We start from the raw sequence: 264,015 nt of genomic DNA, 5'->3' as shown, positions 1-264,015 counted from the left end.
GACAAGCCTTGTCTGAAAATTCATGGGCACAGCCTGGGGCACCAATGTGCACACACTTTGAACAGTAACTAGCACTGGTATACCCAGCTGCTAAGCATTATGCACCAGTCTAGGCAGGCAGCTCACATACCAAATGTCTGGATGTGTAGCTCAATGCCACAATGAGAATAATAACTGGAACATTAAAATCAACACCTGTTCAATGGTTGCCCTCTCTGGTACATATATCCCCACCCAAAACCAAAGATACGCACAAACAGTTCATGAACACACTTGAACCATGACCCAGCCTGGACTTACCAATTCATCCACAACCTTCCAAAGTCACTTCTGAAATCTTGCAAGCCTTTTTGGGACTGGGCTGAAGTTCTTAAAGTGTCTTCATTCAATTGTGAGGCAAATTGAAAAGAGTTCAGCAATAATGTTCATGTCCCAAACAAACATGTGATTGCTGACCCCATAAAAGAACTTCACATCTTCAGTCTATCCCAGCAACAATGGTCTGCACTAAACCATTTTAGAACATTAAATGGCAGATGTTGTCATCTCTTACACCTTTGGAAGATGAGTGACAATGCACAATGTGACGGTGGTTACTAGTTGCAAACTATGAGTCACATTGTAAATTGGTGCCCACTTCAATCATTTACTGAGGTCATCTCAGGCTTACACCAAACCACTGAAAAAGCTACTCACTGGCTCACTGTTCTGGATTTGGTTACTTGAACGTTGCTAATCACCTCTTGCCAGACGAAAGTAGAAGACCTTCAAATGAAAATATTTTTTATATTAAGCAGTAACAGGCAAACTCATTGTGCCCAAATTAGGACTAACTCAAAGTTCAGACAAGCTCAAATGTTGTTGGGTCCACAGTCAGGTGGTTTTTAGAAGCACAGGGACTCAGATTGCTATTCACCTACTCAACTCTATGCCTGTTAGAATCATAGACTATCTGGGTTGGAAGGAACCTCAGGAGGTCATCTAGTTCAACCCCCTGCTCAAAGCAGGACCAATCCCCAATTTTTTCCCAGATCCCAAATGGCCCCCTCAAGGATTGAACTCACAACTCTGGGATTAGCAGGCCAATGCTCAAACCACTGAGTTATCCCCCCCAATTCTCCAACTAGTCCTTCAGACATCACTTGCAGCAGGTTTAAATCCCTGGAAGAGCAGGCTTTTAGTTGTAATGTAGTTATGAGCTTTGAAACATGTCCCCACAAGCTGCTGCGGATATGCTATCCTTGACAGATTTAAGATTTACACAGGCTTGATTTGATTTTCTATCTTGATGTCAGTGTTTTGTTCAAAACACCACTTTCCAGACACAAGGGATCCTCTGAGAATGCCTTGCCAGAAGCTCCCAATCTTCTATATTGAGGGAGAGCCAGCCTGAATGACTCTGCTTATCCAACTATAAGTAACATGGTGTGGGAAAGACAGGTAGTCCTTCAGATGAGTGAGGCCCAAATCATTTGAAGGTTTTAAGGTTAATGTCAGCACCCTCTGGTCTACCCAGAAAGCCCCAGGCAAACACCCCTGGTGTTATGCACTCCTGCTAGAAGCAGGCTGTCGCATTCTGGTCTAGCTTCAGCATAGGAGGGGTCCCAAGTTGAACATATTGCAGTGGGGTAAGTTTAGGTGACAAAGACATGACTAGGTATACCAAGGTCCATATCTCAAACAAAAGGCTACACTCTCCTTAAGAAGTATAGAGAGGAAAATGTGTGCTTTATCCGTTTACTGGGTAGCCAAGAACAGCTCAGAGTCTAGTAAGATTCACAATAATAGCCTCACCATCTCCTTCCTGCTAAGCACTATCCCATTTCAGATAACTAGCATTCTGGCAGCCATCTTCAAAAGGCACCTAGTTTTACAACTGTATACCACTCACAATGAGGGCAGGACAATGTTTGAGACAACAGTTCCAATGATAACATCTGTCCTTTCCCTGATGACTGGGCTATACACTTGTTTCTCCACACAGAAAGCACTGGCGGCTGCAAAGATATGTATTTTTTTTAAATCAAAGAATTCTATCTAGTGATCTCAAATTAAGACTAATAATCTGCCTGTATTCACGAGAGACTTGAAAGAATGGAAAGGGCAGGAATTAGGGGAAATAGCTGCTGCTGGCATTGTAAAACCAAAAGGCATATTTTATTTGATACGCCAAATTGTTGTGGTCCTGCAGCAAAGTTACTGGTTTTTAATAGTAACATACCACAAAGAGCCCACAATATTTACCCCTGGACATGGTAGCACAATTAAGAAAATATCAACACCACAAAATAACATTTCTTTTGAGAAAGGTAATAACTGCTAAGTGAGTAGTAATGCAGGACTGGAGATCTTCCTTTCCTTTAAACTCAGAAAAGTAGCATGTGAGTCCAGGAGGTGAGAGATGACCTTGAGAAGGGATTCTTTCAGCCAAGTAAATTAGAAGTCTCCTTTCCCCTGCCCCCACAGCAATAAAGGTCTTATTCTTGAAAGTATGTGACTGTGTACTGTTTAGGGGTCATTTCTGAAGGACATGCTTTCTTTTCACATTTCTGATTTTCGTTCTCAACCTATTAGATTTTTTAAAAAGCTAAACACAGTAATTCAATTGTCTGGAGTCAAGAGATCCCTGACACCAGCTCTCATCCTGCACTGCATCAAGACACTTAAGATCACCTGAGATGCCCTTGTTGGTTCCAGGAACTAAACTCTTTAGGGTAGGGACCATCTTTTGTCTCTGGTTACAGTGCCTGGCGCAAAGGGGCCCTGGTCCGTGACAGGGCTTTGAGACACTATTGCAACACAAATAACTTTCCAGTTGCCGTAGCTGGTCTCTCAGTAGAGGGCCTCCAACTCTGGAACTCAAACCCACTGCTGTCTGCCAGAGACAGCTTGGCAGCTGTCAGGGAAGGTTGAACAGCTAGCTTATTTTTGTTAGCATTGGGTTAATTTTGTATTGGCATTGTTTTTCCCCCATCTGGTAATAAACCTTGGAAGGTGATGACAGCAGCATGCTGACATTTTGGCATTGCTTATTGTTTGTGATGTAATATGTATATTTTGCCTACTTGTAATTTGTTAAAATCCCTAGTGATTTGTTGATAGCACTTTAGGATCAGTCTTTAAACCCTTACTCACCCAAGCAGGCTATACCTGTGCAACGAGTGCTATTAACTTCAATGGGACTATTTATAGGCAAGATTGTGACCAAAGTGGCTGCAGAGTAAGGGTTCCCCAGGGTTGTATTAATTTAGGTGAGATAAATGGGCCCTAAAAGGTCAAAGGTCTTAACATGACCCTATCACTGTCCAACATTAAACAGTCTAAACAAATTTGGGATTTGGTATACAGAGACCTCAGCCTGCTTAGTACCCCACACCAGCCCTGAAGGGGATAAGGTGGCTCAGAATGGGCTAATTAACCCAATAGGTTGAAGCTTGTGGGGAGACTTAGGCTTGACTGACAAGCACTAGTTGAAGATGGAGCCCATCTGGGCAGGAGTAAGTGGTGGCTTGCGTAAAGCCAGGAAATAAGTGCACAAGAGGTGGCAAGGTGGAGGTCTGCAGTCACTTTTTGGGAGGAGGAGAAGAGAGGAGAGAAGAAGGAAACCCCAAGGGGAGTAGAAGTCCTGGACTCCTGATTGAAAGGGTTTACCCAGAAGGGTGGTGGAGAATGAAGCCTGCCAAGGGCAGAGTAGGAAGAAGCCCAGGGAAATGAAAGCAAGGGTTGAGAATGAGATGCTATGGACCTTGGCTACTGATTGCAGGGTCCCTGGGCTGGAACCCACAGTAGCAGGCCAGCCTGGGTTTCCCTACCAACCACTGAGAAAGCAGCATAGTCTTGAACTGGAAGACTGCTCAGAGTGACACTTGGACAGAAGGGGAAACTGTACAGTGACCTGGCCAGAGGGCCAAGCTGAGAAGAAGAAAAACAGAAACTCTTGGAGAGTAAACATGGCATGAGTTGAGAGAAGGAATGGGGCAACAGACCTGGCAGAGCTAATGCAATGCAGCCAGGAGGAGATGTCCCAGTGGTAAGTGTACCCCATTACACAAGGCAAACAACCATTACAAATCTTCTTAAGCTTTCATTAAAGATGCAGAAAGAGGGTAAAACAGTTAAAGCATTTGAAATGTAAAGTATTAAATAAGATTTTCATTTAACAACTTCCCCTGGTCTCTGGCTGGAGAGAGTCTTTAGAAGGAAGCCCCCATTTGACAATCTATTGGATAGTATCAAAGATGATAATAACTGTCCTTTTGGGAGAAAAGTTAGCTGAGATGAGCTGGAGCTGTCATTGTTGCTGTTGTTTAAAGTCCAATCCTGTTTCCTAGAAGAAAACCCCAAGACAAACACACACAGAAAGGGGAGAGAAAAGAACAGCAAAGATAGAAAATACAGCTTCTGTCTCTGGCTTTGACACTCACTTGCAATCTTACTGCTAGAAAAACACAGGGAGAGCACCCGGTCATCTTAGCCTCTTGTACCAGCATCAGGCTGTTGAGGGCATTGCATTTAGCTGCCTCTTTGTGGTCACAGGCTTACAGCAGTGATGCAAAATATGCAGTCCTGGAGACCTAAGCCAGACTCTTATTGAACAGAAGGAGTAAGGAGAGAGATGAGAAAGAAGAAATAGGGTGGGGTGGGGGACAGTGCAACCACTAGGCAAACTAGGGGGCCACCTAGGGCACTGCCTAGGGCGCCAAGTGGTTGAGGGCAGCCAAAAGCGCCCTGCAGGGAGGCGGTGGAGCAGAGGTGAGCTGGGGTGGGGGGGATGGGGTGGGCTGCCTGCAGCAAGTAATGGGGTGGGGGGGAGCAGTGTGCAAGGGAACTGTGCCCTGCCCCAGCTCACCTCTGCTCCACCTCCTCCCCTGAGCACGCCACCCCACTCTGCTTCTCTCCCTCCCAGGATTGGCGCTGCAAGCCTGGGAGGTGGGAGAAGTGGAATGGCGGCAGCGTGCTCGGGGAGGAGGCGGAGCAGAGGTGAGCTGGGGTGGGGAGCTGCTGCACGGCTCCCTGGGCCGAGGGGAAGGAGGGAGTGAGGGGGGCAGGGAGCTGTTGCGGTGGGGGTGCCTCAGGGTCGGGCAGGGAGCTGCAGCAGGACTCCTGGGGGGCAGGCGCACGGTGGAAGTTTCGCCTAGGATGCGACACGTCCTTGCCCCAGCCCTGGGACAGTCTCACATCCCAGTGGTGTCTAGGATTTAGCTGGAGCTGATGGGGGTGGTGATATCATCTAGGTCCTTCTCAGTGACCTGACCTGGTCTGGTCAGGACATCACTCAGGATCAGGATAATGAAGGCACAATGGTGTCATGCTGAATCCTGGGGTGCCAGGAGACAGTGGGGCTGGCAGTCATGGTGCTAAAACTTGTTCCTTCCCCTTGTCTTTTCTTTCTGCCAACCAGCATGGTGGCAGCCAACTTCCAGCCTTCTCCCCGCAGTCTGTTTTTTTGAAGACACCAAACTGGTGTGGTGGGCAGAACAGCCCATCCTCTCATTATCCTTATCCACATATTTGGCCCAAATACTGACACATCAGTTTTGGTTAATTGATTTCCAGTCCCACACTTCTCTTGTGCACCAGGCATGATCTTAACACAGTCCTTGAATTATAGCAGTAGGCCTTTGTACTAATTCATTCTTTGTCTCCTTTTTGCAACTTTTTCCATCCAAGTTTGTTATAGGCTATTGTGACATTTTATGCATTTTCACAGTTGAGCTCACAGTTAGGGTAAATTTGTAGTTCCAACTATCTCAAAACCACCTCCCTTGTGCAGCAGTGTTAGGGCTACTCCAAACTTAGTTCTGTGTACTGGGCAGAGCTGCGTCTCCCAGGGAAAAAGTGGACAGGGAGTAGGCAGATAAAGGGCTCTGAGCTCTCATTCCAGCTAGCAATTGAATCCTGAAATGGGCTGTAGGAAATTGCTCCTTCTTACTCCTTTCCCACCTGCTGAGTGAAACCAGAGTGCCCCAAGGAGGCTTTGTAGTACAGGGACTTCTGGCACTTTGGGCCAGTGTAGTCACATACCTCTGCCTTACTCCGGGGGGTGAATAAACATAATTACTCATGCAAGTAAGGATTACAGAACTGGGCTCTTAGGCAACAACCCACACTGTGTAATTTAAAGGAGAAGAACTGCTACAGAATTGATTATGTGAAAATCCCTTACCTAGACAAAGAGCACAACATGCACTGTGTATATTTAGAGCCAAATCTCACTAGCCTTCCCAATACTCCCCCATGAGAGTAAGACAAACAGGATTTGGTCCATTATTAGTTCAGTAAGACAGCCCTTGACAACAAAATAACCTGTCTTGACTAAACAATCAAGACACAAGACCTTGCCCAAAATAATCCCAGGTAGAAAAGACAGCTTCAATCTGCTAGATGCTGACCACCCTCAGCTCCCCGAACCTTCAGTTTTAGTTCAGTTTAGCTAATCACCTTGCAGGACTGGACACAGAGCTGCCATCCCTGAAACTGAACTCCATACTAATTTTGTCCCTTTCCATTTTTCCTTCAACGCTTTCCTTTTTCCATGGATGATTTTTCCCTGCAGTAAGCCCAGCACACAATCATGCTATTGATTTGTACATGTGTAGAGTAATTTCTGTTCAAATTCCCTGTGTCTAAACTGGTTAGTAGGAGCCAAGACCCAATTATGTTCTTTGGCTATAGATCAAGTTACTAGTTTAAAACATATAAAAGCAGATTTGTTTCAGACTCACACTAAAGTACAGATCAGGTAATAAAGCCAAACAATCATAGTATTTAACTTCCAAATAAACCTTCTTTAATATACGTTGAGATTGTTATGCTGAATAGATTATTTTTGAGAGAGAGAAAGAAAGAAACAATTCTGTTCAGATATATTTCAGGTTGACACAAACCAACAGATGCCAGGAAGTTCCAGTTCAACAGGAAAAGAGGTCAGCATGTTTGCCTTAACTTTGAATTGCCTGCATTTGAAGGGTGTATCACTGTCTTTCACATTTTTACAAACTATTTACATTTACATTTTTGAACATTTTTCAATTTTTGTTTAAAAGAAAATTAAGAGCACTTCTACATTATTAGAGACCAATTATTTACATAATACTTCATATTCTTTTGGGGCAAATCCAGTTTTTCTAAGGTAAATGTGTTTTAAGCTGCTATGGCTTATAAATATTATGACAAAGCTCTGTCCTTGCCTCCGTGGGTCCCGCGTTTCCTGGGAAATTTCACTCACTGTGACCCTCCATGTAACTTTTCTCTCTCTAGAGACAAGGGTCACAGTCTACTGAGCCATTTTCATCATAAGCCAGCAAGGGAGGTGAGGAGAAGTTATCCTTCCTTGCACAGTCTCTGTTGTCTCCCAGTCTCAGTGATTAATCAGGGGACAAAGGGGGGGGGATTGAGCCCAGGCCCACCCTCTACTCTGGGCTCCAGCCCAGGGACCCTAATAGTATCAGCTATGGTAGCTGACCTTTTAGAAACATGACATGTACAATTCCCTGGGCTACTTACCCTACAGCAGCCCTCACTTCCTCAAGCTCCACTTCACCCTTACCTCAGGGCCTCCTTCCTTGTGCCTGATATGGTGTGTACTACTCAGTCTTTCCAACAGCACAGCTTCCTCCCACAGCTCCTGACATGAACATCCACCTGACTAACTGGGAGGCTTTTAACTAGTTTCAGCCAGCCCCTGATTGGCTTCAGGTGTCCCAATCAACCTAGCCTTCTCCCTGCCTTCTGGAAAGTTCTTAATTGGCCCCAGATGTCTTAATTGACCTGGAGCAGCTGCCATTTCACTTATCCTGGTACTAGGGATTTGTTTAGCCTGGAGCTAATATATCCATCTCCCACTACTTTTCCATAGCCATCTGGCCTTGCCCCGTCACAATATTTATTTACTTCTGAGTCGGTTGGTTTTTAGATTGTTAATCCCCATACCAACCAGCCATAATATGACTCATTTCAGTCCACATTTACTGACTTCGATTAAAATCTTTTTCTGAATGCTGCCACGTGTGCTAACTCCAGGTTAAAACAATATTTATTTACTTCTGAGTCAGTTGGTTTTTTGATTGTTAGTCCCTATACCAATCAGCCGTAATATGTCTCATTTCATTCCACATTTACTGACTTCGATTAAAATCTTTTTCTGAAGGCTGCCAAGTGTGCTAACTCCAGGTTAAAACATGCTTCTGGCACCATGGTTTGGTTAGATTTTAGACAATGTAGTCTACTGCAGCAGAAGTCACCTTCCAACAACACAAAACAAGGTGGCACTTGCTTCAACTGTATTCTTTATAATTAATTGCACAAATGACAAAATATAATTACAATGATTTCAATAGGCTCACACCTAGAATTGTCTGCAGAATGATCATGTATGGCAGACAACTCAGCCAGACCTTTAGGTAAAAGTATGGGCTGAATGTAAGCATTGTACTCTGTAGGGATGGTATATTTTTTCACACTTGCCAACTATACCTATTTGTGGGTTCATTGGAGAAGCTGGGACATTCTGTGAAGTTCCAGGTAGAGAGTTGTTTTTTGTATCCAGAATGAGATAGTGCTTTCTAGATTTCATAAAACAGACATAGCCTGAGGGTACTTACAGATATAACTTACAAGGATAAGTGTGGGCAAAAGTGAGTTCCAAGTTAGCCCTGATTCTGCCAGCCTCAGGGCCGGCTCTAGGCACCAGCAAATCAAGCAGGTGCCTGGGGCGGCACATTTCTCGGGGCAGCATTCCGGTGCTGGCCATGACGCCCCTAGAAATGTGCCCCCGCTGCCACAGCTCGCCTCCACCTGCTCCCCTGAGCCGCGCCGCCGCCACTCCACTTCTTCCCCCTCCTCCCCCCCCAGGCTTGCCGCGTGCCAAACAGCTGTTTCACGTGGCAAGCCTGGGAGGGAGGGGGCGGTGGTGGAGTGGAGGTGAGCTGGGGCGGGGAGCGGTTCCTCTACCCCCTCCCACCCTCGCTCACCTCCGCGCCGCCTGCTCCCCTGAACGTGCTGCCTCTCCCTTGCTGGAGCGGGAAGAAGCGGAGCGGCGGTGTGTTCAGGGGAGCAGGCGGAGTGGAGGCGAGCTAGGGTGGAGGGTTGTGTGGGGGGGGAGCCGCAGGAAGCAATGTGGGGTGGAAATGCGGCATGCCCAGGGGAGGAGGCGGGGCTGGGGATTTGGGGAAGGGGTTGGGAAGGGGCGGAGTTGGGGCGGAGCCAGGGGCGGGGCGGAGGGCACGGGAAAAAAAAGTGGGGGCGGCCAAACATTTTTTTTGCTTGAGGCGGCAAAAATCCGAGAGCCGGCCCTGGCCAGCCCTGCTCACAATGAGATGTAAGTTACATTGCAATCAGCTAGCTAGACCACTCTACACCAGCTCTGACCCCGTTGCAGGCTAAAAAGAGAGGGTAGCTGAGGCGGCTGCCCCATGGCTGTGCCTGTAGTCTCAGATGGATATGTACGTGGGGCAGCTAGCTGCTCAAGCTGCCACAGGTCTGCTGTATTCCTAGCGTTCTTGCTCAACCAGGACTAGCGCAGGTATGTCTCCTCCAGCTGTGAATCACATGCCCAGCTGGAAGTATAGACTAAGGGTGGCAACTCGGGTTAATTATTAAGCTAAAGAGAACGACAATTGAAGGCCGTTAGCACCCTGGGGGTAGGATCAGGCCTTAAAATGTTCAGGGTGTGACCCCCATACACCCATTCTCCACCACAGCTCATTCAGTAAAAGAATGGGAGGCCTATCTTTTTTTCCCCCCTCAAGCACCGGTGGACATTGTTAGTGGATTTCACTTGTTGCAAAATTGACAAGTAATACAAGAACATTCTTTGGTTTCAAAATTGCAATATGGGAGATTAATCTGTGTGGGGAAAATGAAAGTGATTTCTGCGATGGAGTCTTGCTGGAATTTAATGGCATGCATCATCAGGCTCTTCTTCAATGCCTGTTCCATCAGTGCTGCTTCCTTCTAGCATCTGCAGAGAGGGGAGTAAGAACCGTCTACATCTGTGCTGCTTGTTGGGGGAGGGGAGAGGGAGGGAGCATGAGAACCCCCACCCTCTTTTTTACTAATACAGAGAGTCAAAGGGAATACAAAACACTGGTGTAAATAGGATTTAATCCTAGCACAGGAGAAGACACTGTAGTTATCATGCAGACAAAACTCTCATTGACTTCAGGGCATGTCTTCACTAAATAACCTATCAAACAAGAAAGAAGCCTTGTGTAATGCAAAGGGAGGAAAGTACTAACTTTTGTATATTTGAAGGCAAATGGTCATTGTGTGTGATGATCAAAGACTAAATGCCTTCCTCTTTCTTCACCTTCTTCGCCCTCGGAGAAAGAGCCCATGGAGGTAGTTACCCTGTCAGCTTGTTTTCTGTGAGAAGCTATAAGTATGGACACAAGGAAAAATGCTTCATTTCTTGACTGTTTGGATTTTAACAGGGCAGAATAACTGAACAAGACAAAGATCCCCAGAGTTATTCTGGATAGCCCTGAGAGACTTTTGGGAAACTGGCAGATTACTACATCTCTGCTACCCATTTGGAATTATTGGCTATGACTCATCTGTATCTATACTTTTATCTGCTTTAACTTCTCAACCATTTGTTTTTCTTAGCTAAAACCTTTAGTTTGTTTACTGCAGAACTGGCTACCAGCTTCTTTGGTGTGAGATCTGGGATGCAAATCAACCTGAGTGACTGGTCTCTTGGGACTGGGTGTAACCAGGAATGTTTGAGATTTCTGGTGTAGGTGACCATTTATCACATAGTCGAGCTTCCCTGGGTGGCAAGATAGACTACTGGGTTGGTGAAATGCAATTGTAGAACATACCACCAGTTTGGGGTGTCTACCCTGCTTTTGGCAGTCTGCCCTGAAGTAGGCACTCACAGTGGTGAGCCACTCCAGACAGCATGACACTCGTATGAAGGGAATCCATCAACTTTAAATGTCTCCTTACGAAAGTATGTTTTGGTCTCAAGTCGACCACCATCAAAGAGCACACATTATTTTTCAGAGACGCTATAAACTGCCTAAAATGGTGGTTGATACTGCATACATTGATTTTACCTTGACTAAAATGGTACAAACACTCCTTCATTTCAAACCTTATGTTAACAGGAGTAAAATTAATTCAAAAGAAAAACAACAGTTCTGTTTAAAAAAAAAATTCTGAAAGCTTATTTATGGAAACGTCTTAAAGAGTCTAATAAATAAGAATGATTGAATGAACGAGGCCATTCTTCTCTGCTCAAGACTGCAGTGGCTGAGACTGATACAAAGCCAAATAAAAAAATTAGTTTCCCTTAAATGCAGGAGTGGATCTTGACTCTGTCATTGGTTACTGACTTCTGATACCTAGTGAATAGATGCTTATCCTGTGATAAGCCAAACCTTCAGCAATGGAGTGGCTAATATCACATATTGATTTGTCAAAAGGAGATTATGAAAGATAATTTTACTTCTGCAATTCCATCTGCCCATTTGAAGAACTCCCTCCCAAACTTGATGAAGGAAAGTGACTTGTGTAAAATGAAGGTTGTGAAAAGCAAATCACACCTGGTGGAAGCATGTGCATTATTGAGGCTTCCTGCAGAGAAACAGTGAGACGACTAAGTAAAGGAGCTTTGTGGTAATCTGCAAGATGCAATGTTCTTGTCATCCTACTAGGTATCTCATTTCTGCAGAAGCGTACATTTCATTTACTGTATGAGTTTTTAAATATCACTTCCCGAAGGACATTATAACATGAAGATACTAGTACTTTGCAGGTATATGGCACCTGCCATCTGGCACACACTAGAGATCCCATTGTGCACCCCTTATTCAGACTAGTGAGCACTTACATTGGTGGGCATTTATACAGATACTTCCATTGAACCATGTATGTAAAAGTTCCACAAACTGGACTCTAATGCATTACATTTGACATCATCATTGTGAGGTAGGGAAGGATTGCTGTCTCCCCCATTTTACAGTGAAGAAACTAAGGCACAAGGATACATTTTCAAAATGCATGCCTAAAGATATGTATCCAAATCCACAGACAGGCACCTAAATTTTCACCTATGTGCCTTAAACAGATATTCAGTTAACTACACATGGATTTAAATGTCTACTTTGGGCACCTAATGTTCCATCAAAATTTGATTCAATTACTTGCCCAAAGTCACACATCAAGTCAGAGACCGACTCATTCAAGAATTAAACCCAGATCATCCAAATCTCTGCAATTATCTGTAACTGATTAGGGTATTTTAAAGCACCTCACACCTGCATGAAATTTCACTGCAATGATAACCGGAAGGGCACAAGCTGCTGCTCATTGCTCAAAGTTAGCTGGGGTAACATCAGCTGTTTTCACTTACCAAGGAAAATAAAAAGCTATTTAAAGAAGAGATTTCTTTAGAGTGGAGTGGGTTAGGATTTATGTGTTAAAAAACATTTACAAAACAGTTTTTGATGAGTAAATTACAATATAGCTAATAACAGCAATATAAAAACCACTCTGATTTTGAATGAGAGGTCAGGGTTTTGTATGTAGCACAGCAGCTACTTCATCCAGCCCTCTGATTACTACCCCATGCTCCTCATCCATGTGGGCACTAATGATACTGCAAGGTATGACCCTGAACAGATCAGAAGTGACTACAGGGCTCTGGGAGTAAGGGCAAAGGAGCTGCGGATGCAGGTGGTGTTCTCTTGGATCCTTCCAGTCAAGGGCAGGCAGAGACAGATGCATCCTGGAGGTGAATGCATTGGCTGCAAGATGATGTCGCCAGGAAGGTTTCAGCTTCCTTGACCACAGGATTCTGTTCTGGGAAGAAGGACTGCTAAGCAGAGATGGGGTCCACGGTATCAAGAAAGGGGAAAAGCATATTTGGATACAGAGTGGCTAATTAGTGAGGAGAGCTTTAAACTACATTTGACAGGACCAGGAGACAAAAGCCAACAAGTAAGTCAAAAACACTGAGACCTGGGAGGCGGGTTGGAAACTTGGGGAGCATGGGCCATTATAGCAGGGAGAGACAGGAGAACGTGGGGGGAAATCAAATCAGTATCTTAGATGTCTGTATACTAATGCAAGAAGTATGGGGAATCAGAAGGAAGAATTTGAAATGCTAGTTAATAAACACAACTAGACATAGTTGGCATTACAGAAATACACATGACAGGAATATTGGTATAGAAGGACACAGCTTGCTCAGGAAAGACCGGTAGAGAAAAAAGGAGGACATGTTGCCTTATATATAAAAATGTGTACTCTTGGACTGAAATTGAAATGGAAATAGGAGACAGGCTTCTTGAAAGTCTGGGTAAGGTATTAAAAACAAGGGTGATGTCATAGTAGGGGTCTACTACAGAAGAAGAGGTGGATGAGGTTGTTGTTTTTTTTTGCTTGCTTGTTTTTAACAACTTATAAAGTCATCCAAAGCACAGGACTTGATGGTGATGGGGGATTTCAACTACATCTGTTGGGAAAATAACACAACAGGGCACAGGTTATCCAGCAAGTTCTTGGAATGAATTGGAGACAAGTTTTTATTTCTGAAGGTGGAGAAAGCTACTAGGGGAGAGGCTGTTCTAGATTTGATTTTGACAAATAGGGAGGAACTGATTGAGAATTTGAAAGTGGAAGGCAGCTTGGGTTAAAGTGATCATGAAATGGTTGAGTTCATGATTCTAAGAAGGGTAAGAGGGAAAACAGCACAATAAAGACAATGGATTCAAGAAGGCAGACTTTAGCAAACTCAGACAGTTGGTAAGTAAGATCCCATGGGAAGCATGTCAAAGGGGAAAAACAGTTTAAAAGAGTTGGCAGCTTTTCAAAGAGACATTAAGGGCACAAGAGCAAACTATCCCACTGCACAGGAAAAATAGGACGTGTGGCAAGAGACCACCCTGGAGATCTTCAATGATCTGAAACTCAAAAAAGAGTCCTACAAAAAGTGGAATTGCAAAATTACAAAAGATTAATATAAACAAATAACGCAAGTGTGTAAGAATAAATCAGAAAGACCAAGGCACAAAGTGAGATTAAACTAGTTAGAGACAAAAAGAGTAACAAGAAAACATTCTAAAAATACATTAGAAGCAAGAGGAAGACCAAGGACAGGGTAGGCCCATTAGTCATTGAGGAGAGGGGAAACAATAACAGAAAATGTGGAAATGGCAGAAGTGCTAAATGACTTTTTTTTCCGGTTTTCACCAAAAAGGTTAATAGCGATTGGACGTCTAACATAGTGAATGCCAGTGCAGTTGAGGTAGGATCAGGGGCTAAAATAGGGAAAGAACAAGTTAAAAATTACTTAAGCAAGGTCTTCAAGTCACCAGGGCCTGATGAAATACATCCTAGAATACTCAAGGAGCCGACTGAGGAGATATCTGAGCCATTAGTGATTATCTTTGAGAAGTCATGGAAGATGGGAGAGATTCCAGTGGACTGGAAAAGGGCAAACATAGTGTCCATCCATAAAAAGGAGAATAAGGATAACCAGGGAATTACAGACCAGTCAGCTTAACCTCAGTACCCAGAAAGATAATGGAGCAAATAATTAAGCAAACAATTTGCAAAAACCTAGTAGATAATAATGTGATAAGTAACAGTCAACATGGATTTGTCAAGAACAAATCATGTCAAACCAACCTAATAGATTTCTTTGGCATGGTAACAAGCCTTGCAGATAGGAGAGAAGCAGTAGATGTCTTATATCTTGACTTTAGTAAGGCTTTTGATACTATCTCGTATGACCTATTCATAAACAATCTAGGGAAATATAACCTAGATGGAGCTACTATAAGGTGGGGAAAATAACTGGTTGGAAAACCGTTTCCACAGAGTAGTTATCAGTGGTTCACAGTCAAGCTGGAAGGGCTTATCAAGCGGGGTCCCGCAGGGATCATTTCTGGGTCTGGTTCTGTTCAATATCTTCATCAATGATTTAGATAAGGGCATAGTGAGCACACTTCTAAAGTTTGCGTATGATACCAAGCTGAGAGGGGTGGCGAGTCCTTTGGAGGATAGAATTAAAATTCAAAATGATCTGGACAAACTGGAGAAATGGTCTGAAGTAAATAGGATGAAATTCAATAAGGACAAATGCAAAGTATTTTCCTTAGGAAGGAATAATCAATTGCACAAACACAAAATGGGAAATGACTGCCTAGGAATGTGTACTGCAGGAAGAGATCTGGGGGTCATAATGGATCACAAATAAAATATGAGTCAGTAGTGTAACACTGTTGCAAAAAAAAAAAAAAGGCAAACATCTTTCTGGGATGTATCAGCAGGAGTGTTGTAAGCAAGATATGGGAAGTAATTCTTCCAATCTTCGCCACGCTAATAAGGCCTCAACTGGACTATTGTATCCAGTTCTGGGTGCCACATTTCAGGAAACTGGGGAAAGTCTAGAGAACAACAACCAAAATTATTAAAGATCTAGAAAACATGACCTGTGAGGAAAGATTGGAAAAAAATTGGTTTGTTTAGACAAGAGAAGTCTGAGGAGGGTCATAACAGTTTTCAGGTACATAAAAGGTTGTTACATAGAGGAGGGAGGTAAATTGTTCTCCTTAACCTCTGAGGATAGGATAAGAAGCAATGGACTTAAATTACAGCCAGGACAGTTTAGGTTGGATGTTAGGGAAAACCTCCTAACTGTCAGGGTGGTTAAGCACTGGAATAAATTGCCTAGGGAGGTTGTGGAATCTCTGTCATTGGAGATTTTTAAGAGCAGGTTAGACAAATACCTGCAGGAAGTGGCACGGGCCGACGGACATGCTGGCCACCACTTCTGCAGTCCCCATTGGCCTGGAGCGGCAAACCACGGCCACTGGGAGCTGTGATCAGCCAAACCTGCGGACGTGGCAGGTAAACAAACCAACCTGGCCTGCTAGGGTCTTTCCCTGAACAAGTGGCATCCATAGTTTGGGAACCACTGGTCTAGATAATATTTGTTCCTGCTCTGAGTGCAGGGGACTAGACTAGATGCCCTCTCGAGGTCTCTTCCAGTTCTTTGATTCTATGATAACGTGACTAATAATAAGCAAGTATATGTGAGTAAATCATGAAGGGCCAGATTATGATAGGCCAGGACAGTCTGAGAGAACACTAAAAGTTAGAAACCAAAATTGAAGTTGGAGTCACACCAAGCACTTGCCTTTTAGCTAAAAGATTTGGAGTATTAAGATGACTTTATAAAATTTGTAGCTTAAAAGACATGGGGAAAAATATATTGACCTGGGTAAGGAATACGGGACTCCTAATAGTTGGTTAGGAGCAGTCTAGAGCTGGCAAGAGTGAGGGCTGCAGGACCTACTTAATTTTTATTCCTCGCACTGTGGCACCACCCAGGGGTGAGCATGCATGTACTAAACAGTGGGACACAACTGATGTGCTTGGCCAAGTACTAACAGCAATACAGTGGTGCCATTAGTGAAGTATGCATGTAGGACTTGCTTAAATAAACATTTTTGTTTTCAGTTTTTATATTTCTTTCAACTGCTTGGCCTCATTTTCCATTTGTATACGCCCCATCTATCCACACATGCATATTTAAAAGATTAAATTAGTGAAGAGGACCTGTTATCTGGTGGCCTAAGTCTCAGACTGAGAAGATAGGACCCCCAGTTTCTATTCCCAGTCCTGCTTTGTTGTTTGACTAGAGCAACTCAGTTGCTGTGTCAAGTTTATCATTCACTTAAAATCATTAGAGTTATACTTGACTCTCTCATAGGGGTATTGTGAGATTCTATATAAGTAATGACAGGTTTCAGAGTAGCAGCCGTGTTAGTCTGTATTCGCAAAAAGAAAAGGAGGACTTGTGGCACCTTAGAGACTAACCAATTTATTAGAGCATAAGCTTTCGTGAGCTACAGCTCACTTCCTCAGATGCATATCGTGGAAACTGCAGCAGGCTTTAGGTATTGTTTCATATTCTCTGTGTATATATAAAGCCTGCTGCAGTTTCCACGATATGCATCTGAGGAAGTGAGCTGTAGCTCACGAAAGCTTATGCTCTAATAAATTGGTTAGTCTCTAAGGTGCCACAAGTCCTCCTTTTCTATATAAGTAATGTTTCTAAAACACTGAGATCTTCAATGAAAGGTGCTGTCAAAGTGCAAACTACTATTTTTATAAAAATAGTGGAACAGAAAAATCTAGATAAGAAAACATTCTTTCCTTCCTATTGTTTTTTTATTAATGACAACACATGGAATGCTAACTATTAAGCTAGGTAAGGGGCTATTGCAAAAGAAACTATGAAACTAAAATAATATCTTCACATTAAGACAAAAAGAGTGTCATTGGGAAGCAGAACTTGCAAAATTACCCTTCCCTGTGGGTTGAAGCCCTTCTGCCATAAAATTCTAAGTGGCCACTGGATTCAGCACAGTGGTGACAATGGTCACAGACTTGTTACTTTCTGTGTTTTTCCCACCCCATTGTAATCCGTTCCCACCAATACTCAGGACAAAATTACAGCTCTGAAAAATCACCAGTTGAGATGGGAATTCGTTGATTTTAGAGGGATTGATCCTGGAGCTAGTTACAACATCGGATAATATTAGGTCAGCTCTGAGCCAAAGGGATGTGTCGAGCCTTGTGATTAAGTAGTTGCAATAACATGTTTGTTATTTAGCAAAGACAAGCCATGATAAGACCAGATCAGTCCAGACCGATCTCAAGATTTTGTTTGTCTAAAAGCAACTTCCTCTTTAAGGTAGCACCACAGTAATTCTATCCAGCAGCTATCCTACCACCAGTTGTGGGAATAACAGATTTGGATAACAATGCCGTACAAAATTTAAGTAAAACAAAAAAAGTTGCCCACTAAACATAGGGACCTATCATAGTTTTTGTTCTATGCAAAGAACTACACCCTCCTACATGTAATCTTAGGGGTGCAAAGACACAGTGGGAGCAAACTGTAGCTACCACAACAAGGCAACCTTGGTATGTTTAGGGAGGTTAAAGTGGAGGTCAGCAATTTGGAGAAGGAAAGAGATCAGACCAAGGCAGATGTGAGAGGGTTTGGCAGGTAGAAAGGCGGGACATCAGGCATGGTGCTGGAAAGACATGGCAGGTGGAGAATGGAGGTATTGGGCCTTCACAAGCAGAGAATTTTTGGCTTAAGTTGCTGCACATTTGGGAGGGAGAGAGAGTCAGGTTATTTTATGTGGTTGCAGGAAAGTTAATTGTTTGAGGCGAGGGATGGTCAGTTGTTGGGAGGAGGTTACGGTCAGATTCACTCAGTTTAAAGGATTAGCAAGTCACCATCTCTGTCACTGATAAGTATGTGGTTTACCAGCATTGGGACATACAGGAATTACCAGACTGCAGAAGACCCGAGGTCCATCAAGTCTAGTGTCCTGCTTCCAACAATGGCCAGCACCAGGTGCTTCAACGGAAGGTGCAAGCAACCTCACATTAAAATAGATGAGGGATAACCTGCTTCCCAAATTAAGTCCCCTCTTCATCCCTAATAGTGAGATTGGTTTAAACCCTGAAGCATTAGGTTTGATATCCCTTCCAACATTTCTTAGCATCAACCATTGTAACTTTAGATATTAACCCATTCTGAATAATTAGACCCATTTTTGCCTAGGTCACAAGCATTTTATATGATTATTTCAAACTCCAAAAAGAATGAATCCATAGGGAGAGGTTCATCCCATTTCTCCTTATACACCATGTGATTGTGTATAGGGGCCATAAACAGCCCACAAAAGGTCAGGGGAAAACACCCTGTATGCAGCCATTGCATTGGGTGCCATAGGAAGCCCTACACTGCCCCCACTGTCTGAGGATGACCACCATTTCACTGCAAGTCATCAACAGCACAAGGGAGGCTGCTATGACTTAGAACAGCCCCCAGGCTGCCTAGATTACACCAGGAGCCTCTTGTGTCCTCCCAATTCTGGGCACTGAAAGCTGGATCCTGAAACCTTTGCGCCCCCCCGTCCCAAACAGCCCTTAGTTTGCACCTTTATGCTGCATTTCCTGGAGCACATTATCTGACCCAGGATTCCTACACACATTTTCCACCTTTTCCTGAATCCAGTCTGTCAGAGCAAATACGGTCAGCTAGTAAGTTTACTTTACCATTAGTGGCATTTCACAATTGTCCATTACATTAATCTCTCAATATTTCAAATCCACCATCCACAGCATATGATGGAGTATAGAAAACTAGGATAAATCTTGAATTAGGAATAGAAGGAAAATGGCTTAATGACAAATGTACCAACTTTCCCTTGAAAAAATAAATCCAGGTCTTTATGAAGCTGGTATCATATCATATGGGTTAGGTTTCTCACCTTTAGTTAAATAAGTTAAAGAACATCTATCTGCCTTGAGAGCTCCATCACTGAGGACTGATTTATGTGGGTTTTTTCCCCTTCCTGAGCATTGGTCCAGGCCCATTGCTTAGAAAAAAATAATTTTCTGCTTTCTTAAAAGCACTTTCAGTGGTCCACCAAAGTCTCTTTAACCTTGGATATTATGAGATATCATCATACTTTTGAACATCTCATTCATTTTCCATCCTACATCTCTTCCCCTTCCCCGAGAGTATGGAAGGTTATACATGTCTTGGGGCTTATTTATAATGGAATAGAAATTAAGAGATTGAGATGCTCTGTTTGATTACATCTTATCCACTGATAATAGCTTAACCACTTATAGCTTAGATCTTATCCATGGAAGGGGAGATTCTGTGCTGAGCCTCAAAGAGATGCCATACAGAACAATCAGCTCAGTAGGTGTGGGGCCGTGAAGGCTTTAAGTTACATTTGCACTCTCCTGATCTTTGTGCCCCTGTCATAATTGGAGGGGCCTGGGAATCAGTCAAAAGTATGGCAGCCTCTCTGCATTGCCCTATGGGTGGCAGAACCTGCTCCGAGTCTCTTCAGTGCTATATGCTGTAGTCCCGTCCCAACCCAACCCTCCTTCCTCCAACACATCCACCATGCCAGACCTTGTAATTGGGTCCTCAGAAGGCAGCTTTACTGTCATCTTCCTCAGTTCCAGCACCAGGGGAATGGTTCCCTGTCTGGATCCAGGATTTTAGAGGCCTTTTACATCCCACGCCAGCCCTTTTAACCTGACACAGAGGCCAGAGAGAGAATCTCAGCATCATCAATTATTATTACAATCAGGGCTCGGAACCAGCCAGCTCAGAGGTAACAGCTGCAGAGACATTCTGGTATCTTGTTCTCTAGAGTCTCAACGTACTTTCATTTAAAAAAAAAAAGTGTCTAGTTTATAGTGTTGCGAAGAAAACCACCAAAAAGGTGAACTGGGTATAACTGATGCAGAGATGTCCATGTGATTTTTATAGAGAGCCTGGAACAGTAGCTTTGTGGGGCAACCTGCCCCATTCCTATAATTAAAGTGTAAACTCAGATGCCCAGTGATTGGAAATTTAAATGTCTATATTATTGACTATTTTATTCCTCATGTAAGGAAAGAAAGGAAGGACCACAGAGCTGCAAATTTACTGTGAGAGACCACAACTTTTTTTTCTGCAATCAAGAACAAGCCCAGCAAGTTGCCTAGAAGGGCCCCAGGTATAGTCAAGCCCAAAAGAGGAGGAGCCCAGTGGAATGCAGAGAGCCACGTAGTCCTATTTTGAACATCTGCACAATGTGGTGAGTGGAGTCTCTTTCTGGTGACTCACAGGGGTGGAGCTTGAACGACTACACTTCCTCTGTCCCCTGATTGCCACCTTTAATAGTGCAGTGTCATTGAGAAGCCACTGGCATTTTCAAATGACTACTGTACTTGAAAATGCAGCAGAGCCTCTCCCTGAACAACATTCTATGGAGAGATCAAACTGAATGCATCCGATGAAGTGAGCTGTAGCTCACGAAAGCTTATGCTCAAATAAATTTGTTAGTCTCTAAGGTGCCACAAGTCCTCCTGTTCTTTTTGCAAACTGATCTAGTTCACATGAATACTTCAGATGCCGATCATATAAAGCTAAACTGACTTCATCATTTGCAGTTTCATCTTTGACAGCTTATTCTTATTTTAATGTATAAGCCGAGTCTGCTTCAGGCCTCTGTTCTGGGTTCTCTTATATAATTCACAGGTCACAATATTAAAAGAAAAACACAGAGAATTGTGAATCCTAGGATAACAAATATCCACCAGGAGAGCCCTGCATGGGACTCTTTTTTTTAAATCCTTCTCCTGTCCCGCCCCACAATACCCACTCCCACCCCTTCCCGCTCCTTCATTGTTTCTTGCACTCTTATCCCACGCCCACCCACAAAAACCTTAGATTCCCCCAAATCCCACAAAAGAGGTAGTCCCCCTGCTATGTAAAAAAAAAAAAAAAAGTCAGTTAATATATGGAAACTGAATTCAGAGCCAATTTTTACCACTAAAAGTATAAAACAAATCTTGCTTAAAGCATCTTGTTATAATAGATATCATATCTCTTTCTACCCCTCACTTAAGTATTAAAACCTCTATTTTTCTTGAGAGAAACTTGCTTTACATTGCTGAAATTCTATTTATGATAAATTGATGTGAGATTTAGTGTTTTCCCACAAATTACTGCAGTCTGGTTTTTTGGTGATCGGTTGGGGGTTTTTTGGGGGTGGGGTTTTTTTGGTTTTGATTTTGCCCACCCAATCCCACCTGCAACACAGTACATTTTTCCCGCTATTCTGGTAGCGGGTCCTTCCGGACCCATGGAATCCCAGTCCCACTGCAGGACTCTACCTACTAGCACACAATCATAAAAATAACCCCCTTCTATAGCAGAGCTAAGAGCCTTTCCAGCCCTCAACCTACCCCTTTCCCAAATGCTAATGTCCAAGTTAAAGAAAGGGAGGGTTCCAAAGTTTGTTAAAATATTAATTGTGCAGAATATTTGCTTAGGTTGTATGATAACATTCTTCCCTTTTGTTGAATGGCAATGATGACATGCTAGCCAGCTTCTCTCTCCCTCCTACCCCCAAACCACATGGTAATTTACATGCTACAGAGTAGGAGTGTGTGACTCATCTAGTTTGAATCATTTAGCCATTGTAGCTGTTGCCTGCAGCATATGGATTTGTTACAACATTCATCAAACTGCAGAATGGAGATTCGGGACCACTTTTCAAAATAAATATAGTTTGTAGGCACGCGAATGGCCACATACGTACCTAAACCTTGTTGCAAGTGTATAAATTTGAGTGCCCAAACTGTGTGATCTGGTTTTCAGGCTGGGATCCCTGTCTTTTTAATTTCTAGAAAGATCATACTCTCCAAAAAGAACAATAGCTGACATAAAACTGAAGTTCTTCGATAGCTCAGACTGATTCATAGTGGGGATATGAACTCTGACAAGGACATTTTTATAGATTAATAAGTTTTCACCCTATATTGTTTGTCACTGAGTTTTACAGAGCTGGGACATAGAATTTTTTCCTCCTTCCTGTTTGTCCTCTGTTTACCAAACATCACTTTCTCTCACACCCCTCTCTGAAGTGTTGTCAGGACTATTTCTGTTTACTTCCTTGTTCATCCTGTACGAAACAGAAACTATGTCTGTCATATTTTAATAATAGATCAAGTGCACTACATTGTTTTGAGGGCCACACAAAAAGTGACAATATTTTAAAAAAAATCTTTGATTGTAAAACAATTTTAAAAACCACAACAAAAATAGCAAAAACTTTACAAAAACTAAAGGTTGACATATCATACCACCTTGCTCTCCACAACACTCCTGAAGACTTCTTTCACAATTGAACTTTTTTTAGATAAGAAATACAGCCCATTATCACAACCTGTCCCAGTCCCCCGCACTGGACAAACACCAGTCTGTTGTAAGGGGACCCAGTCTCTTGATCCCATCTGCTTCTCAGGCCTTCTACGTATGGATAGTTACAGGCCTCTGTTCATAGCTCTGGGTCTCTCGGATGCAGATCCCATGTCTGACACTCTTCTTGGACCTATAGTCCATTAGCCTTAGACCCCAGCCTCAGTGTCACAGCCCTCCTGAACTCCCTGTTGCTTAGACCTGTTTTCCTAGAGCCCACCTAGCTGTGGGAACTCTAGTTTCTTGTTGTAACCCCTTCAGGGACAATGTGGCAAGAAAACCAGGCACACAAGCTAAGCAATAGAATTTCTTAACCACAAACACTTTATTCTTAAAAAAAGCACAAGAGTCACAGCTCTTTTCAAAACAACAAAATCCTGAATGCAGCCTCTCAGTCTGCTCTCACCCTTCCTGTGAGTTGAGCTCTGTTAGGTGTCCTTTAGGTTAGGCCTTCCTTAGCCTGGTGGCCTTATATGTCACAGGGTTCTGGCCCCCTTGGTAGAAAAGCACTCCCTTTTTAAAACAGTCTGTGCCCCTTTGGCCATGTGCTTCTGCTTGGGGAGTTCCAGACTCCTTTGTCCGCTTCTGTGTAGGGTCATTCAAAGTCAATGGCCTGACCAGTACAAAATGCATTGTACCAATTGGAAAGAGTCATTCAATGTTGATGGCTCTTGACACTCTACTTCCTTCTCCAGACTTGAGGAAGAGCTCTGTGTGCTTGAAAGCTTGTACGCTCCACTAACAGAAGCCAGTCCAACAAAAGATATTCTCACCTACCGTGTGCTATAAGTGGTCAACAGATCTCTGGGGAGAGTCAGAGGGAACAATGATGCCTAGAGTGAATTTTCCCATCAGCAGAAACCAGGGAATTAGCCATGTATCTATGTCTGTCCCAGCTCCTCAAGCATTTATTTTGTGCTCCTTACTGCAGTATCTGAGGATCATGGTATCTGACTCAGTTGCCAGTACTGTATGGGGCTTCCTTCTTGCCTCCCCTTAGTGCAAGTCCCAAGACTTCCTTGGGGGCAGCTGCAAACAGTGAGGCCATGGGAGCAGGGCATCTGCTGAGCAGGAGTGGTAAGAGGGCGGGGCGGGCAGAGTCAACATAGAGAGCCCTGGCTTCCAGTAAGCAGCCCCAGATCAATGGCTGTGAGTGAGTGGGAGGGTAAATGGAGAAAACTCTCCAGGACCCTCTACAGGTTTTTCCTCACAGATGATTTGACCCTAAGGCTGGTTGGAGACCTAACAGCATCAAGAAAAAGCCAGTGTGCAAACCCTGCTTACATACCTTTATAAGTCAGTTTGTGTAGTAATATGGCATTTAGCACAAAAAGGCCTTCATCAGAAACTGGAGTAGAAAGGTGAAAAGAGAAGAATGAAATGTTGTGTGCTTCTTATCCCATAACGAAACTACGCACTACATAATCGAGTGAGGAAAGCAAACTGGGGTGTGTGTGTCTAGCCAACAACATTAAAAAAAAGTGAGTAGCAGCAGTGGATTAGCCAGGCTGCAAGATGGAACACACCTTCAGCAAATCCAGAGTGGGCATGGGAAGGGTGGGGGGCAGTATGTAAGATTGAAAGACCAGATGAAAAAGATACATGGTGCCATTTAGCTTCATGCAGAAATGTTTGGTAACAAGCCAGTGGGGACTTACAAGATGTGTTTTCTTCTTGGTGGCATATAACCAATGAAATAGTCTTATAACACATACTTTGCTTTTTTGTAAGGAATGGTAAAAGCTGCCTAATCAGCTTTACATCAAATTGAATGCTACACAGAGAGAAATCTAAGGGTCTGTCTTAACTGCAGCACTGAATTATCTACACTGAAGGTATTCCTCTCACATTAGCTTAGCTTGAGTAAGAGCAAACACACAACAAAATAATTCTCAAGTGGCTATGTCCACAAAGGTGCTGCACTTACTCATGTGAGGTTCTAAGACTTCTGGGGCATATCCAATGGATCTTGATACTGCAACAAGTTGAGTCATTTTATTAATTCTTCTTGGTGTATGGTGGGAGAATGAGTCTGTCCTTTTTGGGCACAGAGGGGAGAATTGTTGTAAGGCACTGGACAGCAGGTGCTGCTAGCCTGCTTCCACATTGCAGAATTAGCAGCTGATGAGTTGTGCTCACTCAAACCTTAGACCACATCCCCCCTCTCAGGCCAGCCAATTAAAGTGAAGAGTACCACCACACCAGTAAAGGGCTTTATGAGTGGGCGAGAGTCTAGTTAGGGGAAACCCTTGAGCCATAACTTGAGTTAACTTAGCAGTGAAGACAAGACATAAGAGGTTGGATCAGCCATTTGGAGTCAGAATGATCTGAAAGGTGTTTACTAGCTTGCCAGGGAGCCAAATGTTGTCACATGCTGTCTAAAACGGCTTTCCTTGGGGAGAAGGTGAATAGTGTTGTAGGTAACCCTAATTTGTCACCTATATCAAGATAGGATTGCCCAGCACAGTCTTTTTGATTCTCTGATCTTACCCATGCTACTCTACACCTAGAACACAAACAGCATGTTCTGTGATTCCATAAACATATATAATTTAAAAGCTGATGAGCAAAATACTACACTTGTAGAATTTAACTGACATCCCTGAAACAGCCCCTCACAGGAAGCAGGGATAGCTTTGCCTACATGGACTTTACTAGCAGCTTTAAAATGGCTCTGCTCATACCTTTCATATGTCAGATCTGCCTACACACTCTCAGTTGTCAGCCTCCACTGTTTCACAGTTAGTAAGGACAGGTGCCTCAGGTCGTTAGCAGAACACTGAAGGAGCTTCCCACGCTGCTCCTGAGACCTCAATGGTACCTCAGTCTCCCTCAATGAGGAAGCAATTCAGAAAGTGTCTATTTGAGACCAGCAAATGACTTAAAGCTATAAAAAGACATGTTTCTATCTAAGTTTGGGTAGAGTTTTCATTAAACTGTCAACAGAACCTTAGAGACTACAACATGAAAAATGGCATAGAATGGTATTGTGGAGCTAGACTTAATGGAAGAAAAACCAAAGAAGGATATGAAAAAGTATTTGGATTCTGTTTCACAAAGCAAACTGGAGCTGATTGCAGGTTGGGGTCAGCTAACCGGCCTACCTTTTCAGATTCTGCTCATCTTATGTTCATGTAGAAGCTATGCACCTGATCTTGTCAAATTCCCTTTGCTGTTCCAGTGACACTCAGTCAGGCAGGAGCAGTGGGAGGTAGGTTGACTGTTTGGTTTGTAGGAAATTCTGGCTAGATGCCCATGGCAGGTGGAAGCACAAAGAAACAAAACAGGTGCTTAAGAAAAACTGTTCCACTCATAGATGGAATCTTGTCTCCCTGAATTATAAACTGGAAAGCATGAGATGTTGATCCCCTACCATGACTCACTCTTAGTGCATGAGAGGCAATGGAAAAGACCTGTAAAAAGGCTTGGAGCAGTAGCGGATCACATTGTGCTTGATTGGTACATACCACTCGCATCAGAGTGCAATTCATTGCTGTTCAGTTTTATTAGTAGGAGCATTGCCAGCTGATCGAGGGAAGTGATTATTCCCCTCTATTCGGCACAGGTGAGGCCACACCTTTTTTTGTCCCCAAAGGCCAAATCCTTCATTCCTATTCTATAGTTCTCCCCTCCATGCCCCCAAGCTTGATGGTTTAATGTAAACTCTACCAAAACCTCAAAAGAATATTAAAAGAGCAGATGAAGATCTTACAGGCTCTTGCTGGCTTTAATGCTGGTCTGTCATAAGCCAATGCTTTTATATAGTCTCCTTTTCTGTCTCACTTCTTCCTCGAGGGAGACAGTTTTACATGTAGAGCCTCAGAAGCTGTATGGGGAGCGTTATGTGGATTTTGAAATACCTAGTGGAGAGGCAAGAAGTTTAGGTTTTGACATTTCTAACTTTTTTGAATTGTTCAGGGATTTATTTGTGTGGGTGTTTTTGTTTTTGTTTATCTGACTAAATATCAGGAGGGAGATTTTTGTAAATGATTTCTGCATGTGAATCTAATGCTACTGAAAAGTGCTCATTGCACAGCCCTGGAGAATGTCATGTTTCCTTTGTCACAAAGATAATACAGTATAAGCAGCAGTACAAGCTTCGCTGCATTATTCAACCAATATGTCTCAACCCTGAGCTGAAGGGACTGACTGTGAAAGAACCAACAGTTCATTCTTTACACCTCATCCTTCACCTCTCAGAGTGTTAATAAGGTTCCTCATTAGTGCCAGTTTTGCGATACGGACACTTGTCCATTAGCCTGAGACCACCAAGCATTTAATGCAGGTCAACAAACATCTTTCAGATGGTAACAGCTTTTAGTTGACACAACCTGGGTTGGGTTCAAACTGGCAACCAGTAGGTAAAAGATCCAGTCACCTTTTGCCAAGGGTGAATCAGAATTAATAGCATGACTGTGGATAAAGTAGAATAATTACATGTTAATGATGTATTAGCATTGCTATAAAATATAATTATTCCATTTTTCTACTTCAGAACTGATGAAATATAAAATATACACATTAGAATGCACCATGGTAACACAGAAGGCCAAATTCTGACTCCATTGATACTAATGAGTTTTGCTAATGAAGTTGATAAAACCAGGATTTAGCCCATAGAAATTATTTGTAAAGCTAATAAATTAGAACTCGCTTAACTTTTTATGTACAATCTTGACCTTGAGTGAACAGAAACAAATTGACTTTAGTACAGTATATTTTTTTAAAAACCAACCTGTTTTTAAGGGTTTTGGCTTTTTTCTTATTTGATTGCATGATGCACATTGGATTTCCATAAAGGAAAAAAGGAGGTGAAGGCTGTGAGTAGATTTCTAGAACACTCATTGCACAAGGGTTTTTTCCTTATTCAATAGCTAAATATTTGAGTAAAATTCACCCTTCTGCAGAGGGCCAGCACAAGGCCTATGCATTATTTAAAGGTTGAAATTTACACTTGGGTAGAATAAGACTCCATAGGGATTTGGTTTTAATTCAATAAAGCTGAGTTTGATAGTAATTTTTTTGAAGAACAGAAAAAGTCCTACATGCCTTGGTCTTTAAAAAAAAAAAAAAATAATTTCCACTTCGACTCAGCCATTCCATCGGGTACCCTTCTGAAAGCATGTGTAATGGACATTTAGGGCCTCTTGAGGAGATTTGACTTATACTCATATATAAAAATGGATGTGGTAAGTGGCAAATCTCCAATATTGTCTGAACACAGACCCCTTCTGAGTGGGAATAGTAAACACTGGAGAAAGGAAATCTCAATTTCAAATTCATTCTTCTGGAGGGAAAGGAATGGTTTGCCACCTGCATTGGTACTTAGGCATTCTACATGAATCAGGTGGAGCATTTTGAGGGCAGCCAAGGACTCTGGCCTTCCTGGCTCTGCACAGCTCCTTTATAACATGGTTATTGCAGTAGCTAGGGAGGAGGAAGCAGCACAAGTTAGTACAACTTCAGGCTACTTTTACTTGCATGCTTGTGAGGGGGAGACTCTGGAGGAGCCTAGCTGGCTCCTCTGCCCCCAGACAGCTGGAATCCTAACAATGTCACTGTGGAGGAGCTTCTAGGGGAGAGGGGTGAAGGGGCAGCATACTGTGGCCACCAGATTCCCACTTCTGCTGGAACAGGCTATTCTCTGTGTGCAAACAGAAAGGAGGCAAAAAGAAAAGGAGTACTTGTGGCACCTTAGAGACTAACCAATTTATTTGAGCATAAGCTTTCGTGAGCTACAGCTCACGGAAAGTGAGCTGTAGCTCACGAAAGCTTATGCTCAAATAAATTGGTTAGTCTCTAAGGTGCCACAAGTACTCCTTTTCTTTTTGTGAATACGGACTAACAGGGCTGTTACTCTGAAACCTGTCAGAAAGGAGGCAAGACGCTCAAGCATTTTAGGAAGCCAGGGTTAATTTGAAAAGTGACTTATGAGAGTAACTACTTTTCCTGAGGGCTCTATATCCAGCAGCAGGGTACAGCACCACCCTGAACCACGCACAGTGCAGGAAGGAGCTGCGGAAACAAATGCTTTATCACTGAGCTCAGTGTTTCCCCTGCTATTTTATTCCTCGCTGTCTGTTGAGTACAGATAGCTGATCATACAGAACAATAGTTTAAGTTCTATGTGATAACATTTCTTTATCAAAAGAAATATCTGATTTCTAAGTCACTTACATGCAGATCATCAGATCTATCACTGCGTATTTTTAAGGTGATAACAAAATTAGTCTGGAAGCCTCCACTGCAAAAAGAATCTCATTGCTGAAAGGCACATATAACTTGATTTTTTCAGTTACAAACCTGAAAAGTGAAAGGCTCCCCAAAGCGCTGGTTGCATTCATCTTCAGAAAACCTCCAGAAGAAAAGAGAACAGGTCATGATCCTTAACAGCAAGAAGGGGAAAACATGGCAAAAAAAAAAAAGGCAGTTAAAGCATTTATCATTTGGAAGAGAAAAAGATACAAGTAGCAGCCTATTACAAACAAGCAACTTTAGGGTTACAGCTGTTTGCCTTTGCTCCATTTAAACAGCCAGCCCACAGGAAGGAAGGCATGCTGGGGGCGGGTGGAAATCCTATAAAAGGGCATCCCTACACCAACAGGGTTAATAGGAATTAGATATTCTGGAAAGAAGGAGTTGGTAGGGAAGGGGTTGTTCTGTTTTACATACTTCTGTCACATGAGAGAGAGAGAGAGAGTAAAACTGCTGTTTTACAGCTGTGGAGGTCTCCTACATCATGAGCCAGTTTTTTTTAAAGAGACAGTTTTCCAAATAAACATGTTAGGCCCCTAGTCCGTGGAGGTGTTTAGATGCATGCTGATGGACTTAAGTCCTTATTGCTTCCTAAATGTTAATTAGGCAACTGTCAATTACTCTGTGAGGTAGGGGAATAAAAAGTAAGATCCAGGAGTAGTAATCTGCATTTTACAGCTGGGAAAACTAAGGCTAAGTGACTTAATTAGTGCCCTGGGGGAGCCAGGATTAGAATGTAGGCCTCCCTTGCTCTCAGCCCTGGCCTTAGTGTATCATACTAGGCTGCCTCTTATACTACCCACTCTGTGGCAAGAAACCATGTTGGCTGCACAACTATAGACAGAGCTTGTAGTGTCATGAGTAGAGGACTGGGAAACATTGCTCTCAGTGACAATGAACTGGGTATGCAATTTGGAAAACTGGGCCATGCATTTTGTAGGTGTAAAAGAGCAGCCCTACACAAGTCAATTAGCTCATATTTTTAAAGTTGCAGTATTGCAAACATAGGCATTCAAAAATCATGAGTAGGGCCCAAAAAAATCACAAGTGTCTAAAAATCATGACACTCCTGTAATGTTTTGGGCTTTTTATTTGCCTTTGTTTTTTGAGAGTTTGTTGTTGAGCTTTACCGTGTGACAAAAAAACTATCATGTGACTTGCAGTAAAATCGCAAGATTTGACAACTCTGCAGCTATCTCCACAATGAAGAGGGTCAGAAACTTACTTTTATTTTTAATGAAAACTGAGATCAGTCTTGACACTTACATATACTCTAACCTCATGTCTATAGGCCCCAAACGCTGGCTTAGCAATAGCAGGTTCCTGCTTTAGAAGGTATAGCATAGCTCAGATTCTTTGTCCGTCACAGAAAACAATTCACTTCTCAATATCTTCTGTTACTACATCAAAGAATGAATCAACCTGAATATATATCATTGGGAAGCATGGAAGCAGAAAACGAATGCAGTCAGGGAAAGAGCATAGCAGCGTTAAATCCACTGCACTCACCATGATGTATTTCCCTTTCAACCAACAGGTTTTATTTTATGCCATTGAACTGGACTACAAACTTAATTCACAAGAAACCTTCATTCAAAATAAAGTTTGCGGTAAAGGAAAACATGCTTTTTCAGCTTCTGGAGAAACAATAAAGGAATAAGAATAGATGGTGTTCACATTTAACAGTGTAACAAATTTCACGCTAGATTCACATCAGGTTTTAGGAAAAAACCCAAAGAATCCCAAATATCTGAGCTGCTTGAGCATCACAAAATATGTTTGGATAACTGGAGATTAACAGAAAAGGGATAGACTTTAGCAGTGAATTAGTGGGAGGTTTGGATAATCAGGATTCTGCTCTACCTCTCTCTGGCATCCATGTACAAATAGACGTTATCACTGCACTAGTGTCCACTGACACTAGCAAAATTATTAGGAACAGTCAAATATCAGATGTTGAGGAGAAGAAAAGAAAAGGGAAAGAAAAAGGTTAGAGTTCTGATACCTTTCTAGCTACCATATGTACACGTACTATCAATTATAAAAAATCACATTTTGAAGTATTTGCAAAGTATGTTATTCCAGAAACTATATCTGGGTTCTCTCTACAACATTTATTCTATAACTGGTCCATAATTAGCACATCTCAATAATTAATTGCAAACAAAGTATTTAAACTACAACAGTGATACTAACAAGAGTTAAGATTCTGGAGAAGGACCATCCAAAGCAAAGGAATCCTAAGGCATAACTGTACATCCCCAAGGTTTGCCATGTTTTAGCTACATGTAAGAGGGGGGCCTTAATTGCCAATTTCTTTACCTTCTGGGCTCCTCTGTCAGTCTCAAGAGGCGACAGCAATTTAAGACTTTAGCAGTGATAGCCCTGTTTTCTTTCTGGGCCAAGTCCTTGGGAATAAATGTTATTAACTTCAGTGGAACAAGGATTTGGACATGCGTGGGAGGAGAGTGGGATGAGCATCTGAAATTTTATTTAACCCAAACATGAATATTTTGCAAGGAGTTTGTGGGGAAAGTGAGATGGCCAGAGGGAGAAAAGGAAGATAGGGGGAGAGAGGTAAGTTATCTGCAATGACTTACAATAATATAATGAGTGAAATGGCTAGTGCTTTCATGGACTAGGGTGAACAATGGAGGAAAAGCATCAGAGCTATCAGAATAACCTGTAACACTGGCAGCTACAAAAAAATTCAGCGCGCTTCTGAAATGAGGCACTTTTGATAGTGGATTGCAGCTTTTTATTTCTGAATCATACATACATATTGTACATACAGTGATATTACGTATCCTTGTATTGCTTAGTCTACTATTTAGTGAGCATAGGTTTTTTGTTTGTTTGTTTTTTTTAACAAAACAAATCGTAAGTTAATTTATATCTTGCTCTGAGCACTGATCCATGGTAGGAAAAAAAATCTGTGTATAAAAGAGTACATTTGTGCAATTCTAATACAATATTCCTCTTTGAACAAACCACTGATTTTTGGTTAGATATTGTATATACCTGTTAGTATAATATATAGTTGCTATATCAGAACATTAATATATTTTAGAAATATATATTTTAATGAGCAAAGATAACCACACCTCTTCTTTAAGCCACAGTGATCTTTTTTACACCATCATATTGGCAGTCCTATTTTTTTTAACATGACATTTGGTTTAAATGTGTCCTTTCCATCACCAGACACCATTACCAAATTAGTCTGCTCCTACTGATCAAATCCTTTCACATTCAAGTTCCTCTACAGTGAAATTCACCTCCTATGCAGCAGGCCAGTGCAAGGATTATGTGGCACTTAAGCCTCACTCGGGCTCTGAAAATAGGTGCATTGGATTTCTGTTGAGGCCCTGCGTAGGAGTAAATTTCACCCTCCATGAACATTTCTGTCCCCCAGAGTGTAATATAGGTGATCCAGCTCATTCTAGATTGTTTTAACTGCAGGTCTACAGATGATATGAGTTCATGCTGTTATATATTTTTAATTATTCATATCCAGAACAATCTTAATTAGCATCTGGAAGTTAACACAAATATTAATTCCTAAAGAAAGCATTTATCTCCAGTATTTTAAGTGGCATTACTTTTGTAAGCCATATCAAAGCCAAGACTTGAATATCTGGAAGACTGTGCAAACAACCAGATCTAATTTTGGGCTCGTCTCTGTGAAGTTAATAAGAATTGATGATCAGTTCCTCATAGGATCAGGCCCTTTCCCTGTGGAAATTCACAGGACTTGATAGAAAGTAGAGAGAAAATCTATTATCTGGTACAACAGAGTTGCACTGCACAAATGGCAGGACAAATCAAGAACTATTAGTGTGATGACATTTCAGGTTTGCTTGGCGGTATATAAGTAAGATTTTGGCAACTTCTTGTCCTTCTGACACTTGGTCTGCATTAGAGTAGCTGAACAAATGAGCACACAGTGATACTCATTCTCTTGTTTGCAGTATGCCTCATTATTGATACAAGAGAATAATCTACAGAGACTGAAATGTGCTCACTTTAAAACAAAAATGTAGATTTTATTTTGATATAGGACAAAAAGAAATCAGATTCTGTTCTCAGTTTAGATTTTACTAAGAACAATTCTCACATCATTTCTGTCCTGACTAACGTGTTTGCTCTCTCTGTCTAGTGATTCTCTCCTCTTTTAATTAGTAATACCAGATGCTGAGAATTAGTACATATGTAAGCTGTGAGATAAACAAAGCATCTAGAATTGTTTCCTACAACGATCTGCTTATTTCAGCCAAATCAGTACAGCTGTAATTTTGGGGCACAACAGTGACTCTTAGTGGTGAACTATGTTTATTCCAAACTATATGTTTCGCACAGGCACCCCAAAGGATCTATACATCTACTACCAGACTCTCTTGTTTGAAAGAGACAAGTAGAATGAATTTGGTTATCAACTTACATTCTGTCAGGGTGGTCCTCAGGCATAAGCAGCATACACAGCTGCGTAGGGCACCTGAAAATTTGGGGCACCCCTGAGTCTTAGTGTCTACCCTCCCGCTTCTTCCTATCCCTGTTCTGACCCTTCCTGCAGGTTCTTGCTTCAGCCTGGTGAGTCTTCCTCCAGAAGTGATCTAGTACTTAAGAGTGAAAAAGGCTTCCAGCCTCCCAGACCTATTAGCACAACATTGAAACTGTTAAAGAGCCATTCAAGTGGTAATAAGAAAAGGAGTACTTGTGGCACCTTAGAGATGAACAAATTTATTTGAGCATAAGCTTTCGTGAGCTACAGCTCACTTCATCAGATGCATTCAGTGGAACATACAGTGGGGAAATTTACGTACACAGAGAACATGAAACAATGGGTGTTATCATACACACTGTAAGGAGAGTGATCACTTAAGATGAGCTAATACCAGCAGGAGAGTGGGGGCGCGGAGGGGAGAAAACCTTTTGTAGTGATAATCAAGGTGGGCCATTTCCAGCAGTTGACAAGAACGTCTGAGGAATGGGGGGGTGGGGACATGGGGAAATAGTTTTACTTTGTGTAATGACCCATCCACTCCCAGTCTCTATTCAAGCCTAAGTTAATTGTATCCAGTTTGCAAATTAATTCCAATTCAGCAGTCTCTCCTGGAGTCTGTTTTTGAAGTCTCCAGCTTTCACCCAGATCACACCACAGGATCCATTGTCTACAGCCAAGCTCTACGATACAACCGCATTTGCTCCAACCCCTCAGACAGAGACAAACACCTACAAGATCTCTATCAAGCGTTCTTACAACTACAATACCCACCTGCTGAAGTGAAGAAACAGATTGACAGAGCCAGAAGAGTACCCAGAAGTCACCTACTACAGGACAGACCCAACAAAGATGATAACAGAATGCCACTAGCCATCACCTTCAGCCCCCAACTAAAACCTCTCCAACGCATCGTCAAGGATCTACAACCTATCCTGAAGGACGACCCATCACTCTCACAGATCTCGGGAGACAGGCCAGTCCTTGTTTACAGACAGCCCCCCAACCTGAAGCAAATACTCACCAGCAACTACACACCACACAACAGAACCACTAACCCAGGAACCTATCCTTGCAACAAAGCCCGTTGCCAACTGTGTCCACATATCTATTCAGGGGGACACCATCATTGGGCCTAATTACATCAGCCACACTATCAGAGGCTGGTTCACCTACACATCCACCAATGTGATATATGCCATCATGTGCCAGCAATGCCCCTCTGCCATGTACATTGGTCAAACTGGACGGTCTCTACGTAAAAGAATAAATGGACACAAATCAGATGTCAAGAATTATAACATTCATAAACCAGTTGGAGAACACTTCAGTCTCTCTGGTCACTCGACTGCAAACCTAAAAGTTGCAATATTACAACAAAAAGACTTCAAAAACAGACTCCAACAAGAGACTGCTGAATTGGAATTAATTTGCAAACTGGATACAATTAACTAAGGCTTGAATAGAGACTGGGAGTGGATGGGTCATTACACAAAGTAAAACTATTTCCCCATGTTTATTCCCCCCCACACACACACTGTTCCTCAGACGTTCTTGTCAACTGCTGGAAATGGCCCACCTTGATTATCACTACAAAAGGTTTTCTCCCCCTCCCCCCCCCACCCTCCTGCTGGTATTAGCTCATCTTCAGTGATCACTCTCCTTACAGTGTGTATGGTAACACCCATTGTTTCATGTTCTCTGTGTATATAAATCTCCCCACTGTATTTTCCACTGAATGCATCTGATGAAGTGAGCTGTAGCTCACAAAAGCTTATGCTCAAATAAATTGGTTAGGCTCTAAGGTGCCACAAGTCCTCCTTTTCTTTTTGCGAATACAGACTAACACGGCTGCTACTCTGAATCAAGTGGTAATGAAGCCATTTAACAGGCTTTAGCAAACCCCCAGGTATATACTGTCAGTTTCTGAATTCACTGACAAAAACAGTTGTGCATTACTGTAATATTTACTTTACTCAGAACATGTTAGTCTACAGCAGTGCTAGTCAAAGTGGTGGTCCGCGGACCGCTGCCAGTCTGCGAGCCATCGGCTGCCCGTCTGCGCGCACATTGGACAAAAAAATTGCCAGTCCCCCACATCAGATAGCTTGAGAAGCACTGGTCTACAGGACCTTAGTTTAAAATTTGCTTTAAAAATTCTTCATTCGTGTGTTGCTGAAGATTATAAAATCACATCTCTAAAAAATCCTTGGATTAATTTTTAGATGCACAATCTGAGTATTCATCTTTAGCCTTAAATGCTTGGATCTTCAGACATACAGTTTTTTAAATAAATCCTTCAAAAGACCAACCTTATCTAAAATACACATGCGAGCCCGGGCTGCCATCAGGCATGGGATACCAGTTTAATAATACTGCATATGGCCCCTTAAATCCTAGGGATGGCCCTGCATTCTGTTATACAAATACAGTGGTCACCATTAGAAAAATCAACATTTACCCACAACCACCACACCAAGTATTTCCCTGTTTAGCACATGGCCATGCTGTAGGGTCTTACATACCATAATGTGGTATAGCAGCTGTGCATAGATGTTATTTTTGGGCGGTGGGGCTTATTTTCTGGTGAGTACTCTTGCTATATCACTCAAATTGCATTTCAATCATTATTTTACTGATATAAAATATACTCTCAGACTATTTTGATATCAGCATTTAATGATCATGGCACCACGCTATGGATTTGTATATTTTATCTAGCACTTAGAAAATCTGCAGTGTTAATACTACAAACATGGAATAATCAGCCTGTATTACTTGCGCTAAAGATGCCATTTTGAATGATCACAGTTTTAGATATACCGAGTTTGCTTTTTTTAATATTTCCAACACTGTTAGGGCATGAGATAATCATTTAGAGGACTGACCACTTTTAAAAAAACCCTGACTTTAAAAAATAAAAACACTGAACTCAATTACTAAAATTACATTTTCAATTAGTTATGTTCTCTCTGAGAAATCTCTTTAATGACTCATATATTTATTAAAAAAGTAGGCTTGTCTCTGGCCAAGCAAATGATTGTGTAAAGTTATCAGTAGCACAACCTGAACAAGCAGAGTTTCGCAGACAGCAAGAGCTATCAACACAATCAGAGAAAAATATGAACTATCGCTAGATGTATTTTAAACAGTAGCGTTACAGCTAATCTGTGAAACAAACTAAGCTAAGAGTGTTTACTGTAATAATACCACTTTATTAAGCTAGGCATAAAATACTGAAGACAAAACATAACTACTCTCTTGTGAGGGTTCCACTGAATTACCCTTGAGGCACATTGTTGGTTAACTCTGATATTTTTAAATTAAAAATATACACAGTGACATAAAACAGTGCTAAATTAAATCAATTTTCTTATTGCAAATGACACCTCTGAAGATAATAAACAAAGTGAGAGCAAAAGCTTGCAGCCTCTATGGCAACAGGGTCGAGCCCTTAGCTTTCTTCAGAAATTCTGAACAGCACGGAGCTAATCATAAACCGAAAAGAAATGAACCAAACTGCCCCTTCCTCCATGGCCTTCTGTGTCAGGGAGACAGATGCAGACAACCGCTCTTCTTCGAGTGCCTGGAAGTTATGGTTTTTCTTTTCGCAGCGTCACATCAAGTCTTTAAAATAAACAAAACAAAACAATAATTCAGTGCTATGCAACACATTGCTGCTACTTTTCTCAGTCTTGAGGTTCCAGTCCTGCAGTGTGCTGAGCACTCTCGTTGACTTCAGTGCTCCAGTGTTAAATACTTTAGACAGTCCCTTTGGGCCCTATCTTGCTTCTACTTAATATGGAAAATTTAAAGGCCTGATGCTGCTCCCTTTGTTGTCAATTGCCAAATTCTCGTTGATTGCGGTAGGAGTAGAATTGGGCCCTAAGTGTGTGTGTGTGTGGGGTGGGGACTGGGCTACACAATGGCTTCATTAAGGATGTATTCAGAAGCACATTTTTGCCATCCATTTCAAGAAGCACTGGCAGCAATGTGGGCATATTTACAGGAATTTAAAATAAACTTGCAATGCAGACATACAATATCCCTGCCAGCACAGATGGGCAACTCATCCATTTGCTCGAGCATGCGGATTACTGAAATCTGAGATACACTATGTGGAGTTAATGATATAATTATAAATGGAAATGAATGTATATTTATATTTGCACTATATCATTTTAAAGCAGAGAGGTCGATTCCTTAAAGGAATAATATACAGACATTATTTATGGAACTTTCTGCCATGAAAATGAAGAAATCGATAGACTGATAATTATTCCCAAATGTCAATATTTGTAGAAGGTCAGTGTTTTCTCCATGCTGAAGTGCATTGTCTACTGTACCTCTATGTGCCATTTTCCATACATATATTTTAAAAGGCTTTGATCTCTAAAAATACAGCAAGGTTCATTGAGGGGAAGTGCAGCCTGCAAACTTGATGCATCCATGGGAAAAGTAGAGCATATCCCTGCAGTACCCCAGTGATCCTTCAAGATGGACTTCCCCCTGCCATGCTTTCTGCTGCAGCCTTTGGCTACACCCCTTGTATACATTTCTTCCTCTGAAGGGAAGGAACAGAAATCCTGGAATGGATGATTCTACCACCATTAACTCCAAAATGGCTGGTGAATGAGAATTCTCTTGGGTCCCTGAGAGCCTTGCCAGGGACAGCAGAAGTTCCCCGTATCCAACCCATCCTCCTAACCCCTGAATGTGCCCCTACCTAACCTCTGGCCCTGCAGTGTTCTTTAGGAAGGGAGCTTCATGGATTTGGGATGTGAGAAGTATCTTGTGAAGCCCTCGTTCATTCCTTCCATGTCCCTGTTCCCATTCCCACACTATCTTTGCAAATGGAGAAGGGAATCAGGGCACCAAGTAATCAGCAATACATCTGTCTGTAAGTGATGCTGTTTCTCATTGTAATAAGCAGAGCACTTATTAGTTAAAATTTACAAATCTGGAAAATATCTCCCCATTATGCCTTTGATGAATCCATCCCCCAGTTTCACTGGCATTCTTTAGACTAAGGAGCTGCCACCACATTAGATCATTATTTTTCTTTGTAGAATACAGAGCTGCTGTAAAGCTCTCCTAGAGGCATACTGCATATTTATGGTCTCACAAGATCAGTATTGTTTTTAAAACATGCAAAATGCTTCAGCGTACTGAGTACTTTGTTTAAAGAGAAAAAAAAAAAAGAAAGAAAGTTGTCATTCAAACCACAAAAACGGAAAACATGAGAGCACACCACCAGACAAAAACCTTCCAAATGGATATAAAGAAAAAAACACAACAAGCTAAGGGCTAGGCAGACTCCAGAGAGGTTTCAGCAGAAGGGATATTGAACAGATTTGTGCAAAACTATCAGTGTCAATGAGAGGACGTTTATGGGTGAAAACTGATTTTTTTGCAAGAATTTATGATTATGAACAAGGGTGAATTTTTGCCATTTTGGAAAATGGACACACACTTTTTTGGCATGAGAAATAGCACGAGTTCAGCTTGGAATTCATCCCAAACGTTCACACATTAGACCCAATGAAAATTTGCTGTTCTCATCGACGAACTGTGTCATTTTTGCTGCAAAACCAGTCTTTTGTGGAAAACAGAAAAATTGGTGATGCCACACATTTTATTTTATTGCTTTTTTGTCAAACCCCATGATTATTTTTAAAATCTGTTTTGACAGTGGTACATTTTTTTTCCACAGAGCTCTGAAACTGAGGCTATGGCTACGCTACGAACCTTACAGAGGCACAGTTGTACTGCTACAGTTGTGTCGCTGTACCATCTCCCGCGTAGCCGCTCTTTGCTGGCAGGAGAGAGCTCTCCTGCCGGCATAATTAAACCACACCCAACGAGCCGTGTTAGCTCTGTCAGCAGGAGACCCTCTCCTGATGACACAGCACTGTCCACACTAGTGCTTTTGCTGGTGAAACCTATGTCAGCCAGGGAGGTGTTTTTTCACATCGCTGGCCGCTAGACGTTTTACTGACCAAAGTGATAGTATGTACAAAGCTGAAGTCTTCACTAGGTATCCTGTGCGTTGGGGGGGAGGGGGAGAGAGATGTGCATGTGTTTTTAATAGGGGCACAGGTCTGCAGGCCAGGGTTCTATTCTTGGTTCTGCCACAGATACCAGGTACGACCCTGAGACAGTGTAAAGTATAGTTTTATTCTGAAAAGCAACTATATAAAAATGGTTCCTTCTTATTCCACATGTCAGTTCTCCAGGGGAAGTCTGCTTACTTACTTATAATTGTGCTAGTAAAAGAACAGAATTTTTCAATGAACCAGTAATGCTATTCTGCTTCCTGAATGAGGAACTAATACCTTGGGAGTGCTGTTTTGTACGTTAGAGACACGTTTTTTTGTTTGATGCAACTTAGAATGAGCTTAATAGAATATTTTGATATGTATAATTAGTCCACCGTGAAATAGTGAAAGCAATGTTAGGGGAAATGGTTCAACAGCTGATAGGTACTGGAAGTCAATGGAACTGTACAAAGTATCATTTACATCTACACTAAAATCTTCATACTTTTTTTGCATTTTTAAATTTTGGAAAATGTGTCCATTTTCTTGATTTTAATTTTAAAAATTGACATTTTTAGGGACAACCCTTCAAAATTTGGAATATTCTTTCAATAAAGATTGGGTTTCACAATGAAACATTGCAAAACTTCATTGAAAAGCCAAGGTTGTGGGACCGTGAAGCAAAATGAATTTGCAAAACTTTAAATGAAATTTCACACAAAAGTGGTAATTCTTGCATGGCTCAAGTGGTCATTTTAAGGGTAGAATCTATATTTTCCCTGAATTATACAGCTGAGTGAAAAAAAAAAAACAGTGTCAATGAAAAATCCCATTATTCCCTGTTTTGGCACGTTTCCAACTCATTATAGACAAGATCATGATGTCATAATTCACCCTAAGTACAGGGCAGCATGCTGTTGTGCTGCCCCTGGAGCAGTCTGAAGGGGACATTGTGACCCTGAGTGTCCCAACCTCCATCCTGGTCTTTCCAGTGCTCTGAGGAAGGTATTAAACAGTGCTGTGTCTATCCTGGGCGCAGTATTATAACACACGGCTACACAGCCCAGTGCACTGCCAAGGGTCTACCCATAATGCACCCCTTCCCACCCACTTGTGCAGGTGGGGCACAAAGCAGTTCTGTGGAACCTGCTGCCCTGCACAGGCTGCTGCCAATGACAGGAATTGGCAGTGCAAGAAAGAACCTTACACACTTTTGCAGCCACACAAGATGGGCCTCTGCTCACCTGCTTCGGTTATGAGGTGGCTTTAGGAGCCGTGTGCCAAAATACTGCCTCAGTGTTAACAACTGACTGATCATTGAACTGCTCCCATTACCCAAGTCCAATTTTGGGAAGGAGGGGCATAAACACACTGGAAATGAAGTCAGGGATTGCTGTGAAGCACATCAAGAGAAGAGGGGAATTTAAAGCCTGATCCAGAGCTCATTAAAATAAATGGAATGACTCCCATTTACTTCAATGAGCTTTGAAGCAGAAGCTTGGAATGTGCCACTGAAAAACAAACTTGTAACTAATGAGACACGTGCCTTTCATCGCCCTGATCACTTTATACCTCCCGCCCCCACACCCTACCCCACCTGCCATATGTCTTTGTTTTTAACCTGTACAGTCATCAGGACAAGGACCGTGTTTGCCTCTGTTTGGAAAGCAGTGAGAACATTTTAAACACCACTGCACTATAAATACGTACAATTCAATCATCTTGAGTGCAGCAATGAAACACCATTTTTTCTATTTGTAAACCCCGGATTAGGCTCTTGAAAAGAAAACTGGAAAGCATTTGGTTTTGCAAAAAACTATATGGAGTTTACCCAGCCCTCAGAGTCAAACTGCATGGTCATAAAATAACATAACAATGTAACTGTCATTAGTTGTAAATTCTTACTCCTGCTCCATAGAAGTCATTTCCGGCTCATTTGAGAGGCAGCTAGTTCTGGGTTCAAGAGAAAATAGGCAGCAGTAAACATTTTCCTCTGCATTTCTTTCTCTTTTAAAATATGAAATTATATTTTGGGATGTAACCCACTGTAGTGAGTCCTGGTGATTGGGTAATAACATAAAACAATATTAACATGAATGTAACAGTTCAGTGTGAGCGACATTACACTGATTAACTCAAAGGAGTCTTTTTATGGCTATTTCCTTAGAACATATTTGACTGTGGATGGGACATGTACTACAAACAGACTCTGTACACCTAACAATAATGTCCCCATGTGCCTCTCTACTTCCCCCTGCACTTCCTGTGCTCTAACTTGCAATCTACACAGGAAAGGTTATTAACAAGACAGCAATTTTCTCCCATGCAGTTTTCCTTCTCAGGTATTCTGATTCATTTGGCACATACGGAATGCTGACAGCACACAGAAAGATGTTTTGAATAGAATGGATGCAGCCCCATTTCTCACCATGTTCTTCTTCTGTCCCCATTTTTGGGTGTCTGGGTAAATGCCTGATGTCACATGCACACAAATATCAGATATTTGCTGTTTACAAGGGCGATTTAAATGTGAGCTTTTGCTACTGGCACTGAGTCAGTCAAGTTTCTCCCAGACTAACAGCTGGTGTATATAAGGTGAATACAAGTATTTTGGATTTTTTACATGTCGCCTTTCTCTTCTGTGGCTATACAGGCTGAATTCTCAAAATAATTTGATGGGAATGTCTGACCACAAATGAGGAGGCATCAGGAATCAATACAACAGACACAAAACTGCATGGCTGAAAATGTAAACTGCATAAAGCAAAAGGAGGAGACCGAAGAGAATCTTCAAAAACAGTGGCTGGTTCCAAAAAAGTAGGGAAAGAAGTCAGATAGGACCTGCAGATGCAACTCCCTTCTTCAGGGACCTTATGACTAATGTGCACAAGAAAAAATATGCTCTACAAAAAAAAAACCCACTATAATTTAGCTTTTGGTGTAGCATTGGAATAACAGTTTGATCATCTACAGGGCAATTTGAATTAATATCTTTGATAAATTTTAACTTCTTCAAAAATGGCAGTGTTGAGTCATCTATAGTTATAAATCTGAAATGGAAAACCAGGATTGTATTTTAAGGCTGTGCTAGCTAAAGCTCATGCAGTTAATTCAAGACTCGTTTGCCCCAGAACACTGCAAAATTGCTTTATCCCAACTGAAATCTGGAACAGGCCACATTTTAAAAGTTTTTTTGTCATCATAGTATCCACTCTCATTACCCATAACTTGGTGAAAGTGAAGTGTTGTGTGTCTCTATCTAGGGACTTCTACAGTGCTCTTCTTCCATACTGTCTGAGTGTGTCTTAGGCTCAAAGCAAAGGCATGGGAGCCAGAAGGATACTAGGGTCTGATCCCCAGCTGAACCACTGATTTACTGTGTACCCAGTTGAGGGTATGTCAGTCAACCCATCTGGTGATTCAGCTACATCATGGCCCAGCTTCACTGAGTAAATCAGTGTAATTTTTCGTTTTTGAAAAGTGTCCACACTGGATATCATAAATAGAGTAAGTCATCTCATGAGTGGGGTAGGTGGAATGCTTAAGGAACTACTCTAAAGGACTGATCAGCAGGGATCCTAGAAATCAGTTTGCCGCAGAAAAATATGGAATTTGCATTTTCACAGACAATCTTTACTTTTTACATTTTGTGAAAAACTAAAAACATATACGGTAGAACCCTGTTTATCTGAGGCTCCATTATCCGGTTCTTCGTATTAACCAAACCGGGGCTGACAGCCTGAGCCCCGCTACCCAGGGCTGACACTGGTCCCAATTAGGTCAGATAAACGGGGTTCAATAAACCATTGTGTTCAACTGATACCTATATATATTGTGGCTAGGGAAACTAAACTTCAGCATTTGATTTTAGTCACAGAAAAACATGAGGTTTTTATGTTTTTTTTATTGGAGAATTTTGGGGGTATTTTAATCACAGAAAACTAGGCCCCTGCTGATCACTGACGTCAACAGCAAACCTTTGTGAGAGAGAAGGAAATGGATTCTCAAATGTGGCATCCTTCTACAGTAATTCAGATTATGATCTGCAGTGCTTAATTGAAAGAAGTGCTGGGGCTCAAGTAATTAGGTGCCGAGGCTCAAGCCATTTTTTTACATTCATAACTGATGCAGCGAGCCCAGAGGTGCTGGGGATATCAACTGCCAAGCCTAGAGGTACCAGGGCTCAGTCCTGAAGCACTGAAGATCTGACGGCAGTGGAAAACATAATGTGAAGTTACACTCAATCCATTCCTGTAAACCAAGTGAAAGTAATGCCAGCAGCAAGCTGAATAGTGTCTTACTTAGCTGTTTCTGATGCTTCCCTCAGCTCTTCATCCAGTCTGCATGAGTAAAAGTTATTGATGTAGAGAAGAAACAAAGAAGAAGCAAGCAGAGCATAAGAGAGAAGCAGAGCAATAGCAGAGCAAAGAACAAGTAAGGTACATGCTTCTAAAATATTCACTCCATTTTCTGCACTGTCCCTAAGGTTCTTCTATTCAATATTGCGTCATTTTTGCCTGTTCAGTTTTACCCTCTTTTACTCTGTAACTCCTTGTTGAGCTCATCTGGAGGCAGACACATAAAAGTAGCAGGGGTTTGAGGCATGCTCGCTGTACGAAGCTGAAAACATTCCATTGCTCTACCAGATACAAGTAAATTAGCTGCAGCCTCAGCCAAGTCAAGGATTTTTCCAGTGTAGTAGGTTTTAGTTGCAAAGGAGGCTGATCTCAACAGCTCGAAGGGGGAAGTAAGACAGCAAATTACATACAAGCAAATGCACAGGAAACCTCTCTCAATCAGCTGTTGAGGTCACCTATATGTGAAAGGCTGGTTCACACGTGTTCACTCCATTATGGACAGTAGCATGAGCTGCAGAGCAAGAATATTACCTCATTCTTCTCTTAAAACACTTCTCTTCATCATACCTTACAAGATAAAAGTGAACGAAGGGGAAACATCTATAAATTCAAATAATATAGAAGTAGAAAAATGAGCAAACTTTATTCCACTTAAAAACCAAACCTAACCACAAAACAAAAACCTAATCTATTTTGAATGCATCCTGACTAAAAACAAAACAAGTAAAAAAACTGGCATGAATCCTTCTTTTGTCCATGGGTCCAGCAGACTTGCTGTTGGTGAAGAGGCAAACCCTGCACTACTCAACAAAGGAAGCAGGGTGCTAACTGTTGTGGTCTCTGCTCCATTAATTCTTCTAATCAGAGCAGGGTTCCTCACGGCAGGCAGGGAAGAGACAAACTGGAGCACAGTACGCTGCTCTTCTTGCTGCTGGCAGCAGCATGTGCACTTACAGCCTGGGATGCAAGACACCTCTCCTGGCCCCTCAGATCACCCCCCTTGTACAGGTACAGAAACCGGTGCAGGAAAAGTAGGGAGGGGGGAAAAGAGACCAGGGGAATGACGATGAGTTAAAAAAGGATCAAGGAGGGAGGGGCAAGAAAGATGCCATGAAGTACAGAAGGAGAAAGGAAAGAAAGAAAACAAAATAAAAGAGAAAGGGTTGAGGACATTTGTAGAGAGCATTTGCACGTCTGGGACATGAATCCATTTCAACTTTTTCAGATCAAAAACTGCCAGCTGAGTATTATAACTACGCCTCATCGACACATTTATCCTGCCAGTAAAGTAGTCGCACAGACAATGAAATCTCCACTGTCTGTGCATCATCTTACTCGCCAGAACTTCAGTTGTACTGAACTACCTTTACCAGCATCACTATGCCTTCCAAAGCTATTGAATCTGAGGAGCTTGCATATCTCAAAACATCTCATTTCCTGCTCCCTGAACCCAAATGTTTTTTATAAATGCAACTGAAAGATGTTTGTTAAATCTATCATATAGATTGAGGCATTTTGTATGCATCTCTGACAGCTACACTGAATAGCTTGTGAAATATAGGACAGCATCGATACTCATCTCAGATTGTCATCTATTGCAGAACTGAAAACGAGGGAGAGGCTGAAATTATTTAGTAAGATTAAAAAACTTGGAAGTCAATCATAGTTTCTTTATGGATCATTATTGCAAAGTTACATTATCTCTGACATGCATTATTTTTTTCTTCCGTGTGTCAGACATACCCGGTTTTGAACAAGGCAAAGGAAGTGTGCTAAGACCCCTTCTTTGCAAAATAAATCTGCACGAAGAGAAGAGTATGTATACCCTAGTGCAGGGGTGGCCAACCTGCGGCTCCGGAGCCACACGCGGCTCTTCAGAAGTTAATATGCGGGTCCTTGTACAGGCACCGACTCCAGGGCTGGAGCTACAGGCACCAACTTTCCAGTGTGCTGGGGGGGCGGGGGCGGGTGCTCACTACTCAACCCCTGGCTCCGCCACAGGCCCTGCCCCCACTCCATCCCTTCCCACCCCCTCCCTTGAGCCTGCAGTGCCTTTGCTCCTCCCCCCTCCCCTCCCTGCACATCAGGAAACAGCTGATCGGGAGGTGCTGATTGGCAGGGCTGCAGGTGGGCAGGAGGCCCTGGGAGCAGGGGAACAGCTGATGCGGGGCTGCTGACGTATTACTGTGGCTCTTTGGCAATGTACATTCGTCAATTCTGGCTCCTTCTCAGGCTCAGGTTGGCCACCCCTGCCCTAGTGTGAAGAACCTTTCTTTTAGAGATGTCACAAGCACCTCCAACCAGGGCAGGTATTTCCTTGTTTGCCCCACTACTACTTATGGAAGCAATATAGTTTCCTCACCAGGCTAATTGCTGTTTTCCATTTTCTTTTAGTCTTGCTCATGAGTTACTTTTCCCAATTATTTGACAAAAGATAATAGGTGAGCCCCAGGGCTTTCACTGTGCAAAAGACAGTGATCTTATCAATTGGCTATCTTTGAATGATTGCTTCGGTCCTAAGTGCAGTAAGATTAAAGACAAAAAGCACAGTAAGACTTAACTGCAGAGCAATCATTCAAAATGTAGTGGGATACTCATGAAAGGATTAAGCTTTCCTGTCCTGGCTTCAGGTTATGATTAGTGAATTAAGAGTTTGTTCTGATTAGATAATAACTCTTTCTTGTGTTTCATTGACTGAATGTTTTACTGCTTCAGAGTGGGGTGGAATTTTTGTGGAACCAGACAAAACTGGAATTGGCTCACTCCTGCTCGTGCAGCTGAATTAATGCTGACTCTTAATAATTCTTAATAAAATTAAAAGTTTTCTAACTCCCGTATAGACTCTTGAATACGAGCCCTCCAATCCAAACATCACAAATAATCATGTCACTCCATGTGAAATCAGATTTAGAAGCAAAATCTGGTTATAGTTCAGGCTTGCAAATAACAATACCTTGTTTGGATGATGGTAACTTTTTTCACCGGTACAAGTACATTCGTTTTTATTATGCTTCACTTACTTGACAATACTCTCTGGAATGTGTACATATTCCATTGGAATCAGCTCACTGAGTTCTGCCAACGTGCCAACATACTGGATCTTGCTGCTGAATTTTGAACTGAAACACAGAAATGCCACACATGATTTCATTTCCCCCCTCACAATATCCCACTAAAAGAAAACATAGGGAGTGGAGCCTTCCCTTTTGGTGTGAGTGCTCACTGAGGAATTACCTGATTATAACGTAAGAACAGCCATAACAGCTCAGAGCAAAGGTCCATCTAGTCCAGTACCCTGTCATCCAACAGTGGCCATTGCCAGGTGCCCCAGAGTGAATGAACAGAATAGGTAATCATTAAGTGGTCCATCCCCTGTCACCCATTCCCAGCTTCTGGCAAATAGAGGCTAGGGACAACATTCCTGCCCATCCTGGCGAATAGTCATTGATGGACCTATCCTCCATGAATTTATCTAGTTTTTTTTAACCCTGTTATAGTCTTCACCTTCACAACATCCTCTGGCAAGGAGTTCCACAGGTTGAATGTGTGTTCTATGAAAAAATACTTCCCTTTGTTTGTTTTAAACCTGCTACCTATTAATTTCATTGGGTGAGCCCTAGGTCTTGTATTAGGAGAAGGAATAAATAACGCTTCCTTATTTACTTTCTCCACATCAGTCATTATTTTATAGACCTCTATCATATCCCTCCTTAGTCATCTCTTTTCCAATCTGAAAAGTCCCAGTCTTATTAATCTCTCCTCGTACGGCAGCCATTCCATACCCCTAATCATTTTTGTTGCCCTTTTCTGAACCTTTTCCAATTCCAATATATCTTTTCTGAGATAAGGCGACCACATCTGCACGCAGTATTCAAGATGTGAGCGTACTGTACCATGGATTTATATAGAGGCAATATTATATTTTCTGCCTTATTATATATCCCTTTCTTAATGATTCCCAACATTCTGTTTGCTTTTTTGACTGCCACTGCATATTGAGTGGATGTTTTCAGAGGACTATTCACAATGACTCCAAGATCTCTTTCTTGAGTGGTAACAGCTAATTTAGACCCCATCTTATATGTATAGTTGGGATTATGTTTTTCAATGTGAATTACTTTGTATTTATCAACACTGAATTCATCTGCCATGTTGTTGCCCAGTCCCCCAGTTTTGAGAGATCCTTTTGTAACTCTTCGCAGTCTGCCTGGGACTTAACTATCTTGAGTAGTTTTGTATCATCTGCAAATTTTGCTACCTCACTGTTTACCCCTTTTTCCAGATCATTTATGAATACGTTAAATAGGACTGAGCCCAGTACAGACCCCTGGGGGACACCACTATTTACCTCTCTCCATTCTGGAAACTGACCATTTATTCCTACCCTTTGTGTCCTATCTTTTAACCAGTTACCAATCCATCAGAGTACCTTCCCTCCCATGACTGCTTACTTTGCTTAAGAGCCTTTTATTAGGGACCTTGTCAAAGGCTTTCTGAAAATCTAAATACACTATATCCACGGGATCCCCCTTGTCCACATGCTTGTTGAGCCCTCAAAGAATTCTAGTAGATTGGTGAGGCATGTTTTCCCTTTTCAAAAACCATGTTGACTATTCCCCAACAAATTATGTTCATCTATGTGTCTGACAGTTTTGTTCTTTACTATAGTTTCAACCAGCGTTTACAAGGAAACTGAGGATAAAGGCCTGTTTTCATTTTCATCTTCAGGCTGGATGTGCTGCTCAGTCATTGCTCTCTGGCCCTTTTTTTAAGGGCCGATCAGGAGCTTGACCACTGGACAATAAGTAATTAAGTAATCCACATCATGAGTTTTCTAACTAAGAAATTTCAATAAAACACCCACTTGGGCTTTGTGCAGGGATGGTCCAAGATACCCTTAACAGTTAAGGCCAATTAAAAAAATAAGAGAGTCCCACTTGTACACACAAATACAGGTGTCCAACTGGGTGCCTATGATGTATGCAATTTCTTACTCCAGTTGTTCATGTGTAGTAAGGTTTTGCAAATACCCCAATACACACTTCATCTTCCAGGACCTGGGAAGTGACGTGCAAGGACTTGTAAATTAAGCATGCATCTGTGGAAGGCCATCAGGAACAAGCAAGTCCTGTGCTAAAGCCATTTCTGACCATTCATGGGCTTCTATGTTTTGAAGGACACTGAGTAAAAATAAAACTGATATGTATTACATACCTTATAAAAGGTCGTGTCACTGCTAGGATAGTTCTGATAAACCAAGAAGGGTGAACGATTATAAATGATTTCAAATTCTTCCTTAACCTAAGTTGGAAAGAAAAATGCTTCAGCTTCTTAAAAATAAAAATGTCACATAGAAACACTATATGCAATCAATAATCTAAGAGCAGGCTCGATAATGAGAAGTGTCAAAGGGTGGCATTTAAAATAGTGGGTGTGGTCAAGGAGGAAAATATACAGTGCTCACCGTCTATCAATCATCTGGTAACATTTTTTCATCCAGCCAAATCCAGGCATCTTTCTTCGTGGTGTTGCTCCATTCAAGTAGACAATCATATAGTCTTCAGCTACCATCAGCTCTAAGGTACTTATTACATATCTGATTGGAGAGTAAAAGCCTGTGAGTGAGCAATCTTTTATCCATTTATCCCTAATCAAAACCACATAATTAGGCATAAATTAATTAATACAAGCACACTTAGACTAAAACAGCTTTTCATTTTGCTTTAAATTAAAAGCAGACATTGACAACTGACTCAAAGCTAGTTTGGGGTTGCTTATCCTGCAAGCTATAAACATATCTTCAGCTTCAGAAAAATATAGTTTCCTTAGGAAAACTTCCTTTCAGAAAGTGAGTCTGGAACACTTCCATCATTACGGGTGGGGTTTTTACCCCATTTAAACACATTATGCCAACAGTCAACAAGGGAGACCAAGATAATTAAATTCCAAGTGGTGCTGAGATCTGACTAGCACAGACAAAGAAAAACTTAGCTTCATCGTTAGTCATTGGCATGTTTACTAGGGAAAATAAGACAAAAAAAAAAAAAGGAACATAAAGACACTTAGTTGTAATTCTTGTTCTCAGAAGGTGCAACAGATCCTATCTCCTGGGTCTGTGAGTGACAGGTATTACCAAGCTTTTGAATTCCAAAACTATTAAACCAGCTAGGAAGCAGTATGAACCTCCCTGCTTCTGCTGAAGGGACAGAATACCCCTTAGTACTTCTAACCACAGGGTCCTTTTTGAACATAAAAATCCCTGAGACCTACATAATGCTAATATGAATCCCCAACCCTACAATAGTTTGACAGGACTGCACTCTGTTGGCCAGATTCACCCCCATGGTAGTCGCCAATAACAGGACAATTTAAATTCTGGTCTTGTCTCCACAGAAACAGATGATCACCTCTCTCCCCCCAACCCCATTAGGTCTCATCCAGCTTTGCAACACTGATGCCACTGGTAGAAAGGCTGAGCACATTTTCAGAGTCTTTGCCTTTGAGAGAGGAAAAAGTTGATAAACGACCTTCAGAAATGTGTTGTGCCTAAACATAGCATCTTCCATTAAAGGCCTTGTTGTCACCAGAACAGCCTAAAGCCTGAGCAATCTGCTGAAACGTTTGTTAGAAGCCTGTAGACGTTAGCAGAACACTGCAACTTTGCTCTGCAATAGTTAGAAATTGGCTTATACCCTGAAGCATGAAGTTTAATATCCCTTGCAAAAAATTTTGGACTCTACCATCCAGCCCTAGGGCTGTGTCTTTATAAAAATGGCAGGGAAACCTTTACCTATGTATTTAATGGGCCTTATCACTGTTGTTTTTGAGCACCTCACAGTCTACTCTCCTCCTTTAAATCCTTTCTTAAAATATTGCTCTTCCAAACAAGAATCTGAAGCCCAGTTCTCACCTTCCGGGAGTATTTGTAATCCCATTTTAAATAAATATAAGGATACATTAATTAAATTAAATTCATGGAACTACCCAGACTAGTGTCACACTTTGCTACTGACTCACAGTACTTTTTATTGCCTTTCTTCCCTTTTGCATTTCTATGTTGTCTACTTAGGCCTCGACCCTGCAAAGACGCATACATATGTTGAACTTTACGCACTGTGAGTAATCCTGTGGAATTTAAAGCTGACTTCTCATTGCAGTGAATCGTCAGTGGGACTACGCACAATGCCTAAGTTTAAGCAGGCGTGTAAATCTTTGCAGGACTGGGACCTTGGAGAAGGGAGCAAGTCTTTTTATGTGTATAAAATGCAGAGGGTTGGTGGGTGCTATACAGATAGTCAATCATAATAAACAGCAAGAATAAAGAGAGAGTGATTTACAGATTTTAAGGCTAGAGATGACCATTATGATCATCTAGTCTGACCTTCTGCATAACACAAGCCATAGAATTTCACCTAGTAATTCCTGAAGTGGAGAGACTGCTTCCTCCCTGTTTCCATAAGTGAATGCTATTGTGATCAGTAACATGGCTGAATTACAGCAATTGCCATTTTAGGAAAAAACAGCCACCCTTATGATGCCTGGCTCCTCATCTACCTCATGAGAATGAAAGATTTTTTTTTCCTTTTTAATAAAATAAATTGTGGGTGAAAGGAAATGTCTTAGTGACTGGAGAGATTCTTCTACAGTGCTCTACTTGAGTTTGAAAGCACAAACTGTCTCTTCAGACTTCAGCAAATAGTTTTAGCGGGTTGTGGACTGATTCTTGTGTGGAACTTGTAACTGTTTGCCTCTAACATGCTGAGGATTAAGGAGCTGCAGTTGAGACAGCAGGCATTTCAGTCTGGGTCTGCAGCATCCCAGGGAAGGGCATCAGCAGCTGCTGTCTCCTGGGGTTTGAATCTTGGCCCAGACTCTCAGTATCCAACCGGATTAGTCAAGGTAACAAATTGACGACAGAAAGCTTTGATGACCCAAAGGGCACTGTAACCGCAGTAGGTAAAGTATGAAACAACTAAATGCCCAATTGCTGGTCATAGATTGTAAAATCACTGATATGGAGCTGACATCTGGTGAATACAGCATTGCAGTTGCAGGATTACCTATGCAAAGTACTTTGCTTAAGGCCAAGAAGTGCTAGATAATAAAATGAGGGGATGCAGAACTCCCCGAGATTCCTCATACAATTAACTAGGAAGAATTTATGCACATATATTTATAGCCTGTTGTACTAGGGATCCATATACTGACATCTCTTTGGTTCCATGCACATACCCCTACCCTGCCACAAACAAAATAAATGGGTGGCCAGATACTTCCTCTGTAGTTTCACTACCCTGAACCTCTGTGTATGAAAGAAACAGGAGTCTGCCAGTTGCAAGACAAGTTGAAGACACAGGTCTAAATTCTGCTCTCATTTACACTGGTATAAATCGGAAGTAATCCCAGTGAAAACAATGGAGTTAAAAAAAAAATGGACCCTGCTGATAGCCTTGAGTGGGGAAGCTTTTAAGTCTTGAAGGCAATGAAATTATTTGTTATTTACTGTAGCATAATTGAGAGAAAAATCTAGCTCTTAACCCTTAAAGACTCCTCCTCTATAAGTCTATCCTGATTACACACAACTTTACTTAAAAACTGAGGGGTTCAACTAAGTCACAGAATAATTGTTCAATCTGAGTCATAATTATGCTCTGTTGTTTTTTGCATCTCGAGGATGCTACTCTGTTCGTAGCTCAGTTGACTGCTGGTGATGATAGGTCGGATTTAGATGCAGCAGCTCCTTTCAGAAAAATACTAGTAATGGTCTGAACAGGGAGGAAATCAAGTGCTGTTGTTTTTCTGTTTGTGGTGTTGCAGGCAGGGGTGCTGGAACAATTTGCATAGTGGGGGTGCTGAGAGGCACTGAACCAGGTGGTAAACCCTCTGTATGATGGAAACCACTTCAAGCTGGGGCGTGCAGCAGCACCTCTAATTCCAGCACCTGTGGTTGCAGGGTTTCTTTTTTGCTGTATTGTGTTTTGGTTACCTTATTAGGGTATGCTTCAAATATGATCCACCATTAAGCCTTATATTGTATGGGTCATATTTTATCCCGAGCTGAGACAATCTTTCCTATGAATTAGGCATGAACCCCTCATTTGTGTTCCGGGGGACAGAACTGCAGGGAGTTGTGCTTTAATGGTCAGGTTCACCATTTCCTTATGCAGCAGCCTGTGTAAGGCCAGGCATTGGTTGGCCTTTGAACTGTGCAAGCTCACCAGGACTAGATAATACTTAATCCTGCCATGAGTGCAGGGGACTGGACTAGATGTCCTCTCGAGGTCCCTTCCAGTCCTATGATTCTATGACTTTCATTTTAATCAGGTTTGTGGACCTTGGAGGCTCAGCCAGATTAGGATTTCAGTAGCAGAGTGAGGCAGACTGGAGACAGCTCAGGGCAGCCATTGCCTTCTCCAGCTATTTGCTGCCAGAACAAGTCGCCATTAGGAGTTACCTTTGTTGTTAAAAATTAAAACAAAGTTGGGTTCACTTGGTCAAATTCGTATGTCCTTCCTCACTGGCAATTGCCATTCGTAGTGCCTGACTCAGAAGCAGCTGGAGTCGGGAATCGTCCTAAACTTTTCGCGGCAGTGACTGCAAGGGTCCCATCTAGGGAAGGTAGGGGAGAGGGGGTATCTGCCACCTCCCCCCAAGTTTTGTGCCACATTTGGGTGAAGTTTGCATCAGGAGGGAAGATGCTGCCCTCCTTCCCCCGCTGCCCTGCCCCACTGCAGTGTGCAGCCGCTGCCCTGCCCCTGCCTCCTCACCACTGAGCTACCACTGGCCATGCTGCTTGGGACTGGGAGCCTGCCTCCTGATCTGCTGTGCAGAACTGGCCGCAGGCTGATGTTGGGGAGTCCCCTTCCTCCTGCCCATTGTGTACTCAGGTGGGCAGAGCGCGCCCCTCGCCCCAGCTCCTGCCCCACGGATCTGCCCCCTCTGGGCCAACTAGAGACTGAGCACATGGCCGGCCCAGCAATAGCAGCAGCACCCCTTTGGATACAGCCCCTCCCTGCACCCTGAGCTACACCCCTCCCGGTACACTGCCCCTAGCTGTCCCCTGAGCTACATCCCTGCCTGCACACAGCCCCTAGCTACCTGTCTCCCTGCACCCTGAGCTACACCCCTCCCGGTACACAGCCCCTAGCTATCCCCTGAGCTACATCCCTGCCTGCACACAGCCCCTAGCTACCTGTCTCCCTGCACCCTGAGCTATACCCCTCCCGGTACACTGCCCCTAGCTGTCCCCTGAGCTACATCCCTGCCTGCACACAGCCCCTAGCTACCTGTCTCCCTGCACCCTGAGCTACACCCCTCCCGGTACACAGCCCCTAGCTATCCCCTGAGCTACATCCCTGCCTGCACACAGCCCCTAGCTACCTGTCTCCCTGCACCCTGAGCTACACCCCTCCCGGTACACAGCCCCTAGCTATCCCCTGAGCTACATCCCTACCTGCACACAGCCCCTAGCTACCTGTCTCCCTGCACCCTGAGCTACACCCCTCCCGGTACACAGCCCCTAGCTATCCCCTGAGCTACATCCCTGCCTGCACACAGCCCCTAGCTACCTGTCTCCCTGCACCCTGAGCTACACCCCTCCCGGTACACAGCCCCTAGCTATCCCCTGAGCTACATCCCTGCCTGCACACAGCCCCTAGCTACCTGTCTCCCTGCACCCTGAGCTATACCCCTCCCGGTACACAGCCCCTAGCTGTCCCCTGAGCTACATCCCTGCCTGCACACAGCCCCTAGCTACCTGTCTCCCTGCACCCTGAGCTACACCCCTCCCGGTACACAGCCCCTAGCTATCCCCTGAGCTACATCCCTGCCTGCACACAGCCCCTAGCTACCTGTCTCCCTGCACCCTGAGCTATACCCCTCCCGGTACACTGCCCCTAGCTGTCCCCTGAGCTACATCCCTGCCTGCACACAGCCCCTAGCTACCTGTCTCCCTGCACCCTGAGCTACACCCCTCCCGGTACACAGCCCCTAGCTATCCCCTGAGCTACATCCCTGCCTGCACACAGCCCCTAGCTACCTGTCTCCCTGCACCCTGAGCTATACCCCTCCTGTACACAGCCCCTAGATATCCCCTGCCTGCACCCTGAGTGGTTTTCAAACTTTTTGTGCTGAGGCACCCCCCCGCCCCCTTGAGTTATAATTTTTGGTTGTGTCCCTCCTTTTATCTGCAAAAAACCTAGAGTTTCCAGGTTTCTAAGTAACCCTTGGAATCATGATTAAAGTTGTCCCTTCCCCCCCCCCAGCCCCCCCACCCCGAATCTGAAATGGTGCCCCTGTGTGACAGTCTTTTTGTTCTGTGTCTATGCAGCACCTAGGACAATGGGGCCCTGGTCCAAGACTGGGACTCCTAGGTGCTACGCAATACAAATAATAATATTTGAAAAATGAACTGAGGGTTAAAGGCAGGAAAGGCTGCTCTCCCCTACAAGTAGGACTGGCACTCACTGGTGAAGTGATTTAATGATTTTAGAGCCAAGGAGTGTTTCACTGAGCATTCTACCTGAGGCAGTTTTTCCCCATAGCATTCAAATCACCCCCTTTAATATTCTAAATGATCTCTTAATTAAACACAGCTTATCTATCAGTACGTAATTATACGTATTAACGCAAAAGACTGTCACATTGTTCACACATATCACTCACAGGAAAAGATTTTCCATGACATAATTGTAATCAGCTCGACTGCTGTCTGGCAGGAAACATGCAGCAAACACAATGATGGCATTTAGACCATCACCATAGTATCCTGTGGAACAAACAAAAAGGCATTTGTCTCGCAGTAAAGGCTCTTAACAAGATCATCTTAAAAAGAAAATAATTATGGGAGGCCTGGAATATGGTGATTTTTTTAATCTAATTTTTTAAGCCTAATGGAGATCAAGTAAATCCTTTTGTTTAAGCCCAGTATTTAAAATCCCAGCTACCTCTGCCGCCAGCAGAGATGGAGACTTGGTATAGTCACAAGGGGGGCATGAGTTGGCTCCCATAGAAGGGAACAATAGCTCAGGACAAACACTGATTGCTGTAGTTAATCTAAAGAAATGAAAATCACCAGAGCTTTTGACATATCAGTTTGGTGACGAGACGGCTGGGAGAAATTTAGTTGTAGGGTAGAGGTGGTTAGAAGACGATCCTGGTAAGGGCAACCCTGACTGAACTTTTCCCTGGACAGGAGTCATGCAAAAGCATTCCTACAGAAATGCAGAGGTGGTTTTTTGAATTTAGTAATGAACACCTGGATAAACAGGTTAGATGTAGGCGCAAAAGAGGAATTCTCTCTGTGCAGCGACTTATCAAGGAAGATCAGAGAGGACTAGCTTTTTAGACATGTAAGAGTAAGAGCATTCTTTTGTCTCTAGAACTAAGATGAAAATGTCTTTCATAATTTAGCTAATAAGAAGGTAAGTGAGAGAGAGCTGTATTAGGCAAACTGGTCCTTATGTGTTAATTCCCTTTTCTCTCTGTTTTCAATCTTGTTTTAAGGAAATCTGCTGCTGGGTGGGTATTTCAAGTAGACCGCTCCTCAAGGGAGCAAAGTTTTCAACATCTAAGGAACAGGAGGCAAAAGGATTTCTGGAGATTAATTCCCACCCAGTCTCAGTCAAAAGGGCATGGGCAAAGGTGTCCCCTCCCAGCAAGGAGTTTGCCCAAGTGCTGACCAATTGAGGTGGTGGTGGGGCTGGTCACACATGCATACACCATCTCTCATTCAAGGATCTCAAATGTTTTATAAAGGACAGAAAATATAATTATCTTCACGTTACAAATGGGCACAGTGATACAGAGAGAGGATCAGTGACTGAGAAGAAAAATGACAGGTTTCAGAGTAGCAGCCGTGTTAGTCTGTATCTGCAAAAAGAAAAGGAGGACTTGTGGCACCTTAGAAACTAACACATTTATTTGAGCATAAGCTTTCGTGAGCTACAGCTCACTTCATCAGATGCTCACGAAAGCTTATGCTCAAATAAATTTGTTAGTCTCTAAGGTGCCACAAGTCCTCCTTTTCTTTTTGAGAAGAAAAAGGTTCACATCAAGCCTGTGACCTGGATCAGTCTCCTGTCTCTTAGTGCCACGGTTTATCCATTGAACCATATTGCTTCAAATCCTCACTTTGGAAAGTAGTCTGCAGAAGGATTTCAGTTTTGTTCTCCTGAATTTTTACAATTGAAACATGTCATATTTGATAAAATATAATTTATCTGAATAAGACGATTGGCAGAATTAGCATATATTTACATTTGCAATTATCCAATTAACAATGCTAATCACAGAAGTTTTCAAAGTCACACAGCAGCTTGCATTATTTCAAACCAACAATTAAATGTGCTTTTTCCTGAACTTGGAGTAAGCAGGAGAAAAAAGGACAGCCAACTCTCATGTTTGTAAGATCTTCATATTCAGAGGCCTTCAAATGAGGGAATAACCCAGTTTTCTAAACAGGAATTAGAGGAGAACATTGAACCCCCCTGTTTTATTCTTCCTTTTTTTCAGACTTAAGTACCAATCTCAAAAGGGAGAGCAGCAACTGATACAGTCTTCAACTGAGACAAGGTGGGTGAGATAATATCTTCTCTTGGACCAGTTTCTGTTGGTGAAAGAGACAACATAGCCTTCAGCTAACCAATAACATGAGCTGTATTAAATCAGATTAGCTGTATTAAATAATGGGCTATATTAAGTCCATACATTCAAGAACAAGGCAGTATTTTTCTCCTCTTCTTTGAAAGTTGGGATGGGATTTACTTGCTTACATAAATTAGGAAATGTCTAGGGATTCCCTATACAACTAACATAATGAAATCAAGAGCCAATCCTTTCAACTTGCCCAGGAGCTTGGCATTACCAGGTCACAGTGGCAGATGTGTCCAGTATTTTATACAGCTCTGCTAAGGGCATTATCTTGCAGTTCCACATAAACCCAAAAAGATAATGTGCACCTAACCACATAGTTTGATATGTGGAATCTTTTTTTCTATCACATATTCTTTTTATGCTGTCTTATGGACAAGCAATGTTCATGCGAGACAGTGGTGCTTTTTAATCCTTCATCAGAAGACGCTAACAAGAGTTGGCACAAATTCCTTGCCCATTGTTCAGTGGAAGCAGCCAGACTGATCATTGAGGAATTTCCCCAGGGGCTAGTGTGGAAGGAAACCTCTGCCCTTGGCTGAAGAGCTGTATCTACTATCCATTCCTCTCCACTCACACTCTGGTCACCGCTCAGATTCTGAACACCACCATCCCTCTCAGGAATATGGCCAGTGAATCCATGTAGTGGTCGATCTATCTAAACTCTAGTTAATTTATTTCTCAAGCACCTTTCTTTGCTATCTAAGCAGACAGGCTCCACCAGCCCTACTCCTGCTCCTGAATATCTATGCAAAGGACTCTGATGGAGGTGGACTTTGTAGTAATGCCATACCAATTGCTCAGGCTCTCCAAATCCTGCCTCATACATATGCAATGAAACTGCATCATTTCCACATCTGCAGCTGCAGGAGGGAAGGATCTGAGTCTTGATAAATAAAGGTTGTAATCTCATTAACTTCAGGGGGGTCAGGATTTCACCCAATGTTTCTAAATTGGTCAATGTAGTGTTGGTGTGTATTGCTGATTCTTATGTTTCCTTTACAAGGATTAAACTGTTAAATTCTAGCTGCAATCATTTTGAAAGCAAATCATGCAGTTTCAAGGTGACGGGCTAGAAGACTTAGTAGAGGTTTCCAGCTCAGATTTGTGTGGTTCTTTACAAAACTTTGCATTGGAATGAATACATTTGTCACACTTTCCTGTCTGAAGAATAAGAAGATGCCAGACAAAAATTCACCAAATAGCATGCAGCTTGCTGTTGTGGGTGAACATGTCATGCACATATTGCTGATAAAACCATCAGCCATGTCAAAGACAAGGTGCTCACTATCTCTTAGTACACAACAGCCCGGAGAGAAGGAAGATGGCAGAAGCAAAATAAGGGGTCAGTTTAACAGGTTATTACGCTGAAGAAAATGGTCACCACTTCCAAAATGAGTGCTAAAGGCGAGGCAGGGCCACTTCTCTTGGAAACAGTATTGCCATAAACTACTGTCACAACAGACAGCTTCATTTCTACTTTTGGCAGCTTGCCAGATTCAGTTAGTGTCACCTAATTTAACTGGATCTTTCAGGCAAGAATAGGATGGACGAGAAAGTTGAAAGCATGTGTCAAACAGGTCTGAGGCAATGCACACTTGTTATAGAGCTGCACACTACTCACCTTTTTTTCATTAAGGTTAAGTCATCATTTCTGTTACATTTGCTCAGCAGAGTTGCATTGATGTAAACCTGGTATAATGCCATGAAGAATCAGACCCAGAGCACCTAAATGGTGGGGAATGGGCTAGACCACTTGGCTTTCACTCCTGGAGAGCTGAATTTAAATCCTAATTAGTTCATACATAAAACTGAATTGAGTGGTCTGGTCCCCAGTGGAAAACTGTCCATGATTACAAAGCCATCACAGGATAAGGCGGAATTCCACACAGAAGGCAGTTCCTGCTCAAAAGCTAAGTTAGCAGTAATTTTAACAGTAGGATTGTGTGACAAAGAGCCTGTTCCTGCTCCCACTGAAATCACATGACAGTCATATCATTGACTCATTTTCATTTTAATAGAAACTACTGTAAATGCATATGTAAGGGCACTAATTTGGAAAGTTTGTAAATGTTTTCATAGTATATGCATCTAGGGTGTTTATTCGGCACATACATTTAAAATGTAAATAAATACCACTAGCAATGTTGCAATTCTTTCTGTTTTTCTTCCTTAATTATACCATCCATTTATGAAATACCTTCACGGTCTTTAATAGTGGTGTTATGGTTGAAAACTGGTTTTTCTGGATGTTAAAATGACTTTTCTAACTTATGATTAATCCTTTTGTACGCTGAGTGATGTGAGTCTCTGCAGGCTTTAATATAGGTCACACTAGATGATCATGATGGTGCCTTCTGGCCTTCAAGTCTATGAGTGATTGATGTAATTGTAATTCTATTAACTTCAAGGGAACTATACTGGTTTATACTAGCTAAGGATCTGACCCTGAAAATGTAGTAGAAATGATAGCTTAAATTTCAGTAACACTGCTAGTGAGCAACACGACAACAGTGGAAAAACTCGTAAGACCTCAGTGGTTATACTGTGTTAACAACCATTCAAAGTTAATAAACAGCACTCCCATTAATCTTCTCATATGCATAGTGTATCCAAAGGGATCATGAACCTGATATGTCAATGGAAAGACATTTTTATTTATTTTTAATGTTCTTATTTTAAGTATCTATGGTAACAAGTCCAATGGGGTAAATAACTTGGGCTGGCTTAGTTACTGTATCAACACTGGCGGTGCTTTTAGGTTGTTAGTGACCAGAAGGATTGAGGAAGACCTGACCAGACCTCAAGCAGAGTCTGTGTGGCTTGATAACTTGTCTCTCTCACCAGAAGAAGCTGATCCAATAAAAGATGTTACCTCACCCACTTTGCCTCTCCAATACTACAAGTACACAGCTTAAATTAGGTCACTTTCCTAGTTATATTTGATGGATTTGTCTAACAATTACCAAGTATGCAAGGAACACAAAATAAAATATTTGCTGGGATTGCTGGTGAAAGGCTGACGGCTGATGCTCATGAATGGCAGAAAATAACTTTAGCAATGTTCCCGGTTAATCAATGGCACATATGCTGAAGCCACAGGGAAGCACTGCATATATTACAGGCAGTTTTTCCTTTAACTGCACCTCCTATTTGGAACTGTACACCTTGCTCTGGAAAATGGTTGCAGTCATGCACAGAATAAAAGTAGTTTAATGACTCATGGAAGAGCATACTTCATGAGGCAAAAATGATTACAGCTATAACCTACAGAGTAGATTTTTCAGTACAGCTGGCTATACAAAAACCAAAGCATTCACTCTTTACTGAAAGGGAATTTTATGCTATGAATATCATGCTGCTAATAAGGCATTTATATTCGTTTGTTTACTGTTTGAGATGCTTAGGTGTTTAAAGTACCTGTCACTGGAGATTTTTAAGCGCAGTTGGACAAACACCTGTCAGGAATGGTCTAGATAATACTTAGTCCTGCCATGAGTGCAGGGGACTGGACTAGATGACCTCTTGAGGTCCCTTCCAGTCTTATGAGTCTATGATCGTCTCACTTCTACCTTTCCCAGGTTGAATCAAACATTAGGCCTGACTCAGGTAGATCTCCCTTTACACCAGTTTTACACTGGCTGAAGTCAATTTACTTCATTGGAGTTACTTCTGATTTTCCCCAGTGTAAGTTAGAACAGAATCAGGCCCATTGCCTCTCCGAGAAATAATTCAGCACAACAAGGAATACTGCTGAGCGATATAACCCAAACCCCATATCCAGTCTTTCCAAGTGAACTTCCAAACTCTGAGGGTTAAATTCACCCCAAATTCACCCATGGAACAGAAATATGAAAATGATACCGCCTTGAACCAATTGACCTCCCTATATCTCCAGAAAGATTCACCCTGCAGGGAGGGTAGGTGGTATTTCTATACAATTATTCTCCTATGGGGTTTCTGCCACAGATGAGGCTTTAAGTTCCACTGGGGGCTCTATATGATCCCAGCTGGCAAAGACTGCTCAGGAGATGTGCTGAGTCAGGGCATCCTATGGTTAAATTGACCATGTCCCTTTTCTGACAATACCACTAATTTTTAGGTCTATGCTCGTGGCCCGCTGGCCCTTTGATGGACAGGAGTTTGCAGCTGCTTTTTTGCCATCACAGTCTCCTTCTCAGTGGACTTTCGGCTCTGCACCTGGGTCTTCAGCAACAGCAACCCAGGCATGAACCTGGCCCCCTAGTATTTACTGTAATGTGAGGGTCTGAGCCAACATGTTGTTTATACGGGTGGCTGAAGAATGAACTCAGTTTTCCCACTGGCTGACGAAGCATGATTTTTCACATCACTCTAAAAATGCTTTTAGGAGTTCCCTACCTCCATGGGAAATAACTTTTTTGTAAGGCTCAATGACTTTCATATCAATCCTCTGCTCCTGTTCTCCAATCACTACCGTTCTCCATAACCTGTTGTCTTGTCGCTCTTCCTCAGCAGTATACTCCGGAATGGATTCAGACTCTTCTTGGAAAACATCCCTAACAGCTGCTTGGTCTTCTGAAAACAATAAAACAGAACATATTACTATAGCATCTTCATAATTAGTGGTCCAAATTTGTAGTAATTCAATGAACTCAACTTTCCCTTTAAAGCCATTAGTTAGTCTGGATTTACAGTGCTATAAATGAGAACAGAATTTGACCCTGTAACAGCCACTTGGTCAGATCTGCCTCCCTTTTCGCCATTTTGAACATGATAGTAAATAATCACAGTGCAGAATTGCCTTTACATTTTTCAGGTAACAAAATGCAATGTAACACTCTGATTAGCAACTTGCAGTGCCTATTGAACTGCTGCTCTTCAATGATATATGGGCTGCTGGTGTGATAATTGTACCAAAAAGTAAAGTACAAAGTTAAAATGGAAAAATTAATCCCTTGGTCATACCAGTGCTTGCCAGGGTTGGGGGGGAAGGGGGGAGGAGGAGAGAGGAAGTAATTAACAATAGGGCTGCATTGTTCTCAACTTTCTTTCCCTTTTCTCAAGTGTTCCTCCTATTTTTTGGTGGACGTCAAAGAGGTCTGAAATGGAGAAATACCCGATTAAACCAAACAACATTCTGAGTACTACTCCACATCCAAAACCATCAGACTCAGATGACGATGATACTGCATTGCACTGCCACTACTCCACATGGCTGTCTGCTCGAATATATTAAACAAAATTTTCAGGGTGTGGATTTTATTCTCTGTAATCCCTTTCATCTAAGGATGAAGTCTTTGTCCCCTGCTAAAAGGATCAAATAGAAGCACGGATGGAGGAACTACAAACTCCCGTCCTTCATACTTTGCATCCAGGAAGGGAGCAGCAATGCAGCCTGACCACCACTATGGGCATACCTCACAGGGTTGTGATGCACTGGTCCATAAAATTCAGAGCGCAGCAGCCACACTCAGATACAAAGTCCACAGAGGACTATGGAGTCCCTCAGCACAGCCCCTCTGTTTCCTTGTCCCCCCAGCCCATGCAGGGTGTCACTGTATTTCTACTACATTTTGAGAGTTGCATAGTGTCAAAAGATGCTGCAGAATTTTGTTCTAAGTCAGGAGTAGATAGATTAACAGAGTAGCAAGGGACCAGAGTTGGTTTCTGATACTCCCGCGAGTATGTCAAGTAATTAGCAAAACATATATATCCATTCTGCATTGAAAAGCATGGCTGCTAATGTATGTCTAATTGTATCTCAGGTTGCCAGATTTAGTGGCTGGCTACATAAAAATTAACATATGGTACTAACGTCATTTGTAGTTGGAATTACTTAATTTCTTTCCCTAGCTAGTGAGTACAACGTAGGATTTTTGAGTGAATCTGTTCCTCTTTTCCATCTATTTTTTATTAATCTTCCTGGAGCATTTTAGCATTGTGAACACACACCACAAATAAGCAGGCAGTCTGAGCAAACATCTCCTGGTCAGAAAGAGAGGAAACAGCCCAGAAGACACATATGGCAGAAAAGCAGAGAATTTGTTTCAATGCGTGACACACATAAATAGCATGCTCAGTCTTAGGTGAAAAGACTAAATATATCTAGCAAGGAGATTTGGGGGGAAATGGAAGCAAGGTTTTAAAGCCTAACAAAAAAAGCCAAGAATCTAATTAGTTTGGCTGAATCACCAAATATAGTTATAGTTTGTATTTATGTTGACATATCTGTTCTGTTTAATGCAGCATTCCTAACTGAGCTAATGAAGGCCCACTATTCTAATACAAACAGCGTCCACATTAGCCATGCATATTCATGTACAGAACCACTGTAGTTTTGCCCTGTGTCCATGCTAGCATGGTCTCCTGGGTATTTGTCCTGCAGTTCTTGTCACAACTTCCCAGGAGCAGTCGTTTCTGCGCATGGCGGTTTGAAAGGCCACAAGTGTACTGTGGGGCAGTAAGGGGAACATTATCTGAAACACTTAAGTCTGAACTGTTTAGTGATTTCTGTACTGGTTCTAAACCAATGCAGGCTGAAACAGCTCCAACTGAACTCATACTGGGTACTTGAGACAGGACTTGTGGACACTGTGATTGGCTATAGATGTAAATCAAATAATTTGATTCAGACCCTATTTTCTCACTAGACACAGCTTTGTAAAGACACAAATCCCCTAGGAAGGTTTTCTTCCTACTCAGCCAGTCTGATTTCTGATTTAAAAGGGTGTTTTTTTCATGTGAGGTACATGGAGCATTTAAATCAACCTGAGGCTGTTTTTTTGCTAATCTGAGTAAAGGAATAAATTCCCTGAGCAGAGTTCTGCCAGTTCACATAGACATTTCAGGTCCAATCCAGGACATAACCCTCCAAGTATAAGAAATAATAGGAATGGACACCTTGAACTCTTTAAATTAATGGTACTTGGCATATGGCTCATAGTTAGTGAGTAAATGATGAACTGTCTAATTTAGAAAGTGACATAAAAACATGGGGCCAAATTCAGACTTGGAGTAAATGAGAACAATTCCCATTGAAATCATTGGTATTTGCATCCATTTGGCATCCAGCTGATTTCCCTTCCCCCCCACCCCCATTTTCTTATATTCAGAAATAGTTTGCTTTCATGCAGTATTCAATATAGTCAAATTCTGAAAAGCTCTCTGCAGCAACCAGGGTGGATTTGTTTTTTTTTTTTTACATTTCAACCATCTAGTCAGCTCATCATCACGCTCCACATCTGCCCATAACAAACTCTGTCTTCTACCCAGAAGTGACATTAGAAATACTTATGGATGGCTGAATACACAGTGATATCCTCTTTAGCAATAACAACTTAAGCTGGCATTACTGTTCCTTGGATGTTTAAATGATCATTCCAAGTACTTTTAATTTACAATGTCCTCTCCAGTAATAGAACATTTATATGCAAGGAAGAATTTAGTTTAAATGTATTAAAAAGTTGTCCTCTGTTGTTGGTTGTGAATGTGTGGTTCCCCACATAGAAAAAAATTATAATTATTATTCATCTACACAAATAACCACATTGTATATAAGGCCAATCATGTAACAAAAAAGAATTTGCACAATAGCCATATCCCTCTCACCATGAGAACAGCTGAATTAAGCAATGTTACAAATTGTTTTACATAAGTAGTATGAGAGAGAGAATGGTATCTGGGTTAAGGCACTAGAATTAGATTCAGTTGATCATGGTTCAGTTACTTGGTTCTGCCATATGCAAGCTTATATGACCTTGGACAAGTCCCTTCATTTCTCAGTCCTTTAGCTCCCTATCTATGAAACAGGGATAATACTACTTCCTTTCTTCAACACTTTGTCTTGTCTATTTAGACTGTATAGTCTTCATTGCAGGGACTGCTGTGCCTAGCATATTGGAACACAAAAATTGGTTAAAAGAAGGACTTGTGGCACCTTAGAGACTAACAAATTTATTTGAGCATAAGCTTTCGTGAGCTACAGCTCACTTCATCGGATGCATTCAGTGGTTGTGGCTTCTAGGCAATACTGTAACACAAATAATAATACATTCGTTGTGAAACATGTTAAGTTTCACCGTTGACTTTCAGAATACTGCTGATCCATGCACCATGCTCACTAGATTTGTTCTGTAAATTTCAAAGTCCGAACTGACTTTTATTCCGATATAATGTCTATCTAGAATGATATGAGCAGAACAAAAAACCTTGTGTCTCCTTATCTGATGACTATCATGATTTGGCCAGGTGTTCACAGAAATTTTGTAATAGGGAGATTTTTTTCTGCTGTAATATGTCCCATAAGGACTTTCATTGTACCATGTTTTTCTTTGCAGGACTGTGATTACAAGTACACATGCTTCATTAACTGCATATTGTTTTGCAGCACTTTCTCTAAGTTGGGAAGAGTGATTAATATTAACTGATATTTTATTATAAAAACTTGCAGTCCAAATACTGACTCCAAACAATGATGTCCGTTCGTTTGCTAGCAACACAAAAATCTAACTTGCTTTAACTTAACCAAGGAAGAATGCTGAATTCACTGGAACTCTATATTCTATTGCAGACACTACATCCAGCTGGAGAAGCATTTCATATACAGAATTACGGCTTTGGTCAAGTAAACACATAAGCATGTGCTTAAGCTTGTAGGACTCCCATTAACTCCAAGGTCCTTAATGCATTGTTGGATTAGGGCCTAATTGACAATAATTTAAATGCTGAATAAACGTTCACCTTAATAAAATGTACAGTACTTTATAACATAATTAGGGCCAGATTAATTTCCACTGGTAAAGGAGGGGGTAGTAGTTTGGCCCACTGCACCACATGGGGATAACTGCAGTGGCGGGTTGGTGGTGTTTGCACTAACACCATCTCTCAGAGGAAAGACAGCTTTAATTTCTACTTGGAGCTCAACAGGAGCTCTGCCAGCACAGGTGCTTAGTCAAGCACTAAATCAACACTTCCCCTTCTCTCCTGGCCCCTCCCTGCCAGTGATACACTCTTTGGGAACTGCACTGGTCCTGTACATTTCATTGCTGGCACATAACAGATTATCCCTTACTGAAATTATCCCTTTATCTCTAAGAACAATGACCTTTTAATATTTTTTTACAATATGACCCTTATTTTTAAAAAGGTATGGAAAAGCGGGCTTGTACCAAAGTAGTAAGGATGGTCTAGTCTAGAAGGGCACTGTATGGGGGACTTGGGAGACTTATTCAATTTCCAGCTCAATTGCAGACTCCGTGTGTGACCTTGGGCAAGTTTCATCATTTACCTTCCACCTCAGTTCCTTCTCTGTAAAATGGAGATAAATCCCCAACCCACAGAGGAATTGAGAGGATAAAATCCATTAATGATTGGTATCTCAGCTCCTCATATAGTCATGAGGACCAGCTAAGTATCTAGAGAGAGTATTGCCCCAAGAAATAAGTAAGAGTGATCTTGACAATTATTCTTTTGTAAGTCTCACTTCTCTCTCCAGGAACACAACGAACAAATATGGAGAGAAAAAAAGTCACTAAACATGTAAAAGATAATGGAACCAGGTGCAATAAGAAGCACTGGTTTATTAAGAACTGATCTTGCCAGATAAATTCAAATATTTTATTTTTTTAACGAGAATTACTAAATTAATAATTAGTAAATGAATGAAAAGGAGTAGATAGAATAATTGGGATTTTAGTAAAGCATTTACTACAGTATATCATGAAATTTCTCTCAATATTAATTCAAACTGACTTGAATGCGAACAGTCCCAAAGTATAAAAACTTGCTGAAGGTCCACAAAGGGTTATGATAAAACATTAACTTTTGGTTTCATAAGTTGTCTACTAGGTATTGCCAGGAAGTGTGTTAGATTGAGTTTTATTTAATATCTTCATTAATGATCTAGATTCTAGAAGACGAGGTAAAGAAAACTTTTATGAAACACATAAATGGGTGTTATCCCAAACACTGACGAGGAGAAAGAGAACACAAAGGAACCTATGGAGATTAGACTAACAGACAGAAAATAATAAAATAAGATTCATCTTGCTATGATATCAGCAAAAATAATCTGAAACAAAAATATTCACTGGGAAAGAGAAATCTGGAAATGAATAATGTTAAGAGAGACAGGATCAAATTTTCAAAACTGCCAATGTACTTCCTAGTTATGTAACATAAACATACTGAAAACCAAAGTAGTAATACCTATAACTGTAACCAAGCCAGTACTGACTGTCAAAGAACTGGTAAACTCTGAGATATGCTCCTAATCAAAGAGGGATTTTTTTCAGGACAAGTCCCATAGTAGTGCTGGGGAGTGAGAGGAGTCTGAACTTCTGCATTTCTATGACTAGCTGTTCTTACCTCCAAGATAACTAGCTAATCAATTAAGTTAGTTCTCAGCGTGGCGCTAAAGAAGTAGACACCACTGATTACTTTCCATGCGGAAGAGACAGATGTTCCTTATGAACGGAAAATGGGTGAAGTATTAGATTTACTTACACTGCCTAAAGGCTGACACACAAAAGACAGACCTAGGCCCATCTAAAACAATGAGGAAAAGCCTGCTTTATTTCTGCATAATGTCTTCCCAGTTTAGCTCATTACCATTTCCAGTGTATTCAAAAGAATCTGCTTCATCAGGAGTGTCAAGGTCATCTACATTGATGTCAATTTCATCTGGCGTATCCAGATTATCATCAGAAAGGACAGACCCTTCACTTCGGTCCAAAGAAAGGTTGATGTTTGGAGCAGTGAGCTTTATTCTTCTGGGGTGGGAGCCATTAAGATCCAGAGAATTAGGTGGCTCTAAATAATATGAAGAAAGAGAAGAGTATCTGTATTAGATAAAACTGCTCTACTGAATGCTTTTGAATAACATCAAACACACTCAACAATGATATTTTCTATCAACCAGTCATTTAAAATTGTATAATATATAAAATCAATTGTAAAAAAAGTTAACAAGAAACGAAAATAGATTTATGTCTTCAGAAATGTCAAATGTAGCTAGAAGCTCTAAATTACATGAATTCCCAATGACCTCAGTGAGATACATATGGAAGCATCCCAGGACAGAATTTGGCCCTATAAATTTAGTTAAAATTATCATTATATTTAAAAAACAGATGAAGGATTTGTATTGTCATGTTCCAAACTCTGATAGTAACACCATTATTAATCATAATCACTTTCTCTTAAATTGTTCAAAATGGGATCTAGCTCCTTTGAAGACATGCCTGAGCGGGAAAGTTCAGATCTGGTTACCACCTTTTCCAAACTTCTGTAATATTTAGACACAGGTGCATTTTGTTTTTATAACAAAATTATGGGCCAAAAGCAAAGTTCAGATGTGCTTCTGACAGTATATGTGGATCACACAGTTCATTTCAATGTTGAACCAAGGTACCTTTGAATGAATATACCTTTAGATATCTATTGTCGTATTTGTTTGGTATCATTCTTGTGGTGGTATTTTGCAAATATGCTGCTCTGTATTTTGTCTGATTATATAATGTGAAATTCTCTACAGTAGTAGTTATAAATATGCAACATAACCTTGTTCCTCATAGTTGGGTGTAATTAAAGATATTCTCAGTTAATTAAAATACAAGTTTGGCATGATTTCTTTCCTGCTACTGCATTTTATGCAATATTTTAAGCTCTCTTCTTTGGATTAGTGTCTTTTAATATCTGAACTTACTTACCCCATTTAGACTGAAGTCCAATTTAGCATACTTAAGGCAGAGTACTTAATGCATTTAGTTCTTGTGATAATTAACAGACAGCTGACACCAGGGCACAAGGGAAAATATGTGGCACATTGCTAATTATTATCATTTGTCACGTGAAGTACAGAATTAACTAAATAAAGCAAACAACACTTTTTTTCTAACACTGAAATGATGCCTTATCAGCACAGAAATGTCCTTCTCACTGAATAATTAAATGTCATGGAAATCAGACATAACTGAATGAATGAATGAATAAATGTTTCTCTTACCAGGCCTGATCTCTGTAGTATCAGGACTTAGTACACCCTCCTCAAAGGGGATGTCCATTCCCACATCCTCTGGTACCAATCTGGAAAAAACAACAAAGCAACACCTTAAATTGACATACTGTATTTTATATGCAAGATGACCAAGATCAATTTGATCTAATTTGGAGCACTGTCTTTCCTCATACATATCTAATTTTAATATTTGATTTGCAAACAGGCTACAGTCATATAGTGATGACCACAGTGTGGCTGATGGAACATGTCTAGGTAGCTCTTAGTTACCTCTATTGTTGATATGGAGGTGTGGCCCCTGGAGAGTGCAAACCGCACCACATAATCACGCACTTGAGTTTGGATTAGGACGTAGCATTGTGTAACCCCACTTCAGCAGACTGCAGTTGTTTCCATTTTATGCAAATTAAGTGCAGCTTTTGGGCTTCTCGCAAGTTGCTAATGCAGCACTAGGTGCCAGAAAGTTGTGGCTATCCTGAGCCACTGCACGCAAATCACATATCATAGCAAGACTTCCATAATAACCTAATTACCATAATCACATTTGCTGTACATCAACATTAAGACTAAAAGGATATTACATTTTTTGATTTTATTCATATTTTAGGGCTATTTTGCATGTGAATCAGCTAAAGTGTCTCATTCTATCATGGAATTTCAGAAAGGCATGTATAGGACTGAAAGAACTCAGAAGCACAAAAATAATATCCTGGAATTTTGTGACAGATTTTCTATGTTGCAAAAACTCCTACCAAATGTTTAACTTTCATATCAAGTAATATTAGTTAGGAAAATATTAGGGAACTATCCTAATAATTATACCTAAAAATGACTATTAATTGGGATAATGTATAGCAAATGCTGGGGGGAAATTGCAAATGTTAGAATTTTTTAAAATAAATCACTTCAGCTGTGTTCATTCCCCCTTTGTATTCACTTTCTGTGAAATTTTTACAAATAAGTTTGCTAGTAGGAATGTTCACAGAAACAGCAAATTTGAAATGAATGTGACAGAATATTAATTTAAAGTAAATTTCAGTTTCATAACTGCAAGTATTTACACCATAAGCCTTATTCTGAAAAGTTACACTAAATCAATCAGAATAAACATATTGTGTGACCTATGTGTCCTTTCCAAACAGCTCAATTTTAAATTATGAATACTGATTACACAAAGCAATATTTGCAGGAAACATTTAATAGGAAATCCAAAGTGAAATATCTTCACATAAAAATTTAGTTGAATAACTTTAAAAAAGAAAAAAAATTGTGGAAAACATAATTTTGTTTGCAGATAGTTTGTGAACTGAAAAAAAAAGCCCAAAATGCCATGGCTATATAGCTTTTTGAGAATAGGCAACCAACTCTCTATAAACATCCAACTGGAATGTTGAAAATAACTACAAATTAATTATTGAAAAAAATACAAAATCAAAGATGTTAATGTAACAGGGGAATTTCTAATACCATCAGCAGACCTGATCCTGCTTTCCTTGCTCATTCAAAGAAATTGTCATTGATTACATTGTGAAATGTGCGTTCTTATGGAAGGCAAGGACACACAACACACACTGTATTCAGGTAACTTTTAAACATTATTGTGAATATGCAAATGTATAGCCTCAGGCATATTTTTACAGTAGCAATTTAAGCTACAACATAGTCTGGCTTTTTTGTTGTTTTTTTTAGCAGCAGAAAAATAATTTTGTTTTCACATCTGGATCACAGAAATTTGGCTAAATGGATTTGTATGAGACTTCTCTCCTCCCCCCCCTCCGCCCCAAAAATCATACTCTGGATCTTATTTTTGGGCTGAGACTGATGTTATAGCCTGTTAATGATGATATAGCCTGTCCTGTCCACATGCAGGACCTGTTATGAAGGATTCAGAGTAACAGCCGTGTTAGTCTGTATTCGCAAAAAGAAAAGGAGTACTTGTGGCACCTTAGAGACTAACCAATTTATCTGAGCATAAGTGAGCTGTAGCTCACGAAAGCTTATGCTCAAATAAATTGGTTAGTCTCTAAGGTGCCACAAGTACTCCTTTTCTTTTTGTTTTGAAGGAGCCAGTTTCCATTCAGTTGTATCTACAGAAGGCTCTGTTTATCCACTGCACAACTCTGCTAATGGTTTAGGAGAATATTATAACAATTGACTGCCACCTAGTTGTCTCCTGTACACTTCATCGTCACAGGGCACCAAGGGAAACAGTCTTGGAATTAAGAATGAACAAAGATGGAGGTTAAAGTAATGGTTGTGGAAAAGTGAGTCTGAGGCAGATCAGTAGCAGTATAGAAAATTTTAACATTCCTGTGCTGGAGCTGTGATAAGGGCAAAGTAGTAAGAATTTTCCTCTGATATATCTTCAGCAGAGTCTCATCCAGCAGACTCACTTGAACTGATGGGGAGTCTAATTAATCCAACTTGCGTTAGTTCTGTGTTACAGCGTTCCTTGTTGTACATTCTTTCTATCTACTTTGTTGGGGGGAAAAATCCTATCTGGCTGTTTGGCCAGCATCCTGGGAGCAATGTCAGAGCATGGCCTTCTTTGGTTATTTATTATTATTATTGTGTATTTATCGTATGATGGTAGTGCATAGAGACCCCAATCAACATCTGGGCCCCATTGTGCTAAACACTATGCAAACACACAGTAAGAGACAGTCCCTGCCCTGAACAGCTTACAATCTAAACAGACATGCCAGACAAAGGGTGAGAGAAGGGAACTATTACCTTCAGTTTGCAGATAGGGAACTGAGGCACAGAACGTTTAAGGGCTCGATCCAAAGCTCACTGATGTCAATAGAAAAATTCCACTGATTTCAAGGGGCTTTGGATCAGGCCTTAAATGACTTGTACAAGGTGACAGAGGAAGACTGTGGCATAGCAAGGAATTGAGCCCCAAACACCTGATTCCAGTCCGTTTCTTTTACCATAAGATTAGCTTTCCTCTTGACAGAGTGTCACCCAGTTTCTTTCAATGAGCTTTTAGAATTGGTGGCCTGTACAATCTCCTTAAATATCACTCAGCTGGGCAAATATATGCCCATGAAGGAACATCAGAGGAGGCACCTTATTATCTAGTCTCATGTAACAATGTCATGTCTAGACGCTGCAGGGGCCAGAGCTAGATGGGCAAGTTTCCATTTTAGGATTCCATCTTTGCTCTGTGGCTATGGAGCCTGGGAACTGTATAGAGAACCAAAGGCTTCTACATTGTGGATGATGCATGGGCAGGCCTTCTCCCTAAATGAAATGACAAAGTCTTTAAGGTGCCAACGGACTCCAACAGATTTATTTGGGCATAAGCTTTTGTGGGTAAAAAACCTACTTCTTCAGATGCATGGAGTGAAAATTACAGATGCAGACATTATTATATTGATACATGAAGAGAGGGGAGTTACCTCACAAGTGGAGAGCCAGTGTTGACAGGGCCAATTGGATCAGGGTGGATGTTGTCCACTCCCAATAACTGTTGAGGAGGTGTCAATTCCAGGAGAGGCAAAGCTGCTTTTGTAGTGAGCCAGCCACTCCTGGTCCCTATTCATGCCCAAATTAATGGCGTTAAATTTGCAAATGAATTTTAGTTCTGCAGTTTCTCTTTGAAGTCTGTTTCTGAAGTTTTTTTGTTCACGTATGGCTACTTTTAAATCTGTTATAGACTGTCCAGGAAGACTGAAGTGTTCCCCTACTGGCTTTTGTATGTTATCATTCCTGATGTCCGATTTGTGTCCATTTATTCTTTTACGTAGAGACTGTCTGGTTTGGCCAATGTACATGGCAGAGGGGCATTGCTGGCACATGATGGCATATATCACATTAGTAGATGTGCAGGTGAATGAGTCCATGATGGTCTGGCTAATGTGATTGGGTCCTCTGATGGTGTCACTAGAATAGATATGGGGACAGAGTAGGCAACGAGGTTTGTTACAGGGATTGGTTCCTCGGTTAGTGTTTCTGTGGTGTGGTGTGTTGTTGATTGTGAGAAAGCAATGAAATGCTTTGTCATCACTTCACTAGATTTATTGCACAATGAATTTCCTATGCAAAGTCGAATAACTTGAGTACTGAAAAAGGAATTGTTTTAATTACTTAATTTCATCTACAAAACACACCACTTTGGAACACGTCTGGTGGTTGTCAAAGAGGCTTTGTATTTTTCTTTCTTGTTATGGACAACAGTAGAATAAATGAAAAAGTCTGATCAAAGCACCCTGCTAATGGATAAAATAAATGGCATTAAATTGTTTGTAATTGTTAACACTAAACAGTAGAATCAAAATAAATGTTATCTGTGCACAGAAGCGCTACAGAAAACTGATTCTTTGAATGTCATCACTATTTCCTTACAAAATGTAAATAAACGATTAACTATTTAAATGCTTTGACCAATACACAGTAAAATTCTGTTATTAAAATTAATTCATCCTTTTAAACAAATATGAAATGAAGCCTGAGTTTTATAATGACATTTAGATGTCCCAGTAAAGCTAAATAAGATACTGTATGCAAACATCAGAGCGGGAGTGTATATATTTGTGAATATATTTGCTTTAGTGTCCACATTCAGGTTTTATTTAAAATGTGTTTTATTAACATTTTACAATTTAGATGCCTAAATCTAAGCATGAGACTGCAGGAGTTTGGCACTTCTGAAAATCGGGCCACTTATTTAGGTGTCTGTAGGCACAAGTTTGAAAAGGTTGGCCAATATTAATAGACATGTTTTCTTGATATTTTAAAAATGTCGCTAAAATATGGTTTGTTTTTAAATTTAAATTTCCCTTATTGTTCTGTGAAACAGAAAAATATTCTGTTATTGCAAGAATTCTCAAACTTGGGGTCGCGAGTTTATTACATGGGGGGTCGTGAGCTATCAGCTTCCAACCAAACCCTACTTTGCCTCCAGCATTTCTGATGTTAAATATAAAAAAGTGTTTTTAATTTATAAGGGGGGTCACACTCAGAGGCTTGCTATGCGAAAGGGATTTATTTGGGCATAAACTTTTGTGGGCTAAAACCCACTTCATCAGATGCATGGAGTGAAAAATACAGTAAGGAGTATACATGTGAAGATGGGAGTTGCCTAACCAAGAGGGAGGTCAGTGCTAACGAGACCAATTCAATTAAGGTGGAAGTAGCCTAGTCTCAACAGTTGATTACTTTTGTAGTGCTGTCCTCGCTTGCAGACAGCCCCCCCAACCTGAAGCAAATACTCACCAGCAACTACCACCACACAACAAAAACACTAACCCAGGAACCTATCCTTGCAACAAACCCCGTTGCCAACTCTGTCTGCATATCTATTCAAGGGACACCGTCATAGGACCTAACCACATGAGTCACATCATCAGAGGCTCGTTCACCTGCACATCTACCAATGTGATATATGCCATCATGTGCCAGCAATGTCCCTCTGCCATGTACATTGGCCAAACTGGACAGTCTCTACACAAATGAATAAATGGACACAAATCTGACATCAAGAATTGTAACATTCAAAAACCAGTAGGAGAGCACTCCAATCTCCCTGGACACTCAATAACAGACTTAAAAGTGGCAATTCTTCAACAAAAATTCAAAAACAGACTTCAATGAGAAACTGCAGAACTGGAATTAATTTGCAAACTGGACACCATCAAATTAGGCCTGAATAAAGACTGGGAGTGGATGGGTCACTACAACAAGTAATTTTCCCTCTGCTGATACTCACACCTTCTTGTCAACTGTTGGAAGTGGGCGACGTCCACCTAGATTACACTGGCCCGGTTAGCACTGCAAAAATAATCAACTGTTGAGAATAGGCCACTTCCACGTTAACTGAATTTGCCTCGTTAGCACTGCCCCCGTCCCCCCCACTTGGTAAGGCAACTCCTATCTTTTCATATATATATATACTGCTTACTGTATTTTTCACTCCATGCATCGGATGAAGTGGGTTTTAGCCCACGAAAGCTTATGCCCAAAAAAATTTGTTAGTCTCTAAGGTGCCACAAGGATTCTTCATTTTTGCTGATACAAACTAATAAAGCTACCACTCTGGAATATGTGAAAGGGGACACCAGTTTGAGAACCACTGTGCTATTGCATAAGTATCTGAAAGCAGAAAGTGATTGTAAGTGAAAGTCGCAAGGTAATTTTTATTCCTTATAATGGGCGAAAAGCAAAAATAAAACAAGCAACATAAATGGTGAATGGTAAATTTAAAAAATACTTTGTTTCATAATCTCAAGTGTAAAAATAAATTTAAAATGAGTTTTATCCCAATTGTGTCCATTTTATTTAAAAGTGTTCTGTAGCAAAACAAAAGACAAAACTAGGATACTACTGTAAGCTCTTTGAGAGATGGACCATCTTTTTGATCTGTGTTTGTACCATGCCTAGAACAATGGGGTCCTGGTCTCTGATTGGCCTCCTAGGTGCTATCGCTATACAAATAATACCTAAAGGAGCAATTTTCTTAAATGAATTAAACTGAGTTAATAATTTGTTATTAATGGGCTGTTAAAGTTTTACACCCCAAGCGTGAATTCAATCTCTACCCCTATAAACTACATTCTCTTCACAGGTTGAACTAGCCCATTGATTTCAATAGGAGTGATATTCAAGTAACTGAGAACAGAATTTGGCCAAGAATCTCTAAGCTCAATTTGATGGAACAGCATTTTTATGTAATTAATATACAATATTCAATGTGGGGTATTTGTTGTGTGACAGCTCTAGAAGCAACGGGTACCCTCCTCCAGATGGAGACTTGACAGATTTGGGACACTGTAGGTACATAAAAAATAATTTAAAACATGACCATAAACAGCCTTGTTGACATAAAATAATCTCCTGCATTTCAAATCAAAGAGGGGCATATATTATGGCCTTACAGCAAAGCTGAATGTAAATAGCTAAGCAGTTTTTGCTGAGATAATGCTTTTTTTTTTTTTTTTTTTTTTAGTGTCAAGTCCCTTTTCTATGAAATAAACAATGAACAGCACTTGAGAAAAATGTCCTGAGAATGATATTTTTAGAACCCTTGTATGCACCCTAGACTGACCAAATAAGCATGTCACGCTGGAAACATGAGCTCTAATATCGTCAGTAAAAACAAAGTTTTTACAGAATGGAGACATGATTAATGTTTATTTACTTATAAATTAATATGCAAAGCAGACATTTAAAAAAAGAGACGGGAACTAGCCTTAGTTATTCTCAGATGACTATTGTTTTCATTTCCCCTTTCACAGCCAGAATGGGTAAAAACCTGGTGGACTGGGGGAAGGGCATGGAAAGGAGGAGTACTGCTTCTACTGTATTGTACACTTCTTCCTCAAACTCCCCAGCAGTGCAGAAATGGGCAAGGTGGGGGCATGTTGACTTTCTGCAGCACAATCACCCCCAATCTGGCAGGATTTTTGTAAAAACCTGACGTTCTTTGCATTAACTGACTTGGGTTCCTCCTCCACGCTCTGAAGGGAATTCTGGAGGCAGCAGATAACAGACAAATCCTTGGCAGAGCATAGGCTGGGAACCCACCTATAGGCATTGGGCCTCCACAAATGTCAGCAGAATCCTCTGGTAATGCAGGAACTCCATTCTACAGTGGGCAAACCCTTCCCACTCCTTCACCCACAGAGGGAAGCGTTAGTACATCGGAAACCTCTTACGTCCATGCTTGAAGAATTTCCAGGCACACAAGGTGATGCTGACCACAATGTTAGGAATAGAGAGAACACTTTTTCTTTCCGGTGAATGCTCCTTGTTGAAGGTCTACTCAGCTGCATTAGAGGCTCCATTATAGTCATACACGATTTAGTGGATTGATAAAAAGATGTTTTCTCTTGAAACTGAGGTCAAAGTAAATTAAACTTTGTGTCCTAAATGACTTGTGTGGTACACAGACCAGTCATTCAATGATCAGCTGCATTAGGAGTCAGGTTACGGGACATTAGCTTTGATATATAAGGCCTGCAGTCTTGCACAAAAGTAAGTCCAAAAATGTGTATTTCTTAAAGGCAGTTCAGAGCCAGATATCAGATTTGTCTGAGAGCGAATGGGGGTGGGAAAAGCTGACTTGCAGCTGAACTCTTTTACATTCCCTTTTTATGGTTTAGTTAGCCACATATCTGATGAAACAACCTCTAGATCAGTGGTGGCAACCTGCAGCCTGTCAGGGTAATCTGCTGGTGGGCTGCCAGACAGTTTGTTTACACTGCATGGCCACCCACAGCTCCCAGTGGCTGCAGTTCGCCATTCCCAGCGCAGGCCTTTCACCCTCCCGTTTTCTATGCCCAAAAGCTACGTCACATTTAGCACATTTAGGCTGGAGAAGGCTGCTAAGCCAGGAAACAGCACACTGACATTTTCTACGTTTTTTCACAGATCTTTCATATTTTCCCCTCCTATGTGCAGAAATGTATTTATTTTTTTTACTCTGCAGGGCACTATGTTCAGGGCTTTTATAAAGTGGTCAAAGAAAGGTAAATGCAAAGAATGTCACACCCATAATCACATAAAAATGCTGCTTATCCATGTTGTTTTGAAAAATAATAATGGTAAGACTGGAGAACAAAGTACAAAGAGAATGCCATTCAGAGAGGAGACTGGAAAATTAGCCATATTAAAAACAAACAAGCTACTCAAATTGCACAGATAACCCTGGTGCCACCATGGCCTTGCAATAAACAACAGGCTTGGTTAGTGCCTGTTTTGTCACTGATTCTCAATGAAAGGTGGAGCTTTTGGAGGGAGAATGGCTTCATCGTGAGATGGCTCAACCGATATAAAAATAATTTTAGGGGATTGGAGATCCTCTCTCTCTTGCATCTGCCTGGTGGACTAAAAACAAAAACAAAACAAAACACAGTGCAGAATTTATTCTCTATTCCTTCTTATCCCTATTTCAGATATAATACAAGTCACATAAAAATCAAGGAAGGAGAATTAGTAAAAGGTGGTATTGGACATCACAATGCAATATTTTTTTTTATTCTTGTTTCTTCCTCCCTTAAAAAAATCCTTCCTTGTGATCTCTGCAAGGAGCCAAAGTAGCACTCCCTTTCTGCTCGACATGTGTTCTTCCCCCCGTCACTTGTAATCTGTTCTTTCTTGCCTACCCCCGCTCTTTCCCTTCCTAGCGCTCGATTCTGCAGGGTGTTGAGTACCCTCACCCTGATCCAGCAAAGCACTTACGCATGTTCTTAACTTGACTTCAGTTAAACTACTTTCATGCTTAAAGTTCAGCATGGATTAAGAGTGCTCAATATCAGGTGGGATCCAGCCCTCAGCTCTTTCACCTTCCCATTATCAGCACTAACCTAAAGCCATGCCTGAACTATCCAATCACATTGTGGCTGGCCCAAGGGCAGGGGTGGGACTGCCTTCTTCCCCTTCTTGAGTATTTACTCAGGGCCACCTAAAATCTGGGCCTCAGTCTGAATGAGCCAAATTAATATGATAACAGAAGTTAATGGAATTACACCAGAGATGAATTTGGCAAAATATCTTTGCTTAATTGCTAATGATATTTCTCTTCCACTTACAATTCTATGCTACAAAGTAAGACATCTTTTTCAGTTTAAGGCACTTGGATCCAAAACAATCCCTTCAGATAACACACATGGGGTAACTTTCACTAGTTTCAATGGGGGTGGGAGGGTGGTCATACATCCCTTTCCAGTGTTGTACTTGCTTTAACCCTCCCTTTTGCATTCAGGTAACACAGCTGCAGAACCCATCATTACTGCAGATCAAACTCTTGTCAGACATATATTTTTTAGAATTAGAAACTGTTTGGCAGTTTTGCTTTTATTCCAAAAAGAAAAGGCCTTTCTGCTTCCTTTTTATTAAAAAATATTACTATATGTTTACGTGTTTGTACTGTGATGTCCTGTAACTAGAGTTCTTTCTCTATTTGAAAAGATAACTGAATGCCAGGGCCTTTCTTTATCAATATTTCTGATAAGAAATATTACCATAAATATCAATGGTCTAGGGTCATCTACCATTCTTGGACTACTTTTTCAAAAGTACAACAGAAATTATTTAAAATGTAGTCAGTCTGTTGTGCATTTTGAATAGGAAACGATTCTTCTGGTTACAGATGTGAACTATGTAACTGTTTTACAAATGAGATGGGTTATTTCAAGTAACATATTAAGCTACAAGAACTGGTAGGAAAGCACATTAATTGCATGTGTGTGCCTTTGCCTTTTGAAGCTGATCATCTAACTAGGGCAAGTAGAAGGGATTTGCAGGCTCAGCCGGAAACATGCTAACCAGACAATATCAAACAACCACAACAAAACAGGAGATTCAGAAAATACGGTATCATTATACATAATTAGGAAGGGAGAAGATGATAGAGTATTAGGCCATAAGCTCCCACTCCAAAAAATATATAGAAAAGTTGTCAGGAAATACTCAGCTAGAAAGAGAAATATAAACCATAAGTAAGACCCATTAGCCCAACCTAGTCTAGGGAGAGAAAAAATATATTGACATGAAAATCTTCAAAATGACTTCCTAGAATCAGTTCCTAACTGCAACATTTCTGTGCTACAAATCTGTAAGCAGGAAATTTCTACAACTTGTTTTTAAAAGAGGCTTTGGAAGGGATTCTTAGGTTGATAAACTGAAGAGCCCCAAAATAAAGAACAGTATTCAACAAATCAAAGTGACACGTATTGCACAGCTTGGATTCAATGCAGGAAAGACATTACAGTTCAAGTGGACTTTTTAGTGATTCCCTATCTCACCTGTATCTGCACACCAAAAAAATAATAAAAATAAATAAAAATGAACAGCCTAGAGGGAATCCATGTCTGGACATCTGAGATTTTGGAAGCAGAAGCAATTACTTTTACCCAAAGTGGTGTAACAGATCCTCTGGTATAATCATATTACATGCAAGTGACTAGTGTAAGCTGATTAATTATTTCTAATTAAGATCTGCAAATTAAGAAGAAATAGGTGCAGGGTTGATTTAATCATGTACTACAGAATATGTCCAAGTGGTTACTAAGTTTAATTCTTGGGCGATAATAAAATTAAGGTAGAAAAAATCAATATCCTGAATGTTGGAATTTATTCATCACTAAAAAACCTTGAATCATCCTTCTATTTACATACTATAAAATATTGGACAATGGGTCTCTGTTTGAGCCATATATTTTAATAACCATACTATAATACACAGTGCAAGGTGCTGTGCAAATATTAACTTATCATTTTTCACAACACTGCTGCGCAATAGGTATGCAAGTGCCATTATTCCCATTTTATAGATGGAGATACTGAGATAGAGAAGTTAGGCAACTTACCAAAGCCCTTAGAGGTAGTCATTTTCAGAACCAGGATTTGAACTCATGACTTCCTAGGTCCCTGTCCTGTGTGCCTCAGATCTAAAAGTTGTTTGACAATGAACATTAGAGCTGGTTGAAATTTTCTGAATTTCAATTCTTTTAGTCAATTTTTCACTGAAATTTCAAAGTTAGATCAGAAAAGTGATTGGTTTTGTTGTAAAAAATTTCCCCTAAAAATTCATCACATTTTTCAACTAGATATAAGCTAGATGGCTGAAATTTTCTGAATTTCAAAATTTCAGTGAAAAGTTTTGTTGAAACTTTGAATTTTGACAAAAAGGGATGGATTGTTCACAAAAGAAATCTTGAAGAAGTTTTCCTATTTTTCAAATAGCTTTAGTATTTGTACGGTTTATCTTATTTTTGTCTGTTTTTGCCATAACAGAAGAAGCAGAAAAGAAGGTGTATGTTGTGCTCCACACAAGGACTTCCAATATGCTTGGCACGATGAGAATTCCCCTTCACCTATTCCTATAAGACTAAAATTTCTTTAAATAGTTCTGATAAAGAAATTCACAATGGCCTTGACAATTTTAAAATACAACTAGTGTTACTCCTGTACAACTGATCTGTTTGGCTCTGCAACTTTGTTGGCTTTCTCCAGTGTTATTTTTTTTAAATTAAATCTTTTTTTGTTTTTCATGGTCTTCCTTTTGCACTGCTTAACACATTTGCCTCGTGGTAGAGACGTCTACAACTGTCCTCTATGGGATGGAATCAGATCTGTCAACAGTGGGTAAAAGGTCCTATCCTACTAACAACTTTACACCGTTTTTTTTTTTTTCTCGAAAGAGATTCCTCTTTAACACAAGTGATGGAGACTTTTGGGCCTGATTTTCAGAGGTGCTAAGCATCCACAACTCTAGCTGAAATCAATAGGCACTGCAGATACTCGGCACTTCTGCAAATCGGTTTATTAGAACACAAGGATCTGAATTCAGTTCCTTCGTTGCTGCCAAGTTGAGAATTGGCACGATTTGCAGTATTTTGATTTTTTTAAAGGGGTATGTGCACACAAATTTCTTATGCTACAGATGCCTTCTGGTTGTCATCATATTTGTCTCCCTGTGACACTTGTTTTTACCTTTTTTCCTATGTATTATTTCTACACTGTGCAATTGCACCTCTAGTCTAACATAATCCTGAATCCATGATTCTCTTACCCCTTTTCGCTCCTTTTTGTCTGCTGTATTGCTTTCTCCTTTATTCTCTTGCTATTGCTATACCTCTCCCCTATTTTTGCATTTTTATCTATTTTTCCGTTTTCCTACAATATCTAGGTTTTTTTTCTCTTTTGCATTGTTCTACCTAAAATTTTCGTCTTACTTTTGAAATTCTGTAATTTCATAGTTCAGGTTAGGACTTCAGTATACATGTATATCTTAAATTGCTGTAGTGAGCCTGCAGCTCATTCAGGTTAAGATATACATTTATACTGAATTCCTAACCTGAATTCTGAAATCATAGAAACTCCAAGTTAAGACTAAAATTCTCCCACATGGCTTGAAGGATCAGCCACAGATCAACTGACGAGAAAGGCAGGGGCGCAGAGCAATACCGCAGCTTTAGAAGAACAGGTGGATGAATGGATACTTTGGGACCTTTTAAGAACTGGATCCCAGAAGAAATCTGACATAAAAAGCAGGGAAGATCTGCCCTGTCTCATCTAAAGGCCTCAGACTGTCTTACAGATGCTCTGTGTGTGTCTCACCATCAACTACCCTAAGAAGAAGACCGCTATGATAAATCAGTGGGACCCCTGGAGCCAGTAAAAGGCGGCAGACCAACCAAATCCGGGCACAAAAGGAAACATTAGACAGGGGGATACTCTGAAAGTGCCAGAGCCAGTGTGTCAGGGAATGCAGAGCTAATAACAGCTGGATTGGAACCAGGGAAGGAGGGGACCGGGGAGCACTGAGACTGAAAGAGAAAGCAGTTGGAATGCAGCCAAAGAGCTGCATCGAGAGGGCTTGTGAAAACTGATCCAAGGACGTTTTATTCAAACTACTCAAAATACCCTTTTATAGGCAAATGTTCCCAAGGCATTGTGGCCTAACCTCACGGAAGATAAGCATGAATAAACCATGCCACAGGCCCATGCTGGAGGGGCCTCAGCTGTGCTTAAAATGACAATGACCAGATCAGGATGGACAGGATCCCATATTATGGGGTCCTAGTTGGGGCAGTTTCCAGCCCCAGGAGAAGAGGGGGGGAAATCGAAAGGTCGGAAATAGAGCCAGTAGGAGAAGTAGCATGCAGGAGACACTAGATGTGGCAAACCCAAGGAGAGGAGTTGGCAAAGGGCTCATAATCCAGTATCATCCCTATAGGAGAGACCTTTGAGGAGAGCATGCTGGGCTACTGATACAATATCCAGCAAGGGCACAATGCAGAATGGCCCCAGAAAGAGCATTAGTGATGTGAAGGGCATCAGATATAGGGTGTGGAAGGTAAAACATCATGTTTGTGAGATCACAGAACCAAAGGATCAAGGTCAGTCCTGGTGTAAGAGGGTGCAACTCCACTGACATCAATGGAGTTACACCAGGATTGAATATGATACAAAGACTTTACAAGGGAAGATGGGTTTAAGTCCACAATTCAGGAAAACTTCAGCACATGCTAGGTCCCATTTAGTAAAAGTTCAACATATACTTAAGTGCTTCCTTGAACAGGGTGGCTTTCCTCAATCAGGTCTTAAATGGGCATCCTGGAGAGTATGCTCTATAGCCTTATTCCCAACTGGTTGGATTGCCCCGTGGCACTTTAACTAGGAGTTTCATGGCCTTATTTATTTCATAACCAAAAACAATGTGTGTGCACCTACTGTGCTTGCACCCTTTCCTTTCTGCCATTCTTAATAAAGACTTCTTTCCTGTCAGACATATAATAGTGTATCACATCATGTGCTACAGCATAAAGAGTCTCCTGTTTGAAACACCTGCTGAGTCTGTGGCATACCCAGTACAATACCATGTACCTACAGCCAGGTGTTTTACCATGAACCTCACAATGACTCTCACGGTAGCTGGTTGGGGAGCTATACTGTCTCCATGTACTCCACTCAACCACTTGTGCTATCTTTGCAGATGAGTGTGCAATATAATGCTCAATAATTGTGCCCCAGAATTCTCTCCAACATTATCTGGATGTTGCACTCCAGTGTGGATTGCACTCTCAGCAAATTTGCGGATGATACTAAACTGGGAGGAGTGGTAGATACGCTGGAGGGGAGGGATAGGATACAGAAGGACCTAGACAAATTGGAGGATTGGGCCAAAAGAAATCTGATGAGGTTCAATAAGGATAAGTGCAGGGTCCTGCACTTCGGACGGAAGAACCCAATGCACAGCTACAGACTAGGGACCGAATGGCTAGCCAGCAGTTCTGCGGAAAAGGACCTAGGGGTGACAGTGGACGAGAAGCTGGATATGAGTCAGCACTGTGCCCTTGTTGCCAAGAAGGCCAATGGCATTTTGGGATGTATAAGTAGGGGAATAGCGAGCAGATCGAGGGACGTGATCGTTCCCCTCTATTCGACATTGGTGAGGCCTCATCTGGAGTACTGTGTCCAGTTTTGGGCCACACGCTACAAGAAGGATGTGGATAAATTGGAGAGAGTCCAGCGAAGGGCAACAAAAATTATTAGGGGTCTGGAACACATGACTTATGAGGAGAGGCTGAGGGAGCTGGGATTGTTTAGCCTGCAGAAGAGAAGAATGAGGGGGGATTTGATAGCTGCTTTCAACTACCTGAAAGGGGGTTCCAAAGAGGATGGCTCTAGACTGTTCTCAATGGTAGCAGATGACAGAACGAGGAGTAATGGTCTCAAGTTGCAGTGGGGGAGGTTTAGATTGGATATTAGGAAAAACTTTTTCACTAAGAGGGTGGTGAAACACTGGAATGCGTTACCTAGGGAGGTGGTAGAATCTCCTTCCTTAGAGGTTTTTAAGGTCAGGCTTGACAAAGCCCTGGCTGGGATGATTTAACTGGGAATTGGTCCTGCTTCGAGCAGGGGGTTGGACTAGATGACCTTCTGGGGTCCCTTCCAACCCTGATATTCTATGATTCTATGATCTCCTGTACTGAATATATGTTGAGATGCTTCCCCTCCAGGAGTTGACATTTCACTGCCATCTCATTGGCTCTTCTGGAGCAGGAATGTTATTTCCATAAGTAACACATCTCACGTGATCCTCCTGAAAGGACAATGTGGCATGGGGAGTTGACAGCTGACTCTTCTTGAAGGGAATTTCATCATGTAATACTTAATCCTTCTATTTCAGAACTGAAAGCGCTAAAATTTCTAACACTAAGAACTAACTTCCTCTTTCACTGGGAACAAATACTGAAGAATTTGTTTTACTATTGAAAAATAAATGTGCCTTTTGCCTCTAGATATTTGGTTTGAATCTGTTCCACATCAGCAGTGTATGAAAGTCATTAGCATATGCGATAGCTATTTGATGTCTATTGTGAAATGAGAGTTGATTGAGTCAATCCACATCCTACTGGGCAGGTTTCCACATTGGAAAAAGCACCATCAGAATATTGGGCAGAAAGCACAGAGGCCTGGGATAGACTAGACCCTGAGCTCCCCTGTTTCATCAGGAGTTTATCCTTGTAGATCAAAGTTTGGGGCACTTTGGTGCGGGGTTGGCTATAGGTCCTGCTGCTTTAGGTAAGCTGGCAAATGTTTGATCCATACTAGCCTGCAGTCGCTCACACAAAGAGCATTTCTATACATTTTGCTGCCTATAATATTTTCCTGCCGTAGGCAAACACCTTTCATCCTCTATGAGCGATCAAGCCCTGTATTGGTGAGATGAAATAGGGAAGCTTGCTCTCTTGCTGTCCAATTTGCACTTATCCCATAAATAAAAGGTCTCAGTTCCAGAATTATCAATCTTTTGCAGCACTAAATTTGTGTAACAATATTTTAATCGGTTAATGTGCTGTCATAAAGTCCATTAACAACTAAGCCATCTTTTTCAATATTCAAAAGAGAGAACAGTTGGTTCAACCACATGACATCATTAGTGTCACTCTCATTCTCCTCTGCTTGCTCTTCTTGTTTATTTTTGCATCACATTGCACGACCATGTCTTTCTGTGTGTTTGCACAGCATCTAATACAATAGGACCCCATTCCTGGGACCTTTGGGTGCTACTGTGATATAAATAATAGGAACCATATTTACTTGTGCTGACAGAATTGCTTTCTTTACCACCTAGGACCCGTAGCTTACTGATTTTTTTAAGCCCACACATTTATCTGAACACATGGATTTGACATAAAGAGTGACTCTTCCTTAGTAGAGTGGCTGCCCAGATAAGAGTGCCAATATTATCACAGGCTCTTAAAATGTATTTGCTCTGCACTGTCATTGCTTTTTCCAGCTCTTATCTGTCATCTTTTTCCAGTTTGTCTCTGCTGTAAGAGCTAGATGTTAAGGGCATGCTGCAAAACTACAATGAACTCCTGTTATTAGGTTGGAGATGGACTAACAGTAACCACTGGCTAACACTGTAAATAGATGGAACTATATGGACTTTCTGCAGCTCTGCCATGGTACCCTGGTACACCCAATGCTAAATTAGGGCCAGGCCAGTCATGGAGAGGATGCAAAGGACTTTTTTTATCCTCAGTGTTCCCATGCAGGGAGAAAGCACACTCTGGATGGCTGGACAGGAGAATGTGGTCTGAAGAAATGAGTAAAGGTAGCTAGTACTATGGGGAACATTAGTGGCCTCAAAAGGATGTGTCTGGACAGGGTGAGGGAAGAGCTCCTCCCCAAATGTGGCTGGATGGCTGTTCTGGCTTGATGTGTGGTACTTTTCTTTTCACAGCCCAATGTGCTCCCCCAGGAGGCAGTATGACTAAGGAAGGCATGATGCCTCCTGGCACTGCTGTGCACCTCCTCCCCCTCCCCTAGCACAGCTCTGCTTCTTCAGAGGTATAAATGAGTCCAAATCGTAACCCCTCATTTACTCAAAATGGTACTATCAACACGACACATTTCTTCCCCAAACTGTTTTAAGTACTTCGTAGTTAGATATTCTATATATATTCTCCAAGTTGTTCTGCACCACTGTCATTTCTCTGGACTAGAAAAGTATTTGTTCACAAAAATTCCTCCACAAGGATAATTTTCGTTCTCTCTTCACAGATTAAAAATGCAAATGAGCTAATGAAACCGGTAAGCTCCTGACACTAAAAAGGAATGAAACTAATTCCTGTTCAAAGCAACTTTTGCATTAGTTCTTCAGCACTCATGTCAGTTGACATTCTTAACCTTTACCTTAATTCTTGTAACCTTGAGAGAGAGAGAGAGAGAGAGAGAGAGCAAGATCTTGCTCTCTCTCACAAGGTTACAAGACTCTTTATACTACATAACTGAAAAGGGTGTTGCAAAGGGGGGGGGGCGGGAAATGTCATATGCTTCAGTTGATAGCAAAGGACCAAAAACAATAGACTGTCAAGTACTGCACCGTTAGTGCTATCTCAAATTCTTGCTATGCCAGTAGTTAAGCAGTCGTTTAAAAACACAATGACAATGCCTCGGTTTTCTCTTCTCCACTCCCTCGACACCCCCCCCCCCCCCGAAAGCTATGCAAATGAACTGAAAATAATCAGAAGTGTTAGGTGATTGATTTTACACTGAAGTTTTGTTCCCTAATTATAAATACCGCGTCTGCTCCCTGACAAAACAAGTCCATCGAATGGATGTAAGCTCCTCTCATAAAGAGTTGCAACATAATTAAAATACAGCTGCCTGATTTTTAGTAATGAGGAACTAGATGCTTTGCATCCTGCTGACAAACATTCCTCTCATCCCCTCTTTTTTCTCTGAATGAACTGCAACAACAGAACCGTTAACCAGAAAAACACTTTGCATATCATTCTCGTAATGCAAAGAGATGCTTACCTTCTAAAGACTTGAGGAGAGGTTTTTTTAGAGGGAAAATAATACAGATGCTTTATTGCTGCACTTCAGCATCCCTCTTCCTGTAGCAGTTTACTAGCAATACAGATTCTCCACCATTTTCTGGTCACATGACTAGTGGTACTTCTAAATAAGGATGATCACCTGCCTTTGGGTAGCCTGCTGTATGTACCAGAAATCACAGCCACTCTGGTTGGGTGAATGAGAGAGAGCTGACTGGAGCTTTATCTGTGGGAAATATTTTTTAATGGTCCTGTGGAGCTCTGTCACAGTATCCCCAAACTTTTACATGGAGGGTCAGCTGTCAGTTGTGAAAAGCTGCTTGCTGTTTCATTTCAAGAGCCTGAGGAAAGCTTGCAGTGAGAAATGAGACAAAAGTTCATATGGATTCAGCTCATCCCAGCCCTCATTTCTGTTTGCCTCTTGTGGTTATATAACACATACATAATCAAGCATGCTTTAGATGACTTGTTTCAGTTTAATGGCTTAGTTATGAAAATGTGAATATTATTAAAACCATCGTATGGAGCAGGGTGTGCTCAATAAAGCAATATTTCAGGCTTTACTAAAGGCTCTATGCTCTCCTCTGAGAATACAGGAGGTGGGGAGCCTGCAGGAAAGGTTCTTTCCCTGGAGCCTCGTGAGCCTGGTTCTGTGAAAGCCCCATTGGGGGCATGGTCTCCTTGTGCTTCCAGCATTACAGAGAAGGAGAAAGAGAGGGGAGTGGGCTGGGCTTTTCTGGATTTTTCCCTCACAGTCCTGGAGAGAGGGGGGACACTGGAAGTCAGCAGCCCCTGAAGCTGTATTAACTTCAGTTGACTTGTGAAACTCCCCTTTGGGCCAGATTGCAAGAAAAAAAGACAACTACTGAGCGTTTAAAAAGATATAAAACATGCTCCCTCTCAAAGAGGATGTTGCTGCAGAAATGTGATTCGTGGTGCTGAGGGCAGTGTAACAATTCTGAAAATCAAGTTCCTTTATGATTGTTGTTGGGGTTGTTGGGTTTTGTATTGGTTTGGTTTGGGTTTGGTTTTGCTAGCAGTCTGAAATTTTAATCTGATGTTATGCTGGGCACTTAGGAAAAAATATCCATAGTAAAAAGTACAAAATTGTGCTTGTGCAATGATAGACAAGGCAAATGAGGTAATATCTTTTATTGGACCAAACTTCTGTTGGTGAAAGAGACAAGATTTTGAGCCACACAGTACTCTTCTTCAGGTGTGGGAAAGGTTAAGATTACCTCACCCATACTGTCTCTCTAATATCCTGGGACCAAGATGGCTACAACTACATGGCGTACAACGTGTGCAATTATATCATTATTAACCTGATAATCACATACCCCAATGAAATTAGAAATGTAATAAAAGCTAAGTCTCCAATACTACAATTAGATCTACTGCAATTAAATTCCCTGTGCCGAGCCCCATTGACTTCACTGGGACTCCCTGACAGGGCGAGGGTCAACCCATATGGATCAGATTGCAAGAATGGGGTCAGCATTGTTAATGCTTTGAGCTGAAATTGAGTACAGCTGATCTACAGTGAACGGAACATAGTACATTTACCCAGAAAAACGAGGGTTGGACAGAAGGGGGAGTTTTTTGTATAACAGATGCTCTTTAGCAACAGCCTACATTCAGAATAATTTTATTGTTTTTACTTTAGAAGGGGTCTATTATCTGTGTTTCCTGAATTAAATAAAAGGTACAATTCACAAAGTGAGTTAGTAACGGAAGTTTTTTTTATTTATTTAGCAATTCATGAATAGCTGTCCCAGTCTTATTAAAAGCTGGGTATAAAGTACTTGGTATGTGGCATGCAGTAAATAATAAAGCTGGTGTTTTTTGGTTTTTTTTTTTTACAGAAATGGGATTATCACCATATTTGCTTCTGCTATTTTTAACATCTGGCTCTTCAATGCAAAACTGCATTACATTTTAATTATTTTCCAGCATCCAGATGGTAGTGGAAAATATATTACCACCCCAAAACTGGCAACAAAAAAGATAGTTGTCATGGCTTGCTGGGTCACAGGAAGTGTGGGGGAATAAAGGACGTTAAGAAAGCTAAGTATGAAAAGTAAGTTTCACGATTTCCATCAAGTTAAAACTTCAATAATTTAATTCACTGTTATTAAATTGGAGTGATGCAGAAAATATTGGGAAAAGGAAATGCTTGAATGAGGTCAATTACGTATTTACTAAAGGTTTCAGAGTAACAGCCGTGTTAGTCTGTATTCGCAAAAAGAAAAGGAGTACTTGTGGCACCTTAGAGACCAACCAATTTATTTGAGCATGAGCTTTCGTGAGCTACAGCTCACTTCATCGGATGCATACCGTGGAAACTGCAGCAGACTTTATATACACACAGAGAATATGAAACAATACCTCCTCTCACCCCACTGTCCTGCTGGTAATAGCTTATCTAAAGTGATCATCAAGTTGGGCCATTTCCAGCACAAATCCAGGTTTTCTCACCCTTCACCCCCCCACACAAATTCACTCTCCTGCTGGTGATAGCCCATCCAAAGTGACAACTCTCTACACAATGTGCATGATAATCAAGTTGGGCCATTTCCTGCACAAATCCAGGTTCTCTCACCCCCTCACCTGGATTTGTGCAGGAAATGGCCCAACTTGATTATCATGCACATTGTGTAGAGAGTTGTCACTTTGGATGGGCTATCACCAGCAGGAGAGTGAATCTGTGTGGGGGAGTGGAGGGTGAGAAAACCTGGATTTGTGCTGGAAATGGCCCAACTTGATGATCACTTTAGATAAGCTATTACCAGCAGGACAGTGGGGTGGGAGGAGGTATTGTTTCATATTCTCTGTGTGTATATAAAGTCTGCTGCAGTTTCCACGGTATGCATCCGATGAAGAGAGCTGTAGCTCACGAAAGCTCATGCTCAAATAAATTGGTTAGTCTCTAAGGTGCCACAAGTACTCCTTTTCTTTTTGTATTTACTAAAGTGCCCTAAAATGCATCCAGGCTGAGTATGCCTGTTTCATTCTTCTACTTTCATAGATGTAACTTTGCAAATGATGATGATATCTTTGCAAATAATGAAATATCATTAAAAAACACATAATGAGTAACGCTGGATAGGAATAGTTTTCCCATCCTGGGAAAAATTGAGGTTTCAAAACATTTTCCTGTCTCAAATACAGGTGAAAAGTCCAAATCTTAAAACAATTTGAGAACCAATAATCTGGGGGGGGGAAGGGGAAATCAGTTTGGGTCAGTTGAAATATTGCATTTTGATAATTCTGAAACATTTAATTTTGATTTAAAAAAACAAAAACAAAATACTATTAATTTATGTTTCAAAACAAAAAGTTATTCTGAATCAAAATATTGACTCTTTTTTTTTTTTTTTTTTTTTGGAAAATGTCCAGATGGGATGTTTTGACAAATTCAAAAGTTCATCTTATTCAACACAGGAATTTGTCAAAACTGACCCTTTCCCATGCGCACTTTGTGTTTTGCTGAATTGGCATTTTTCTTTTCCTGACCAGTTCTTACGACAAGTCCTAATGGCAAGTAATATGGTAAGGTACAAGGGGCTAGGCCCTTGCCAGATTTAGTACTTGTAAAGCACCAGGCACACCTATAGTGCTGTTTAAATAATAATGAAAAACAATGCCAGTAGTAATAATGTGCTCTACCATTTGTCAGACTTGGGTTCAATTCTCAGTTCAAGTCTCTAATCCTGCAGTTCAGCAGGGACTGGAAGTATACTAAAGCAATAAGCTCAGTCCCCAGAGTGCCCAGCATTGTTGCAGAGTGACACTGACTAGTTAAGGAACAGTTGTGATAGGAGTGAATAAAGTCCTGTCCACTTCTCCTCATTTAAAGATGATGCCTTTGAGATCTCCCTAGGGAGAGGCTGGCCTATAAAGCAGCACAGAGGCAGAGGACTACCATGCAGAATACTGAAGAATCCAGCTGTTTATGATTACAACAAATTTAAAAAAATATTTTTTTGCTTAATAAACATAATGGGCCAGATTCTCTGCTGGGCCCAGATTGTGCTGACACAGCAGAGATGGGACATCTCTTTCTTTTTCAGAATTTCTAAAGAACTAAAAAAATCTATTATTTTGCCCAGCTCCCCTTCTGTCCAGCTCCCCTTCCAATATACACCTGATTCTATTACTGCTCTCACCAGGCCTGACTCCTCAAACAGTCCCGTCCTGGTGTTCATGATCCCTTCTCCAGCTCATTCTACTCCCCTTTTCCTCCTCTCACAATTCATCTTCCTATCTGCCTGCCTCTCCAGCAGCCATTCTAGCTTCCTCACCTCTTACTCAATTCTACGTGTTCCCCAGTGCCTGACTGAACCAGGCTTTTATTCCTGCCCCTACATCTCCTCTCCCTTCACCCTTCCATTCTGCCTCAGCCTTTTTGGTTTGTTTGGTTTTGGGTTTTTTGCATCATCCCCATCCTTTAGCTTTTTTGCTACACCTCTTCCATTCCACCAGACAGCCCTCTTGAGGTCCACATCTATCCTGACCTTTGAGCAGCATAAATTCTTTTACTCACTGGGTTCTTATTCTTAAATCTACTTCTAATCCTCAACTATCCTGACGTGGTAAGGGGAGGAGGCAGTTGCAAGGGGTTTATGACACGAAAACATGAAGGGGAACAGAGACAATGTGAAGGCATAGGTCCACCGGCTGGGGACAAAAAGGCACAGGGTATCACTGGGAGCGTGTCCATGCTTCTATATGTTGTTCCAGTACCTATAATTCCAGTGCTTGTGAGATGAAGCCTCTTTCCTTGAGAAATACTCTTATAATTTCCCACCACCACCATCTACCATACATGCAAACAAACATACCTGGGATGATGCCTACAGTAGAGCTGGGCAAATTTTTTTGGTTGAACAGTAAATTTGCTGGAAAATGTAAATCAAATCAGGCACATACTTTCATCCAGATAAAGAATGAAAAAAAAAAATAGAAAAAGGTGAAATGTTTTGTTTTGACATTTTTTAAAGAAACATTTTGACTTTTTTTGTTGTGCAATTTAGCTAAATGTCAGAGTAACAGCCATGTTAGTCTGTATTCGCAAAAAGAAAAGGAGAGTGAGTTTGTGGGGGGGGGTGAGAAAACCTGGATTTGTGCTAGAAATGGCCCACTTGATTATCATGCACATTGTAGGGAGAGTGGTCACTTTGGATGAGCTATTACCAGCAGGAGAGTGAGTTTGTGGGTGTATGGGGGTGGGGGGGGGGTGAGAAAACCTGGATTTGTGCTGGAAATGGCCCACCTTGATTTTCATACACACTGTAAGGAAAGTGGTCACTTTGAATAAGCTATTACCAGCAGGAGAGTGAGTTTGTGTGTGTGGTATTTGGAGGGTGGGTGGGGGGTGAGAAAACCTGGATTTGTGCTGGAAATGGCCCACCTTGATTATCACACACATTGTAAAGAGAGTGGTCACTTTGGATGGGCTATTACCAGCAGGAGAGTGAGTTTTGGGGGGGGGGAGGGTGAGAAAACCTGGATTTGTGCTGGAAATGGCCCAACTTGATTATCATACACATTGTAAGGAGAGTGATCACTTTACATAAACTATTACCAGCAGGAGAGTGGGGTGGGAGGAGGTATTGTTTCATGGTCTCTGTGTATATAATGTCTTCTGCAGTTTCCACAGTATGCATCCGATGAAGTGAGCTGTAGCTCATGAAAGCTTATGCTCAAATAAATTGGTTAGTCGCTAAGGTGCCACAAGTACTCCTTTTCTTTTAGCTAGATGTGTTTTTCAAAGAGTAATAAACACCGGAAAGCATAACAAAATAAAACAAAAAATGGGGAAAAAATTTGTTTTGTTCAAAGAAAATGTTTTGTTTGATCCAAAATAATTTTTTGTCTTTGTTTTTTTTTTTTTTTGGCAAGAAAACTTTTTTTTTAAGTTTCAGTTCAAAATGAACAGGTTTTTTTCAAAAATTGTTTTTTAATTTTTCAGCTTAGTCACCAAACTGGTAAATCAATTTTTCTCTCAGCACCAGCCTACAGAGCCTCTTCAAATGACTGCTGCTGCCTCCAGAGGAGAAGCGGGAGGGGAAGTCCCAACCCCAAAATGCAGAGAGGAGGCAGGAATATTACTTCCAACAATACTTTACAGCCTTTCTAAAAATGACATATTTTATAAACATTACTTCGAACATGCACAGAAAAGAGTGGTTATATGTAAGCTAATACCACCATCTATTGTGCCCCGGACCTTAATTACTGTTGTACTATCCAGTTTCATATAGTTATGTAAGATGAGTTACTCTGCCACAAAAAAATGACCTTCAGACTCAGGAAATTTTACTGTTGGCATCACATCAGCGCTAGCAGAGAAAGATGTTATTCTAGACATCCTAGACCTGTATAGTACTCCATGAATTTTTTCTTTCTAAATTAGTCATTCTTGGCTGTTCATGTAAGAAAAGCCATACAAAAAGCTATTTTCTTTCCAATGAGAGTGACATTAATAATGTGCTATCAGATCTTTTTGTATTTTACATGAGGCCAAATAAATGCCAGGACTTATTATTTCTAGCATTCAGCTCTTATTGACATTGCTTTATGGTCTTTCTTACATATTTTAATGCCAGAAATAAATTTTTAAAAAGATTCTGTGAATGATGTCAATCAGCCCTGGGTTATTACATTTCTTATTGATTTTGATTTTCTGATATTGTTGTGGGTGTCTCAAGGCAAGGCAGGAGGAGAGGACCTTCATGGCCTCCTAAAACCCTCTTGCAACCTGCTTGAACCCCTCTATCAACTCTTGTCAAGGAATTTGTTGATCTGCCATAAGGAAAGGACAGGACAGTGACTGATTCAAGGAAGGGGGACTTCAAGTTTTTATCCCCCTCTTTATCCAAGTTTTCATGTCTTGTTTTTATTTATGGTCTCTCATTCTTAATTTCTTCCCCGACAAAACAGTCAAACTGATTCCATTGAATTTTCATAGCTGAACTGTCAGACGGTTACTGGGGGAGGGCTGACAATTATGTAACCTGCATCTTCTCCCTCCCCTCATTCTACCAATTCAAGGCCCTGATTCAGCAATTGACCAAAAAGAGAATATCAATAGGTTGTTCCTGTATATGGGTACATGGATGTCCTTGTGGCAGTATCTTGTGCTAACCAGCCAGTCATTGGGTTGAGAAATTTGTGTTCCACTGCTGCTTTAAACTTTATCCACGAAACAGGATATTTATTTCAGACAAAGGAGCAGGCCCCAGAGGGATTTCATGCTAGAGCAAATTAAAGAAATATTTTTTCTTTTTTAATATGTCACCAAAATGCATATAAAAGAGTCCCTAATTACACACACCAAATCAGAGTAGTTCCCAAGTTGCTGATTGCTCGATTTATACAACAGCCTTAATAAAATGACTATAAATAATTGTTCCCATATGTGTTTGTCCCTTTCCATTTGGCAAATTATATTTATGTGTGTTTTTAATACAGCAGCAGCCTAACTGGCTCACTTTCCTTTACTTCTTTGGGCCTCAACATTAATACAGAGAGCAGAAATACCTGGAGCTGTGGGACAGGCACCTGGTATTTAGCTGTCACTGCAAAGCCCGAGGGGGAGAGTAGACCCATATAATAGGGTGTGGCCACACTAGAAAAATTTGATGATAGCCATATTATATCAAGAGCGAGCATCACTATGGGTGTAAGCTGCTAGTGTAGACAGAGCTCAGGTAGTTTTACCACTGGGGGCAGGGGTGCTGGAACAATTTGTATAGTGGGGGTGCTGAGAGCCATTGAACCAAACTGTAAACCCTCTATATGATAGAAACCACTTCGTCAGGCAGTGCGGCAGGAACCCTAGTTCCAGCATCTATGGCTGTGGGTATGTCTAGCTAGACTGCAATCCCTAAGGCCATGTCTATACTACCCGCCAGACCAGTGGGTAGTGATCAATCTATCAGGAATCGATTTATCGTGTGTAGTGTAGACGCTATAAATCGATCCCCGATTGCTCTGCTGTCAACTCTGGAACTCCACCAGGGTGAGAGGCACAAGCGGAGCTGACGGGGGAGCTATTCTCGTAGCTGAAGTTGCGTATCTTAGATCGATCCCCCCCCTCCCCCGTGTAGACCAGGCCTAAGTGTGACTGCAGCTTGAGCTGATATACCTGAGCTAACTAATACAGCTAGCTCGGGTCCCAGGATAGCGAAGCCACTGCAGCATGAGCTTCAGCGTTGGCTCACCCTGTGAGTAATTACCCAGGGATCCAGACAGGCTAGTACAACCCACACTAAAGCACATGGTGCTACAACTTCACTGCTCCAGGACCCAAGCTAACTAGATTAAAGCTAACTCAAGTATGTCAGTTCAAGCTACAATCCCACCCTTTGATTGCAGTCTAGACACACCCTGTGCCACACAAACACGCTCTGAAAAGCCTGAGCCTTGCCCCTATTAGCACTTACCCCATTGCTACCACTAGTTGCTGTAACAGAGGGCCACATTTTTCAAATGCTCAGAACCCACAATTGGGCTAAAGTTACAAATGAGCTCAGCATCCAACATGCTGCATTCCTTTGGAAATCTGCCCCCCCGGGCTCCTAAACAGGACTGAGCCCTTCTGAAAATTGGGTTCCAACCGAGGGTGCTGAGCACTTTGACAAATTCAGACCTACAGGGACTCATTTTTCTAGTGTCTGTGTAAGACCAGAATTAGCCCCCATATTTTGAGGAATCTCACCAAAAAGTTAGCTATTTAGTGTTTTGCTTCTTCAAAACTTTTCTCAGATTCACAGTGGTGACATAAAAATAGCAGTGAAAAATGGATATTTAGAATTATTCTCACTTCCTGTGTGAAGACATTAACACCACTGAGTCGTGCAGGCATGGCATGCGAGAAGCCTGGGATGCTGTCTCCATGTAATTAATCAGGGTGACTTAAGCAGGGCCAGCATCTGGCAGCTTTTAATATAAAATGCTTTTAGTGGGAGGCTAAAGAGCCTACAGCTGACTTGCGCCTGTGAGACGAACAAACCCACACCTTTCTTAAGTATCCCTTCCAATTTGTTGTCCCATTTGGCCATCTGTTCTGAAAGTCTCAAGGTCAAGCACTGGGACAGAGTTTCCATTGCTTTACTTTTTTACTGTACGGAAATTGATAAGCACCGACCCTCTCTGCCTTCAAACCTCTTCTGAAGATATGCTTCTTCCTCTATGGCAATAAATGCTAACCGATGTCAGTTAAGCTACCATCATCCTCAATGCATTCTTGTGCTGTCCATCTATAGACTATAAATAATTTGAGATAGGGACAATGTCTTCTTCCTTTATGGTTTTGTACAGCAACAAACAATGTTTGTTCTTCAAAAAACTAAGGCGCCAAACGTCAATCCTGCCAAACATTTATGCAGGTGCTTAACTTTCAGCATGCAAGTAGTGCCATTGAAGTCAAATGTTTGCAGGATCAGGGCCTACACTTAGAATGAAACCAATGTTTATCTGAGATAAAAAATACCAAATAGCTGAAGTATTCTACAGAAGGTTTTTTTTAACCATGTGTGGATTGAAACAGAACAGGAGACGGAGGTTTCTTTAACCTGTCTGGGGGGAAAAATCAGTGAGGGAACTATTGAGGTTCTGAGATTGCCAACATCAATCTTAGACAGATGAGGTGGGTGAGATTATACCTTTGATTGGACCAAGTTCTGTTGGTGAGATAGACAAGGTTTTGAGCTTACACCGAGCTCTTCTTTGGGTCTGGGAACCATTCTCAGAGTGGTGTCATAGCTACATACAAGGCTTGTCTCTCCAATAGCTTGGGATCAACAAGGCTACAAAAACACTGAATACAACAACAGGTTTCAGAGTAGCAGCCGTGTTAGTCTGTATCTGCAAAAAGAACAGGCGTACTTGTGGCACCTTAGAGACTAACAAATTTATTTGAGCATAAGCTTTCATGGGCTACAGCCCCCCTTCATCAGATGCATAGTTTGGAACATATAATAAGATATATATATATATATATACATACAGAGAACATGAAAAGGTGGAAGTTGCCATACCAACCCTAAAAAGAAAAGGAGTACTTGTGGCACCTTAGAGACTAACCAATTTATTTGAGCATAAGCTTTCGTGAGCTACAGCTCACTTCATCGGATGCATACTGTGGAAAGTGTAGAAGATCTTTTTATACACACAAAGCATGAAAAAATACCTCCCCCCACCCCACTCTCCTGCTGGTAATAGCTTATCTAAAGTGATCACTCTCCTTACAATGTGTATGATAATCAAGTTGGGCCATTTCCAGCACAGATCCAGGTTTTCTCCCTCACCCCCCTTGATTATCATACACATCGTAAGGGGAGTGATCACTTTAGATAAGCTATTACCAGCAGGAGAGTGGGGTGGGGGGAGGTATTTTTTCATGCTTTGTGTGTATAAAAAGATCTTCTACACTTTCCACAGTATGCATCCGATGAAGTGAGCTGTAGCTCACGAAAGCTTATGCTCAAATAAATTGGTTAGTCTCTAAGGTGCCACAAGTACTCCTTTTCTTTTTGCGAATACAAACTAACACGGCTGCTACTCTGAAACCATACCAACCCTAATTAGCCTCTTAGAGTTGGTATGGCAACTTCCACCTTTTCATGTTCTCTGTATGTATATAAATCTTTTTATTATATGTTCCATTCTATGCATCTGATGAAGGGGGCTGTAGCCCATGAAAGCTTATGCTCAAATAAATTTGTTAGTCTCTAAGGTGCCACAAGTACTCCTGTTCTTTTCACCGAGTACAGCATTAATCTTATTCAAATGTGATTTGTTTTGGGCCAGCAAACTGTAGTTGTTTGGTATATTAAATGCTGTCAGTACATGCAATTATCAGTGTACGCTGCCGCAGTAATGCATGCAGTGCTTCTTGAAAACAGGCTGACTGTCAATACTGCTGCTTGTTGGTGAAATTTTCAGGAAGCCTAAAACAACATGTGAACCAATTATAGCGGGGTAATGGAAGTTCTAAATGTCATCAAGCACTCTGTTTCCAATTAAGTCCCAATGCTGGTATGCAATAAGAAATATCCCTCCCAAGGGCAGTATCTTGCATTTCACATGAACAACTTCCCCATTTAAAAAAAAAAAAAAAAAGCCACCAAACTGCAGCTGTAAAGGGGCGAAGCAAGAACAAGCCAATTAAATCCTTTTATTTGATTCCCAAAAAGAAGCTTCCCTCACACTTCCCAGGATCCTTACTTTGAAAAACAAAGTGACGATCAGGTTTAGTTATAGGTCTATTGTTTTAAAATGGTGGAGTAGGAAGGGGACCCTAACATAAGGTGACCAGATGTCCCGATTTTATAGGGACAGTCCCGATTTTTGTTGCTAAAAGCTGCGTGGTGTAAACTGGGGTTGGAATTATGCCTGTGATGGAAAGGTTATCCTTGTGGTTCCTATAATCTCCTTCAAAATTATGAAACAATTTTAAATGGACCCACTTTGGGCTATCACTAACCTAGGCTCTGTTTGTTACAAAAGGAGAGAGAGAAATCCTGTAAGTACAACTAATACTTCATTTTGGAATGTTGTCACCTTTGCAGGATCCTCATCTATTTAAATAACACTGACTACCGTTTCCTAGAAGATTCTCAAAAACAGACTGTGTGGGCATTTCCTTACCCTGAAACTCGATTTAGTTCTCGTTCACTGTTGAGAAACTCTGTTTCCTCCTCCATTTCTTGTTCAGTTGCCATGCCATCTCCAGGATGCTGCTGTGAATGTACTTCCCATATACCATGACCGCCAACAACCTGCAATAAAAGAGCATCTGTCCTTACGATGCTTGAATTTTTGTCCTCCCTCGTCAGACTGTCTAAGGGAGAATATTTCTCTTGTTCAAATGATTTGTGAGGGATTTTTTTTAGCTGAACTCCAGATTGTTTGTCATGGATCAACTCCTGGTCTAAAACTGCTTCCAGTTCTTTGACAGAATGTCCAGACCCTAAGTCCATTGTTTCTGTCCTGCTTGAAATTTCTTCAGGTGATATATCACTGACTTCATTTTTGCCCAGCACTGTCCAACTGTGGTCTTGCGCAGGGCTTTCAGGGGATCTCTTTTCATCACCCAGTCTTTGAGGCAAAACAGAAGGACTTTTCTCTGCTAAATGAAAAGAATCCCATTCAGTAGTCAAAAAAGATTGGTCTTTACTTTCATTTATTATGGAAATTGACTGAAATGTATCTGAGGAGCCTGCTGAAAAGGCTTCATGAGACTCTGTTTGTTCAGCCACATTAGCTTCTTGAAATGCAAAATCACTTTCCTTTGTTTCAAGGATATCCTTCTTCACAGATCCATTTTCTTCAGTAGTAACAAGGATGTAATCCATCTCTAGTGCAGTCTGATCTTTGTTCACCTGTGTCCTCATATCTTCCTTACTCTCTGTACTTAACAGTTCAGGGCTCTCAGTGGAATTTCTTCCATTCCCCTCAGTATAGAGGGTGTCACTGGCAGCTTCTAAAATGCAAAACAAACAAAATTTCAGTTTCAGCAGTTAGCAATTATTGTTTTTCAAATGAGTCCTGTAAAATAAACCCATTTTTATTTGCCTTTGATAGCCTATGTCCTGTGTTAATTTATTCTTGCATTTTATATTATTATTATTATTTATTATTATTTTATTTTATTTAATATTGGGTAGTGCCAAGAGGCCAGTGAGGCTGGGGCCCTTTATGCCAGGCATTATACAAATATGCGGTAAATGACGCTCCCTCCTTCAAAGTTTCAGTTTTTGATCTAGCTACAATGAAGAGAATACAGGTCTTTCCAAGGTCCAGAGTTTCAGGAAGACACATGTATTCCAAATGCCACTCAGCTAAAGTCTCACCATGCAGCAGCTATACTGTATCTTACTGTTCAGTAGCAATACTCCTTCTCAGACATTTACTACTTTGTCTCATTAACTTATTTTATTAGACTGTGCATAATTTCTTACCATTGGGTGATCCTGTGACTCCACCTGCTGGTGAATGAGTATTACTTGTTTGTGCTTCATGTTCTAATCCTTTCACGATATCAGAGGATTCAGGCATCACTTCTGACTCTAATGGTAAAGATCCCAATGCCTGGTCTTCCTGGAGGCACTCTGCAAATGAGTCAAATGACTGATCTTTGGCAAGGCTGTCTTTGGTCTCTAAAAAGCTCATTTTATCTTTTTGAGGAGTAAGTGGAGATAATGGCATTTCCACCGAAACATTGCCAGAAAACTGCTGCTTTAATGAAATTTCCTTTCCTCTCTTTTTGCTGCCAGTGGCTTCTGTATTAAACGATACATCAGATGGAGAAGAGTACACCACTGGTGACTGTTCATTAGGTGATTCTTTAAACCAAGGATTATGGCTATCAGGCAAATGTTCAGGTTCTTTTACGACATCGTCAGCATGCTGACAAACTGCAGCATCTCTATCATTATCATCCAATGAGGTTTTTAAGAAGAGTGTTTGTTCGTCAGTTGCATCTCTTTCTACTGCTACATTGTGTTCACTGTTTAATATTGTCAGTTTGCTTACTTCATCTAATGACTGGCTGTTAGTGATTGATGTGTTGGAGCTATTTTCTATACCAGTCTCATTCCCATCAACACACATGTCTGATATTTCTAATTTATCGGAAGTCACTGCTGTATGGTCAATAGCTGGAATTTGGCCAGTTTCAGCTGAGACACTCATATCTTTTATGCTTTCTTCCGAATTATCAAGGGGAAAGAAATCAGTGGCAACTAAATGTCTCTGGGAGTGAACTACCTTGACAGAAGCTGCAAGAATATTATTTTCATAGTAAGCATCTTTAAGATGCAAGGAAGCCATTCCCAAATCTTCAGCAGAGGAGCCTGCTGAATCTATTGATTCAACAACTGGTTTCTTTTCTAAGTCAGATTTTTTTAAGATATTTTCCTTTCTGAATTCAGAAGCTTCATGAGCTTTAGGAGATATTAGCTGATCAACCTGTGTTCCATCATTATTTTCTGGACTATTTCGATCAGGATATGTCTCTACTTTGTGAGTTACTAATTGCTGTTTAACATCAAAGTCTGCTTCTTTGCTTATATTGGACACTGTGAGAACCAACTGACTAACTTCTCCAGCCTCAGCCAAAGCTTGAGTAGATTGTGAAGAAGCATGCTTAGCTTCATATTCATGGCAAACATCAGGCCTGTTTGAGGCCCGTGAACTACTGTCTTGGTCACAGTGACTTAATATATCAGGATTTTCACCCTCAGCTTTCAAAATGAAAAGCTGTTCAGCATCAGTCCACAAATCAGGATCAACTGAGAATAGCTGATTACTTTCCTGAGTCTTGTCCTGTAAAGTATATGGGGAACATGTAATCTGGCGAACTTCAGCTAACTCGTTCCATCTCAGGCTTGACTTTTCTATCAGTTTTTGGGATGAGTCATTTGCAATGAAAGCATTTTTGGGGGAGCTGCAGAATTCTGAAGTTCCACCGGTATTCCATTGTTCTTGAACAAATAGATCTTTATTTGAAGTTTTTATTTGAACGTCCACATTATCTCTTGAAAGATCAAGTATTAGGTTTGCCTGAGCGAATGTGTTTGGCATATCTGGTTGCCACTTTTCTGGAAAAGCATTTTTAGAAGTATCTTGATCTCCATCAACTGTGACAAAAGGCTGCTCTTTTAAATCCCTTTCTTTCTTAGCCAGTGCCAGTGGATCAGACAGTTTATGCTGTACAATATCTGGATCAATTTGACTCTTGTGAATATTCCTGGAATGCACTATACTTTCATATTTCTCTTCATTAAAGTACAGAGGGGGAGACTGATTTTCGTGGCTACCTAGATAAGCAGGATATGCAACTTTTAGTTCTTCACTTTGTACTGGTGCTCCCCAGGCATCAAGCTTAATGTTTGCCAATTGATTAATTTCTAAACCACCATCTGAATTAGAATATTGCCCCTCTACTGGCTTGTGTTTATGCGTTTCTGAATTCCACCATTCTGAATGGTCATCCGGAAATCCAAATGTTTCCACAGTGGACCTTTGATTTATTTCAGAATCAGCTTGCAATGATATATTCCATGATTCTGAATTCTTTGAAGAATATTCTTTATGTCCTGCTGCAGAAGATGGGGCAATATAGTAATCCATTGTACATGAATTCCAAACATGTGGATGGTGTGGATTTTCTTGGAAAGTATTCACTTGAAATTCTCCCTGACTTGTTTCCCAACCGTCTAAATATTCAAAAGCTTCACAGGTATCATTGTTAGTTGTGTTTAAGTGCATAATATCCTCTTCCTTTGATATATTCCAAGATTTTACATTTTCAGAGTTTTTATTTAAGATGGCCATCTGAACCTCTTTCTCCAGTTCCGTTTCAGCATCTAAACTGTCTTCAGAACTCACTACACTGGATTGTGCATAATAGTGTTCTTTAGTTTCAGAAACTTTATTCTCATTTGCTTGATAGTTGGAATCTATTTCTATCACTGCCTGAGGTGCCTCTGAATTTTTGGAATCCTCATTAGCTTCAGGACTTGATAAAGAAGATACTGTATCATCATCTACATGTGCATTCCAAAGATCTAAATTTTTAGGAACTTTGTGATCAATGCTCTCTTCAGATTCTTCCTGACTTTTATTCTCAAAGCCCCCCTTTTCAGGAGCTTTTTCTAATCCATCATTGGTGATATTCCAAATGACTTCACTTTCTCTATGACAGGTAGCTGGCATGCTCCCCCAAACATGCACATTTTCAGAGGCATCACTTATATCAGGACTTGTGGCACTGGACTGTGTATAATCATTTGTTGAACCACTCCATACATTATCCTCTTCACAATCACTTTCGATTTGTGTATCTCCTGGAAGGCTATTCATGGTGTTTGTCATTTCAGGAACCTCACTTGTCTCAGGACTTGTTCCAGGAGACTGTGTATCTTCACACATGTGTGAATTCCAAACACCTAGAATTTGGGGAAAATCATGATGAGATGTGATGTCAACATGTTCCTCATCTGGAAGTTTATTCCCAGATTCTAAACCTTCAGAAGCATCATTTCCCCCAGAATCCATTTCATGTGATAATGAATTATCCATCACAGATATATTTGTAATGCCAGGCACTTCAGCAGATTCAGAAGAGGGATTCACTTGAATTTTAGTCTGCAGAATCTCACTCATGAAAGGTGTTTCATGAGCATCACTTATCTCTGGACTGAGTTCAGAAAAACCTAATTCAAAACTGCAGATCTCTAAATTGCTAGGAACTTCCTCAGATAAACTCTCCTGAGCCCCTCTGAACACCTCTGGTGCTTCATTTATCAAAGGACTTGATGCAACTGATTGAGAGCTACTCTTCGCAGAGTCATTACAGCTATCTAGATTTTCAGGCACTGTAGGAGAATGATTTTCTTGGCCATCCTCACCTTTGTTATAACTTTCAGAGGCACTTTTCATCTCGGGACTTGTTGCACCCTCCGTAGCGGTACTTTCCTTATCAGTATTTCTAGGAAGTGACTGTGATATATTACTATGGCTGTAATTTTGGAGATTATAGAAATCTAAATGCCCAGAATGTCTTTCTTCCTCGTGACTTGTTGCAGAAGATTCTGCATTGTTCTGCAAAGTTCCTTTCCTCTGTTCCTGATTGGCAGGGTTAGACGGACAAGAAAAGGGCATATTTATTTCTGATTTCTCTGTTTCTAAAGCTTTGAAAATGTCACTGTTCCTTATTTTTTCTGGTGAGTTAGGAATTTCGGATGGTGGTGTACTTTCTTCTGAATCTGTTATACATGATAGTTTGGATAACACTGATGGTGACACTCTGTTATCTTGCATGGTTGTGTTCCAAACATTGCTAATGGTTAGCTGTCCACTCATCTCATCTATTCTTTTATATTCATCTATTCCTTGTTGAGAAGTACCAGAGATACCATTATTCTCCCATCCTGCTTGATGATTCTGCTGAAGGTGTACACTCCAGAGATTCAACTGTTGCTCTGAAAGCTGAGTTCTCAATTCTGAATCTTTATTAATGCTTTCTTGTACTTGCCCATTAACTGAAACCTCATTTTCTAAGTCACTTCCTTTCAAGTCCAAACCATTACCCATCTCTGAAGTGCTTGTAGATGACTGTGTATCCTCAAGGATGACCCTGTTCCATATTTCTACATTTTTTTCAGCTGCAGTTGGTCTGGTATTCAGTCCACCATGTGGCTGAGATAAGTGGTTGACTGTTTGATTATACACCTGCATGACTCCAGTGTCCTCAGAACTAGAATTACTTTCACTGATATTCTCATCACCTGAAAAATACTTAGCAGCTATTTGTTCTGAATTCCGTGAAACTGTACAAGTGTTTGGAAGAGCAGTAATTTCAGAATTTTCTGCTTTTAACTGACTGACATTATTAGGAGACACATTCCACATTTCTGTGTTTCCTGAGCTTAGAAAAGGCATGCTTCTAATGGATGGTTGTGGTAATGATTCCTTATCTGTTTCCTCCAATATTTTAGGTTCATCTGAATTTGAGTTAATCACTTCATCGAAAATTGTTTCTCTGTCAAAATGCTTGTCCTCATTTTCCCTTTCGTCCCCTATATATGTAGGTGATATGTATGAATCAGATGTTGAATAATTGGTATCTGGTGGAGAAACAACTAAATCTTCACCGGCATTTGATGAGCTAAAGTCTGAGCATCTATATGACAAGACAGAATCTTCCCATGGAACCAGAGTTTCTAGTACTTCTTTCTCTATGTCTTTTTCATACAGATCCCAGACATCCATATTTTCAAATTGTTTTGGTCTATATTTAGTGTCACCTAATACATTTTGATTTTCTATGGCTAGATTAGAATTGTTCTGCACATTATCAAAACTGGACTTTGTATTTGCAAAAGTGCTGTATTCTTCCACTGGATAAGCCCTCCCTTTGTTCCAGGCTTCTGAAGCTACTTCATTGTTCAGGTTTTCAGACTCATTTTCTGCAGTGTTTTCTGAAGAATATGATAGATTAGTTTTGGACATGGCCCAGGCTTCACGACTCCTCACAGAAGTTTGATCAGTGTCCAGTTTCAGCATACTCCATACATTTTCTGATGGCTTAGCGCCGTCTTCTTGATCAAACTCTGTCCAAACATCGTAAGATTCTGCATCGAGTTGTCCACTTTCACCTACAGTGTTACACCATGGAGCTGATATCACTGGGGTCAGCTGACTGGACTTCCACAAATTAGTAAATGCTTCCCTGTGTTGTTTTGTCTCCGCTAAAGATGCACTTTGCCCGTGTGAGTGTTCAGTGGTTTTCTTCTGCAGCTCTAAGCTATGTTTATCTCGGACAGGGTTAAACTGATTCTCCCACAGACCTGTTCTTGAGTATTCCGTCTGCCTTGGCTGTTTTTGCAGAAATACAGAATCTGAGGCTCTTCTATCAAAGTGCTCCCGAAGTAATGGGCTTGCTTTACAATCTTTCCATGAATCAGGGCTTTGAAATACAGATTCCTGTTCACTTGAACTCCACGCATCAGCATTTTTAGAATCTAATTCAAAACCATCCCACCAGCTTCCATACCTAGCACGTGACTGAGAATAGCTTGCACTATCTATTTCATTAATTTTTTTAATTACATCTTGTGGAAAAAACAAAGGTGGTCCATTATCTAATGGTGAGCTTTCTACAAGACTGTTCATAGGAGTTGGGGGAATTCTTGTTTCAACATTTTTCAACACCTCAGGTGAAGAAGAATCATCTTCCACTAAATCTGTCAAACTTGAAGTTTTTTCAGACAAATCTCCAGGATTTTCTTGCCTAAATTCATCATCAAATTCTACTAAACTGTCTTCTTCATTTGTAGTCATTAGTAAATTGGATGAATAATTAGCCATGTCATTTTCTGATAGATTTGTCTCATCAAATTCTTTCTGCACAATAGGTGGTTGTCCTTCTGATGAATCACTATTCAGGAAGAAGTCATCTGCTGGGGAATAATCAACAGAACGAGAAGAAGATTCAGATCGAATTGTAACCATAGGTGCTAGATCAAAACTGAAAAAATCAAAGTTATCACTGTTGTTTCTAGACTGAGGTTGTTGTTCTTCTGGTATTGCTCCTTCAGGAATGGGGCTATAGGAATCAAAACCTGGAAGGAGACTGTGATGAGCACCTTCTGCAACTGGACTATCATCACTGAGAAAAACTGAGCTCTCCTTGGAAGACCGGCTGCTTCTAATGGTAGCCAATCCACTGTCTGGACTCACAAGGTCTATATTAACATCAACATGGGCTTGGATAGATCCATTGAGATCTTGAGGATTTTCTATAAAATTGACAGAACTGGGCTGTGGTTCTATGTCAGAACCATATAGCTCCATGATACCAGAAGATCCCTGTGAAAGTGGAGCACTCCCAGCAACAGCTTCAGTAGAAGACGTTCTGCTGTTTGGTACCATTTCTGGCTGTCTTCTGTTAATAACTTCTTTAATTATTAGAAAAATTTGATCACCAGTCACCAAAGTATTGTCTTGGTGATAAACGAGGAATTGGTCACATCCGCATTCTAAAGGATCCAGCTCCAGGCAAGGATTCTGACATTCTTCTAATTCACAGCAAATCTGTTGGAAAATACAGTGGTTTCAAAAAGTCATTGTAAGGACAGTTACAAATGTATACTAATAGTATTATTGCCTACCTATTCTTGTCAGTTGATTTCTCAGCTATCTTGCTTTACCTATCTTTTTAATGAACTTTGAACACATTAATCCTCTTAAACTTAAGAAGATCATTGCATAACATTTATTATTTAATTAACAAATATTTACTTGAAATGCTATAATTTGACTTTTCAAATTAATTCTTCACTCCTAAAATAAACTCAGATTTTTGTTTGCTATTCTAGGAAAGCTGACTAAAATCTGTAAAAGGTGAAAAAGAAACTGAATGCTCCCAGAAAGTGTTAAAGAAATGCATTTCTACACCAAAGGGGGAAGTACTTATTTAGGCCACTGTCCTGCAATCAGATCCATGTCTGTGAGCTCTTGGGACTGTACAAAGTCTCCTCAAAGTCAAGTGGGCTCCACCCTGTTACAAGGCTCTGCCCGCCCATGCAGATCCAGTTGAAGGATTAGCACCTCAGTGTGCACTGAATTTAAAATAATTTAAAAACAGGTCTAGAATACTAAAAATAATTTTTCTTTAATAGTAACAACTGTATGGTGCCCAAAGATCTAGTGAAATATTTATACTATTCATGAAATAAAATCAAAACCTTGAATCAGAACTCTTTCACATTTTGAATAGGTAGCAGGAGTCTGATTTTAAATTCCTGGATCTCAACCAACACCAATAGTCCAGCTTACAGGTTGGAACCAAAACTAGAAACTTGTTTCTTCCATTTCTGGTTTGGATGTGGCCAAAATTACCTTCTGAGATTTTCACCTAAGATGAAGAAAATCTTACAAGATGCTCAGAGTGGAGCTCAGAAGCACTTCCTCCATTTTTGTCCAAAATTTCATGAAAATAGCTGGCAACTTTTGTTGCTGTTAAAACCCAAACTCAAATCAGAATCCTGAACTTTACCTTATATCTAATCCAAATCTAAACATGAAAACAGTCCCTTTGGTTTTCCTCTCGTTTATATTGTATATGTGTTCACAACCCAGATCGCCATTGAGTAGGCCACAATGAAACACACAATCAAGTCAAATCAACACAAAAATGTTATGAACATTTTTTAATGAAAAGTCATCTGTATATCCCCCGTCTCTTTCTTTTGACCACTGGATCTTGCTGCATGACTGCTCTGGAACACTGTCAAATATGGTAGTGCTTTGTTATGCAATACATAAATAATGCAAGAGATAAAGTGGGTGAGGTAATATCTTTTATTTGACCAACTTTTGCTGGAAGAAGGAACAAGCTCAGATCTGGGAAAGAGCTCTGTGAAGCTTAAAAACATCTTTCTCCCTTCTTCCATAAACAGAAGGTGGTCACCCACTTTAACTCTCTCATATTCTGGGCCCAACATAGCTTCAGCAATACTGCAAACATAAACAATGCAGTCATTCCACATCCATGACAATAAAGTGTTGTAGCACCCACACCATCACATGTTAAATGGTTATTCAGTGTTTTAATTTAATTTTAACCCATTTAATTATACAATAACTATTTTCAAGCATACTCAGTTCAGGAAGGACAATGTTTCATTCTTTCTTTATAGTACTTACTTGATTGCATAGCTCTAAGTTTTCTGAATACACCACTATCTGTCGCTTAGCCTGCTCATCCTCTGCTAAATAGTTGGCCAAAATCACAAGAACATCAAAACCATATTTATCTATAAATGCTTTCAGGTCACCAGTGATATTCCTGTGAAATATGCAATCCTGAAATATAACAGAAAATTATATAGTAAAGGATTTGATAGCTTATTCTTAGAACTCGTCATCAAAGATATATCAGTTTCCACAAAACTTTTATTAAGAAGCTCCTGGGGTGAGAGACAGACACTCTATACCTAGATGGTTAGGGAACTGACCTGGGATGTGGGACATCCGCTGTTCTTTCTGATTTAGAACTGAATTTTTCATCCTACAGCACTCAAAATCAACCATAACAGAGACTTGACCCTGAACCTCTCACATTCCAGATCAGTGCACACATGCACAAGTCCTTTTTTGTGTAAATATTTGAGAGAGTTTGGTTTTGTTCTGCATTGGAATGAAAAGAAATTCTGAAACCTTGAAAGTTTTCATAAAATGGAATTGTCATCCTCCGGGCAACTGTACTTATTTCCCTTGCTCTTTAGAGCTCAATGTTTGGGCAAGCCATCAACCATGTTAAAGTACAAGTCAGTGTGGTAGCATGGGTATAACTGAGAGCAGAAGCATATCCTAATTGTTATAACAATTATCACCAGCCTTACTAAAGTCAGACAACAGCTGTGATTTCAAGAACCATCCTCACAGCACAATTAAAAGACATGTTACTTTTCATAATTTTTATTCACCGTGTGCAGTATATCTACCCTCTTAGAAGCTTGCAAGTATTCTTGCCTTACCTGTTAGTCTGATTTGTTATTGTAGGGTTGCTTATGAGCAATGGGCTGCTGCAATGCCCAGAATAGAAACATTTGCTTTAGAAAAATGTATATATAAAGGATTTATGATTTTGTCATAATGTTATATTTAAAATAACTATGCTAACAGAATGTTATTAAGGTTGCAAAGTCAAACACTGAAAAATTAGGAAAAGCCACATTTAAGTTGCTTGTGCAACTTTAATTTTGTCCCTTGTTCATCTGCATTATGATATACCCTTTAATTATATTATCACATACTATTTTATTCACAGAATTCCTGCCTCATTCAGCACCTAATCCAATGCTCTTTGAAGTCATGCAATGCTTTCCAAAATAGTGACAGGCTGTAATCTCCAGCAATAGAGATATGTTAGCTGGTTCTATAAGAAAAAGATGTGAGACAATGTAGTTTTAAAATTTGTACACAAGAGTGGCTATCATAATTCACTGAACAACAAATACACATAATTATGAAGAAAATTGCACCAAATACTGTTGGGCTAGATTCTCATTTACTTAAGGCCCCTCTAAACCACTCTGACACTGGAAATGGGCTTTAAAGTAGGTCTAAATATACAAAAGTACACTACAAAATTATGTCGACCTAATTTATGGCACCGTACAGACACTGCAGTAATTAAATCGCTTTTGCATGTCCACACTACCCTTCTTGTGTCAGCGGTGCGTGTCGTAACCAGGGTATTTGCACTGATTTAGTTGCCTTATGCCAACCTAACTCTGTAGTGTAAACCAGGCCTTAGATTTTCCAACCTAAACCAGGTGTATCACTTTTAAGTGTTGGTAACAGAAACACATGCAGTACCTATGATCTCTGTCTGTCTTTCTGTAGTTCTCAGTTCTGACAGCCACCCAGTGAAATAATGAGCAAAGTCTGAGAAAACATTTGTATTCTTCCCTTGTGCTTGTGCTATTTGTATTTGAGATAATGTATTGTTGTCTCCTAGCGAAGCACAATGTCATATGCTGTGATGGTTCTTCTGTTGCTGCCAAGCTATGCTCTCCCTGAATAAACAGTAGTTCATCATCAGTACAGCACAACTGTATATACAGGTTGGCATTTTATTCCCCACTCCCAATTCCCCAACCCCCAACTGACTTCTACCTGATAAACTGCTGTTTTGGTTACATGTATACAAATACAATTTATTAATCTGCTCAAACATGTCCAAAAATGTGTTTCATCTTCCCTTAAGTTAAAATTAAAACAAAAAAACTTTTTGTCAACTGTTTATAAAGTAAAAATATTGTTTTTCTACATTAAAGATGCATGTCCATCTTGCTTGGACATGTGGTATGTATTTCTGTGGTATGTAACAATGAGATTCAATGAGTGTTAGGATTGCTACACAATGAACACTGAGTGTTAGAACAATGAGTGTTACTAGGATTGCTGCACAAACTGATGGTAGCATCTTATTGTTGGACATCCGTATCAGGTTCCGATAGACTTACATCACAAGTAGTGCACAATGGCAAAAAGTTGTGAGAGACTGTGATGAAATGGTCTGAATTCCAAAATAAACACATTGCACATCTATTATCCTTTCAGAGGGCCAACTTGGCAGATGTGCTGAAAAAGCCACAAGTGCACCTACGGGGGGGAGCATGGCTTTCTGCCATCTTTTTGCTCCCTGGGGCAGCCAGGGGCCACTGCAGTCTCTAGTGTAACTTAGAGCAGCCTCAAGACCACATAAGTCACATGGGTTCATAAAAATCTCCTAGAGGATTTTATGCTGTCTATGATTGCAGTCAGGCATCCTATGACAAGGGGCAGCTGGAAGGAGCTGACAAAGAGCTGGTTACATAGACTCAAAATAATCTAAGGATTCTCCCACAGCAGGGACTTTTCAGTTTATAGTACCTCCCGCCCCACACCTTCCCGCCTTTACACTACTGGAGCAGCATAAAGGGGACTTAACATGGGCCAGAATCTGGCCTGCAGCATGTTTTCTGGCCATACAAAGTAACATTAATTAATGTTAATTAGGGCACTAAATTATGTTTCAATCCTGGACCTCATATTAACACTCCTTTTTAGTTTTTATATTGGATTTTTCTCACAGCAGTTGTAAAGGAGTTATTAAACATTCTTTAGACAATAAAATGATCCAGTTTTTAACAAGAAGCTAAACAAAGATGGATTTGATTGTCAGAATTCCTATCTCCATTGGAGCAGCAAGAGTAGACAGCAGAATTGTCAACAGGCTTTAAACTGAACCACTTTACTACAAACAGTGAATGGTCAATATTATACATGTCATTACAGATGCTCTGACCAAAACTGGCCAGGTGCTATACGTTAGATTCATGCTCTGAAGTCTGGAGTAGAGCATTCCTTGTTGACAGTGTCACCAGAATGCCAAGGATTGAAAGAAGCATGAAGATGAACTATAAAGATACTATCCCTAGACATTTTCCCTCTCCAGTTCAGGGATGAGCAACACTAGGAGGTCAGTATGCCCACCATTTGCTCTCAACCTCTTGTGCAGATAAAGAGAGGATTGTATCAGCTGACTGGGATTCTTTCCGTCTTTCCAGTCACGATTTAGGAATATCAATATGGCAACTTTAATGATTTTAAATGGCACTAAATAAGTTTTAAAATACAAAATTATCTTGATTCAGAAAATAATAGTCTAGTAAGATTTTTTTTTCTCAGCACAGGAGAGGTTGTGGGGAGTTGAGTGCAACCAGACAGCTGGATTCAGCTCCTTGATTCCTGGGATACGTTTTGGCCCTGTTGCAACTTATTGTTATTATTATTTATTTGCATTACCATATGACTAGGAGCCATAGTCATGCACCAGGACCTCATTGTGCTAGGCACTGTACAAACACAGAGCAAAAGACAGCCTCAGTCCCAAAGAGCTTACAATCTAAGTATAAAACAAGAGACAACAGGTGAATACAGACAAACAGATGGGGGAGTACAAAGATACAATGAGACAATATTGGCCAGCATGAGAGTCTGTGATCTAAGCACAACAGAGGCCTACCCATTGTCAAATTGTTTGTAGACATCAGTGAAACTGATTTAAATTAAATGAATGGATTTATATCAGTGAGACTGAGGACAGAATTTGGCCAAAGGGTATCAGACTGAACACAAGCTTCCAAGGTGAGGAGCATCTATGGGAGGACTGTAGTAAGGCTGTGTGAATAGCCTGAACCTAGGTCTGGGAACCATGGCACAATTCTAATTGAAGTGAACCCCAATCCCCTCTTGATTTCAAACGGGTTCTGCATTCTATGCAAACTGCTCACACGGCCCTCATATAAACACAAATATTCTAACTGAAACCTTTATGATTTATGCTAGCCAATTTCCATTATTATGTTTAAAAGATTCAGTATTAATAAATTACGGAAATGTTGACAGGCAAATGATTTATGAGAACATAAAATGCATAAATTATAGATGTGATTTATTCACTTTTTGTCATTCACTCTATAACTGGTAAACAAAGATGTTTCTCCATTTTTACCACAAATTGGTTTTCTATTTATTTTCATCAGGCATCCATGGAACTTGTGGGATTTAATATTTAGGGCCTGATTCTCATTTACACTAAATCCTCTTTGCACCTACCTGGCAGTGTAAAGGAGGTCTTAAAGTGCATATAAATTACAATTTTTTTGCCTCAGTACACTCCTATTCTGAATTCTACCATCCCAACACAGTCTGAAACTAAAATGGTCAATCACAAAAGACATTAATTCCATCTGAAAGGAAGACTAAAAGTTGTGAAATTGTTACTGCAAGGGAGCAGCAAAAATGGAAATGGAAATACTCATCTTTCCAACTTCAAAGGGGTTTTTACTAAATGGATCTAGCTAATTACTTTGCCCCCAGAGCTTTTTTGTATCTGGTTCTGTTAGGGTTCTGTGCTATAATGAACTTATATTTCTTCAACTTTCATATATTGTATGATATGGGGGTAGCCAGTCTGGCAATTTTGGGAAGTCTGACTGTACCATTTATGAATTCTGGTTCCTATTATAAAATTGCTGTAGGCATATACCTCCCAGACCAGAGACAATAGCTCATAGTTAAGGATTATCAGTACCTGAGTAGGCGTTCCTTGGGGAGAACGAAAGAGGAACTGACTCCTAGGGCAGTGCTTTTCAAGCTATCTGATGTGGGGGACAGGCATTTTTTTTCCAATGTGCGTGCAGACCGGCAGCTGATGGCTCACGGACCTGCACCGGTCCGTGGACCACCACTTTGAGTAGCACTGTCCTAGGGAGTAACCAATTCTCCTTCAACAGGTAGTTGGGCACTCAAAGTGTGGAATCTTACCAAGGGCAGAACAAAGATACCAAGGTGATGATACTACCTTGTAAAAATGGCTCACAGGAGTAAGACTTAGGGAAACGCACAGGAATTTTGGGAAAGAGGATGATCTGACTAAGCTCAGGGAAGGCAAGCTTGTGGGAGAAGGTTCCATGTTTCAGAATCCAAGCAGTGCACTAAAGCAGAAGGACCCTGGATGACTATCCATTACTCTGGCCCAACCCCAAAGAATGCTCTCGAAGAGTGGTGAGGAAACGGAGGTAGGGGAACACATGTTGGGTTTATTACTTTTATGTAGGTGTGTGTATTTCTCATGCTATTAAAGAAAGAGCAATAGGGTTTTAGAAACTTGTGCAGTGTCTGTGTGTGTGTTAAGTGTTACACCTACCAAATGATCTCTTTAAAAGATAAACCAGAAGGTGCTCATCTTCTAGTGGAGTTATAGGAGACAGTGTGTAGTTGTTTAAATAATGGAAGAACCTGAGGGGTCAGCACTGGTTTCCAGGGCTGGCCAAGGAACCATGTGGTCACAGCTCCCAAGAGAGGCTGCCATATAGAATATCTGTACCCCAAGAGTGTGCCCAGAGTCCCTAAGACAGCAGGAGTGCCTGGATTTTGTTCAGACTGTGGAGGCTTAACACACATGGCATCCAATGACTGGATCCTCTCACAGCAATCTGGTGAGTGGCCGAGAGGTGGCGCTTGGTGGAGCTGTGACAGCCAGGGATTCTTATCTTGGGACAAGTCAGAAATAGTGGCTTATTTTATATGCCTTCCTTTCATTCCATTCTCCATGATCTTCTGGAAGATATCAGGAGGAAATGTCTTTGAGTTGTGGCTGTGTTGTCTAGGGCTTCCCTGGATGTTTGTGTGTGTGTGTGACTGCATAGTCTAAGGGGCAGATTTTCAAAGGCACAAAGAGGAGCTAGGTGCCCAACTCCCACTGAAAGTCAACTAGAGTTAAGTACCTAACATGTTTTGGCACTTTTGAAAATCTCACCTTGTGTGTCTAACTCCCCATTGAGAATATTCCTCCAAGTCCTCCAAGTATCCAGTGATGGTGAACATGAAGAGCTGGAGGACACAATCCAGAGAATAAAGCTAATAAGGTATTTGGGGATGTGTCGTGGACTGAGTGAATATTTCCTAAGAGTATATAGATTGTCTCTTAGTATTTTCCCAGGTCAGCCTTCATATCACATTTTGCTGTTCAGAAGTTGGCTTTGACAAAGGCGATGAAGTTGGCTTTTTATATTGAAACTACCAGTGCAATATTCTGGTTCAATTCAGACAGCAGCATAGCATCTCTCCCTACCACAGCAGTATACAGGAATGCGGAACAGCCAGCTCTGTAGTTAAAATTTTGAATTGCACCCAGGGTGGACTGGCAGCCAGTGTATAGAGCAGAGAAGTAATATGCTCACTTCTGACTGCCCCTCTGATGTGGTAAGCAGCCACAGTCTGTACTAGTTGAAGCTTTCATGGGGGCTTAGGTAGTGGACTACAGTAGTTTAGCCTGGAGATGATGAAGACCTAGAAAACGCAGACAAAGTCTGCATCGGAGAGGAAAGGACACAATATCTGAGACAGCTGAGATGATAATAGGAAAAAGAATTTCTGGCTACTGCTGCTATCCAGAAATCCGAGAACACTGATGGATACAACAAGAACCTGAAATTGAAAACCCACTGAGACAAAAGGGTAGGAACACCTAGTAAATAGTGAACAGTCATAACCTCATTCATGTCCTCAGAGTACTTTCCCCAGCCACCAGTGTCACTCCCATCTCACCAAATAAAGAATCCCTCGCAAAATAAACCTGCACCCCTCATTCCAGTAGATTCCACGGTGATTGCGGCAAGACAAAGAGATTCCTGCCTCATGAAGAAAATTTGTCACGTAAAAGCCAAATACGACTAGTACTCTGTATGGTAGCTCAGCATGATGCAGTTCTCTTATTTCTGAGTCAGAGGGCTTCAAGTTCAAATACCAGCTGAGGAACCCAGCCATGCTCCCTCGAATATTACCCAAGTATGTCTCTGAGATGCTGTGCTGCTGATAGTGTCATTCTTCAGAGGAGACATAAAACCAATGTCTCCTTATTCACTCTGTTGTCAGGAAGATTTACACCATATGGCCAACAAAATGACAACATCGCTCACATTAGTATTACCAGACAGTAGCTAACATTATTTCAAATATTTAAGAAAGGCTGCTCGCTGGTACATAAAACTTTCTAAAGTTTCCTGTATAATGCTGGTATATCAATAATGATATATGTTTGATATAAAGTGCTTTTGAATAGTCATTTCAGTGAAGTGTGTCCACAAAGTAGCTAAAACATGTTGTGCTCTGAGATAGATTTCTGTAATTATTCCAGCTAACATAAAAATATAGGCTTCATTTGTGACAAGCAAGATAAATATCCTCTTAAAAAAAAGATTTTCTACTACTCATCATCATAAGAGTCAGGTTCTTCCAAATGGCAGAGTATCACAAAACTTAGACAATTCATGGGAGATTGGAACTACGGAACCTTTAAGAACAAACTTTCTATAGCTGTGTAAATAAACATCAGTAGAATACTGCATTTATTACAAATGTTAACTGGGAATATATTATTTCCTGCAGAAATGGAAGACTACCAATGATTTCACAAACTTAACTGCCAATTCAAAATTCATTATAAACACTGTAAAAATAAATATGCTCATGGAGTTAAAGAAATAGCATAATAAGAAATACAATAAGGGCACAATGAAACAATGGGGAAGGTCAATTACCTATTACTTTTTGGTAAGATTTTTTTACTTTAGTATTTTAGCTCTTGTTGGTTTAAAAATTGTTTGCACAAGCACTCTGTAGCTGTAAAGCACTATGTATATATTTTACTAGTTTTCATGCTGTCCTTTATTTACTCTTGTAACAAAGGCAAAACTATTGTAAACAGGTACAGTATAATTTTAAATAAGTGTCCCAAACTATGTGGCATAGTGATCAGCTCTTTGCAAGAAAAGCCAATATCTTTGCGTTCCTACAACAAACTCCAAACCATTTCCTTCAAAGTGTGAGTTGTGAGTAATATCAGGTTGTATACATAATGTATATAAGAAGGCTCATATTAATATAACATGATGAAATGATGTAAATAACCAAACCAAACGGTAAAATTTAAAGGAGAATATTTTGTTTTATTTTCCAGGTCATTTAGTCAATGTAATTTAGAATGTATTCCCCAAAGTAAATTGGAGTTTACAAAAATCTGAATAATTTTGAAGCATTTCTAGGCTTGACAAATTCAATAATTGTGTGTCTTTATTTTAACTTACAGAAAGTGGATTACATATGTTTAATAGTACTGGTAAAAATTAAACTATTTTTCTCTGTGCAAGGTAATGTTTCAGCAGTTATAGGAATATTGTCTATTTAACAGTGGTCATGTTTGCAAACCTGAACAATTTTACTTGACAAGAAACCTCTGAACAACACTTAAAAGTGAATTGTAATTTCTCCCTCTCTAGTAACACTTTCTGATTTATGACATCCAACAGTCACTTATCCAAGTGATCACTGTAAATGTACATTACACACACTTCTGAGTCTTCTGAGCTAACTGTGTCAATATTAACCTGACCATATTAAGAACAAACTGTCTCTTTTGTTCTCCACACTTCTCACATGGAGAGCACAATATGGCTTTTGTCAGAGGTGCTCCATCATTTTGGCTCAAGGAAACTGCCAGTACAGTTTGGGATTCGTTATTCATGGGCAGATATCCTGATGGGTCTAATGAAGCCTTTCTGCTGACAACTCATTTGCTAAAAATACCCAACCATCACAAAGTAAAAGTGAAGAATATAATTGTGTCTCTATTAAAATTTTCTTAATAAAAGCAACTATTTCTAACCATAATGATTCACAAGTTGAGACGTGCTTTATCTCATTAGACCTTCTTTGTATTTCATGGTCACTACTTCTGCTTTCCTGTTTCTTTCTGTGTGCTCCAGAAAACTTTACGACATACTTAAATTGCAATATAATAGGGTAAACACCAATGTTATCGCACACATGCAGAGCTAACAGTCTGTGTGCCATTTGTTGTAAATCCAGACTAATTACTGGAAGCCCCCTCCTGAAAACAGACACAATCCACTTTTATACAAGTTTTCAGGTAAGGTCAAGAAATTGAAAAAAAATTATAGCGAAATCACATAGATATTTATTAGAATAGATCTAAAGCACATAAATGCATTTATTGTTCTAGCCCTCTTTGGTATCCACCACTGGTGGATCTGCTTAATACAAAATCCTGTGCTCTCCATGAGAGAGGTTTATGTTCATCTGGCACATGTACCAATCTACCTATATGCAATTTTGCTGTTACTACCACTAATATCCAAGCACCATGTATATGAATAAAGGTAATATCAATCTGTCCCAAAAAGGACCTAAATTCTCCACTCCTCTTTTTATAGCTGCTGTTCTAAACTTCCAGGAAAAGGTCAAGTGAAAATGCTAAAGCAAAGAACAGAAAGAGAGGTGGTATCTGAGAGAGCTGCTTCTGTTCTGTTCTATTCTATTCTATATAAGTTCCTATACCACACTCTTTACTACAGAATCTGAGCACCTTGTACCTTGAGCTTAGCCAATTAAGGAATTTAAACATTAGGTCCCATATCCTGAAGTAGAGTTTGAATTGGATACAGAACAGTTAAAAAGCACAAAGCCCTGGTGTCTCTGCTGGACATTAATTGTAAGGATAAATTCTTGCTCTTCCTATTCAGAGCTGTGTTGCAAGAATAAAGTGGATTGGTGATAGTTGCGTGGTTCAGCAAGAATCATCCTGCCTATGCAAGGCAGAATAATTGTTCAGAGACGCACAGGGGAAATGAGACAATGGAAGTAAACCAAGAATTCAAGTATAACCAATGGAATTATCACATTGTGTTCAATGGAGGTGTGGCTGAACAGTTTCACTGATGCATTACATTCTCCACATCGGACACACATTTCCTGTTTGTTCACACAGAGTATAATAATCCATGCTTTTTGAAGGAATAATCCAAGATAAATAGCCTTTATCCACTGTTGATAACATTTCAGATGAGTACGGATTAAAACTCTGGTTTGTCTATTTCAATTTGTCTTTTTAACAAAACTTTGTAACTAATTTAAAATTCCTGTGCTTTATATGCATGTAGCACAAGCCGAGATGGGGTTCTGGGAGTGCGTAAACTGAAAAGTCTCAAAATTCTGAAAAAAAAGTTATACAGGTAAACAACCAAATCTCATTTATATCAACCAGCATTTTCAAAGCTGCCTGGGGCAGCCAGCATATTTTGGCCATATTTTGAGTTTGGTAATAGGAGTATGGCCTTTCCGTATGTTAGAAGAAAATAAGAACTGTTATATTGGTTCAGGCAATTGATCCATCCAGTGGAACACCCTGCCTTCAGCAGTGGCCCATGCCTAACACTTCAGAAGTGACTCATCCTCCACCATAATAGACTTACGTAAACTGTGTGTTTTTGTCCATAGGTAAGAAGGAATCCTTCTGTTATGGGTAGGCAACATATACCCTAGACTAGAACATTGATTGATTACTCTTTTCAGAGTCTTAAAGCCCAATTCTTGAAACATTACAGTACAGAAAGTTCACTAATAGGAGTAGTTTCATAGCTTCTTGTGAGAAACTTTGTTAAAGACTTTTTGAAAGTCTACACAAATTAACTTAACATGCTCAAAGAATTTTGGTAGAGTGGAGACTCAGAAGCAGAAATAATTGGTTAACTCCTATTGTTACTGCATGAGAGATAAGAAATGATTAAGAGAGACAAGGTGGGTGAGGTTATATATTTTACTGGATCAACTTCTGTTGGTGGAATGGACAATCTTTCGGCCTTCACAGAACTCTTCCTCAGGATTGGGGAAGGTAACCAGAATGTTACCCTAGACGTGAGGAAAAACTCTGTGAAGGCCAAAAGCTTGTCCCTTCCATTACCTCACCCACCTTGTCTCTCTCAGATCCTGGGACCTACACTGTTACAACAACACTACAAACAAGAAATGATTACTTGATCTAATATTAAATAAACAGCAACTGACATTTGTCAGTGGTGTACAGACTGAGATGGTGTGCACTGGTATAACATGATGGCACTTACTAACTGGCATCATTAAGTCCAGCAGAGGCAAAGTTGGGTACAAGTTCAGGAGTTAAGGTAGGGATGGGGATGATTCTGAACTGGTGAGCTAGAGGGGAAACTCTGTTTACTGTATATTTGCTTGCCACATTTAAGAAAAAAAATGGATTTGCCCAAGAGCTGGTAAATCTTCCACTTGTTAATGACTTGAGGTTTTTCCTTTTTAATCAACACATTGTATCTATTCCTACAGTAATAAATGAAACTGCCATTTTGACTACAAATGTTTTTGTATCTTTAAGTTTTTAAAATTTACACTTCCCCATAGGCTGAAGCTCAGCTTCCCTTTTTCAGGTGCATTTTAGGCCTGTAAAATTTGTGACTATAACGTTGTCTCTGAAAAATAAATTACAGGAGCAAACGAGAGAATTTGCATTGCTAACTGCCTGATTTGTGTCTATATCACAAAACTGTAATCACAAGTACTCAGATTTGCACCCACCATTCTTACTGAGGGCACAAAAAATGGGTACAAATTGTACGGGAGGAAAATTGGATATGGAAAAAAAGAAGTCACGCTTTTGAAAATCTAGCTCTATACATCCAGGACAGAAAGATATAATGGAAGAAAGTATATGTCAGGGATTTGCTAAAGCACTGTATTTTTAAATACAGGCCCACCTGCCATTGAAAAGAGCAATTATATCTGTTTATACCCCTGTCAGTCTTCTTTGTATTACATTTTTCTTGCTATATAATATGCTAAGAACTTGCATCCAAATTTTCATTTCTTTTATTAGCTTGTAAATCCACTTAAAATATTATTGAGAAAACACAAACCTGCCAGGTGCAATCCTAAGATCAATGCTGAATCATGTGTAATATTTGATTTCATTGTTGATAGAGGAGAAAGAGATAATAGGCAAAATTAGCATGGGCCATCCTGCCGGGTGTGGTGTACTAAGCTATACAGAGGCATCACGAGTATACATACTGACCAGGAGCTGTACATTTTAGCCAGATAATCCTCAGATGTAAATGTATATGCAATAATTCATACCTTACAAAATAACTTGCATGCAAACATGGTCATAAAAAAACGCATTTCTAGCTGTCAAGAAAATTTCTGGCAAAATTAATCAACCATCCATCCATTCAGGCTCTTTGCATACCCTTTTGTCAAAGAGGGAATACTAAGACATTTCTTTCCTCTTCCATGCACTCATTGCAATGGTTTGTAGAATCCATCAAGCTTGAGTTGATTTATTGAACTGTCTCTTAGCTCAGCAGTATAACTACGGCAAATGAACTGGTAACTTTTCCCAAAACAGTCGTGATTCAACAATATCTGGTTTATTTAATTCCTTATAACTTCAGATTAAAGATTTCTTAAAGGGCCTGACATGCATTCTTCCACAGCTCTATGTGCAACCTGGTTCTGAATATTTTGTTTAAAATTCCATTTCTTAGTGATCCGATGGGTTTGATTTACAGATGGCTGAAACTAGTATCAACCTAGCATCTTTACACTAAATAGTGCAGTTCTTCAGGTAGTTTGTCTGCAGAGACAATTACATTTTAATTCAATGTTTTATAAACAGGACAAATAAAAATTGTTTATTTCATTTACATGAGGTGCTTTACATACTGTAGTTTCTCATGTTCATTATCACTCTAAAAACTTGCAGATGTTCAATCACTTAGGGGTTTTATTTTATTTTTTTGCATTTAAGCAAATAAGTTGCATGCAAACTGAAGTTATTTTCATATTTATTTCAGACATATCACCAGGTAAAGAGGTTATAAAGGGTACTTAAACCATAAAGAATACAGATATGCCAAACAGCCTGCAATACTGTTTAAACATGGATTTTATCCCTGAGCACCGTCCACTGAACCCCACAGAGCACATTCATCACTCACCAGCTTTGCATTTTTCTTCACAAAGATATATGACCTTTGCCTATTAGATTTCATTAGCAGGGCACCATACAAGGCTCCTCCGCAGATGACAGGATAGAGAGCTAAACATCCTCGCCTGAAGGATTTGTGGGAACAAGCCCATCTTCAATCTTTGTCCCTGGGAGGCACTTTTAACACCTGCCAACCACAGCACTATCATCAGAAAAACATTTAGAGATTTATCTTCAGGCTGGTGATTATAAGAGATAATTTGTTTGGAGTATGTATAAAGTTGGTCTAGCATAAACAAACTAGAGGCTCGAATTACATCACGAACCTCATTAACTATTGATTTAACCACTGCAAACCCGTGAAAGAACAGACATTATCTCGAAACATTAATTCTTCCTAAACATAATCAAGAAATGCAGGGCATGACTGTTTAAAAATGCTCTGTTTTAATACTGATTTTTACAGACACTTTTAATTTTCTCCCCTAGGCTGCAATTGGAGGGTAGTTACAAAAATGATAATGCAAATATCTGTAGTTTTCTTTTTTAAAAAGTGCTGTATCTCACAGGTCGTCATCATCATAGAGGGGATGCAGTTCCCCCCTTAACTTCAGTGGGACATTTACCTGAGAACAGCAGGACTGGACGACTGTTTGGCAGGAGGAAGCTAGCAGTACTATGGACCAAGTTCTTTGCACAATGGGCACCGTCAGATATACGTTGCCAGAAAAATGATATACACAGAGTGTGTCTTACACAGAAGATAACTGTTTTTCAGATCTTCAGAAAACATGCTCATTCAAGTTAATAAAACATCAGTTCATTTCTGAGCAAAGAACATATTTATAAAAAATGTAATTAGGTTTACCTCTGAAGACATTAATTCTGTAGTATCATGGGGTGTTCACACCATACCAATCCGGAAAGGATGAAGGAAGCTGAGAAAGGGGCCAGTTAGTGAGACAGACCACACATGAGGGGTTTAGACTGGAGAAGCAACCCCTCATTGGAAGATGGAGCTCAGCTGAGCAGTAGCAGCTGGGCTAGTATAAAGCTAGGATGCGGGCAACAGAAATTGGTTGCAGTGAGGCAGTCTGCAGCTATCCTCTGTACATTAGAGAGGGAAGGAGGGAACCCAGGGAAAGAGTAAGACCCTGGGAGCCTGACTCAGAGGGAAGGGTATATCCAGAAGATAGAACAGTGGAGAAGAAAGCCTGTGGGTAGAAAGCAGCCCAGTGAGAGAGCAGCAAGCTTAGGGACTGAGCAGACCTTGGTTGCATGTTGTAGGGACCCTGGAACTGGAACTCAAGAGTTGCGGTTAGGCCTAGGTAAAATTCCCTACCATCTATTAACAGAGTGGCATTGCCTGGACAGCAGGTCCAGAGGCTCTATACCCTGGAAGGAGAAACCTTGTAGTGACCTGGCCAGAGGTCTGAGTTATGAAAGGAAGCTATAGCTCCTGGAGTAAGAAAGGGATTGTAGACAGAAAGAGGTCAACAGGTTGAGAGACCACAAGGGGAAGTGTCAGACCTGGAAGAAATCTATACACCAGGACCACCAGGAGGAGGCACCACCTACAGTGAGTGGACCCCATGACACATGGACTCAAATCTCTCCTGTGCCTGAGTGCTGCCGGGCACAGGAAAAGAGAGGGCTATCTGTGCACTAGTTAAGTTACAGCTCCTAGACCAAGGATAGTCAATTATTTTTTGTCAAGGTCCAAATTTCTTGGTCAAGGTCCAGACTACAGAGAAAATAATAAAACAACAACAATAATGATAATAATAAGTAAATAAAAAAACTTCAGGGTCTGTTCAAAAGCATTTGTTGGTTTGTATTTGGCCCACAGTCTGCCCAGTGACTACCCCTTTCCCAGACCCTGCATTGGCTGACATTAGCATCAGCTAGAGAAGTCTATGGACTGCTCTAACTTCTACCATTGTTGGACTGGCCTAGCAGAGTTCTATTCTACCATGCCTCTGGCATGTCGTCTCCCTTCCCTCACTTCTCCTGAGATGGAGGGAGGGGTAGCTGGTCATGAGCCATCTCCATTAGGCTTATGCCAGCCAAGTATTCACCTATATAAGGAAATTCTCTGCTCACCCCTTTGCACAAAGTAGCTAAATTATAGTAGAGAATCTGTCTTTGTGTTTAAGTTTAGGTTGCTTAGAATTAACTAATTAGCTACATCCTGATTTGTTTGTACTTAATATCCAGATGTGAGTGTTTCTTAGATTAGGGTGGGTTGTGAAAGTAATCAGAATCTTCTGTATGGCATTGCAGAGCTTTTCCAGAGGGGAAAGCACCACACATTCAAAAAGAAGAGAGCAGAAAGTTCAGCAAATAAACATCCAGAATATAAAAATTTCTGTATAGTTAAGTGATAAGAATAAACAACATATAAACATGTACATCATTTCACTTAGCATGAAATGGTTGGAGATCCAGAAAAAATGGAACAAAGGAAACAACTGTGGTTGAAAATATTTTCTTTATCAATGATGCTGTTTCCTATAGAGAAATGCAGCCACAGTGCCAAATGTAAAGCCAGCTGTAAGGGTCCAGATTTACATACCTTTCACATTCTTCTGGTTCACTCTGCATTTAAATTACACCAATGGAGAATTAATCTCAGAATTTGGCCCAAAGTGTCAACTTAAAATCCCTCTTAAAAGAGCCAAACTGTGGATTGTATCTAACAATGTCATATTTCCTTCATTAAATTATCAGCTGGCATTTACGCGAAAGAAGCTACTCAGGACAATAATGGTAGGTGGGGAAGGGGTTCTCCCCTCAAGGTTCTTTGCTTAACAGGGTATATTTTTGACAATTTTGCCATTAATGTTTCCCCAAGCTCAGCCCCTTAGGCTGTCTCACTTCTTCTGGCAACCTTTCTTCCAGCCCCTATCTTCAAGGAACTGCTGCTCCCTTCTCTCTCCTCACTCTATCTCACATTTTGTTTGACTCCTTCCCACAATCTTTCATTCCTCCAATCACGCTCTCTCCTCCAGAACTGCATTGTAAACCCGGGTCTGCAGGACCAGGCTCGTGGACTGTGTGTTTTCAAGCCCACACTTAAGTGTCCACACTGCATTGTAAAGCTGGATGTACAACTGCTAGTAGATCTGTGTCTCTCAGTCATGCTAGCACATCCATACTGCACTACACAGACCTTCTGGCTCATGTCTGTGGTTTTAGCTGCATCCACACTGCAAAAGAACAGGACTTAGACCCTAGTCAAAGTGGGACTTTGGCTCTGACTCACCCTCCCCACCCCCAGCAAGGTTCTACAACCCAGGTTCTGAGTTCTTGCTGACCTGAGTCAGACTGATTTGTGTGTGGATGGAACAGGGACTTAGACTCAAACCTGAGTCAGTGCCTGTGCTTAGTGTCAAGTGTAGACATAGCCTTTCTTCTTCTACAATCTCTTTCTCCACTCCAGTACTGCTGCCACTTCCCAGTGCATATTCTCTCCTTTAGACACCTGGTAATGCTCACAAGCTTCAGGTCACCATTTCCAAATTTGTCACTCTCCCTGTTACTGGATGGCCAGCTAGAACTGCTGATACCCATTCTATTTATTTGGTTAGTTATATCTAATATTTAACCATTTGAAAGTCTCTGAATCCTCAGGTTGAGCATACAGCTAGTGCTCCTGTCACCATTATCTTTCTTCTGTCTCCCCTATTCTGTCCTTGTGTTCATACTGTCTTCTCTTAAATTATACTGTAAGATCTTCAGGACAGGGACCATGTCCTTCTATTTGTGTGCACAATGGGGCCCAGCAAAATGGGGCCCAGACCTCACTAGGGTCTCTGGCACTACTGCAGTGCAAATAGTCGTTACTTGCCCCATCTGTCTGAATCCCCCTGAATCCATTACTTACTCATGTTGCATTCCGAGGCAAATACAGCCTGATCCAAACTCTACAGAAGTTAATGGAAAGACTCATTAGTATCAGTGGGCTTTGGAACAGGCCCGTATTACTATTTAAGTACTTCTTGCCATGATCAGCTCACTCAGCTGAAACTTGTCAGTAGCCATATCATTTCTGGAGGCCTGCGACTAGCAAAATGTACCACTTTTATGGAACAGCAACCCCACAAACTTTCACAAGGTGTGATCCCATAAATAAATTCTTAATCCATGAAGCAGAATGGGTGTGTAATTTACCTCAATATATTAGCTCAGCCCTTAGTACCAGATAGTCAAAACAATGTTTCACTCACACTATTCAAAAGAGAGAGAAATATAATTATAGTATATATTCTTTTTTAGTACATTTGCTTCCCGTAAAATGAGCTGAATTGGCATCACTGAACTGAACCCTACTACTGTATTATAGATTCAGCATGCGCAGCAGCAAAATAGACACCATCACATTTTCTTGTCATTGAACAGGAACCTTGACCTGGAAAACTTCTGAGGTGAAGGAGTAGTTCATTCTCCATGCCCATTCAGTTCTTAACCTCTCTGCTGAGGCTGTCCAAGGTTCTGATCCAGTTCCCACCGAAGTTAAGGGAATCCTTCCATTAACTTCAATGGAGTTGGATCTACTCTAAAAGGGCACCATTTATTATGACTGTTTCAGTGATGTGGACACCTGTCCATTAGGAACTGGACAGAGATGACCAAATATTTTGGATTAGCCACCAAAAAAGTTCCAATCTGTTTACAAAGATTATAGCTAGCAGTTCTTTGTAATTCACTGAAGTTTTGATAAGGATACTAATAAGCACTCATGGTTATGCGAGTTAAGAGATGCCTTCAGCAACTCATTTGTTAAACAGTCAGTTCCTTCAGATGAGATATAAGAGTCATTATCTACCCAAGCAAGAAAAAAAAAAGTTCTTTGCAGATGCTTATCCTATGCCATGCACTCAGCTACACTTGGTGAAAGCTCAGCAACTACGTATGGATTTGTTTTATACTGAAAATGGCCAAGGCAGAAAAAGTAAATGTTGAAATAATCAACGGTTCTACAAACAAAATATAAGCGGAGTTATGAGTGGATTGCACAGGTATTAATAAGGAGAGAATCTGGCTCAACTGTATTGAATTGAAAGCTTTCAACATGCAATGCCTAATTTTCCACTGTTCTACAACTTACTCAATTGTATATTTGATAATGGTATGGTTTTGCACTCATTATGCACCGGTATAAATGGCTACACAATGTGCAAAACAGTGAGTCTAAGTCCCAGAGTTTCTAAAATAACTTATTTGAGTTTCAGGGCCAGATACACTGCTCTAGTGGCATTAAAGTGATAAACTTGGCTTAACTGATCAACTATCGCAGTGGCACAAAGCAGCTGGAGAGTAATGGTGAATCTGGCACATATTCTCCACTTGCTGCTTGTATATAACACCCAATGGTTATAACTGAGAATGTGTACGTGGGTGACTAGGGGAGAATATCCCTCTTTCTCTGGGAGTTTAGTAAAGAGGTCAAATCTTGTGCTTGCTTGCAAGTTTCCATAAATAGCTAGAGTGGCTTACAAAATATGTACCTCCAGATAGGCTCAACATCCAATCCATTCGGCTTCCAAGGATGATACTACACTGATCTTGGTACAATTTATGTCCACTTGGTATTTCCACAACAGCACAAAGCAGATCTAAAGCTGGCCTATGTGGCTGGTGGAAACTTCCACCAGCAGAAGTGGGGGTGTTCATGTCAAGGGTAACTGTTCCAGCGATCATTAAATGATATGACAGCCTTTAGGGGCTGTGACGTTATTGACATAAACTGTGACCATACAGATCATTGTTGCAACCACTGTTATATATTTGCAGGAGATATTGTACAAAGGTTGTTGTGTGAGGTATCTATAAAAAGGTTATGATTTGCTGGTTATGATTATGCTATCTGTATGTGTATATCATTTTTGTAGCTGAAATTATGTGTATTGGCTATGTACTTATATCTCATTGTGTTTAATTTTAAGTAGCATTAGTGAAGCATTTGGTCAGCTTCTTGAGAAAGGAATTTGCAGATTAAGTGCCCAATCAAGAAACACTTAACTGACAATGGACCTTGGGAGACTCCAATCCACATATGAGAAGTCTTCCTGGGATGTTCAAGCTAGCATGTGAGCAATGGCTGCCGCCTGCAAACTGAGTCATTCATGGATATGTGTCTTGCCCAGGTGGCTACAAACGCCATCTTGTTGCTGTGATTTTGCACAGGAGAACAAAAAGGGGTTTCCGCCCACAAGAGAGAGAATATAAAAGGCCCTGGAAACCTCTCCATTTTGTCTTCAATCCTGCTTCTTACCTCTGGAGGAACCTTGCTACACTGAAGCTCTGAACAAAGGACTGAATGACTCATTCAAGCTGTGGATGTACTCCAGAGACTTGATTTAAGCCTGTAGTTTATTACATCACTACTATTAGCCTGAACCAAAAACTTTGCCATTACTGTATGTAATTGATTCCATTTAACCAATTTTAACTCTCATCTATCTTTCTTTCTTTTTATAAATAAATCTTTAGATTTTAGATTCTAACAGATTGGAAACAGTGTGATTTGTGGGTAAGATCTGACTTATATATTGACCTGGGTCTGGGGCTTGGTCCTTTGGGATCGGGAGAACCTTTTTTCTTTTACTGGGGTATTGGTTTTCATAACCATTCGTCTCCATAACAAGTGGCACTGGTGATACTGGGAAACTGGTGTGTCTAAGGGAATTGCTTGTATGACTTATGGTTAGCCAGTGGGGTGAGACTAAAGTCCTCTCTGTTTGGCTGGTTTGGTGTGCCTTAGTAATAAAGGACACCCACCTTTGGGCTGTGACGGCCTTACTCTAAGCAATTTGTCCTGAATTGATACTCTCAGTAGTGTCCCACTAGAGGCCTCAACATTACAAGGGCTCTTTACTAGCTGGCATAGGTTAGAACACCTTAAAGCCAACCTCTCCTACCATTTAGGTCCTGAGTCAAGTGCTGTCTGGCTGGTCCCAAGGATCATTTCCTACATGAATAAAGGTGTAGGCATACTATACAGAGAACACATAAAGTTCATTCCCATTCTACAGCTAGTACCATGTATAGCATTATTTCTCAATTTAAACATAGGGAATACCACTCAAACCTATAATATGAGATTAACTTTTAAAGTGCACCTGCAGTACATAGCCATACACAATACACTCTGATTCTGTATATAACGTTATCCTTCAAACCTTTTCTTGATCTAAGGAAAAGGCTAGAATATTTTGTGAATGAATCAAATGGAAAGTTTCACTAAACAAAGTAAAGAGCCAAATTCTCTTCTGACGGACCTCCATTGACTTCAATGGAGCCAGATGAGAATTTGAACCCAAATATTTAAATATAACTTTTCAAATTCGAAAATTGTTTTCATGCATAATCGTAATGAGGCTAAGCAAAAATAGAGGAATCAGCGCACAAAGCAGGAATGTGTTCATAACAGGTAGCAACACTTGTAACTCCTGATAAAGCAAATCACTTCAATGTGTGCTTAAATCCCATTGAAGGCAAAAGTGCTTAAATTCCTGCTTAAAGTTACAAAGGTGTTTCAGTGTTTTCTAAATTAGGGCCATAGTACAGAACATTCTATCGCTTTCTATCAAAGACTTGCACATGCATGAGGGAATTTTTTTTATTTTTAATTTTTACTTCTTAAAAGATGCAGGAAATTCCATACCTGAAAGTTACACTGCTGCAATGCAAAGCACTAAGAGGCCAGAAAATAAAAATGTTAAGGCTGTACAACCTTAATTCTGTGCCCTTATGTGTATGCATTATGACATTAAATCACCATTGTGTTCCTCTGGTTTCACAGTGATGCAATTCCATTGATTTACGCCAGCACAAAACTAGAGTAAAGCAATAGTGAATCAGACCCGTAGCCTAACTACATAACTACATGCTATATTTGTCTCCAAACACCTGCCTCATGCAGTGGACAACATGGATGATGATCAGGGAATATTTTTCTGTTCTCATCATTCGGTTTGTGCTTTTTCTATTGTATACCATCTAAATCCTAAGGATTTTTAAATACAAGATATGTGAAAAAGAAAACTCTCATAATGCAGGGACATTCTTTGGTACTTCCTGGCTTCTGAATGCATCTTATCAGTCTTTAAGGTAGCTTTTCTAAGTGGATATAGGATATACTGTAATTACACTTATACACAATAAGGGTGAAATTCAGGGTCGTATGATAGAATTATAGCCATATTTATATATATTAAAGGTGTATATTATTGAAGCAATTCATGACAAAAATATTACTGGTTATTTTCTTTAAAAGTGAACAACTGGCACAGCAAGTAGTTTCCAAGTAACTTCCTCATCCCAACATCCTGAAAAATATTAAAATAATTTAAAGTGAAGTACTTTCAAGCCCAACTCAAGTGGCTGTTTGCTTCCAGCTTCAGGCAGCTCCACTGTGCTGTTCAGCACAGCTGCCTCCTTATCACCCAGCTGGCAACTTCAATGCCAACTAGAAGAGACCCAAAATACCAGCAATAGTATGGGATCTCTGCTAGGAGGGGAATTCGTAATGTATTGGCAGCTGCTTCAGCAGTGCTAAGATATTTAAGATGTTAAAACAATACTGATTTCTTTCCTACTCACTCCCACCCCCAGGAATGTGCTCTGTGCTGTTGCCACTCTGGGTTTTCTTTGCATGATAATAGGGGTACACAATAGTAAAGAACATCTGACAGCCCTACTGACATGCAAGGGAAGGAAGATATATTAGTCTCCCTTTCATCTGGGCAAAGGGGTGAAGATACACTGACACCTCACTTCCTCTCCAGAATGGACCATGGGGATAGTATTAGAGAAAAATGAACAGAGGAGAAATATCGTGTGTGTGTGTTCATGTATGTGAGTGTCCACATGTACAAACATTATTTATAAAGAACTCTCTGACAAGGTACTCAGAGCACTGTAGAGCAGTAGAATAAACGTTATAAAAGTATAAAATAAAACTAAAATAAAACAAAACATCATGTACTCATAGAGACAGGAAGTAAATAGTACACTCAGCAAGAAATGATTATCCCATGTTTAAAATGTTACTGTTGAAACTAAGGTTTAGGCTGCTACACAGTTTCTCATCCACCAGATGGCGAACTTGAAGCATCAGTGAATGATAAGACAATATACAACTGCTTCTGGAGATTTAACTCTAATATTTGAATTGTTCCTGTAAGAGGAGAGTTGCTGTATTATATTTGACTGCACATTTTTCAACATCTCATTAGAAATCTGACTCATTCTGGCAGAAACATGAACTGTAGCCTGCCCCACCCTGAAGGCAGTTGGCATCCTATATGTTATCTGAATCGGTAAGCAGGAATAGGTGACAGTTTCAAGTACATTGCAATAATTTAAAAATAGTAGGATTGTTTGCTTTTTGTTTGGTTTTTTTGACCCTTAAATTACAAACTCAGTTTTAATATGGAACTATTTGATCTATGTAGGATGTTATATTTTTGCCAGTAGCCCCACAGTGATGGAGAAAACCTTACACTTATTCAAATCAATTTGTTTATATTTGCCCAATGACATTTAAACTGGAGAATATGCAGCATTCCTCAAAGCTTGATTGGCTGGTGCAAGCAAAGTACATAATCGGTACTAATCTCCTAGTCTGTTGCCACTGTCTTGTTTAATCTAAAGATTTTTGGTAAAAAATATTTAGAAAGAAATGCTGTTCAGAGCAAATGATGCATCAAATTCAAAGAGGCCATCAAGATTGCTAATGGATTTTAATAGCAGCTATTACAGCATAATGGTATTTTCCCAACAGCTGTTTGTTTATAAAAATTTCAGTTTACAAGACCTTTATGTCCAATCCCAGGAGATATTTCTCAATTCATTTATAATCATTTGCTTCAACTTACAAATAAATGCTGTCTTATTCACATTGTGTGCAAGAGATTTGACCAACTTCTACTTCAGTTAAATTGACAGTGAACATTACAAGCTAAATTTATTAGTTAATATCTCTTGACTTTACTGACAAAAGTAAAGTTTTGTTGGTTTTTTCCCTCCAGTTAGCCCTGAACACCCACTACAGGTAAAAGACAGTAAGCTGGATTCTATTGCATTTTTTGTCTCAGACATGATTAAGTTCCAAATAGGTACATCTGTCCAAGACTTTTCAAGATAATGAAACGGCACAAGTATCACTAGGGCATAACTAGAAAACCATGAGGTTATCTGGCCTGCAGAACCTTTATCAATGGCGATGAAGTATTAGATAGAAAATATCCTGCTTGCCTTTCAGAGCTTGACCTGAATTAGCAAGTCTGGCAGTTAAAGAAAAAAAAATTAACTTAAAAACTGAACATATTTGACTTGAAATCACTGATAGGACAAACATGGTACCCCACCTTGCCATTTTCATGGAGTCACTTTTCAGAGTAGAACCACATTTTAATACAAGTGATTTTTTTTAGGTAGTAATTGAGTAGATAATTGGGAAAGGAAGTTAACTATTAATTGAGAGGGAGAGATTTAGTAATTATATTGAGGATTTTTAAGAATAGGAAAAACTTCTTGAGGAAGGCCTAGAGCGAGCCATTGTTTTACCCAATCTTCTCCCTGCCTCTTAAGCATTGTGCGTATGGAATAAATAAAAGTTAATGGTGCACTGTGACTAATAGTCTTTATTTTACTATATATCTTCATGGACAAGTTATTTCCAGAAACATCCAGATCTAATTAATGTTGCACGCAACTTGTTATTTATAACATTCGAGGGTCTTTCAGGATGTGACTAAACTGGAAAAAATAAGTATGCATCTTACTGCTTTAGATATTTTTTTCTCTGAGACACTAGGTGGCTCTGACTTTCCAGAGAAAAGAACATGTCTAAAATTCTCAGCCATGACAATGACTTAGTTTTCTCAGGTAACAGGGAAATACCTGACGCTTCATAACAAGTATTCTCCAACTTTTTCAGAGTGGAACACACCTGTGTAAAGAGCTTGTCTGTGGGACTGTCCTCTTTGCTTGATCGTAGCTCACCTCCTATTTCACTCCTAGCTTTGCAGACCACTTCTCCCATTCATGATCACAAAAAGTCTTTACTGCACTTGCTCAAATAACTTCCGCAATTTCTGACATGGAAAAACAACATTAGGAAAGTATGTAGGTATTTTTAATGGTCTTTAATGTAATTAGGGTTTTTTCTTACTATTTTATCTCTGTTTCACATCTGTCCTGTTCCTCTTGCTCTCCCATATTGCTTGGGTTCTTCCTCCCCTGAACATGTCACCCACCCTGCTAGTCCTCTTCTCCTCCTGCTCTCCCCAATATTATTCTCTCAGCAGTGGCTCCAGTCTCAGAGAACAGCTTATGTGTCTTATGAAGCAGCAGCCCTTAGTAAAGACAGCTAGTCTTGCTCTTTCACCTATGGTACAGGACTCTTGGCTCTTCTTTGGCAGGTAAATGTTTAGAAGCCTCTTGAATTAAGGAGGGCCAGCCACATGTGACCAGCCATCCTTCTGTGGGCCACCAGCACTGGAGAACAAACACCCGCGTTTGACACAGAAATGCAGACTCAAATGTTTGCTGATGTTCTGTCCCACATGCACTCATAGTCAAGGATGCAGGGCTTGAAGTAGAACAAATTATGCCAAACCAGCTTGATTGCCTTCCTTGATAAGATCACTGGTTTGGTGAACAGGGGGAATGCAGTGGACATAATATACCTGGCCTTTAACAAGACTTTTTACACGACATTCTCATAAGTAAGCTTTAAGAAACATGGGCTCGGTAGAAGTACCATTAAGTGGATATGTAACTGGTTAAACAACTGCAAACAAAGCGTAACTATTAATGGAATGATGTCAGATTGAAAGGAGGTCTCAAGTGGGGTTCCACAGGGATCTGTTCTGGGTCCTGTGTTATTTAACATCTTTATTAATCAGCTGGATGTAGGAATAGAGAGTAAAATGATCAAATTTTCAGATGACAAAAAGCTAGGGGAGGTTGCAAACACTATGGAGGAAAGAAATAAAATTCAAAGGGATCTTGATAAATTGGAGAACTGGGCTATGGACAACAATATGAAATGCAACAACAACAAATGCAAGGTGTTACACAAGGGGAAGAAAAACTAAATGCACAAATACAGAATGGCTGGCTTGGCAGCAGCACTTCTGAAAAGGATCTGGGAGTTGTGGTGGATCACAACTTTAACATGAGTCAACAATGCGATGCTATTACAAAAAAAAGCAAATGCAATTTTGAGTTGCATTAACATAGGAATAGCATGCAAGTCATGGGAGGTTATAGTACCGCTCTACTCAGCACTGGTTAGGCCTCAGTTGGAGTACTGTGTCCAATTTTGGTCACCACAGTCTAAAAGAAATAGAGAAACTGGAGTGACAAAGATAATCAAAGGAATGGAAGGTAAGCAATATGAGCAAAGGCTGAAGGAATGGGGTATGTTTAGTCTGGAAAAGAGGAGAATAAGGGGGGACATGACAGTGGTATTCAAATACTTGAAAGGCTGCCATAAGAAAGATGGAGAAAAATTGTTCTCTCTTACCACAGAGGGTAGGACAAGAAGCAATGGGTTCAAACTACAACATACCAGATTTAGATTAAATCTCACGAAAAACCTCCTAACTGTGAGAACAGTAGGACAATGGAAGAAATTGCCTAGCGAAGTCATGGAGGTTTTCAAAAAGAGGCCAGATACCCATCTGTCTTGGACTGTTAGACACAACAAACCCTGAATCTTGGCAGGGGGTTAGACTAGATGAGCCTTGCAGTCTCTTCTAACCCTATAGTTTTATGATTCTATAACAAATCATTTTTATGTAGAATCAGCTACTCTGGTGATGGGCATGGAACGAAAGCACCAGTTAGATGAGATTGCATGGCCTATAGTTGCCACCCTTAAAACATTGTCAATTTTTCGTTCAATAAACAGATACTTCATTTCCTAAGGAAATTCTATTATGTAAACTTCATTCTTGATTAACGCACAGGCTTCACAGTCATGGGCCCAGTGCCCCAGCCCCTATGCTCATGTGATTACATAAGTTCAGCTTTCATTTACAAAAGATTGTTTCTAGCTGTCATCATCGTGAAGAACACCTTGAAAATGTGGCTCACAGGCAACTGATACAGCGTTGTTAAGTCTGCAGATGACATGAAACAAAAGCTCTAAGAGGTCTGATCTGCCCCATTCATCTTATTGGGCTGTTAAAGGGTTAAGTTACTAGACGAGTACTTTGGATGACTGGGGCCTGAGTCATTCCTCCTCCAGAAGAGGCAGGGAGTGGTAGTCTGGGGTGCGTCTGTCCAAAGAAGTATGATGATGGGGCTCAACCAAACCTGCAAATTATTTGTGTATGGGTGGCTTCTTCCACTACCACCCAGGCAGGGCAAGATTTAGGGTAACTCCCATGTGGGATGTTTCATAGGGCAGGCCTGAATTGCTTTCACGGAGCCCTGCTTACAGTATTCTACATAATGTAAATATGAAGAAAAAGTTATTGATTTATCTAAGGCATTATCAAAAGTCACTGGAAACATTATTAATAGCATTTTACAAGCCATAGAAATTTCAAAATACGAGACCAGTTACTGTGTGTGTAGTAAAATAAAGAATATATGAGGCTGCTCCCCCCAATTTGATTAAAAAGCATTGTGTGTGGGAGTACGGGGTAACGTTTATATAAGCACAGTATTAACAGCATGACACTCAGATTTACTATTATATCTAAAAACCAAAAACCTTCTCTGAGATTCAAGATAATTCACTTTACAAGTGAACAAACTAAATGAAAATTAACTAAGAGTAGTTACACTTTACAATGTTTTAACATTTGAAGACACTTTAATTAAAAATATTATTTCATTAATAACATTTAGGTGAGCTGCTAGATAGACACAGATTCCTCACAAACTGAGATGATAAATCTTACCACTTATATCTTATTTGCCTTTTACTTGACAATTTGTTCTAGTTCTCACGAGATGTGTGCTCAGGGACTTTTCAAGAAATTAGATAACACGATATGCTGATAAACAAAAGAAGGGAAGTGGCTTACTTCTAAATTGAGGTTAAGCTTCTCATGGCTTCAATATTGGCCAGTCCATCCGCTGAAACTCTGTCCTGCTGTAATCACATTTTAATCAAGCTCCCACAATACCCAGAGTAGAAGAATTGGAAGTTTGCATCCACAACCAAAAGGAAATTTCAGCCTCAAGTGAATCAGAAGCAAGAACACATCAGGAATGAAAAGGGAGCGTCTGGTGACAGTGGAAAGCAGGCTGCACTTCTCCCCACAGTAATAGCCACAAGCTACCTCCTAAGATGAGGAAACTAACAGAAATCAAAGCCAGGTGCTGCAAGGAAGAGCCCATAAACTTAGCAAGCATTCAGACTTGAGGGCAATACTTTTCCCTACAATGATGAGCTTTTTAGGGGTACCATTCTAAACAAATCTATTTACATAAGGGCAACGCTCTAAAGTCCTATTCTTCAAGGTATCTCCAAGGGCTCAATGCTGTGAGGTGTTGAGTTCTCCTTTGAGATGCTCAGCACCCTCAACTCCCATTTAAGTCAGTGGAATGAATACCAAGCACCATGTAGGAGCTTGCCCTGAGTAAAAAATTCCAAGTCAATTAAAGAAAAAGTGCATCATATAAATGTGATAAGTTACAGTAGAATTATTTTCTCTCCCATTTTTAATCATGATTTCAACATGGCCTATGTTATACAATAACATAGGCCATATCCTCAGATCTGGCTTTGCTCTGCGCAGTGCACGACCCAAGGTGGGGGAAGAGCACCTTTAACCACCTGGTACTGGGACTGGCTCTAACTTGTGCCAAGCTGCAATGGGCCCCAAGGGGCAGTCCAGAAATTATTAACTGCTGGAGCATAGAGGGTCTCTAACCATACACGTGGCCACAGCAGGGATAAGGATCTAGCCCATGAGTGACAGATCAAGCATTTCTTCTTCAAAATACAGTTTATTCAGAATATATTTGCTCAAACATATCGTACAGTTGGCTATCCAAAATAGCACAGCCAACAGAAAGGAGGACGGATAGTCTTGAGATTACAGGAGGAGATTGAGTTCATTTCCTGGATCTGTTATAGACTTTTGGGGTGACCTTGGACAAGTGACTGGGGGGCTGATTAAAGGCCCACTGTAGTCAATGGGAGTCTTTCCATTGACTTCAGCGGGCTTAGATGATCCCTTAATCCCTTTGTGCCTGAGTTTCCCATCTGTAACATGGGGACATTAGTACTTCCCTATCTCACAGGGCTATTTGTGAGGATGAACACATTAGTGACTGCAACATGGAGGACGTCCCAACTAAGCAATTCTTATCTACTTGTATATATTATTATGATTTATTATTTGTATTACCAGTAATGCCTAAAAGTACCAGCCCCATTGTGCTAGGGATACTACAACTATATAAGAAAGAGATGGTCCCTGCCCCTAAAGAACTATCATTGTAAATACAGCACAAGAGACAACAGATAGAAAGATGGGGAGAGCACAGTGTAACTGAGATGATACTGGTCAGCATGAAAAGCTACGGTCACCAAGAAAAGTCACATTTATGTAAGTCTTTTACAGTTTCCAACACTTTCATTTGGTCTTATTTATAAATTGAAAACAGTTTTCAATACAAAAGAGAGCCTATAAGGAAGCATAAGAGAAAAGGAAAATTGGCTTCAGAAGCAATCAATAGAAAGATAAAGTACTTTTACAGGTTCAGATCTATAGAGACTTGTCTCTCTTAGCCCCCTCTTCCCAGCTAAATTTTAATGGGGATACCAATAGTCTGCCTATGTGCTCCTTGCATTTTCAGTTGTATTCCTCACTTCCAAGTCTGAAATATTGCATTAGGTCTCTTTGTAGTGTTAAACAGCGGTCACCCTTCTACACAGAGAAACTGTTGATGAATGAAGTGAGAGTGACATAGATTAAATATAGACCTAGATGTGAGGGAAGGGTGTTTGAGTAAGTACGAAGTAAGAACTTCAGGATTTGGTTTAGGATTCTAAGTGCTATATAAATATAAAGTTTATTGTTTATTATCATTATTTATTATTAATGCATTTCAAACAACTAGAATGAAGAGTGTGTGGAACATGGCTCTTCCTTGGAAGCACTATAAAAATTAATATTCACCCACTCAAACACTTTGTCCTGACAATGAGAAATATGGCTACTACAGAATGGGAAAACTGTCCAAATAAACAAGCTGCAGTCCAACATAGATAGAAAACATATGAAGCAGAATAGACAGTGTATAACTTTCCATGGCAACATTAAACAGGTAGCCTTTAAAGAGATAAACTGTTCTTCAATAATTTTGAGTCAAATATATGTTCTCTTTTCGCCTATTTTATTTTTAATCAAGCGCATTTATGTAACTCATTGTAAAGAAAACTCACTCTAATTTTGGATTTACAGGTCTCCCTGTCCTTGTAGGCTATTTCTACTAAATATATCTATGCATTACTTGGAATATTATTTATTGTATCGTGTCATTTATATACAGCCAAATGCAACCCTGGTAAATGGGAATAGCTACACTGAAGAGGCACTCTCTTACCTCAGTACTGAATTTAGCCCATAGTTTCTAGTTGCTATACAATATTTTAAAAGGCATAAATAAATTGTTAACTTCTGACAACTTTGGAAGGCAGTCAGTCTCATCATTATAGCACCTTAAATATAAGATTCCACATAAGTTCTGTGCCTTCCCTTGAACTAGCTTGCCTCCTGTGTGATTATTAAAAATCACCATCATATTATGTGCAGTATATGTAACTTTTTTGAACATTTATGACACTCAAACAATGGGTCTCAATTACACCATTGTAATATGAAATAACTTCAGTTAAGTCAATTTAAGTCTTTTGAGATAATTTAGACTGCAGTAGTTGAGATCAGAATCTTTCCCAATAACTTTATCCTGAAAATAGTCTAGGCAATGCGAGCTTTAATGTCGCTCATATTTCTTCCTGTTCCACATTGTATTGCTTGCAGCATAGCTTAGGGTCTTGTGACTTTTTACTGTAGAGTTACTCTAAACTAATGGGTAAAATATTTCCATACGACAAGATATTTCATCAGGAAATTCAAAACACTGTCCAGGATACTCATAAATACTATAATGTCTGAAATGACTTATCTCAGTAGTGACTTGGGCTCAGATTTATTGTACAGTTCATCAACTTCTCAGCATGTTAGATAATGAATGTTTCATTTACATTGCTAATTGCCATGCCATGGTTCCTTCAACCTTTAACCCTTATGCTTTATCACATTATCACCATATGTCAATATAATTGCACTTAACATTCCAAATAACAAACTTTCACTAGCTGATCAGAAACATTTTTACAAAAATATAATCTCAGAAGTAGCTACTTAACAAGAGAGCAAGACTGAATCAGCACTGCAGAGATACTGCATAACTACTACAATCTTTTCCTCAAGAAAAAGTTACTCTTTTGACCAAAAAATGAGCATTTTCCAAAGATCTTTGCGTAGCTTGGCCTAATTAAACAACAACAAGCAAAAAGTTCTCAGTTAAACTTTTATGAAGAGCTTCAACAGTACTTCCTGTGCTTATGTCTCAAATACTATTGCATATGGTTCAGATTCAGAATAAAACTCCCTTCTATATTTGGATACTGGGTGTTTTCCTCCAGTTTGCTTTAAACTGTGGAACTGTCATTAATTTTACATACCATATGATCATGATAGACATTGCCTCCACAAGGCAAAATGTTCTCTTGTTGGGCACCCCAGGTTCTTTTAAGTCCTTTCAAAACTCACTTGCAACACAAAAACCATTTAGAGACTGAACCCATTTCCGAGAAAGCTCTAAACGACCACAAGAGAAGGTTCACAAACAGACAAGTGCATAGGGTTAATAAGTAACAACTTACTAGGATTAAAAAGAAAAAAGGGGGAGAGGGAATCAAAGAAAAAAAGAAAATGGAGCAAACACATCTGTACACTTGACATAGCAGAATGTCCTGTTTATCCAGATATGTAGGTGACACTTAAGTGAGACAGTCCAACGTTTCTCCTGGAAACAAATCAAACCATTGTGAGACAAGACACTGCCTATACAAGGCATTACATATCCATCTATCTCTATCTATATAGATGTCTCAATACCTCACATACAGTGTTCAGAACTGGTCATACTATCTCTAAAAGTAGTGGTTTTCTACATTTTCGTGTTCCTGTGTCTTTTATTTAGATCAAGTTCATTTACAGTACAAGGGATAGAGTTTCAAACCAAGATTTTAATCATGCATTGAGGGACAATTCAGTGGCCCAGTTTAATGTGCAAATACCAATATTTTCGCAAGTGCAATTTAATATCTAATTATATAGAGAAAGTGTTGATGTAAAAATGGCACCTTTTTAGTCCATAAGTCTGCTCCTTGTGTCTATTCTGGGTCACACCTCATCTCGTTACCCTCACTTCTCCCCTGGTACTACACTCTGTCATTTCAGCCTGCTTTCCTTTCTCACAGGGGATTCTGTGCCTTTTCTCGTGTTGTCCCCTACCTCTAAAATGGCCTCCCTGACCTGGTAGACAATGCAAACTCCCTCTCCTACATAATGCTCACTCCCTTCAGTTACCAGTCATCACTTACTTGCACCATGGACTCTTTTCCTGGCTCACTGTCCAAATATATATATATTTTTAAAACACCACACTAACATGCAGTGGATGATGTGCTACAATCAGCTTATCTCATGCCCTGCACATGCCCTCCCTGGAGTTATTGTTAAATATATTTGGCTTTAAAAACCAACATACATAACATTTTAAAAAAGAATATTTATTATACTAATTAAACTATGGTCTTCATGACGCACCTTGTGGCAGGCACACACTGGGGTGCAGTCAGAGACAAATTAAGGTTTATTGGGACCCTGGGCACAAAGAACATTTGGACCCCCCACCCCAGGGGCCCGGGGTGTCTGAATAAGGGAGGGCCAAGGCCCCCCCACTTTTAAAAGTGAGAACGCCATGCCTGCCCAATTTTTAACATAGGTGTAGTGGCCTCAAGTAGGTGCGTAGCAGCTGTGGCCAAGACTGATAAGAGAGGTGATAAGCTCCCCAGCCGCAAAGCACAGCCCCTGTTAGTGGCACCAGCCTCTTCCCAGTAGGAGGCTGATGTGGGCCTTAGCCCTCCCTCACCATAGGACCCCAATCCCTGCTCCTCCCCAAGGCCCCATCCCCTGGCCAGGCCAGACGCTGGAGCTGGGCAGTAGTAAGAGCTGCGCAGGGAGCCCAAGCCACTGTGGGGAGTCCCAGACCCTCCACCTGCCCAGGGCAGGTGGAGGGCTGAGGCTCCCCACAGTGGCCCAGCTCCCTGGGCTGCTCTTACTACAGCCCAGCTCCAGCTTCCAGCCTGGTCAGGGGGCAGGACCTTGGGGGGAAGAGGAGAAGCAGGGGGTGGGGCCACAGTTCCAGCATCGGTGGCCCTCCATTTCTACACAGGTTCCAGTGCTCCTGGGGGGACCCCCAAATTGGCTGGGGGCCCTGGGCATGAGCTCATGCATTAATCCACCACTGGGTTGCCACTATGCAGCAACAGGACAGGTAGTGATAGAGAGGAGAAATGGGTTATCAGGGTGGTCTGCACAGCACAGCCCCATGTGGGTGTGGTCTGATGGTTAGAGGATATGGACAGCTGCAAAGTTAGCTAGCGTGTCTGGTGGTGTCAACAGTAGGCACTGGCCAAGATGTACGCTGTTCCTTTTCAGAGAAGCAGTAATCCACACCCCAATGTACAACTCTTAAATAACCCCTTTGGAATCTTACCCAGGATGTCATGGTCCCTGTAACATACTATGCACTGGGGAGCTGTGTTCCTGTTCCCTATCACAGTACTGGCTAGTGCAGGATTTGGCCTTCTGATTTCATTACCAATAAAACACAAGGAAAGATTATGAAATCATTGGCATAAAAAGCTTTTGGACTTGATTATCACCTGAAATGTATGATCCTTCTCACCAACATGTTCCAAAACCCATTCAACATCTCAGAGAGATGAAAAAAATACAAATTCTTGATTGCCACTGAAAAACGAATATTCCCAAATGTATTCATGTACCACACCAACTGCATTCCAGTGCAAGTATTTTGCTTAAAAGGAATCCTAACTATGAGGAACTTTTAACAATATATATCAGTGTGCATCTAATGGTAGGAATTAGATTTATGCATATTGTGGTTGTCCACTTCCAGCTGCTTTTGTAGAGTCAAACTTTTTTTTAATGTTAATACATCACATTATTATCACATTTAGAGAAGAATAATGGCATCGGATGTTGATACATCACTGGCAGCGCATGGTGTCATTTGAAAACATGCTTGCCTTTTGAATCTGTAATAATGGGTCAAAGATATATTTTGGATTTAGCACTTTAGTACTTGCTCACTGGTTCCGACTGCAATAAATGAGTGTCTATTACATGTGAGACGTCTTATCCCTCAATATATAAGAAACCCTAACTCTTTTCCAGTTGGCAGATGAAGCTGCAAGTAGACTTTTTAATAGGTTGAAATTAAATTATTATTGAACGTGTCTATGGGATTTGATGGGACCATTGAGTCCAATTCAATTATGGATTTAGGGTGAGATTTTTCTAAAGCACTTAAATATTAAGGGATACAAACCTCTATGCTTCTGGGTACAAGCCATCTCCTAATTGACAAGGATTAGAATTTTCTGTAATTGGCCAATACACAATTATCTTACACCTTCTTCGGAAGCACATGGACACAGAGAGGCAAGATACCTGACTAGATGGACCACTGGTCTGATATGGCATGGAGATGGCCCCCGCCACCTTTCCCCACGGGCACCCCCTTCCCGTGGATGCCATCTTCACCCCTCCACTGGCTGCTCCTGTTGGCCACCCCCATGCCACCCAGTACCAGCATTGGTCAGAACAGCTCTGGAAAGGGAGTTAGTTGCTGCAGAACCAATAAGAAGGAGCCCAAGCCATGCCTGGTTTTGTATTTTATTTTTGTAACTTTACAAGGCCATAGGTCTGTGATCATACTGTCAGATAGATGTGTCCATTTATGTAGCAAAACTGAAAGCACTCAAGTGGAAGCAAGTTTCTTTGTACAGTTGACTGTACATATATCTTAAACTGCTCCTAGATTTAAAAAAAATAGCTTGAAACTTTAAGGCATGTTGCCAATGCGGTGTGTAGTGATACTGTTCTGATTTCCCATGAGGTTAACCCTACGTCATTTCCCTCTCTCCCTCTCCTGCTCACTGCGCTGGGGACACTGAGGAAAAAACATGCAGCCTTTTGGAGGAGGGAGTGATTCTTGTTGGTCCACAGTAGTCTGCCCCATTGATAGACTGAGGAATGGTGTTGACAAAGCTGCAATGGGAGTCCGCTTCTCCTCTGTCTGAAGGACAGTAGCCCCAACAAGGGCCCCAGTGCAGAGAGGTACATGTATGGTGGAAATATTTGTACAGAGACATCACAGGATCTGCAGAAGGCAGCAGAATCTCAAAGAAAATAGGACCCTTTGGAAATGTCAATGACGTAGCTTTTCTGTTTTAAAATATGGAGGAAAAAAACCACCTGGGGTTTATTCTGGCTTCTGCTGTTGCAGATCCTGGCAGAGGACAACAGAATCAGCTCATCTGTTCAGCTGGTGGCACCCCAGTCAAAAAATAAAGCTCCCCTTTTCACAAGGAAAGTGGTACTGCCTCCTATCACCTACTCTCCATGGTGTAAATATTCCCCCAGACGCAGGCCTGGCAGCGTGCCGAACTGGCACAGTGAAGTATAATTCACACATTGTCACACCAGCTTTAGTCAGTCCCATAGCAATACATATGTGTGAGATCTTAGTCTTTAGAAACTCTGTATGTTATGGTATATACCACAGCTGCATACCCCAACTTTATGGACTTAACCTGAATATATTTGGGACAGTAAAATAAGAGAAAATATTAATTTTGTGGTATTTTCTTTGTATCATCTTTTCTTCTGTTCCATCAATGTGAGTTTGCCATAAATTAGGCCTGCTGAGAGACTGATGCTGAGCCTTCCATATGGCAAATATTGAATTGAGAGATGTGAAAGAGAAATCACTTTTTTATTCTTGAATTAATTCTTTTCCCTTTACATGGAATGTCAGGTTAAGCCACAAGTGTAGAGAAACAATACTGCTAGTGATGTTTCTAAATACAAAAGGAAATGGCTAATGAACAAAATTTTAAGGAAAAAAAAAAAAAGCAAGTCCATAGACAGCATAATCAAATACCTAGAATGAATTTTGCATCAGGCTCAATATTAGGACTTTTAGGCTATAAAGCACAGTTCTTTTGTTTCAAGGAATAGCAGTTCACTATTATAATCAGAGTTCATTCAAACGCATAACTGCATTTTTTTTATTAGATAAAGTAATCCTCAGGTGGAGTAAATCAGCATAGAGCCAGGGAAATCAGTGATGCTATGCAAATTTATGGCAGCTGAGGATATGATACAATGATTCCCACTTCAGGTAATCTACTCTAACATCTTTTCTGCCTAGAACTCTACACACAGTAGGGAAACAATTCAGAGAAAAAAAATCTGGAAAAATCAACTTTTGTGCAAAGATGCCAAGCGTATTTTTTGCAGGCCAGGGCCCTCTGTAAAACTAGTAATAGAGGGAAGGGTGAATTTCCTGGTGCTGCTGAGTCATATGGAAATAAAAGATTAAGAATCTTATTGGTGGTTTTGTCATTTCTGAAGATTAATTGTGTGATCCCTTGGAAACCTGACTAAAAAAAAAATACAAAGAAATTTTTAAATTGTAAAATGTGACCATAGTCAAAGTTATACAATGTATGTAAGCCCCTCTTTCTGAACAGCAGGATTTAAACTTCCAAAGGGCCTTTTTCATTTTGTATTTGCAGTTTCATGCCTCCAATTACTTATCTCTGTAATTTTTCACTCATAACAAATGTAAGCACAAATAGTAGCAAACAGACACCCAGTTGCTGGTTTTTGATGGCAAAATTAGAATTCAGGTTGCGATTTTCAAGAGTGCTCAGCATTAACCTAATTCTGTTCCTAATGAAGACAGTATTAACACTCCTATAGACTTCAGTGGGAGAAGAGTTAGGCCAATACTGAGCACTGTGAAAATCCTACCCATTAAGGCCTGGCTGGAACCAAGTCCTAGAAGAGGAAGCATGGTCTTGTGGTCAAGGCACAAAACAGGCCCTCAGGGAACTGGGTTCTGTTTCCTGTTTTAGGGGGCTAGACTGAGGGTGAGGGGTTTACAGATCCTATGCGAAACCAAGCAAGGCATGGGGCAGTATTGGGCCAGGGAGGTCCCAACCCTCAACAGCTGCAAGGTATGCTCCAGGTGATGAGACAATTTAAAGGGGCAGTGGTAGGCCAGTGACGGGGGGAAGGTGTTACAGGCTGCCCCAGAGCTGTGAACCCACAAGAGGCCCTGAAGAACAGGATGTTGTATCCCACAGGTGAAGCAAATACTACTAAGACTGTGACCACACCCTAAATGGAGGAGCCACACCTGGTATGAAGTGATCCTGGGGGAATGTAACTTGAGGTGGACCAACAAGTGGTCCAGACACTGCAACATCCCTTTAGGGCCCTATGTTGAGATCTGGTGGAATGGAATGACTTGCATCGTCCTCTCCTGCTCCCCTTTCCCTCTGTAGTGAAAGAACCTGAAGGGGGGAAGAAGGAACACACAGGAGAGATGGAGGCCTGCTGTATAGGACCAGACAAGGCTCTGTCCAGGATGGGCATATTGAAAAGCCACTGCCTGACCACTAGGCCAGCTGGCTATCATACTGACCTGCTACACTGTGCAACTCTTATTCATGCTCCATGAGCACTTTTTCACACAGCCTAGACTGAGCACTCACCTGTGTGAGTAAAAGTTGCACAATCTCATCCCAGTTCTCTCTGTGTCTCAATACCTCATTTGTAAAATGCAGATAATAAGATTTCCCTATCTCACAGGAATGTTGTAAGGATAAATTCATTGACTCCTATTTCTACCTCACTCTGCCTTTATATGGGTGTAACCCCATTGACATCAATGGAGTTACTCCTGATTTACACAGTGCAAATGAGAGGTGTTTAGGTATGAAGATGAAGGGGGCCATAAAAGTACCTAGAAAGATAAATATCTATGCAGTTGATTCCCAGAAGTCATCAAATACACACATAAAACTCCATTTAAGTAAATGGGAGCTGCACATTTATATCTGAGGATGGCCCTGTGATTTTCACTTGTAAGTAAGAATTAAGAAGTAAGACATAACAGGGTCTGGTGGTATTGTCTAATGTGGCAAGAACCACCTTGTGGAAAGGTGGACAGTCTCTCCAACATTAAATCACATCTCCAAGGATGCTTTTGATACCAACCAACTCCAGCAAAGAAGAAAACTAGGGGCATTCAAAATTTTCAGTGACAAGTATTTTTTATGAATGTTAAGGAATCAGAGCAACTAGTTTTCAGAAAAAAGAAATATTAAGAGTCTTTGAAACTTTGAAAAGTGCCTATAGTTCCTTCATATCTCTAGATCTAGTGATCAGATCCAAATTGTAATACACAACTGACTAGGGATAATTACCTCATACACAGGATAATATTCAGGACCAAAAAGGAAATAATATATCATTCATAAACAGCATTATTTTTTGAAAAAACTATGTATGAGTCTCCATCACTGAAGCCAACACAGAAAAGATGCCATCAGAGAAAGCTTTTACTGACTGGTGCTTCAGTGTTTTGGCTGAAAGCAGGAGGCTGCAGATGAGAAGAAACGACAACAAAAGATGTTGAGATAATTCTCCCTGCACCTTCTCAGGGATGCATGAGGGGAACCCTGAAATATATACGTGCATTATAAACTTTAAATAGTCAGAAGTATCTTAGTTAGTGAAAGAATTGACAAGTATTTCCTGTAAATCAGAATTAAAGTGGTCTTTGGATTTTAGGAGTACATCACTGACCTACATAGGACAATTGGTTTGAACAGTTTGGAAATTCCTATGTAGCTATGTCTAAGAATAGAATATGGATTGCAGATTAGGACCCTAAAATTTAGCAGAAGGTGTATAAGTAGTGTGTTACCATTCAGGTTACTGTATATATTACAAGTGAACTGCCATCTATCTAAGATCGGATTCAGCAAAGCACTTTAGAACATGCACTGGTAAATAGGGATGGATTTAAGAACATGGTAAGTACATGTTTAATTGCTTTGCTGAATGGGGAGCCTTATTCCTCAACAAAATATCTCTATTGTAAATAACTATTGCATGGTGTAAGGGGATTTTTGTAAATTAGGTCTTAATAAAAAGTTGGAAATCATGGGTTAGAATTTTCAGTGACCAATCAGACCATTCCTTTTGGTAATATTCTACTTCCGTTAGAGGTTCTGTAACTTTTTATAACTAGAATAAATGGCATATGTATTTGTCTTCATTTTATATTACACAACACGCATATCCAAACATTTCAGCAAATTATAATAGAAGAAAGTGACTCTACTTTTTTATTTAAATTTGGTATTTGGTAACACTGGTGGGTTAACAGTTTAACATCCTGCTTAGATGATCACCCACAAAATATCAAGAAACAAAATGAATACTACATAGTACGGAATCAAATTTAAACCTACAACAACTTTTGTTAATAGGTTCTCAATCAATATGTTCAAACAATGTATTTTAACATATTAAAATTGCTTTTGTATTAAATATCCAGGCTGTAGAGTTCTTTAGGGATAAGAAAAGTGTATGATACATCATATGAACATATTTTTATGCTGAACATTTCTCAAAATAGCACCTCCCGCTGTCAGTGTCTATGCCCCATGAACAGCTGAGCTGAAGTGCTACTGACAAAAGCAAGAAGGGTACAAAAATGATAAATTAGTCAAATTTATACAAGTCAGGAATGAAGTCCAATAATGAGCCTTCTCTTTACCACCAAAATGAAACTGTAGATGTTCTGTTATCTATATATATGTATGAGAGAGACACTTGCTCAACATCATACAATCAAGAGTTCATATTCTATAAACAAACAGTATTATTTTCTTTACAGCTAGAAACAAATATTCTTGTAAGCTTCTAATGAAAGGAAAAACCTACTAACTTTGTTAAATGACAGATATATTTAAAAACATAAAAAATATTTGCCTATTATAGAAAATTAGATTAGAACAAGCTAATGTATGGGTACGCTTATAAGATTATATCTTATTTATTTATTTATTTAGCCAATTCATACCAGCTATCTGAATTTTAAACTGAGATTGACTAGCAAAGAAATAGTATGGCAAAACTCCCTTTATTACAGTATATGCCAGACACAGATTTAGATCTGATACCAAACAAAATATAGCACAGGTCACTGGAACTTCATAAAACATAAACTGCTACGGAAAGAAATGGGGAAAACAAACCAAATATGACTATGAATGACATTCTTAAATGATACCAGCAGTACAAATCTTGTTTTTGTTTTTCCAGTTTATACTGTGTATAATGGTGGTAGCTATAGAATAAGATAAGCAAATATACCTTATAAAATATTATGCACCATCTTTAAGCTCAACATGACTTCAATTTACTAGTACATGCCCTGAGACTGGTCAATGTTATTCATAGATTTTAAGGCTAGAAGGGACAAATATGATCACCTATGATCACAAATATGATCACCTCCTACCGAACACAAGCCATAATATCTCACCCAGTAATTTCCACATCAAGCCCATAACTTCTGTCTTGGCTATCGTATGTTTTGTAGAAGGCTATCTAATCCTGATTTAAAGACTAGAAGTGATGGAGATAATCACTATAATCATAGCTGATGACACTTTTTGCTTTTCTACAGTCAATTAATAAGCAGTTAAGGTCATAAATAAACAATCTGGGATGACCCATACACATTCCCACCTGTTTCCCTTCTGCACTTGTAGAGCAGGATAGACAACCACAAAAGAAAACCCACATGCCTTGGTTAGCCTGTCAGCATCTAGTACCAATCTGTATTCATTCCAAATGGGATTCTTCATGCAACCTGGGGCATCAATAGCACAGGTACCATCCTCCAGAATGGTGGAGTTGCATAATTATGATATTTTCATTAATGGATCTTTGACTGTACTATTCATTCTTGTAATGTAATGACTTAACTCTCTGAATACTTCCGGGATAGAAAATTCAAGTACATTTAGCTGTGTGTGTGCGTGTGTGTGTGAGAGAGAGAGAGTGTATTTTATTTATATATATATATATATATAAACACATATTTACCTATAGGCAGATTTCACACACTGACATTTAAAAAAAAACTTAATTAAGGTTGATTTATTTACAAATGAAATGTTTTCAACACACACAAAGGATGTATTTAATGTTTTATTTTTAAACATAATTAAAAAATAATATATAAATATATACATACTGCAAATGTAATACAGATAACAAATTCATTTAAGCCCATTTATGCACATTAGTAACACACCATGTGGCAGAAAGACTAGGACTACAAGAAGACCCCTTGGCGATTTATTTTATATTAAATCCCTAATGGCCTCGCCTCATCTTTGTAAAAATATGCACAAAAGTCCAGACTATGCAGCCATTGAAATGAATGGTTATTTATTTGCTAAACGAGAACCCTATGTTTAATGTTCCTTAGACATAAGGTAGCCTGCAAAAGTCGCATTCCTACAGCTCCATACATCATTTATTTTACATACCCTAACTTCTCACAACAGGCATCAGAAAAATATCTCTGAACAGCATTGTAAGTTGCTGAGAATTTTGTTTCCAATTCCATTACTGGAAGATTAAATGTTAACATGTTTACTTGCTTTTTTAGCATCCAAAACAAATCCATGTACCAATCTGACACCATTTCAAAAACATAATGTGTATATTTATACTGGAAAAGAAAAGTTTGCCAAGTCTGTGATGTGATCAGCAAAAACAGACAATGGAAGTTCAACCCTTCAAATAAAATTAAATACATTATGATTTATGGAGTAACCCAACTAGTTTAAAAGTTGTTTGAAAATGCCTGCCATGCTACAGCTGAGAGAGTTACTTGTTTTTATATAGGTATAATGTGTAATACTTAAATAAAAACCTGTCTTCATAATACACAAAACACCATACAAATCTGCCAGAAAAAACTTGCAAATGTATACACTGTGCTATTTTGAAAAAGATTTTGAAATTTAACCAAGGAGTTTTCCTTCTCTTGGACACCAGTTGGGCTGGTTAGGAGATCAAAATCTAGGGCTTGATCCTTGGGTCTGGCCAATGTTCAGCAGGATCGAAGGAGGAGAGGCATACGTGATGTTATGCCACCTTTCTGTCCTTCCCCTATTCAATCCTTGAGACAGCTGAGGGCTGTTTCAAATCCAAGTGAAATTTATAAGAGCCTCCAGGCTGCTCTAAGTTATGCTGGCTGTAACAGCCTCTTGGGGAATTGTTCCACCAGCCCAAGATCAGCAGAGTACAAAGTGCTGTATCCACCCCCTCTTCCATTCCTGGGACACACCCCACCCTGACCAGGAGGGCCAGCAGCAGGAAGTATAGAGTCAGCTACGCTATCATGTGGGGATTGCCCTACCTAAAGAACACTTTACAAAATTATAAAGTGTGCTCAGATATCAGGGTGAGGAATGTGATGTAAGAACTTTAATAGAGCACTATCTCATTAGTCAATCAGCATTCAGTTTCTCTCACATATACTGATCAAGACCAGATACCTGTTGGCCATATTTTTCAACTGGCTTCCTTAAGTTTCCTTGAGAAATCTCTATTTATGTTATTTTTTTTCTCTTTAAAGATACTGCTAGTTGTGTTATCATTAAGTGGTCCAACTGAGAGCCTGCAGGCTGAACCTGGCCTGCAGGACAATTCCATCCAGCCCCCAGAACTCCTATGGCATCCGCTCCCCCCAACAGCTACCCAGAACATAGAGGGTATTGCAGTGAGTGAAATGCTGCACAATCTACATGTGGAGACAAAATGGCCTCCTACATGGGAGGTCACGCAATGTGGAAGAGGTCATTTTATAGAGCCAGTCTCCCTCCGGCACATGCAGCACTTCTCTACAGCAGCAGAAAGGTGAAGGTAGCTGGTGAGGTAGCCAATGAGCAATGATGATCCTCAGAGTCATCTCTCTGGAATTATATTTTGGTAATGGGCCTATGGAGGTGCCTCCAGTCCAAACTAGCATCCAGCCCACAGCATTGAAACGGTTGGACCACAGACTCCAGCAAAAAAGTCATCAAGCTTTCATAAGAAACCATAAAGAAAAGTTCCATGAAAGTTGCATATCTTGTTCACTATATTGCATTGTGAGGAAAGAGGAGAAATGGAAAGTTCAATTCACAAAGTATTATTCATCTCTCAGGAAAAAATGACTTTCCCGGAAAGTCACATTGAGAAGATGCTTCTCATTTTCAAGGGAATTCCAACAGAGAACAAGCAAAATATACTCTCAGGGTATAACATAATAAAACAGAAATTAACAGCAGTGCATGCACTCAGTTTTGCTACAATACCCTATGAATAATCTCCATCATGACTTGGAGAAACTTTCCAGTACAAGTAATGAAAACAACAGCCACTTGGGCCATGTTACTTCTCTGTTGCCACTGTCTTGAACAAATGCTACCATGCATGTAAATAAGATGCAGTTTGTGTATGATATGGTTCTGTTCATTTCTTGTTTTAACCTAGAACTTCACGGTAATTTAAATCTACAAAACCCCAAACAGAAAGAGCTTTATCTGAAAAATGCAAAGCTGTGTACATCCAGCTCCTCACACAAATCCTTATTTGTATGCATGAAATGCTTTCCCTGAATTGATCAATAAAGCCCTCTATTCCTTTAATACTACCCTCTATTTCTTTAAAAGACTCCTCAAGATCCATCTCTGCCAAGATGCCTATAAGAGATCAGCAAATTGATGATGGGCAGGTGGGGATATGTGACACTTTATTAATATAATAACAGCAGTAAATATACTCACATATACATAAAATATATATATTTGATTATATTCCAACCCCTCACACCCCTCATATGTCCCTTGTCTTCCCAAATTGTAAACATACTGGAGCAGGGATTGTGCCTTCCTATGTGTTTGTATAGCACCAAGAACCATAGACCTTGATACTTTTCAGGCCTCTCAGTGGTACTGCAATGTGAATATTGACTAGTGATACTAATAGTGAATTAGTTGGTAACTGAAGAAATTATTCAATTATTGCCACTATTACCTTTCCCCTAAACCAAAGAACATTTTAGCAAACATTTTCTCTAACAAGGGATATTAGCATCTATATTTTAATAGAAAACTCAGGTCTTAGCTCCATAATAACTGAACAGTTCACAAATATTGCAGAATTTATCTTCACAACTCATCTATGAGGTAAAGAAGTGTTATTATCCCCATTTTACAGAGGCAGAGTGACTTATTCAAGATTGCACAGGATGTCAATGGCAGAGCTGGGATATGAACTCAAACATCCTGAGTTCCATCCCAGTGCCTGTCCACAAAACCATCCTTCCTCTCAGAAACACAGGAGCTAAGACAGACTCTAATTTCATTATAGATCTGTAAAACCAATAATAAAAGATAGCATGCTTTTTATGGGTATAAGAAAGACTATGTATGTTATTTCATTTATTAGAATATCAATGTCACTTGATAGATTGATTTTAAGAAGTCTTTATCATTCTTAAATACGCATTTAACCCATTCACAGCCTGAGTGTTTCAGGTGTGCCATTTTCATTCTTCATGACACATAGCAACTACAGCAATAAACATATGTTTGTGAACAACAACTATTCCTGATGGGTTGCAGTAGATATAATCACTTTATTATCACTATTAGAAGCAACAGCAGCAGCAGCTGTGTAACCATCAGAACCAATAAATCCTAACAGATCAGGAGAGATCATGAAACCAAAGCAAATAATAAGGCCTAAGAAAACTCTTCATCAAAAGATGCTCTTAGATATCTGTTGGCTGGAAGAACAGTTTGACCCTGTTAGTTTTCTAAAGAAGCAAACACATTATAGATGCAACATCTGCGGCATTAAAGCAAAGCAAAGCAAAAGCAGTGTCTCATGTCCTCATTGATGTTTAATTAGTTAATATCTGTACAGCACTTAGAACATGGAAAGCACTGCATAAGTGCTAAGTAGTAGGAATTATCATCATTATTACTAGAGCAAATCCGGAAGTATTTATACAAGCAAAACCCACAGGAAGGTGAACATGAGTTTTATCATAGTAAAGACTCATATCTTCAGGACTTTGCCTGAAGTAAAAGACTCAGGTTTTCAGATTTTTGCCTATTGTTAATTATTATTCCTATTATGGGTTACAGAGTTCTGCTTGCTGGGGATGTGGCAGGCAGAGCAGTACACCATGGTTTTGCAAATCCACCCCTGACTCTGTTGGTGCTGTTGCAGATTGCTACAAGCCAACAACTGTCCTATGTGCTTCTGTCAAGTACTGTAAGCCAGACAGAGTTTTGGAAGCATTTGAACAGAGTGTAGTAACTCAGCAACCGCAAAAATTAATCTCCAGCCACAGAGGCTAAAGCAATGCCACTTCAGTTAAAGCATGTTTCTTTTGCAAAGAGAAGAACTAGAAGGAATGACTTCTAGGAATCACTTCCAGGTAACTTCAGTCAAAAATGCTGGTAATATCAGTGACTTGATGGATAGTGATTAAAGATCATTTAACTCAAGGAAAGAATTGATTGTTTTGTGGATATGCAATTGAATCTCCTTCCCCTAGACAGTTCCATTTAGTTATGCCTCAAACAATGTTCTTGTGAACCACTTCACTGCTTAAGAACCAAATCTTGGTGTTCCCTGCACAAAAGTATTCTAAAGTCAAATGTGATACAATATATTCACTGAGGCCAGTTCTGAAACTTGTCTGCTTTTAGAACTATAAAAACACTGCAGTGGTCAAGTAGTAGAAGAAAGGGATACAAATTATGGGCTAGAATGTGACTAGCCTTAATACAGTTGTGCAAAGTAGAAGTAAAGATCCTCCATCTCCCAGCTGAGCTACGTGAGTGCTACCTGGATGTTGGATCTGGATAGAGCAAAGAGCACAGAAGCTGCATTCCACATACTCTTTCCAGGAAGTAAAAAAAGCATCTTAATTTAATACTGAAGCTCATTATAAGCCTAATTTGTACCACTCACCTAAATTAGCAAAATGATAGACAATGGTTAAAATAAATTATTAGATGATTATAAAATCCCATTTCTTATTCAAAGAATGCAATTCCAACCATCTTGTTATTGGTTATTTTGACATTTGTATATTTTTGCAAATTTTAGGGGCCAAAGTTAAAGCTGAGTGGGCCGTGCAAGTTTGGTGGAGTGATGGAGGATAATGGAGGATTGTATGGCAGTGAGAAAGTGGCTGGACCCTTTAACTGTTCATTTCTTAACTTTCTAACATGTGGTTTTTTAAACTGATTGATTACTGTGCCAGCATGTAAATTACTGTCACTGACACTATTGACACTCTATCACTTATTTAGTAAGCTAGACATTAACTTTTTGACATACTAGCCAGTACAATTAATATCTAGTATGATTAAAGGTATGTAGCTTTGAAATCCCTTCACAGAAGATATCTTGATACGAAACATGCTTCTCTGAGCAATTATAAAGTGTTTTGAATAAGTCAGGAAAGAAAATCCAAGTCTGACATTTTAAACACAACAGGATGATATTCAACAATACAAAGCTACAGACTAGATCCAGCAGACCTAAGCCGCTGGAACTGCTATCCCTGGAATTTCCATAGGCCTTGTGGCGTTTTCAAAGATGAAAACTAACCTCTATTTTCAAGGGGAACTATTCCTCTCTTGTACCCCAAAATGCTGTGTTTCATGGATTCTCCCATTCTGTACTGCTCAACTGCCATAACTGCAGTAAATTAGGTTATTTGATATTATACCAAAACACTCTGTACCTGAGCACACTTAATGCCCTACATGTCCTAACAGGTTCTTCTCCAACTGACTAAACATCACTCAGTGAGGGACAAGTTTGAAGGGCTCACACCATTAACACACTAGGCTCTTCCCTTGCTGACAGTGTCATTTCAGAAGGACATCCAATGAGAGCATGAAGACCACAAAATTGAAAGGTCAAAGATTAATTCATACTTCATGGCACCCAAGAAGCTTGGCAACAGAAAGACAGATGCCCAGGACCCTCAGCTCCTATTGAGTTCAGTGGAGTTGTGGGAGCTCTTAAAATCAAGTCCTTGGTGACTGGGGATAGGGTAGAACCCCATCACCTACTTGCAACATTCATCTACCAATAAGAGAGCAATGATGGCTTCTTCCAGGAAGCCTATTTAAAATAATACGGGAAGGGAGAAAGAATAAAACATGACCGAATCATAAAACATCTGTTCCCCCCTCCCCTCCAGCTTAACTTCTGCTTGTCTCATAGTCAGCGAGGCATGAAGTTTGCAGAGTTTGAGAATCAATGTTTGTGGAACATAGGGGGCTCATTCACTGATAGCCAAAAAGTTCATTTTTACTTGTTTGAATTGGTGATGCAGCACAAATACAGTCTTGGGTATTTTTGGCCAGATTGGCTCTCTGTATGTAGGGTGACCAGATGTTCAATTAGCGGGACAGTCCCCATATTGGCAGCTTTGTTTTACAGAGGCTATCCTCCCGGGGAAAAAAAGTCTCCCGATTTTTCACTCCTTCTATTGGTTACCCTATCTGTATGTAAAGGATCGTTTTGGCTAACACAAGATAGATGAGTCAGTAATACAAACCACAATGCTTTTAGATGAGGCGTGCTTTATATGCACCTGCTCAGTGTGTGAGGACTTGGCTGGGACTAAAAGCGACCACCTACACTGATGGGGTATGTGAAGGGACTGCAAAATAGTAAAAGCCCCCAGGAGAAATAGGAGCAAATGTAACAGCTGCCTTAGGCTCGTGTCTTACCCCGCTCCTTCTGAGGTGACCGATGCCACTTGCAGGACTAGTCATACTCAGTTGCTGCACTTCCCACCCACATTGTGGCTAGTCCCTGAACATGGGCTTACGGGGAAGGGGAAGGTTCCTCGTGTGTCCCTTTGCGTTCTCACACCTGTGAAGAGCCAGCCTCAACCTGGCCCTGAATGATTTTGATCTGTACTTCTACACATATAACAGCTAATTCTAAAGTGATATCAGCACAATATTCATTAAAAACAATACACTAGAGGAAAGAATACCTGTAAAATATGCCAGGTTTCAGAGTAGCCACAGTGTTAGTCTGTATCCGCAAAAAGAAAAGGAGGACTTGTGGCACCTTAGAGACTAACAAATTTATTTCAGCATAAACTTTTGCGAGCTACAGCTCCTTTTCTTTTTGTAAAATATGCATAACTCTGAACAGCTAATAGTTATGCACACATTTAACTAAGAGCACTCCAATTTAAGTGGGGTCAGTTCAGAAGTGTGACACTGAAAACCAGCAACCAAAAAAATGACTTTCACCAGTACTGCTAACATAGGAAATGCCTGAGAAAAGCAGCCATCTGATTAACAAATTGGAAGGTTTTCTTATCAACCCTGGAACGTCTATAATTTATGACCAACATGACTGTTTTCACAGCATTCAAAGCAGGTGTATAAAAGTAAAAAAACAAGGGGACACTTTTCTCAAGGAGTTGAGACATTATTAACCCCACTGCACAGAAGGGTAGGTTCTGATTGCAATTTTCTGCAGTTGTTGCTCTAAAGCATACTGGTAAATTACTTTTATTTGAAAGGATATTCAGATGCATAGTAATGAAAGTCAGACCACAAATAACTACAGCATTCATAAAAATGAATTACATCATTGACAAAATCTGCTCATACTCTATCTTGAGAAAACAAGTAACTGAAAATCTATGTGAAAGAACAGGCCACCTTATGCAGCTTGGTTGTTTAGCAGCTATATTCTGTTTATGTTTCCTCTTACCTCAAGGGTCATGTACACCGTGCTAACTGCTACTTTAATTTCTCCATCCGACAGCTCCTTGAGATCCTTCAACATAGCCTCCTCAATATTTAAACCTGTTTGAGGTACAGAAAAACTGTTCAATACATACAAGTTTCAGAGCTAGTCAAATGCAAAAGGATGAGTGAAGACCAGAACTTTAGCCTTAATGTTAACTCTTCTGGCTTTTCGGGGCTCACATCAAAAAATTAACACTATTATTTTATTATTTAAATTAATACTAGTAGCATTGCACTACTACTTTAATATCAGAGTAAACAAAGTTCAAAAGAATTAAAAGACAAAGATCCTCATCAGTTTCCCTCGATAAAGTTGTAAAGGCTCTGATCTGGAAGCATATCGAATACAACTTGTCAATGAGTGCCCATACTCTTTAATCTTTAGATCATGGATATAAAACTTGTGGCACTAATATAGAATTGTTGTAACAAATCATTCAGAGCTGAAGCAATTAAGGTACATACTGTAAATATAAACTTCAGATTACATTCTACCACTGATCTTCTTTAAACTAACATTGTACGAATGGCTGTTTCTGTGTGGGATTAAAGATTAATATAACCCTCAGGTACAGATTAATGTGTGTATGGATGACACAGGAGAGTTTATCATCATCATCTACTGGGTGACTCTTTAATTGTGGGATCTGGATTCTTTTTATATAGGAGCCAGGAATGTTGTGAATTTTCAAATATTTCATTTAACCATATAGCTTTCATGTAATGGGAGATGTCCAGCTAAGAGGCTGCAACATTCTCTAAAACTATATTTAAATAATGCATGATGCATAGGAACATGGTCAATTGACCCCTACCGATAGTGCAGATAATATAGCCAAATAACCACGCATGACTAAAACAGCCATATAAATCATAACTGCTCATCAACGAATTCAGTAGCTAGATTCTCTTCAATCAGCAATCTATTGACAAGATGAACTGGCAGGTTCTCATGTATAGTCAAAATCTTTGATATTTTCATTTCAAAAATTACTATATATAGACATTAGAGTCTTTAATAAGCAGAGTAGCTATTCTCTTCAATGTGCCCAAAATAACCAGTAAACCTATGGATTCAGGTTTGTAAATGAGCACTGCTTCTTAGATGAAACCTGGAACTGCTATTTTGTTGAATTGTTCCACTTCTGCCTAACAAACTAGATACATAAAGGCAAACCGTTCATCTGACTTGCAAAGGACCTCAGAATCTCATCCCCATCTACCTGCACATAGAGCACACAAACATACGCAACGCTAACTATGTAATTTGTAATAAAATCGTAAACAATATTGATAAGACACACAACAATGTAGCTAGTACGCTACTCCCTGTTTAGGGGCACTTGAAATTATGATGCATCAATGGCCATACTAAAGCTGATTCCAAGAGTAGTAGAAAAGTGGCTAATTTTTTTTTTTTTTAAACAGTGTAGTTTCATTAACAGCCAACTATGGTCTTATCTCTGTTCATGAAACTCCATGGATCCCAATCCTAAAAAGACACACAGGCAGACTTCACTTGATGTATTGTTAGTAATCCTGTTAGGTAAAATCCTGGCCTTATTGAAGTCAATGAGAGTTTTGCCACTGACTTCCATATATTGAAGTCAATAGGCCTACACACAATGAGCAAAGTTAAGCACATTTATTAATCTTTGTAGAACTGGGGCCATGAATGGCAAATGTGAATAGTGTTTGTGATCACAGGAAGTATGGCCTTTTAAATATATTTTAATATTTTCATTAATGATCTAAAAGAGGAGCTAAAGAGCACATTGGTCTAAACTGGCAACACCCATCAGACACCTAAAGGGACCAGAAACATAAAAATAAAATTCAGTCTATTTCAACTGTGCAAACAGAAAGCTAATACATTTGGGAGGAATACTCCAAAAAAATTTAACTCAATCAGAGGGAGATGTCCTAGGGAAGCAGTGATGATTAAAGGGATTTCGGGATAATAATGAAAAGCAAACTGGACATGCGTTTGTAATGTGACATGGCAGCAAAAAAAAGCCACTGGCATTCCTAATGTGTATACAGAGGCTGTACATGACAGAGCTGGGAAGCACTAGAAGCATGTCAACTGCTTTATTCAAGCTGCAGAAACCACTGAAATCAAGCTATATTCACTTCTGTATTGTATCTATGAAGTGACAACGTTTCACTGAATTTTGTTCATATGCATGAACTCTTAATAGAAGCTTTTTGTATATGTCTTTTGTTTTGTATATTGCTTGACCTTGATTTTGGAGCACAGAGAATAACAGAAAAGGAACAATGAGACTGATTCTGCCCTCAATTATACCAGCTTCATTTCAATATAGCTACACTGATTTCAATTGCACTGCTACTGATTTAAACAAGTAGGTTTAGGAAAATCAGGCCCAACGTTCAGAAATTTCATCCCACTGCTGTTTACAATGTATTTCAAGTTTGATACTGAATATTAGGGCAGATCACTTGAGCCAAGCCATATGGTGGACATCACACATTCTTCTCCTTTGCCCTTGACTGGCAGATCCTAGCTTATGCAATCAGGGAGGTCAGCCAGCTCAGCTGGAGCTATTTTCACCTGGTTTCTCACAGGGAGGCTGCATTGAAGTTGCAGTCTCTAATCCAGCTGGGAAGAGAATTTTTTCTCCCAGCCTCCATGTTTTTCTGGATGGTGGGACAACTTCTCTGTCGACCTGGGCACATGGCAGGAACTGAGAGAAAGCACTGAAGGACTATCAGTGCTCATGTGAATTAGTCTGTGTCTTCATTACAAAGTGGGTGGATTACCAAGCTGCCTGGAAGCAGCGCCAAGGAGCGCTAGCCTATACCCCAGCCAGGCTAGCTAGCCTGGGAAAAAGCACCTTCAAACCCAGATAGAGAATGTTTTTGGAGGCATGGAGTAAAAATGGTTCAGTCTCATTTGAGTGACAATGAAAAAGAAATATACTTTTCCATTATTAAAATAACTTCTTGCTATTTCAAGTTTTATTTAGGGTTAAAGTCATTTCACCAGCATAGAGTCCAAGAAACTGAGCTCTATGCAGGTGAAGTAGGTTCAGAAAGTAAAATCCATCCCCAAGATGGCATTGAGCTATCTACACTTGAATTAATGCTGAGCATCCTCCCTATGGCTGGATCAGTGGCTATAGCCCACCATGTTGTGTTGAGGCCCACTAAATTGTGCATGTATGTATGTATGTGTATATATATATATATACACATACATACATACATACTAGACAGTATTAATTATCTGGTTTAGAACCTCAGCTACCATGGACAGTCCACAGAAACAAGACTTCTATGCTCCACCTTAAGTCAGTCATTTAACTTAAAAGTAACCATCATATGTTAATACAAATGAAGACATTTTTAATTTTTTATTTCAACTACTGTCATCTCACATAATGATCCATTCTATCTAGATGTAGCCACATGACAAAAATGACAAGCTGTCTAAGGAATGGAAGTAAACTACATTACCTTGAGCCTTAAATGGGGTCTCCTGGAAAACAGAGATAATGTCTTCTCGAGGAGGCAGCTCTGGAAATTTTTCTTCTAGAATTGACAGTATTTCTTCCTGTTGTTCTGTAAGTCTTTCGGGTTCCATAGACATACATTTGAAGAGAATGCTTCCTGAAATGTGAAACAGCAAAGTCAACTCCTCCTGTACAACAGTGAAAAGGTACTAGAGAAACTACAATTCTTACTGTACCCGTTTCCCCTTCCCCTTTAAAGCCCTTTCCTCCTTTGGGCTTGTCTTCACTGTAGAGTTAACTCAAGTTATAACTCGAGTGCTCTCTGCACACACAGAGCCTTAACTGGCATGTATTGGTGCTTTTTTTAATTTGAGTTGGCTGGCCTGTCAGGGGATATAGATTTGTAGGTCACAGCTAGACTTAGCATAACGCATCAGCTGCTAACAATCACCCCATAAAGTAATCCAGTCACTCTTCTGTAGCTCAAGTGTTATTTCCCTGTGTGGCTACTCTCACTAGAGCTACGCTTACTCAAGATGCATTAATTCAAGTGTAGATAACTCAAGCTTACTCTGCAGTGAAGATATAGCCTTCATATACTTGTTACAAGGACCAGTACAAACTGACATGCCAAATTCCCATTTTCTAAGCAGCCAAAGTATCAAATTCTTTAAAAATCTATACTGGTAATTTGTTATTTTGATAAATCTACCACATTAGGAAAAGCTACTTTAACTTATCATATAATTTCTATTTCTATAGGGTTTTGTTATATTTAAACGTAACGATCCCAAGCTTGCCCCAGGAAGCCAATGGCAACATTTCCACTGACTTCATGATAGGTCCCAAAAATTAGCATGATGTTTTTTGAAGTGAACGTCTCTTTAAATACAAGTAATTGCTTTTCCTGTTTACAAATCCATCCTGCCTGGTAGCTGATCTCCCTCTTTTTCCCCACACAGGATGTCAGTATCAATGGACATAGAGTGTGACTGCTAAAATACAGCCAGCAGAACCCTGAAATAAGTACACAAATACATACACAATATCACCCACACCACAATTAAACAAATCTAGATTAAGCATTTTAAGCAAATGATTGATTTTATTGTATTTATTGACTCCATTATTTCCATGCTGAGGATTTCTAATGGCCCTTCTTATTACCCATATAACACAAAACTCTTCCTGTATACAGCACACAAGTAACAACTTCACAAAGGACTTTGAGGATAACTTTAAACTTATGATTTAAGTCAGTCACTAGTCATTCCAGTGTAATCGACTCTAGATAACTCCATGCCAATGTATTTAGATGAAAGCATAGCACGTTCAGCCAAATACGACACATTAATTTCAAAGTTAAAAAAGCGTCCATTAAATAATTGCAGCACAACTGGCACCCTGTTGCAAGAGCTAAATAGAGTTGTCGTCTTTTCCGAGGATTACATAGAGCATACCATCTTCCAGATTCCAGCCTTGATGTGACAAATATTGCTGGCCGGGTAAGGATTCAAGGTCACCCTTTAACTTCCAGAAGGCTTTGTTCCCATTTGCTAATATGCCCAAAGAAAGCATTCACTGCCAATTATTCATGCTAAATTAAGAATAATAAAATCTTATGCTTCAGCATTATTATTTATATTAAAGTAGTTCATAGAGACCCCAACCAAGATCAGGGCCCCATTATGCTAGGACAGGGGTGGGCAAACTTTTTGGCCTGAGAGGCACATCGGCATTGAGAAACTGTATGGAGGGCCGGGTAGGGAAGGCTGCGCAGGTTAACAAAGCAGGTTAACGGTAGAGCTAGGAATTGAATCCAGGTCTCCTGACTCCCACTCCAGTATCCTGTTCATTAGACCACAAGCCTGTAAAATGAGTGGAATCCCCTACCCTTTCAATGTAAAACACTGCATAGTTGGGTAAGTGCCTTATGGGGGGGTTTCAGTTCCCTGAGAAGCAGCAAAGATTTTTCCAACCTAGCAGATACACTCCTCTCCTCAAGGACTATTTGCATGTCAAAGTCTTTTAGATTTCAAATTTTGGTTGTTTTTGGCATAGTCCTGGCAAAAAAGTATAGCTTGAATGTTTCCAAACTGGAAAAGTGTGGGGGGTTTTCCACCCTCTGATCACTGAAAGGATTTTCCTCAAACTTTACAACCATCACCTTTGGAGATGAATGTTTTATCCTCAATAGTAACTTTCTTCAAAAACAGAAAAGGAGTACTTGTGGCACCTTAGAGACTAACAAATTTATCTGAGCATAAGCTTTCGTGAGCTACAGCTCACTTCAGCTGTAGCTCACGAAAGCTTATGCTCCAATAAATGTGTTAGTCTCTAAGGTGCCACAAGTACTCCTTTTCTTTTTGCGAATACAGACTAACATGGCTGCTACTCTGAAACCTTTCTTCAAAAAGTTATAAGTGCATGAATGCAGGATGATCTGCTACTGGAAACAATTTTGCAACTTTAAGTATAGGCCTCACTAGCAGACAAATGCTGGTATGGGAGTAGTACTCTGAAGTAGGGAGTGAATCTCTCTGAGGAACTGAGACTAGTTGACATATTAGTCCAAGGGATGAATTTGGCCTAACATGTTCATATGGAGACATACAACCTGAAAATACATAGAGCCATAAAAATTATTGTAACATACCACTCCCCGGAGAGACTGTAGACACTTTTAATATTTATTGTAGGGTGAATCCAGGATGGAATTTCTTTTTTATCTTAGAATTTCCAGAATTTCTCTCTTTTACCCTTAATTTTCTTGGGTTTATGTCAGTCTTATTTTAAATAGTATTCCTCTCTGTGTGGTAGTATTAAAAATCATAAAAGAAACAAGACTGTACAGAAAATATATACTGTGGCCCACATTTTCAAAAGTTGCTAGTGATTTAGGCATCCCAATTTTTGAACACCTTAAGGGGTCTGATTTTCAGGTATGTAAAGTTGGGTATCCAAAAGCTGAAGCACCCATAATCTTTATTCATTTTTCAAAATGTAGGCCTGTATCTTTAGTGGTGGTTCAGTTGGTTGGGGTTTTTTTAATATAAGAGATGGAATAGTTACTATTGTATGTGTCATCTGAACCATTAACCAATGGATTTAAAAAATAGTATCTTAAGAAGCAGAGGAAATCAGAGCACAAAGTACTGGAAAGTGCAATAAAGTAACAGGTATTAGATATAAAAACCATACACACTCATCAATTCAGAATTACAGATGGCTAGAAGGTCAACCCAGATTTGTATACCTAATTGTATAGAAAGAACTAAGATCAAGTAAATTATGCTTCAGTACAATTACAATAACATCATGTTACTAATTTTCTTTTAATATAACACAGACTAATTACAATTGATTAAAAATTGAGCAATAATTACACGACAGCTTTTCCCTGATCAATCCAGGTTTTCAATTAAGCTGTGACATAAGTGCAGAATTATGTAATTCTAAAAAAATGCTGAAGGCAAAGGCAATACAGAAACAGTAAAAGAAAAATAAAATTTGATTCTCAGAATTTGAGCAAAATATTTTGTGTGTGTGTGTCTCACACAGTCAATTTCTGTTTCTTTTACATGAATAGTGGAGTTCAGGTAAATGAAAATCTAGGGCCCAGATTTTCAAGATAATAGGCCCCAATGCCCACTGACATCAATGTGAGCTAGGGGCTTTTGAAGATCTGACCCCAAGACACTATGGCAGCTGGATTCTAAAATCTCACACCAGCCTTATACTGGCATAATTCACTTGAATTTAACTAAGTTATTCCTAATATGGACAGGTGTGAGGGAAAGAAGAATCAAGCCCCTTAAATCAGAACGAATCTTCATAATAAAAATTCTTACCAGTGACAATTCCATTTTTCAGTTCAAGAACAGTTTTATTATAGAGCATTGTAAAAATGATTTTCTGAACATTCACGAAGCTAGTTTAAATTAATCTGCCAATCCTTATAAATATATTTTAAAACAGGGAGTTCTAATGTTTCTAAACGTTTTTACCTTTACCTCCCAAATCAAAAGAGCTCAAAGGATTGTTTGAAGATAACTCTATACTGCTATGTCCCTGTATCTGGTTTTCACTGGTATGATATGTTCTTGTGAATTTCCATTGGGAAAGCTCTCTTAGAATTTGATCAGACCCTCACTAGGATACACACATGTGAGTTATTGCATATTTTAAAATCAGAGTTTGAACATGGGTGCAAGAAAGAGTACAGATATGCATTTCACCTGGCTATTTGAAAGCAGCCTTGTACTCTTGATTGCTAGGTTCCTCTCAAGAGTTGCAACTTGACATAGTCTGGCTGTGTGCAAAACTTTCTGATAGGAAACCCACTTTGGGTTTTAAGGGGAACAAGCATTTTCATCCCAACATGAAATGTAGGTCTTATAGCATTAATGGAGTAATTAATCAAACAGGCACCCAATTCTAAAAGCTTTTTTGTCGTAGGCATTCTGTTGTTTAATGCTTCTGCTAAGAAAAAAGGAAGAGAGAGAAAGAGTCTTCTCAAACTAATATAGAAACATCTGCAATTCCCAATGTCAACACGGGTGTATTCTTCCTTCAATGTATACATTGTGCTTGTTAGCATTAATGGGACATACACACAAAATCCCTGCATATTAGTGGGATAGGGAGCCCTCAATTTCTTTATGGGGTTTAAGATCCCACATAGTTTAGAAAAACGAACTCAGAGTTTGTCCTAAGTAACACTGCCTCACCTCATTTCTCTTCATCCTAGGCATGCTTTCATTACCACTTTCCCAGACTGAGTCAGATCAGCAGTCCATTTAAGTCATGTACTCTTTTAAGTATCTGTTGTAAAGGAGATCCATCAGCTAAGAACACTGTGGCATGTACGCCCCATATTCTTCATAGAAATATTATGATATGAATATGGCATAACTAAAATGTGTTTTATGCAAGATGGGTCATGTGAGGTATCATTGGAAAGGTTATGATGTACTGACTCTGATTATCCTATTTGTATGCATTTATCATTTCTATATCTGAAGTTAGAAATATTGACTGTGTATAAATTACTGAAGTGTTAGCACCTGGGGAATGCCCACCAGACAGAAGGCAATCAGCCTGGAAGGGCCATTAGGAAGGGCAATAAGACTTTGAAGATGCTAATTTCCCATCTTCCTGAGAAGCTTCCTGGGATGCTGCTTTGACACTGCAGGGTCAGGTGATTATGTCACCTGGTACTGGACCCCATCTTGACCTACTAGTATTTTTCCACAAAAGGCGTGGAGACCAAACTGGGAAACGAAGGATTCCCGCCATATGTAAATCCTATTTAAGGCAGGGAAGCAAGAGTTAATCAGGGCTCCTTCACTGACTCTCCATCCAGGATGACTGTTGAGAAGATCTAAGAAACAAGGACTGAGGGGGAAAGAAGAGCTGAGCCCGGACTAGAAAAGGTGTCTGGCCTGTTAAAGAAATGCCTAAAATAACATTTAGGGTGAGAAATTACTACTTGTAACCAGTTTCTTTAGTGTATTGAGCTTAGTTTGTGTGTTTGTTTTATTTGCTCAGTAATCTGCTTTGAGCTGTTTGCTATCCCTTGTGATCACTTAAAATCTATCCTTTGTAGTTAATAAACTTGCTTTGTTTTCTAAAATCCAGTTTGTACAATTCATAATGGGGGAAGGGGGCAAAAAGCTGCGCTTGTCTTCCTCCACATTGAGGGAGGGGGCGATTTTCATGAGCTTACGCTGTACACATTTCTGGGCAGGGCAAGACAATATAATTTTGGGTTTATACTCCAGAGGTAGTGTGCACTGGAGTACTGAGCAATCTCCAAGCTGAGTCTTCCCACGCAGAGCTGATCTCAGTGTTTGTGTCTTTTGCAACTGGGTGTGGCCCTACCTGTGTGTGTGTGTGCTCGAGGAGGCTTGAGGGCCTGGCACTGCGGGACAGGGTGAGGCTGGTGGAACGGGTGGGCTCAGTGGGACACCAGTATATCACTTTCATTACCACTTTCCCAGACTGAGTCAGGTCAGCAGTCCATTTAGTCATGTACTCTTTTAAGTCTCTGTTGTAAAGGAGATCCATCAGCTAGGAACACCTCCTGCCAACAACTTGTTTTTACTGAGAGCTAGTGCAACTCCCATTGGATTCCTGAAAGGACTCCAGAAGCTCTTCTGTCTACTGACACACACAAACAAAAGAAAATACAATATATAATCCAAGGGTTGATATTACTTACCATGTGCATCACACTGCATTACTGGGTTTTGGGGGTGGGGTGAGGAGAGAGGACAATGGATAATATGCTATGCTGCTTTAAAAAAATGATGGGCATTTTATTCTTTTCTCAAAGCAGTTCAGAAGTACCACTTTTGCCAAAAGCAATTGCTCTGCATTAATATTAAACATGATCTAATGAAGGCAGAAGTTGTTTTGGGAAAACATTAAAAACAGCACAGGCATCTCCTGCATGATAAGTTTGTGGCTGAAAAGAATAATGCAATGAAAATACAGATGCCTCCCTTTTTCACCTAGGTTTTGATCTTTAAGATGAAAAAGAACGGATGGTAGGGAGGTGGGAAAAGAAGCAACATTTCATGAAAACTGTACATAGAGCAAAAAAGCAGCCCTCATTGATGATCAGCAGTTTAAAAAAAAAAGATTCCTAGCTGAAATGCTACACAATCTTGGTGGAAAAAATATTTGCCTTCTGGAAAATGCTTTGTTTCTAGACACAGTAGGAAAAACATCTTATCAAGCCAAAAAATCATTGTTTGGTGAAGCTGAAAATGTTCCCCTTTCTCTCTCATACTATATGTATAATAAAGGGATGCAATTCACTTGGACTTCATGACCATTTAAGAAAAGTGTGAATCATGCATCTGATAAATGCTGGCACCTTTCCCAAACTCCCAAAAAGGACCTGTTGTGAGTTGCTAAAATAACAAACTAATTTTGAAAGCTGAACTGCACCAGCACCGCACTGAAAGGTATTAATGCTTCCGTTCATCTCCAGAAAAATCAAATTCAGTATCTATAAATATTGTTGTTCATCTTGGTATGAAAACTGCTAGTATTTACGTGTTGCAATCTGCATCTTGTGGCATCCTTCAAGTCCTTATACAAATAAACAGAAGGAGGCATTTTCAAGAATGCACTGACTCAAGGTACACGACAATCAGTTTTTTGAATCACTCCTTGCCAGCTGGCTCCAACAAAAAATGTAATGATTCAGCAATGTAATGGATCTTGAGTTTGGCAACAGTCCCCTAGTAAACATCTCTGGGGAAATAAAGTAATACAGGCCCAAGACTCTGGCAGATTTTATAATCGTTTGCTTCTGGCACAAATCCAGAGTCAGAACAAGCACTGACTTAAGGCAGATATGATTGTGCAGTACTTTGACTCTTGGAGCAGATTCTGATTAAGGCCCAAGGGTAGAATTAACTCACAGTGTGTCTGAAGAAGAGACAAAGATATCAGGAAAGCATACAGCTTAAAAAAGACCTTAAATAATAATACTGCCTACATTAATGATGTTAAGTTTTGCATGGATATGCCTTTTCTTCCCTTCTCCCTTTTTTTCCATTCAAAAGCATGTCTAATTTGTTCAAACTTATAATAGTACACAGAGTATTTTTAAATACTTTCAGCTATTATTAAAATTAATAAATACTGTGAGCCAAAGTTTCAGAATTCCAAAGAAGTCTGTTGAGATGGCACCTAATGAAACTGTTACAGCTGGTGCAGCACAACTGAAAATATATCTCTAAACCTAGGCATTTGAATCATGTTGCTAAGGATTGCAATATCACCCCCCATACATCCTAAAGGCCTGAATCAGTGCCCACTAAAATAAATGTTAAAGCTCCCATTGACTTCAGTGCTGATTATCTCCGCTCAGCAATTTTATGAAATCAAATCCAAATTCATAGCACTTTGACTTTCACGTTAGCTCTCCGAACCTAAACACCAACAAAAATTGCTCCATGTAAATTATACAATTATTTTATGCTACAGATAGTATTAAAAGGGAGGAATACTAGTATCGGTACTTCTATACTGGCTTTATGCCACTGGAATATCACCTATGCCCTGGAGCAATCATGCTAGAGTGAGATATGTCAGCCTTACAGCATATATCCACTGGCGGTGCAGCACAAAACAGCTATTCTTCACCCCAGAATATGGTCCTCTGCTGGTAGCTACAAAGTCAGAATGGCCATGAAGAGCAAAACATTTTGGTATCTGTATATGAGTGGGAATTTTTCTACATTTCCAGTACTGTAATTGGTTGCCTTGTTCTCCATGGCTGCTCCCAACAGTGATTTGAGATCCCAGAATTTAACAGTCCTCTTGCAAAAGGCAAGACTCTTATAACAGTACAGCTGCATATAGAATCATAGAATCACAGAATATCAGGGTTGGAAGGGACCTCAGGAGGTCATCTAGTCCAACCCCCTGCTCAAAGCAGGACCAATCTCCAATTAAATCATCCCAGCCAGGGCTTTGTCAAGCCTGACCTTAAAAACTTCTAAGGAAGGAGATTCTACCACCTCCCTAGGTAATGCATTCCAGTGTTTCACCACCCTCCTAGTGAAAAAGGTTTTCCTAATATCCAATCTAAACCTCCCCCACTGCAACTTGAGACCATTACTCCTTGTCCTGTCCTTTTCTACCACTGAGAATAGTCTAGAACCATCCTCTCTGGAACCACCTCTCAGGTAGTTGAAAGCAGCTATCAAATCCCCCCTCATTCTTCTCTTCTGCAGGCTAAACAATCCCAGCTCCCTCAGCCTCTCCTCATAAGTCATGTGTTCCAGACCCCTAATCATTTTTGTTGCCCTTCGCTGGACTCTCTCCAATTTATCCACATCCTTCTTGTAGTGTGGGGCCCAAAACTGGACACAGTACTCCAGATGAGGCCTCACCAATGTCGAATAGAGAGGAACGATCACGTCCCTCGATCTGCTCGCTATGCCCCTACTTATACATCCCAAAATGCCATTGGCCTTCTTGGCAACAAGGGCACACTGCTGACTCATATCCAGCTTCTCGTCCACTGTCACCCCTAGGTCCTTTTCCGCAGAACTGCTGCCTAGCCATTCGGTCCCTAGTCTGTAGCGGTGCATTGGGTTCTTCCGTCCGAAGTGCAGGACCCTGCACTTATCCTTATTGAACCTCATCAGATTTCTTTTGGCCCAATCCTCCAATTTGTCTAGGTCCCTCTGTATCCCATCCCTGCCCTCCAGCGTATCTACCACTCCTCCCAGTTTAGTATCATCCGCAAATTTGCTGAGAGTGCAATCCACACCATCCTCCAGATCATTTATGAAGATATTGAACAAAACCGGCCCCAGGGGCACTCCACTTGATACCGGCTGCCAACTAGACATGGAGCCATTGATCACTACCCGTTGAGCCCGACAATCTAGCCAGCTTTCTACCCACCTTATAGTGCATTCATCCAGCCCATACTTCTTTAACTTGCTGACAAGAATACTGTGGGAGACCGTGTCAAAAGCTTTGCTAAAGTCAAGAAACAATAAATCCACTGCTTTCCCTTCATCCACAGAACCAGTAATCTCATCATAGAAGGTGATTAGATTAGTCAGGCATGACCTTCCCTTGGTGAATCCATGCTGACTGTTCCTGATCACTTTCCTCTCATGTAAGTGCTTCAGGATTGATTCCTTGAGGACCTGCTCCATGATTTTTCCGGGGACTGAGGTGAGGCTGACTGGCCTGTAGTTCCCAGAATCCTCCTTCTTCCCTTTTTTAAAGATTGGCACTACATTAGCCTTTTTCCAGTCATCCGGGACTTCCCCGGTTCACCACGAGTTTTCAAAGATAATGGCCAATGGCTCTGCAATCACAGCCGCCAATTCCTTTAGCACTCTCGGATGCAACTCGTCTGGCCCCATGGACTTGTGCACGTCCAGATTTTCTAAATAGTCCCTAACCACCTCTTTCTCCACAGAGGGCTGGCCATCTACTCCCCATGCTGTGATGCCCAGCGCAGCAGTCTGGGAGCTGTCCTTGTTAGTGAAGACAGAGGCAAAAAAAAGCATTGAGCACATTAGCTTTTTCCACATCCCCTGTCACTAGGTTGCCTCCCTCATTCAGGAAGGGGCCCACACTTTCCTTGGCTTTCTTCTTGTTGCCAACATTCCTGAAGAAACCCTTCATATGTAGGATTTGGGTAAGTTGTAAGGACAGAATTTGGTCTACTATCTGTAAATATTTATAGTCTTAACAGCTTGGACTTAAAATTTAAAAATTAAAATTAAAAATTAAAATTAAGAGATGTTGGTATTTACTGATTTTTCCTGAATTTGTAAATGTGGTCTCCTAACTACTAAAAACTTTTTAAAAGTCACATCAGAGCTTATTATACTGTTTAATTCAGTACCTTACTATTTTCTATACCATTAGATATCAACAGAATAACTAGATACCATGCAAAAAGAAAAGGAGTACTTGTGGCACCTTAGAGACTAACCAATTTATTTGAGCATAAGCTTTCGTGAGCTACAGCTCACTTCATCGGTTGTTGAAACTGTATTAATATGATAGATAACTGTAATTCTACTAGGCAAGGGCCCAATTCCGCAAACACTTACTATCAAATAATATTGTTTACAATCATGAATAATCCTCCTGATTTCAACAGAACTAATTATGGTGCTAATCACTACACACATTAACAAGTATATGCAGGATTGGGCCCTTATGGTTGCATTAAAAGAAAAATCTTGCCTATGTTTAGCTTTTATAGCAAATATATTTGAAGTGTTTGAATAATAAGCTATAATTCTACCTCTAAATAATGAACTACATAAAGGCGTTATTATCAGTAATATCCTACTAGCTCCAGTCACTTTGCATTGTCATAGAGGCCTCTTGACATAAATCCCCCAAATGCCTTTTTTTTTTTTTTGGTTCTGTCACAAAGATAAATGGTTATGCTTACTTGGTTAGTTGAGGGCAGAGTTTCCCATAGAGCTATTCTACAGAGATTTGCAGACTGCGAAATATTTAATGGCAGCTTTACTGGGGACCATTAGTTATGAAACATGTATAGAGATTTGACCAAATTCTGTATTAAAAGCTAACACCCTTTCCTCATGAAAATATGAAAAAGCCTTATAAAAATACAAACTTTTGTAGTCTCTCCGTGTAAATTCAATACTTCAGATACCATGATGGAGGGCATGTTATGAGGTACAGAACAGAGTAAAATAAACTCATATCTTTTCTTATACTTAGGTGTATGCAAAAATTCAGCACTGGAGTTGCGACATTTGTCTACGTTAATTTTTCAGAAAAGAAAATTTAGCAAGCATGAGTTCACAATTTAAACTGGTTATTTTTTAAAGTATGTTCTGAAGAGGGAATGATAAAAGTACATAACTAACTTATGGGCAACCGTCAGTTCTTCTACAGCTTCAGCTTTCTGTCTAACAGATATCACAAATTTAAAAGCAGTGACACTGCAAAAATGAAGATAATGGCAAATGTAACAAGCTAAAAAGAAAAACTGAGAAACATTTGTGACTATACTGAAGCCCTACTGCTTAATACTGTGGTGCACAAATGAGGCAAACTGAGAAGAAAGTGTCATGGCAATTTGATTATGGCATTCTTAGATCATGAAAGTTACACATTATACCACCAAAACAAGATTAAATAAACATGGCTTTGATTAGAAGTTTTAACATGCAAGCATGGGATCTTGATCCATATTCATTATCCACGACAGGGTAAGAGTATCTTTATTCCTAATACCACACAGTCACTGGAAACAAAGTTAGAACTATAAGAGCTATTCCATCTACCCAACTGATGTGCAGATAGCTCCATTTAATATTCCTCTCTAGTGATACAGTAAAGACCCCTCATGCCTGTTTTTAAATGCACATTTTTAATATTAAATATAATGTTACTCTTTAACAAACTCTTTACTCCCTGCTTCTTTTATGGAGCTTCCCGTGGTCTTTAAAGGGATTGTTAACCAAAGAATGGATCACACTCTTTCTGCATGAGCAAATTCAGCAACACTCCATTAAACCTTTCAGTATTTAATAAAAAGAGTAATCTCTCACCTCTGAGGAGATGAGCCAGTTGCTGAGTGATTAACTCTGGTGCCTCTTGAAGAATCTCTTTTACTACTAAAGAGGAAGAAGACGCCTGTAACCCCAAGTTGGCATCACATCGCTCATCTGGATTGATGACTTTGACAACAGCTGATTCCAAACTTTTATCATCACTATCACACAAAATTTTTAAAAATACAAATTAAAAAAATACTAATTATTTGATCTGTAAACACACCAGTGTAGCCTTTTCAGTTATTTTGCTATTGTTAATACTACAAATTATTTTTTAAAAAGAGCTATCACTTAATAACAGCTGCTGGCATAATGCTACACTCTAGTCATTCTTATTCAAATTCTACTGTGAATGAAACAACAAAAAAAATTTTCATTAATTTCTTGACCACAATGTCCTAAACTTAAGTCACTATTGTAGAGTGATAGATTCTTAGCTTCTTTAAAATAACTACTGTTTGATATTTAGTATGTACTCAGACTTGAATGCTTGTAAGAGACAAGGTGGGTGAGATAATATCTTTTATTGGACCAACTTCTATTGGTGAGAGAGACAAGCAGTTGAGCTATACAGAGCTCTTCCTCATGTCTGGGAAAGGTACTTTTAGAATGTCACCGCTAAATACAAGGTTTAGCATAAGTAGTTAGCACATATTCTAAGGGACTTTTCAAAGTGAAGTGACCCATTAACACCCCTGTAGTCATAGGACAAAAAAGAGGGCAGGGTTAGTGGGTTACAGATTGTTGTAATAACCCCTAAATCCAGTCTCTTTATTAAGACCATGATTTTTAGTGTCTAGCAAAGTTATGAATTTAAGTTTCCAGGCTTATCTTTTGAAAATGCTGTGCAGGTTTCCTTTGAAGATGAGGCCTGATAGGTCAGATATAGAGTGATTGCTTTGGGAAAATTTTCACCCAAGGATGATAGGGTGTTTTTGTCTTTTATCATTTTCCTGTGTGAGCTCATTCAAAAGCGTAGTGTTTGTCTGGTTTCAACCACATAGTTGTTACTGGGGCACGTAGTGCACTGGATGAAGTATAACACATGTGATAGGCATGTGTAGGACTCATGGAACTTGACAGGTGTGTTGTGGGAGGCATTGATCATTGTAGCAGTGGAGATATGTCTGCAGGTTTTGCATTTGTTGTTCTGACAGGGTCTGGTGCCGCTTTGAATTGGTGTGTCCTGGTCTGTGGGGAACTTGCTTCTGATGATGACCTTTGAGAGGCTAGGGGGTTGTCTGAAAGCCAGAAGAGGAGGTTCAGGAAAGATTCTTCAGGATGGGGTCCCCATGGAGTAAGGGATGTAGTTGTTTGATGATACCCTGTATGGATTCCAGTGTGACCTGCAGTTTACAGACCTTATATAAAGCTCTGGGATAATAAATCTAATTCAATAGTGTCTAAACTGAGATCTATGAAGGTGCATCAAGGGCTTTTAGTAAAATACATAAAATGGTCCATCAGAAAAGTGAAACAAACCGACTAATACGTTTCAGAGTAGCAGCCGTGTTAGTCTGTATTCGCAAAAAGAAAAGGAGTACGTGTGGCACCTTAGAGACTAACAAATTTATTTGAGCATAAGCTTTTGTGCTCAAATAAATCTGTTAGACTAATACGTGTAGTATGTTGTACTCAATGGTCATAATGAAGGGAAAATAATGTTGGGTCTTCTGTCTCTTCTGTGATTCCACATTGTGTTACAGATATAGAACAGAAAATGTTAAGACAGCATTTATAGTCCTAAAACTACTTAAAATATAACCTTTAAAACAGCTCAATCTAGCATGGCCACTTTATCATACACAGAACACTATACCTTGCTAGCATGTTGCTGTTAACAAGCGTTAAAGACAATTTCCCTTCATCGTTCAGCTGATGCAAATTGATTTCATCTTGGAAGATATGGAATGATTCTGGGATATTCAACTCTTCCAAAATAAACCTTGTTTCTGGGTAGTAGCTGAATTCTCTTCTTGGTATGTTCAGCACGGGCAAGCATAGAACATCCGGGGGACTGACCTGTAACAAGAGAATGTGTATCTGTCAGAATGGTGCAAAAGAATAACTGACTTTCATTGGGACAATTTTTTCTGAATTTCTGCCCATCAGTAAACCTTATTTTCCCACAGATAATTCCTCTTTGCTGATTCCTCTTTATGTAGCTGTAAGAGAGATGTTGGAAAAATGAGTGGGGGAAATTGCTAAAAATTCTATTTCTGTTTTTTCAGCATGTGCCTAAATCCCCATCAACTGCAGTCAACGTTTACCTTTCAAACTTGGTTTGGTCTCATGGTTAAGCCGTTTGACTAAAAATCAGGAGATCTTAGTTCAATTCCCAGCTCTAAGACACATATATTGTATAACCATGGACAAGTTACTTAATTACTCTTGGTGAAATTGTGATCCCACTAAAGTCAAGAGAAAAAATTCTGATCCCATAAAATTCCATTGACTTCAGAGGGGTCAAGATTTCACTTTCTGTGGTGACTGACTTTTACTATGCATATGTATACAGTGCTTAGAACAAAGGGGTCTTGTAGGTGCAACTGTGACACAAGCAGTAAGTAAATAATAGTAATCTGTCCTCTGTCTCCTGTGAATCAACAGTCTACTGAACAAAAAGAATAACAATGGATATGTTATTTGTATCAAAGATTTGAGGATGAAACTCAACCCTGTGCACAAGATTAGGATTTGCATGAGTTCTATGCATCACTTAAGTCAGCTTTTAGCGATGAATAGGCCATGTGCTGGCAATGAATTTCACCTATATTGCATTAACATGTTCTTCGGGTTTTCGTTATTGCCATTCATCTCTTGTATGTAGATAATCTCTAGATCATTACTTCTGTATAATAAAGGGCTGCCATCTGCTCCCACTTAACTCAACGGGAGTCTTGTCTTTGACTGCCAGGGGATCAGACCCTAATTTTGTACATGCATGTTTTTATTTGCTGAACATTATTACATCTATAACAAATAAGTCAGGATCTCATTTTTCTTTTTACCTTGTCTAGGAAGTAGGCATATGTTAATGCAGAAATGAGAGAATCCAAATCACATGGTTTATTCCCAAGAACAACATGGACTTTCCCAAGGCGTTTGCTCCGGTTCTGAAACATATAAGACCATTTTAAAAGGTGACTGTAAAAAACAGCAAGGAATGCAGACATTTAACTTGCCAATTGAAATATCTAAATGTTTTGCTTAATTGTAAAACTTCTCAGTCAGTCAGCATAATAAATGTGCTCATTATAGGGTCAGTCCAATCCCCATGCACCCATAACTCCCAATGAAGTCGATAGGAGCTTGGAGTGCATGGGGACCCAGGTTTAGACATATGGACTGAACTCACATAGGTCAGTTCCCACTAAAATCAATGGTGTAGGTGGAATAATGAGAAAAGCAGCTTCCAGTGCGAATGGTGAGATGCTAAACACACTACACAGACCTAGTTATCAAAGCAGCATGGGGGTAAGGGGTGAAGACCTACTTGACAAACCACTGAATCACAAAGCATGGTGAGTTCTTCTGGTAGTAGCTGTTTTCCTTGTCTGCCACTTGACCTGATATTTGCAACTTTAAAAATGTAACTAGCCTTAAGCCTGATCCTGCAAGAAGACGAGCACACCTCTGTGAGGTGCTGCATGTCTTTAATTCCCACTGACAGCAACAGGAATTAAGGACATTCAATATCAGGTAAAATTGGGTCCCTTCCAAACAATAGACGGGGAAATGCCAAACATGCTGTGTAAATGCGAAGTATTTCAGAGAGGTTCATGCACAATTCATACACACACCCCCACACACGTCAGATGATTGCGAATTATGCTTTTCCTTGAACACATCATTAATGAGATGCCAACTGTACAGAAATGTTCTAGCCTATTGCTTTTAATGAGCTGTGCATCTTAATTTGAGAAACAAATGTGTCTGACACTAATATAGGTGTCTCACATCCAAACATACACAATTAAAGAGGTTCTTTTCCATGTCTGAAGGTTGAAGTACATTTTGTTATTTTGAGTTAATTTTCTACACTTTCTCAAGTGAAATCTAATCTTCCTGCAAAGAGCTATAATTAGCATACTTGCCTCAATTACCTGTTAATAAAAGAATACAAATGTCTAATCTTCACTCTACCAGGAGAGAAAAAAGAGGTACAGCTCTTTTTTCATTATGTAGAACACAATCATTCAAAATACGCTTGGGTAATAAAACCAGGTCAATCGTTCCCAATCTCCTGTGCACTTGGAAGGAAACTACTTAAGCAAGATACCTTTCTGAACAATGCAGTTGTAAAAACTGTCTAGAGCAGACACCTATGACTTAAATGTACATCTTTTCTATCATCGATATTTCTCTACTTCTTTATTTCCCTATGTCAAGCTGTCTAGAGTGGCTCATGACCGTGAGTGCCAACCTCAGGACAAACTGTGAAGAAGCAGGGCACAAACCCCAAACTGGCTGTGTGTTCTATACTTAGATTTCACCAACCAAGTATAAAGTGTGAACTCCTCGAGCACTACAACAGCCTTAATATGGAGTCACAGACAGTCCCCTTGGGTACTCCAGTCTATCTTGCCCCCTATCTTTGTGATAGATGGTCCCTTATGCCAACAAAATCACAATATTCAGATTACTTCCAGTCCCAAAGGACTAGTGACTTACCCCCAGCTCAACTGTACCTTAGATCTCTCACCAAAGACAATTCTTGTAGCCAATCCTATAATAAACTAACTAAAGACTTATTAAGAAAAAGAAATAAGAGTGATTTACAAGGTTAAAGCAGGTAAATATACACACACAAATGAGTCATTGTCTTAGGGCATGTCTACACTACAAAACTAAGTTAACCTAACTTATGGCATCACACAGTGATTACATCTACACTTTGCGTGTCTACACTTTGCTCCTTATGTCAGCAGTGCACTTCCTCACCAGGAGCACTTGTACCGATTACACTGTCAGTGTGGGGTATTGTGGGATGACTTCTAAAACCCAGTAACTGTCAATGTAAGCAACACTAACACTCCGCCGACCTAACTACATCGACACTGACTCTATGCCTCTCGTGGAGGTGGAGTTATTAAGGCTATGTCTATATGCGTCACTGTACGATCTCTTGTGTAGCTACTCTATGCCAATGGAAAAGAGCTCTCCCATTGACATAATTAAACCACCCAGCAGTGGTAGCTACGTTGGTGGGAAAAGCTCTCCCGTCAACATAGTGCTGTGCATACTACCACTTATGCCAGCAAAACTTCTTAGGTCATTCAGGAGGTGAGTTTTTTCACAACCCTGAGCGACATAAGTTTTGCTGACATAAGTGGTAGTGGTAGACATGGCCTAAGTCAGCGTAGCAGGACAGTTATGTCACCAGGAGCAAAATTTTAGTGTAGACACTTACAGATTTAGGTCGGCATAAGATGCCTTGTCAATCTAACTCTGTAGTGTAAACCAAGCCTCAGGTTCCAAAAGGTAACAGTAGTTGCTGTGATATGCAAGCTTTCTATGTCCTTCAGAGCTAACCCAGGCTAAGCAGCTTGGTAATCCCTTCTTTATGCTTAGAAATTTTGCCCTCTCCAAATTCCAAGCAACATAATAAGGTTCGTCTGGCCAGGGATTTTTATTCCCTTTCTTCAGAGTTCAAACTGATGGAACAAGTATTGGTGCCTGTCTCCTCTTCTGGGAGTTGGGGAAAGGCAATCAACAAAGTCTTTCATAGAATATGAATCATAGAATATCAGGGTTGGAAGGGACCCCTGAAGGTCATCTAGTCCAACCCCCTGCTCGAAGCAGGACCAATTCCCAGTTAAATCATCCCAGCCAGGGCTTTGTCAAGCCTGACCTTAAAAACTTCTAAGGAAGGAGATTCTACCACCTCCCGAGGTAACGCATTCCAGTGTTTCACCACCCTCTTAGTGAAAAAGGTTTTCCTAATATCCAATCTAAACCTCCCCCACTGCAACTTGAGACCATTACTCCTCGTTCTGTCATCTGCTACCATTGAGAACAGTCTAGAGCCATCCTCTTTGGAACCCCCTTTCAGGTAGTTGAAAGCAGCTATCAAATCCCCCCTCATTCTTCTCTTCTGCAGGCTAAACAATCCCAGTTCCCTCAGCCTCTCCTCATAAGTCATGTGTTCCAGACCCCTAATCATTTTTGTTGCCCTTCGCTGGACTCTCTCCAATTTATCCACATCCTTCTTGTAGTGTGGGGCCCAAAACTGGACACAGTACTCCAGATGAGGCCTCACCAATGTTGAATAGAGGGGAACGATCACGTCCCTCGATCTGCTCGCTATGCCCCTACTTATACATCCCAAAATGCCATTGGCCTTCTTGGCAACAAGGGCACACTGCTGACTCATATCCAGTTTCTCGTCCACTGTCACCCCTAGGTCCTTTTCCGCAGAACTGCTGCCTAGCCATTCGGTCCCTAGTCTGTAGCGGTGCATTGGATTCTTCCATCCTAAGTGCAGGACCCTGCACTTATCCTTATTGAACCTCATCAGATTTCTTTTGGCCCAATCCTCCAATTTGTCTAGGTCCTTCTGTATCCTATCCCTCCCCTCCAGCGTATCTACCACTCCTCCCAGTTTAGTATCATCCGCAAATTTGCTGAGAATGCAATCCACACCATCCTCCAGATCATTTATGAAGATATTGAACAAAACCGGCCCCAGGACCGACCCTTGGGGCACTCCACTTGATACCGGCTGCCAACTAGACATGGAGCCATTGATCACTACCCGTTGAGCCCGACAATCTAGCCAGCTTTCTACCCACCTTATAGTGCATTCATCCAGCCCATACTTCCTTAACTTGCTGACAAGAATACTGTGGGAGACTGTGTCAAAAGCTTTGCTAAAGTCAAGAAACAATACATCCACTGCTTTCCCTTCATCCACAGAACCAGTAATCTCATCATAAAAGGCGATTAGATTAGTCAGGCATGACCTTCCCTTGGTGAATCCATGCTGGCTGTTCCTGATCACTTTCCTCTCATGCAAGTGCATCAGGATTGATTCTTTGAGGACCTGCTCCATGATTTTTCCAGGGACTGAGGTGAGGCTGACTGGCCTGTAGTTCCCAGGATCCTCCTTCTTCCCTTTTTTAAAGATTGGCACTACATTAGCCTTTTTCCAGTCATCCGGGACTTCCCCGGTTCGCCACGAGTTTTCAAAGATAATGGCCAATGGCTCTGCAATCACAGCCGCCAATTCCTTCAGCACTCTCGGATGCAACTCGTCCGGCCCCATGGACTTGTGCACGTCCAGCTTTTCTAAATAGTCCCTAACCAACCAAAAGTCCTTTGTCCTTTGATGTTTCACAATGGAACAGTGGGCCAGCACTTTACATTAATTAATTCTTCTTTTCTATTTGGTGAGTTACACAACTACAGAGGTTTATAATGCAAACACTCAATATTACTTTTTACCATGGGCTAAAGATGATATAAGCGAGATGAATGCATGCAGCATCCTACAAACATTTCATTGAGTCTAAACACTAAACACATTCTTATCAGCTTAACATCTATTTTATCAATGCTAACACACAGTTGAACCAGACTGGTTTCCAGCTATGGTTGTCAGTGTTCAGTGAGGCCTAGGGGCCTTGGCATGAGCTGGCACCTGGTCTGCCAGTGTCACACCCAATTTTTAATTTTTCCCCTTTCTCAAATTGTCCTTGCTCAAAATATTTTTAGGATTACCAAATAATGCCAATTTCAGTGCCATCCTAATGACTAAATAAAAACTCATGACTTCTTGGCTTCTTTAATACAAACAGAAATGTATTGACATTCTTTTTCTTTAGCTCCTTGACAAATGTGCTATTTCAGCCTTTGGGTTATTTTTGTGGCATTTGTGTATTCTACAAAAGCAATAAGGGATTGAATGGATCAGGGGGGTTGATAATTAGATAGTGAGCCTGTCACCTCTCAGAATCCAATCCAACCAGTAGTATCTACCATCTATATGGCAGTCATGGTGCCTCTATAAAATGAGTTTCTTGATCTTGTCTACTTCCCAGTGAACACATGTCCACATCCTAAAAATGTGACACTAACAAGCAAGAAACCGCAGTGGCAGTTTCAGCAGAAAGGCCTAGGATTGAATAGGCACAGAGATTAAACTCCAGATCCAGCTTCAGCTCCATATGATTGCTCAGACACCATCGTGTTTTCTTAAATAAAAATAAAATAAAGAGAGAGAACTTCAGTCTCCAGCATTGTCCATGTGACACCTTTCCTGTACACTAAAATTCACACAAAATACCCATGTTACTAATTAGCAGTGGCTTTGCTATAAAGATATGCTGCAGTTCCAAAGAGAAACAAATTGGGTAGGTGAGATAAAAACCTAAATATAGCAGCTTCCAATAATCCTTTGTCTTTGTAGTTGCTTTAAAGGACAAGGAGCGTTCAAATTTCTAAACCAGCATTTGCCTTCTTCACATGCCCACATTTTCCCTGCTTTTATTTCCCCATCCCATTATCTACCCATCTTCTCTTCAACCCTCTTGTGACTGACATGGCATTACTATGTAATAGTCTAAGAATACTGAGATGTAATAATTTTGTGAACCCTATATGAGACTTGGATAGGGAGATAAAATTATTGTACAATTATGGTGGGCTATTAGGATTTCCTGTATTGATATAACTCAGTAGTAGCCAGTGGAAAAAACAAGCAGGGAAGCGACCCAATGAGCCCAGATAAGCAACCTTGGAACAACACTTAGGGGGCAATTAAAAGACAATGAGAAAAGTATTAGCTTCAAGCATACTGTATCCTGTCTCCAACTAAGTGACACAGCTGTTCTGCTGGGAATGCTGGGAACAAAGAGATCGAAAGAACTTCAGACCTGAAGAAGAGCTCTGTGGAGTGCCAAAGCGAGTCTCTTTCACCAACAGAAGTTGGTCCAATAAAAGATATTGCCTCACCCACCATGTCTCTCTCAGACTCTAAACAATTGTAAAAATCTCTTTTCCGGGGGCGGTGGGGGGGGGACGACGACACGTCAACTGCTGTCAAGGGGGACATGCTGACATAGAGAGAGGCTCTGCAGAGGGAGAACAGACACTGGATATCCCCTAGCTTCCAGGAATGGTATGCCTTAGAGAAAGACAGGCAAGCATGTAGACTGTTTATTGTTGTAAGATCTGTTTTCTCCTAAATGCTTTTGTTCTAAATAAATAATGCTTTGCTTTTAGAAGGCAATGTAGTCACTGGTTACCATTGTCATTGTCCTGGAGGGGATGCAATTGGAGGTGCTGAAGACAAACAGGACAGCTGAAGTAATCACAGCTGATCACAGGGGACTGCAGCCCAGTCTGAGAGTGGGAGAATTCCATGACTCTACCCTGAGGTGATAGCTACAGGCCCAAGATCTGAGAGGGGGTGCACTTGAACAGACAAGAAGGGATCAGACACGAGATACAGTTATCCTGGTAACTGTAACAGCTCCTTCCAAAATTCCCATTCTCTAATCCTCTTCCATACGGCAATTTACGTGGGAATTTCACTCCCCTCGTTGTGTGCTAGAGGAACCAAGAATCCCAGATAATGGAATGTTCCTAATCAAACACAGGCACTGTCCTGAGCATGCCTCCAGATTTTTAAAGGACAAAGTCAGGTTAAAAGACCTATATTTAATAAATAAATACATTAAAATGTCCTTATCTATGTTTCTTATAACACCCAAAACTATTAAAAATGAAAGACTGTTAAAAAATAACTTTCACTATTTTGGCTGCTTGTTCACCATTTGTTTCACTTTCATGACCCACAGAAGCATTGACCAGTAGGTTTCACTTTAACTTTCAGGCTCCCATACTTTAAAACAATGCTGCAGCGTCCAGAAATATGGCAGCTGAAACATTCTAATTGCCCTGGGGGTCTGCAAAAAAGTTGTTTTCACAAAATCTATGTTTTTATCACATTTGATCAGAAAACATTCCTTTAAAAAACGTTATGTCCAACAGACCTTCCATAGATCATATGGAATCCATAGATTCATAGAATTTAAGGCCAGAAGGAACAATTAGATCATCTGGTCTGACCTGTTGTATAACCCCCCATTCGTAGTTTCAGCCTATTCTCTCAGTTATGGAGAGCCGCTTATCATAGGTCTTCATTTTTTCTAAAAATGTAAAAAAAACAATGACTCTGAGAAGAAGGCTTGAGACCTCATCTTCTTTCTCCATCCTAAAGATTATTTATTGCAAAATAGTGTGTCTGCAGTAGTTTTAAAGAGGCAGCCTGCACTAGTTGAATTATGCATGATCAAACTAATTATTCATGAAAAGTCCAGTAAATAGATATTAACATGTTACTTATGGGAATAAAAGCTCTGCCTGTCAATGTCCCCTATAAAAATAATTAAAAAACAAGTAATCTTTAATTATTATTAAAAGGTAGAGCTTAACCTAAAGCTAAGTTAACTTTTATGTTCCTATATGAAATTCTCCCTTATCAGAATAAATATCCTTATCCATTAAAGCATCCTGATCTCATTAGGCCAAGAGGCTCTTGGAAAAAAGCAGCAGCATTGATCTGAAATAGTTCTTCCTGGCTACCTCCACAAGCTTGTAGAAGTGCATTAGATACTGTATATCAGACAATTGGTAGATAGTGTATACCAGCTGCACTACAGGTAACTATGAGAACTCACCATTAGTACCCACTCCACAGGTAAGTTTCTGTATTTAAGGCCACTCATTTAAATACATCCAAGAGAAATGCAAAATAATAGAATCTTTGGAAATGAAGCAAATACAAAGATTAGAAACTTTGGGTCAAATGATGCTCGTGTGGAGTCCCACTCCCCAGACCAACAGCGATGCTGTGAAATTTGGCACTGACCCTGGAACCCTGGCTGGCAGGGGAAGAAGCTGGCCTCTCACCCACACAGACCTCTGACTGGCTAGAGAGCTGGCACAAAATCCCACCCCTACTTCCTACTGTGATCTGAGCTTTCCTGCTCCTGGATTAGAGGAGGATGTGCAACTGCATCTGCATGGGCTGTAGCAGCAGCTCCTGCTGGGACCTAGCAGGCTGAAAGTCCGAGCTCTGGGCTGGGGTCCAGACTGCAGCCTGAGTTGGTAGTCCTTTGAGCCTGCGCCTCACTGCATGTGAGGATCAGGCAGAGCCCAGTGGAAAGGAGGCCCCAGTCAAAGCTGCAAACTGAGAGGCAGGGATATTCCACTGAAGAACCAAGAAAGGTTTCTATGAACAATTTTTTTTTTTTACATTTTTTAAATAATTAAAGGGGAGAGAAAAGAACAGTAAAATACATGGAACAATCACAAGGCCTTTTAAATTGTTTTCTATCAATCAGATCACAAATTAGCAAAACACCTTGTAGCTCATATGGGGAGTCAGGTTTCTGCCTGCTCCCAGGCTCCCTCCAGCAGCATCTAAATTGTAGCAAGTAAGGCTGCTTTGACTGCTCTGCCTTAGGAGGAGTTTATCCCTAATCCCTCCCCTACAAAGTCAAATGCTGCTTCATGCCAAAACAAAACAAAAATTACTCACATGTGATACAACCTGAGCAGGTAACTCACTGCGCCATTTGAATATACAAAAATAATTCTTAGTAGCACGTTCTCCAGTGTAACCAATAACATATAGGCAACAGAAACACAATGACCCTCGGTCATTTCATTTGATTTCCCAGAACACAAAAGGCCTATGGTCAGGCTCACCCCCCCTCTGTAAGTACATCTCCTCCAGGAAGTTCCTGCTGCAAGAACGAGTGGCACAGAAAACACTTCAGCTCTTGCTGCCCATCCCATGTAGCACAATCAAGCACATGTTCAACTCTAACAACAAAACACCACATAGTTTGGGTCCCTCTATAAATATCTCACTGACCTCTTAAATATTTAATTTTCTATCTATGTTATGTACTTATTACCACAGTATCTGAGCACATGTCTTTAACATGTTTATTCTCACTCACCCCTGTGAGGTAGGAAAGTACTACCCCCATTTTACAGATGGGGAACTGAGGCCCAGAGAGGCTAAGTTGCTTGCCCTGGGTCACACAGGAAGACTTGTGGAGTAGGGAATTGAACCCCTGTCTCCAGCTAGTGCCCTAACCTGTGAACCATCCTTCTTCTTTTTCCTAGAGATAACTACTTAAATCACTCAATTAATATCCAGAGATTCATATAAGCCAGCATCACACACATACTGGCAGTGATTTGTGTTTCCTGTCCCAAGCATCTCTACCACTTGATCCAGGCATTTATTAGACACGATAATTAAAGTAAGTCTTATAGTGTAAGTCTTTATATTCCAACATAGTAAATCTTATAGTGTAAGCCTTTATATTCCAACGTACCCAGATAGCTAATTAGTGGCCGCTGTGCCTCACAGAAGCATAGGAAACCTGTATGTTCTAACAGTGCAAATATCTTACCCACCACAAGCATGTTATCAGTGTAATATATTAGAATTTGTTTCATACTGTCCTCTGATGTATGGAATATCAGACCTGTTCAAATGTACGTGATCACCTAGACCTCTAGCAGCAGCAGCTTGTAGATGATATAAGCTTTAGTGCTACTCAGTGCTTATCAACTTACTATTTAGTGCTAAGTGACAAACATTTTTTTAGCTCAACTGGGAAAAGTTTGTGTGTTTGGAGCCAAAGATCCTGGGGTTTTTCTCCAATTCTGCAGGTGTGCAATTTAACCGGTGATCATGCAGCCAGCTATTTTTAACCTTGGATCTGTTCTGCTGAGGATGCAGTGTTTGAAATACAATCTCTAAAAGGCAATATTTCCTGGAATGACATCACCATCTCAGCTAATGATTACTGACAAATAATGCAACATCATCCAGGGGTTACTTAGGGAAGTAACATGAATTCACGATAGATTATAAATTATCAAACATAGTTCCAGAAATAGCCAACTTTTTCACTGTCTATAGCTAAAGTATCTTATGATGATTTCAAGAAAAGATGTTAACAGGCAATTAAGATCTGGCAAAGAAAATGGTACAAATAGGTTTGAGATTATAGTAAATAGATTATAAAGTTATCTTTTCTGATTGCAAAATTTAAAAATATAATTTTATCTTCAAAATTTAGCATTTAGGGCCTAATCTTGTAATGTGTCTGTGACAATATAATCAATGCACAAGGTACTGCTTCCCTAAGGCAACTTCATACTGCATTTTCATTACATTGTAAACAAAGAGACACTATCCCTTTGGAGCATCACGGTGAAACAGCAGCGGTCAAAATTTGTATTAATGCACTCAGAATCATACCATACTGGCAGTATTACCTGTCACTGGTCACACCTCAATCTGCTTTCAAAGATTTTTCTGAGAAAACCATTCTGTTAATTTGTCACAGCCTCTTCAGATACTAGCAGATACTCCAGGTCAACAATCAGCATGATGCAGGCAGCCTTTGTTCACTTTTGATATGACTTAGCTAGCTTCTTGGCTTTCAGAGGATCACTCCTCGTTAACAGGAAGACTCCACAAGGCCTATACTCCTTGGAGAGCTTAGCTACACAGTCCTGCCAGCCTACTTTGGAGTGCAGCAGTACCTCCTCCCGTCATGTCTTCTGTTTTATTTGATAGGAAAGATCATGCTCTCTTCTCTTACGATGCTCTGAACAGCACTTTGTTCTTATCAAGGTTCCTTCCCCACTCTGAACTCTGGGGTACAGATGTGGGGACCCGCATGAAAGACCCCCTAAGCTTATTGCTACCAGCTTAGGTTAAAAACTTCCCCAAGGCACACATTTCGTCCTTGCCCTTGATATCGCTGCCACCACCAAGTGAGTTAGACAAAGATTCAAGAAAAGGACCACTTGGAGTTCCTGTTTCCCTAAAATATCCCCCCAAACCCCTTCACCCCCTTTCCTGGGAAGGCTTGAGAATAATCTACCAACCAAATAGGTAAACCAGGTGAGCACAGACCAGACCCTTGGGTTTTTAGGATTCTTAAAAAACATAACTTTATTATAAAGAAAAAAAAGTAAAAGAAACACCTCTGTAAAAAAAAGTAAAAGAAAAGAATCAGGATGGAAGGTAATTTTACAGGATAATAAGATTCAAAACACAGAGGATTCCCCTCTAGGCAAAACTTTAAAGTTACAAAAACAGGGATAAACCTCCCTCTTAGCACAGGGAAAATTCACAAGCTAAAACAAAAGATACTCTAACGTATTTCCTCGCTATTACTTACTATTTCTGTAAGTTAGATGTATCATTCAGTAGGAGCTAGATTACTTGCTTGGTCTCTCTCTTTGTCTCAGAGAGAACACACACAAAGAGAAAGCAAAACCTTCCCCCCACAGATTTGAAAGTATCTTCTCCCCTTATTGGTCCTTTTAGTCAGGTGCCAACCAGGTTATCTGAGCTTCTTAACCCTTTACAGGTAAAGGGATTCTGTACCTCTGGCCAAGAGGGATTTTATATTACTGCATACTTAAAGGTTGTTACCCTTCCCTTTATATTTATGACAGCTCTTCCTGCAGAGCCCCAGTACTTGCTATCATCAGCATTTTCAGCTCCTCTGGAAGGCTCCTTCAGTGCTTACTCAGCCTCCCAGGAGTTGCTGAACTGCCATTGTATTCTCAATGAGAACATCCCTAATGTGCTTTACAGTGCCGTAGGCCCAGGATTAGTAGAACTTGAATTAGCAAACCTTGAGTTTGTTAACCTAGAGCAGGAGCGTCTACACTCATTTGCAACCCCAGGTTCGGAATTATAGAAAGCTGTGTCCCAACCTGGGATTCCAGAATCTACGCTGCATTATGTGGCCCTGAGTCCAAACGTCCATATCCCAGACTTCCTAGCACCCTCCCAAACGTGACCACTCTAGCCCTTGAACGGGCTGGGACACGGGGTCTGAGTCCTGGGTTAGCACAATTTGTATGTAGATGGAAGAGGAGTTAGGCTTGCACCTGAGTTTGAACCCTAGGCTTACATTGCAGTGCAGACATACTTTCAGAGAACAGAAGCTCTTCCCCCCCACACAAACCTAGCCTGCATGTCCTGGGACTAGTCAATTAGCTAGAAGAAAAATATGGGGATCAAATGTGAAGCTTCCTCTTCCAGCTCAGCAAAATTTGTAAAGGAATCCATTCCACCTAGCGGAGCCCCCTTGTACTAATGCAAACCCATACTCAATTGTTAGCAATTCTGAAAACCTGAAAGCAGCCTAGGTAGATGAGTGAGATTTGTGTCACTAAACAAATCTCTGCCCCCCTGAGTGGAACCCACAGATTTCTGTTATGATTAATGAGTTTCTATACGGCTTTATAAAAGATATATTCTGTGCAGTAGTCACACTGTAACAACGTATTCACTTTTAAAAGATTGACTCTTGATATTCCCTGTGTGAGGTATGAAATTAATTAGACACAGGTCACATTCTCAGCTGGTGTAAATCAGCATAGCTCAATTTAAGCCAACAGCGCTACATCGATTTACATCAGCTGAGGATTAAGCCCATAGTGATCAAAAAGTACAACACAGTTTGAAATTTATGTATATTATTAAACAATAAACTGCCCCTGCAATCTGGTACCCAAATAGAAGATGCACTCTGGTATTTTATAGTAAAACTTCCTTTTCTACCTAGCTTTGTTCTCTGAAAATAAGACAACTGTGGTAAGAAACCTTTATTATTCGTTCTTATCATCTGACTCATTCATATGTCCTACATATGCTTTGAATCAGGATTGCAACGACTTCAGCTAATATATACTGTAACAGTGGCTAATCACATCATGATATCTCAATTACAATCAAGACATCATCTTCCTTTCCTCCTTACTGTATTAATACAAGGTTGAAATGCTCCTACATAGAAGGAGCTGCTGTGAGCTGACTTCCTCTACTATAAAAAGAAAATCATACATTATGTTCACAATCTTCAGACCAGTATTCCTGCACCAGTTCCTCTTACCCTCTCCCCTACAAAACAGACATGATAACCTCGCATTCTGAATTAGGGGGTTGCCCCAGATCTTACTCTGCTCTCTGTGCATGTGGTGGACCCTGCCTGCAATAGAACCACTGCAACATCTACGCCATGGGACAGGGGCAAGATTTAGGGCACTCCTGAAGAGAGTACAGAAGGCAGCTTTATGAGGATTCTCTGCATGTCTCTATGCCATAGTTCTTTGGAAGAGGAAAGTGCATGGGATGACGGGAATATGGCTAGTAGGTAAGGTGCTGCACAGTCACTGCCCACTGGCAACCACATGGCGGGTGACGTGCCTGTGAAGGCTACTCCAGTCCTGATGCTGGTGTAGCAACCATGGAGCAGTTCTGCTGCCTCAGTGTGGCCCAAAGAATTGAATTCTTCCCCTATGGGAGAACCCTTAGAACTAAACCTGGCTGCTTCTGCTGGAAGCTTGGAACAGGATCTGTCCCTTTGGGAACAGGGTATGAATACATCCTGTGAACTGAATAAGCGGCAAAGAGTCCTGTGGCACCTTATAGACTATCAGACGTATTGGAGCATAAGCTTTCGTGGGTGAATATCCACTTCTTTAGATGCATGTGAACTGAATGTGACTTTAAACCATTTAACAGAGAATTTGTTCAATGGATATTAAGGGCTCAGTTCTAACCTTTTGATCCATGAGCACAACCCTGAGCAGTCATTTCAGAATATTCTCTGAATTTGTCCCAGAATAGCAGGCAGCATGATATCTCCATTGGCTTGAGGGCTTTTGAGTTGAGCCTAGTACAAGGCCTGTGTGCCACCGGCCATGAAAAGAGGATGTATGTGGGGCTTAAGTAGCGAATATGTAACAAACACTTGTTCAGTGGGGAGTTCTGTCCCCCTTTAGTAGTGGTTGGACTACATGCAAAAAGTTGATGAGCCTACTATAGGCTTTCTTAGCAGGTCGGGGTCAGTTAGCTCAGGCAGTAAAGGCTCATACTTTAAAATCCAGAGTAGAGCTGATTGAAAAATTTCTGATGGAACAGTTTTCCATCTATTCTGTTGAATTTTCATGAATGAAACCTGGCTGGCTGGCTGGCTGCCTGGTTGGTGGAGCTCAACCAAACTGTTCCATTTTGCCGCAAATTCTGTGATGTCAACATTACATTCCCACGCAGATCAAAGCGAAACTTTGACAACCTGGAATTTCCTGCAAAATAGAAATTCCTTTTCCTGGTGAATTCTAATCCACAGTTCTTAGGTTCAGGTCTACACTCTGACAGTTCATCCAGGGAATCAGCCTTACACATAGGGCCTGTTCTGGGCCTCTGCACAGTAGTAAATTTCACTTCTATGCAAGAAATAGTTTCCAATGACTTAAAATATCCATTTGAAGTAATTGATGAGTTTGTTTACATGCTAATCAGCTCTGCCTATTTCTGGATCCTACCTCTACGCAGTCTAACTTATTCATGACACCAACTACCCACATTGTGAAAAATAGATTTTAAAAAATGATCTCTGTGTGCTGTTCCCCCCTAAAAAGGATGGCTTGAAAGCACAAATAAAGCACAGAAACTATTTAAATATCAAGAGAACTGCCATAGAACTAACAACATTCCTCAAAAGCTTTGTCTGCTCCTTTTAAAATCAGATCTATTCCACCTATTGATCTGGCACAGATTTTCCTTGATATTTTCTAACCTTTAAATGTTAAATGTTCAATTCTCAAGTGTTTCCATAATTTACTATTCAGGCCAGATCTTCAGACCCTGTGCTGCTTTTGGACTTGGCATGTGTCTAATCATGTGCCTAATATCACCTGTCATCCAAAACTGCTCATTTCTCAAGAAAACAGAGACATACATATACAGCTGCATATTTTGATCATGTTGTAGGTGTGCACACAAATTTTGTGGGCACAACTTTGGCACCAGTGTCTGAAAAGTTGTCTCTTAAAGCCCAGTTCTGCACTTACACCTAGAAATAATTCCAACTGGAGTCAGTCAGATATTAAACTAACTTGATTTTAGCCACACACACACACAAAAACCACAACCTCCCCCCCCCACACACACACACTTTTTTGTGACAAAACAAGAGAAACGAAAAATCCATTGAAATGATCTCAGGCCAAATAAAGATACCTAACTGCTTTCCCTGCCAAGACAAAAGCAGGACATATCCTCTATGACTGAACAAGGAAAATGTTCTCAGTAGAACTATTGTTTAAGCATGAATCAGCAATACTTCAGAGTCAAGAGGACTCTATCAAAGAGGTACTGGTCTTGGATGCAGTAAGTGCAAGTTCTCTTCCTGCCTGTGCCACAGATTCCCCACTTTGGGCAAGTTACTGTGTGCCTCAGTTCTCTAACTCTAAAATGGGGATAGTCACTTAACATCTAAAAATAAAATATCAATATATAATATATAAATAATAAAATGATAAATGTATCAAGACTCAGACACTGCATGCCAGATGAGAGCCATAATAAATCCTACGGCAAACATTTCTTATTGAGTTATAGTTTGGATGGTATGTAGTACATGAAACATGTGGTCACACACGGAACTGAGGCAGTGGTCCTTGGGAAAAAATAGTATGTGACCATGTAATTGTAATGTATTTGTACTGGGGAGCAACATTAAGATTGTACAGGCGGTATTAACATTGTCATTTTCTGACTTGAGTGCTTTACCTGGCAATCTTAAGATTTTTAATGTATTTTTTGTTTGAATATATGTACTCTTTATGTGTGTGTGTTTGTATGTTTTGTTTGTTTGGAATATATATGTGTGTGAAATTGCATATTTTGCATACACACGCACACACAATTATATAATATGCATGGTTACATTTCATTTTGCTACAGATCTTCTATGTGAGCTTCTGTCTCACATTCATCATTAACAATACTCAAAATTATGTTGGATGCATAGTGGAGCGAAAAGGGATTAGCAATAATTGCACTGACCCCATCTTGGGTTTCAGGTTTGCTTCCATACCTGTGAAAGAATTGAGGTGAAATATAATGAACCAGATCATATTACTTATAGATGAGGGCAAAAATCATAGTTGTAGCTAGAACAAATGACTGAGCTGTTGAAGTCAATTTTTAAATTTGCCTTTTTAAAAAAAGAACATTTTAACATAATTTAACTTTTTTAATTCCCTCCCTTTTTTGTCTGTAGCATGGATGGCTCTGCATATGTCCAATATTCTCTTATATTAATATTATTTTATTAATAATTTCTTTTTTCCTGGTTGAAAATGTAGAAATTAATTAGCATGACTCCCCTAACTCCCTTTACGCCCACTAGAAACCCCACTTCCTGGAAGGATTTTCCCAAAACACTCTCTTTACCATAGGTAACTTTTCTTTTTCACTGGGGAGATCTATTGTAATACTCTTGAGCGCAAGTGTCTTTGTGAGAGATGTATGTCAAGGTGATATCCCATGGAAACTGGGTATGTATGTGTGACCCCTTGGGGTTTAGAAAGCATGGCCCCTTTACATATTTTTCCTAACCGGGGAGGGGGAGCAGTGTGAGAAAGGAGGGAAACTCCAGGTGGGGCTCTGGAGTGAGCGAGCGAGCGAGAAAGAGAGAGAGAGGGGATGCAGCCCACAGGCCCTCACAAAGTGAGGCAGAGAGAGAACCTACCTGAACCCTGGGAAGGACAGGGTGGCCGATCGGGGATACGCCAGGACGGGCCAGGAGGAGCACTGTGCCAGTGGGGAATCGCCCGAGAAGGACAGGCCGGAGCTAGACCCAGTATCACTGCTGCCCAGAGCTGCATGGGGCTGTGAGTACTGGGGCTTGTGACTCTGCATTGGGAATAAGGAGGCTGCTAGCTAGTTAAGTGGGGAGGTGGTCGCTCTGTGTGGCTCCTGAACTCTGTGTGCAGACACATTGCTCAGTGTCTGCCCTTTCAGATTGTGCTACCACTGGGCCTGTGGGGCCTTGGTTTGGATGCAACCCTATTCTACTGCTCCCCCTAGATTTCCCCTTGTTGTTTTTCTCCTCTCATCCCTCTGTAAATAAATATTTCCCTTTGTTATATCCACTGTACTTTTCCAGTGGGTGGGTGTGTTCACTCTGGGAGGAGTAGGGGGTGGAACAGGTGCCCCTGGGGTGGAAGGGATTTTTCCTGATGCATTCTTGTGCGCACCTTCTCTTGGCCAGAGGAACCTGCAGAGCAGGCTCCATCTTGGCCACGAGGGCACTAAAGTTACATATGAAAGAGAAAATAGGCTTCCAACAACGGCTACATTAATGAAATTATGGTATACTAGAAAATGATGTACTAGAAAATATAGGTAATTACTGGTTTTCCAAAATTGCAGTCATGAATGCTATTATTTTAATATAATATGTTATGTTATTTATCTATGACCAAAGAGTGCTTAGCCTCATTTGGTGCCTCCATCTTTTGCACAGAAGAATAACTGTTACAGTGAGAAAGGGCTGTTTTTTTCCCCCAACATATTCCTAAACCAATACAGCAGTAAAGCAGGTAATAATCTAATTATCCAAATGAATTAATAATATATGTATAACATCACTGTTAATATTAATAGGAAATATATTGGAACTGATAAACTAATCCTGAGTGCTCTGTTTTTTATAACTCTGTCCACCTGTCTGTGTGTTTCACTCTTGTAATGAAATGTCAGTCTTCATAAATAAAGGTTGCACAAAACAGAAAGACAGAACATTCTGCACTTATATATTCATAACCCCTGGATGCTTTATAACCATTTAAAAATGACAAATATATAAGCAATCCATATGGATGTTAGATAGAGTAAAACCACTGCCCCGAACACAAATATATGTCTGTTTTTACATGTTCAGACCCATCTGAAAATTTCATCGTTTTTGGATAAAGCTTTTCATGACTGGTCTCCACCCAAAGGTTTTCTGGTAGTTCCCCCTTCCCTTTGGAGAATTAGAGCATTACCTGCGCTATACTGTTTTTGACTTAGGAATGTGTTGGAAAAAGGAAACATTTCCCACTTGAAGACACCATTGCTACCCTTTCCCTTCCCACAAATAATGTGAATGACTAAAGCTTGAAACTTGAAATTTGGCATGTAAATAGTCCTGACTGAAGAGGACCTCCGGGATCAAGTTTGGGTGGAAAAAGAAGTAGAAATTAATAACTATGAAGGTTTGCATATGCTGTGCTATTTTATATGGGTTTTTGTACTACCCTCATCACTGTACTAATCAGAGAGCATATTGAGTATGGGCAGTGGAAAATATCATAGTTCTAGAGAGATGTCGTGTTCATGTATCATCTTTTCCCCGACATGTACACTTTTCAACTTATGTCAGTAGTCACCAATAAGTCTTCAGTCTCCAAAGCTCATCCTTGTGAGGATGATATAAGAGGAGGGAGAATTGGGGAGTTACTCTATTTATAGTCATAGCTAAAAACAAGCTTGATTACATCCAGCCCTCCAGAGGTAAGCAAGGGATGGGGAGGGGAACAATTAACCTTTTGTATCTATATGCAAGGGCTGCACCCTTGCAATTTCCTGAGTTTAGGAATTACTCGGCATCCCTTCTGATCATGGGCTACAGCTTATAACTTTTGCTGAGCCCATAAAATCCAAATAGACTATTAACAGACTGAACTGGTTGGTTTCAGATTGCTGTGAGGAATAATACTGCATGGGTTAGTCTGCCTCAGAGGGCAAAACAATTTAGCCCTCCACACTGACAGCACCACAGGTGAGCCCTAACTCAAACCCTAGACTGTAATGGTCTAACTGTGACATAGGTGTAGCCCACACTCCTTCAGTCACCACTAATTTAGCTTACACTGCATCTGAAAGGGAGCTCTCTTTTTCAGTCAGCCCAGTTTTCTTTTGTACTAGAAGTCTCTTATCAGAACAGTGCTGGAACTGGTGTATCGAAAGTGGGACACCACAGATTTAGGACCTGATACGCTACTCCATTACATAGCATAACATCAGAATAACTCCTCTGCAGTCAATGGAGTTAATGCTGATAATATAACATTGGCATGAAGCATTAGGCACCATATATTTTGTCTTTTTTGCTTTTCATGTTCCCAGGGCCATCCTTTGGCATATGGAGCATACATGGCTCCGTAGGGCACCAGAAAATTTGGGGCATCACTGGGACCAGGGGTGGGGAGCTGGGACGGGTGCCCAGGGCGGCCAGCCAAAGAGTGGCCACAGCGCTGGTTCCTCTCTGGCTCAGCCCCTCCCCCTGGCTGCTTTCGGCTGGCGGGCCCTGGTCTGCCTTCTCCCTCCCCCAGCCCACTTGCTCCTCTCAGCCAGCCCGCTGCCAGCTGAGAGCTCCTGCCAGTGACGGGGCGAAGAGGAGTTCTCAGCCTCTGCAGCTCCGCTCCGGCCCCACCTCCTCCCCCCAAAGGCTCATACCACTTGGTGGTGCGGGAGGGGGGAGGGTCAGCGGCAGGCCCAGGGGTTTCTGGTTGCTGCGCCACCATGCACTGTGGACAGCTGGGCTCCCCCAGGACGTGGCCGCGGCCTCCTCCCTGTGCTCTCGGGCCCCTGTGGGGCCTGGGGCAGCGATGATGCAAGGGCCCTGTGCATGCAGCTCCCCTCTCGCCCTGTGCGCCGGCCCCGCCATTATTCGAATGCGGAGGCTCGACAGCATGGGGTTCCCGGACCATGCTGGGCGGAGACGGCACCAGCACCCACTGGACGGACATCCCGATCACTGGGTGCTCCTTGTTGTAGATAAGCCCCCTCGGCCCTGGCCCCAGGGAGCAACTGGAGACCCAGTTCCCCCTGCCCCATCTCCCCCACCACCATGGAGGCTTGGTATCCTTTGCTGCCTCATCCCTCCCCCCAGACTGCGAACCCAGGCTTCCACAGCGTCTGCTCCGTACGAAGCTCGGTGTGTCAGTAATTGAGGGGAGGAGGGTCCATTAGCATTATAGTGTGCTTAATTTGTTTAAACTGGTTTTAATAAAGTGCATTCGGTAAGTTTTCCAATACTGTAAGCTTATGTTTGTGTTGCTAAGAGCAAGTTGGACATAGGGGCACCAGTTTAATAATACTGCGTAGGGGCCCATAAATCCTAAGGACGGCCTTGCATGTTCCCAGCCGTACACATTCCTCTCATTGTAACCACAAGCAAGCCTCTATATTGCTTTCCAAACTGCTCCCAACTAGCAAAATATATTTTGCCATGGCACCGGAACCCACCACATGGACACTACACAACACCACATCATCAGTTTATGAAGACTAACCAACTGGACGACACAGCTGCAACAACACTGCATACAAAATATATTTCAACATAAACTTTATATAAAAGCTTTTAGGAACCAGACTTTGCCCCCCCCCCGCCCCATCCCCCCCCCAACATCCTCACACTATTAAAAATGGACCTTAATACAATTTGGCACACTATGGGGTATTGTTTTTTAAGTTTATTATAGTTGCATTAAATAATCTCACAATCACAATTAGAAGCAAAGTGATCCATTGCCACCAATGTACTAAAATATATGATAACAAATACAGTCAGCATTTTCTATATTGTATGCTGGTAAATGTTATTCTACAGGGAACCAATTAAAACTCTGGAAAACTTGGAACACAGACATATGGAACAAAACAAAGCAACTTACCATGTCACTGTGGTGTTTGCTCAGTACAATGATTAGGGAATGATAATATTGTAGGACAAATACACATTAATTAAATGCACTGAAAGGTAATATACAGTGGCAATCTAAAACTTTTGTCTGTGGTGATTTTAATATTAATGAGATGAAAAAGTAAAGCCATTATTGTAAAAACAATAATATCAACACAAATTTTCACATGTGCTCACAACAGGAACACAATATGGGAAATAATTTACTAGAGATTTTTCTCTTGCAACACACAAAGGCAGAGGGGTGGGAGACTGAAACAGGGCAACTTTTGGTTAGAGTGAGTGCTTTGAAATGTGGCTAAGAGTATATGATACTTCTGTCTAAAAAGACGTGTGTGTCTGGCATCTTAGCAGCCCATGTAGACCAAGAGGGCCGAGTAACTGTTACTGCAGTGTTGTGGTGGAAAATCAGGACAGTAGTTCTTACTGAGGATTAGATTCTGCCTAGTGTGGTTGGCAGTCTGAGGGGAAAGAATTGCCATCCCTGCTCTTCAAGTACCCCCCCAGTACCCCGAGAGACAGAAATCCCAAAAGGGGCAGGGAGGAGAGAGAGAGAGCGAGTAAGCAGAACCATCGCTGTCTCCTCTACACTGGCCAGAGCTGGCCATATTCACAGAAAGAAGCATACCCTGTATACCTATAGTGGAGAAAGCAACTAGGGGCGAGGCTGTTCTAGATTTGATTTTGGCAAATAAGGAGGAACTGGTTGAGAATTTGAAAGTGGAAGGCAGCTTGGGTGAAAGTGATCATGAAAGGATAGATGTCATGATTCTAAGGAATGGTAGGAGAGAAAACTGCAGAATACAGATAATGGATTTCAGAAAGGCAAATTTAAACAAACTGAAGGAGTTGGTACGTGAGATCCGGTGGGAAGGAAGTCTAAAGGGAAAACAGTTTGGGAGAGCTGATGTTTTTTCAAAGAGACATTATTAAGGGCACAAGAGCAAATTATCTCACTGTGTAGGAAGACAGTCCACCCTGAGTTAACCAGGAGATCTTCAATGATCTGAAACTCAAAAAAGAGTCCTACAAAAACTCAAAAAAGAGTCCTGCAAAAAGTGGAAAGTAGGTCAAATTATGAAGGATGAATATAAAAAAACAACACCACAAGCATGTAGGGACAAAATTAGAAAGAATTTCTAATACAGGAATACAATGAGATTCAATTAGCTAGAAACATAAAGGGTAACAAGAAAACATTCTCCAAATTACATTAGAAGCAAGAAGATGACCAAGGAGAGAGTAGGCCCATTACACAATGACGGGGAAAGACAATGACAGAAAATGGAGGAAGTGCTAAATGCCTTTTTTGTTTCAGTTTTCACCAAATAGATTAGTAGTGATTGGACATCTAACAAAGTGAATGCCAGTGAAAATGAGGTAGGATCAGAGGCTAAAATAGGGAAGGAACACATTAAAAATGACTTAGGGCATGTCTCCGAGTACAGTGCTGCAACGGTGCAGCTGTACTAATGTAGCTGCGCCCCTGCAGTACGTCTGGTGAAGATGCTCTATGCCAACAGGAGAGAGCTCGCCCATTGGCATAATAAAACCACCTCCCCGATGGCAGAAGTTATGTCGAGGGGAGAAACTCTCCCGCCAACGTACCACTGTGCACATGAGCGCTTATCTTGGTGTAACTTACGTTGCTCAGTGGGGTGGTTAGGGGCTTAGGAGATAGGTGCCTGGGTGCCTAGAGGGAGACAGCAGGACACATGCCCAGAAGCAGAAACATAGGCACTGAGGGAACTTTTACTCTGAAAATGTAGTGCCAAGTGAGTTTAGGTGGCTACAGGGGTTAGGCAGCAGTTTTGTGCCTCACAATGGAGCCAAAACTAGCACTCAGATGCCTGAAACAAGGACTTCAGCACCTAACTCCTTTTGGAGATCCAGGCCATTGTTAGAATATATTTTTAAAAGCCCGTCACACATGCATTATAGTACTTTTTGCCAATATTAGAGAGCTATGATACTAACTGTAGTGCTATATTAGCATTATAATATCGACATGGAAAGTTTCCAATTTAAATTAGATCTCTGAAATAAAATGTGTACATTAGCATATTAAAGTTTGTTATTAAGTGTATACCTTGAAATATATGGGATGTTCAATGTGTTTGAATTAACATTACCACAAGGGGCTTAAATTTTAATTTTCTGACTTCTGGATTGTGCAATCAATTAACATCAGGAATGCAAAGTGATACTTGTGCTTAGCACCAAAATAAATCCTGGCTTTAAATGTCACTTTGAAATACACAAGGACAAGGAGATCTTCGCATCATAGTTTAAACAGAATCACATGTAGATTTTTTTTTCCTGAATGTCACCTTCTTTTCAGTAATGCTCCACCAAAGAAACAGCATTTGGAGAATACAGTGGAGCCACTTAAATGGCAAATCTTCTTAATAGAGACATATCTCAGCAACAGATGCGAATCAGATTTAGGGATCTGAATAACACGACATCTAATACAAATATAATTCAAGTCTAAACAACAGGTTCTTCACCAATTATTGCTATGTGTTAACTAAAACATGACAGTGTCCAAGACTAATTAAGCCATCAGAGACTTCAGTTTAATTACTGTAAAAGATAAAAGTCTACAGGCCCTGCACAATTTTTCCCTACAGCAAAAAAACAAACAAACAAAACAAAAAACCGTGCCAATACAGAATCAGTTTCTCAGGTGCTATTTGCTTGTATTATTGTCCACAGATTTTCAAATTTCTCTTATGGTGACATATTAAGTGCAATGGATTCTCAGCTTACCACAATATTGATCTTAATACAAACTACAGCTCATATTGAGCCTTGCATTAGATAAATTCAAGACAAGAACACAGATGAAATGTTGACAGCTTTTAGATCTTTTAGAAGTAGCAGTATTAGGTTTCCTCTGTTTCCTCTAAGATATTTTCAGTCTTGAACCAAAACAGTGAGTCATGTTAGTGGAAATAATAGGACAAACATCCTATTTATTTATGCAACTCTTGTCTCTTCTCTGTTGGAAATGATACTATGTCCTTTTCTCCCTCACCAGCTTTGTTCGTCAAATGATTACTCCGGTGAACTCCACCTCTAAAGAATACTAACAAGGCTGCTTAACCAGTAAAAATCTCTAATTTACAACAATTTTATGCATAGCTAATGACAATCACCAAGCTATTTATCAGTAGATGCAGGTGAATGAATGACAGACACACACACAGGATAAATTTAAGCAGCAGGCTGCAACTTTATGTATATATTAAATACTGGAAGGGGCATTATATGCCCAGTCTCTCATGACAGACATTTAACTGGGTCTTGTGCAATGTTCAGGACTCCCACCATATCACCAATAACTTGGAGTAGACCTGCTTGGGCCCATCTCTAAGACTCAGCTCACTTCTGAATCCTCTCCACCTCCCCTGCATGGAGGAGGTAGAGGTTCCCAAAGGAGCACCTCTGTCCCTCAAAGATTTCAGGACCATCAGTACAATCTCAGGTCTCATCTACCACCAGAAGCTGGTCCCTTTTATCTTTATCTGCACTAGACACTAGCCTCAAGTAGTAACATGCTAAAAGAGTATCATTTTTCTTAATATTAATCCATTTTCAGTCTTAATGTTATGATCTCCCAGGATCCTGGGAGGAAGGCAAAATAATCCCACCAGACCACTTGTTAGTTTGCTCTATTGGGAAAAACTTCTTCCTGATCCCCAAACAGGCCATCAGTCAGATCTGCAGCTTCATAAATAACACAATGCTATACAAAGGGGAGGGAGGCCATGGTAGGGTAAGAGGCTTTTGAAAAGCACAGGTAAGCTTAAATAGGCAAGGGGGAGGACTGGCAAAATCCAATCAGTTAGCTTGTTCCCCCACCTCCACCCAATGGAAAGGTGGCAGACTTGAGGGGCACAACAGCCCCCATCCCAGCCATACACACTCCCTCGCATTGGCCCTGACACCCACACCTGCCAGCTGAGCACTGTGGCCTTCCCCTACGCTCCTTCAAAGCTCCTTCCCCACGGATTGCTGGGAAGGGGCAGCCTGTTTCTGCAAACAAGAAGCAACAAGTTATATACTTGAGACTTCAGAAGAACATTTCAACTCAACTCTAAAATCTAGCCCTAACCCAGGCACTTGAGTGTTATTTAAGAAACTGATCAAGGAATAACAGAATATCACAATATCTGTAGGTGTTGAGTTTTCAAACCTTATGTGAGGCACAACAGAGGAAGCTAAGTAACTTTAGCACTTGATAAGTGGCTATAGCATACACCTGTATTTCCACATACCTTGGAGTGACCTATTCTAATAATAAAATGATAGACATTTTAAATTTTGTTTACAAAACCTTATCAAAATTAAAGTGCAAAACAAAGTGTTCTGAACAAGACTGAAAAAGAGCCTATTCCCCAGTAATGATATCTGCTAACAAGTATCTCTTTAATGACCACCAAGCAAATGAAAACAAAGTCTTGTGTTACTACTAATGGGGTTCAAGTGAGCAAGCCTTGATGTTCCTATCGCTGCCCTGTGATCACAATAGAAATTTAAAGTCATGAGAGTCAAGCTGCTTTAACTGCAGCAATGTGTCTGTAAACATGCTGGGAAAGAAAGAACAAGATAAGGAAAGGAAGGATTGATAAAGTGGGGAAAAGAAAGCAAGGAGTCAGAAAATGAGGTACTAACTAAAACGAGACAAAAGGGAAAAAAGATTTAAGGACAAAGGAATGGGACTGAAAGAGAAACCATTTTACATGGTCATTAAAAACAGACAGAAACAAACACATGAATAAACAGAGAAATGGACACAAACAATGACACTGACAGAGCAATTGTTGACAGAAAAATAGAAAAGGATCAGAGAAGAAGAAACAAAACAGTATTAAGATTGAAGACTTTTTTTTCAACAATCTAGCACTACTATGACTTTAAACAGTCCCAAAGTTGTCTGATACAGATACCGTTTCTTTTTTCTGACATTTGTGAACAAAAAGGTAAGACAAGATTGAGTGATATATCGATGGACTACTGATGTCTTTCACCACATTAAAGAGGATATAGAGCATTTCTACAAGTTATTTTTTTCTGCCTCTGAGAATTTAGACATTACTTATTAGTAAACATTGGAAATAAGCTTAAAGTGCCTGAATATAAGGCCCTGCGGGGAGCCCAGGATACAGCTACGGCTAAGGTTTGTGGGTTTTGTTAAATTATGAATAGAGAAAGGCCCAGGAAGGTACATGAACTATGGGCCAATCAACTGTGTGTGTGTTTACTGTTTATTATTCTAGAAAATAAAAGGACTATTTCTGCCATAGTTTTAAAGGTTTTAATATTGTTATTTGTATTGTGGTAGTGCTTAGGGTTTCCTAACTAGGGATCAGGGCCCTATGTGCCAGGTACTGCTCAAACACATAACAGAAAGATGTTCCCTGCCCCAAAGAGCTTACAATGTGTACCAACAGCCCTTTGGTGTCTAATCCTCCTCTGGTTCTCTGTATTGCCATTACTCGAGAAAAGAGTTAACTCTACCCTGCACCATGCCCACTCCCTAGTTGGTTCCTGATCCAGAAGTGCACATGCCTGGGATTGGGGACAGAAAGGACATGATACAGCCATTCCTCTTCCTAGCCCTGCCACCCATCTGCTGACAGTGGGGAGGGGAAAACTAATTTCCCTGTCTCCTCTAACACTCTTTTCTTGGGTTATCAGCCAAGGCCATCCACAAACTCCAGCTTGTACAATGCATATCAGCAAGCTTGTAAAGTGGAATTAGTCACAGTGAGCACAGTCAGACCAGCGCTCTGTGTCCTCCATTGGCTCCCCATTCACTAGCAGGTCCAGTTCAATATTCTGGTCCTCATCTTTAAAGCCCTTAATGGGCTCAGATCAGACTACCTTAGTGATCATCTCTCCTATAGTGACACCCCAGGACACTGCACTCAGAGGGGATGCTGACACTATACCAGTATGGGATTTTTCTGAGACAGAGACCAGAAATGTTTAGTGTTAGGTGCTAAACTTATTAAAGAAATCGAAACGTGATCCAATCTGGCCTCCTCCAGAGCTAAGTGCAAAATCCATTTTTCAGCTTATGCACAATAACAGGAGCTAAAAAGAACAAAAAGGATTATAAAAGAGGAGGAAGGGAAGAAAAAGAACTCTACCCCAGGATATTAGGAAACACAATCCCCTTTTCAACACACATTTTAGTTTATTTGATTTACATTTTCTTTCTGGTCTCCCATTAGAAGTATTCATGCTTTATAGGTGTGTTTGCAAAACACTGCTAGGAAAAAGCCTAATTATTAAACCTTGATGGGTTTAAGATATTTTAAACTTTTTATGCATGTTTATTTTAGTTAATTAAATGCCCTCAGAAACATATGCAATTATATAAACCTTGGTTGTCGAAATTAATATCTCTCCAAGGATAGCAGAATGCAAAGTGGGCAATCACAGACAGAATGCAGATAAAGAGCGAGAAGGAGATACTCTCAATGGCCTTTTCCCAGCTTACTTCGGCTCTTGCAAGAACCAGGAACCCCACACAAATCAAAATGCTTGTTCCAGATTCAGCAAATCATTTTAGTGTCATTTCCCACATACCATCCTGCTATTTGCCACACTTCTCCTTTTTATTTATTTTCATACAATAGGCCTGATTCTGATCTCATTCACATTCATTTTGCACTAGAATAGCTCCACTGAGAATAGAATAGCTCTTTATTTTCACAGGTGTTAGATCAGAATCAGGCCCATCATTCCTAGGAAGTATTTTGGGTTATGCACTTCCATTGTGATTGTTTTGGCAGAACAAGTCCCTTAGAGAAATAATCACTATGGAGACTGATTGTTTTCTTTCCCTTTTATTTTATTTATTTTTATTAACTAGTGATGTGAATATTCTTAGCCACCTGTGTTAGGAGAAAAATTATGAGAAATAGGATCCTCCGCCCAGATTTTCAATGAAATTGTGCTATATAGTAGGAAGACTCAGTCCCAACTCTAGGGAGCTTATCATCAATACATAGGGACTAATTAATCCTTGTGTAATTCCAATTTTCAGCTGAAGTACATCAGGATGAATCTGGTGCACTGAGCCAAATTTAGAGGTGACATACGTGTTATATGAGGAAGTATGAGAGTAACATTCATGCAGAATGGATTGAAAGTAGGGGTTCTATAAATAGGAACATCAAGAAATGTAAGATAAAGCAGTCCTTCCCCTACCCTCTTCCACTGCACTTCTTTGTTACATTCTTTTGCTGTGTTGATTGCTTTTGCTGCTACATTCCCACCCTTCTACTCAGTGATGAGCTGACAAAATCTGAAGAACTGGTTCCTTCAGTCGCTCCGGGTCTTCTGCGGCACTTTGGTGGCAGGTCCTTCACTCACTCTGGGTCTTCGGTGGCACTGAGGTGCATGCCGCCAAAGTGCTGCCGAAGACCCAGAGCACCGCCGGTGAGTGAAAATTAAAAAGGGATTCTCAGCCAGGGGAGCCTCCACAGCCGGGAACTCAGGCGGGCTGGACAGGACGGTCTTGCAGGCCGAATATGGCCCGCAGGCCAGAGTTTGCCCACCCCTTTAACAACCAGTTCTAAACCGGCTTCAGAATTTAACAACTGGTTTGCATGAACCGGCTCCAGCTCACCACTGCTTCTACCCCTTTGGCACACAAGTCACACTTATACCAACTTACCAACATGTATTACTGCTACTGTTATTTTTCAAGCACTCTGAAATGTGCTAGGCACCTCACAAGACAGGCGTGACCATGTGACATGCTTCAAAACAATATGCCACATAGTCCGTCTGGGCCAGGGGTGGCCAACCTGAGCCTGAGAAGGAGCCAGAATTTACCAATGTACATTGCCAAAGAGCCACAGTAATACGTCAGCAGCCCCCACCAATCAGCGCCTCCCCCTCCCTTCCCGCACCTCTTGATCAGCTGTTTTGTGGCATGCAGGAGGCTTGGGGGGGGAAGGGGGAGGAGCGAGGGCACTGTAGACTCAAGGGAGGGGGCGGGAAGGGGTGGAGTGGGGGCAGGGCCTGTGGCAGAGCCAGGGGTTGAGCAGTGAGCACCCCCTGGCCCACTGGAAAGTTGTCATCTGTAGCTCCAGCCCTGGCGTCAGTGCCTGTACTCCTATAAAGGAATCATTTATTAACTTCTGAAGAGCCACATGTGGCTCCGGAGCCACAGATTGGCCACCCCTGGTCTGGGCCATGAAGTATGTCACTGTCTAGCTACCCAAGACTGTCATATCTGACCTGCTTATCATGAGGGTTGACTTTTTTACTTCAAGATAAATGATCTTTCAGCTGTGGCTGTATAAAGCACTGGTGACATCCAGTCATCTGTTATATTAGTCACAGATGTGTGTTCTTTATGGATCTCTGGAGGACGTAGCCAGGCTCTACTTCCTGTTAAGTGACAGTCAGTTGACTTTAAATATGTTATCAAGTACCTGTGATGCTCTGAATATCTCTACTAATGACATACTCATTAATCTCCAACTTTGAAAATACATATCAGAGCATGTCAAATGATGACTGCATAGAACATCACACCTAATTTTGTTATGGGAGAAGAACTTGCAGAAATTTAACTGTTGTACACTTATTTCAGCATTTAGCTCATTTTCAGGGTAAGCCATAAAAGGTTCTTCCAAACCAAATTAAAAAATAATTTAAAAGACTGTGTTTATTTCCTTACCTGCCTTACCTCTCAATATAAGGCCCTTTCTCTGAAATGCAAAGCCTGTGGTCTGAAAGGGCAGAGATGTAAGGTCTAAATTATTCTACCTTTTACATTTGAGTGTGTGTTTAGTACTGATGAAAGATGCTGTATTGACAGACCTGGAGACTGAAGTCTTCTCATCCACAGAACAGAGAGTGCAGAGGGCTTTCCTGCACAGCACACCTCAACCTTTTCTTGGAGAATCCCTCTTTGGAAGCAACAGAGGAGGAGAAAGACCAGGGTATTGGTTGATCACAGGATGATTATGAGCAGCCAATGCAATGCAACCGTGAAAAAGGCTAAGGCAGTCCTACGATGCATCAGGAGAGGCATTTCCAGTAGACAGGGAAGTGTTAGTACCAAGATGCAAGGCACTGGTGAGACCTCATCTGGTCTTACTGTGGGCAATTCTGGTCTCCCATAGTTAAGAAAGATTAATTCGAACTGAAATAGGTGTACAGAAGGGCTAGTAGGATGATCAAAGGAATGGAAAACCTATCTGGTGAGCACAGATTCAAAGAGCTGGGCTTGTTTAGCCTAACCAAAAGAAGGCTGATTGCTCTCTACAAAAACATCACTGGGATAAATACCGGGGGTGGGGAGGCGGTATTTAAGTTAAGCGCCAGTATTGACAGAAGAACAAATAGATATAAACCGTCCATCAATAAATTTAGGCTTCACATTAGATGAAGGTTTCTAACCATCAGAGGAGTGAAGTCTGGAACAGCCTTCCAAGGGGAGTAGTGGGGTGCAAGAAATCTAACTGGCTTCAAAACTTGATAAGTTTAGGAGGGTATGGTATGATGAGCTTAATAAGTTTGTGGAGGGGATGGTAAGATGAGACTGCCTACAATGGCATGTAGCCGACCTGTGACAGCTAGTAGCAAAAATCTTCAACAGCCGGTGATGGGACACTAGATGGGGAGGACTCTGCATTACTACAAAGAATTCTTTCCCAGGTGACTGGCTGCTGGGTCTTGCCCACATGCTCAGGGTCTAACCGATCGCCATATTTGGAGTCAGGAAGGAATTTTCCCCGGGTCAGTATGATGGGGTGTCTACCTCACACGCAACCTGAAGGGGTTAATGGAGGCCACATGGGCTAATTAATCTATTAGGAATTAAGACTGAGAGAAGACTTAATTAGAAGCTCACCTGTGCAGGAATAAGCCAGGAAGCTGACAAGAGACAGGGCCATGGGGAAAGGCTGCAGTCACTCCCTGGAAGAGGGAGGAGTATTTGGAGGCTGCAGAGATGTATACCCTAAAGTAACTCCTGGGAGGAAGGAGTGGTGAAGCTGGCAGACCCAGAGAAGGAATGGAGAGAGCCAGATGGCTAGAAAAGGGCTCAGGGAAATGGAGCACGGTACAGGGTGGAACACACTTTGACTGCTGGCTAGAGGGTCTCTGAGCAGGAAGCCAAAGTAGAGGGCGGGCCCAGGTTCCCCAACCAACCACTAAGGAAGTGGCACCAGTGGGTAGGAAGAGTGCCTGAGCCTGTGTGTAAGAAGAGACTTTCCAACCCCCAGAAGGGGAAACCACAATAGTGATCTAGCCAGAGTGCTCTCACTAAGAGGCCACAGCACCTCCCAAGATGTGAGAGGGGTACAGACAAAGAGACTGAGACTGAGGTGGGAAGTACAGTGTGCAAACGCAGGAAGGGGTGTTGAGCTGTGATGAGCTATTCCCCAGAATGGCCAGGAGGAAGCACCATACCAGCAGTGAGTAGAGCACCCTGTCAGACAAATTGGTAAAAACCCTGGGGGGGGGGCCGGGTTTCATCTTCCACTGCAGCTTGGAGCATGGGTCACTTGCTGGCTGAACTGGTATAAATGGTGAATTCTGTGTAACTTCTTTACAGTAAGATATGAGGGCTTCAATAACTCAGAGAGAGGTTATGGGTTTATTTACAGGAGTGGGTAGGTGAGGTTCTGTGGCCTACAATGCACAGGAAGTCAGACTAGATTATCATGATGGTCCCTTCTGGCCTTAAAATCTGAGTCTATGAAGCTGATTAGGAAATTCACACTTCATGTCCATTCAGCCCTTGGCTAAGCCTCAACAAAGGCGACAATTAGTGCCAACTGCCACTAAAGACAGAAACCAACAAACTAATTTACATAGGCCACCGGGGGGAAGAGGGGAAAGCACCAGAAAGCAGTCCTTTTCAGTCACAATCATATGGGGTGTAGACACTAAACTGGGAGGAGAGGTAGATACGCTGGAGGGTAGGGATAGGATACAGAGGGACCTAGACAAATTGGAGGATTGGGCCAAAAGAAATCTGATGAGGTTAAACAAGGACAAGTGCAGAGTCCTGCACTTAGGACGGAAGAATCCCATGCACCGCTACAGACTAGGGACCGAGTGGCTAGGCAGCAGTTCTGCAGAAAAGGACCTAGGGGTGACAGTGGACGAGAAGCTGGATATGAGTCAACAGTGTGCCCTTGTTGCCAAGAAGGCCAATGGCATTTTGGGATCCATATGTAGGGGCACTGCCAGCAGATCGAGGGACGTGATCATTCCCCTCTATTCGACACTGGTGAGGCCTCATCTGGAGTACTGTGTCCAGTTTTGAGCCCCACACTACAAGAAGGATGTGGAAAAATTGGAAAGAGTCCAGTGGAGGGAAACAAAAATGATTAGGGGACTGGAACACATGACTTATGAGGAGAGGCTGAGGGAACTGGGATTGTTTAGTCTGCGGAAGAGAAGAATGAGGGGGGATTTGATAGCTGCTTTCAACTACCTGAAAGGGGGTTCCAAAGAGGATGGATCTAGACTGTTCTCAGTGGTAGCTGATGACAGAACAAGGAGTAATGGTCTCAAGTTGCAGTGGGGGAGGTTTAGGTTGGATATTAGGAAAACCTTTTTCACTAGGAGGGTGGTGAAACACTGGAATGCGTTACCTAGGGAGGTGGTGGAATCTCCTTCCTCAGATATTTTTAAGGTCAGGCTTGACAAAACCCTGGCTAGGATGATTTAGTTGGGGATTGGTCCTGCTTTGAGCAGGGGGTTGGACTAGATGACCTCCTGAGGTCCCTTCCAACCCTGATGTTCTATGATTCTATGACTTTATGTCCATTACTTGATCCATTATCTACTCATTGCAAACAGAGTGCTCTCTCTTTGGTTTATAATGGAACCCACATATATCAGGAGGAGAATAAAGTTGATAGCATGAATCCAAAAGTCCACTGATTTCCCCTTTGCAGAATGTGAACGCCACATCTTAAAGCATCAATACTTTTAAAACTAGAGTTCTCTGAAAATAGAGGGTAATAGAAGGGGAATTTGGAAAAAATTTAAAACAGCCTTATTTAAAGTATCTAAATATTCGTGTTAGCAACAGAATGCCTACAAAATGTCCATATGTTATACCAAACAAAACCTGCAGAGGGAGGCAAAGATGACTTTGCCACCTGAGCAATTCCTGATCCTGGGGCCAGCTGGGGGTTGGCCTGAAACAATTTAGAGCAACCTCATGACCATACCCAGCAGTCATGCTCCCCTTGTATCCCCTACATTAAGGGCTGCAAGGGAAAGATGTCACAGAGCCTGTTGTGCTGGTCTACCCCAGAGCTTCCCCCATTCTGGCTTTACTGCCCGTTTGTGCCAAGGGAAAGGGGTGCAGGGACCAGAATCTCCATTTCTAGATCAGTCTTGAGTCTGTGACCTCTTCATTAAATTGACAACAGTGGTGCAATTTCGCTAGTATCTGAGGTATGGTCTGTTGCCTACTAGGAACTGAAATGAGACCACTAAACTCAATTCATGTGCAAAACAGCCAATAGATGATAATGACCCTTTACTTGTGTGGGCTGACTGTGATCTGACCACATGTGTATGAAAGGGTCTATACTCCAATACCAATCCTTACAGCCACCAAGATTCCTACTGGCTTCACAAAATAATCCTGTGAGCAAAGCCAAGGCACACAAGGATACACACTGTCTGTCTGAAGGAAGCTTAGGGCACTATTTATCCAATTTGGAGCTATTACAATCCATTAGTTCAATAATCTGCACTTAAAAAAGAGCCCAGAGCTCTTACAGTATAATCAATCAATAACATACATTTAAAAATCTCAGTGCAGGATGTTTTCACTTTAAAATGCTTTGAATGCAAACAATAGTCTACAAGATCATCTTCAAAGATGAGACACAAACTGTAAAAAGTAAAGAAATCCATCCTTAACTTCTCCTGTTGCACCAGGAGGGCTCATGTGACTATGACTGGTGCAGCTATGGCTTATTGCTATGTGTTGGGTTAAGGATGAAGGTTTAACTTAATTTCCTTGGTTTCTGCCACAACCCTAATATTTCTTAAACAGCGTTTGTTATAGGTTACTATGCACTTCTGTCACTATATAACTACTCCTGATTGATGGGGAGCGAAGAGCACACATGCAGATTCTGTTCTTACAGCTCCTTGTTAATTCTAGATTGGTAATTATTAGCTGGTCTGCAAAGAAGTCCCTAGCTTTTAATGACTATTTGTTTAAAGAAGCAATGACTATGTTTGATTTTTAATAACATCTTTAGGGTAATGTGGGGATCAAGCCATCACCAAGTGGTCTCAGTCTGAACACTGGAAATGGAGATTTTTGTACATTTAAAAATTAAAACTTAAATTTATGAATTTCAGTTGGAGGATACAGTGATTAATGTGGGTTTGAAAGTCCTAGAATGTCATTCTCCCTCCTTGGTTGCATTCCAGGAGTGTAGCAAAATGCAGTCAGGGACAATCTCATGGGAATATAGCATCCAAGTGCAGACAGGATGGGCTGGCTGTTCACATAGGTAACTGGCCAGCTATGTAACACTGTAAGAACCGAAAATGGCAGCCCATAAGGAAGATGAGACCCCCTAGAACTTGTTTAGAAGAGCCAAGGTGTTACTTATTATTGGATGCAGGTGAACCTATAAATTATAAATTTCTACACTTCTTTTTGTTTGTTTGTTGCTACAGATAAATAAGGGAGGTTTGTGCAGAGAGACAGGTAAGCACGAAGTGGAGGTTATGGGGTGGGGGCGAGAGGAGAGTTGAGTTGAGTTTGCCTGGTTTGGGCATGCCTGATGGATCCCAGATACTTTAATTCCTAAGGGGCAGAATGAAGAGGTTGTCTAGGTGGAAAGTGAGAAGCCTCACCTTGAAAATTCTGCTCTGGGAGGGAATATTTGGGGAGAGAGTAAATGCCCCCACCTTTCCTTCTTCCCCCTCAAACACTCTGTGCGCAATGCACATACACATTAGTTTCTAGGATGGGGGGAAACTATGGTTCTAAATGAACTATGGTTCAATCTATCTGTGCCACTCTTCTTGGCATAGTAGCAATAATCTGCCTGGGAAAGCTGGCCCATTTTATGAAGTTGCAGATGTCCACAAAATATAATTGTGCTATCAGGTTCTGAGATGGTGTTATGAAGTTAGCATTATGAGATTATCACACATGATGAAAACACAAAGCAATCTGATGTCAGGTGTGACGCTGGCAAACAAAGTGCCAGCACTTGACAAGGCTTTAGATCTCAGCTGATCACGGACAAATTCATTGCTGGAAAGCAGCCTGTTTCACCCATGTGTTAGTATGATTAAGATGAGTATTGAACTTATAACAATGTGTTTATAGTGTTTAGACTTTAATATATCAGCAGCTTATAAGAAGTTCATAATTTCACTTATAATATCTTCTTCACCTACTACAAGGTAATATTTAAGTTTTTGCTTTATAACTGGAAAAAAGTGTTTGCTGTGAACATGTTGGGGGGGATATCAAAACTAAAGGGGCCATTGTGGGACATCACAATAAAAGACTTTGTTAACTGCCCCTTCACATCCATGAAGAAACTATGTGCAAAAGATCTTGTCCCATCAGCTTGAATTCTGGAAGAAGGAAATTATAGCTGACAAGAAAAGTTTTCATTTCTCATTTGTTGTCTGGATTCTCTCAGAGCTGGAGCCAAGAAGCAGAAGTAGAGTTCCCCAGGGTCAACCTGGGTTAGCCCTAAAAGACATTCAGAGCTGACAGATTATTACAACTGTCACCTTATAAACCCATATAACATAACTAATTCATATATATGTGTGTGCACCTTGTAATAACTCTCATTTCTTTTTTCCTAATTAATAAATCTTTAGTTGGTTTATTACAGGATTGACTGCAAGCATTCTCTCTGGTGAGAGATCTTAGGTACAAATTGACCTAGGGCTAGTGACTGGTCTCTTGGGACTGAAAGCAACATGAATATTTCGTGATTTTTGGTGTGGCAAGCTAGCTGGGAAAACCGAAGGAATATCTGTGGCTCCATGGTAAAGCAGTGTTTCAGGAGTTCACACTTGTTACTGCATTGGTGAAATCTAATTACATAGAGTCTGCACACCTCAGGAAAATAGTGGACCACCCCCTGCTCTAGATTGGGCCTGAATGGCACAGCCTACATCATAATCCTTTTGTGAAGTAAACAGAACTTCATTTTAAAGTTAAACTTTATTTTTTCTATAACTTAGGTAAACTTTGAGAACTAATTACTGTATTTTGGCGTAGCAAATGAACTGTCTGTCATGACGACCATCACATCTGTTGTTCAGACCAAGTCAAGTGAAAGGACAGATAAGTCAAACTTTACAGAAGAAAGAAATTTTGCTTATTTTCTTAACACCAAATGGTTGAAGTCAGATGAAAATATTTTCTTTTCTCCTGCCTGAATTTTTTAAAAAAATCCAGAAAACAAAAGTAAGCCAGAATAATAAATCCAAATAACTTTGAGATGGGTGGGGGAGGGGGAGATAAAATCTGGATTTGAATAGTATGACAAGTTTATCTCTAGGAAAAAAAATTTCGACTGATTTCTACTGAACACAAAAGCACAATAATAGCTAATCAGGTGGCTCAGGTTTTGTTCTTTTGTTTTTTTCCAACTGCTGCCTAGCAAAACTCAAGCATTTATTAAACTTCTCAAGTTGCTATACTTTTGTTGTTGTTTTGTTGTTGTTGTTCAGTAATAAATCATTGTACAATGAGACTTTCTATTAGAAAAAAAGAGACTTATTACAATGTGATGGTCTACCGCCTAATCAGACTGGCTACCTCACTAGCTTAGTTATTTAGAAAGTGCCAATCACTGCAGAAAAAAATATAGACTTTCCCACATAGGGATCAGAACTGTGCTGATTACAACAACATTTAAACACAGCTGTTTTTAGAAAGATCTAGCAGCATTTCTCCGATCATTATGGACAGGGAGGCTTCGTCTGAGAACGGTGCTATAGAACTGCTCCAGATAAGGAGACCATATTTTCAAAATCAAGATCCCAGGATATTTTTGTGGCAACATTTTTATCATTGCAAAATAAGCATATAAAGATTTTTTTTAATGTATTATAGTGTTGCTGTGGCTAGTTTTTGACCAATTAATGACACATGTATATTTCTTGGAATGGAGAACGTTTCCAATAACTTAGTTTTCTGAACGTGTCTGTCATGTAATACTGAACAAGACTCATGGAAATTCACTTTGAACACCTTAAATGAGTATAAAAACTATCAAAGCTTTCTTTCACACCAAACATTGTTTATTACATTGGCTATGAAACACTAGGCCACTTCAGTTGTTCCAAAGGAAGTTCCCAGAACAACAGGCCATTACCTTCTGGAAACCCAGAACTGTCCCGATAGTCACTTTAGCTTTTGGAGGTGGTCTATAGAATGGTTTGGCTAATACAGTTCTCAGACAAAAATCACTGTGAGTACTGCTTACAGGTTTACCTGATTGTAACAACTGAATTAAGAAACACTTCTAAGATCACATTATGATTTCAATATGGATGGGAATTAAAATATACACACACATGGAGATAACATCTATGTAATAAATGGCAGATCCATGCAATGAATAAACCTCTCCTTTCCTCTGCTCACAGATTCATCTGCCTCAAGACTTTCTCCCTGAACCTGGTCAGGAATTTTTCAACAAAATGCTTGTGTCAAAAAATGCCAATTTGTTGGACCCAAACCTTTGTGCAGAAATATATTATTTTTGACAAAACTTTTGTTAGGAAGGTTTTTGCAGGTCCAGGATGGAATTTTGAGGGCGACAGAGACCTGGTCCACCCTAAAACACCCAATAACCTAGTGGTTACAGTACTTATTTAAGCTGTAGGAGACCCGAATTCAAGGCCTGGCTCTACCTGATTGATAGGAGGGACTAGAATGGGGGGATCTCCTACATCCTAGGTGAGTCCCCAACCATTGAGCTATACAGCCTTTCTCTCTGATGGTCAATGTCTCTTGTTGAAGCTGTCCCACTTTACAGAAATAATTCAGCATTCATTGGGTCAAAGAGAGCAAATTCAAATGACTGGATTTTTTAAAAATGTATACTACCAGAGAAATGTTTCTTCTTTCCTCACTCTCCCGCAAAGCTAAAATCTTCTTCCCCCAAATTTCCCCTGCCCAAGACCCACGATAGGCCAAAGTTCAGTTTCTTGTAGATTTTGCTAGAATTTTAGGCCCTGATTCAGCAATTGAAGCATTTGCCATTGACTTCAATGGGACTACTCATATGCTTAAAGTGAGGTACACTGCTGAATTGGAGCCTTATTAATTTTACAGGGACAAAGTAAATTAATAGTATTTATTAACCTCTGGAAAATTACTTATTTCTATCTGAGAAGGAACTGCACTATTAACAAACATTACATGGCACTATATAGTTGTTACATTTTGAAAACATTGTACAAATATTAATACATTTACAAGCATTGGTGTCCTGATTATGTGTAAGTGACATTGCCCTTTATTATGAAGTACTGAAAATTAAAGCATTTGAACAAACAACTAACCAGCTTCACAGAACTCCAATATATTTCTTCAAACATTTATAATTTCTGTTCAGAATAACCCATCGGTCAGCTTTGCATCAATCATTACAAATCTTTCATACCACAGCATTCAAAGTTTTTTACAGGAATCACTGAAATGTGGCTACCTCTTTGGTGGAACATAACAGCTCTTTAACAGCAGTTTAGGACAGGAAGTTTAAGAATACTGAACTAAAACTTCAGGGAAATATATATAGCCTGGATGTAATTACACAGACAGGAAAAGGGCCAGCACAGTGGAGCTATTACATAGCATACGTTTATCATCAAATGACAAAGTAAACAAAACATGGTTATGAACAAAATGAAAAGAGAACATTGTTTGACATCTTCCAGATGTCATTTTAAAAAAAAGTCCTTAACCCTTTCACTGCCACTCTTTCCACTGCATGTATTGTGCTGCAATCTTACATTAAACTCTCATTAGGACATATGGCATCATTCAAATGCTTAACAGTCATTCTAATATTATTGGCACAAGACTCTGTATCTTTTGCTAGAGGAAAAACAATACAGACACGTCAGGTAGTTTAGACTTTGAATTTGTCCTCCCACTTCAATATGTGTGTGCGTGTGTGTGCACACATTTGCATATATATAAATTATGCAGCACATCAAATTTCCTGCCACTAAGAAAAAATTTACTATTGTGTGGCACACTCATGAACAATATGTGAGCACTCCCAGTTGTCTTCCAGCAGAAATGCCATATTGAACAGTTTCCCTACAACCATACATATTCCCACTGATAAAGGCCTCTATGCCTCCTGTTTTGCATGACAACTAGAGAAGCCATACCAACAAACACACGTTAAATGTGGCTTATTAGCACTGAAGGAAGGCATCAGAGGCTGCAAAAAAAGCATGTACACAAATGCATCCTCTTAAGCCAGGAGCAGCGTCTCTATGTCTTTTGTATCCTGGTATTTCAGGGATATAACTGGCTGGCAGTGGGGGCAGAACCAAGAATGAGTTGCGAGTGCTAGCATGCTCCCCTAGCAAACTGGGCTCTGATGCAGTTGAAATCCCTTTGGACCTTAATGTTGCTCTTGCAAAATAATCATCAGTGAAGCAGGCTAACCATGCAGATATCCCAATATCGAGAGGTTGGGAGGCTAGGATTTCTTGTGCATTCTCAGGCTCCAACTATTCTGATGCACTTCACCCTTCCACTTTAAAGGGAGAATGCACAAAGATTTTTATAGTACCTTTTCCACTTCCATTCATTTTGTGTGAACAGAAGAATGTTATTTATTTGAAAATGCCAGTGCAAGGAGTGGACAAGTGCAAGACATATTAGTGATAACAAAAAAGAAAACATTTATCTGTGCTATCTACAAAGGAGGAAAATCAATAGGGAAATACTTTTTTATTTTTACCTTAGTGCTACATACTGGCATTCTGTGTGGCTTTGCATAGAAACACAGAAGGCTAATAGACTCCATAATCGATCTCCTAGCCAATGCAAAATTGTTCTCTGCTCCACATTATAGCAGAGTATAGTTGTGTATAATGTACTGTCTAGTTTAGTTTTAAAAAGTGTCAAAGGATAGGGCTTCCACCACTTCCTTAAGGAAACTATTCCACAGTCTCATCTTCCATCCCTTCACTTCTCTATTGGTCTATTGAAACTCCACACCCTCACACTCCAAAATTGACTCCACACAATGTGGACAGCCCTCTATAGTGTCTGAACAAGGAGGAAATAGTTCCTCAGCAGAACTTCAGTCACTCTTTAGCATCTGGTAGGGGTGATCCACTTACAGAGAATCCCTCCACATGTGGGGGGATGGTTTGACCCATTACCAATGTCTGTGTTGCAGTAGAGTTCAAATCCCCCCCACCCCCAAATTAAGTGGTGTGACTAGTTTTAACGAGTTCTCTAGTTGGAGACCTTCACTTGTGTATTTTGGAGGTTCTTTTTTCCATAATCTAATAATCCTTAAAGAGAAAGCAAAACCAGTAGTTCCAATTCAGCATAGAAGGAGCAGCCATGAGACAGGAAGGGGCAAATTGTGGCTTTCTGCCACCTTTCTGCTCTCTGGATTCAAGACTGTTTGAGGGGCCAAAATATTCTAACTTGCCTATGATGAAGCCCAGAACCACTGTAGCAGAATATGTCACTTACTCCCACCTCTGATTCCCTTCCCCCCCCCGCCAGCCCCACCTCCAGAATTTGTCCTAGACCAGGGCCATACTCAGCACTTACTTAAGCAAAACGCTCATTGATTTCAAATAGAATTTTGCCTGAGAAAGAATTGCAGGACTGGACCATAAATGTGGATCATTTCAGGATAATTACTGTCCCACACCTTAATACTTTTTTCACTAGCCTTTTTTTCCTTCAGCCTTAGAGTAACAGTTGTCTTGTCCTATACAAACATATCTCTGGATTGCATTTTTGTAACTAAAAATTCTGCACTGAGCATTACTGAGAATAATCTGACACTGCATATAAAATAACAATAAAATTTATTTTCTTTAAAAGAATACATTAATGGAGATTTTAATATCATTAGATGCTGTGCAGAGATTTTTACTTTTTTGGCAGTTATAGAGTGCTACATAATACTGTATTATTTGAAATCATGAAATAGGACAGTCCTATACATGATTAAGATTTTGTCACAGTTATTTTTAGTAAAAGTCACAGACGGGTCACAGGCAATAAACAAAAATTCACAGGAGCCTGTGCCCTGTGTGTGACTATACTAAAGATAACCGGGGAGCAGGGCTGGGGAGGGGGAAGACAGCTGGAGCCCCAGGGGGGGACTGACAGCCTGAGCTCCATTGCCATGGGGAGAGCGGGACATACACAGTCTTGGCTCCAGCCCCAGGATAGTTGTGGACAGCCCCAGGTCCAGTAGAAGCCGGGGGGAGGGGACGCAGCCCCAGCTCCAACCCCAGCCTCAGCGGGGGAGCACACGGCCCTGGCTCCAGCGCCGGCGGCAGCCACTGACAGCTGAAGCTGAAGAAGTCATGGAGGTCCGGTAAAGTCACAAAATCCATGACTGCCATGACCTCCGTGACTAAACCGTATCATACAGGCTAGAACTTATGCCATGAAAGGAAACCAGCATTCATTAATGTTGTGGCTGGAGTCAGATACAAATGAATGATGAAGCGCTCACAGTAATAAACTTTCCTGTATAATCTGAAGCAATTGTTCATTTAAGGCCAGATTTTGCCACCCTTGCTCTAACTGAGTGGGCCGGTTTTGTTCAATCTCTTCATGAATGATCTGGAGGATGGTGCGGATCGCACCCTCAGCAAGTTTGTGGATGACACTAAACTGGGAGGAGTGGTAGATACGCTGGAGGGGAGGGATAGGATACAGAAGGACCTAGACAAATTGGAGGATTGGGCCAAAAGAAATCTGATGAGGTTCAACAAGGACAAGTGCAGAGTCCTGCACTTAGGACGGAAGAATCCCATGCACCGCTACAGACTAGGGACTGAATGGCTCGGCAGCAGTTCTGCAGAGAAGGACCTAGGGGTGACAGTGGACAAGAAGCTGGATATGAGTCAGCAGTGTGCCCTTGTTGCCAAGAAGACCAGTGGCATTTTGAGGTGTATAAGTAGGGGCATTGCCAGCAGATCGAGGGACGTGATCGTTCCCCTCTATTCAACACTGGTGAGGCTTCATCTGGAGTCCTGTGTCCAGTTTTGGGCCCCACACTACAAGAAGGATGTGGAGAAACTGGAGAGAGTCCAGCGAAGGGCAACAAAAATGATTAGGAGTCTGGAACACATGACTTATAAGGAGAGGCTGAGGGAACTAGGATTGTTTAGTCTGCAGAAGAGAAGAATGAGGGGGGATTTGATAACTGCTTTCAACTACCTGAGAGGTGGTTCCAGAGAGGATGGTTCTAGACTATTCTCAGTGATAGCAGAGGACAGAACAAGGAGTAATAGTCTCAAGTTGCAGTGGGGGAGATTTAGGTTGGATATTAGGAAAAACGTTTTCACCAGGAGGGTGGTGAAACACTGGAATGTTACCTAGGGAGGTGGTGGAATTCCCTTCCTTGGAAGTTTTTAAGGTCAGGCTTGACAAAGCCCTGCCTGGGATGCTTTAGTTGGGATTGGTCCTGCTCTGGGCAGGGGGTTGGACTAGATGGCCTCCAGAGGTCCCTTCCAACTCTGTTATTCTATGATTCTATGAGTGGTACTCTGCAAGCCATTCTACTGTAATCACTTTAAACCAATGGGACTGTTATGGCCTAAGGTACCACTCACTGTAAGTAAAGATTGCATAATTTAACCCTTAAAGTAAATATATAGAGTTTGAACCTCCACTGTATCTAAGCAAAACACAGGTGCACTGGAGCAAGGAGCTCATAGACTCAGACTTTAAGGCCAGAAGGGACCATCATGATGAGCTAGTCTGACCTCCTGCACATTGCAGGCCACAGAACATCACCAATCCACTCTTGTAATAGGCCCATAGCCTCTGGCTGAGTTAGTGAAGTGCTCAAATCAATAAACACTTCAGGTTACTCCACCATTTACTCTACTTTAAACCAGCAAGTGACCCATGCCTCATACTGCAAAGGAAGGCAAAACAACAACAACCAGGGCCTCCACCAATCTGACTTGCGGGAAAATTCCTTCCCGACTCCAAATATGGCGATCAGTTAGCATGTCAGCAAGACCCACCAGCCAGGCAGCTGGGAAAGAATACTCAGTAGTAACTCAGAGCCCTCCCCATCTAGTGTCCTATCTCTGGCAGTTTTGCTAATAGTTTTGCTAATATTTGCTAATAGCAGTTGCAGATGGGCCATATGCCATGGCAGGGAATCTCATCATACCATCCCCTCCACCAACTTATCAAGCTCATTCTTGAAACCAGTTAGGTTTTTTGCCCCCACTGCTCCCCTTGGAAGGCTGTTCCAGAACTTCACTCCTCTGATGGTTAGAATGCATCCTAAAAGCATAACAGGAGAACATTTAAACAACCTTTTAACAGGCAGAGTTACGACAATACCACTGCACATTTTCTGCCACGTGATCAAATAGACATTCCTGATGTAGACTTTACTGATTGCCTGCACAGAGTGCTTAAGGTTAAGGGGATCAGCCGTTAAGTATTTCCTCTTGTGCTTTGCTACCCCTCTTAGAAGGTGCCTTCATTGTCAAATTAAAGCATTGTTTTTAACTTGATACACGACAGCAAAAGACAGCTTAACAACTTCCAAGTTATTATAAGTAGGGTGTGGTTGGCTTAGGAATGGAGGCTCTCTCCAGTGTAGTGCCTCTCTCGCTAAAGCTTCAAAACAGGTCTGGAAATCAGGAAGTTGCTGCTACTGGAAGTATCAACACTGAAGTTTATTTTTCTTTTATGATAACATCCCAGGAAAAAAATACAAGCATGCAGGGCCTGATTTTCATAAATTACTGAGGCAAAACTCCCATGACTTCAATGGGAATTTTGCCTGAGCAAGGACAACAGTATTAGCAGCCCAATGGGTAACATTATGCTAACCTGCATGTGAACACATGAATAGCAGGCAGCCCACTAAAGGCAACTAATGTGGGACTGGTTCTTTAACAGATTATAGAACTGTCTGAAGAAAGGTATATAGTAAATATCTGGGGCCAGATCATCAACTGGTGCAGCTCTGCTGCCTGATTTCAATAGGGTGACATCAGTTAACACAAGCTAAGGATCTGAATTACCTCGCAAATTCCTTTGATTATTTGAAATCTTGATTACCCAAACTTATTCCCTGTTCCAAATGACCTTCAGATCATAGAGGTTGCACAGTAGATAGACTGTTTTCTCCTCTACTTTTGATAGATTTCTATGTTTTGGTCATTTTTACAGCAACTTGATGCATATGAAAGACACTTTACAAACTCATAAATAACTTCCTGAAGTGCCCCATTTACTGTTATTCCCCATATGGAAGTCAAATATGGTTTTTAGAACACTCCATAAAATGATCAAAGAGTGCTAAGCGCAGGGTTACAATTCGGTTACTTTAAATGAGACAACAAAAGAAAAACAAAACGTGATCCGCTGAAAGATCACACGTTATGTCTTGCTCAGGTTGCTCATTAACTCTTACTAACAGATTATCCTTTTGCGTGGACTAAAAAGCTGCCCAGAAGGTTTTTGTGTGCAGCGCACAAATGCAAACAGACCCGCAAAGTAACAGTCACCTAAGGCTTTGCTGCCCCCTCCCTTTTTAACTCTCCTCTATAACTTACCAGCTTGGATTTGGTGCGCTGCAAAAATTCTTCCATGTTGTTGTCATACGGAATCCGAGCAGGCAGGGCAAAGTTCCATGCACAGAGCCTCTGGCCTGAGCGGGGCGGCTCCTTCCAGCTGCGACTGCTGCTGCTGTCCGCCTGTCCCCCGCTCAGCGCAGCGCTGCCCGGCCAACTCCTCTCCCTAGCCTGGAAGGTGGGAGTAAGAGACGGGGGTGCCCGGGGCGGAGCGGGGCGGGAGCCGGGTTGCGCGCACAATTCCAAAGGGCGGCCTGGCTCCTCAGCCAATAGCACGGGCGTCTCCGGCTGGCTGACGTCAAGCAGGCAAGTGCTGCAACCATGGACAGCGCCCAAAAGTGAGGACAAAGTGAGGGGATGCAGGGAACTCTGCAGCAAAGATGCGCTGAGGAAGCTCTGTGTGTGTGTGTGTGTCTCTCTCTCTCCAGCGCCTGGCTGGCACTGCAGTGGGTTTTATTGGCCGGGTAAGGAATGGAAGCGCTGTCTGGACAAGGCAGTGCACTCAGCTCATAGTCGGATGTGTCTGCTCCAGAGGAGTGATTTAAAACAGAATTACACGGAAGTGTTGCTGTGCCCCTGACACACACGTTGCCTCGTGGCCACTACATTACAATAAACTTACCTCAGCGAGGAACAACAGATTAGAGCCTGAAAGGATTTAGTCTGATAAGAGAGCTGGGGATTTAAGTGGGTAACCATCTAAGGGCGGTGTGGTTACTACTCCAAACTTCCAGTCCTGTGCTTTAAATACAAGAGCATCCTTTCTTTACAGTAATTACTCATACGGCATCTCTCAGGTGGTGCCCTTAGTCAATGTACAAAGGTTAATTAAATCAACCTAATTGACCTGTGAGGTAGCTTAATAGTTCTTTGCAGAAGTGCTGGAACAATTTGTATAGTGGGGGTGCTGAGAGCCCTTGAACCAAAGGGTAAACTCTGTATATGATGAAAACCGCTTCAAGTCAGGGGGACCGTAGCACCCCCAGCACCAGCACCTATGGTTCTGACCCATTTTACAGGGGGACAAACTGAATTGCAAAGGGATTGAGGGCCCTATCCAGGGCCCACTGAAATCAATGGACATTGCTAACTCAAGGTTACACAGTGAGTCAATAGCAAAGCTGGGACTAAAACCCAGAAGTCCTGGCTGCCTCTACTGCTCTGACCACTAGTACCCCTTGGCTTATATCCCTTTCTATACATAAGTAACCTGAATATGAAATCATCACAATTATTACTCCCAATCAATTGTGCTTCATCTGTGGAGTTAGTAACTGGTGATTATTAATAAATTCTGTGCTCTGAGGTCTGGGAATTTTTCTCCCTTGTATTATTTTACAGCCTACTGAAAATATTTCAGGAAATTCCAACAGCATCTGATTCCTCATTAACATGTGGGCTCTATTTCACTCCCACTTGGTTTAATAGTTCTTTCATGATATTTTGCAGATGATATTACTGATCTGTCTGTCACAAACTATATATCCTACTTGGTAATATGCTCTTATTCTAATTTGTTCCATGGAACAGAAAAACTGAACTGCACCCCAACCACTCAAATTAGAATCGTAGACTTTAAGGTCAGAAGGGACCATTATGATCATCTAGTCTGACCTTCTGCACCATACAAGCCACAGAATCTCACCCATGCACTCCTGTAACAACCCCCTAACCTATGTCTGAGCTATTGAAGTCCTCAAATCGTGGTTTAAAGACTTCAAGGTGCAGAGAATCCTCCAGCAAGTGACTCGTGCCCCACACTGCAAAGGAAGGCGAAAAAACCCCAGGGCCTCTGCCAATCTGCCCTGGAGGAAAATTCCTTCCCAACCCCAAATATGGTGATCAGCTAAACCCTGAGCATGTGGGCAAGACTCACCAGCCAGACACCCAGGAAAGAATTATCTGTAGTAACTCAGATCCCACCCCATGTAACATCCCATCACAGGCCATTGGGCATATCTACCCTAATAGTCGAAGATCAATTAATTGCCAAAATTAGGCTATCCCACCATATCGTCCCCTCCATAAACTTATCAAGCTTAGTCTTGAAGCCAGATATGTCTTTTGCCCCAACTGCTTCCCTCGGAAGGCTGTTCCAGAACTTCACTCCTCTGAAGGTTAAAAACCTTTGTCTAATTTCAAGTCTAAACTTCCTGATGGCCAGTTTATATCCATTTGTTCTTGTGTCCACATTGGTACGGAGTTTAATTAATTCTTCTCCCTCCGTGGTATTTATCCCTCTGATATATTTATAGATACCAATCATATCTCCTCTCAGCCTTCCTTTGGTTAGGCTAAACAAGCCAAGCTCTTTGAGTCTCCTTTCATAAGACAGGTTTTCCATTCCTCGGATCATCCTAGTAGCCCTTCTCTGTACCCGTTCCAGTTTGAATTCATCCTTCTTAAACATGGGAGACCAGAACTGCACACAATATTCCAGATGAGGGCTCACAATTGCCTTGCATAACAGTACTAACACCTCCTTATCTCGATTGGAAATACCTCACCTGATGAATACCAAGACTGCATTAGCTTTTTTCACCGCCATATCTCATTGGCGGCTCATAGTCATCCTGTGAGCAACCAATACTCCAAGGTCCTTCTCCTCCTCTGTTACTTCCAAGTGATGCATCCCCAGATTATAACAAAAATTCTTGTTATTAATCCCTAAATACATGACCTTGCACTTTACACTATTAAATTTCATTCTATTACTATTACTCCAGTTTACAAGGGCATCCAGATCTTCCTGTGTGATATCCCGGTCCTTCTCTGTATTGGCAATACCTCCCAGCTTTGTGTCATTTGCAAACTTTATTAGCACATTCCTGCTTTTTGTGCCAAGGTCAGTAATAAAAAGATTAAATAAGATTGGTCCCAAAACCGATCCCTGAGGAACTCCACTAGTAACCTCCTCCCAGCCTGACAGTTCACCTGTCAGTGTGACCCATTGTAGTCTCCTCTTTAACCAATTCTTTATCCACCTTTCAATTTTCATATTGATCCCCATCTTTTCCAATTTAGCTAATAATTCCTGATGTGGAATCGTATCAAATGCCTTACTGAAATCAAGGTAAATTAGATCCACTGCTTTTCCTTTGTCTAAAAAATCTGTTACCTTCTCAAAGAAGGAGATCAGGTTGGTTTGACACGATCTACCTTTTGTAAAACCATGTTTTGTCCCAATTACCATTGACCTCAATGTCCTTAACTACTTTCTCCTTCAAAAAATTTTCCAAGACCTTGCAACTACAGATGTCAAACTAACAGGCCTGTAGATACCCAGATCACTTTTTTTCCTTTCTTAAAAATAGGAAGTCTGTTAGCAATTCTCCAGTCATACGGTACAACCCTAAGTTTACAGATTCATTAAAAAATTTTGCTAATGGGCTTGCAATTTCATGTGCCAGTTCCTTTAATATTATTGGATGAAGATTATCTGGGCCCCCCGATTTAGTCCCATTAAACTGTTCAAGTTTGGTTTCTACCTTGGATGTAGTAATATCTACCTCCATATCCTTCCCATTTGTTGTCCTACCATTATCCCTAAGCTCCTCATTAGCCTCATTAAAGACTGAGACAAAGTATTTGTTTAGATATTGGGCCATGCCTAGATTATCCTTAACCTCCACTCCATCCTCAGTGTTTAGCGGTCCCACTTCTTCTTTCTTTGTTTTCTTCTTATTTATATGGCTATAGAACCTTTTACTATTGGTTTTAATTCCCTTTGCAATTATAAAGATATATCAAGATTCAAATATGTAGTGGTTTGTCGTCTAGCCCAAAGGGCATAATTCTCAGAAACAATCACTGGAAAGGACAGAGTATTCAAGAAAAAACATATTTCATCCTACAAAATTTCACAGAATAGAGAGGATATTACTACATTTATTCATGGTGTTTGGGGTTTTTTAAAATTTGAAACCCATTACTTTAATGACCCTGTCTTTGACTCTAGATTTTCATTTGCCACTTAGAAAATATAGACTGTGACAGGGTCAGGCCAGATGGCTACAGGAGACTGTGGGGTTTTGTTTGCTTGTTTGTTTGTTTGTTTTTTATTTTTTCCAAAATGTACTGACAGTCAGATGGGTGAGGCAACAGGGACAGTATGAAAGTCATGTTCTCCCCTCATGTTCTAGAGACGTGTTTAAAGCCTTCTGTTCACATCTGGACACTTAATGTTGCTCTGTGGCTGAATCCCATGCTCTTGAACCATCTGTATTTGTCTGTGCAGCCAACTGCGCAGGTAGTTACACCCATCTCAGACACACTTTAGTTTAGGAGAGTGTTAGAAGGCAGATACATTAGTCCCAGATTAAGCAGGTCCATTTTCCCTGGGTAAGGTAACAGGGGCAGTTCCAGAACAAGAAGGAACTTGCTGGAACAAATTCAGGCAGGCAGGCTAATTATGACACCTAGAGCCAATTAAGAAGCTGCTATAATCAGTTAGGGCAGGCTGGATAATCAGGTCACCTGAGTTTAAAAAGGATCTCACTTCAGTTTGTGGTGTGCTTGCAAGGAGCTAGGAGCAAGAGATACTAGGAGCTGAGAATGAGAAGGCGTACTGCTGGAGCACTGAGGAGTACAAGCATTATCAGACACCAGGAGGAAGATCCTATAGTGAGGGTAAAGAAGGTGTTGGGAGGAGGCCATGAGGCAGTAGCCCAGGGAGTTGTAGCGTCGCACAGCTGTTCCAGGAGGCACTCTAGACTGCTGCAGTCTACAGGGCCCTAGGCTGAAACCCAGAGTAGAGGGCGGGCCTGGGTTCCCCACAAACCTCTCAACTCCTGATCAGACACAGAAGGAGTTGACCTGGACTGTGGGTTCCACCAGAGGGGAAGGACTCTGGGCTGTTCGCTGACCCACATGGTGGATCAGCAGAGACTGCGGGGATTGTTCTCCTTCCTTTTTCCCATGCTGGCCAGTGATGAGGTTAGCTGAGTGAACGGTAGGTTTGAGCCACGAGCAAAAGTGGCCAACCTGAGGGCTGCCGTGAATTTCTGAGGCAAGCAAATCTGCCAATAAGTGCAGGCCCCACCACGGCAGAGGAGGAACTTTGTCACAAGACGTTTTAAGTGATTATATATTTTGCAAAATATAATCTTACAATTACAGTTGTGTCTCATACTTGAAACAGATTTAACTGCAACATAGAGATGGCTGCATAATTTGAGACCTAACAGTTCGGGGTCTGTTTAAAACTTTGTCTCAATATGTAATCAATACTGTCTTGTGAAAACTGAGACTGTGAGAGTAACACAAACATTTCCTTTCAACAAAACTAATGAAAATATTCAATGTAGTTTAGCAGGAAAACTGAAGTTTGTGGAATGAATGCTTAAAGTAGAAATCTGTCTCATGAGTACTTCAAAAAATGAGATACAATGCAGGTTTGTGGAGGCATATAGTACTTGGTTGAAGATTTACTGGACAATGAAGACTGAATTTTCTCAGAGGATGCAAAACTGCATTGTTACATTGTCCGCAAACCCATTTGCTTGCACTTTCAGATTAAGTAATTTTGCAGATATCTGTTTGCATGCATTATTAAGAGACTTGATTGAATGTGAGGGGTTTGTGGATGTAGTTGGTGAACACATTTTTACTCCCTACCATTTTTGTCTCCCACTGGCTCCCTCAGTCCTGGTCTACACTACGAGTTTAGATCGAATTTAGCAGTGTTAGATTGATTTAACCCTGTACCCGTCCACACGACGAAGCCATTTTTGTCGACTGAAAGGGCTCTTAAAATCGATTTCTGTATTCCTCCACGGCGAGGGTATTAGCACTAAAATCAACATTGCCGGGTCGAATTTGGGAGTAGTATGGATGCAATTTGATGGTATTGGCCTCCGGGAGCTATCCCAGAGTGCTCCATTGTGACCACTCTGGACAGCACTCTCGACTCAGATGCACTGGCCTGGTAGACAAGAAAAAAGCCCCGCAAACTTTTGAATTTCAATTTCCTGTTTAGCCAGTGTGGCAAGCTGATCAGCACAGGTGACCATGCAGAGCTCATTAGCACAGGTGACCATGGAGTCCCAGAATCGCAAAAGAGCCCCAGCATGGACCAAATGGGAGGTACTGGATCTGATCGCTGTATGGGGAGACAAATCCATGCTATCAGAACTCTGTTCCAAAAGATGAAATGCCAAAATATTTGAAAAAGTCTCCAAGGGCATGAAGGACAGAGGCTATAACAGGGACCCGCAGCAGTGCTGCATGAAACTTAAGGAGCTCAGGCAAGGCTACCAAAAAACCAAAGAGGCAAACGGCTGGTCCGGGTCAAACCCCCAGACATGCTGCTTCTATGATAAGCTGCATGCAATTCTAGGGGGTGCCCCTACAACTGCCACACCCCTGTATGTGGACTCCTGCAAGGGAGTCTCATGCAACAGGGATGAGGATTTTGGGGATGAGGAAGACAGCGCACAGCAGGCAAGCGGAGAAACCGTTCTCCTCGACAGCCAGGAATTGTTTATCACCCTGGAGACAATACCCTCCCAACCCAGGCTCCCAGACCTTGAAGGTGGAGAAGGCACCTCTGGTGAGTGTACCTTTGTAAATATAATGCAGGGTTTAAAAGCAAGCATGTTTAATGATTAATTTGCCCTGAAGTCTTGGGATGCATTTGCGGCCAGTACAGCTACTGGAAAACTCTGTTAACATGTCTGGGGATGGAGCGGAAATCCTCCAGGGACATCTCCATGAAGCTCTCCTGGAGGTACTACCAAAGCCTTTGCAAAAGGTTTCTGGGGAGGGCAGCCTTATTGCCTCCTCCATGGTAGGACACTTTACCATGGCAGGCCAGTGGCACATAGTCTGGAATCATTGCATAAGAAAGCATGGCAGCGTATGGTCCTGGTGTTTGCTGGCATTCAAGCAGCATGTGTTCTTTATCTTTCTGTGTTATCCTGATATCAGGAGAATGATATCATTCATGGTCACCTAGTTGAAATAGGGGAATTTTATTAAGGGGACAGTCAGAGGTGGCTGTTCCTGCTGGGCTGTTTGCCTGTGGCTGAAAAGAAATCATCCCCGGTGTTAGCCACGTGGTGGGGGGACGGGTGAAGCGATCATCCCAGATAATTGGGTGTGAGGGGGTGGTTTAGTTGGGTTTGTGCTGCATGTTAACCTGAAAACCGCAGCCCCTCCTTTTAAATGGCCAACCCATTTTAAATGGCCAACCCAACGGGTGCTTGGTATGGGAAAGGAGGGCACTGCTTTTTGAAACCATTCCCACATGTTATGAAGGTTAAAGAAGCCAAAAGACTGTGGCTTACCATGACTCCCTGCAAGCCAAAGTCTATTGCCCAGCCCTGCGTGTGTGATCTCTCACACCAAAATGGCAGGCCCTCAATATAAGAGGCAAAATGAGACCTTGTAAAGAAAGCACATGTGGTATGTAATGTTAACAGCTTGGTTCACCATGAAAGAGTCTACCCATTGTTCTCTAAAATGTGTCTTTTTAAATACTGCTCTCCATTTTTTAACTCCCGCAGCTGCAAATGTTTCAACGCTCCCCCTATCATCTCTGTCCCAGAGGCTAGTGCAGATAAGAAGATGAAAAAAACGTACTTGCGATGAAATGTTCTCTGAGCTCATGCAGGCCTCTCACACTGAAAGAGCCCAGCAGAATGTGTGGAGGCAGACAGTGTCAGAGTCCAGGAAAGCACAAAATGAACGTGAGGACAGGAGGCTGCAGCAAGAGGACCGGTGGTGGCAGCATGATGAGAGAAGGCAGGATGCAATGCTGAGGCTACTGGAGGATCAAACTGATATGCTCTGGCATATGGCTGAGCTGAAGGAAAGGCAGCAGCAGCACAGACCGCCACTGCAGCCCCTGTGTAACCAACCTCCCTCCTCCCCAAGTTCCATAGCATCCTCACCCAGACGCCCAAGAACGCGGGGGCGGGAGGACTCCGGGCACCCAAACACTCCACCCCAGAGGACTGCCCAAGCAACAGAAGGCTGGCATTCAATAAATTTTGAAGTGCAGTGTGGCCTTGTCCTTCCACCCCACCCGGTGCTTCCCTCCTCCCCAACCACTCCCAGGCTACCTTGGCAGTTATCCCCCTATTTCTGTGATGAATTAATAAAGAATGCATGAATTTGAAACAACAATGACTTTATTGCCTCTGCAAGCGGTGACTGAAGGGAGAGGAGGGCGGATGGCTTACAGGGAAGTAGAGTAAACCAAGGGGGGTAGGTTTTCATCAAGGAGAAACAAACAGAACTTTAGCTCTGTAGTTTGGCCAGTCATGCAACTGGTTTTCAAAGCTTCTCTGATGTGCAGCACACCCTGCTGTGCTCTTCTAACCGCCCTGGTGTCTGGCTGCGTATAACCAGTGGCGAGGCAATTTGCCTCAACCACCCACCCCACCATAAATGTTCCCCCCTTACACTCTCACAGATATTGTGGAGCACACAGCAAACAGTAATAACAATGGGAATATTGGTTGCGCTGAGGTCCAACCGAGTCAGTAAACTCTGCCAGCGCGCTTTTAAACGTCCAAATGCACATTCTACCACCATTCCGTGCTTGCTCAGCCTGTAGCTGAACTGCTCCTGACTACTGTTCAGGGTGCCTGTGTACGGCTTCATGAGCCATGGCATTAAGGAGTAGGCTGGGTCCGCAAGGATAACTATAGGCATTTCAACATCCCCAATGGTTATTTTCTGGTCTGGAAAGTAAGTCCCTTGCTGCAGCTGTTCAGACAGACCAGAGTTCCTCAAGATGCGAGCATCATGTACCTTTCCCAGCCATCCCACGGTGATGTTGGTGAAACATCCCTTGTGATCCACCAGTACTTGCAGCACCATTGAAAAATACCCCTTTTGGTTTATGTACTGGCTGCCTTGGTGCTCTGGTGCCAAGATAGGGATATGCATTCCGTCTATCACCCTACCACAGTTAGGGAATCCCATTGCAGCAAAGCCATCCACTATGACCTGCACATTTCCCAGGGTCACTACCCTTGATAGCAGCAGCTTAGTGATTGCGTTGGCTACGTGGATCACAGCAGCTCCCACAGTAGATTTGCCCACTCCAAATTGATTCCCGACTGACCGGTAGCTGTCTGGCTTTGCAAGCTTCCACAGGGCTATTGCCACTCATTTGTGAACTATGAGGGCTGCTCTCATCTTGGTATTCCTGCACTTCAGGGCAGGGGAAAGCAAATCACAAAGTTCCATAAAAGTGCCCTTATGTGTGCGAAAGTTTTGCAGCCACTGGGAATCATCCCAGACCTGCAACACTATGCGATCCCACCAGACTGTGCTTGTTTCCCTGGCCCAGAATCAGTGTTCAATGGCATGAACCTACCCCATTACCACCATGATGTCCAAATTGCCAGGGCCCGTACTTTGAGAGAAGTCTGTCCATTTCCTCATCACTCTCATCACTGCCCTGCCATCGCCTCCTCGTCTGCTTTTGCAGGTTCTGGTGCTGCATATACTGCAGGATAATGCAGGAGGTGTTTACAGTGCTCATAACTGCCGTGGTGATCTGAGTGGTCTCTCTGCTTGCCGTGGTATGGCATCTGCAGGAGAGCAGAGTGGCAGTGGAAGCAGTCATTTGATGATGATGGTTTGCAGCCCTACTGCACCATCTGCTTCCAGAGCAGGAGAGCAGAGTGGCAGCGGGACCGGTCGTTCGATGACGATGGTTCGTAGCCCTACTGCACCATCTGCTGCCAGCAGCACCCAGGACACAACACCAGCTGAGCGGGCTGCACACTTGCCGTGGTATGGTGTCTGTGTGGAAAAAAGGTGTGAAACGATTGTCTGCCATTGCTCTCACGGAGAGAGGGGCAACTGACGACATGTACCCCAAACCACCCGCAACAATGGTTTTGCCCCACCAGGCATTGGAAGCTCAACCCAGAATTCCAATGGGTGGCGAAGACTGCGGGAACTGTGGGATAGCTACCCACAGTGCAATGCTCCGAAAGTCAACACTAGCCTCGATACTGTGGATGCACTCTGCCAACTTAATGCCCTTGGTGGGGACACACACAATTGACTATATAAAATCGCTTCCTAAAAAATCGACTTCTATAAATTCGACCTAATTTCGTAGTGTAGACATACGCTTAGTGGTCTCTCAAAAGGTACTGGCAAAAACATGCTTCATGTCCCCCTACTGGAAGACCACAGATGCCGCTGATACACTCTATGTTGCTTTATTCTAATGAATAGGTGTGTGAGCACTGGTTTGTTAGTGAATAGCTGTAGATTGCCACCAGGATAGAGCATTGACAAGACAGAGAACTGAAGGAAAATATTTGTAAAAATATACTCTAAATATGTAAATCTCTTGAAACTGCATTTTAAATGATGCATTTATGCAAATAATTCTATTCATTATTCATTGTTAATTGTAAAGAGTGTACTGAAGTTTGCATGTATATAGTATTTGATGGAGATCCTAGGCCTGATTCTCCTCCCATGTACACTAATATAACACCATTGGTGACTACGGAATCACTCCTGATTTATAGTGAAGTAAATGAGAGAAGAACCAGGCTCTTATTATTTCTAGTTATTCATTCATCTTTCTGATGTACCTAAACAAAGTAAATTAGTAATCCTTTCAGAGGCCCATCCTAAGGGATATAGTCTCCCCTTGATATGTATGCATAATTCCCATTGACATCAATGGGAATTATGTGCATGAATCAAAATGAGAGTTTACCCCTGAATCTCATTCATTGATTTATTTAAATTATTATAAAAGTCTCCTTTGTAGTGCTGAGTTTCCATTCAAAGTATAGCAGCAGATTTGTTCACAAAATATCCTGTAATCAAGCAGAGAGAGAAACTAAGATCAATGGGTACATTTTTATATGCTTTTGTGCTTCTGAATATGCAAATATACATGATGACTTGCTTCCAAGTGAAGCAAGTCAGAAGGGCATGCCCTCTTTTCTCATAGGTCTTGGGAAAAGGTCCTGTTTTAAACTTTAGCTGTGCTAAAACAATGCAAGGATTTACAATGACTGCAATAATATTTACTGTCTGTGTCCTAGAGAATTATAGCCCTGGTGATTATGTAGAAATGGAATGCCTAGACATTATGATCTTTTAAAAAGCTCCTTGCATCACCACTGTAATTTTCCAGTCAAAAGTACATAAAGTATATTTAGAATTATATTCCCAGATATACTACATGGTACAGGACATTGTGAACACTTCATGTAGGTCTTTGTTACTTTCCATTGTTTCCATAATCTAGCTCCACCTTATTTCCTACATAAGAAAATATTTGGGATTTGTTTTGATTCCTTATTAGAGATGAGCACAAACAGGAACCCCATTTCTTAATTACTCAAACCTTGAGAAAGTTTAGCTTCAGATTTGAGCTTTGTATCTGGGGCCTAACTCTTATCCTTACTAATTTCCAGGGGTGCTGGAAAGGTGGTAACATTCATGTGGAAATCCACTGGCTGGGCAATTCCATTGTAAGCATATGTCAACACAAATAAACATTTGCGTATGAGTTTTAATTTGTATTGTGATAGCATTTCAAGATCCAGTCAGGACTGAGACCACATAGTAATGGTTGCTCCACAAACACATGGGACAGTACAGTGCCTGTTTAACCCATAGGGAGATATCTCTTGAAGCGATCTATTGGGGGGTAGGTAGGAGTGAGTAGCTAGGCTAATGCACAATTAGCAGTCCACATCCAGAAGTTTCTGGAATTAGGTGTGGTAGTTTTCAGTATGCTCCAATAGGTTCCCTCTAACTGGACTCAGATTCCATGAGATCAAGTAGTCAGGGCAGCTGCTTCACAAAGGGCAATGTGCGGGTTGGGAGAAGCTGAACCCAGGACAGAAAGGAGACTGTTTTCCAGACCTCTGAAGCATTATGCAGCAGGTTAGTGATATTGTTAACCCTCCAACAGGGAAGCCCTGACAGTGTTAATTATAGAAAGAGGAAATTAGAAGGGAAAATTATTTTATTTTATTTTATTTTAATTGTATACTTCAAATGTTTGATTTTAGCAAAACTGTCTTAATTAAATTGTCTCAGCTAATATGATTCACCAACTTCTCTTTAAATGTGATTGTGATAAATGCAGCGGGGGAGCTCCCTTTTATGGACACCCAGCCAGCCAGTTAGCTGTAAAATCCCTCTTGGTAGCTGTTCTCTGCTTGCTTTGCCTGTAAAGCAGAGGTGGGCAAACTACGGCCCCCAGGCCACATCCGGCCCGCAGGACCGTTCTGCCTGGCCCCTGAGCTCCTGGCCCACAAGGCTAGCCCGCGGCCCCTCCCCTGTTGTCCCCCCTCCTCTGCACCTCAGCTCACTGCACCGCCAGCACAATGCTCTGGGTGGCAGGGCTGTGAGCTCCTGGGGCAGTGCAGCTGCAGAGCCCAGCCTGACCCAGTGCTCTGTGCTGCGCGGTGGCATGGCTGGCTCCAGCTGGGCAGCACGGCTGCCTGTTCTGGTGCAGCCGCGCTGCCAGCCACCAGTGCTCCAGGCAGCGTGGTAAGGGGGCAGGGAGCAGGTTTGTCACAACCTCAGGGATTCCCCTGAGGAAGGCAGATCAGCACTGCATGTTGCTAATGCTGTTACAAGCATCGCAAAGCATTTTGCGGAGGGTCAAAGGTGTGAGTGGGGAGTGGAAGATTCTTTTGCAGGCTGCAAGAGGCCAAAGGGGGAAGGAGAAAGAGAGCAGAGAATAGGTTAACTCAACACTGCAGCTAGCAAGCTCAGTCCAATGATAAGATGCTGGCCCCAGTCCAAGGTCAAGGCGCTAGATGAGAAGTTTATCTCTCACTCAGCCACAGCCAGCCATGAGAAAACCAGGGCTGCAGAGATGGAAAACACAGGTGAGACGACGAGGGGAGGAGCAGATCTTCATATCCCTGGAGCCGTTGTGTTTTGGGAAAGCGAAGAAGACCACAGAAAGCTGGTTTGGACTGGCACAAAGAGCACCAGGAACAGAGGTCGCGGAATGGAACACCCCCAAAGGAGCCCAGGACTTAAAACACTCCTGAGAGCTGGAGTAATTTGGAGATCACAGCGTATCCCGGACAACCTAAGCCCAGGACAGAACTCCAGTCCACCCTTCCCCCTCTTCTGCTTACGTTACACCCAGGCTTGGCCAGCCTTGGGTAGAGCATGTGTGAGTATGAAAGTGGGTTAGAGGTTGGGGCACTAACACTTTCTTCTTTCCTTTAAGTGATGTGGGGAGCTCCCATCACTCTCCACTGTTATTTTATTATTTTACCAATAAAGGTTTAAAATTCAGACACTTGGTGTGTTTTGTCATCTCCTCCCCAAATGATCCTGCGGCTTCAGCCTGATCCCTGATGCCTCAGGCAGATTGGTAACAGAAATCTGTCACAGGGTTGGATAGAGGGCAGGGGAGGGCAGGGGCCAGGAGTGTGGATTGGGGTTGAGGTAGTCAGAGGGCAGGGAACAGGGGGCTTGAATGAGAGAGGAGGTTCCGGGGTCAGTCAGGGAGAAGGAGTGGTTGGATGAGGCAGGGGTATGGGGGTGGAAGTCAGGAAGGAGAGGAGGGGTTGGATGGGGTGGTGGGGAGCAGTCAGGGGTGGGGGGAAGTCAGGGAGCAGGGGAGATGGACGGGGCAGGGGTCCCCCAGGGGCAGGAAGGAATGAGAGGAGGGGTTGGATAGGGCGGTGGAGCGCAGTTAGGGGCGGGGGATCCGCGGGTGGTCAGGGGGAAGGGGTGGTTGGATGGGGCAGGTATCCTTGGGGGGGGCAGTCAGGAAGGAGATTGGGGTTGGATGGGGTGGCAGGGGGAAGTTAGGGGCACGGATCTGGGGGCAGTCAGGGGGCAGAGAGCAGGGGGGTGGATGGGGCAGGGGTCCTGGGGGGGCTGTCAGGGAACAGGAGGGGTTGGATGGGGCAGGAGTCCCAGGGAGGCTGTCAGGGGGCGAGAAGCAGAGGGGGTTGGATAGGGGGTGGGGGCCTGGCTGTTTGGGGAGGCAGCACCTCCCCTAACTGGCCCTCCATACAATTTCTGAAATCTGATGTGGCCCTCAGGCCAAAAAGTTTGCCCGCTCCTGCTGTAAAGAGTTAACAAGCCCACAGGTAAAAGAAAAGGAATGGGCACCTGACCAAAAGAGCCAATGGGAAGGATAGAACTTTTAAAAAATAGGAAAGAAACTTTCCCTTTGTCTGTTGCTCTCTGGGCTGAAGAGACAGGGCAGCAGGAATGCGGTGTAAAGTTTGAACCGGATATGAAAATCATCAGATCATATCTAGAACTACTTTTAACAACCTAAAGGTGTAAGTAGATCAGAATGTTTAGCTAGAGTCGATCAGGTTTATTTCTGTTTATTTTTTAAGGCTTGTGGATTTCCTCTGTGCAAACCCCAGATTCTTTTATTCGCTTGTAGCCTTTAAGATGAACCCCCAAGAAAGCTATTTTGGGTGCTTTGTTTTTGGAATTGCTCTATTAAAATCTATTAAAAGCCTAAGTTCCAGATGTATTTTCTTTCTTTTTGTTTTTAATAAAATTTACCTTTTTTAAGAACAGGATTGGATTTTTGGTGTCCTAAGAGGTTTGTGCAATATGTTGTTTAATTAACTCATGGCCACAGGTAGTTTCCTTTGTTTCCTTTCTCAGGTCTTCCCAGGAGGGAGCTGAAAGGGCTTGAGGGTACCCCACAGGGGCGAATTCCCAAGGCATTCCTTCCTGGGTTCAAAGGGTTTTTTGTTTTGTTTTTTTTTTCATTTCGGTGGTAGCAGCATTTACCAAGCCAAGATCAGAGTAAAACTGTATCCTTGAGAATTTAATACAAGCCTGGAGTGGCAAGTATTAATTTTTAGAATCCTTGTGGGCCCCCACTTTCTGCACTTGGAGTGACAGAGTGGGGATTCAGCCTTGACAGTGAAAATGGGGAAAGAGTTGTTTATATTTTGCTATTCTCAGTTTTGTATTTTCTTGTAACAGGATTTTTTTTTTAATCTATTTATTTAACTGAGCTTGATTAATCAGTTAATTGACTTGCTAACAGTGATTTCAGCAGAGGAAGAGTCTGCATGGATTCCAGCTGAAGATCCCTACAAACAAGTGGAGGGAGGATGTTGCTTTTGACTCAGCAGACTGTATAGATTTGGTGATCAAAGACTCTAACTCAGGTGAACTCAACCTAAAGCTTTTGGGAGCTCTGAGTTTCTTCTCATTGTGTTTCTGTGGGGACTGACCTGTTTAGATTTAATTTGTTTTCTTTATTTATGCTCATGTATAATTGTGAAGATAATGTATGTAGATTATAAAATAGCCATGTTATGTTGTAAAAATTAAGTATTATTGTTATGTTTCTTTATCATAAGATTTATAAAGTTGGCACTTTTCATTCCTTTTGTTCTTTTTAGGACTTGAATGAGTGGGGGGTTGACCCTGTGGAATCCTTGCTGAAAGTCCTTAAGGACTAAATTCTGGGTCTTCTGCTGCTCTTCTATGGGAGTTGTTGGGTTTTTTTGGGGGGGGGGGATAGGGGTTAGGCACTGGAGAAAGGCAATGAAATGAACTCTTGCCCACCCAAAGGTTACACCTCCCTTATAGACCTTACACTCTTACTTAAGACAAAAGAGAACATGTGAGTGTTTTTGTAACATGACAGGTTTCAGAGTAACAGCCGTGTTAGTCTGTATTCGCAAAAAGAAAAGGAGGACTTGTGGCACCTTAGAGACTAACCAATTTATTTGAGCATGAGCTTTTATTTCATGCTCAAATAAATTGGTTAGTCTCTAAGGTGCCACAAGTACTCCTTTTCTTTTTGTAATACCGTGGCTCACCCAAATGGCCTGGAGAGCCTGGGGCAAAGCCAGTCCTGATTACAAGATGAGCCTCACCTGACAGGAACCAGGTGATTCCAATGCAAAAGGAGCAAGAAGTTGTAGTGAAGGGGGGAAACCCAGGAAACTTCAGCTACGTCTGTAAGCTCTGCAGGGAATAAAAAGACTCCTGCAGGACCGTGAGTCAGCAGGGGAGAAGCTCAGGAGCTAATGAGGAAAGCTCGAGGCAGGGAGGTCTGTGAGAGAGCCTACTTAAGTAGGGGAGAAACTACGTAAACTTATCTGGAAAGGCCTGTGGAGAAGGACAAACTCCAGACAAAAAGGGCTAGGAAACAGACAGTTGCTCAGAAAGGTGGGGCTTTGCCTAGAAGAAACTAGATGAAGATTGTGAGTTTGTGTTTTCTCTTTTGAAAGACACTGTGTTATTTTGGACTATGTGGTGGGGGAGAGAGAGAGAGACTAAACTAGGGTTGGTGTCTGAGGGGCCAGTGTGCACTGGAGGATTCAGTAAATGAGCCTCCTTAGGGGGGATTGTTTGAACTAGCTTTGAACTGAGTGAATTCTTAAAGGGCCAGGGGGGAGAGGGTAGGGACAGAGGCAGGGTACTGCAGAGTGACCTCTGGACACAGGAGGGCACTTGAGGTGGTTGCTCATGTTCCAGCACTCTGGAATTATACTCAAGGTGAAAGGATCATGCTTCTAGTACAAGTAATTCAAAAAGAATGGGGCTGCCTGTACCTATGGTGATTTCAAGGTTACTATTAACCCAACTACTGTATATGGATCAGTATCATTCTCCTGGAATGGAAAATGTATTTGCTTCATTAGCTGGTGTTAGGCTTTTCTCTATTGACCTTGCTTAAACCTACCTATAAATGGAGATTGAAGAGAGCGACAAGGAGTACCTCACTATTAACACACACACACAGTCCTTTTTAAATATAATAGGTGTGTTTGGAATAGCATCCACACCTGCTCTTTGCCGGTGAGCTATGACTCAAGTATAACGGTATTCCTAGCATTGTGTTACTTAGATGATATATTGGTCATGGGATCTAGTGATAAAGAGCACAGTGGGAACCTCCCAAAGGTACTTGTGAGACTGCCTGTCTGAGCATGGTCTTTAGAGTAAACAAGGAAAAGATGTAAATGAGTCTTTGAATTTTCACATTGCAGTCATACCATTGACAAAGATGACTGGCATAAATCACAGTACAGAACTGAAACTATCCTTAAGGCACCCCAACCACAAAGATTGTCAGAAATGAAGTTGATCCACCTAGTGTAGGAAGCAAAGGCAGCTTATAACATGTAAAAGAGTTCTTTTACACCCCAGACTTTCCTATGAAGTTATCATATGATGCTTCCCCTTTCTGGAATAGGGGTAGTAATTTCCCACGTGATGGAATATCCTACTGAAAGGCCTATTGTATTGTCTTTGCTTCTAGATTCCTTGTTTCTGGAAAAACATAACTATGCTGAAATTGATAAAAGCTCAGAGTTTTGTCTGGGGCATTAAAAAGTTTAACCAATATCTGTCTGGGAAATTACTTAGTGGGGTTACCAATGAGCAACCCTGAGTTTCACTTTTTTTTTTTTTTAAAACGCTAAAGAGAGGATTACTACTAATGGCTGCAGTGAAGTTACAGTTACAGAGATGGGTGGTAACCTGAGCGCGCGTGCCCATGAGTATGTCTACACTGCAGTTAAAAACCCATGGCTGGCCCCTGCCAGCTGACTCAGGCTCATGGGGGCTTAGGCTGCAGGACTGTTGAATTGCAAGGTAGGCTTCCAGGCTCAGGCTAGAACCTGGGCTCAAGGACCATGAGAGGATCCCAGCCCAAGCATGGAAGTCTATGCTGCAATGAAACAGTCCCACAACTTGAGCCCTGTGAGCCCAAGTCAGGTGGCCTGGGCTAGCCACAGGCTTTTAATTGTGGTAAAGACCTAGCTATAGAGTTCAAATATAGCAACCAACAGGTAAATGCAGATTGCTTATCACACTTGCCCTTAGAAGTGGCAGGTAAGAACACTGAAGTGGAACCAGGGATAGTAGATGTTCTATCTGGCACAAATTGCACCCTTTTCAGTGACAAATGCCATGATACAAAGTGAAACTAGTCAACACTGGATCATTTTTAATGTGTATGATATTATAATGAATAGATGGACTTCTGTACACAAACAACTGTGTCCAGCTTTCTTTGCTCAGAAAGAACAATTGAAGTGTATAACAAAGTTGCCCAATGTGTGACACTAGAGTAGTTATTCCTACAAAGCTTAGGTCACACACACTCCAAAAATTATTTGAAGACCACTTGGGGATTGTAATAATGAAAGTAGTTGCCAGGTGTTTTGTGTGGTGGCCAGGGATTGATGCACAAATAGAGAAAATAGCAAAACAATGTCAAGGTTGTCAGCAAATGCAACACATACCTAAACATGCTCCTTTGTATCCATGGGAATGGCCCATCAGCCTGTGGCAGTGAATCCACATAGACTACACTGGATCACTTATGGGTCATGGGTTTTGATTGCAATAGAATAGATGCTCATTCTGCATGAATTCAGCTAATTCAGCATAGTGTTGAAAGTATTAAGACTTGTTTTCAAGGAATGGAGTTCCTGAACAGATTGTGACAATAGAACTCAGTTGACATTGGAAGATCTTCAAGTGTTTGTCAAGAGAAATTTTGTCAGACATCCGCTAGCTATAAGCCTGCTGCAAATGGAATAGTGGAAAGATTTATCCAGACATTCAAATAAGCAATTTGAGCTCTGGCTCTGGATAAAGGCATCCTATAACACAAGATTGCAAACTTTCTGTTGTCCTCTATGAATGCAGTGTATGGTGTTACAAATTGGACACAAGTGATGTGATGTTTCTAGGATGTAATTTAAGGTGTTGCCTGGACTTGGTAATGTCTAGTCTACAGAGGGACATTACGAAACAGTGTGATTAAAATGGTCACACATAGCTGTGCAGTTTTCACCTGGTAGAAAATGTCTTTGCATACGTCTACATGTAGAGCTGGAGGTATAAATTCCAGCTTGAGGAGACATATCTGCATTAGCTTTTACTGAGCTATTAGTCTAAATATAGAGTGTAGCCACTGTGGCGTAAGCAAGATGAGGCGCTAGCAGGCCAAGTATGTACCTAGTATTTTTGGATGGCTATGTATTTAAGGTGGCTACCCCCTCCTACCACTTGCATCACAGCAGCTACACTCATCTTGAGCATGATAGCTCAATAAGAGCTAATGCGGATATGTCTCCTCAAGCTGAAATATTAACCTACGAAAGGTATGCATACACTTTGATCTGTAAGAAAGCAGTGAGACAGTTCATGAAATCCTGGAGTAATTACATCATAGAGTGGCACCAAATGTCATGGAGAAGACATAAAACCAGATTTTGAGTGCAAGTTCCTCAGCATGTTCTACACCAGAGATGCTTTTTGAAACTAACGAGCCTACAATACCACCACAGACAGGATATGTGACAGTACCAGTGAGCCTCATGTCCCTGTTTCTACTGCAAGTGACCCTAACACTACAAACAGGAAGATGTTCCTGATACGGCTACCCCTGAAAATACAGATGCAGATCCAGATACTACTATGAAACCTACAAGACATTATCCAGAGAAAAGTCATTAATCTACCTCTGACTTAATTTGTATAATTAATGATAAAGTATTTGAGGCCTTTATTCTGCAGCCATATTAGGAGAGCAGCAGCCATGAGCCAAGAAACAGAAAGTCACATCCTCACATTCCTTCTAAATTACATTAAAATAATGTAATGTCGGTCTGTTAAGAAGGAGATCCTGTTCTAATAGTACCCATTATCACCAGATAAAGAAATGGATCTTAAGATGTTTAAAGAGAACTTTAGTTGATAGCAGTCTGTCTGTCTTGCAACGAATCACTTATCAACAGTTTTGAGTGTGAAATCTCTACTTTATTGTTTTGCTTTATAGTCCCTACTAATCTTTTGTTCATGGTCTCTGTCTGGTTTTTTTAAAATTAATTTTCCAAGATGTAAATCAACTAAGGTGGTGGGGTCTAATTGGGTAAAGATTGTTTCATAGTGGGCTAGGATTGGTGAAAAGTACTGTCTGGTAGTAAAACGATTTACAACTTTATTAAAACAATTGGTTAAGGTACAGCTAAGCAGGACTCAAGTTTCACTATCTAACCTGGGATCCAAAAGGAAGTTCTTTAGAAAAAGGACACAGCCCCAATATCAGAGCTGATTGACTTTAACACCCTGCCAATTACACCATGCAGAAGCTGGAGTCCCTGGATGACCTGATCCTGACTGGCCAGCAGGAAAAGTTCATCTACCTTGTTGGGAGTGGTGAGCATTGTATGCTTAGCATGTGTATTCTGTTTTGGTAACTGTTAATAAATAGAGGCTAAGGATGTTACTGTGTCAGGCTCTTTCACTGGTAACAGATCCTGCAAACCCACAGAAGAGTATGCCCTGAGACCTAGGAACTGGGTAAGGGTGGCCCTGAGCTGTAGGAACTAGGGCTCTGAGCGAAGGGCACCTTCCCTTGCCGGAGAACTGGGAAAGGGTGGGGGTGCCTAAATCAGCTGGGTTATGGCTTGAGTCCTAGTAAAAGTGGGTGCGGGTAACACAAGTGACCATAACACTACAGAACAGGAAGATGTTCCTGATCCAGCTACCCCAAAAAGTACAGACTCTGATCCAGATACTGCTGTGATGCCTATAAGATCTTATCCAGAGAGAAGTCATAACTTACCTCTCAGACTTAATTTGGAGTATGTTATATAATTTAATGAAAAAGCATTTGTAATACTTTTGTTCCCTTACTTTAAAAGGGGAGATGTATGCCAGCTGTAAGAGTTGGGTAGTCGCCTTGATCAATCAGTCCATCAGCCCTCACGGAGAGAGCACCAATCGCAACATGTCTGTTGGGGTGTTCTAGCCAGTCCTTCAGCCACCCCGCTGACTAGGCTGTCAGTGATACCGGACACCCCAACCCAGAACCCCTGAGCGATCCACCAGCCTCAGCCTCCCAAGTAGTTGGGATTACAGGCACGTGCCACTGTACTAGGGAGAGATTTGGTGGTATCTCTTTTAAAAGATGTGCTGTCTAGTGGCACTCATTGTTCCTTGTTTTAGAAACTAGCCAGAGCTATAGTATATTACTAGGCCTTGCATGTCTGCATATAGAAAGTAAACATGGTTATGTGAAAGCCTACTGTGCCCATGTGGTTTCTTCATATTATTGTTGTTTAAAGACCAAAAGAGACAACAGGTTTTTTCATTTATGATATAGATTTCTGGAGATTATTGCAGGATAATGAGTGTTGCTGATATTTTTTTCCATTTATTTTCTGCTTCAATAGCAGTGTATTTTGCACTTATAAGGCTCTTCAGCCAAGAATTCATGGTGTAAAGCTAACAGTCTTGGCTATTAATGATCATTAGTGTCACTACTAAGAAAAGATTCATGTTGGTATTACTTATTAAAGGCAATCAAAATGTGCTATTATGTTCCTAATTACAATATTTACTCAGATTTACTTACACACAGTACAAATACAGTGCAGGCAGCTGTTGTAGGAGCTTCCCCATGCAGCACTGGAAATGCCATCATCCTTCAGCTGAAGACACTGCTATCTTTAAAGGGGGAGACTGGACTCCATCTGAATCTTTTGTGTTAAAGGGGCAATTCTCTACTTTTGTATTTATTGGATCACTGGTAGTTTTGCATGGATAAAAGCTGAAGCAATGGGGCAGAAGTCAATGGGAGCTGTGTGTGATGCCCAACAGCAAAATTTGGGCTTAGAATTAAGCCTCTTGATTAGAAACCAGTACATTTTCCTTAAAGATATGTTGAACTTGTTATCCTTTATATTGTAACTCCTCAGTAGAGACAGCCTCCAAAATATTAGGGATTATTTTTGAGGGCCGTTGTTATTGTTAGAAGATGGAAGAACATCAACACAGTAAGCAGTTCTGAGGCTACATCTACACTTTAGAGCTATGGGTGTGATTGCCAGCTTATGCAGACACATTAGCATCATGCTAGCACACTAAAAATAGTAGTGTAGCAGGGGCAGCAGCGAACAGTGACATGGCCTAGCCATCCTGAGTACAAACCCACCTGGGCCCTGTGTGTATGTACCTGAGACGGCTAGCTCATGTCGACATGCGCCACTGTCCATGTTACCACAGCTACACTACTATCTTTAGCGCACTCGCTTGTGACAGCTCGCATGAGTATGTCTGCATGAGCTGGGATTTGCACCCCTACCTCCAAGTGTAGACCTAGCTCTAGAGCAGTCAAAATAGGCTCTCAGCAGAGGCTTTAGTTTAACAAAAGCTCTTTTGTGCCATCTTACAGTAGAACCAGGAAGCAGTAGGAATAAATCAACTCTTAAATAAATCTGGATCATTTGTATTTCCCTGATACAGTTTTGTACAACTTCTAGTATTTATAACAAAGACCGGTTCTGTGATTTAAGAACTACTTAGAAGTGTTTGTGTTAGTGCCCATGAACTGCATTGTTTCTTATTAGAGCAAGAAAAGCTTGTGTTTAACAAATCAACTTTTTAAACATTATGTAATAGATCAACAAGTTCCTGCTATAAGCCACTACCTGCTGCAGCATTCTGCCCCTGCAAACCAAAGCCCCACCTTCCAAAACAAAGGATGAACTTTGATTTCTGTAGCCACACCTGTATCTTACATAGCAACAGCAGCTGCTCCCACATCCTTCCCTTTTTTCAGGGGTAGCAGGAAGCTTTAAATGTATGTGTCTGTGGAGGCTCTGGATGCATAGGCTACAGTTGTCCAGTCGGTCATTCCTTCGTGGAAGTTCTGCAACTCAGACATCTTTAGAGCCCTGTACTATGGGTTTGTTTTATAGGAACCACAAATTCTTTTTATTTATTTTATTTATATATATATATATATATAGTACCTGAGGATTGTGTTGGGATTGCAAGCTCTCTCTTTAAGACTGAGGCTGTTTCCTGGACCTGCTGGCAAGCTAGGGGCAGTGGTGAACAATTTTTATAGAGGGTGCTGAGAACCATTGAATCAAACTGTAAACCCTGTATATGATGGAAATCACTTTAAGCCAGGGGGTGCAGCAGGACCCCCAGCATCCCTAGTTCCAGCACCTGTGGCTAGGGGACTCTGTAGCAAAGCGTGGGTGCAGAGTCCCATTTGGAAAGAGACTGCTTAAAGCAAGGTCGGGTTGGTTGTGCTTTGCTGTTTGGGGGACCAGACTGTTTCCTCTGTTTTTTGGGTTCTGTGTCTATTGTTCTGAATATTAAGAAATGAAGTCGTGCTACATTGCAACCTTCCAACAACAGAATTTGTTGTTGGTTTTTTTCCCCCTCTAATTTCTCTGTGATCTGCTGTGAACACAGAAATAACCAGATTAATATCAGAAACAGGGTATGGCACACCATACCCTTTCTCATGCTATCCCAATATTCACAACAAACTCTTACGGATCTAGGTCCTAATAATGCTTCATCTTTGTATATTTGTGCTGTATCAAACTTCTATTTTAGCTGATGCTGTTTAGGTATTTCTAAACTTCTGCTACCTCTTTAGTCTTTTAAATCCAGACTTTTTTGTAAGTAATCCCCATATGTCCATGCAGACCTCTGGAACCCTGTCTCTCAGCTACACTCAGCTGGTTTGATTCACCTCTGCCTTACTCCATTTTGGCACTAGACTAATTCTACTGATTTCAGTGGTGAAGCAGGCCTAGTTGATGTAAGAAATAGTTAAATTTAAAGACTCCTCTCTCCATCATGTTTACATTTGTGACCTCTCTGAGTTTAGTTAAGACCAGGCTTTTTTTATTTTGCTAAAAGATGGCTAAAACCATCACAGAAGCCACTAAAAGGTGTCCGTCTCCTGTTTTGGTTAACTCAATGTCCAAACCAATTTTGATACATTTTACAAAAAATACTTTTCCCTGAAAATAGAGAATAATAATGGAAGAACAGAGACTGGATTGTGTTGTCACAAATATACTGTGATTCTGTGCTCTGCAACGCATTCTGTATGGGTGCAAGGTGGGTCCCTAGATCCCAATATTCAGGAAGGCTAGCTTCAACAGATTCCTCCTCCTTCTTTCTGATTTTTCTCATAGTTAATAAATCCTTGTGGGAATGCATTTTTGTGTCATTTGAACCATTGTTAACTGAAAGTGAGACTAGCCGCTAGGGAAAAGTAGAAATTAGAGCTGCCTGAAATGCTACAGCTGTATGAGGGGTTCAAGAAAACTTTTTCCCCCTTTTAGCAATGGTACATGATTAGCATTATTTGTTGCAAATGTAGTATAGTACAATACAAAAATGCATTATTGGGTTGCTGTTTTGTTTTTATTTTTTGTTGTTGTTGTTTTTTCTTAGCAATCTCTTCAAGAAACCCAGAAGGAATTTACTTGGCAATTAATCTATCCACTTCTGTGGTTAGACTGTATTTTCTTCTCCTCTATCTCTCCTTCACATGGATGTGTCCACAGTGGGGATGGAGGACATTTCAGGGATCTCCCTGTCACTCTGCTATTTTCTGCCTTGGATAGCCAATTAAACAGAAATTTGCCTAGAGCGTTAAGCTGTCCACAGAGCACTATAGCTAACTAACTTTTTATTCTCTAGCAAAATGCTGTTTGCAAGTATTCTATACACAAAAACTTAATTCAAATAAAGGGGTGATGTTGTTTGTCAAAGGTCAGAATTTTCTAATTTACCTGCCAATCAAAACTCTGTTTTATTCTGTTCATATAGTAACTTGCTTCTGCTGTTAGTGGGTGGCAATTTGCTTCCACTGTCCTTGCACCGCAGACATTATACATTTAAGATACAGAAACTATGGCTGTTAAAATCAGTCGTCTGGTTCTCCTGGGCTCACTTTGGAGACTTGCACCTTAGTTTCTTACATTTAGCTTGATTTATAGCATGATTACCGATAATGCCTCTTAAATCCTCATTAAGGCTCTGATCCTGCAAGCATATAAGCACATGCCTACATGTAGTCACATGTGTAGCAACTATTCATTTGATTAAAGTGAAGAATATGCTTGCAGGATCAGAGCCTTAATTAGCAATACTCTGCATAATGTTTACTTTTAAAATTCTCCTCTTTTTTTTATTTTTATATCTATATAATATATTTTTAAAAAAAGAGAGGATTTAGTACTAGAAATTGTCAAACCACTCAGCTAATGTTTTCCCTTTCCAATGTAGTGGTAATACCTCCCATATAAAATATATTGTACCTCTTATCTGTGTATGGCACCACTCAGCTAACGTGGGGTTTTTTTTTTCCACCCATTTCCTTTCAGATATATTATCTAAGAAGAAAACATTTCTATAACACCTTTTATCTGAAGATCTCAAATTGAGGTAGAAATATTAATTCCTTAAGCCTCACAAGACCATATGAGACAGGCAAATATTCTATACATTTTACACATGGTTAAATTTGATACACCGTGAAATGACTTGCTCAAAGATTACAGCTGCACTGCAAACTTAGGGGTGTGATTTCCCTTGCTTGTGCACACATATTCAAGCTAGTGCAAGTAGAAGTGTAGCCACTGTAGGACAGGCAGTGGAGGTACTGCTTGGCCAGGCCAAGCACGTTTCAGGCAGGTTTGTACTCCATACAGCTAAGCCATGCCTCGGCTGGTGCTATCATGGCTACACTTCTACTTCGACTTCTTCTTGCACTAGCTCCGTCAGAATTGGTGTGAGTATGCGTACATGAGCAGGCGCATCATACCCCACCCCCAGCTCGAAGTGTAGATGTAGCCACAGTGAGTCAATGGATGAATCAGGAATAAAACCAAGGCGTTCTCACCCCCAGTCTCTTGCTCTAACTGCTACACCACTATTTCTCATCAGTTTCGTAGTGTACTTGTGTGCAGTGTAGGAGCTGAAGATCTACAAATGATTTCATTGCACTCTGCTTGTGGCAACCATGGGGATTTAACAGCTTTGATCATTCTTTTTAAAGGGCGTGCTGCCTCAGTCCTTATCAGAAGAGGTGAGGGAGGTAATGTATTTGAATTTTTAATTTTTCACTGGCCACCTTCATACCCAGATGTCTTCACTTTCTATGAGCTTTCAGGTTGTTGCTTTGTTTGGCTAGTAAAATTAAACAACAAAATTGTGAGAAGCCAACTTCAAAGCTGCATGTACAGTAACTCCTCGCTTAGCATTGTAGTTATGTTCCTGAAAAATGCTACTTTAAGTGAATCCAATTTCCCCATAAGATTTAATGTAAATGCAGGGGGGAGGGGAGGGTTAGGTTCCAGGGAATATTTTTTTTGCCAGATAAGACACTGTGTGTGTTTGAATAAAAAATACACAGTATAAGTTTTAAACTAACCATTTAATACTGTACACAGCAATGATGATTATGACACTTGGTTGAGGTGGTGGAGTCAGAGGGTGTGATATTTCCCAGGGAATGCCTAACTGCTAAATGGTGACCTAGCACTTGGCTGAGCCCTCAAGGATTAACATGGTGTTAATTTAGCCTCCCACTCTACAAGGCAGCAGAAACAGAGGGAGGGGACACAGCATGGCAGAGAGAGACAGACACACACCAGGGGTGAAAGTAAAATGCAGCTCTTACTGATATGGGGCCTCTCTGGGCACTGCCCCTCTCCCCCCAGAAGGGGCGTGGCCTCAGGCAGCAGGGGCAGGGCTCGGGGGTCAGCGTCCCCTAGCCTGTCCATCTGTGCTCCCTGGCCCGCGCTGCCCGGGGCTCCAGCGGCAGCCCCGGGGCAGCTACTTCTTTTGCTCCCCCTTTTGCGCCCCCCATCGGCGGCCCTGCCAGGTCGTCGCTACCCCTTTTGGTGCCCCCCTCCCGCATTGGCGGCCGTCCTGTTAGGGACCCGGCTGGGCCGCCGATCAGGGTGCAAAAAGGGCAGCGAGGTTAGAGCGCTGCTGTGGCAGGGCTCTGAGCAGAGTTCTTAAAGCACTGCCACGGCAGCGCTTTAAAGTCAGCTGCACAGGCCAGTACTGGTGGCTACCGTTTACCGGTACGCTGTGCCAGCCCATACCCCCTCACCTTCACCCCTGAGAGACACGTACGTGTGTGTGAGAGAGAGACAGAGAGAAAAGTGCTTTGCTTTGCCCCTTTTAAATATGCTGACCCCACTCTACATACATACATTGCCTTTTTAAGTAGAACAGCAAGTTGAGACAGCAGTTGCTGCCAGCAAGCTCTTTCCATCCCTGCTCTGTGGAGATGGGGTGAAGGAGCGGGGGGGAGGGGGACACCCTGACATCAGCACCAATTCCTGCACAGCAAGCAGGAGGCTCCCAGGAGCAGCTCCAAGCAGAGGGCAGGAGCAGCACACACAGTAGGGGGAGGGACAGCTGAACTGCCTGGCAATTGATAGCCTGCTGGGCGGCTGCCACACAGGGAACTTAGGGGAGCTGATGGGGGGGCTGCCAGCCTACCTTGGTTCCAAGCCCCCACCAGCTAGCTCCAATGGGCTGCTCTTCCTGCAAGCAGTGGACAAAGCAGGTGGCTGCCAAACAGCGTTATAAGGGGTGGGTGGGGGCTGCTGGTCCACCCTGGTTCCAAGCCCCCACCAGCTCCAATGGGCTGCTCTTCCCGTTTCCTAACCAGCTCTATGGCTAACCCATGTCACTTAGCAGCTGAGATATGCCTTGAACCATGAGGGTTTATGTCCACTCTCTTGTTCCACAGCTGATGTACCTGGATGATGTTCTTCATGTAAATATCTAATTCTTTTTTTAAAACCTGTTATCTTCTCAATAACATCTGGAGGCAGTGGGTTTCCGGGTTAATTATGTTGTGTAAATAAAATATGTATTAGTTTTAAATGTGCTGCCTTTCCATTGTGTTGAATATCTCCAGAAGTGAACTTCCGGATCTTTGCAGATTGAACAGGGAAGTGTATACTGATGACAACCTTTATATTACAAAGTTATACAGAGTGGCCTAACACGTTTTCAGAAACTACAGTCCAGAACATCTTTACACAACTGTATATGTAACAAGTCTCCTTTTGGATAGTCACTTTATTTAGGAAAGCTAAATCTCTATAACATACTAGATTTCTACCTCCCTCGTAATTCTCGTCTTTTTGCAAAAGACAAGCTTCTAAGTCACAACACTTGTGCCACAGAGAGGTTGCACCCTTAATTACTTTGAGCATTTAAATGCTCAGAGCCATTTCGGAAATGGAGGTTTTAAATCATACTGAACCATCTCTGGTTTCTGTTCCATAAAATGATATTCAGATTTAATTAGAAGCTTGCTTTTTTTTGAGAGGCTCTGTTTTTTGTTTTGTAATGTTAGCCTTTCTCTTCCTTGCCGCTGACATCCTGGTTGCTGAATTCCTTGTTATCCTTACATTTGCACAGAAACAAATGGTTTGTTAATTGGCTCATTAAATGAATGGTGCACTTTAAAATTTAATATTTAAACAAAACGTGATGTTTACTAATGTCTACTTTGCTTTTTAAGTCACTATACAAAACAGCATGCCATTCTGTTTCTGGGCAGTGACATGAGTGCAGGGTGGTGGTTTAATATTTGGTGTAAATATATTATTCAAATGTCTCATACGCTTTTACAATGTCAGTGCAGTATTATGCATCACTCTATATTTTTGGACCTTAACAATGTTTAGTCTACTGATATTATAGCATAAGAATGGAATCTGATTTTGAATCCCTTCCATCTCTCTTCACTATCTCTGGAGTCACACAAATGATGTCACTATTCAGCAGTGTCTGCCCTTAGTAGCAGACCCAGATAAGCACTTTATTTAAAATTTAAAGCATTTTCAATTTCAGAGTTAATTCCTACTGTTAAATGCTTCCCCCTATGGGCTTCATCCTGCAAGGTGCTGAGCACTCTCCCCCTGATCCAGCAAATCACTTAAAGGAGTGTTTTAAGTTTTGTGTTCCCTACCTTTCAAAGAAGTTGGGGGGTTGCTGGGGGGAGCTCTGTGTTGTTATGCCTCAGCCATTCCTCTCTACTTGCCCTAGGAAGTGTTCCCCCAACTGATGGGCCCTATGCTATGGCCTGGTATGCGGGTGATCAGTCTAGAAGATCTTAATAGTCCCTTTTGGCCTTGAAATCTATGAATCCTATCCATTACTGTCAATTGTCTGTCAAACAAGGAGGCTCTTACTTCCCCTAACCCAGGGGTGATGCTAGAGGGACACTTCTCCCTGATGTTATCCCCCATATCTCTGTATATAACAGAGCAATTTGCAAAACAGGCATATATTCCTTTTAATTTCACTAAGAAGGCTGTCACAGAGCTGTAGAAGCTCTTTCAACTCAACCAAACGAAATAAAACAGTGTCCCAAGTCAAAAAGAAAAGGAGGACTTGTGGCACCTTAGAGACTAACCAATTTATTAGAGCATGAGCTTTCGTGAGCTACAGCTCACTTCATCGGATGCATGCATCCGATGAAGTGAGCTGTAGCTCACGAAAGCTCATGCTCTAATAAATTGGTTAGTCTCTAAGGTGCCACAAGTCCTCCTTTTCTTTTTGCGAATACAGACTAACACGGCTGCTACTCTGAAACCTGTCCCAAGTCAGGAGTTGTTGGTTAGTGAGATTTCTGTCAAGGTCACATAGCTTTGGGACTGTTACCTTTTTGCTATCTTCCCAACGCTGCAACTGCAAACAGGTGTGCTTTTTAAACCTCAGAAGATTTTTATTCTTTTACACATTAAGTCTGGATATGCCTGAGCTTGTTTCCCTTCTTTCTGAAAATGAAGAGAAAATGAGTGTATTTTGCTGATTCAGAATAATTTGCTCTTCACAATTATACAAAGAAAACCTAATTTATTATCAAAATTTAAGGTTTTTTAATGTAGTTAGAATATCAATTCCAGCGGAAGAAGTTTTTGTTCTTATCTCTCCCTTTTAGAAGCCATGCTCAAGAGTTCTACTGCCAGTGGGAATATTAGCTGGAAGAAGAGACAAATTTACTTGCCCTTCTGGTTACAAGAAACTGATCAAAGATTTCCTCTCATTCACACTGGTTTTACCCTAGTTCAACTTGCTAGGGTTACCAGGTATCCAGTTTTTGACTGGAATGCCCAGTTGAAAAGGGACCCTGTCGGCTTCGGTCAACACCACTGACTGAGTCATTAAAACTCCAGTGGGTGGTACAGTGGGGCTAAGGCAGTGGCATGTTCCCCTCCAGCTCCTACACACTGCACAAGCTCTGCAGCTCCCATTGGCTGGGAACCACAGCCAAGGGGAGCTGCAGAGGTAGTACCTCCGGCGGGGGCAGGGCACAGAGCTGCCTGGCCATGCCTCTACATAGGAGCTGGATGGGGGATATTTGCTGCTTCTGGGAGCTGCCTGAGGGAAGCACCACCTGGAGCCTGCACCTCTGAACCCCTTGGTCCTAGCCCAGAGCACCCTCCTACACCCCACATCCCCAACCCCAGAGTCTGCACCCTTGCCCCAGCCCAAAGCCCCCTCCCATACCCTGAACTCATTTCTAGACCCACCCCAGAACCCGCACCCCACACCTCTGCCTCAGCCTGGAGCCCCTCCCATACTCTGAACTCCTCATTGCTACCCTCCAGCCTAGAGCCCCCTCCCTCATCCTGAACTCATTTCTGGCCCCTCCCCAGAGCCTGCACCCCCAGTTGGAGCCCTCACCCCATCTAGCACCCCAACCTTCTGCCCCAGCCTGATGAAAATGAGCGAGTGAGTGAGTGTGGGGAAAGCAAGCAACAGAAGGAGAGGGGATAGAGTGTGCGGTGGAGGGGTCTTGGAGAAGGGGCAGGGCAGGGGTGGGACCTCAGAGGAGGGGTGGGGCTGGGACAGGGCAAAGGAGGTTGGTTTTATGCGACTAGAAAGTTGCCAACACTATCAACTTCACAGGTGTAAATTGAGTCAATTCCTGCTATATACCAATGTAAGTGCACAGAAAGTGGGCCATAAACATCTTAGGCCCAACAATTTCCAGAAAAAAACTCCTTTAATTGCAATAAAAGGAGGAGGGCCCTGAAATGCAGAAAGGGACCCACCCTTTTCGCCAGAAGGGAGCTCATCTAGTCTTTTAAAGATGGAGTGCCCTCTAGTGGCTGGTCAAAGAGCCGCATGAATGTCTGTCACAGAAACAGCAGCTTAATCTCCCTCCAAAGTAGAAGAGATCAACAAATCATCAAGCCCCTGAGACTGCAGAATTTCAAAGCTTCTCCCTGGTCTACACTAGGTCTTTAGGTCGAATTTAGCAGCGTTAAATCGATGTAAACCTGCACCCGTCCACATGATGAAGCCCTTTATTTCGACTTAAAGGGCTCTTAAAATCGATTTCCTTACTCCACCCCTGACAAGTGGATTCGCGCTTAAATCGGCCTTGCCGGCTCGAATTTGGGGTACTGTGGACACAATTCGACGGTATTGGCCTCCGGGAGCTATCCCAGAGTGCTCCATTATGACCGCTCTGGACAGCACTCTCAACTCAGATGCACTGGCCAGGTAGACAGGAAAAGAACCGCGAACTTTTGAATCTCATTTCCTGTTTGGCCAGTGTGGCAAGCTGCAGGTGACCATGCAGAGCTCATCAGCAGAGGTGACCATAATGGAGTCCCAGAATCACAAAAGAGCTCCAGCATGGACCGAACGGGAGGTACGGGATCTGATTGCTGTTTGGGGAGAGGAATCCGTGCTATCAGAACTCCGTTCCAGTTTTCGAAATGCCAAAACCTTTGTCAAAATCTCCCAGGGCATGAAGGACAGAGGCCATAACAGGGACCCGAAGCAGTGCCGCGTGAAACTTAAGGAGCTGAGGCAAGCCTACCAGAAAATCAGAGAGGCGAACGGCCGCTCCGGGTCAGAGCCCCAAACATGCCGTTTCTATCATGAGCTGCATGCCATTTTAGGGGGTTCAGCCACCACTACCCCAGCCGTGTTGTTTGACTCCTTCAATGGAGATGGAGGCAACACGGAAGCAGGTTTTGGGGACGAAGAAGATGATGATGATGATGATGATGAGGTTGTAGATAGCTCACAGCAAGCAAGCGGAGAAACTGGTTTTCCCGACAGCCAGGAACTGTTTCTCACCCTGGACCTGGAGCCAGTACCCCCTGAATCCACCCAAGGCTGCTTCCTGGACCCGGCAGGCGGAGAAGGAACCTCCGGTGAGTGTACCTTTTAAAATACTATACATGGTTTAAAAGCAAGCATGTGAAAGGATTACTTTGCCCTGGCATTCGCAGCTCTCCTGGGTGTACTCCCAAAGCCTTTGCAAAAGGTTTCTGGGGAGGGCAGCCTTATTGCGTCCTTCATGGTAGGACACTTTATCACTCCAGGCCAGTAACACATACTCGGGAATCATTTTACAACAAAGCATTGCAGTGTATGTTTGCTGGCGTTCAAACAACATCCGTTCTTTATCTCTCTGTGTTATCCTCAGGAGAGTGAGATATAATTCATGGTCACCTGGTTGAAATAGAGTGCTTTTCTTCAGGGGACACTCAGAGGTGCCCATTCCTGCTGGGCTGTTTGCCTGTGGCTAAACAGAAATGTTCTCCGCTGTTAGCCACGGGGAGAGGGGAGGTTTGAAGGGGTAGCCACGTGGTGGGGGGGAGGCAAAATGCGACCTTGTAATGAAAGCACATGTGCTATGTATGTAATGTTAACAGCAAGGTTTACCCTGAAAGAGTGTAGCCACTGTTTTATAAAATGTGTCTTTTTAAATACCGCTGTCCCTTTTTTTTCTCCACCAGCTGCATGTGTTTCAATGATCACAGGATCTTCTCCTTCCCAGAGGCTAGTGAAGATTAGAAAGAAAAAAAACACACTCGAGATGAAATGTTCTCCGAGCTCATGCTGTCCTCCCACACTGACAGAACACAGATGAATGCGTGGAGGCAAATAATGTCAGAGTGCAGGAAAGCACAAAATGACCAGGAGGAGAGGTGGCGGGCTGAAGAGAGTAAGTGGCGGGCTGAAGACAGGGCTGAAGCTCAAATGTGGCGGCAGCGTGATGAGAGGAGGCAGGATTCAATGCTGAGGCTGCTGGAGGACCAAACCAGTATGCTCCAGTGTATGGTTGAGCTGCAGCAAAGGCAGCTGGAGCACAGGCTGCCACTACAGCCCCTGTGTAACCAACCGCCATCCTCCCCAAGTTCCATAGCCTCCACACCCAGACGCCCAAGAATGCGGTGGGGGGGGGAGCCACCAGCCAACCAGCCACTCCGCCACAGAGGATTGCCCAAAAAAAAGAAGGCTGGCATTCAATAAATTTTAAAGTTGTAAACTTTTAAAGTGCTGTGCTTAAAGTGCTGTGTGGCATTTTCCTTCCCTCCTCCACCACCCCTCCTGGGCTACCTTGGTAGTCACCCCCCTATTTGTGTGATGAATGAATAAAGAATGCATGAATGTGAAGCAACAATGACTTTATTGCCTCTGCAAGCAATGATTAAAGGGAGGGGGGGGTGGTTAGCTTACAGAGAAGTAGAGTGAACCAAGGGGCGGGGGGTTTCACCAAGGAGAAACAAACAGAACTTTCACACCATAGCCTGGCCAGTCATGAAACTGGTTTTCAAAGCTTCTCTGATGCGTACCGCGCCCTCCTGTGCTCTTCTAACCGCCCTGGTGTCTGGCTGCGCGTAACCAGCAGCCAGGCGATTTGCCTCAACCTCCCACCCCGCCATAAATGTCTCCCCCTTACTCTCACAGATATTGTGGAGCACACAGCAAGCAGTAATAACAGTGGGAATATTGGTTTCGCGGAGGTTGAAGCGAGTCAGTAAACTGCGCCAGCGCGCCTTTAAACGTCCAAATGCACATTCTACCACCATTCTGCACTTGCTCAGCCTGTAGTTGAACAGCCCCTGACTACTGTCCAGGCTGCCTGTGTACGGCTTCATGAGCCATGGCATTAAGGGGTAGGCTGGGTCCCCAAGGATACATATAGGTATTTCAACATCCGCAACAGTTATTTTCTGGTCTGGGAATAAAGTCCCTTCCTGCAGCTTTTGAAACAGACCAGAGTTCCTGAAGATGCGAGCGTCATGTACCTTTCCCGGCCATCCCACATTGATGTTGGTGAAACGTCCCTTGTGATCCACCAGAGCTTGCAGCACTATTGAAAAGTACCCCTTGCGGTTTATGTACTCGGCAGCTTGGTGCTCCGGTGCCAAGATAGGGATATGGGTTCCGTCTATGGCCCCACCACAGTTAGGGAATCCCATTGCAGCAAAGCCATCCACTATGACCTGCGCATTTCCCAGGGTCACTACCCTTGTTATCAGCAGATCTTTGATTGCGTGGGCTACTTGCATCACAGCAGCCCCCACAGTAGATTTGCCCACTCCAAATTGATTCCCAACTGACCGGTAGCTGTCCGGCGTTGCAAGCTTCCACAGGGCTATCGCCACTCGCTTCTCAACTGTGAGGGCTGGTATTCATGTACTTCAGGGCAGGGGAAAGCAAGTCACAAAGTTCCATGAAAGTGCCCTTATGCATGCGAAAGTTTCGCAGCCACTGGGAATTGTCCCAGACCTGCAACACTATGCGGTCCCACCAGTCTGTGCTTGTTTCCCAAGCCCAGAATCAGCATTCCACAGCATGAACCTGCCCCATTAGCACCATGATGCATGCATTGGCAGGGCCCATGCTTTCAGAGAAATCTGTGTCCATGTCCTGATCACTCACGTGACCGCGATGACGTCGTCTCCTCGCCCGGTATCGCTTTGCCAGGTTCTGGTGCTGCATATACTGCTGGATAATGCGTGTGGTGTTTAATGTGCTCCTAATTGCCAAAGTGAGCTGAGTGGCCTCCGTGCTTGCCTTGGTATGGCGTCCGCACAGAAAAAAGGCGCGGAATGATTGTCTGCCGTTGCTCTGACGGAGGGAGGGGCGACTGATGACACGGCTTACAGGGTTGGCTTCAGGGAGCTAAAATCAACAAAGGGGGTGGCTTTACATCAAGGAGTATTTCAGGCAGGACTGCACGGAGGGTTCCAATAAGAAATGGTGCACCCAAGTTATTTTTGTTATTGGAACAAGGAGGTTAGTCTGGCCTCTGATTGATACATGGCTAGATTTACCTCGCTGCACCTTCTCTGTGAGTGACCTAGAGGAATGAGTCCCCTAGACAGGGGAGGGGGGGAAGCAAATGAGTACAAAACAAATCTGGTCTATTTCTTGTTTTGATCCACTCCATCTATCTTTTACATCTTTGGCTGGCAGCAGACGGTGCAGAAGGACTGCATGCCATCCACATCTCATGGCTGCTCGGCAGAAGATGGTGCAATAGGACTGCTAGCAATCCGTGTCGCTTGCCTGCTCACCATAAGACGGTTCTATAGGACTGACTGCAGGACTAAAGAGAATGACCTGGTCAAGTCACTCCAAATTTAGTCCCTGCGTCCATGTCTGCCCAGGCGCTCCCAGCCAACGTGGCCAGGAGTACCTCGGACATGACGATGACGGCTACCAGTCGTATTGCACCGTCTACTACCAGAAGGCAATGGGTTGCTGCTACTGTGTAGCAATGCCGTACCACATCTGCCAGGACCCAGGAGACATACGGTGATGGTTACCTGAGCGGGCTCCATGCTTGCCATGGTATGGCATCTGCACAGGTAACTCAGGAAAAAAGGCGCAAAACGATTGTCTGCCCTTGCTTTCACGGAGGGAGGGAGGGAACGGGGGCCTGACGATATGTACCCAGAACCACCCGCGACAATGTTTTAGCCCCATCAGGCATTGGGATCTCAACCCAGAATTCCAATGGGCAGCGGAGACTGCGGGAAATGTGGGATAGCTACCCACAGTGCAACGCTCCGGAAGTCGACTCTAGCCTCGATACTGTGGAAGCACTCCGCTAAGTTAATGCACTTAATGCACTTAGAGCATTTTCTGTGGGGACACACACACTCGAATATATAAAACCGATTTCTAAAAAAAAACTTCTATAAATTCGACCTTATTCCGTAGTGTAGACATACCCTAAATAAATGGTGTAAGGAAACATTCCATTAGAGGAGGGCAGTAGAGAATTCTATGGCACGGTTTAGTTCTGAGGCACTTTTGTTGCAGTACCGCTGTATAACTCTTTACATTTCTACACCTGCAGAATCCACTCTGGGCTGCAGATTTCTCGAAGCACTGAGCTTTCCAAATCATCACCGCGGTCTGCTCACTTCTATGGAGTTTATTTTCCATTGCAGTAGACTTGGATGAACAATCTGCACCTGGGAAAAATGGACAGACATTGTATAATATGGTGAGAAAGAAAAACCGTAGAGAACAATCTTGGGACAATTCACCTCACTACAGATAGTGCTGATTTTTTTTTTCCTTTGGTGTAATAAAATAGGCATGGGCCTAAGCCACAAAGTTCACATCTGGCGTCCGATTCAAAGTCACAGGTTGAACATCTTAAACCTAGAATTTCTGGAATTTTTTTTTAAGCCAGCATTTGGCATCAGCATTACAAGTGATGTTGCCAGATTAATTGTTTAGGGCCTGATTCTTTCCTCCATTTCCGTGAGTAGAAGGGACAAAGATCGGGCATATCTGGCGAGGCTGGACAGGATGAGAGAAGTGGCGGAGTGCCAGTTCCAAACCATCTCCCTCTGCCCCAGCTTGCTGAGCCCCTACAGAAATCTCCTTTGCTGGAATGCTGTGAGCTTGAGACTCAAGGTTTTCAGAGCTTTGCAGCAGCCACTGCCTGTGACACCCCCACACGCTTATTGGTAGCAAGTATCCTTGCCTAAATTAATGGTGCTAGAAGCAACATTAACTTAAGCTCATTGCCTGCACTCCCACAGAGAGATCTTTTCTCCACAAATACTGAGTGGGCACTCAATGTTGATGTGGTTCCTGAAAAAGCCAGGCTGCCAGAGCACTAGAAGAGGGGCTGACCTGCTAGGGACTAGAACACCTCTTCTATGCAGATCCCTTGACTCCATTTGGTTTGGAGGCTGCACACAGTACTTTCTTCATGGCCCATGTTACTTAAACTGCCAGTAGGAGGAAGAGTGAGTTGATATTTGACTACCCAAGCTGGGCGAATATGTTCAAAGTTTTGAAATTTTAACAAACTTTTTACAAAAATGTCCGTAATTTTTTGTGGAATTTTTTTTAACCATCTGTTACAGTGTTCAACGTTGTTCAAAAATTCAAAATTTCAGTGAAAAATAAATGATAAACAAAATAAAAATATTTTGCATTCTTCCACCAGCACTACTGATCTATTTTTTTTATTTTATTTTTTGGTGACCTAACTGGATACATGGCCACAAAAAAACTTTTTTTATATATATATAGTTATTGCTCTGGCAAATACTCTGGAGATTTCATCTATACTTCCCTGGGCCTTAACACTCTGACTACTTGAGGATGCCTTTTATGAGTTCTGGTAATTCTTTAGACATGAATCTGACTTGAATTTATTTAGAAGCATTCCAAGAAATGTTTTCTCCCTGTCTCCAGGATTGGTATATTTTTTGTCTTTATTTTTGTACGTGTTTTACTAGATCCCTCAAGTCCTAGTCCCAAATGTTTTTACTTTGGTTTTACTACATTAGAAGGTATAGAAGTGAGAGAGAGCTCATGGATTTAGGGATGTATATGTTGTATCATTTGTTTGTGGTATTTTTCTTTTGAAAATCAATCTTAAAATGTTAACTTACTCTAATAACCATAAAAAATATGTGCATTGTATTTGCAGCTAGACAGAAGCGATATAGTGTGACCTCAAAGAGAACAACAAACAGGAAAGGTTCATACTCAAATCTCTCTCTTTCTCTTCAGCAGCACATGGAAGGAGACAACATTTGAACCTGTGATGGGGCCATGTGCTCTACAGTGGCAAATAAAGAGTTAACAGGAGTCTTAGGGCCTAATTAGCCCACCAGGTTACACCTGGATGGGTGGGGAATCAGGCCCACTTTAGTACTGGGCCCTGCTGAGGAGAAGGGTGGAGCTCCATAAAGGAGGGCCCACAGCAAAGTAGGGTGGAGAGTCTGGAGTTCTCCAGCAACTGGGAGTAGCCCTGAGGAAGTGCCTAAGAGAAGAAGCTACATGAGAGGACAGAACAGAACTCCAGAGCAGGAATAGTGGAGGCTACAGCCCTGTGAGAGATGCTGACAAGCATGGGAGAGGTAAGAGCAGTCCAGGGAAGCAACCAGGATTGTAAGCAGCTATCCTTAGCTGATCACAAATGAGTACTGTGCTGGAACCCAGGGAAGAGAATGAGCCTGGGTTCCCTTGGCGCTCTGCCAGCAAGAGGTGAAGTACTAGCTTTGGGACTCAAAGAGGTGAGGACATATGAGTCCCAGAAAGGTGCTGAAAGCCTGATATAAAGGCTTAAACTTTTTTTTTTTCCTGTCTGGATGTGGATTAAATTTGAAAAGTGACCTTGCCAGAGGGTTGGGCCACAGAAACTACAGGCTGCTGCAAAACCAGAATTTCAGACATTTGAGGGTCCTAGCATAGAAGATCCCCTGCAATGCTGTGTCCTGATCTGAGGTGCCTGGTGGTAAGTCTCCCCTCCTGTACCCCTATGGTACCTTTCTAGAAAGTTTATTTCAGAATCATTAGAGAGACAACGTGGGCGAGGTAATATCTTTTATGGGACCAATTTCTACTACACTGCATACCTCAGAATCAGATAGTTTTGTCCCTATTTTGTTTACGTATAAAAGTATAGCTTTTGTTTAAAATGAATCAGTGAAGCAAGAATGTTTGAAATGTATTTAAAATGGGAACCAGTTAGGTACATTCAGCACCATTTCAGAAAGAGAAATATAATCCCAGATGTTGGGACTGGACTATAGGGGATGGATCACATGATAATTGTCCTGTTCTGTTCATTCTCTCTGAAAGATTCTAGCATTGGCTCCTGTCAGAAGACAAGATACTGGGCTAGATGAACCATTGGTCTGACCCAGTATGGCCTTTATTATGCTCTTAATTCATTAAAGGCTCAAGGACCTCTTGCATACAGGAATAATAGGAATGTTAACTCCTTAGTTCCACAGAGTTGTCAGGCCAGTGTGGAGCCACTGTTTTAAGAACTATCAGGGCTGAGCAGAGGGGGCGCAGCATGGCTTTGAAGACCTTCTGCAATCAGAACCAACAGCATTGCTGACAACCATGGACTTCCTGCGTGGCACTCCATGGATTCTGTTCCTTTATGCTGAGAAAGATCCATGCAGACTACTGCAGATCTGAGGTTGTAGGGAGGAACAATAATGTACATGGACATAATGACTCTGTCATACAACTGCCCCCCATTATTTGAACAAACTTTCAAAGATTGATTATCAGTTCTCCTGCCAGCGTTAGGCAGTATAATATCGGCAATTAAAATGCCCTTTCTACCAAAATTTATGTTTGTGTACCTTTTCCATTACCTACCCCTGATGCTCCTAACAGGCTTGTTATGATCTCTTGATTCATACATTTCCATTTTCACTTGGCGAGAGAAATAGCAAAGAATCAAATACAATACTCTTTGGGCAGCAAAAGATGCAGGGATTGGTTCTTCCAAACATTAACTTCTATCAGGCAGATTACCTAATAGACTGGATAGCATATCTTTGTACCACACAGAGAGCTTGGGTGCATTCAAAAAAGTCAGCCCTTCAATGACCACACTGGCCTTTGTAGATTCCACAAAGGTAAATACACAAATTCATGATGGCCCAAAGCCACATCAACTGTTTGAAAGTACATAATAAAGAAGCTACATGTCTATTCAGTAAACACTCTGAAATCAAAGACTTGGCCCCTGATTTCCCCCACAAAACCATATATAAATAGAAGCAGAATAAACGTACTCTTCTACAGCACCTATTTTTCAGATTTCAGTGCTGCATTCATTTGAAGCCCTCACTCAAAAATAAAATCTTCAAAGATTATCTCATCAATATCTCCAGCCAGGATGGCACTACCTCCACCTATGGAAAAACATTCAGAAAATCCCCTAAAACTGAAAAAATATTGAAATGCCTCAGAAAAGCAGGCATGTCTAAAGGACAAATGTCATTATCTGTACAGCTCTGAATAATGGACAGCAAGTACTGTTTTTTGTTTTTTGTTTTTTTTTTAAAGGAAGCAGAATTGCAAGGTACTATACCTGACATCTGGCCAGGCATCCTCCAAAACATATTATAAAGGTGGTGGCATTGTTCTTGGTTGGGCTTACCAGTCAGTGCTATAGCCTTACTCATCTGATCTATTACAACACCATGTATATATTTTCTGAGAGACACAGACATTTTGGTCACACATGAATAAGAGTTTAGATTAAAAACCCAATCTATCATGTTCTAGGATGCACTCTTCCAACTTTACAAAAAAACATTGAAACTAAAGGAAGCTGTATGTTCCTAGCACCTCTGAAAATCATGATGATGATTAAACAACACGTGCAAGATTGCATAACAATTTCCTGTCCATAGTAACTAACTATGTATAAAAACTATACAGCAGTTACTTGAGGACCTAACAGCATATAACAATTTTACACAAACACTTATGTATAAAAATATAGCACCAAATATTGTGTATTATTAAGTAGAACAATACAGCACCAAATACCTGCCTTTTTCCTTACAGATCACAATACTGCACTTAAAACCTATGTGCATACTTTGTATTCTATGTGTATATTTACCTGCAAATAACCATATAAACACATACAGCTTCTTAAAAAAGAGAGAGAAACTGCTCCCCATATCCAGAATCAAGAGTTATTTAACATTTTTATCCTGTATTAAACTTCAAAACAAAACGGAGAAGACTGGAACAACAGTGATTGTCCGTACCTAATGATAACGAATCTCCAGGAACAAGGTTTGTCAGTTAACTTGTGCTTCCTCTGCTGGCTGCATTACAAACAGCAACTGCACCCAACACTACTGCAATAAGGAATGGGCAACTATTTTTAAGGGACTGTGGGTAGAGATTTTGGTTTTGGTTTTTTTGGATAATTTTGGATGATAAAATCAATAGTTATTCCAGCTGGGAAGAGAGTTTGTCAGATTAGTTAAAGTTAGAATGGATTTTTTTTTTAAACAGAATCTGAGGTACTAATGAGTGAGTATTTCTGCAATCCTAAAAGCTGGCAGCAAATCTTACTTTGTCCAATGTATAAGAATTCAAAGACATGTCATTGCTAATAACGAGCTAGTCACTTTTTAACCTGTGCTCATAGGAGTATAAATACTAAAGAAAATAAGGGTACTTTATGGCAATGAACTATCATACCAGAAAATAATTCAGTGCTTTGATTTGCAAAGACTTCATTTTTATGGAGTTGAGAGGTAGTAGTTCCCCTATAAATTGCTCTGATGACCACACTGAGGGTACTCTCTTCAGCTCTATAAAACTCATTACCAGCAAGATGTAGACTAACTGGATGCAATTTTTAAAAAGCAGTCAAAGTGATCAGGGGGATGGAGGAAATGACTTATGAGAACAAACACATATTTGGGTATTTTAATATCCTGGCTAAAGGGGTGCTACATGATAACCATCCACAAATATTTGAAGGGGATAAGCGCCAGATACCATCAAGAATTTTTTAGTATGGTACAAGGGGGGACAGCTTGGAGTAGTATGATAAAAGGAAAGGAAACTTAGGCTGAATATCAAAAAAAACTTCCTGACAGTGAGATATATACAATTTAGAATAGCCTCTAAAGGAAGTAATGGGAGTCTTAATGCTGCTTAAGGCATTTAAATTAGACTGGAGAAAACACTTGAAGATGTATCATAGGAAACAATCTGCATTGGTCAGGAGATAAACCTGATAGGTCTTTCTATTTCCAACGTCTATGATTTCCAGATTTTGGACGTAGCAATGTATGGAAAATTCAAAGCAGTTAACCCTATACAGGAGTTCATGCAGTTATTGTTTGCGTGAGTTTAGTGTCTAATAGTGTAACGTAGGCAACAGTATGTGTAATCAAATATCCTGTTTAGTGTCCAAGCCCATTTCAAGGTACATACCATAGTGAAATATGGTTGTCAGTCTGCTGGCTGAGGATATTGTGATGTCATGCTGTTAGATCCCAGACAAATAGATCGACGATAGAACAGAGTTAGATCCAAGTCTTATGCAGAATGGTGACCTCACTTGTGAGCCTTTCACCATCTTTGTCGCTGTCGGAGCTGGCCTTTGGAGCATTCACCAAACAGAAGAAGCAAGGTGGAAAGAGTGCAGGCATGAATGTATTGAGAGCTCATTCATCTCCCACCCAAAAAATGTCACATCTGTGCCCTGGATATTAAAACATTGCCCCCACACTTTCTGTGCTTCACTGTCTTACACTTTTAACCAAACAGGCTGCCTCAGCATCTTGTGCCTAAAAATGATGCTTCTAACATCTCTGTCTAACAATAGGATTTTCTTTTGTTTTGAAGTGAAACTTTAGCAATAGGCCCAAGCTGCAGAGTTGGGATCTAAATTTAGTTTTAAAGCCAAACTTCCCCAAAGTTCAAATGCGGTGGTTAAGGTTGCGTTCATTTCTACCTTTTTTCTTTTTCTTTTTTTTTTTTTAACTCAAACCCTTACATTATGGGATATTATAACTTCTTTGTGAATGGGTCACTACCACATTAAGGCAGTCCTAGCCTCACCATCATTTTTTTGATCATGGCCAGGTCATCAATCATTTGTAAAAACAATATATGCCAGGGGAAAGGTTTGCTGTATCACGTGAGCTTGAGCTAGGAGTAAGATATCCTGGATGTCTAGCTCTTCAAACAGTAGTACTTTCCACAGGTGCTCAGTCATAAAAGTATGTAATGACCAGGCACTGTTGGCACTCAAAAAGTGAAATTTTCTTTAACAGTGTCTACAGCGATCTCATTCTAAAGAAGCAAATTCTTCTATACATATCTAATGAAGTTCAACAGTGAAATTTTTACTATCTTATTTTCATTTTTTATTTGTCTGAAGCTCTATTTTAGAATAAAATAGTGCAATACAAAAAGGCTTTTTTTTAAAAAAGCAATTAGTTAAATGGCTTAAAAACTACCCTCGCCACTGAATAATAAAAATCCTATTATGAATATGTTAGTGTTTGGTTCTAAACTCTGTGGAAGGAATTAAGCCCCCAAGCTTTACAGTTTCATAAAGACTTTCTATATATAGGAAATTAAACTGAAATTTGTCAGTTTGTTAATGGCATCTCTTAAAACCATAGCAGTTAATTAACTAATTAACAACTTAATTAACTCAGCACTTAATTTACTTACTTGAGTTCACTTAAATTCCCTAGATGAGATTTAATGAACTTTGTGTAATTTCTGACTAACTATATAAATTATGTGATTTTTGTATGTATGTATGTATGTTTCCCTTATCTAGAAGCTATTTCATGAAACTAAATGATTTAAGACTGATCCCAATAGTAAGCTTTGGCTTTGTTTTCTGCCTACAAGTCCCAAAACTTTGATACTATGGGATTTTGGGGGACCTTTTGGTTGGTTAGTTATTTGAAAAGTGCTTGATATTTTTGGAAGAAGCTGTTTGTTTTTCTTCTTGTTGTGTAATACTTTCTGTGTGTATACTTGTGTAATACTGTAATTCTTTGTGTGGGTCAGTCCATTGAGATTAAATCCTTCTACAGGTCAGCACTTGTAAAATGCTCACTTTAGTGAGTCATCAGTAGGGGGGGTCAAATGCAAGACCTCTGAATCTAAAACCATAAGCCTCTACTGCCTGAGCTGCTTAAAAAATAAA

At 41.1% G+C, this 264,015-nt stretch overlaps 1 protein-coding gene across 1 annotated transcript; it reads right to left on the bottom strand.

The window, feature by feature from the left end:
* Positions 1-35,337: 35,337 nt before the first annotated feature.
* On the bottom strand, positions 35,338-220,508 carry PRUNE2 (prune homolog 2 with BCH domain; the record flags this gene model as incomplete). The annotated part of the gene is made up of 20 exons (XM_084629293.1): positions 35,338-37,193; positions 41,510-41,557; positions 43,906-43,944; positions 44,494-44,529; positions 46,983-47,081; positions 49,177-49,263; positions 49,427-49,558; positions 55,627-55,729; positions 61,993-62,169; positions 68,203-68,403; positions 69,599-69,678; positions 99,571-100,405; positions 100,884-107,523; positions 109,138-109,296; positions 157,432-157,526; positions 160,950-161,102; positions 173,035-173,198; positions 174,860-175,062; positions 176,052-176,156; positions 220,473-220,508. The coding sequence occupies 20 exons, from the start codon at positions 220,506-220,508 to the stop codon at positions 37,160-37,162; spliced, it is 9,426 nt and encodes a 3,141-aa protein (XP_084485419.1). The 3' UTR covers positions 35,338-37,159.
* Positions 220,509-264,015: the final 43,507 nt, after the last annotated feature.

The sequence above is a fragment of the Lepidochelys olivacea genome (assembly GCF_965140295.1).
Source record: "Lepidochelys olivacea isolate rLepOli2 genome assembly, chromosome: 5".
Lineage (NCBI taxonomy): Eukaryota > Metazoa > Chordata > Testudines > Cheloniidae > Lepidochelys > Lepidochelys olivacea.
The sequence above is the reverse complement of the archived record's forward strand: the minus strand, read 5'-3'. Positions and strand labels throughout refer to the sequence as shown.